General features: G+C 37.0%; 5 protein-coding genes, 3 long non-coding RNA genes and 1 other non-coding gene across 12 annotated transcripts; 5 read left to right on the top strand and 4 right to left on the bottom strand.

The window, feature by feature from the left end:
* Positions 1-14,646: 14,646 nt before the first annotated feature.
* LOC140157004 (uncharacterized) lies at positions 14,647-36,615 on the bottom strand. 2 transcript variants are annotated; one of them, XR_011859622.1, is made up of 4 exons: positions 35,965-36,615; positions 32,093-32,117; positions 30,067-30,143; positions 14,647-15,010 (listed from the first exon to the last, which is right to left on the bottom strand). It is a non-coding gene; the product is annotated as an uncharacterized lncRNA (long non-coding RNA). The 2 variants fall into 2 exon arrangements; XR_011859621.1 differs by having other exon boundaries at positions 36,331-36,615.
* A 23,511-nt stretch (positions 36,616-60,126) lies between these two features.
* On the top strand, positions 60,127-119,782 carry LOC140157002 (uncharacterized). Its single transcript, XR_011859620.1, has 3 exons — positions 60,127-60,315; positions 63,497-63,565; positions 116,904-119,782. It is a non-coding gene; the product is annotated as an uncharacterized lncRNA (long non-coding RNA).
* Positions 68,783-74,701, top strand: LOC140156337 (uncharacterized). Its single transcript, XM_072179310.1, has 3 exons — positions 68,783-68,954; positions 72,060-72,122; positions 73,637-74,701. The coding sequence occupies exons 1-3, from the start codon at positions 68,817-68,819 to the stop codon at positions 73,889-73,891; spliced, it is 456 nt and encodes a 151-aa protein (XP_072035411.1). The 5' UTR covers positions 68,783-68,816; the 3' UTR covers positions 73,892-74,701.
* Positions 82,627-112,632, bottom strand: LOC140157001 (uncharacterized). Its single transcript, XM_072180056.1, has 16 exons — positions 111,782-112,632; positions 101,666-101,749; positions 101,041-101,163; positions 100,123-100,285; positions 98,575-98,924; positions 96,721-96,846; positions 95,219-95,308; positions 94,288-94,437; positions 93,294-93,596; positions 92,197-92,380; positions 91,369-91,437; positions 90,517-90,672; positions 88,638-89,075; positions 85,465-85,804; positions 83,634-83,858; positions 82,627-83,484 (listed from the first exon to the last, which is right to left on the bottom strand). Exons 1-16 carry the CDS (start codon positions 111,815-111,817, stop codon positions 83,223-83,225), a joined length of 3,099 nt encoding a protein of 1,032 aa, XP_072036157.1. The 5' UTR covers positions 111,818-112,632; the 3' UTR covers positions 82,627-83,222.
* Positions 119,783-122,015: 2,233 nt separating the features above from the next.
* LOC140156999 (mitogen-activated protein kinase kinase kinase 15-like) lies at positions 122,016-225,016 on the top strand. Of its 3 annotated transcripts, none has more exons than XM_072180055.1 (38): positions 122,016-122,142; positions 134,804-135,253; positions 135,695-135,924; positions 136,411-136,486; positions 154,014-154,106; positions 156,986-157,092; positions 178,514-178,562; positions 180,100-180,221; positions 181,241-181,353; positions 183,115-183,274; positions 184,048-184,129; positions 184,816-184,887; positions 186,845-186,925; positions 198,615-198,656; positions 199,077-199,123; positions 199,670-199,765; positions 200,763-200,856; positions 201,535-201,668; positions 202,898-203,025; positions 203,837-203,940; positions 204,335-204,473; positions 205,463-205,524; positions 208,820-208,885; positions 209,482-209,582; positions 210,209-210,357; positions 211,514-211,619; positions 212,283-212,321; positions 212,794-212,923; positions 216,003-216,068; positions 216,893-216,971; positions 218,324-218,403; positions 219,196-219,307; positions 220,717-220,852; positions 221,333-221,425; positions 222,021-222,088; positions 222,727-222,806; positions 224,222-224,298; positions 224,903-225,016. In XM_072180055.1, exons 2-38 carry the CDS (start codon positions 134,933-134,935, stop codon positions 224,961-224,963), a joined length of 3,795 nt encoding a protein of 1,264 aa, XP_072036156.1. In that variant the 5' UTR covers positions 122,016-122,142; positions 134,804-134,932; the 3' UTR covers positions 224,964-225,016. The 3 variants fall into 3 exon arrangements, with proteins under 3 accessions (XP_072036156.1, XP_072036154.1, XP_072036155.1); XM_072180053.1 differs by having other exon boundaries at positions 122,017-122,142; positions 220,684-220,852; XM_072180054.1 differs by having other exon boundaries at positions 122,018-122,142; positions 210,209-210,345; positions 220,684-220,852.
* LOC140157784 (uncharacterized) lies at positions 123,508-124,410 on the top strand. The gene has a single exon (XM_072181032.1). It carries the CDS (start codon positions 123,508-123,510, stop codon positions 124,408-124,410), a length of 903 nt encoding a protein of 300 aa, XP_072037133.1.
* LOC140157000 (uncharacterized) lies at positions 191,566-197,752 on the bottom strand. Its single transcript, XR_011859619.1, has 4 exons — positions 197,584-197,752; positions 194,651-194,751; positions 193,931-193,996; positions 191,566-193,285 (listed from the first exon to the last, which is right to left on the bottom strand). It is a non-coding gene; the product is annotated as an uncharacterized lncRNA (long non-coding RNA).
* Trnat-ggu (transfer RNA threonine (anticodon GGU)) lies at positions 203,522-203,595 on the bottom strand. Its single transcript has one exon. It is a non-coding gene; the product is annotated as a tRNA-Thr (tRNA).
* Positions 225,017-239,646: 14,630 nt separating the features above from the next.
* Positions 239,647-245,622, top strand: LOC140156998 (uncharacterized). Its single transcript, XM_072180052.1, has 4 exons — positions 239,647-239,832; positions 243,180-243,386; positions 243,889-244,029; positions 244,545-245,622. Exons 2-4 carry the CDS (start codon positions 243,206-243,208, stop codon positions 244,757-244,759), a joined length of 537 nt encoding a protein of 178 aa, XP_072036153.1. The 5' UTR covers positions 239,647-239,832; positions 243,180-243,205; the 3' UTR covers positions 244,760-245,622.
* The last annotated feature ends 38,440 nt before the right edge of the window (positions 245,623-284,062 follow it).

The raw sequence follows: 284,062 nt of genomic DNA, 5'->3' as shown, positions 1-284,062 counted from the left end.
CAGAAGGTTTTATGTTACACTCCCAAATAAGATTACCACCTAAGCTATGTAAATGGTGGTTATAATACTTCCAACTAGGCCTACTATCATTGGTAGGCCTCATTCACCCAAGCAATATTGAGACCATTAATAATGGACGGAACATGAGTCATCTTAAAGCCTTAATGTGCGATTTCCGTTAAATTTTGATTTTGTTATTCTTTATTCAAAATGTTGAAATAATATTCGTAATAACTGACGGGAAGGGTTGCTGTCCATTTTAGGTTGAAATAATAAGGTAAAATGAAAGAAACCCCACTGGTTAGTTCTATGGGAGGACATATTATCATAATTTTTAAATTATGATGATGTCGAACTTTGCTCTGTTGACCTAACAAATTTAGCCGATTCCATTTAGGTGCAAGTTGGGACATGTGTAAAAATTACAAATATGCAAAAAAATCAGGTTTGAAAAAAAACAAACAATTTCATGTTATAAGATCGTATATTATGGCTTTAAGACCGCCTTGCTCGTATTTCCCAATAATAGTAGGCCTACTCCTTCTAATCAATATCAGGTTTATTTGACCAAACAAAATTGAAAATAATAGAATTCAATTCCTTAATAAATGAATCAAGTGGGTCAGGGAGAACCGAAAAAGGTAAAATAAGCTGTGAGAGCGCAAGAGATTTAAGAATAGTGATTTTGCCAATTGGAGTGAGATCTCTCATAGACCAAATTCTAAGAACCTCTTTGAGGTTTATTTTTTATTAACTCATAAGTATGATTGAGATTAGAATCAAAAAGTACTCCTAAGATGAGTGTTTTTAAAGCAAATCAATATCACTAACATCATGCGCGTATTTAGGGGAGGGGGCTTTGGGGGCGCAAGCCCCCCGGGGTAAAAGTAGGGGGCGGCAGAAAAGAAGGGGCGGCGGAAGACACAGGGGCGGCAAAAAGAGTAATAAAAGAAAAAAGGGCTGGCCTTAAGGGCGGCAATAATAATAATTTTAAAGCAAATCAATATCACTAACATCATGCGCGTATTTAGGGGAGGGGGCTTTGGGGGCGCAAGCCCCCCGGGGTAAAAGTAGGGGGCGGCAGAAAAGAAGGGGCGGCGGAAGACACAGGGGCGGCAAAAAGAGTAATAAAAGAAAACAGGGCTGGCCTTAAGGGCGGCAATAATAATAATTTTAAAGAAATGGTGAAAAATTATTGAAAATTAATGAATATACCTTTTTGACTGTCAACAGGGCGGCAGCTCTAAGCTGTGTTGGTAGAAGGGGGTATAACAGGTGTAAAACGTAACTTGAAAAAATTGGATTTTTTTTTTACTCCTACCCCTTCTTCATGAAACGGCCACAGCCCATTTTTATGTTATTAATTCTGCTAAAAAATAATTAATAAATAACAAAATTACGTCATAATGACTTTAAGTCGGCCATAGAACTCTATTTTAAACGGACAAAATAGCCATTGGGGTTTCTTTCACTTTCCCTTGCTAGGAACCCTTCCCAGCAGTTAGACATATTACAAGTCCATTTTTATGTTATTAATTCTGCTAAAGATTAATTAATAAATAACAAAATTACGTCATAATTATGACTTTAAGTCGGCCATAGAACTCTATTTTAAACGGACAAAATAGCCATTGGGGTTTCTTTCACTTTACCTTGCTAGGAACCCTTCCCAGGCATATTACAATAAATATTATTTCATTCAGCATCTTGGGTAAACACTAACAAAATGACGTATGCCTAAATCGTACATTATTGCTTTAAACTGCCCGACACCGACCCCGGTGAACAACGGTGAACCACGAGTCAAAAGTCGCCTAATTGGGCTACTATATCGCTGACCTTCAACACAGTCATGTCTTCCGAATTTATTCCTTTCTCTGCTGACCAGAATTAAAATTGAAATTCGTTAATTAATGTTTTTTATCAGAGATAGTCACCACAAAGATACTGAGCTGTGTTCTAATATCTTTGGTCACAATCAGTTAGCAGTCAAGCACATAAACCAATTAGTGATTTCATGATTGGTGTCATGTGGTAATGTTATCAATGCGCGATTAATTGCAATATGCGCTCAAACTAGTACGCGGCGTGGCGCGCTATGTCCGCAGATTTGCGTAGCGCCAGGATTGCGAATGTATTTTATTATTGTAATTCACTTTTGAATGTAATGTCCGACCGCGATGTCGTAAAACTATGGAATGGGAAGAAAAGAGGAGAGAGAAATAAAAGGACTCTAACTAGTCGAAGAATTATGGTAAAACTTCGCCTGATGGTGTGATTTCATAGTTTTATTAAGAAGATAAGCCGGCAGCGAACGTAACATGGTGGCAGCGGAAAAAGTAAATCTACAGGTACGCCATTTTCAAGAAATAGCCTAAGAAAGACTCAAAGAAATCACAACGAAAACATCAACGAAGTTTTCGAAGAAAGAAACTGGAAAATTACCAAAGAAAACATCAACAAAGTTTTCGAAGAAAGAAACTGGAAAATCGCCAAAGAAAACATCAACAAAGTTTTCGAAGAAAGATACTTGAAAATCGACAAAGATGGTATCAAAGTCGATAAAGAAGCTTAAAGACTAGTTCAGCTTTGAAGAAGAAACCTTCAGTGAGCTAGCCATAAGAAGAAAGAAGAGGACGCAGAACTGATTAACTGTTGTATTGGAAGCCCGGATTGGAAGAAAGAAGAGAGCGTCACAGTACCAGATAGCTTCGCTACAGAAGAAAGAAGAGAAGAAAACAGATAGCTTCGTGACTGTATCATCATCAATTCCGTTCAAATACCAGAATTGTGAGATTTGATGCATTTTCATCGTTGGAATATATTGCTGATTTGTGTTCTTCTGGAAAAAAGACAGGTGAATCGTGTGTTTTCATCAGTGGCAGTGTTGTCTACATGATCTACGCATCGGTGTGGCAGATTGATGTGGAAAATGGATTACGAGAGGCTGTCTTCAGGTTCTAGCCTGCTTGGATTCCTTGCTAAATGACCAGACATTTGGTATGATATTTTGACTGTTGGCCTTTTTACTTGAAGACAATCAAGAGATGTTTATATTTTCACAGATGAAAATGATCAGTAATATATTATAAAATTTAAACGAGGATTGTGCGATAGTGAAGCAAGTATTATAAATATTGCAAATGTACGTGCACAAATGAAAGGTACGTACAACGAAATGTGTATGCACATATCAAAATTAAATGTTGTATACATCATGTTTAGTAGAGATGTAGGCCTAAGCTTACATAATGCACGTCAATCTTTGTGGCATTCAAAAATGTTTTGTTGTGTAAACGTAAAGCATAATTGCGTTTAAAAACAAAGTTAAACAGCAATGAAACATTATATTGTTTTAATTTAGTATTATCATGCACATGGACAAATGTGTGCATTATTTCACATGCAAAAACTCCAGCCAGAGTACAAAAATGTGTGTAAGATTTTTTATTGGATTGTTGTAATAAGCGACGAGCGTTTGGGATTGCAGCAGTAGTGCGCAAGTCAATCGAGTCGACATTTCTTTAAAAATTGAAATGAAGGGATAAAGTAATATAATATGGTCGTCAAAAACTGTTGTGTTTAAAATAAGATTTTATCACAAAATGTGCGTATTGATCAGGATTTCATTATGAATTTAAATTTCTGGACAAGCGTTTGGTATTGCAGCTATAGTGCGCAATAGAGGCCGTCAGCCTTTTCCGCGGAATCCGCCATGTTGTGGGTACTGCCGTTCAGTCGGAGGGCCATTCAACTTTGACGCGCTATTATTAAAGTGTACGCTATGAATACGCACACAGCGAAAATTCAAATTTGCTTGATTTGGGTTGTACTTTTAAAAGCTTCTAAATTTCTCTCCTATACTCCTATAGCTATATATTTTTATATGTAACTACAGAAAAGGCTTTCAACATTCCAAATATATTTACAAAAAATGAAGCAACTTTGCGAAGAATATGATATGGGCACTTAAACATTATTTTTTGTCATAAAGTGAGGTAAAAGAGTAATAAAAACTACAATATTTAAAAAATGGTGCAAGTTCAAAAATCAGGAATTTTTATACGATTAGAAACAGGTCTTATTATCATCATATTAAAAAATCAAGATTTTTGGTTGGTTAAGACAAAAACCTGCCGAGTTAAAAAAAAGTCGTTTTAGGGCATTTTAAAGATAAAAAATACCACAGAAGAAGTAAGTCATACCGGACGAAAACATTTTGTCAGGTTAGAATATACGCGCGCGCCTGTGTTAAAATACACGCGTATCACGGGCGTATTACACTTTACGCCGTTGATGCTGGTAGTAAATGCGCGCTAGACACGTGTTTTTCATGCAGTCATTGACACACGTGCATGTGAATCAATGTAGACGTAAATATTATTTTTTATAGATTAACGTAAAGGGCTTATCCTCATTTATTTTCTTATTGACTTTTATTTTCTTTAAAAGAAATGCCTTGCGATCAAAAATTCCACGATCTGTCAGTTTTGCTGGAAAATTAATGACAAATTATGCCAACTTTGAAAAAAATCATAATAAAATTATAGCTGAAAAGTCAGGAGGCCTATTTAAGATAAAATATTAGATTTAATTGTATATGATTGCTTTTACTCGCCATTTTTAGCATATCAAAAGCAAGTCAATTTAATTTACCCTTCAGTAAACCATAATAGGCATTCACCCTATAAATTTGTGAAACTAGTCTCTCAAATTGCACACATTGCGTGCATTTAACTAGGTCTATACCTTCAAATCAGTGTGCATTTTTTTTAAAGCTAACGGGATCTATCAAGCAAATAATTGTCTGAAAACCAAACATTTAAAAGGGCGATTCGTGATCCACAGCCTCACCCCCCCCACTTTTTTTTTTTAAGTTGAGATTTTTATACCACTAGAAACATCTGGCAACATAATGGTGTATGTAGCCTACCAAAAATTTCTTGCAGATAGGCCTAATTCGTTTAGCAAAAATATCGTCAAATTTGAATTTCGTTCTGGTATACAGTGTAATACACATAGGCCTAATATAACTCGCAAACGCAAAATCGGAATCAACTGAAATTTTGGGAATAAGCTTTTTTCGTGGATATCTAGGCCTACTTTAAAATGTCATAAAAAGAGGATGCTAGGAGAACGATGTCCTTCTTTAATGTTAAACCGTTTTTACCAATCCAAAACCCAAAATATAACCCGTTTAAAACGATTGTAGGCCTATTGTCGATGTCTCAGATGTCAAAATTCGGTCGAAAATGATGTTAATTAAATAGGTCTAAATGCCGCGCGTAATACTGAGACATGTTTTATGGATCCCGCATGGCCAAACTTGAATGATAAATGACAAGAACTAACAGCTTGGTCCTTCTTTAGGCCGTATAGGCCTATAATAGTTGTTGTTTTCGTCCATGGCCCTACCCCGAGGCTTTCCTTAATAGAGGTTATCCGTGTTATATAAGCTGCATATCCTATCAGCGACTACTATAGACTTTCAAAAGAAGTATACCTGCACGTGCATCCACAACTGTTTCAAAATAGCCCGCCAAGAGTCATTCAGGTAACTCCGATGTCATGCATTGAATTGGTTTGAATGAGGATACTACGGGAACCAGCGCCTTTTGTTCGAAGTCACGCATGAGTAAAGTGGGTAACCTCAATATCTATTTGAAAAAGTAGGCCTAAACAAAAAGGGCTCCTCGTTTTCTTCGAGTAGGCCTGCTGTTGAAAAGACAGAAACAATCCCGGGAAACAATGCTTATCTTACAATGGAGAAGACAAAGAAAAAAATGCCTATATTTGAAATTGACCTGGAAATGACATAGTTTTATCTTCTAAGACCTTTTGATCATGAAGATAATTCCGTTTTAGCATGTTTAGTAGTTAGACCTAGATAGGCCTATCATGTTTTAGCATGTTTAAATGAAGATCATTGAATGAGAACATGCATGATATCGGTATGCAAGAACTACTTTGAGCATTGAAGCACAACCAGGGACGGCAAAATGACTAAAAATGGTACACAAAACGGGATCAAAAATTGACAAATGGGTCTTGGGGACAAACATTTGGCTCTGGTGTGACATAATAATTCACGCCCAGCTCCCAAGTTGACCTTCTAATATCAAAAAATGATTACATTATTCAACCTTAATAACGCCCTTCTTTTTTCTTCAAATGGCAACTTTCTTAATGCCTGCTTTTTAACCGGGGGGGCTCTGCCTGGTTGAAGGGATACAGGGATGTGCCACGTTTTTGGGGTTATTTTTTCAGCGATTTTTTTTGTTGAAAATGGGTTTACTGATAGCAAAAAGCAGGCGTAGAGCTCCGAAAGTCTGCGTGACAGCGTAGCACATCCCCGAACAAATTTTTTTTAAGAACCACCCCGCGCAATTTTTCATTGCAACTGTACAAATATTATCCCTCAATTGTCTGAAGAGAATTATTTTTTAAACATTCCAGTTCAAAGATTCGACTTTTGAATGATTATGCTTAGAATTACCCTTCGCAACTTTCATATCATAGGCATAATATTTAATAAGCACCCCATGACTAACATATGTGCTAGAAGTTCTCATTAGGCCCTTCACATTAAATTCTAAGTTTACTGTTAAAGATTTTAAAAAGGCACTAAGTATAACTTTTAATTATTAATTACTTATTATTTTCTTTATTTTGAAACGAGTCGTCACAGGCCAATATCAACAGTACATTTTTGCACTGCGGATTTAATTATAAAAATCAAAATCAAAAAATTAAATATTTCGCAATTCTCAATTTTGAAAGCTGAAGGGAAGCAGTAAACATGGTAAACTCAAAATCAATTGTGAAGGGCCTTATGTTGTATAGACGAATCCAACGAGCCAAGTCATGGTCAGGATTTTGTCGGCCATTATTGGGTCCCCGCAACACCAAACTGGTGTTCTGACTGCCCAATTGGGTTGATTAAAGCCGATTAAAATTCGATGTTAGATTCTTTTTTGTTGTAAACTGTCATCATTCTTTTGTCTTCGTGTAACACGGGTGATAGAATGCAGTTTAAAATACCCTCCAAAGCCGCATTTCACAATTTAGGTGAGATGGAGCCGACGGGGACCCAGCTAATGGCTACCATTGAGGTGTAGGAATGCCTGAAATTGGATTCGTCCATACGGTACCACGGGAGATGAGAAAAACATCATGCCATTTCTTGAGTTACAGCAGTTCATCTTTGGTCTCTTGTATGAACTTGAAGGGAGAGTAAAATCCAGAAACTGAAAATTGAAGTACAATGTACACAAGATGTTTTTTTAACAAGTTCCCTTTTTAATCTTCAACATTTCAACATTTACATCAGAGGATGCTATAAACATTGCACCGTGCCATATTCAATTTACCTTTATAAGTTTATACTCATCAGTTATTTTGTTTCAATGTGATAGTGCAATGACCTTCAAAAACTCACTAATCCCATTGAAATAATCAAATTTTCAGTGGGATTTCAGTGTTTATTACACTTGGTGTTACCCTTTTCAGTGATACTCTTTTCAGTGTTTATTACACTTATAGTGTTACCCTTTTCAGTGATACTCTTTTCAGTGTTTATTACACTTATAGTGTTACTCTTTTCAGTGATACTCTTTTCAGTGTTTGTTACACTTATAGTTTTACCCTTTTCAGTGATACTCTTTTCAGTGTTTATTACACTTATAGTTTTACCCTTTTCAGTGATACTCTTTTCAGTGTTTATTATACTCTTTTCAGTGTTTATTACACTTATAGTTGTACCCTTTTCAGTGATACTCTTTTCAGTGTTTATTACACTTATAGTGTTACCCTTTTCAGTGATACTCTTTTCAGTGTTTATTACACTTATAGTTTTACCCTTTTCAGTGATACTCTTTTCAGTGTTTATTACACTTATAGTGTTACCCTTTTCAGTGATACTCTTTTCAGTGTTTATTACACTTATAGTGTTACCCTTTTCAGTGATACTCTTTTCAGTGTTTATTACACTTATAGTTTTACCCTTTTCAGTGATACTCTTTTCAGTGTTTATTACACTTATAGTGTTACCCTTTTCAGTGATACTCTTTTCAGTGTTTATTACACTTATAGTGTTACCCTTTTCAGTGATACTCTTTTCAATGTTTATTACACTTATAGTGTTACCCTTTTCAGTGATACTCTTTTCAGTGTTTATTACACTTATAGTGTTACCCTTTTCAGTGATACTCTTTTCAGTGTTTATTACACTTATAGTTTTACCCTTTTCAGTGATACTCTTTTCAGTGTTTATTACACTTATAGTGTTACCCTTTTCAGTGATACTCTTTTCAGTGTTTATTACACTTACAGTGTTACCCTTTTCAGTGATACTCTTTTCAGTGTTTATTACACTTATAGTGTTACCCTTTTCAGTGATACTCTTTTCAATGTTTATTACACTTATAGTGTTACCCTTTTCAGTGATACTCTTTTCAGTGTTTATTACACTTATAGTGTTACCCTTTTCAGTGATACTCTTTTCAGTGTTTATTACACTTATAGTTTTACCCTTTTCAGTGATACTCTTTTCAGTGTTTATTACACTTATAGTGTTACCCTTTTCAGTGATACTCTTTTCAGTGTTTATTACACTTACAGTGTTACCCTTTTCAGTGATACTCTTTTCAGTGTTTATTACACTTATAATTTTACCCTTTTCAGTGATACTCTTTTCAGTGCTTATTTCACAAGTCAGTATTTTTTTCATTGCATTTATATCATAGTTAAGAGATGAACCTTTGTAATATCACGATGGCCACAGGAAATTGCCAATTATAAGAATGGCCTATACCTCATTAGCCTTTTCGAGGTATGGTGGACACAATATGATGGCGCTACACAAAGAGTGTAATGTCTTTTGAATTGCCGGGTTTTACCCAGATTGAAGACTGCCCTCTTTTTGTGTACGCCATACTTCAAAAGGCTACATTGCTTCTCAATTTTACACACACAATACAAATTATTAATCTTGTCTTATTACTATACATACTACTACTGTGTGTCTGGTCTCAAGTTCAGAATAATGCCATGTTGGAGTTTGCAGTGTCAGATTGGAATTGCATCGCCAGTGTACACATAAATCACCCTTCTATGCACAAATTATGCCCTTTCAGACTAGGTTAGCATGTACAATTCGAACTTGCCGCTACAAAATTCAGCATGTCCTTGCTCCCAAGTTGAGAAGAGACAGACTATACCCATTATTGTTTATGTAACGCGAGTCAATTCCAAAAAGATCAACTTGCAACACATCCCATATCCATTTGGATCCTAATTAAATTTACATATAATGGATATGAGTATTATTGCATGGCTTAAGGGCTGGGGTATGAACGTTTGGACAGTATTTATTTTGGGACATTAGAGCACATCAGACATATCGATTGCATTCTGAATCGAAGAATGTCATTCTGATATCAAATAATTTTGGTTTTATGAAATTAGCAATTTAATACACATTTTATGGCAAATCATTAAAATTGATATTTTGATATTTAACAGTACTCGGTAAACTTTATAAATCTGATGATTTATACTTAATGTATGTAGGTGGGATGAAATGCCGACGATCAATTGAAAATTTTGACCTTTCGTATTGAAGATATGGATTTTTTTTCCCAAAACACCAAATAAAATGAGGTCTTTTTGGGAAAAAATCTATATCTTCAATATGAAAGGTCAAAATTTTCAATTGACCGTCGGCTTTTCCTCCCTGCTACATACACTTTAAGAATATATCATTAGATTTATATAATTTACTTCGAGGACTGTTATATATCAAAAATTTGAAAAATATCAAATTTTTATAATTTGTCATAAAATTTGTATTATATTGTGATATTCAAAAAATGAAAATTATTTGATATCAGAAAGACATGCTTCAGATTCAGAATGCAATTGATAGGTCTGAGGTGCTCTCATGTCCCACAAAAAATACTGTCGAAACGCATAATAAACGCTCATTTTAGATCCCTTAATGAAATCTGCCTCATCACTTTATTTATGCAAATTTAAGTTAACACATAACTAGCTTTGTCCAAAGCTCAAAGTTTTCCTTCCTCATCAGCATAACCCAATGACCTTAGATAGATGTGTTATGACTGATCTCAGATGCAGTCTACAGCTGTTTTAGACCAGATGGCCTTGTAGACTCCAACCATCAGTTTTTTACCATCTATGCACAGTGCTCACTGATGAAAAGGCAGGAGGAAAACTTAAGTCGTGTGCAGACTCCGAGTATTTGTATGTAATATATCTACGTTATTTAATCTATTGCCATTCTATATTTCTAGTAATGTTTAAGTTCTAACGAATGTTTGATGACGAAAATCAATAATATGTTACATATAATATCTAGCAGAAATATACTATCGATTTTACATCATCAAACATTTGTTAGAACTTAAACATTACTAGAAATAGAATGGAAATAGATTAAATAACGTAGATATGTTACATACAATATTTTACATACAATAAAAAGACTGCATACTGCTTAACAGAGCCTTGGACATTGGACAAAGCTAGTTATTTACACCTTTTCCATGTTTTTACAAAAAATACCTTATAATTAACACAGGGTTCACATCTTGAAAGTCATTAATTACCCTTAATCTTACCCTCAGAATTATACTCCATGGAAATAAATATTGTGCACCTGAAAAAGAAAGAAGGAAAAACGGTGGATTGCTTATCATTTGAAAGATCCTATATGTGACACGATCAAGGGAAATGAGTCGGATGTCGCTAATTTTGATTTTGAGATATTGGAAAAGAAAGTGTTCAAATTCTTTTGTTTTATATTGTTTTCAGCGATTGATAAATTGACGTAACTTCACAAAGAAAAGTCGATCAACATGGGGTTTTCAGTTTCTGAAAGCTCTAAATGTCCTCTTCAGAAACATATGTAAAACTCATTTTCGACCAGGGTCGACATGTGACTCATTCCCCTTGATCATGTCACATATGTAATATGACACAACTTTCTGATGAGTAAACCCATAATTATATTCCTCCCGACACTCTCCTCTCTTATAAAAATGACCTTTGCATCTAGATCCACAAATGATGCTGCAAACCACTTTTTTAGAATCAACATTAACAATTTTCCATTTACATATACATGTAGGTAAATGGAAGTTAAATATGCATCAACAGAAACAGGCTTAGGCGATGACAAATAAAAAACCGACCATCCCATATTTTACATTTTGGGAAATTTTAAAATTTTTTAGCTGTATGAAGGCTTAAATTAAAAACAGTAGTTTTTTGGCACAATGGGTGGGCAGATTTTGTGACAGAAATTGTTTGCCAAAAAATCCAAAAGTTTGCCAAAACTCTGCCCCCCCAAAAAAAAAAATATCAACAGCAAAACAATGTGTTATTCACAAATAAAAGAAATGACATTAGTTGCATTAATGGTTAGCTGTACTAAATGTTATGAATATTATTATTATTATTTATCATCATGAAAGAAAAAAATGCTTTGTAGATTTCCTAAAAACAGAAAAATGCTTTCCAAGTTTGCAAAATGTCCCAATTAATATTTCACATGTATTTCTTCATTTAAACAAAGACATAAATTACCAAATGGCAAAATTTCCATGGAATGTTGGTTCCCGAGTTCAATATTTTATCCAGGCATGTTTATTATTGAAACATTGCTTGATTGATCATGCATCAAGGCTTCATGTAACCAAAAAGATCCCTCAAATTTAAAGTATCTCTCTCAACAATTTCAAAAGATGATCAAACATTTAAAAACAATATACATGTATTTGGAAAACATCTAATATATAAACCATAATTTGCAAAGTAGCGACAAGTAATATATAGGTAAATCGATAAAAGGATGTCTGATTAATAATACCAATGTGACCACTCCATTCATGTCTTGATTTTCCAAACGTTCATTTGGTTGGCCTTGCTCATCTCTTGTTATAACCAAAAAGTAATCAATAACAATTAGTAGTTTAGTACATACAATAGAATAATAATCACAATTTTTCTTGAGTCATCTTTACCACAATATAATTCTTATTGATTACTTTTTGGTTACATCCTTTTTTATCGATTGTCCTATATATTACTTGTCTCTACTTTGCAAATTCTGGTTTATATATTAAAAGCACTATCATCAGCAGTTAATGAATAAAATCGTGTTTGCACTGCAAGATATTTAACATATTAGTGTTAATAACTAGGTCAATAAATTTGTCATGGTTTCGGATGACAATCACAATTCAACAATGACAACATAAATTCATAACCACATGTATTTATGTGATGTGTGTGATCGAATCATAATGTATTATTTGCAAAACAGGCGCAAATGCATGTCACTGATATCTCACAATAATTGACTGCCAAAGTGTAAAATTGGTCCAATGTCACACAATACCTGAGTACCTGACCATATTTGCCTTTTATTTCTTAACTCACAAATAAGCATGCATGCATTTTCTTCACAAGTAAGCCTGCGCAGTGCGTACTAAATGCGAATCAACTATGAAGATACATGTCATTATGCTCAAATGAGTTATTTGTCAAGCAAAATCAAAATTCAGTTTTAAATTTCATTGTAAGAGCCACTTTTAGAGCTCTATTTCAATCAAAACTCTTATCACAAATGGTCACCCTGCTATGAATATTTCCCAAGTCATTTTTTGTAATTTTGAGAACAAAGTACAATATATGGTTCAAACAAGTACAATGTACCAGTTTTGTAATCACCCTAATTATTTCTGATCATTCCACACGGTAATTTGCCTCATTATCATTTGTTCTTGACCAAAGATTGGCAACTAAATATGTTTAAATGCATGCATGAAGCAATTTATGTACTTTGTTCTCAAAATTACAAAAAAGTACTTTAACAATTATCATAACAGGGCGACGAAATGGTACTTACAGCCAGTGTTCGAAATAAGCACTTATCCTCTTGTCCTCTTGTCCAAAAATCACTGGGGACAACCATATTGAGCTATGTACTTATCCCCTGGACAACCACTTTATTTTACCTCCAAAAGTATGACACATTTTGGGGACAACCAAAATGTATTGAGGACAAGCAGAATTCATGCTTAAGTTATCCTCGGGATAACCTCCATATTTTCCTTATTTCGGACACTGCTTACAGCTCACAATTATGGTATTAAATTTAAGTGATGCTCAGAACAATAAAACACAAAAGTTGAATATTATTATTGGGATTATCTCAAAATCAATATTAGTGTCAAATGTTATGCTTGATCACATCACCATTTTAGTCTTTTTATTCAATCAAAATTATTGTTATTTTCATGCAGCATATTTCTAAATTGGCAGTAATGATTGACAATAATAATTTTTCACCATCTGTTTTAACGTCATTGCATGAAATCATCAGAGTGTGTGTTGGGCCTCAGTATTTTTCATCGAGACCTCACCATACCTTCAAAAATTACCTTGACGCAATATAAATTCCTATTCCTATCAATTCTGATTGCATCCAATGACTTCACAACAGATAGTGTGCAGTTATTATTGCCAAACCAAAAAACCCTATAAACACAATGTGACAAATCAACTTCACATAAACATCTAAAAAAAAAGCAACTAACCCCCCTTAAATAATAGATATTATTCAAAAAGGGGATATTGTATTTCAAATCTGTAAAATGCGTTGGAAGCAGAATTTTTTCTCGCATTTTGACACCTAATTTGATCGATAGCCCAGAAAACAGTAAAACACAGGTCAATTTAATGTAGTGAGGTCCAGATTTGAAAGTTGCACTTATACATATTTTTACAATACAAAAACATTCAGATATCATTACAGATTTCTTTCCATTACACTGAATACAAAATCAATACAATTTACTGCAACTTTCAAATCGTGGGTTACATTGATTTAAATGTACGCTGTGACATCAATATTTAGTCAATTGCTGCAAATGAGGTGTCAAAATATGCAGAAATTCTGCTTCCAACACATTTTACAGATTTGTAATACAATCACCCATCTTTGAATAATGGTCATTATTTAAGGGGGGGGGGGTCAGTTACTTTTTTGAGATGTTTTCAATGATATTCAGGTGTGCTAAATGGTTAATGCAAGCTATAAAAATAATCAAAACCAAACTCAGTGTTACTTTTAATCAGTGACATTACTTATTTTAAATTTTACAGAACATGACTTTAACCAAAACCAATAACAGCTATCCATTTCAAACATTTAATTACATGCCAAAGTTAATAGAATACTGTAAAACCCCGTCTACAAGCATATAAAGTGCTTCTGTTGAAAGCTAAATCATTCCAGGCGCCATTATGGAGTTTGAGCAAATACATTACAGATCTAAGCATATAAAAACAAGTATTATTATAAGACCAATCTATTGTATTGGTATATATACGCCTGGTTCGTTAAAGTTAAGCTTTCATCAAAAACCCTATATATGCTTGTAGACGTGGTTTTACGGTATTCCGAAGCCACTTCTTCATGGTAGCCACTTCTTCATAGTAGCCACTAGCTTCTTCATGGTTGCTGATGAAGCTTCGGCTGAAGATTTATTTATATGTGTCAGTGTTACAGTCACACTGTCATCTCCATCAAAAGCACCACTGACATTGACTACAGTTCAATTGTTAAAGATATTTTGAATGAGAATGTTTTTAATTGAGGATTACTATTTATTAATGTCACTGTATAAAATATGCACACTGAAATTGCCTCCGAGTTAGAATTAAAACTGGAATAAAAGACAAAACTAGATTAAATGGCAAATATACCCAGCTTGACACACAAGTCAAGATTGTAATTACTGAATGATACGCCATAAAATATAAAGAAAAGTTTGCAATGTGGGCATTACTCCAGCTTGACACACAAGTCAAGAATGTAATCACTGAATGTTATGCTACACTGCAGTTATGAAATTATAATGGCATTCCTCCAGCATGTCAATGTTATTTAAACAAACTCCCATCTTACAAACCTTTTGATGATCTGAAATGAAAAAAAAGAAAAAAGAAGAGGGTTAAAACAGTGATAACAAACAACTGTGAGCCATAATAAACTGCTGTGTGAGTTCTATTTCCTTTTTCTTTCATTCGTTTTTTCTGCCACCTGATTCAGTGTTCACTCTCTATAGATTTTTGGTGCACCAAATCAAACATTATGCTCTCAAAGATGATGCAAATTCAGCAAAGCATACATTGTACTTGAGAATGGGCATTATTTTGCACGAAACTCATTGTGTCCAAATTTTCACATCTTCACAGTGAAGACTGGTCTGACTCTAAAAGAGAGATTAATTTGAGTAGATGCTTCTATTTAATGATTCATCACCAGGAACCATTATCCAATTGAAATTGGATACAATTAAATTCATAACAGATGGACAGTTCAGCAAATTATTGCACCATGTTATTCATGAATGGTTTTATATTATTATGGATGTACCATATTAAAGATTCTGATTCTGATTGGGCCAAAATGTGATCAATGCAGATAAGAACATTCCATTCAAGCAGATTTTTATGGCTCTCATCAATATCAATTAGGCCTATATCTTACAAATGTACATTATTCTGGTGTCATATAACACCCAATTACCTCACCAATAGCAAAATTAGCAATCATTTGATCTGTCCAAAGCACAGATAATGAGAGTATGAGCCAACATATACTTCAATGTTTTTGGCATGCAGCAAAAATTACTCTGCCAAAAATTCTTTGGAAGAACAATGCCTCCAATACTGCTTACTTGTTGAGTGGAAAATGGTAGCAACCCAAAATCCTAGTGTTTTTAGCTTGCAAAACATGAACACACACACACAGTGTATGTACACATGAACCCCATCACACATCATTCTCATGGTGAAAAATTATTTTTTGGGGGCAGTTCAGCAGTCGCTTCGAGGGGAGACACAAGTGCTCAAAATCATCAAGCCTCATTTCATTACTTTGGGCCCTGGACTTGGGCATCAAGTTTAAAAGTCAATAATCTATAATCCAATGTTAACACATTGATACACACTGCAAAGTTTCATATATGCAGGCTTCATATTATTAATATGGATCACCAGTTGAAATAATTCATCATTCAATTCAGGACATTCAATCCTCAATTGGCACACCCACACGGTATTGCAATGCCAATGTGGCCTTTCTCATTTCTGTTGCTCTGAGATGAACTATACTATATACACTTCACTACACTGCATGTAGTTGAATATTCCATGCTCCATCCTGTATGCAGGCTTCAATTTCAGACCATCAGATATTCTGTTTCATCACCAGATGAGGTTCAGTTGCCTTAATATTTGTAAAACTCTTGCACTCATAGTCACAATTCATTCTTGCAGGTATTATACACTGCGTGACTTGTGCAACTGCTTAAAATCATTTGTTTCTACAGGTCCATATCCAAGAGTTCAAAATGTATGCAGTTGACACATTAGGTAGTTGTCACAGTTGGAAAGAAGTCTTGTTTTGCAATTGTAGTCACTCACAGTAATAATATAAGTCATAGTTGGCAATACCTGTAAATTGGAATCCAAGTTTGTTCTATACATTTTAGTATACAATATGTGATTGTTAGATTCAACAAGTAATAATCTTGACAAAGTAAGCATTGTAATGTAGTCCTCAATATTTGCATACAGCAATCAACTGTAAAACGATTCTAGGAACCATTTTTGACACAATTAACCCACCGGGTCAATAGATACCCAAGTATTCCATATCAGATGTATTCATACTGCACTGCCCCCATAAACAAAAAAAATGGTCCAGTGACCTTTTGTTTTCCTGCCATAGCATTATTAGCTTGAGGACCAAGTGTCATAGGTAATGTCTTGAATGAGCATAAAACTTGGTGGGTATGTACAATCAGGTAATCGTGCCCAGCCGAGAACAGCCAAATACGGGTAACCGCCTAGTAAGCTCATTAATATCCATAAATAAGCAAATAAAATGACACAAAACTGTACAGCACATTAGCCAAATATATCATACCAAGTTTGATATAAAATTGAAAGGAAGTTGAGCATGATACCTGAATTTATCGGTCGAGCTAGAGTTTTCAAATATCATGCGAGACGAAGTCGAGCGTGATATTTGAAAACTCTAGCGAGATCGATAAATTCAGGTTTCATGTGAAAGTATCTGTCCAATTTTATCATTATTATGTCTTCAGAATCTTTTTTTGGTCAAAAACATGATTTTTAGTAAAGAAAACCAGATTTTTTTGTTAAGAAAATGTTATTTCTGCTCAAAAATGTGATTTTGTTTAAAATGTATTTTTTGGTCCAAAATATGATTTTTGGTTAAGAAGATGATTTTTGTTCAAAAAAGTGATTTCTGGTCAAAAATGTGATTTTTTCTCAAAAAGGTGATTTCACACCAAAAGAGACATACATGGCAACTTGTGCACATACGTGTAATAAAAATGAACTATGCACTCTATGAAGAGGTTACAAATATGAAAAACCCTGCAGCTCCAGGAGACCGATACACAAATTTATTGGACAGCCAGGTTATGTACAAAGGTATAGGATGCAAGATTCTGAAGACATAATAATGAAGCTGATCGGTTATTTCGTTTAAGGTGCACAGTGGAGTAATGGTTTTGCTTCAAACATTATACCTCACCTGATTTTTCCCAGTGGAAATATCAACATTTCCTTCTTTGAGTGGCATCACATATTTTGACCTATATACACATCTACTGTCCCCGCTACTGTCATTGTTCATTCTTTTAGGTATACAAACCATTATAATACTGTACATTGCACTGGTTTTGCATGCATAGTATACATATGTTTAGCTTGTGTAAAATGCTTGGAGAAAATTTTCTTAAGTTTGAGAGTTGAGACAAATTTTTTCCTTATCAAAATCATTGATTTAACTTCAGGTATATTTACACATTTAAGTATATGGCCATGTGTTTTGAACTCGCCACCCGTAGCGTTACATCACAAATATATGAATTTTTTCACCAATCAAGTTTGAAATTAAAATATCTCCACTATTATCAACCCTAAACTAGCAAAAGGATACATTTTTGGAAAGCTGAAGGCATAATGAATGTAACAATACATATTCCAACTCATTATACAGGGTGACCTTGAAATTATACAGGGTGGAATAAAATAATTCCGGATACAAAAAGGGTTACTTAACGCATTGCTTATTACTAACTTGCAGTAATAAACTGAAAGAAAACAACATCTATTTAGTTAGAGGATAGGGGGAGCCTACAGAGTCAGACTTTGGAAGAGAAAAAAATCACAGCTGTTTGGTAATCTCGGAATACAGGGTGTCCAAAAGTATGTTGGAATTTTTTACAATTTATCATATTTTGAACTGCAACATTTTACCCCTAACCCATACAGAAAAAGTAAGTCCATATTTAGATTCCTCATCAAATTTCCTAAAATGTATACTTTGACTATGATAGGGTAAGTAACTTTAAAAAAAAATTCTCGCGTCAGTACGGTAATAACAATTTTACAGCAACTTTTAGATTTTGAAGACATCCGCATTACTTACTACAGTGTTTAATATGAAAACGGGTGGTTTTGTACGTAAAAGTTTGAATTTTATAGGCTAAACCAATCATAAAGAGTTTAAAATGATTAAAAACAATTAGCAGAATTGTTTAGCTGCAAATTAAGACCAAAACCAAGTTTATAGCCCCTGTAGCAGTGAATTTATTCAAGTTACACACATGAAACGTTGTGTTCCCATAGAGTTTTGTGTACCGCTTCCCCCCCTCCACCACCCTGACTGCTCTTAATTCAATCAACCACAGCCGTTAGTTGAGAAGCTATATCCTTCATATTTACAGGTTATTTAGTGGTATTATTTAGCTTTCAAATGTGACCAAAACCATGACATAATCTTTTTGTTTAGACGAGGTATAATGAGTTGAACAGATCATAATTTGAAAATACGTAACACCACCACCATTTTTGGGTGGCGAGTTCAAAACGTGTGGCCATATATCTGTCACAATTGGCAATTTAAGTCACAGTTAGCTTTACCGTGTAATAGACCCACTAATATATGTTGGAATCCATACATTTAGTATTTGTAGATGCACAACATGTATGTTCAATTCCATGAATATTTATAATGAGCCTTTCTGTATGACCAACACCAACTGTGTATCTCAATCAGACAATCTTATAAGTGCACAATTGTAATCCCTGTAATTTCCTCTACCATTCAAATGTTTGGATTGGGCGTGGCCCTACAGGTAGCAATAAATTTTAATCAGCAGATCATATGCAGGTTTATAATTTTGGTCAGAATCCAATTCAAGAATCCATTTTAATGGGTATTCTCCATATCTCCTGATTTGTGAGAATCCAAAGAGATTCTTGTATTTCAAGTCTACCTACTAATTGAAGAGAATCTGTTCTTGTAAGATTCTGTTGCCTCACAAGATGGAATAAAATTCTACCCCTGCTAGAAGTATCATAATCACAAAGGCAGATAATAAAAACTATGGGAGACCTGCCTTGTTTACATGCAAAAAAGACGGACAAAGAAAGACATTGTTCACTTGCCACTGCACCGCAATCTATCTAAGATATGGGCGCTGATTGAGCTGCTGCCACTCTCTTTTTGTGCTCCTGAGCACTTGTGTTTTTAGTGGTTTATAGGCCACTTACAGTCATGTATGGACAATTCCGATCATGTTTTATTCTGGATCGAGGTTTCAACATACTGAAATTTCATGATGATTTTTCAACATATCTGGATTTTCATATACATGTAACTCTTGTGTTATGTCACTGTACATATACTCCATTGCAAGTGGAGTTTGACCAGTCAATAACTTGATACCATAGAACATAACATCTTGATTAGCCGTCTTGAAAAACGCTTTGCTGTATCCAACACTGCTCTTCAGTGGTTCACCTCCTACCTATGTGACTGGAAAAGCCAAGTTAATGTTGCTGGTCATTTATCTGATCCCATAACTAGCGATTTTGGTGTGCCGCAAGGCTCTGTAATGGGCCCACTTCTGTTTACCGCATATATTCGTCCCATAAGTGACATTGCCATCAGTCATGGAATTAGATATCATATCTATGCAGACGACACACAACTTTACATCTCGTTTAATCCCAGCATTCCCGGTGACATGGAGCGTGCCCTGTCTACATTGACTCGCTGTATCCATGAAATCAAAACCTGGATGTCATCAAACTGTCTGAAGCTGAACGATTCTAAGACGGAGTTCTTTGTTGCAGGGTCACCTTACAATCTTAAACACTTGCCCCAAATTGAACTCACCATTAGCACGGCCAAGATCAAGCCATCTGAGACTGTTCAAACCTCGGCGTCATGTTCAATCCACGCAATGACTCTTTCCAGCCATGTCAACTTCCTTCGCAGATCCATCAATTTCCAATTCACGAAATCTCTGGCGTGTTCGTCAATTCATCGACCAGGACACTTGCCACCTTGCAGTTCTTGCGCTCATTTCATCTCGTCTAGACTATTGCAACGGACTCTTCACCTCATTATTCGGCAAAGATCTTACAAGACTACAACGCCTACAGAATAATGCTGCGAGACTGGTTTTTGCAGTTGGTCGCAGAACTGAAGCTTCCAATCTCCTAGAGACCTTGCACTGGCTTCCAGTTCGCCAACGAGTACTGTTCGCTTAAAATCCTTCTGTATGTCTACAAGTCCATGCAACAACTGAGTCCCAACTACATTTCAGACTACTTTACCGTTTATGTTCCTCCTCGTACCTTTGCGATCGTCTTCTGACACTAACCGCTATACCAAGACGCAGCCACAGAATGACTGGCGAAAACAGATTTCACATTGCAGCCGCTACGCATGGAATTCACTACCCGTGGACATAAACTCTGCTGAGACTACAGCCGCGTTCAAGTCTATGCTAAAGACTCATTTGTTTTCTTGAACTGTTCTCTTGTTATTTGACTTTTGTGTATATTTTTGTAAGCGCCATGGTATCTTTGTGAATGGCGCCATAAATGCCTGTAAATGTAAAATGTAAAATGTAAAAGAGCCAATTAGGATTTTGGTATACCTATGTCACTGTTCATATACTCCACTGCATTTGGAGTTTGACCAGTCAATAACTCAAGAACCTATTAGCATGATTAGTGCTACTCAATTGTTATCATATACCACTCAAGAACTCACCATGTATGAACTTGTTCCACTTTGACAACAACCTCCAAGCCAACCAGCATCTCCTACTGTTTTGCACTACAGTAGTGAACTGCTAGCACTTGCCCACAAATCCAGCAAATGGATTTCCAATGAGACTTACAACACTGCTAAGGAACTTGGTATCCAGCATCACAGAAGCAGACCCATGACTTTTGAGCTTGCATGCATTTCTGATTCCTCAAACCAATATCGCCTATTTGTTGTGCATAGGCCTCATCCCTCCAAAAAGAATGGGTTGAAGACGTCAAGTTTAATTTCTTCTTGAATTTGATGAATTCTTGGATGAAATCACCCTGCTTTCTGGCAAACTCTTAGTTGTTGGTGATTTCAATTTACATTTGAATACACCAAATAAACCCTAAGTTGCCAAGTTTTTGGATTCTCTAACGGATGCTGGCCTTACTCAGCATGTCGATCAGCCTACACATGGTGATCACATTATTGATCTCGTAATTTCCGGCTCTGACGATTCTCTTCTTTCAGATTGCGAAGTGCTTGACATCTTGTACACAAGAAAACCATCTAAACACTATGTCATTAATTAAATGACATTAATCGTGCCAAACCATATTGTAATAAAGTTACTTCTTGTACTCATAATTATAAAGAAATGGATGGTAGTGCTGCCTTTAAGGCTGATTTGTGTGAAGCTTTTCAATCATTTCCTTTTGATAGTGGTAGTAATACCCGAGTTGATTTCTATGATCAGGCTGTCAAGAATGTTCTTGATAATCATTGCCCCACGAACACTCGTTCGCATGTGTTTAAGAGTAACCCTCAGTGGTATACCAAAGATGTTCTCCTTGCAACTGTCGCAAAACTTAAAAGGAAATGGCAGAAAAGTGGTAGCTATGAAGACCATCAAAATTATCTTGATCAAATCCAGTTATCAAAACTGATTCGCCATGAACAATCAAGTATTACGTTGCCAAACTGAAATCGACAGACACTAAGACTGTTTTTAAGACACTGAATACATTGCTGAATCGTTCTGTTTCATCTTTGCCCTCATGTGACTCTATGGAACTGCAAAGCAATCACTTCAGTAACTTATTCAAAGAAAAGATTGTCACAATCAGACAGAATATCAGATCTTCACCTGCACCTGTATAGACCATAATACAAGGAATCATTGTGACTCTACCTGTATAGACCATAATACAAGGAATCATTGTGACTCTACCTGTATAGACCATAATACAAGGAATCATTGTGACTCTACCTGTGTAGACCATAATACAAGGAATCATTGTGACTCTACCTGTGTAGACAATACTACAAGGAATCATTATGACTCTACCTGTGTAGACCATACTACAAGGAATCATTGTGACTCTACCTGTGTAGACCATAATACAAGGAATCATTGTGACTCTACCTGTGTAGACCATACTACAAGGAATCATTGACTCTACCTGTGTAGACCATAATACAAGGAATCATTGTGACTCTACCTGTGTAGACAATACTACAAGGAATCAGTATGACTCTACCTGTGTAGACCATAATACAAGGAATCATTGTGACTCTACCTGTGTAGACCATACTACAAGGAATCATTGACTCTACCTGTGTAGACCATAGTACAAGGAATCACTGTGACTCTACCTGTGTAGACCATACTACAAGGAATCATTGTGACTCTACCTGTGTAGACCATAATACAAGGAATCATTGCGACTCTACCTGTATAGACCATAATACAAGGAATCACTGTGACTCTACCTGTGTAGACCATAATACAAGGAATCATTGTGACTCTACCTGTATAGACCATAATACAAGGAATCATTATGACTCTACCTGTGTAGACCATAATACAAGGAATCATTGTGACTCTACCTGTGTAGACCATAATACAAGGAATCATTGTGACTCTACCTGTGTAGACCATAATACAAGGAATCACTGTGACTCTACCTGTGTAGACCATAATACAAGGAATCATTGTGACTCTACCTGTATAGACCATAATACAAGGAATCATTATGACTCTACTTGTGTAGACCATAATACAAGGAATCATTGTGACTCTACCTGTGTAGACCATAATACAAGGAATCATTATGACTCTACCTGTGTAAACCATAATACAAGGAATCATTGTGACTCTACCTGTGTAGACCATACTACAAGGAATCATTGTGACTCTACCTGTGTAGACCATACTACAAGGAATCATTGTGACTCTACCTGTGTAGACCATACTACAAGGAATCAATGTGACTCTACCTGTGTAGACCATACTACAAGGAATCATTGTGACTCTACCTGTGTAGACCATACTACAAGGAATCACTGTGACTCTACCTGTGTAGACCATACTACAAGGAATCATTATGACTCTACCTGTGTAGACCATACTACAAGGAATCATGTGACTCTACCTGTGTAGACCATAATACAAGGAATCATGTGACTCTACCTGGGGCATTTATTATAAACAATATGGTAAATAGATTCAATCAGCTTCAAGAATACCACCATGACTTCATCTGAAGAATCATCACAATTGCATTATATGCTGGACTCTGCAGAGCTTGCCTGTCCCTTTCATGGAGTCACATATTATCACATGAAATTTAAGAACACTGACACTTAACATAATGTGGGGAGCTCTTCAGGGTGTTTTCACTTGCCTTATTAAGAACTAGCAAATAAATATCAATGTAATTCATGCAGGATTTTACCATTTTGGTAACAAATGACTATCTACAGCCAAATAATACATGTTGATTCAGAGCCTGTAACATAAGTTTTCACTACATTTCACCCAGAATGTTTGACTGCTTTGAAAGTTACTTTGAACCCTACTTTAAGCCCACAAACAGATCACTTTCCTGGAATAATGCACACTGTTCACACAGAAATGGACAATTCTGTTTTGGAGTTGAACAATATTAATAATGATAAATTATTCTAAAAAAGGACAAAATCTTCAGAGAAACTTGGAGCTCACAAAAATATGAGAAACAAACAGAATTTATTCTTTGAATTTAGAAAAAAGTAATGGGTAAAAGTGATGGGTTTTACTAAGCTGGAATTTGTCGCCGCATTTCGCTCCTTATCCTTTTTTTTTTAATGGGAAAAATTAAACAAAAAGTATAATCAATTTTGTAAATTGTCCAATCAAACCCCTTATCATACCGTAACACATGCCTAACCCATACCCCTACACCAGGGATTTCTTTAAGCAATTTGCTGTATGGGTATATTACATATTTGGAACCCTTTCAATTGTGAATTTTTCATCTGTAGGGGTATAAAACACTTCCCAGAGGGTATTTTTATCCGAACAATGTGTTTCTGATTTCACTCAATTGGGTGAAATGAGCTGAAAAGTTCAGTGAATGGATTAAGAAGTCTACTCGTCATTTTCAAAAGGTTCATCCTCCAAAATTTCTATGTCATCAATGGCGCAGATGGGTATTTCAGTTTGCATGTCTTCAACAATGAGGATTGATGTTTCAGTTTGCAACTCGTTGAGAGCATCATCACCTGCAGATTCATCGTCTGAGGATTCCTCTTCACTATCACTAACTAAATCTCTGACACGTTCCAAATTATTGACAACGGCTGATGTGGCTGACATTCCCACATCAGCATGTTTGTTACCTTTGTTCTCACAATTAATACATCTGCAGCCTACACATTGAAGAAATGCTCTTTTGCATTTACAAAGACCGGATTTGCATCCTGATTTGCAACCACAACCACTAGACTTTAGCATACTGAACATTTGCATTGACATCAGCCATGTTTTGTTGCGAGTCCCACACAACACTTACATGGCCATCACTGACTTCCCAACCATAATCTGCGAGTTTTGGGACTTTCAAGAACTGTACACATGATTGGCTCCATACTTGGGCCGTCCAGCAACACCTAAGCCAATGCAATCTCAAAGCCTCTTGGGTGGGCATCCATTCACTTTCGCTAGAAATTCTGTGGTAGTGACCCTCACGTATTTTACGAAGAAATTGAGAGTGAATAGTGAGAAGGTCTGATTGGGATCAGATAAAACAATGGAGTTATACAGCTCCTCTGGTGAAGACTCATCAAAAGCATTCTTATGTGCCCTGAAATACACTGATCCCACCATACGATAAAATGCCAAGAGACCATGATTCAAATTGGAACCATGGAATTGGTGAAGTTGTCCACAAAGGGGGCTACCTGTGATAAATTTGCAGTCACGGATCAGTGTTTCAAGAAAACTTCTCTTTGTATGTCTGACAAAATAAGATACATAGTCACATCCACTACAGATGAAGAGCATTTGCAGGATGGCTGGGAGTGCACTTAGACTATCCATACCTACTTCTTGAAAAGAAAGGTCTGTTTGGATTGCCTGAATCAAAGTAGATAAACTGCAAAACAATTCATTTCCAAAATCTGCACGGAGATGCACATACACATCTTTGCCAGGCATATGTTGAACAAGGGCAGCCCAACGTTGAAAACATCTCGGTCTGGACTGTAGATTATGATTCTGCCACATTGGGTGGTGCACGCATGGAGCCAGACACGTGTGTCTGCTTCTTCGTGGTTGGCGAAATATGCAGGCACCTGTCTAATTCCATTAACAGAACCACTGTAAGCTTTATCTTGAAGATCACCATCAAATCCCCCACCAACAATAACAACCTGTCCATGATCTAAATACTTGGTTAACCCAAGAAATATATCAGAAACAAGGTTGACCAGCAACCTCTTCAACTTGCGATTAGCAAGGAAGTTGCTCCATGGTGCGTCGCTGGGTGGTAATTTTGTGGTTGCAGTGATGTTTTCATCCATGATGAGAGGCTGACAGTTTTCATCACGCCTGGATCGCTCCACATCTTTTGGACTGACTTGGTGCCTGTGTGGATGATCGAAGACTATGTGAACCTCAGAAGCCTTGTATATGGCTAAAGGGAGAAGTACCCACCGCCGGAATAGAGAAGTGAGGTAATCTCCAAATGTTTTTTGAGGTTCACATGGTCTTGTCTGTATAAGGAACATTCCATCTACAATGTATGCTGTGCAGATGGACTGATATGATGACACAGTAGGCATAAACACATTGGGATACCTTTTCTCATACAACTCAGAAATTACTGCTTTCACATTCTTATTTGGCAGACCAACTGGTGTACAAATTGCTCTAGGCAGAGCAATAAATTGCTGAAAATTGGTCACCGGTTTCTTGTGTTGTCTGGAAAAGGCAATTTGTCTTCTCAAGCAGGATATCTGAAGTCGTTGATCAGATATTTCTTTCCTCTGACGGGGTACTGTGGGCTTTGGCTTTGAAAATGTTTTCAAATTCATTCTTTTCCTGCTGCTGTTCACTGATGTCTCTGGCTTTCTCAACACAACACATTTCATATAATCTTCAAAGGCAACCTCGCCACGATCATAAAAAGTCAAAAGACTTTCAGACACAGTGGCATTGGCAACCTCAGAAGAGAAAATATTATGAACAGAATTTGGACTAGCCAGAGAATCATCAGAAAACAGGTTGGACTTCTTCAACCTCTGTTGGTAGCCCAATATGTTAATCTCACGGTCTTTCTCAAAGGACATACTTTGGTAATTCTCTTTGTCATTTAGTATTTCGTGGTTCAGATTTTTCATTACTCTTGCTCTGTGAGGTAGATATTGAACAAAGGCGGGCAATGTTTTCTTCGCTTGTGGCAGTCATTGCCATTTTGACGTTTTTGTTGACTTCTTGCTCATGTGCCTCATCAAATGCACTAGACGACATGGGTTTACCCGTTAAACTTACTGTAAAGGCACCTTGTTGGAATTCTTGGAGAATACCAACTGGAAAGTTTTCCTTGAGGTCTGCCAGGTGGTAAGGGGTAATCCGCAAATAGATGTGTCTGTCTAGTGCCTGAAAGATAGGCCCTAATTTGCGAACACATATGTTTCTCAACTGAAAATCTCTTCCACGAATTGCCAAGTACAGACCAACATAAAAGAACATGTCTCTGTGAACAAAATTATGCCAGAATTGAAAAGTACCACTCTTTATGCACAAGTCTGAACAAAATTGATTGAACTTGGCATGCAGTTCTGAGCATAAGTCAGAAGGGGCTTGAAGTTCTTGTTTGAGAAATTCCAAACATTCACTCCTGTTATCAACAGATATGTGAAGTATGTTTGAGAAAGAAATCGCATTCTTACTTGAACTCTGCAAAAAATTGGTAAGAACATGCCTGTATAAAGCTTCCCATGTCTGCAGAAGAAACTGGTTACTCTTTTCAAAACTGGTTGAATTCAACACAGCTTTACTTGTGGCGCCATGGTGGTACATCTTCAGCAAATCCTTCAGACCCGCATCCATGTACACCTTACACAAGGGCGCTTGGATGTTCTTAAGTAAGTGCCATTCACCTAAATATGGGAGCAACCAATCCAAGGCTTCTGGGTAGTCCTTTATGAGATCAAGCAAGAGTAGATAAGTTTTTCCATCCCCTGCAACTACAAGCTTATCCACAAGTTCACCTACGCCATGCTTGTTCTTCACTAAGCTCAGAGCTTCAAGCAAGGTCTCTTTGTTATCAGCAGGCTTAGGGATCAATGCAGTGAAGTGAACACTGGATTTCTCAGTGGTAGGGGGACATGTTAATTTGATAGAATCTCTCAGGTCTGGGAGGAAGTACTTTTGTTGATGCTCTGTGGCAGACAGAGTCTTAGTCAACATGTATACAAAGATTTTTTGCTTCAAATTCTCTAAGTAATCTTCTTCAAGCTGTGTGACCTTAAAATCTTCGACAGACGACTTAAAAAAGTACTTCTGCCTGGATTTGAAATCTGTATTAGAAACCACAGGTGTAACATTGTGATAGTTAAGGATATCATCAGTGCTAAGAGTCCGACCTCTCCTATCATGGGTGAAAATACTACCAGTTGACTCACTACAAACTGCCCTTACACTACTTGCAGATGTCAGTGGCAAAGGCTCTACAGCTTGAACTGATGTGCCATGAAAGCCACGTCCATGTTGTGAGGCTTTTACAGCAGCATAGCTGGCATTTCTATCGATGTTATCAATGGACGCCACACAGAATGAAGAAGAAAGAATGCTTTTCTTTGCAGCCATTTCTTGCTTTGAAGCCCAGGTTTGGTATCTCAAAAGACTACCCTTCGATACTGTAACACCAAACCTGGACAATATGGTAAGGCATTCTGTTGAGGAAATGGTGTATTTGTCAATGACATCTGAAAGAAGGAGATGGAGAGGGAAGTAACACTCTCTATTGACAGTATACAGAAGTGATGACAAAATAAAAAATCTGCGGAGCAACTTCGACTTGTTAAGTTTGTCTGATTCATATAAGTGTTCCATATAATGGCTGGACCATTTGAAAGTATGTGATGCTTGCATGCGAAGATATCTCTTCTTTTCATGCAGCCCAAAAGAAAGTTTCACAATGAAATTCCACACTTGAGGTGGGATACACTTAATAGCATCTTCAAAAGAATATGTATCAATTGCCAATGGGCCTGCTTTTCTTTGATTAACAGCAGTTGTTGCATGATCAACTAGTATGGTATTCAAATATTCCGCAACCTCGCTTAATTTTGAGTCCATAGATTGTGGAACTAAGGGGCTGACATGTTCAATACGATTCAGATCTTCATTCAGATGTACATGCAAGTCAAAGAGCATTTTGTGCAGCAGAGTCTCCAAATTGCTTGCATGATGTCTGATCATTGTACCATATCGAGGCTGTTTATTAATTGCTGAAACAATGACAGAAGTACCCAAGGTCTTAAGTACTCTTTGTTTGAGCCAATCGGGACTATGCAGACAAAAATCAAAATTGGTGTTACAACTTGGAGACCGTACACAGTGCTCTTGTAAAATGCTGACATACTTTTTGTACAAAGTGTGAAGTAAGATGGCTTCATCTTTCACTAATACATCACGCAGAAATAACATTGTATGTGACAGGCTGACAATTTCACAAGAATGAAAATCATCATGATGATTGCCATCATCAGCACTATCCTCATCATCATCATGAACAACAACATCATCGTCAACATAACCATCTTTGTCAGCATCCGTATCTTCTATATTTTCAAAAATTTGGAACAAATTTGAAAATGCCAAATTCTCCCGGCTAAATGACACACTTTTCTGATACTTTACAACACAACTAAAGCAATACCTACATAAATAGTCGCTATTGCCAATTACCCTCCCCACCATCACACATGCATACTCAATTGCTGCCTCACCAAATATACCAGCACCAACTTTCCGGAAAGTCTTCAACAATAATCTTGAGTTGGATTTCTTGTCACAAATACAACATGCTAATGATGACAAACATGAAGTATTGTACAACTCTGAGTAATGTGTATGACACAATTGGACATTGTGAAGTTGACACCCCGCTTGAAGGGCAACACCAAGATGCTCTTGTACATCTTGGTGAGTGAACTTTGTCTTCTGATGGTATCGCTGGTCAACCTTCACACAATTCGCACACAGCAGTGATCACATTTGCCTTTTTACAAGAATTCGGTTCAATATTGGAAAATGTCTCACTCTCACATTTAGATCGACAGATTTTGCATACACAATCCCCATCATTGACACCTAGTATTCTTAAATTAGCCACTAACTGTACATGGATAGGGTTCTCTAGATCGGCCTGTTCTATGTGCCAGTATGCTGATGTTCTATGCTCCTGACAAACAGCACAAGGACCACTGGATCTGTCTGGATGTAATTTAGTACAATTACTCAAAGGACCAGGTGCCATAATTGATTGTAAAAACAACACAGTGAGGAATACAAATAGGCCTATACACATAATTTAAAAAGTGATGGATAGTACCTTGTTTGTAAATGGAAATTAGCTTATCCTGGCGTCACTTGCACCAGTACTACACCTGTACTGCACCTGCACCTGTCCTGTAGCAGAAATAAAATAATGAAAATCAATCAATAAAACAAGGAATTATATAGAAATATGGGTATGGAGTCTGATTAGGAGCAAATTTTCGTTTTAACTTTTTCACATGAATCCCATGAATCCCCTGAATGACCAACAAAAGCATGGCTCCTCTGCCCCCCCCCCCCCTTTGTACAAGCCACTGCCATTGTGCATACTCTGACTATTGCATTTAAACTTAAAACTTCTTTGGATTATGGTTAACTCTGAACAAGTGAACATGAGTTTCTTGTATATTTTACAAGTACTTCCACTTTACAGCACTACTAGGTTGAGATGTGGACTGGATAGTGTTGGATACCAGATTGGATGTGGTAGTGCATCAAATTCCATTTGACCGTATCTTATGTACAAGTGGAAGTTGGACTCACAATTAAGCCCGGAAAAGGAGCCATTCAAGATTCACAGTGCACATATACGGTATGTGATTGTGACCAGAAAAAAAAAACTAATTTAGGCTCCTTTTCCACCAATTTGAATCCCAATGGGTTAAAACACATGTTTCAAAGAGTTTTAAAAATTCTAGTTGGTGCGTTTAGGGTCATTGTAATGATCCCGCTATTTTAAAGTGTACTTCCCTGGCATGCTTCCTTGGCTAAACTGAAGTCTGTAATTTGGTTCAATTTGCATTTTTAAATTGTACCTAAAAGCAGTGGTAGCGCTAGAACTTAACACTCCAGTGTACCTAGTGTTTTTAATTTTAAATTTGTGTTTTATAGTTTGCATCAAGCAGGGGTGTGAGAGGTCACAGACCAAAAAGGAGGAAAATTACTCAAAATCGCTGAAAAACAGCGTAAAATCAGGGTAAAAATGCTAAATATGGGCTGAAAATAAAAGAAAATGTGTAAATTTTGCCAACCAAATACGAGGAAATCAGCTGAAAAGAGGAACTCTCAAACCCCTGATCAAGAACATCACCCAACATAAATATTAGAACATTATAATTATAAACTAAAAGAGGTGCTGGGAGGGTTTATCTTTTAAAATTCTGTAACGTAGTACATTTCAGACAAATTACCATGTATCTTTTAGATACAATCCTTTTAACGGGTAAAATGTATAAATTGCAATTCAACAACTCTTCCTATACCTTTGTACAGGAGCCAACCGTTGTTAAACCGTGATGAACCCACACTTTTACTGTAGCGTATACGCGAACGCGAGCAAGACTACACGTTACGCGAGAGCGCGTAAAATTCGTCATGCCTGGAACCTGTGTGCGTACGCAAGCTTTCAAGTTGAATTCATTCATTTTTCAGGTAGCGGCTAAACATTGCAGTTTTATTCTGTGGTTTTATTGCGGATATCAACAGATAAATCATCGACGTCTTTGCAAGGCTGAGTGACCATGATTAACTGACACTCCTCATAAAAATAATCATGTGAATTTACGATCTTTAGCTTCTTTTCGTTGTTGAAAGGGATTCAATCATGTTTCACCGTTGTTCATAACCGTTTAACAACTCGCGGCCGGCGCGTCTGCGTGGTATACTTCGCTCGGGCAGCTAAAGCTACCCTTGCGAAGTAAACCACGCAGACGACGCCGCGGCCGCATCGTTGTTAAACGGTGATGAACAACGGTGAAACATGATTGAATCCCTAAAAATGCAATAAAATCCTGCTAGGGGAGTTTCTTGCTAAAAAGGGCAAATCGGGTTTGGAGTACACCTATACAATATTCATAAACTCAACAAAAGTTTGGAAAGTTTTTTCAAGCATCTGTATCTTCAATTATTCATATCGTGTGGCATATCACTGGATCACAGTACAATACTCCCTTTAACAATGACACCCCATTTGAAACAATAACATTTTTCATGGCTGAGTACACGCCTTTCCTAACTTTTGTTGAGTGGGTATGTGACAAATATCACACAAATTTGATTCAGAAAACAACACTGACTCTTACCATTTTCCCAAGTAGTCGGCTCTTCCTATTAAAACAAAGTAAATAATATAGTTATTGTAGTTTAGTGAATCCACATATTCAACTGTAATGCTTACAATGAAGATGACAGATTCTGTAAGAGGTGTTTTTTAAGTCCAACATTTTAAAATGGAAACAGAAAAGATACACAACCATGCATCTATGGTACTATACAACCTACTTTGCCAATACTAATAAACAATGTCTTGTGTACTTACTCTAGCAACACACATTTATATATCATTTACCATATTCCCTGTAATAAATGCCACGGGACAAAACGGGGCGTTTATTAGAAGTGAATAAAACTTAAAATCGGGTTCGATTTCCTGATGGTGATCCTGTTGAAAGTAGGGATTTACAACTATACTAATACTACTACTACAAATGGTGACCACAGAATTGCGCGGGAAATGACATTTTTGATACCGGTACTACAAAATTACACCAGCATTTAGTATGGAATTAGTGAAATTATGCTATGCAATAAAATGGATGGAAGTGAATCATAATAGGTTTTGTCCACACAAATTACCATAATTCGTTCCAATAAGCGGCCGTGCCCTAATAAGGCCCACCCAGGAAATTTCCAATTTGCTAAAGGGTACCACTACCATCAATGTTGCAGTGACAAATAGACGTCGATACAGTGAAACTTGCAATACATTTTCTACATCAGAAAAGCTACTAGAACGTCTCAGGACCCTTTTAAAACATGCGTAAATTTGTCTCTATTCAACACCCCTTACGAAAAAAATTAGGTATTACATGTAGGTTAAAAATAAGCGCCCACCCAAAATGACTTTGTTAAGCACCCTGGACGCTTATTGGAACGAATACGGTACACCACATTATGACCCCAGGGGCGTCACTCCCATTGTGGCCTGTACACCACCCGCGATAATCAATTTTTGAAAAGCACCATTAACAAGGATTTAACCCGTGGTTAAAACGATACCCTAAACAGGTAACACGCGCCTGCTTTCACATCTTAACCAGGGATTTTATTCCTTGCATCAAATTTCATACGGTACCCTAAATTTCATTTCCGCGTATTAGCAATTGCAATTTTGCTACGCTTTTTCCAATTTTTTATGTTTTTGACACCCTAAACATGATAAGCACGTATCTTGCCTAACCACGAAAAACTATCCTTTTTCTGCGTTTTTATTATCATGGATGGTGTACCATGTACAGGCCACAATGGGAGTGAACCCCCAGGGCTTATGACATGCGACCATGTGCTTTCTTTCTGCAAGTTTTGGTTATTTGTTAGCACCTTTTAGCCCCTTCACCATGAATTTTTATCTTTGTGAACAAAATTTGCCTTCATATTATTTTCCTTTGATAAATGGGTGACTGAAATTCAGCCACACCCTATTTAATATAGGTGGCCGAAATAACCCCAATGATAGTAAAATTGCTATCTTTCTGGTTTTGTCAAACTAGATACTTGTAATAGTGCAAAATGTTGATGCGGAAAACTCGCAAAAACTGCTGAATCATTCCAATTGATTATGATCGACGAAGGATATTTGTTTATGAATAGGGGAATCAGTAATAAAAGCTGTGGCGTGCTAGGAGGTTGTTCTCTCTCACTCAAACTCTCATCAGGTCAACACCACAATAATTGGTCGTTCTGTATTTAGTTGATTTATATGTATCAGTAGTCAGTACCACTACCAGCATGAAGAAATAAATTAACTACCAAACCAATTCCTGTTTTATCAAGAACTTTTATTTAACCAGTGGCCTACCGCAATCAGCCACGCTAACATACTAGTACTCGGAAAAAGTGGTCTCAAATATTTCCAATGTAAATCCACAAAGATGTTAAAAAATACAGCCCCTCAGATATCATTATTTTTCAGGTGGCCGAAATAGCCCCATTTTTGGCTTTAGATAAATTACATTTGGAAATCACTGAACATGACCTTGGGGTAAATGTTGATCAAATAATTGTTGTTTACTATTAGTACGGTAACAGATAAATAAGGTATGCAACCATGGGATGCCATCTTAATTTTTTTTTTTTTTTGCATTATCAGCTGAGCCGCCCCCTCCCCCCCGGCCCCCCAACATGTGTTTGTGAATGGTCCCTTATGTTACAAAATATAATACTGACCATAAGGTGACGAAAAAAGAAAACCCTGTTCTACGGGACCGACCAACCCAGATTTTGAACAAATTGAAAAACAAATCCTGTACAAATTAATGTTGACCCCAAATTAAATTTTTCTTGTATTTTCCCAAATTGCAAAATATTTACACAGATTTTGGTGATTTTATGGGTCATTAAAAAATTTAAAAAGCCAGACAGACCCTACTTGAAAGGTCCATCCTCCCGTAGAACATGTTTTTTTTGTCGCCTAATTGACAACCTGTTTGATCCATTCTTCATATCATACATTGCTTACCTGAGTTTTCATATCACGGCCTCAGATTCTACGACAATCACATAATCAATTCTCGTAATGATTCTCGTAACATTTGTTGCGAGAATCAACTTTCATAGAATCATGCAGTACCGGTATGTGAAGTGTCTCGGGTGGTTTTTCATTCTCGCAAACTGGCATAAAATCTAGGCCTTCATATCATATTTTGTGGTGAAGAAATGATTACAAATAGTGTAATTACCGTATTTGCAATCATTTTTAGAGCAAAGATTTCTTGTTCCAATGGCTATCTACAGTGTGAATCCTGAATGCACACTAAACCACAGCGTCACATACATACATGTAGCACTCCTTGGAACTATTGGAACTGAGTCTGATACATTTACGTATAGATTTCATATTTTGAAGAACACACAAATGTATCATTTGTGATCGGCACTAGCTGTTTACACAATTTCGACTCAATCAGAACTCTGGGCATGCAGTTACTGAGGCCGAATTGGTCAAGCTGGGAGATTCAGTGCTTGTTGATTGAAAGATAGGCTAATAGAAATTGGCACTCCATTCGTGGTGGTTGTTGTTGTGGACCAATCACCAAATAATAATAAAGTATAAAATATGTAGGCCTATGTCTGGCACATACTGTGACATAACATAGATGTGACCTCCTCTCATAATTTATTACTTTCTTTTTCTCAAAAGTCTGAAACAGAGCGCTATGGGCTGACGGGTCATAGGCCCTACCGTCAATGCAAACTTATTGTGCATTGGATACAAGTAAAAAGCTTTTAGTTTTATCATGTGTGAAGGTCATTGACACAAATTCAAGTAGAAAACTTGGAAGTATGTATGACTATAATATGCTTAAATTTGCCTCTGTATTTTGCAAACTAAAACAAATGGGCCTACTTTAATAAATACGAATATGAGAGTAGGCCTATGCAATAATGTGAATTAATTTAGATGCCAAGTCAAGACAAACTGATATTGTTCGTAATTTCGTAAAAGCATCACCGACACCGGCGCTTGCAAAAGTTATAAATGAACGCTGTACAATGGTTTATACACAACGCCATGGTCGGGTCACGTACATGCTTGTCGTGGGTCGACCTGGCTAGTAAAAATCCTGGGCGTTGGCAGGCAACCCAAAATTAATGGTCGACCTTGGAGAAACCGATTTACGATAACTTAGACTTAGATGGTCTATCGTGTACGATATGCTATTTTCGACCTGGGATTTTTTTCTCCCAGCTCATGAGCTTGACCCAAAACGCGTTACTGCATGAGTTTATTATTACCATTATGGACCATGATCACCATGAATGATGAATCATTCATGTGGATGTGGTCACATACTACGTAGACTACACTCTACAGTACATCATGACAATTGACATGCGTACCGTCCATGCATGACTCGGTCTCGGATGTGAGCAAATCATGAAATTAGAAGCTTACAGATTATAAATGTGTAACTTTTATTTCAATAGCACGTTTCCTAACGTCTCGGGCAATACCAAGCCACAAACCATGGACTGTGGCTAGGCGGCTAGCAGCAGTGCCAGCAGTCCATGCTCAAACGCTACTGTTACTATAATGCGATCCCTGCATGCCCTACGAATTCGGCGGGCTGACAATGCTGATTTGGGTGTCCATTTTCAAACGACGATATCTTCTTAAATTTTTAGGTTCAATTCTTGGAATTTGAATTATTATAAGATAAGAGCTGTTTATTAACGATTCGTCCAAAATAATCACTACAGAAGCGTTAAGACAGAAAATATCCGGGTTAGAAGTTGCATAACCAAGGTAAACAAAACTTACCGGAGAAGTTATTGGCCGACGATGAGGACGCTATACAGTGAAAAAGAATAGCCGCACAATTTTTTTATATATTTGTAAAGAAACTTCACCAACCGAGTAATATTATCACACATGTATACATTGTTTACTGTTTCATGAAAAAAGCAATTTTCTTGGGAAATTTTCTTTCTTTTTTGGCGTGAAATACAAGTAAGGAAATGTCTTAGGTTGCGAAGTTCATACTCCAAAGGTCACGTACGTTAATAATTTGACCTTTTACGGAAAACGCGCATGACGGCCCTCCAACTGCGTTCTGCATGTCATGCGTTAGACATTACGCCCCCGATTACGCGGAGTCGCAGCGCGTGACGCACCTCTTCAGTCAAGCGTCAACGCGGTTATCTTAGCAACAAGGCACTCCGTACCCACAAGATGGCGGCGCTGACGTCACAATGACTACCTCTATTAGTCAAGCGACATTTCCATATAAACATGGACATGTATAACTTAATTCATTATGTTTTGGAGAGATGGAAACTTGTGTGAGATTATCATTGGAGAAGAAATTTATCACATAAATTTTATTTGTATTTATGGCAAATGTACGTTTGGAGAATATTTTATAAAATGAATTAAAACGTGCATTAAAAACAAATGTATGCATGAAATTATATTTATGCACACAAAAAGATGTAAATTTAACGCGATTTAAATGTGCATTTTTGAGATGATTGACACAATCATATAGGAGTTCGGGGAGTGTCATGTGGTAATGTTATCAATGCGCGATTAATTGCAATATGCGCTCAAACTAGTACGCGGCGTGGCGCGCTATGTCCGCAGATTTGCGTAGCGCCAGGATTGCGAATGTATTTTATTATTGTAATTCACTTTTGAATGTAATGTCCGACCGCGATGTCGTAAAACTATGGAATGGGAAAAAAAGAAAGAGGAGAGAGGATGGAGAGAGGAATAAAAGGACTCTAACTAGTCTAAGAATTATGGTAAAACTTCGCCTGATGGTGTGATTTCATAGTTTTATTAAGAAGATAAGCCGGCAGCGAACGTAACAATTGGTCAGTGGTTGTTTTGTTTGGTTTAAGGATTAGGTGTGCAAAACAGTTGCTACTGCAATCACTATGGACCACAATGGCCTTATTCCAGTGGCATATTATCAATAACCTCAATTAAACAATCATAGTGCAAAATTTGGCCTTAAGTTGCAGATATTTTCAAAGGTCATTCAATGAATGCACAAATGTAGGCCTATTGGGGTTAAAGAACTGTGCCCTGATAGATAAGCATGTTGTAGATTCTTCACACTGTAAACAACTAGTTCATGTGCAAACATGTTCAAAACATACATAATTAGAATGGTCAAATGTCACCGTCTATCGGGTTCAAAGATGCGGTAAACTGGTTTAAACCATACCTGACCATACAGAGGTCACGGTTTATTTGGTGTTTTTATAAGTCCATTAATTTTGTATTTTAAACAAAGAATATACGCACACCATTTTATCCCGTGCATATGCCTATCAGAAAACAATAATAAAATAAAATCCAAACATATTATGGTTTTATTTCTGAGCTGGGCATAATTTTAGCAAAACAATTAAGGAGTAAATCTAGCAAGATGAAATTAGAAACTTTTCACAAAGTCATGCCTATATGGTGCCCCCTCCGTAGAGGGCGCCCCAAATAAAGCTTTTCGCTTCATTTGCATTTCTTGAATGCAGGTAGGCCTACTCATATTATAATTAATCCCGTATTCCCGTGGATTATCTTTTTCAAAAGCTTTATAAATGCTGTACTTTATACTTGTTTTTATCTTTCATTCAATAAAAAATAGATATAATTTCTAGGAAAGGAATTCATTAGTGACGATATCGAAAAACTACCTATCTGTGTTCAATCCATCACCTTATAACAACGACCCTGAAATGCCCAATAACATTGTGGGGAAGGGGAAAAAATTGGGCACCCTAGTGCAGGGAAAAGAGACAGGGGGAGAGAGCTGGGGAGAGAGAAAGGAAAAAACATGAAGAGAGAAAGATACTTTTGCGTAATTTTTGTACCAAACACCCTTTTCACATCTTTCTTTCTTTTTTCTTAATCTTTTCCATTCTTTCCGGGGTTTTTTCATTCTTTCCCTTTCTTTCGCTCAACCAACTGTCCTCCTAGCTGTGAGCACTAGCCCTTACCATAAACCCTGGCCCTAAATCTAAACCAAACCCTTAACCTAAACATGTAAACCCGAACCCAACCCAATATTGGGCTATTCCAGAAAATAAGTGCACACCCCCTATAGAGGAGTAACCATGGTAACTCAAATGAGAGCAATATTTGGATTTTCAGGTTTGCTTTCTGAAAACGACTAGAATTCCAGTTGCCAATGTTACTGAAAAAAGCTTGTAAATTAAATTAAATAAATGAAAAATCACTATTTTTCTGCTGGATTTTTTTCTCCTTTGAACATTTTAAAAGTCTGGATTTCCAACAATACTGGACAAAAAGTCTGGAAATCCGAACTCCTCTACATGGGGTGTGCATAATATTTTCGGGAATAGCCCATTTCAAGTTTACTATGGAAATTCTTCGCCATTTTATTTGTACGTAACTCGAGGGTGTGGGGGTAAAAAGTTACGTACGCTTTGTACGTATACCGATATAGCATATAGGCGTATGTGAAAATGGCGAAAATCATGGACGGCCCCTAAGGCTGAGTTCACATAGAAGTATACGGTATACGGTATTCGCTATACGAAATACGCTCATTCGTTCAGGCTGAGTTCATATAGGAGTATACTATGTGAACTCAGCCTGATCGAATGAGCGTATTTCGTATAGCAATAGCGAGTATGTCAGTTTACCCATTTTCTTCGTCTTATCAAATGCTTGTAACTTTACTTCTTGAGGTCACATTGCATTCAATGAGGTGTCATAATGTGCAGAATTAGATAGTGCATCTATTAAAAAATGAATTTGCCCACATATGGTTTAGGTTTTTAAAATTTGGACGGTATACGCTGCACTAAAATCGAACATGCGCGATTCCCACTATAGGCCTACTATATACTATACGCAGGTATACGGCCTTTTCGAATAGCTCTTATGTGACCCGGTACTATGAAATTACCTTGCTCGATTTAATCTATACGCGCGCACCTGCAAAACGTGCATCGTATACCCGAATAGTATACTTCTATGCGATCGTAGCCTTATGTGACCCGGTACTATGAAATTGCCTTGCTCGATTTAACTATATACGCGTGTACCTGCAAAACGTGCACCGTATACCCGAATAGTATACTTCTATGTGAACGCAGCCTAAGAGTGTCATCAAAATCATGAAAATTGAATAGGCCTAACAAAACAGCAAAGGACACATTCAAAAGAAGACAGAAACGTGGGCACATAATAATCACGATTAATATTATAATAAAAATGGGTTTAATCACAAATAATAAAACATCAGGACTTTTCCATGCTCTGGCCCACATGCATTGTTATGACATGACACTTCATAGAATTTCGTAGAGTGGCATCAAAATAATTACAAAATATCAAATTAAGGACCTAGAAATAGTCATGATAATCTCGGATGATAAATAGAATTAATGTTAATTCCAGACAGTTATGAAAGGAAATTTATGGCCCATGAGACATCTTTATATTATACAATTTCTAAAGAGTGGAATTCAAAACTCATTGAAGGACAGATTGTAAAGATGAAGTAGGCACAGCCTGTCACAAAATTTAAAAAAAAAACATTTCAAAAGGGAATGTCGATATCATGGTAATTTCTGAGTGGAGATTTATCACCACTGTGTCATTAACATAATGCGTATTCCTTGAGATTTTCACGAACACGATTCTATATGCAATGCAAAGTAGGCCTACTGAATTTTGCACATGTTGCTACTTATTTAAAATGGTATTTACTATTTAGTGATGTTAGCATATAATAGGGTACAGGTCAATATTTAGATATTCTCTTAAGGGCACGGATAGCAACGTTTGCACAGGGTTTTTTTTGCAGAATTTGTAGATCTTTTGGGGGACAAAAATGTGTTCCTTCAATACGAAAAGTCAATTTTTCAATTGATCGTCTGCTTTTCCTCCCAGCTTATACATACACTAAAGTACATATCATTAGATTAATTAAGTTTACTTAGAGGATGGTAAATATCTAAAATAAAAAAATTAATACAATTTTAATAATTTGCCATAACATTTGTATTATATCGCGAATTAAAAAAATCAAAATCATTTGATATCAGAAGGACATTCCTAGTATTCAGAATGCAATTCAATATGTCTGATTGCAGTTAGGGACAAATCGTTTTCGACTGAATAATTATTCAATCTAATAATTTGAAATTTCAATCTTTATAACCAATCGAAAGGAGTGATTCTCAATCTTTATAAACGAGTCAAGTTAGGAATAATCTTTTCTAATCGAGAGGATTGATCCATTTTTATTTGTAGGTGATGTACGATGTGAAATTGTACATGTAAGCACTAGCATATAGGACTAATTGGGTTTAAGCCTTATGGCTTAGGCCAATCCTGACCACTAGCCATGCTTCGAGAAACCGGCCCTATATAGACACCACTCGAGTACCGATACATAATTATTCTGAAGGTCGGGTTATTTTTGCGTTTTTTTTATAAAATTTTTTTTGCTCAATTGTACACACTTGTTTTCAGGTTGATTTTATGGGGGTGGGGTAACGCAAACACCCCCCCCCCCCAAAAAGGTTTCAACCCCATCTATAAACAACCCTCCAAAAGAACATTTTAACTTCCCAACCTCCATGCTAAAAAGTGCAACTCCATGTTTAACACTGTTTAATGTCTCTTTCTTATTATATTCAATGTGTTCGTCGAAAAATTGCTATGCGTCCTAAAAATTTTAAATGTGCGTTTCTGGGCACATAAGACATGTTGAATTGCTTGCTGCTTGACTTGAATGGCATTGTCAAATTATTGTTGAAGAAAGATGAGCACCCTTTGACGCGGTGAAAAATATTGGGGTCAACAATATTACATTTATTTGTAGATGGTATTTGCACAGGGGCAGAGTGCCCCAGAAAATTCTAAAGAGCTATGCAGTATGTAGTCATGTTTTGGTCAAAATTTAGGCCAAATAGCTGCGATTTTGCTTACATTACAAAAATTCCTGTTGATATCATGCCTGTGCATGGGCGGATCCAGAAGAGCGAAACAGTGGCGGCAAAATCATTACAATTTAGAGGAGGGGAGCGAACATATTTGTTCCGATGTTACTGGTAAATTTGTGAGAAAAGTTATCAGACTATACTTAGCCCTAATTAATTGAAGGTGAATTTTGCTAATTATGCGCAGGGCAGGGATTTATTAGGCCAGTGCGAGCGAAGAGCACAAAATGCGCAATTTCATCAACAACAAAAAAACCACGTAATGGACAGGTCCGCTCTTAATGAAAAAGAGTGAAAACCTCACTCCCCAAAAGACTGAGTGATTCACTTATAAGGCTCTTTACATTTTTTCACTCTTTTACTCTCTTTTTCACTCTTTTACATTTTATCCCAGGAAAAACTACTGATTTTTCCTACCAAAAACCATACTTGGCATGTATGTTACCTTAGTAAATCTTTCTTTCAACACATATCTGTTACCTCAAGTCCTCAACACAGTGGGGTTTTTTTCGGTCTTGTTTTTTTATGCTCGGCGATCTTTTTTTTATCCTCAATTAAGGGATCTGATATATACGTTAGCGACGTTTTCACGTATTTGTTGTGAAAGCTGAGAGTAGACCTACACCAGAAATATCGAATTCCATTCTAAATAGCATACGAGGTATATCCTTCTGATATCAAATAATTTTGATTTTTTTTTTAATTCGCGATATAATACAAATTTTATGACAAATTACTAAAATTTGATATTTTTGAATTTTTGATATTTAAAAGTCCTCCCTCGAAGTGAACTTTATCAATTTAATAATATATACTTAAAGGGTATGTAACTGGGATGAAAAACCGACGATCAAGTTGAAAATATTTGACCTTTCATATAGGGAAGATATACATTTTCCTCCTAAAGACCTAAGTTTTTTTGGTATTTTTTGGCCTTTCATCCCAGCAATACATACACATTAAGTACATATCATTAAATTTGTTAAGTTTACTTCGAGGACTGTTAAATATCAAAAATATAAATTTTTAATCATTTGCCATAAAATGTGTATTATATCGCGAATTTCAAAATCAAAATTATTTGATAAAAGTAGGACATTTTTCGTATTCAGAATGCAATTCGATATGTCTGATGTGCTCTCAATCATCAAGTGTCCCACAAAAATACTGCCCAAACGCTCATACCCCACCCAAGTATATAAGGTTTTTTTTCCAGTTTTTTTCCCTATGTGATATTGTCCACTCTGCCGTGCCATACTTATCACAATTTAATCAATTATTATTTACGTTTATTTGTCACGTAGCTGAATCATATTATATTATTATTATACATACTTTATAATAAATATTTTGACTACTAGGCCCCGGGACTAGGCCTATATAAAAAATATCTAAAGCTTCTTCCATGGAATTTTCTAATTCATTAAACTCGGTGAAAGAACACATGGCCTCCAAGCTTACATGTGCATTTTGTAGCTCGGGTAAATGGTCCCCGGACGGACGACTATTTAGGGACCGATCGTTATTTACGGCGGGGGGGGGGGGTGCTTTGGCAAAAATATCGACAACAAATTTCGCGTTCCCCCTCGCGTCCGCTCAAAATTTTCGCGTTCCCCTTGTTTTCCCAATTTTCTCCATTTAAAATTTAACAATCCCCCTCTTGGTTCAACTAAAAATTTCAGGCTCCCCTCAAGACCACAAAAAATTCGTGTTCCCCCTAAATTTACCCATTCCCTCCTGCCATAAATAACGATCGCCCCTTAGGCCTTAGTAGATTAAGAGAGGAATGTTTTATTGTCCAATCATCATGAATAATACTAGATTTGCGAAATCATAATATTATTGTCCATACACAGTTTTTTCCAAAAATATAACCATAAGCCATTCCTCATGTATTAAGTATATGTGACGTGTCATGTCAAAAGGAGACACTTTTGGGCAGGTTATCAATTTTGAGGGTTTTACATAGCTTAAATATAGAGATATTTTGCTCCACAATGCCGTTTTCCCCAATGAAATCGGACATTCCTAAGCGCGAAGATATTGCGTTCGTAAGTTGTGGTATTTTAAAATTGGAAATTGAGATATCGGCCTTTAAAAATACTATTGACAATGTTGAGAGTAGGATTTACCTTGAAAAATGTCTCAAAAAATACAAGATGTCAGTTTATAGGCCTATATTCCGGTCTGAAACTATCAGACAATATTTTTAACATTAATAACATCACAAATTCGCAACAAACCCAAATTGTGAAAAAATCACCCCGGACAGATTTTCGGCTATTTCTCCATTTATGATCCTGCCCAAAAGTCACATATAGCTAAAAAAAGGAAGGTTTTATTTCAAACTCTAATGGTGACCCGCACGTCAAATTGCTAGAATTTTAATTATTTTCTTTTGATTTCTTACATTTTTAAAACAAATTATTGCCCTTATTTTTTCACGTTTTGGATTTCTCTTCACATTATTTTATTTTGTCAAATATATTGAAAACATTTGATAAGCTTGTAGGTTGTATCTTACCAAATTCCAAAATAATAATAAGTGGTATTAAAGTGACACGGCCTTTAGCCCCTACTTCCTTTTGTCACTGTCATATACCGAATTTATACTGGGAATCATTAGCTCATATTGATTCAGCAGATTGAGCAGAAGCGTCTGGCGGGAATTGTTGAAGTGACATTTGGGAGGAGATTTTGTGAGAATTGTTAATAATAACCTACTATAGTAGTTCGATTTGCGTGGTAGGCCTATACCGCGCACCGACATCGCCTGGCTAATAATTATTTGGTGCAGCAGTGACATTAAAATGAATACACGGGATCGGTACACGTACACGTGAATTGCTATGCACGATTTTGATATCAGACGAAAATCTTCGGATACTGAGTTAGAAAATGATGAATATCTCCCGTAAATGAATTTTTCTCAAGAAACCAGATGTGGTCTCATACACTTGAAAATACGTGTTGAACAGATATAGTAGGCCTATAGTCGTTAGCGTGCGCTTTGAAAATTGGCCGTGCGCTTTGAACTCAAAATTTGACTAAAACTCTCAATTTTATATTGCGTTGGTCCTGTATGGACTACAGCGCGCAGCAGGCTATAGCGGCACTCACTCAAGTGGAGAGAGTATAACCATTGACCGCAATGTCGTATACAAGCTTGCTCACAGAGCGAGAAATCAATTACCCCAGATGATGGTGGATGCGATATCGCTATTTTTGACGTCGCCATTGGATTAACACATAATCATGAAATCTTCACAAACAATTCTAAATTTGTTATGTGGTGTCAAAGCAAAATTATCTTACTCTAAAACCGTTGGGGTTCTGCAAAGTACCCCACTGCAAGTATGTTAATTGTCCATTTATAATCGCTAACCGTGTATTGTGAATGGGGCTGTCAGCCCTGTATCTTCGCCAGCCTCGTACGTCCGTGTTGCGTGTCCTATGCCGCCTGATTACCCCGTCTATTGTCAGTAGCCTTAGTCAGGTCACTTCGCTAATAATATGCATCTCATAAGGTCCGAATAAAATGGTCATGGGTGGCTGTGGATTCAACCTACCATGGCGATTTCTACTATGAAGATATCGGGGCGATGTCACTGTGTACCGGCCGTGTATAATTCGAATTGCGTATAGTGCAAGATGCATGATGGTAATAATAAATCTAGAAACAATGCCACATGGAACACCAAGATAGCGGTGCGGTGTTTCTGAATCTTGCACAGCAACATCTATCTTTCATTGGCTGATTTGTTGGTCATAAGGGACGCACCATTGGGGTTTAGGAAGTTTAAAAAAAGACCTTCCCCCACTCCATGAGCAAAAAAAAACTTTCCTCACCAACACTAAAAACAAAACAAAAACTTTCCCCACTTAATTGTGCATAAATGCATGAAATTAACAAAAAACTTGCCGCTGGAACTTTTCCCCGACTCCAATTCCCCAACCCCTCCTTTGAAGTCTATCTTGTAAACCAAAACATTTAATGCCATGCTGTTGACATGTCAATATCTAGCAGCCTTAAGGGGGTACTACACCCATTGATTTTTTTTTTTTTTTTTTTTGCATTTTGTGAAGAAATTACAAAAAAAAATCGGACAAAGTGGTATGCAAAATGAAGGGGCAAATCTTCTCGTTTTATTGGTGGCATCGGTATCAAGGTAGCTTACATGCTTTTGAAGATAGAAGCCAAAAGGAGGTACATCACTGATGATTTAAATTCACTTCATTTTGGAAAGCTTACTATCAACGGATTTCGTTAAAATTTTGGATATGTGTTGCTAACACATTAGGGAAATAATGTTGATATGTAAAATGGGAATAAGTGGTCCCTGATTTCTTTTATGACTTCATGAACTTGGTGCTCCACAACTATCAAAAACGAACCGGTTAAAATGCTTCTATTTTCAATGTCGAGCTATATTTTGTATTTTGAACTTGCAACACTATGTCACTGAAACTTAATTAAGCCATAGGTAACAGGTTACCACAACCACACTACAGCAATGTTGAAAAAGATTGTATTTTTGTCACCTATACCACCATATTAGGTAGTTTTCCGTAAGCTTCATTTTTGTGATTTTGGTAACTATTTTATATTTATTTGCCCAATTCAACTCAACTAGGCAATCTAAATTGTACTCACCATTTACATCCCAAGGTATTTTAGTATATCCACCTCACACATTTCCATTATATATCCAGTAACAGACAAAATATCAAAATTGATGCCTCATTATGACATGTATGATATCACAGACTATCACATGTATTCATAATTGATGCCTGAATTTGACCTGAACCAATTGACCTATAACCTGACCTTTGATGACCTTATAGCCTTTTTTAATCTCTTTTCCTAGCAACATATTATAGAAGATATATACATGGTGTAGTATCTAATTGTCTATGTGGAAGAGATTATTTAGGCCCATTTAATTTATAATCAGTGAGTATATTTCTATAGATAGTATAACAAAGGATTTAATGTATTCTATTCATGTATTCTACTTGGACATGTTCAATGGAATAAATTATGGTTTGTTATGAAACACACATCTCAGTTACCAGGATACAGTAAACAAAAAAAATATATAGGGCTAAAATGATTTTCTAAAATGGTTTAAAACCACTTTTTATGTAGAGATATTTTATAAGTTCAGGACATGAGATGATGAACATATTTATATACTTTAAAATTTGCAACAAAAAAAAGAAGATGGGTACTGATGAAAATCGGGGTATTAAATCGCCTTAACAAATGAAATTCAGTAATGTCTCAACAAAAGTAGATCACAGTGATTCCTTTACAATGTACCCATTGCCAATAACTCATCCAAGTTGGTGCCATCAATTCACCTACACTTTTCATAACATTCCAGAAATATTTGTTTTATTGTATGCAATTGTATGCAATTGCTAGAGTTCCAAAATTGAACATTTTTATACTTTCCAATAGTGATCTACGTTTGTTACTTATATTTTTTATAATTGACAGTATGTCTTTCTATACTCAAAACATTTACACACAACAACAACTAATTGTGCTGTGGCAAGGATATAACAAACACAAGCCATAACCAAAATAGGCATATACTATCAAAAAACACAAATAGCAATGATGTATGCACGTAGGCCTACTGCTAAACATTTACGTCAAAAGTCCACACATCTATACGTTGCTATGAGGAACTGAATTTGGAAAAATTACCCTATGCCACTATGATATACCATGTCTCCAAACAATATACAACTTATAGTTCTGTATCTTCTTGTAACTTTTGTATCAACTTTTTATGTACATTATTTTTGTACCTTTTATCACTTTATATCATCATTGTCTGTAACTTCATTTCATGTGTATTAGCGTCAACTAGGAATAATCCTTTTCACCATGATTACCACCAATCAACCAGTACTTCCCACCATCCAAAATCTCCCTATTTTGCCAGCCAACAATATCACATAATTATCAGAGATTACCCTATTATGTTTAATTGCAAGCATCCAACCAAGGCCAATCAATTAGATGTACATCCTTGAATCACAATTGTCATTTTAAAACCATGTCTCGCCTGTCAAATATTATACATTACAAGCATCTTTCATCAGAAGGATTATTTAATATTCACATGAAATCATTCCTGTCCCGGTACATCCCTTTTTAAAGGGTTTTTTATTAGATTAAGAAAATATGCAAAAGAAAATTGTGCAACTTTGAGTAATGTATGCATTTTTGCCAAGTTAATGCAACTTTAGGCAAATGGTATTTAAAGGTTTTAATGAATTCCATATTGACTTTAAATTGATATTTGGAGGGAAAATAATTCTTATATTCATTTATAATAGGGACCGTTCACAAACACTTGTTAGGGGTCCTGGTGCAAAATGGGGGGGGGGCCTTAAAACTTTTGACCCTCCAAAAGGGGGGGGGGCTGAAAAATTGACCACAACTTTTCCCGGGAAAATTAAGTTCATAATGCTTTTCTATGGGGTTGACCCATAATTTTCATGTCAAAAGCATTATGAACTTAATTTTCATGTCAAAAAATAGAGGGGGGCCTGAAATGTTTGGGATCTGAAAAGGGGGGCCCCGAAAATTTTTCGCGATGAATAATTTTTGCACCAGGCCCCCTCCTAACAAGTGTTTGTGAACGGTCCCTTCGCATGTTTAGTTCATAATGCCCAGATTGATCAAGGCTATCTCGCCTCGATTTTAAAACTGAACATTCCTCGGTTGATCTGGACAAAAGAAGAAAAAAAGTGGATTTTTTTATTAAAAATTTGATGTATATATTGATGAGTCTGTTTTGAATGACATAGATTATGTCAATAAGATTAAGCAATGTATTCAGGAGGATAATGATATCTGTAATTATGTAAATCCTGTATTTTTATGGGATTTCTTAAAGTGTGAAATAAGAAGGTTACTATTGAACATTCTGTTTATATTTCCTAGAAAATGAATAAAGCAAAATATTTTATACTTGTCAAAACAAATTAATGAGCTAGAGTCAATAATATTCTTTAAATCCAACTGAAAATGTGTCGGCCCACATATATATGATTGAAACGAATGGATGTATTATAAGATCAAGAGCTATAATTGTATTGAGTTTGTTGAGAGGAATTCTAAATACAGACTGTAACAATAAAAATTATACAATTGCAATTTCGCTTTTTAGACAAACATAAAAGAGATCATGGCAACAATGTCAATTGTTATCTGCCAAAAAACGTTTCAGCTTTTCACCCTTTTAAAAACTTGGTCCCATTTAGTCAAGTCGTAAGCATGGTAAGAACATGATAATGGGTCACAATTTCTACATGCAACTGATAAATTTCAAAAATATCAATTTTTAATAATTTGCCATAAAATTTGTATTATAATAATATCGCGAATTAAAAAAAAAATGTTTGATATTAGAAGGATATTTCTCGTATTCAGAATGCAATTTGGTGTGTCTGATAGGTCCCACAAAAAATACCATGCAACGTCGCTAAAAAAAACCCAGTGTCTCGCCCAAAACGAATGAGTGATATCATTAATGGTTAAAAATATGGTAATTACAATAGAAATATGGTAATAATTTGGCGACTCACTCACAACACATCGCATTCACAACGTCACTCCAATAATTAAGTCCTTAGGCAAAAATAGGCGTAAATCCAGTTGCGTAGTCAGCGGGGTGGCGATGGCAAGGGGGGCAGAGTGCCCCCCTGACAAAAAATTAAAGAAAAAAGTGCCCCTCTGACAAAACTTGAACGAGAAAATTTGGATGGCAAAGGAAAAGAAAATGGGCAAGGAGCCCCTTTTCCACCAATTCCCCCCGATCATGGGCCAAAATAGTGTAAAATACAAATTGTTTGCTCGCTGTGAACTATAAAGCCCCTTTTATCCCGATCATGGGCGAAAATAGTGTAAAATGCAATTTGTTTGCGCGCTATGAGCGCACGTCGTCACAATAAAGCCTTATTTGCCTTAATAAATAAAGCCTTATTTGGAAGCTCGAAGACATGTACAAATTAAAACAAAACTGGTATGTATTGTATGATGCAACTGCAATTCTTTTTCGTCTGTTCCCCCAGAAATTTATTTTGCCCCCTCTGACCAAGAAAGCTGGCTACGCCCCTGCGTAAATCCGTGGTGGTGGATCAAGGGGGTGGGGGAACATTGCCATAAATTGAGTACTGGCCTTATGGATTCAAACATAGGCCTATCTCACGTTTTGAGATATTTTCTCATTATTTGAATATCAAGAGCTATCTCAAGAACCACTAAACAAATACTAGGCTTGTTTGTACTCATTTTAATGCATTTTCATGATGATTCCAAATATTGTCATGATCATTTACTATATAATTCTGAAACTTTTTAATTAAAAAAAAATTGAAACTTGTCGTCTACAGTCGATACCAAGAGGAGAATTAATCACAACCTCCATAGTTTTAAGTAGGCTAATCATTTTGGATTAGGCCTACAAATGGTTTTCCTGTTTCGCTAATAGGCCTTTAGTTTATTCGATGCGAAATTTTTGGCAAGCATCGAAACCGATTTCTTCGAAAATTTGTAGCACTATGCAACGAAATTTAACCTGGTGGATCGGTTCCCAAGACCCCCGATTTTGGCGGCTGATCAGTTCTTTTGTCCGACCGTTCAGTTCCCCTGGACCTCAAGTTCAGAACTGGTGGTGGCACAACCCTATATACCAAAAAAAAATCGAGTCCCCCCGGTAAATTACCAGCATTGCAACCAATGCTATTATAAAACCTGATGGCCTAGGAAGCCTGACCACCAGCCATGCTTCAAGAAACCGGCTCCGTCTTAGTTGACAGAATTTAAATAAGGATGAGTGGTGATGTTCGATATTCGATAGAGTCAAGATGTCCGGGCAAGATGTTAAGGGCCTGTTTAGCGAATTCAGCCAATGGGTGGACATAGTTTTCGAATGGGGGTGGTTGAGCCAACGAGAAACAAGCCTGACCTTCAGCACGTGGCCTTCATCAGCACTAGTAATATTCCCAGTATTGGTTACGCTATGGCCCACAAGAGCCTCATCCCAATGACATAGTCCAATAACCTCAATTACATAATCATAGTGCAAAATTTGACCTCAAGTTGCAGAATATGAGTTTTGTACCCAAATCTTCAAAGGTCATTCAATGAATGTACAAATGTATTGGGGTTTAAGAACTGTTCCCCTGATAGATGAGCATGCTGTGGATCCTAGTGTTATTCCAGCCATGGCTTAATTCCGAATTGTCACCTAATTTGGGTGTACTTTGTCTTGGGTCCAATATCTATCATGGAAAGTTTGCTATATCTTTCTAAATATAATGATTGTTTGTTCTAGATTTGTGTTTTAGCGTTTCATATTTGAAAGAACTAATGTTTAATTGCTACATTCCGAAACTACAAACCCAAACTGGGTGCTATGATGTACAAGATTGGGCTACGAGTATGCATTTTACCAAGTTAGCAATAGGTATTTCCTTCATGTTGCCAATGCATGACTTTCTTTATTATACTCAAAAACGGATTTTATTATACATGTACTAGAAAGTTGTTTACGTGCATATAGGCTCCTTCACAGTCGGTTTGTGTTGTGTATGCTTACAACTGAGCCACATATAGACTGGGTTGCCGGGACTACCAGACAAAGAATCTGTTTTTTGACTATAATTTGGCCTCCTATCAGTTTTACTGATAAGATGGCTAATTGATTTGACTATAATTTGGCCTCCTATCAGTTTTACTGATAAGATGGCTAATTGAAAATAAACACTTATTTTGTAAACAGATAATGCTCTGTAGTTATTTACGGATGGAAACTTAGGAAATTGCTATTAATGAAATAAATAATATATTAAACATACATTTTGCTTTTTTAACGATTAAAATCCGTTCACAATTAAGGTTTTTAGAACATTTTGAACAATTTTGCTCTATGAAAAAGGATACAATTGCACCCCTGCTTATCTGACTACTGATAAGCTGTCAACAAGCATTGACAAGTAAAGTGTGACCATTATCTGACCATTCCCTGATCTGACCAGAGCTGGGTATAAATAGTGCACTACTACCAACACTAATTGATGTTGGGAGTGACACTAGTCGTCGAGGGGGGGGGGGGTACCAGTAATTGGGGTAGATAGTGGCTTTGGTTTTATACATTTTTGGTACATGTAGAGCAACCGGGAATCCCTGGGATTGAGTAATCAGTCTTTTTGATTAGGCCAATGAAAGTCGATTTTGAGTTTCCCGTCACCGCCCTCACTTCATTTTCTGACCCTCATTTGAATTCATTATTGTGACTATTTTTAATATACTTTTGAATCTCATTAGGGCTAAACATCCATCTTCAAGTGAGTGAGTGGCAAATAACAACATATTTTACATTCGTGTTAGTCATATAATGAAAGGCAGAAAAATAATGAATAATGAACAAGAAATGTCTTTAAAAAAGACAATGCCTCCAAGATACCAGTGGACACCTTTTGTTATTAGTTAAGGAGATACTTATAATGCTAGCTTTAAGGTACCGCTATTGGATATAGATTTTTGTCTGATTAAAATATGTGAGTCCATTTTCTCCTAATACAAGACTGAAAATTTTATTTTAATCGGATATTCGGTTACCAAAATATGGCCTGTCAAAATGGAGCGAAACCAAGTCGTTGGCAACAACTTTCTTTTATTTTTGTTATGCAATGTTGTCAGGTAGGCCTTATTTTCTAATTATATATGCAAGAATTATGCAAAGTAAAATTTTCAGATAGGCTACAAAATAAGATATAAAACCCATGGATGCATTTGGCAAATTTGAACACCACTGCAACAGTCCGACACACCGCTAGTCCGAATCTAAAAACACTTTAACAGTCCGACAGTAGACCGACCCACCCCTAGTCCGAAATACACTGCGCTAGTCCGAGTCTGGAAAACACTCCGTCAGTCCGAAACTGCAGAAAACCAAAGCGGTAGTCCGAATCTGAAAATCACAGCGCTGGTCCGAATCTGAAAAACACGGCGCTAGTCCGAATATCGGACTAGCGCAGTGTTTTCTAAATTCAGATTCGGAATAGCGCCATGTTTTGCAAATTCGGACTAGCGCAGTGGTTTTCAGTTTCGACTGGCAGAGTGTTTTTAGATTTGGATTAGCGCTGTGTCGGAGGAGTGTTTTCCAGATACTGCCAACTGCCAAGGGCTAGTAAAGGACTAACCCCGGCCTAGCCCTAGACTAGTCATGCTAGCATCATGCACTCAGTCACGCACTACACATAACTGTGCGACATAGGCCTACAATGTAGATTTGACACGGGTTCTGTTTTGTATTTTAATTGAGGTCAAACCACTAGCGCAGTGGTTTTCAGTTTCGGACTGGCAGAGTGTTTTTTAGATTTGGATTAGCGCTGTGTCGGAGGAGTGTTTTCCAGATACTGCCAACTGCCAAGGGCTAGTAAAGGACTAACCCCGGGCCTAGCCCTAGACTAGTCATGCTAGCATCATGCACTCAGTCACGCACTACACATAACTGTGCGACATAGGCCTACAATGTAGATTTGACACGGGTTCTGTTTTGTATTTTAATTGAGGTCAAACTCATGAACTTACCATTTAAATGTTGATATCAAGATGAACAGAAATAAATAATCCATTCTACCTTCTAATCATAAACCGGCACGGATCTCACTGTTTAGTGTCATGTATGGTCACTGATGGTATATGGTCATGAGTTTGCAATATTGAAATTGTTATTGAAATCAGTTTGCTAGCCCCGGGCCTAGCCCTAGACTAGTCATAATTATGCTAGCATCCAGTGTTGTAGTCGAGGACCTTATGTCCGAGGCCAAGGCCAAGGCCAAGGACTTGGTGTCCGAGGCCAAGGCCAAGGCCAAGGACATGGTGTCCGAGGCCAAGGACAACCCTCCGAGGCCAAGGACTTTTGTCTCCGAGGCCAAGGCCAAGGACCAAGGACTTTCATAATAATGAACCATACTGAACCACGCCCAATCGGGGGGGGGGGGGGGGTGTCATATTGTCGTCAACACTTTAAAGGTCAGGTCTATTGCAAAAACAAGTTTATCTCTATTCGAAGAGAATAATTATTACATTACAAGTTGACACTCGTTGCAATTTTTTTATGCGTATTTCTCCTGAAAAAGGAGAAATTGTGTGGGTAAAGTTCAGCCTTGTGTACGTGTTCTTCCCCCATTTGAAGCGTACATGTTCTTCCCCCGTTTGGCTGATGACGTAGGTAAATGAAGCGGACACTCTCCTCATACAATCACAATCACTTTGACCAGTTTGACATTAGCAACAATGAGTTGTACTATTATTTACCATAACAATGCTGCATAACAATATGCACACTATTGTTCTCATTTCGGAACAAAGCCCACACAGTATTGTTACAATACGTTTGCTTTGTAATATTTCATCCAACTGAAACTATAACATTGCAATATACAGGGAAATCAAATACATGAGTTTATGGACTTAACACGGTTTATATGCTAGTCTCAGATGAAATTCTAAGCTCAAATTATGTATTTATTTTTTAGGCCTAATATTTCTCATGATATTGATATACATATGAATTGTAATATCACAATTTACTAATATATAAAAAAAGAAGCGGCTGATATGTTTAAAAACCATTAAATTTGTAATACTTAATTTAGAGGTTTTTTTCTGTGAACAACAACAGTATACGTTCTGTCCATTGAGAGCGTTTATAGTCCCTTTTCTCAAGGCGGGCACATCTCATTTCATGACGTCACCGTTTTTCTAGACCAAATCTGACTCGTTCGAAGGAACTCACCGCTTAAGTTGGTTTTTGCGTAATATCAATTTTAAACGTCTTATGTTCTCAAAAAAAGGAGTCATTTTCATTGTCCTCATAATATTAGCTTGCCAATGATATGATGTTGTTTTTTGCAATAGACCTGCCCTTTAAATAATGCTGCACGTAAGCCTATTTATAGCACTTTATAAAATAAACATTCCTAAAATGGGCTCTTTATCCTAATTTCAACCAACAAAAACCAAGTATGTTGTATTTTCAAACTTTTTCATTATATCGATTTGTTTCTTAGTCTTAGGGAACAACCCAAAAGTTTGATGAAGTCCTATAAACGAAAGTCCTTTACCTAGAACGCTAACCCCCTCCACCATCCCCTCTAACGCAAGTGTTAAATATCGAAATATCCAACCTGTATTCATAGGATACAGCGTTGTCGCTATGGTGGATAGGGGTGCGACAATGCTATTGATCACGTTTATGGAAGAAACAAATATTCTAGTTTATTTTAAAATATTTTCTTCATACCTTTTTGGCACAAAAAAATAATAATGCTTACAATATTAACTTACAAGTTGCAGGTTGCGAGTACTGCACACTATATTGATTTAAAATCATTTTGAAGCAACCACTGTAAAATGTCAATATCGTAGGCCTACTTCAGAAAATACTAAAATTTTAAAACTATATATTAAGTCCTTAAAAAAAGATCAACTTTGACCGATGTTTTAACGACTTTTTTTACAAACGTAATCTGACTTTTTGACCCCCCCCCCCTAACGGAAGGACTTTCGTTAATAGGACTTCATCAAACTTTTGGGTTGTTCCCTTATCTAGACAAGTAGTGAAGATTACAATATAACACACTTTATATGTGTGTTTGATCCGCATATCTATCATTTTGATGTCTAAAGCTGGTATGTGCGACAAAGCAGCCTAAAATGGGCACAAATCATTATCTATCTTAAGATCAAACGCAGCAAAATGTAGCTGATGAGATTAAGCAAAATAGATAAAATTCATTTGATCACAGTTACCCGGTAATCGAAACATGTCCTACAGTAGCGTCCAATGAGTTTCTTAAAATATCTAAAGAACCTCTTGTGTCTATTTGATATTCCTATTTTAGGAATCATATTGGCCCAGTGGAATTTTAATATAAAACCACATATTTGGCCTCCATGTGCATGTTTTGCAAAGAGCAAAGATGATAGTTAAGAGTGCACCAAAATATTGACAAACTGTTTTGTATTTCAATCAGGTACAATAAAAAGCTGTCCTTGTCATGTTTCTCTGAAAAGTTTTAATTTATAACTAAACAGCAGATTGTACTCTTTCACTCTTTAAATATTTGCCCGCATTTTTGATGATTTGCCTGTCCTTGTCGGGTCCTTGTTGTCGAGGACCAAGGACTTTGAGGTCCAAGGCCAAGGCCAAGGCCAAGGACTACACGTCCGAGGCCAAGGACTACATGTCCGAGGACCAAGGACTTCAAAACCTGTCCTCGAGGAGTCCTCGAGGCCGAGGACAGTACTCGAGGACTACAACACTGCTAGCATCATGCACTCAGTCATGCACAACACATAATTGTGCGACATACAATGTAGATTTGACACGGGTTCTGTTTTTTAATTGAGGTCAAACTCATGAACTTACCATTTAAATGTTGATATCAAGATGAACAGAAATAAATAATCCATTCTACTTTCTAGTCATAAACCGGCACGGATCTCACTATTTAGTGTAATGTATGGTCACTGATGGTCATGAGTTTGCAATATTGAAATTGTTATTGAAATCAGTTTCTTCCAAGTTCAAGATAAAAGTAACATGATTGTATTGAAATGTAAGTTATAAACATTCTTCCTGCTGTCCAGCGGGTATGAACTATTATTATGATGTAGACACGATTATTGCGGCCTAGTCGAGCCTAGCATGCTAGCCTGCATGTCAGTCGGTCTGCTGACTCGCCGCAAAAATACCTCCAATTTTGCACAAAACAATCCATGATGTCAAATTATCACATCCAAAGTGTCGCCATGAACGTCAGCTTCAACTTCTCCAGCCAAAGTTTTTCCATTGATAATCAGGTTTCATGTAATCATGAAATTAAACCTTGTTTAATGTGTATTCCCATTGCCACACACAGCATAACGGTTGTCCGACTTGATTTCTACGATATTGCTGATGTGATGAGGCAAAAATCCATAATTAAATACCGAATTAAAAAAATACTAGTTTGCGTCTGACATCAGGACAAAGGCGCGCTGTGATTGGTTGCTGACCTGCGCAGTATGGCATTTTTGGTCTGGTTGACAGGACGGCATACGCAAGCTAGTCTTTTTAATTCGGTCTTCAATTATACAATATATGAGTTTAAAAAATTCTAATGCATAATTCATGAGCTTGATAGACCCGCACCATTGGCGCCACGTGCTAGGTGTTTCTAGAATCCCTATAGAATAAGATTAATTTTAATGCTAATTTATTGCACATGCTGAGGAAGCGTGATTACCTTTTTGAACATTCGGAAATGGCGATAGGCGAATTTATGTATGGCGCAAAGAGGTGGGGGATATATATTGGGCTCTCGATATTGGGCTGAAATTAGAGTACTTGTCAGAATATAAATTTGTACAATCGGCCTACATGCCGCGCAATGTGCGGTATTTTAGGTGTAAATTTCAAAGCAAACTACCTCCTGCGGAGGCAGAAAAAGTTACCTCACTTGTTTCAGAAATTATGTGACGGGAAACTCAAAATTGACTGTTAGTGGCCTTATGATGTGATTGTAACTACCATGTACCAGTAAACTATACATTGCGAATAAATATATCTAAAATTAATTACCATACTTTTAATTGATTTTATACTAAATATTGGTAAATAGTAAAACACAGAAAAGGTAAAAGGACAGAAATTTGGAGTTTATATGAATCGATTTGAGAGGAATTCGAAGGAGTTAGATTGTTATGGACATGGTGGGTTAGTAAGCGGAAAATGTTGCAGGTCAGGTCAAGGTCATCCAAGGTGAATTGAGTATAGATTGTCAGATTGTGGATAACAATTCTGCCCAAAATTGTTGAAGGTCATTTGAGGTCGACTAAGTATATATTGTGTTGGATTGTCAGAATGTTCAAAGTGGTGTCAAGCGCATTTGATGTCAACAACAGAGCATCGATAGTCTGATTTTCATAAAACGTGGTGCATGTAATCACAATTAGGCCCTAAGGGTAATAAAAATTCCTTTAAAAGGAATAGGGCGAGCAAATTAATTGTCAAGATGAGGTGTAGTTCCATATTGATATTGCAGTATTACTTCGATTTTCACTTGTCATCATTAGCAGAGGAGTGAAATTTTGATTGAAAGAATTAAACTAGGAAGGTTGGTGTTGAAAGTTATCTAAATGACGAAGAGACCAAGGAGAGCAATCAAATTTAGGACAACAAAATAAACACATAGGACTGTACGGTAAAACATGTACCAGCAGTCACCCCACCTTTGTAGGACTACACAACAAAAAGGCCCTCCACCATAGGACTTTGCGGTAAAATATTTAGAGGACTATGCCAATTAAACATTGAATCCAAAACCATTATGTAAATAAGATAATGGCCATTAAAATGGGCTCACAGACATGGGTTCATTATTATGTAAATGAGATGTTCAATGTTTGCATGCGATCTCAATAAAAATTCACTTTAAAAGAGAAAGCCAGCTTCAATGCAGAAGAGGTCTTGTAATTAGATCCATCATGTTTCATGACAGTCCACCAAACCATCAATGATGAGAACATGCACACAGAAAAAGCAAACCAAACATTAACTCCTATAACTTCATGTCAACTCTTTAATTCATTACTCCAAATTGTTCTGTCTTTTGTGCTTTTCTGCCTTTTAGGCTACCCTTAGCACATTATTAATATTAAGAAATACACTGCAGTTTGTAGCTAATTGGCTAAAAACTGCCACTTGCCTTATACATGGCATTAATTTTATATTAATTCGCAATGTATACTTACTATAGCACATAAAGACTGCTCACTCCAATCATGGAAGTAAGAATGTCTCTTATTTCCATGCTCCAATCTTAACTTTTAAACTTTTTTGAATGTGTTGGTTGTTAGTCCGATACTCCGGCGAAGCTATGAATTCTATAGTCTGCATTGTGTGTTTTCTCTTCAATCATTTTGTTGAATGCCATAATAATTATTTAATTATCAACATGATCAAATAAGAAAAGGTGGATTCACTTAAATCATTTTATTTATAATTGATAGACTAATACAATAATTCATTTGTTTACCTACCTATTTTTAATACATGTCAAATGGGGGTATATTGTTCAATAGGCCTACATGTATAAATTATGCCCATATCATAGATAGGCCCTGAAATTGCATCGAATTTTTCCCGTTGAAAAAACAAAATTGATGTTTAAGAAATCAATTATTTCATTAATGACATTTTGAGTCATTTTTATCCATAAAACGATACAGGATATAGGATATTGTTACTTTGACTTTTACGTCCATAAAGGTTTTAATCATATAGACCCTGGAAATAGGGTCTATGTTTTAATCATGTAATATCAATACACTCGCATCTCATGCTGTGCTGGTCTCCAGGAGGTCTTCAAATGTATGAACGCCTGACCATAGATTTTATTCGTTAATATGCTGTGGAAACAATTATAGGCCTGGCATATAACTTTTAATGTCATATTTTCTTCAAACCATAACTTTTGAAATTCTCACTCGTTTTCATTCGTTGAAACGGCCAAACATACTCTCGTTTTCTTACAAATCGAATATATTTTCACCGTAAAAAGTTCCGCAAAGTAATTCAAACCAATGCTAGTACCCAGTAATCTCTTTAGTAAACAAAGACGATCTCCGAATTAGATAGCCAGCTCTTATCTGGACATGTTGACATAAATTAATTGACTCAGTGAGGTTGACAAATAAATCCGGTGTGTGAATAGTTGATTCGGTGACCGACATTCAGTAGGCGCGGTAAATTAATCTGTTTACGCCCTAGTGGTACCTTGCACCCAATGTTACGTAAAAACTGGCAATCATGCTTGACAAACAAAGAAATGAAAATAATCTGTTGCAACTTTCGGATTTGCATAAAAGTAATTCTAGTTCTACAACAACATGTTTTATTATTTCTTTTAATACAAACACATTGCTGCCTAAAATGACTTTATAGCACTGATTAGATATCAAAATGAAGTAATAATTACAAATTTTCATGAACACTCTCGCCTCTGTAATTTCCCGAGTATATAGACAGCACGAATATTTTCTGCAACGCTGTGACCAATATGTATGTCAAAACCCAGCGCAAAGGGCGAGAAATGCTCCGCATTTCTCGCCCAAAAACCATCAAGGTCATATCAAGGTTAACAGTTACTGATAATAGATAGTTGGATTGTCATGAAATGTGGTTGATATGAAATCCCTTTATTAAGCAGCAAATCTGAATATAGATTGTTGTAAAACTCAGAGGATGTGATTTCAATTGAGCCGTTTGTTACAAGTATGAATTAAATGTAGACCAATTTAGCACACATTTTCCAATTCAGCTTTCGACATGAAAATTTTGAGTATTTCCTAGTATGTCATTGGTGGTATTTACCAATAAATGCCAATATTTCGCACCCGGTTAGTTGTGCCAAACATTAAATTTACTAGCTTTCCAAGTACTTGCAATGCAAAATTATGAAACATGATCTTCATCCATGGCGTTGTCGTTTTAAAGACATTTCTTGTTTGCATAATAACAAGTTATCCTTTTCTATTGTGTTTGTGCACAGACCCTAGAAAAAAGAAGGGTCTGTGGTTTGTGTATAAATGATTGGTCATGATCCGAAATTCATCACATCGTCTTTGGCTCAACCCTGCATGGGCTCAGCAACAGAAGCTAACAGCTAGCTATATATTTGTCTCCGATTCAAGTTTGACTGGCTTTTACAAGTCCATCGCTGCAATCCATTTTCAGTTCAGGTAAGTGTTTGATTATTTTTCTTTCCACAAGTGTTTGATTATTATATAATCAAAGGCCTATTCAGTGATGCAGCGAAAATAGAGAAATTTTAATTAAAAAAATGAAAATGAAAATGAAATTTTTTCATACAAAATATGCATTTTGTCTGTAAAGGTGTAAAGGAGTGTTTTGTGATTCTAGCATCTTATTTTTATAACTTTTTTCAGTATTACGAAAAAAACTAATTCCCAAAAATTTCAGTTGATTCAGATTTAGCGTTTGTGAGTAATGTATGATCCCAGATAACATATACTTATTGGGCCAATATTGGCAAAAAGTTGCATTGGCATTACATCAGTATTTAATATTGGGCCAATATTGGCTCACCATTCATTGGCAGCTGATCTCGGGCCAATAATAAACAAATCATTGGTTTAATGTTGGCCTTTTATATATCGTTTGATTGGCATTACATCAGTATATAATATTGGGCCAATCTTGGCTTTCAATTGGCAATTTTTACATTGGCATCATGTTGGCAGCCAATATAGGTTATCACACCAATTTCGGTAACAAATTGGGTAACAATATGGTAACAAATAATTATTGTGATGAGTACTAGTGTTTAAAAGACCTTATTTAAATCCTAAATATTATACTAAGTTGAAATAATAGGAAACAAAACCACGGATGATAAAACGCAGGGCAAACGCTATTTAACACCACGGATTATTTATTTTAAAGAAAATACACAAGAATTTTCGGCAATTTCAATTCTAAGACCATACTTTTAAAGATAATTTCTAAAGTACGTGTCACCATGCTATCAAATACTCTTGATGGCTATTGATGAGTCGTAGTGTTCCTCTCTTACCGCGAAGGGGGCAAGAGATGATACATATCGTCTTTTCCCGAGCCAATAACGTCCAATAATTAAAGTAATCCATTGCATCAATATTGGCCCAATACTTAAATTACATATTGTTAAAACATTGGCAGCCAATTGTTTGCCAATAAGAAATGGGTACAGGCCCAATGTTGGTTCAATAACTGTGACAATGTTTGGGCCAAGCTGGGACCAACATTGGCCCAAACCCAATATTGAGCCAACCTTGGGCTCATGAGCAAAACGTGATTGGCCCAATACTGTCAGCCAATGTTGGGCCAATTGAACTCAAACATTGGCCCTTCATTGGGCCACCATTGCCATGCTATCTGGGATATGTGTTAGGCCTAACACTGCTCCATACGCCCATCGCCACTGTGTTATTTGGCGATGATGATTTTTGCTAAACGAATTAAGGGGTGGGGTATGAACGTTTGGACAGTATTTATTGTGGGACATTAGAGCACATCAGACATATCGAATTGCATTCTGAATACGAAGAATGTCCTTCTGATATCAAATAATTTGGATTTTTTGAAACTCGTAATGTAATACACATTTTATGGCAAATTATTAAAAATTAATTTTTTTGATATTAAACAGTAGGCCTACTCGAAGTGAACTTTATAAATCTGATGACTTATACTTAAAGTGTATGTAGGCCTAGGTGGGATGAAAAGCCGACGATCAATTGAAAATTTTGACCTTTCGTATTGAAGATAGGCCTATGGATTTTTTCCCAAAATACAAAAAAAGAAAAGAAAATTAAGTCTTTTTGGGAAAAAAGTCCATATCTTCAATATGAAAGGTCAAAATCTTCAATTGATCGTTGGCTTTTCCTCCCAGCTACATATACTTTAATAATATATCATTAGATTTATAAAATTTACTTCGAGGACTGTTATATATCATAAATGTGAAAAATGATGTGCTCTCATGTCCCACAAAAATACTGTCAAAACGCTTATTCCAGATCCCTTAATGACATCTCGGAATTTAGTATTTAAGGGATCTGAAAAGAGCATTTTGAGCGTTTTGACAGTATTTTTTGTGGGACATGAGAGCACACCAGACATATCGAATTGCATTCTGAATACGAAGAATGTATTTCTGATATCAAATAATTTTCATTTTTTAAAATTCACGATATAATACAAATTTTATGACAAATTATAAAAAAAAATTGATATTTCTCACATTTTTGATATATAACAGTCCTCAAAGTAAATTTTATAAATGCAATGATATATTCTTAAAGTGTATGTGACCTTTCATATTGAAGATATGGATTTTTTCCCAAAAAGACCTAATTTTTTTTTTTTTGTGTTTTTGGGGAAAAATCCATATCTTCAATACGAAAGGTCAAAATTTTCAATTGATCATCGGCATTTCATCCCACCTACATACACTTTAAGTACATATCATCAGATTTATAAAGTTTACTTCGTTCGAGTATTGTTAAATATCAAAAATATCAATTTTTAATCATTTGCCATAAAATGTGTATTACATTGCGAATTTCAAAAATCAAAATTATTTGATATCAGAAGGACATTCTTCGTATTCAGAATGCAATTCGATATGTCTGATGTGCTTTAATGTCCCACAATAAATACTGTCCAAAGGCTCATACCCCATCCCTTAATTAAAACCACCCACGGAAAATCGCGGAATTTGGTGTTTTAACTTCACGGAAAACTTGCCACTTAGTTTTCCACACAGGGAGTGTAAATGTCAAAAATGGGGTTGCTTGAATGAGTGATCCGATTTACCCAGTTTACCGGTACTGTTTGTACTGAAAAGCATGCCTTTTCCAAATACAACAATATAGATAACCGGTACTCTTGAAATGTCCAGAATGTATTATATAGTTATGACTTATGGCAATTAATCTGCAAATTATTTGGAACTTATGTTGAATTTTGATGAGTCAGACTCATCCATTATGAAAACTGATGGGTACCAATCATTTTGATAACAGCTTGTATGTCGTCCATAGGGGGTGTATGGAGTTAAACAGCTTGTATGTCGTCCATAGGGGGTGTATGGAGTTAACGGGAATAGTCCAATTTTGACTTATCCCATAGACAGTGGCGTAGCCGGGGGAAGCTGCCCCCCTGTGAGAAGTCTTTCCCCCTGTTGGAGACCTTTTTATAATTTTCGTCAAAATTCCCCCTTGGAAATTTGCCTTCCCCCCTTGCCCCCCCCCCCTACCCTCTGAAAAAGTCATGGCTAAGCCATTGCTCATATAAGCTCATATACATGTAGTTGGATCGTAATAATTGATGTTTTTATACGCATATTCTTCGTTCCAGATTTATTCTCTGCTTTTCTGCATTGAACTTTTGTGTGACGTCATAGTGTTCGATCCTAGTCCTGCTCAGGTAAGTTGATCAATAAATAATAATCGGCGGGTATCAGGCTAAAATTGATCATCGGCACTGTGATGCCCGATGTACATGTACATGGGAAAAGGTCGACATCCAAGTCCGCGCAATACGAATATTACCATGCTATTACATAGGAACACGTGACAATATTTTTGGCGCCCTCTACGGAGGCGCCAAAATATAGGCATGACTTTGTGAAAAGCTTCTAATTTCACTCTTGCTAGATTGACTTCGCAATTGTTTTGCTAAAATTATGCCCAGCTCAGAAATAAAACCACAATTTGCTTCGATTTTATTTTATTATTGTTTTCTGATATGCACAGGATAAAATGGTGAGCGTATATTCTTTGTTTAAAATACAAAATTAGGATTTATAAAAACACCAAATAAATCCTGACCTTTGTATGGGTTCAACCAGTTTACCGAGTGCCTTAGAAACCCGATAGACGGTGACATTTGACCATACACTAGGATCCACAACATGCTCATCTATCATGGGAACAGTTCTTAAGCCCTAATACATTTGTACTTTCATCCTTTGAAAATTTGGGTACACAAACTCATACTCTGCAACTTGAGGTCAAATTTTGCACTATGATTATGTAATTGAGGTTATTGGACTATGCCATTGGGATGAGACTATTGTGGTCCATAGTGATAAGATCAATTAACGAGGACCCTACTGATGGCTTTTGTTTGCTAATTACCATAGAATCTATATAGCGGTTATTGCCAAAGTTGCAATATGGTGGCACAATTGGGCGGCAAACTGTATGCAAACAACACGGCATATTAATTATACATGTTCTACATTGTTGTATTTTAAAACACTGACGACCAAAATTGACGTTATTGCCATGATTGGATCATGGAGGTAGTTCTACAACTCTGGCGGAAATTCGTTGCCACACCAGGGCCACACCAGCACGTTCTGGTGTTAAAAGCTCGCAATCGAAGCTAAATATGTGATAGTTCCGTATTATTTTGTATACTAGTTGCAAATGCACATTCAGATTACACTTGCCCCTTCCCCACCCCCCATTTTCCAATGTTGGGAGACTGTAATGTAGAAATGATGACGATTTTGTCCAAATCAACATTGCAATAGGGGAGCGGGGAAGGATGTTGGCCAATTAACGCTCAGGTGTGGCAACATTTTTCGCCAAGGTTGTAGCTATACTACCTCCATGATTGGATTAAATAAATAACTAAATCCTGTTATCTACCCAGCAATGTTTGCTTATCTTAATATTTGTAACAAACTGTAGTGTACTATAAATGGTACAAGATAGACAGAAAAGGCAAACAGACAGAAATTTAGAGTTTTAAATTAGAGAGTTGACAGGAAGTTGTAAGAGTTAAATTGTTATGGATATGATTGGTGTAAGGACGAAAAAGTTGAATGTCAGATCAAAGTCATCCGAGGTGAATTAAGTAATGTCAATCACAAATTGTTACAGGTCATTTGAGGTGGACTAAGTTTATTTGGATTGTCAGAACACCTTCCCCAATCAGACACATTTCTCTTGTTTGGCTTGACTTTGCAAAGAGCGTCTAATGTCGGTCTTGCTAGATTTACTTCGCAACTGTTTTGCTTAAAAGTATGCCCAGCTTAGAAATAAAACCACAATTTGCTTGGATTTTATTTTATTATTGTTTTCTGATATGTACGGGATAAAATGTTGTGCGTATATTCTTTGTTTAAAATACAAAATTAATGGACTTCTTTCTATGCTAATATTACATTATTGTTTTAAAGAGAAAAAAAAGTATCCAAACAGTTGGGCGCCCATTCCTTTTTTAAAGGAATTTTTATTTTAGTTTGTCAAAATAAAGGAGTTACACGCGAATCGATACTCAATAATACTTAATAATGTGATTTGAAATGTGCACAATTATTTTTTTCTCTATCGATTTGCGTGTAATACCGTTATATTGACAAACTAAAAAATATTGTCACGTGTTCCTATGTAATAGCATGGTAATATTCGTATTGCGCGGACTTGGATGTCGACCTTTTCCCATGATACATCACGATTACATCGCAAACCGCTGGCGGCGCCCTTATTGTAAATAGCGAGAATTACATATCACATTTCCCCGGGATGTTTCCTATTTTATAATAATAATTTAAATAATATACTTATAATAATAATAACATTAACAACACTAAAAATAATAATAATAATAATAGTTTTATTTTTTACTTGGCCTTATTTTAATTATACTTAACAGTAACATTGAAATATTAAAAAGCACCTTGAAAATGCACTAGCAAATGTAACGCCTGAAAATTGGGCTAAAGCTGAGCAGCATGTCATCAAACTTGAAGAAGAAATGTACAATAATGAAGTCAGAATTGACACAACAGTACCGGAGGACCAATTGAACAGCTTCAGATTCCAAATTGAAGTCGACGATAGCAGCAGCGAAGAGTCCGACTCGGACTCTGAAGATGACGATGCCTATGCCAGTGCACCAGAGTTCCCCGCTTGGAGTTTGAGTGAAGTGTAAACAGGTAAGTCAGATTATAATTTACAAATTGTCCTTACAATTACATGAAATTCAACATGCATGCACATGATCATCATAGGGTAGTGCGCTTGTACACAATGTTTTTCATGATTTACTTCATTGATTTTGAATAGTGCAAATCCTTGACCTGCTAACCAGTCGAGTACGTGTCGCATAAATAATCCTACCTGCAAAAAGCAGTCATTTCTTCTGCACTGCAAGTGCAAGTTGAGCTGCTCACAAATACACAATATGCAATCGATCCAAGGTTTATCAAATCAGTTTGTTGTTTACTTTAGACTTGCAAGTGTCACTCGCGTAAATACGCGAGTGACACTTGCAAATCACGAAGTAAACAACAAACAAAAAATCAACTCGACGAGGCATGTTTGAACTGCATTCTTGAGCTAGCTCACAGTCAAGCACTCAGCTCCGGTCAACTGCTTCGTTTTCTCGGATTTTACAGCATATCATAGCACATACACGTTATGATAGTAATCCCAATCATCATCGAGTGCTCATAGAAGCAGAAACATATAATATGATCCATGAATTGGTGCAAATATTGTAAATGATCCATTAAATTTCGCCAACATCGCGGTAAAATTATTTACATCTTCCACATGTCTCTGTACTGTACGCCAGCCGTATATCGGCCTGTATTTTAAAGTACGGCGATGTACGTGATGACCTCTGTCAACTAACCAATCACATAACGGCAGGGTTAAGGTCATCAATGATCAAGGTCACTGCGCCGTACAGTGTATATACGCTTAGTACGCTACATGGACGCAATAGAAGTGTTCCAGGTTGGCCAAGAAATACGTAATAAAACAGTAGTAGTACTAGTAGTTGAGTAGTAGTAGTTCCAGTAACTGTAACTCGTAACCTAGATTTATACCTGATCTCATGTACCAATACCTTGTGTATTGTAGGCTTGTTATCGTTTCATTTTTCTTTGGCGACATCGAATCTTTGTCGACAAACAAGTGAAAAATATAGTCTTTATAAAGCTTCCGAATTTAGCACTCAATGCGTTATATGTGCATGCAGCCATCATGGCCATGGCCGACGGTGGCGAATTCTATGACCCTAAACTCTATGACCCTAAACTAGCACTTGCCCGGTACAAACATAGAAATGGCCACATTGCTTCAGTCCTGGTATTTAAATGAATATTTCTTCCGTAATCCAATGGTTCCAACGTGGGCATCGCAATGATAGTCTCCCTACACAACCAGATTGTGTCGGCCTGACGCTCGTCGATCCTAACCGCTATGAAAGTGAGGACAGCGCGAGCTCTTACCTGCGTAAAAGTCTGTTCGACAAAGGCGATTGTGAATAAGGATGATTGACAGGACCTTCAAACTCTTCAAGATGACTTGAGAAAGCTTGAAGAATGGCAGAATAGATGGGGAATGTCCTTTAATGCAGCAAAATGCTACATAATGAAAATTAGCAACAAGATGCAACCTCCGGATATGGATTATACTTTTTTTTTGTTTTAAACTGCAAGAAGTGTCATCGCACCCATACCTGGGAATAGAAATTGATAACAAGCTCAATTGGAATACACAGAGGAAAAACACAATTTCTAAAGCAAACAGGGTGCTTGGTTGTCTCAGAAGAAACCTATGGTTCTGCACCAAGGAAGTTAAAGAAACTGCATATATGGCTTTAGTGCGGCCAATACTCGAATATGCAAGCACAGTCTGGGGGCCATACCAGGATGGAGCAATAAATCAACTTGAAGCCGTGCAGCGTAAGGCTGCCAGATTTTGCATGGGGACTTCAAGCAAAGAAGTAGTGTGACCAAGATGATACAGGAGTTAGGATGGGATTTATTGGAAGATAGAAGGAAGCAAGCAAGACTAGCAATGATGTATAAGATAACAAACAACATGGTGGGCATAAACAAGAACGACCATATGGAGCTAATAAAAGAAACAAGAACCAGGAAGAAGAACAGCAGCAATTATAAACCAATTTATGCAAGACTCAACACATACAAGTACAGCTATTTTCCAAGAGCAATTAGGGAGTGGAACGCAACAGGAGAAGAAACAATCAAGGCAAGCACAATTGATAGCTTCAAGAACCGGCTCAACAGTCAACCAAACAGAACAATTAGATAGAGACACCGTCAGACACGCACCATATATCCGCGACCATGACCCAAAAAGTTGGTGAACTGCAGCTAATAATCTGTATCTACCGACTCAACCAAGAAGAAGAAGAAGATATGGTTCATTGGGCGGAGCCATTATGCCCATTTTAGGCTGTTGTTGTGCACACGTCACGCTATATTACGGCATGGCAGCAGACAGGTTGCGCTGTCCTCTGACCTTGACTGTTCGTCACGTAGACAGACCGTGACCTGGGTACACGTACAAAGCAGGGGATGTGACTGCGAGCCGCTATTTTGACACATGGTATCTACATTGTACTCTTCAGAAAAATTACTTTTGTTGACGTTTTATATCAAACAATTTTCGATAACGGATTTCTACTAGGATTTGACGACGGCGCTGATTTCAAAAATCTACGGACGGTAAGCTTACACTATAGAATAGACGTGATGGAGTTAGTTTCAAAGGAATTAGATAGATGGGGGGTGAAATTGAAGGAGAAGAATATATTGGAAGCTTTTGACAGAATTACATTAATGCAAGTTAAGCAAAAAGAGTGGTTGGATTTAGTTATTTTTAAGTTGAGATGTAAATGGACGGTGATGAAATTCAGATCAGATTTGGACCAGCAGGACGATACTGATGAGACATTGGGAGTATTGTTGGGGGGTGATATTGAAGGCCAAGAAGAAGCAGAGGAGGGCGATTTTATAGAGCCAATAGTTTCATTTTCATATGATGTAAGTATAAACAATGTTGCTTAAAAATGATGGCAATCCTTGGTTTTATTTGTGTTTCCCATTTTTGGCTATATGATTGATGATAAATTTCTCAAAAACAAAAGGCTATTCGCTTCAGCTTCTGAAAGCGGAATATTATAATTCATGAATTTTTAAAATATAGAATTTTGCAATGCTTGTCAAGGTGACCGTTATGCATGTTGATAGTGATATCCGTGGATATCAGTGACAGTGTGCTGTACTACCTACTAGACTGCGCGCGGAACTCTCAGTCTCAGTCTTCAATGATACTTGATAGTCGTCATTTATAAAAAATCTATTGGTCGTTATATGAATATCATTTGAGTTAAGAATGAGTTCTTATTCTGTCGGTCCGTGTCACGTCACTTCCGGTTGATGATGTTCGAGTGAAAACAAGTCCCTGATTCGATTTTTGTTGATGATTTCTGTCATTGGTGTTATGTAAATTTCGATCGCAAATAGTCAGTGGAATCAAACGACCGTCTCTAAGTCTTCAGAGTGAAAGAAACTTACTTGATTTACCAATATATACTGACAAACTTAAAATTAAATTCCATGGTCGAGTGTCGTTTTTTTCCTAAATTGAATGCCACTCCAGCAACATCGCTATGTAGCCTCCTTCACAGCCGGTTTCTGTTGTTCACAACAAACCATGAGCCACATGCAGTTTGGGCCCGAGACTAGAGATAGCCCGGATGTCCGACCGACAGAATAATACATCTTCCGAGGAGCAGTTTCAGACAATAGCTCGGGATTAATGGGGCCAGAGGTTATCTTTTGAATTCTTTCATGACCACTGAAGCATAGTCATACCTGAGTGTCAAGGACACTCGGTGTGAATTGAAAGACCATGTCACTCGCCACAAAAGAATGTCAAAGGTCATAAGACACCAATTTAGTGTCTTTCCGCTCCTCAGAATATGATGTTGAAGGTCTAGGACTATAGCCAAAATATTAAATTCTCGATCATGAGAGCCAACTTGCTTTTGAGAATTGACCAATCACACGGTCGCTGCTAGGTAAGGTCAAGGTTCGGTCATGCAGGTTGCGCGATCATGTTATTCTAGATATGAAAAGTACGCTGACGCAAAAGGTACATCCTCTCATGATCGAGAAATTTATTTTGGCTATAGTGCTGTACGACTTTTAATTTAAAGTTTTTGTTTAAAACATTGCCAAAAATTACTTGCCCCCTTTCGGCTCCCCCCCCAATTTTACCTTCCCCCCAGGGCTCATAATTATTGCACCTAGGGCCACAGCCCCTTACATTAAATTAAAAGCAATTTCAAATTCAATTCAATTCTGAGCATTCATTTCAATTCACATTTCAATTCCAATACAGTTTGCAATATACCGTATAAATATTGACAGACCAAAGTCAAATTTAGGTTTTAAATAAATAATTGGCACCGACCGACAGGCACATACTCCGCGTACGTAGTATGCATGCTTTTGAACATGTTCATTAGGCTAGTGTTCATTTTGGCCTGGGGAATAGCACAAATCACAGTACTGATTTAAATGTGATCACTTTTTTTTTTGCAAGATATTGTACAAAATAATACATAATGTGATATTGATGCGACTTAAATGCTCTCCCACCTGCTAGGGCTTGTGCATCAACATCACAGTACCCGTACCTGTGTAGTTCCAATAATTGGAACTCACAGCTTCAAAGTCCTCAAACATTCGAAAATTGTAGTTACTACAACTAGTATGTGTGCATTATTTTGTACAAATTCACTCCCTACAACCTGTGATACGCACATTAACCCGGGGAACTCAACTTAAATTTTGGTAGTGGTGTGCGGCAAAATAGGGGCTTGAAGAACTGAAATTAGGTCCAAATTATAGGCTGTTGAGCTAAAAAATTTCAAAAGTATTTCCAAATTTGAGCTTAAAGAGCTACAATTGTCAGAGTTTGAGGCTCAAAGAACTGGAGCAGATCCAAATTTGGGGCTTAAGGAACTGCCGGAGAGCCTGAAAAAGGGACCCTTGACCGCCGCACATACCCGTACCACCTTAACATATGAGTGCCCCCCCCCCGGACATTAACCTGCAATCCCCCGCATGTATAATTAGTGTGTTGGTGAAGTAAAAAGAACCCTGAAAGTAAAACCAAGGATTGCCATTATGATAATATGTTCAATTACTATTTTGTTTTTAGTATTAAATTCGTTTCTCTGTAGTTGGCACTTCACCTTTCAGATAGAAGACGGATCCTCTTACTGTATCAAAGCAAACTGCCAAGGACCTGTTGCTTGTTGCCTTGGCGTTTATAAACTTGTCACAGCAATGGCAACAGGGGTTTGGTATTATTGCACATGAAACGCGCAACTACTGATGGCGAGTACCAAGCTATAATGCTACAAAAAAGTACATACATGTCACACAGATGTAGGCCCCATAGATGTAATGGTAACTTGAGGAAGATTATCTTATACAGTACCGGTATGTAAAGAGTCATGTACAAATTATAAGTAAGTATGAAAATATCATATTTCCATGTTTGATCAATTGTTTATTTCATTGTAATTCAAAGAATTTGAATTTGAATTAGAAGGTGAAATTAGCAAATGCTCAAGTCTGTAACATCGCTCTATTAGACACTGGCAGGGTTCGATTTACTTTGAAAAAATTGCATAGCGAAAACATTATTTAGGTGATGTTCTTATAATATTTGCATAATTATGTTTACATTATAAAAATTGCTATACAAGCTGAAATTTGTGTAGCAGGTTGTCCAAAATGGGAAGCATTTTGCTCCACGACACAAGTTAAATCGAACCCTGGACAATGGTCACCGAGAAAAAAGGAAGAGAGAATGATCTAAGTTTTTTGATCTGTGGCTTTGGAGAAGATCTAGTTCTTAGGGGCTGTGCAAATACATGTCCTGTTAAAATGTTATGAAGCAAAAGTAATGGCCTTATCCAGTCATCTCTCATAACCATCTTCAACTCCACCATCCACTTTTTAACGGTTAAATTTTACATTGTCTAAATAAATGTACATGTTTGTGTATGACTTCTACATGTATAACTGAACCACTGTAAAAGGAACAATATTGTACTTTTTTCATTTCAGACAACCAATGAACGTGGTGAAGGCATTAAGCTTCCTGTCATATACCTGTACACTGTTGTAAAGGTATGTTTAGGATTCAATTTGTTTTAAATTTTGTTTATGAAATACATGTAAGCCTAAGTGACCTGTTATGTCAGCAAAGGGTACATGTATCTTTTAAAGTCAACTGTGCATTATTCTCAGACGATACCAAAAATATGTTTCAAAAGCGTAAAAAGGGGCCCCTGTTGAACAAAGCTTTCCTGTACGCCTTTTCACCCTTTCTAAAACTTGGTCCCATTTATTAAAGTTTCTTAGGGGATGCGATCTTTTGTGCAGAATTATAGAGGACTGGGGATTCACTCTGTCATTATAAAATTATTTGAAGAAGTCAAGGAGCCCTAGGAATAAACACTAGTGTAATTCATGTCATACACAATTTCTTTTTATGACTGTTGAAATATCTTTTGTTGATGGGCAATTCCATGGTAACGCGTGCTACACATTATCACATCCTTTGACAAACTTTCGAGTTGCTGGTTCGAGTCCCACCGAAGCATGTGGAAACTTTTTTCTTCAAAATTCATGATCGCATTCCAAAGTGAGTCTCTTGTCGATAATCGTGTATGGTATCCTTATAAGATGAATACAAACTGAGTCATCTATATTGTAATTGTATACTTGTTGGTTAAATAGTTGGCAGTGTTTTATGAAAAGCATTTTGTAGAGTTAATGAATTAATGCAATCGTTATTGAAGTTTTTCCGTATAAAATGTGTTTTGATATAAGAAGGAGCAAAAAGACTCACTACATGTATGTTAAAATCCTCATCGTCATATGGAATTCTGCGCCTTTAGTACAAATGTAGGGCCTAATGGAGTAGACTGATACACAATCGATTTGCTATTGTGCTAAGTCTATAGTACCCTAATTGAGCACACAGAATAATAAAAAATAAATATTCACAGATTATCATGTCATGAAAAGAAAATTTATATATTTTGTGTATCCCTCATAATGCTATCAAGATGTTGATTTTTTGCTTATGAATAAACCTAGAAAGTGTGACGTTATACACTGTACATGCCGTCTTTATCCCTATAGCATTTGCACATAGTTCCTTATGCCCGAGCATAGAGAATTGCGTAAATTTGAAGGGGAGCAGGTAAGTAGTAAGTATATATTCCAGAGCTATAAAAATCCGCAATTTTTCCAATTTTGAGCAGAGCCACAAGTGTCAGATTTTGAGGCTCAAAGAACTGGAGCAGATGCAATAAATGTGGTTTTAAGGAAATGCCGGTGAGCCTGAAAGGGGGACCCTTGACCTCCGCACTTATCCATACTACCTTTAGTTTACACGTTAATGCACCCCCGGGCGTTGATCATTCACAAATAATTAAAGCCTCTTGGTGTTTTTGAGAGAGGCCAATGCAGATGAGAACATTGAAAAGTTACCAAATTAAATTGTTGATGTGGGATTGTTAATACCATATGCATGCATTTCCAGACTGTTATTTATACATTGTATTGATCAGTGCAATCAAGATAAATTTGCTTCATAAGATGTGAACCATCAAATTACCATATATTTTATACAGGCACAGGTGGTAGATCAACTAGCTGCCCCAACTGTATCTACCTCTTCCACATCTTCCGCATCTTCATCTGCAGTCCAAGCAAGAGGAACTTCATCAGCTACATGTACTCCATCCATAGTCCCTCCAACAACTAGGGCTTTTAAAGATTCTGCCAATTCCAGTGACATTGATTTGTTGGACAAAATAGTTCATAAAGCAGATAAGTCTATATCCATGAAAAAAAAGAAAGGAAATTTGTTGAACTGTTCAATGTAACCGGATCCACACTTGTCGAGGAAAGGAGTGAGACATTAAAGAAGTGTGCGGAGGAAATGAGGAAAGGGAAGGAAATTATGATAAGAATCAAAGAAGAAGAAAATAACATTAAAGATAAAAATGCAATCATGTTTCAAGTATATATAAATAACAATTGGAAATTAGTTGGATATGTTAGGAAATATAAAATAAAAAAAATAATGTCAGCAATCAGAGGAAGTGAAATAATTAATTTAATTTTAAGAATGCCATTTTGTGTTACAGCAACAGGTAGATGGACAGCAGAGGTAGAGGTAGTAAAGCAAGGCCATTGGCTAGGAAATGATTATTTGTACAAATACAATGATACCATTAAATTTGATTAAACTCCACATTAGGTCATTGCATGATTACTACTTTTATATATAGATTTCACATAATATTTTGTTTAATTAAAATGTGAAATATTGAACAGAAAACTAAAATCACATTGGTCTATCTGCTCTTTTTAAGATTTTCGAGCAACATTTTTGGATAAGTCTTTTTATGGGGTTAAAATTTTTCTATACACTCTTGAACTTTTCATTTTACCCGGCTGGCATTTCTCAAAAGTGGCGTTAAGCTGAGATATTTTAAAACAGTAAAACAGCTATAACTATTTGCTGTTGAGAATACATGACAAATATTTCAATATGTTAACCAAAAATTACATTATTTTTTTGGAATATTTATGTGAAAATGCAATTTTTTGACAATTTTGCCCAATTTCAATTTTAAAAAATTCAATGATTTTTCATGTTAAAATATGGAAATAAGATATTTGATATAAAAAATATACCAATACATTGATATTAATGGTAAAATATTAAAAAAGTCAATCATATATGACAATTCCCTGGAACAAAAGATAAAATGATAAAATAATAAGTTTTGCCATCAAAAACGACTGAAAAAGGTGGGAAACATGGTATCTGACCAATCTGTGACTTCTGCAAATATTGTGGAATTGTGACCCTTGAATATATGCAAGAACATCAGCTGTAGTTTAACATTTTGTATAGTAAAAAAAATTTTTAGGCAAAAACAAGCAGATCTTTGATATTCAAGAGGTCATAGGTCAAAAACCTTAAGTCTCAGGAATTTGCAATGATTGACCTTTTCATGTACACTTTCATATCAATATACTTTTTGTTTCAAATATCTTGAATTTTGAATGTTTTTCCATGATTTATCATGTAACTTAACTTTTGTTGTTAAATTGGAACAACATAGCCAAAATAATGCATTTCTTTCACAAATATTTCATCAATCTATAAAGTTGCAATTTTGTGTAGGTGACATGTAATCATTTTACACAGCAAATATGATGTTTTTAGTTATTACTACTTCAATATTCACAATTTTTGTACAAATACTTGTCAATCTCAGTCCACATCACTTTTCAGATGTACCAGGCCACCATGGTAAAATGGTATAAGATCATAGTGTAACTTTATAACACCATTAGAAGCTTTGTACAAAAATATTGCACAAAAATCTCAACTTTTTTTGAGAAAAGTGGGGATGAGGCTGTGGATCACGAAATGCCCTTTTAAGAGAATAAAAGTATTCATTTTTGGAAAAGTTTTGTACTACAGGAATCCAATGCTGAAAAATGAGATGTAGTATACACCCTGAAGATAATATTTCTCAAAATGAATGTCTGTTTACATCATGGTTATTTTTCACACATCACATGTGTCACACATTTATTTATGTCATATTGATTTTCATAGTAAAATGCTAATACCTATTTCAATGCATCCATAGATACAGAGGAATGAATGATGTTTCACTGGAGCTGGAATAGATAATAATATTATACAATCCCACTTTACATTTTGTTTTACAAATTCAGATTTTCTGATTGATTCAAAGATTTTGAATACTAAAATCAATAGTACTGTTTAACCCCAAAAAGTTATATGTTGATACACAGCAAAAGGTGATAACACAAAATAAAATCATCAGCTCATGCAACGTAAATGTTGGGTCATCAATAAAAATGTCATTTATTTAATTTTAAATAGTACATTTTTTTCTGTACAGTTACATGGATGTGAGATTGAGAATGAAATATTATACAAATATTTACTGCTTATGTCATGAAGGATCTGGTGGAATCTATTGGTCCCCAAGGTGAATTGGAGACTGTGGACCTATACTATTTTCCTGAAACTAAAAGGAAAATAGTAGGCCCACGTTCAGCAAGGGGACTAATAGAGTCAACCAGATCTTCCATATAGAGCACTGTTTGTTAACATTTATAATATTCTTTGTTCATTGATTGGTTAAAATATTAGAAACAGTGATTAAGAATTTTCTTCACCATCCCCTGAATCTCTGATCATGCAACGTACAGATGATCTGTGACTGAGGGAAATGAGGTTTTTCTCTTCAAACAGTAAGATGCCTGATATATATTTATATATTTGTTGTAGGATATCCAAAAAGTTTATTATAAAGTCTTATCATTTCACATGAAAGGAAATGTTAATGATTTAAGGTCCGTTCATACTACCACCGCATTTGCGATTCATTGCTTTGCGATGCCGATATATCGATTACTTTTTGCCGCAACTCAACGCAACTTGCCGCATTTCCAAGTTAAAGTGTATTGTGATATCGCAATGCAGTAGTTTGCAGTACGCTGCAGTGCGGCACCGCATCGCAAAGCAAAGCATCGCAAATGCGGTGGTAGTATGAACGGACCTTTACAATTTTGTGCTGATGATGACAGCATACATGCAGTGTTATAGCCAAGCCTCAAAATATGCAGATCTAGACCAGGAGTCACATATTTGGAAAAAGCAGCTCCTGGTCCTGAGATTATCTAGTGAACCAGGAGCCATTTTAAAGAGCTAAGAGTCATTTCAATTTCAGTTGTACACATATTAAATTCAAAACCTGCTTCAGCTACCAGGCTCTATTAGAAACATGTAGAGCCTGGTTATAATATGATTTTGATGTGGACCAGGAGCCAAATGTTATGACCATTGAGTAAATGGCTCCTTGGTGCCTGTTTATTTTGAACCTTGGTTATAGCCAATTGCTGACCCATCTGCAAAAAATGTATGTCAGATTTACATGTTGATTAAAATGAAATCAAATATATTCAATACAGGGATGTCCAACACTATTAAACTTCAAAAGACCTGTCGTAACAATTTTAAGCAATCTGTGTTTCACCAGAAGATAGAACTGTATGTCCAATGACTAAAAACAATGGATCTTAAAATTAATAGCCCATTGGGCTATTCCAGTTGAAATCCACACACCCTGTATGTACTTAATCTTCCACCCTATGATCTTCCACACAGGGAGTTTGAATTTCAAATGGGGTTAACTGAATAGGTGACTCCATTTGAAATCTACACTCTTATGTGTTGCAGAGACTATTGTCGTCCATATAGTGGGTGCACATTGTTTTGGATTTCAAATGAAGTATAAAGCCCAATGTCCTATAAGTTTGCTTGAAAAGTTTAAACAAGAGATTCGGTCAACCATAGCAGGTAGCCAAAATTTTTGTAAATTTGTACACATCTGAAAATAACATGTATTGTGCCTCATTGTGTAATATAATTTGCTTTGTACAGAAGTTTTGCAATAATTCTGTGTGCAGTGTGAATTTTTAAAACTATCTACCAAAAATTGCTTGCCCCTCTTTTGACATGGATCAGGCATCTTTGCACGCCCCCATTTGCACATGCCAGATTTGTTGGTGAAAAATTCAATTTACACATAATTATTGCACCACACTTTATAATATTAATTTATACTCATTAAAAATACTTATTGGTTTCACATTTAATTAACTGAATACCTGAATACATAACCCACCCATGGAAACTGATTTTGACAAAATTATATGTTGGACTTGGATTGTTTTTCTCATAACAATAGGAGTACCAGTCCACTAGTAAGATAATACAAAATAAAGCACATAGGTATATATGCACACTATACTGCAATGTAAACAAAACACTTTCCTTGATTAAACCCATTTTTCAGAAGTCATTTTCTGTCAATAAATGTGTTACAAGTCCTGGACTTGAGTTGTTCTTTCATACATACTGGATTTCAATGAATGTGTTTAAAGTCTGAAGTCCTGGACTTGGGTTGTTATTTCATACATGCTTGATTTTACATGCTCAATAGGTGCACATAGAGGGGGAATTTGAGTTGTGTTCTTTTATACACATGATAGCCTATGTATAAGCCAAAATTTCCCATATCATGCTTAACTCAATTTGCCCAAAATATGGACTTGGGGGGATTTTGTATTCATGTATTCAATTCTAGAGTTGTAACAAATAAATATAATTTGTATATTGCACTGTTTTTAAATTTAGATGAATAACTCAGATTTCTGTATTGCACTTCTGAATAAGAATATGAATATCCAGCAAACACAAAACTTTTAAACATTGTTTAAATAACATTAAACTAAAATAATGAATAGTTGGTTGTATAAAGGTCATGAAAACGTTTTGTATCAAGTATGCTAGACCATTGGTTTTCATTACATTTATGTTTGTATGTAATAATTATAATAGTAACTCCATTGTCAAAAAATATGCCTCAATTGGCCTCCGTGGATTATATATTGTACTCAACATTTACATGTTTTCTGTTTACCTTTTATAACATTTGCGATGAATGTGACAAAAACATATATATGTAATTTATTTACAAAAACCAGTATAAAAGCAATGCATAATGATAATATATGAAGTTTATTTTACAAAAGACTTTTTCATGACTTTTTCTTTGCCCGGATCCACCATCTTGCTACAAAAACATGGTTCTCCTCCTTCTCCTGCAAACGCATGCACAAAATGTGCATTTTTGTTTCTTGTGCTTTCATAGCTACGCGCCAGAAGCCTATTGCAACACTTACGCAGTAATTGAAGCACTAAATTTAAACCTGATATAATTTTCCTTGCACACAAAGCCAACCCTAGCAATTCTTATATTTGTGATTTTGAGTTTTCATATACAGATATTCATTAAATAAATCATTTACATGCACAAAATTTCAGTACCATTTACTAACCGCAAAATATGGTGACCGCGAAAGACTGGTGCACCTCTTGTAATTTATAAAACTCAAGTTATTCAATCAGCCCTCATTGGGTGATGGTGAGATGTTGGAGTCCATCTGTATCTCTTAAGGATATATTATGTGATGCGATCAAGCAAAGTCAGTCAGAGCTCGGCAATAATAAACTGTCAGTTTCCTATAGGATTGTAAAAAGCATTTACAAAGCTGGATTTTGCAGAAAACCCCAATGAAATTGAACAACCAATTCCAAAGATATGACCAAATAAAGAGTTTCCAAAACAAGAGGAAACAAAAGGAAATATTTCCTTTGTTTGGCTATATCTCAAATTCAATATTTCCGAGTTCCGACTGATTTTGCTTGATCGCATCACATATATGATTGGTGTCTGTTGAAACCCTTGTGGCCCTTGAGCGTGATCTAGCGTCACCTTAAAAAACTAAATGCCTAAATATCTGTCTTGTAATCAATGACAGAATTAAGACTAGATTGACAAAGACTTAATCTGTCTATCAAACAAACCGTCTCAAAAGCTAGGTCCATGGTAATAGGAAACTTTCTTTCCTGAAGGTACCATGTTTCTGCGATTCCTTTTTACCAATCGGCACCAGATCAATCAACCTTCTTTTTATGCATTACTAACCAATCACTGATCCTGGGGAGTATGATTGACATTGACGTCAAATACAAACTAGTCTTTTTAATTAATTATGTCTTTGAATTTTTGATAGCGGGTATAAGGTAGGGTTTATGCCACAGCTATCGATCTTGTACACCTTATGGCATGTTTCCAAAAGGAATTCAAAAGATACAAATATACATGTAGTTGTGTAACATGTTGTATGAATGAAATGAAATGAATTGTAACATGTCAAATAACATTTTCTGAACAGCAATTTATAGTTGGCTCAAAATAAGCTAAGGTGTCATAAAAGTGTAACACACAATTATTTTTCCAGCTCTTTTCTTTTGGTCTCCAACCAGGTTTAAATTATAGTATGCACATATATCGTTCATAATACACTAAAAGAAAGATAAGTTATAGACTATTTACTTCACAAATTTAATTTTCTAGTCCTTGCGTACGTTATATTTGACAGACACAATTTTGATGATTTTCTGCAATCAAATAAAAATTTATTAAGTATTACATAAGGTATTTTGTGGTTATTTAGGTGTAGGACCTACAGCAACTGATTGTGGGAAAAAATGTGTCCAAATATTACAATAAGGAGGATAAATTGTTATAAATAAAATATGTGTGTCTGTCAAGCCATAACATACATAAAGATGTCTGTCAAATGTAACATACAGAATAATAATTTGGCAAAAACAGTAGTTCAAGATGGGAAATTGAATAAAGATCACATGCAGTTTATAAATCACATGTTTTAAAACACTTTTATAAACTCTAAACTATCATCATAATGTGAACATCAAGTGATTTTTAATTTTTTTTAAACGTATTATGTATGTTACTTTTGACAGACACATACAAATCTTATGTATGTTACTTATGCATACAAATGTTTGACAGACAACACTTAACAATGGATTGTGTCATCAAAAAGCTTCTCCTCACAAAGTGATAGTGCCACAAAGCTAGGTGGAGCTAAATGCTATGTCATGTAGCATAATTAGCTGTATCACCCTAGTTTAGCAGGAATTACAGCACCGTCTTGCGTATGTTACTATTTGACAGACATTTCAAGAAAAATTTTAAAATTGTTATATGTTCAAAAAAGATGGCAGCCACTTACAAATTGATTATAATATGGAGAAATGAAGTTATTTACAATAGATTTACCCTTTAGTTTATGCTTCAAGTCTTTGTTTATAAAAACTGAGGGACTTCAAAATCAATCAAAAGTTTGACAGACAATAGTAACATACATAAGGCAAACTTTTAAATCCTTTTTTTGATCTGTTAACTTATAATTCATAATGCCTCTTTCTGTTTTTTTGATTGGTTTACTGCACCATTTTGGGAAACAGGTCACATGAATTTCTATAAGGATCCATAAAAAAATTAAAAGCTGTTGAAAAAAGGCGTCTCTTGGCATGTTACAAATAAAAGTGTAAAATAGGCATTTTTACAGCTATTTTTATTTTTTTTTTTATTATTTAGAGTGAAAGGATTTTACTTAAATTGTGTATGCTATGTCTTTACTACCTAAACTTGCCACTAAACTAGCAAATATTCCATTTCTATAATTATTATTTTAAAAAAAAGATGTCAAAATATATGGCTATAATATGACACCTTAGCATATTTTGAGCCAGTTAGAGTCATTTGCCAATGAAGTGTCCCAGCCTCATTCTGTAATTCTAAAAGCTGAGTAAATCATAATTCAAAGATTAGAATGGAAAAATTCCCATTAGTTTCTGAAGCTAAACTCACCTGACACCAAAAGGCTGCAATCACATGACTGCATTCTACTGATTGTGCATTTGATAAAACTCATTAAATTGCATAAAGGTGTGCTTTTAGTTCTCAAGATTATTTATAGCAATGCTTAAATAGTCACCTCCAAAAAATTCATACAAAAGTCTCATTTCTCCATCAAAATGCTAGCCTTTGTCATGTTTACTGACCGGGGGGTGGGTACTCAAGTTTGGTTTTGGTAGGGACGTGCATTGAGATTTTGGAAGTAGACCCATAAATATACCAATTTTTCAAGAAATTTGGACCAATTGATATACCAAAATACAAAAGTCAAAATTTTCGGCCGAATTTACCCAAATTGTCTTAGTTTTTACAAATTTTCCCAAAATTTTGGGAAAATTTTGGCTAGATTAAGGACAAATTGGGCTGTTTTCCGAAAAAATTGAGAACATTTTGAAAAAAGGACCCATTCATATACCAAAATAGGCTTTGAAAAAGGGGTCATTGATATACCAGAAGGCTGAAAATGCTACCCATGTTTGCAGCACGTCCCGTATGGTCATTTGCTGAGTACCCCCGGTTTACTGTCAGTAGTTGACCTGGACTAGTACGTAAAATTTTAGTTTGCTTCTTGTTGGCAAGAAAGTTTGGTGACAGCAAATTCATCATCACAAGTATCAGCAATCTTGTACAAGTCAGGGCTGCCATTGAAAGTGATCTCATAAACTGTACATATAAATCCACATACTGCTATCTATAAATGTATTTAAGGTTACGGTTCGCAATCTCTAAGGTTCGCTATCTCTAAGGTTCGCTATCTCTAAGGTTCGCTATCTCTAAGGTTCGTTATCACTAATTACGAAAAAGGTCCGCTATACCTAAGGTTCGATATCACTAATTTTGAAAAAGGTTCGGTATTTCTAAGATTCGATATCACTAATTTTAAATAAGGTTCGCTATCTCTAATTTTAAAAAAGGTCCCCTATCACTAATTTATTGAAGGTTCGATATCTCTAAGGTTCGCTATCACTAATTTAAAATAAGGTCCGCTATCTCCAATTTTAACAATCCCGGTATCCCTAAGGTTTGCTATATCTAATTTTAAATAAGGTCCGCTATCTCTAAGGTCCGCTATCTCTAAGGTTCGCTATCTCTAAGATTCGCTATCACTAATTTAAAATAAGATTCGCTATCTCTAATTTTAAATAAGGTTCGCAATCTCTAATTTTAAATAAGGTTCGCTATCTCTAATTTCAAACGAGGTTCGCTATAGCGGTCCTTATTTAAAATTAGAGATAGCGGACCTTATTTGAAATTAGAGATAGCGGACCTTATCTAAAATTAGAGATAGTGGACCTTATTTAAGATTAGTGATAACGAACCTTAGGTATAGCGAACCTTAATCGAAATTAGTGATAGCGAACCTTAGAGATAGCGAACCTTGATAAATTAGGGATAGCGAACCTTAGATATAGCGGACCTTTATTGCAATTAGTGATAGCGAACCTTAGAGATAGCGAACCTTCAATAAATTAGTGATAGCGGACCTTAATCAAAAGTAGTGATAGCGAACCTCATTTTAAATTAGTGATAGCGAACCTTATTTAAAATTAGTGATATCGAACCTTAGAACTAGCGAACCTTATTCTAAATTAGTGATATCGAACCTTAGAAGTAGCGGACCTTTTTAGGTATAACGAACCTTTTTCTCTATTAGAGATAGCGGGATTCTGATCTCCATACACTTTACACGTTAGTGATAGCGAACCTTAGAGATAGCGAACCTTAGAGATACCGGACCTTAGAGATAGCGGGATGTCACCGTATTTAAAGGGATAACACATTAATTACAATTTACTACACTTTATAATTTCACTCCTGGTACTGATGGAAGCGGAACAGGTTTTCTATAAAACTTCTTTCGCATTGAGGAATCATACTGGATGGCCAGTGATGCACGTGCTGATGAAAATATTGCAGAATTATTCCTTGCCTTGGTCCTGATCGTGTGCAGACGCAGAGGATTCCCGCATGCAGTGCTATCAAACACTCCTTCTTCAGTGCACCTGTCTGTTGGCCAGACATAATGAAAAGGTAGGTCTGGGTCCAGCATTTTGCAAACTTCCCTATTGTAGAAAAAAAGCAAACAGTGATGAGTAAAAAACTAATATCAGTATATTTACTGAATGGGCAACATACATGTGTGAACGAAAGCTGGTGTACTTTTAAGTTTGCAATTATTTTCAGAATTAATATTATGATAACATTAACCTACTTGCAGTTGGACTGCCAATATGTGCGGAATTGTTTGAGGGTGAAGCTCTCTCCTCCAATGGCAGACCTAGTTTGGGCGAATCCTGCTTCCACTATGTCTGTTGTGCCAGCTCGTGGATGCTCAGGTGGAAGGTCTGGTTGTTGCCGTCTAAATTCTTGGCTGGATATATTTGTTATTACTTCAATGATGGTCTCACGCGACCAACCTAAAATACCCTTAAGAGGTCTGGAAAAAGTGGAAAGAAATAATGACATTTTAATAATCAAAGCAATCAAAAATATATTATCTAGGCACTTGTGTTCTACGGTGGATGTACCATATAATATATACTATGGAGCCTGCTTGATCCATCACATATGAGAACATTCATATAGCTAGTTACCGTATTTTTTATTTTTTTATGTCAAGACATATCAAGGCATTAACAGCATTGCGATAAAGGTGACGGGTTGGCGCCTAGATAGCTATTAACCTCCTTTTTGAAGCTGTTCCGTTTCGCAATTCCAGGAATGTGAGGCGGGAGTGCATTCCATGTGCCGGCTGTAGATGGAATGAAAGACCGCTCATGACTAACAAGGTTAGATCTTGGAATTTGAACTGCATTAAGGTCGTGAGATCTAAACTGAACGGCGAAGGCGAGGGTCAGTCTGGAGCTGGTCCGGAAGTAGTTGGCATATAGTAATTCAGGGGCATGCCCATAGAAAATTCGATGGAACATAGTGGTGGCACCTACTGTTCTACGGTGAGCCAAAGGCTGAATTTGAAGAGAGGACAGTTCTTCTCCAGGGAGATCGATGATGCGAGCAGCACGCCTCTGGACTGCATCTAGTTTTGACAGTGATGTAGGAGTTGACAGATTGCTATCCATTAGAAATATGGTAACGTATCTGTGAACAATATTGGCGACATATAGTCTCAAAGACCTGTTGGAAAAATTTAATCACCTGCGTTGTGATGTGTTATACTTTATAATTAGGACATGATACCAGCTAGTGAAAAGTACCTATAATCCATTATTATGCGCGCATATAGCGAACAGGGACACATCATACGGAACGCACCTTGGCTGGCGACATGGAGGAAAACAATGGATATGCATAATCAGCTTTATTGTTTTATATACTTTCTAGGCATGTTACAACCTCTAGCCCCACACATTTTAGAAAGCAACTTCTAAGTATTAGTTATATTAATAAAAGTAATTTCTTTTTGACGAAACATCGGAAACAAGTCTGAATACGACTTGAAACTATATGGGCGACACAAATTTGGCTTTTTGAACACTTTATCGGAGAATGTGCCACATACACAGAATTAAACAGAGAACCATGGACTCGACCGCCATCTTGATACAGGCATGGAGCAAAAATTGGGGGTATTCGGTTTCCCTCGGAATGCGTGTGAGGCATTTGTTGTCATGCAAGTGCGACATGGATGATGAGCACATTTGAGAGACGCACTTGATGCGACCTGCACGTGCACGCTAGTATCAAGACGCTTCAGATAAGACGCAGAGTTGTTTTTGTTCGTCTCCGCGCACCGTCAGCAAGGACCCGAATACCCCCAATTTTCTCCCCATAGCTGACGGCGCGATTGTATCGTGAGCGGTATAGGGAGTCCCGTTCTCCTTCTCTAATTCTGTGGCCACATAGCAGACTTGCTGTGGAGGATCGAGGTATGGTGATCCACACAGCAACATTTCGCAGTGGAGTCTGGCCTAGTTGCTAATAAAACTCAAAAGAGATGAGCACTCCTTCCAGTAAAAAATGCAGGTTCAACATACTCCTTTGCCTTTTTTTAATACTACGTACTGTATTTGAATAAAACTTACTTGTTAATATCTATCAATCGATAGTTACATACTGATCCTTGCCATGGCATCCAATGTTGGATTATATAGCTTAGCATTTCCTTATTGTACTTTGCCCTAGTGTCTTGACATTTCCTTCGTTCTTCTTTCTCCTCTTCCTCTGACAGATTACTCCTTGTGAGATCCCTTCCAGCTGCCCTACCATCGGAAGCCTCATGCCACTGTGCTATTTTCCGCACATATTCCTCTTCTTTATAGTAGCCTCTTTTGCCTAATGCATCAGCAACACTATATGATAGCAGTGCCTCTAAGTCGACTGAACTTTGCTTGTCATGCCCCCTCAATGCTGCCTCTGTCAATCCTATATTCAATGAAAAGTATGATTTATACAAGATTTTAAATGCTTCCTATTATTTCCTTTGTTAAATTGCAAATGGTTTTCAATTATTAAGCACACTCATAAATAATCTCTGTATTTCTTCATAGATTGACTTCATCAATATGAAATATTCATGGAAAGTGTGATACTTCAAAATCTTGGTAAAGTTCTGCCCTTTGGCATAGCGAAGTTTGCCCAATAAATGTAGTTACAATAAGGGAAGGTATTGAAATCTTTATTTATTCTTTCTTTCTTTATTGAGGGTTATAGTGCTTCAGTGACAAGCACTGCTTTTCAAGCAGGTCCTCATTGTATACTGATGCATGTAAAAAAGGTCACATTTATTCATTTGCAACTATCTGCTGTTAAAAATGCTGTTTAGACGTACCATTTTTTTAGATGTATTTCTATTGACTCTACTAGCTATGTTGAGTTCAACTGAGAATTGGATAATATACCAACTTTTCAAGAAATGTTGACCCAAATTGGGAAAACTACAATAGTCAAAATTTTCATTTATAAAAAGTATTTGTTGAAATTTTAACAATTTTGACTATTAGTTTATAATCAAAATTGGTATAATTTTGAAAAGATGGTCACTGACATGGCCAATTATATGATTGCATCTCACCATCTTCCTATGGTAATTTGTACCCCCACCTTCACCCAAATGCTTGAATTATATGTCTCAGTGGCTTCAAAAATGGACGGTGGTAATAATTTTAGTGGCTATATTATAATATACCATTGGCCGCCCAACAATTTGGACCGGGCTGCCCCCCTCCAACCTCACCACCTGAACTCCCCCTTCTAAATCTCTCAGTGTGTCTACCTGAAGAAGGGGAGAAACAAGAACACTTTACCTGACTAGAAGTCCATTGCAGCAACTGGAATAAAGGGATTAACCTAGAAAAGAAATTTGTGACACAGCAAAGGTGCCAGGTCCCCTGTCTTTGTGCTAATCTTACACAAACAGTAATGGTAGCTCTTACTGGTCAGTATTATGACCACTCATAAGTGCACAAAAACAGTATTATCCACTATAAGGTGTGGGGGTATCACTGATACCAATCAGCTCATTGTAGCCTGCTTATGCTGTAGATAGGATCATAGCCTCAACCTGGTGCCAGCAAGAGGCTCACCATATTATAGAGAGAGATTGAGCCATGTTAGATAGCTCGAAGAGTCGACTGAAAGCTATGTGAAAGAAACATAAAGTGAAAAATAAAAAGATAGAAAAGGTTCAAGTCTTACATAACGTCGGGTATAAATACTGATGGATCTAAACAATATGGTAAAATCCATAGTGACCGATGTTGAGATTTCACAAAAATTAGAAAATCCATAGTGATGGAAAACTTTGGCAACCTATTACACATGTGAGATGTACGATTTTACATTTGAACTTTTTGAAAATACGTTTCAAAGGTCTACTTTTAATTAACACATGAATTGCTGAACATTACAATGTTCTTGTTAATGGCAGGTTTATAGTCTTTGCCCAAAACAATTCACCTACTCAACGTTAATTTGATTAAAATTTGGTATAGGCCCACTATGATTAATATCTTTATTTGAAAAGTGTTTAAGAATGGGAATAAAGGTATTGTTTTTAGCCGTTGTCGTGCATCTATCGTCTCATATAACATGGGCGACACCATTATTTTGGGTGCAAAGCAACTCGGCTTCGCTTCCTTGTTTTCCTAAAATAATGATATCGCCCGTGTTATATGAGACAATAGATGCATGACAGCGGCTAAAAATAATACCTATAAATAGTTCATTTGGATGAGCAATTAACCTGGACCATACGGCTCATGCTGTTTCTGATGGCTCATATCCATTGAACAAAATAATAACATGTACACATAAAGGTAAAGAAAAGGAAACTAAAGAAAAAGAAGGTAAAGAAAATAAATGTAATTGTGGATTTTCTGTTCGTAACAACCAGCTAGTGCTCAGGAATGCAATATAATTATATTCACCACAATCCTGATTAACCTGTATGTAAAGACAAAACTAAAGTTAATTCAAGCCAACATAATGTATATTACACTGCTGGCATTGGGAAGACTCCAACACCTCTTTTAATTGGATTATGTGTACACCCATATCAAAAGGATGCAGTTGTTGGTTAACGCTACAGGTATCTCTTTTTACATAATAGCTAGAAACAAATACCATGCAAACTCAACTCAAGTGAATGTTCTTTCAAATCATCACCTTTTGATATGGATATACACATATGGTCAGATTTGGGATATGTGTAATACCTGGAAGATGCATTGGTATAATTCATTTGATACCATTTCCTCTTGGTGACCGACTATCTAAATTGATAAAATTGAATATATTTCAGATAAAAATGTGTATGCATGACGTCACATGTCCGTCATCTTGTAGATCAGGCCTCTGTTGGATGCTTTTAGCATATTGAATCCTTCACAAATAAACACTGTGCAAATTAACTCACAATAACACTTGCTTGATGCAAATAATGCACTGTGCACGTAGTGTCCACGCATGCATGGCATCGAAAAATCAATTTGAATCCACAAGATGGCGAAAGAGCTAGTGAATAACCTCTATTGCCCATAATGTGACAATCCCTCGAACACAACACACCAAGTCTCAAAAACTTTGTGGCTGAGTATAACTGTTCCTAGCCAGTCAGTTAAAACATGCATCACTGTGGAATTTTTTAAAAACCAATAATATTTCAACATGTTAATGTATAGGACAATCAGTGATGGCTATATGAAGATAAATCTTTAATAATTATAGGGTGTGTTGTAATTAGTGGCATCATACTCACCTGCTTCTTTGTCCTGCAGAATTTCAGTGAAGGCTTCCATACGCAGGCCGTTTCCCCCCTTGCGGGTGTGGGTGGCAATTCTGCGATGGATGTGGCACTGGTCGCCTCGGTTGTGAAAATAGTCCTTCGTTTTCTTGTCAACTGGTGGTATGTATGGAAATGTGGAGAAATCTCGCCCTTCAGCTTGGTTCTTATTTAGCTTGTATAGATAAATGTAAGTTGCCATAAGGGTACGGAGACTTTGCAACAGGGTATCCTCTTCCCCACATTTCCATGCACTTGGTTTATTGTCACCTGGTAAAATGCGTCCAATAAGTTGTTCCACAAGATCATCTGGGATGAAGTCAGGATTTGACTTCATTTCATTGGCTACAAATTCCAGATGATCCTGGGGAACAAACTCATTTTCAACAATGGCCTTGTATTGTCCATCTGGTCCTGTAAAAGAAATTGACATAAAAACGGTTGAGAAGAGTGTATATTTGACATGATCATGGGGAATGAGCCACATGTCTGCAATTTTCAATTAGAAGTTTTTTACATCATTTTCTGGCAGTTTTTTATGTATGCTACATTTGGATGCAATAATTTTGCAAACCCCATTAAAATTGGACATCTGGTAACGTTGTAAAGTTATGAGCAATTTATCAATGGCTGAAAACAATATAAAACAAAATAAACTGAACACTGTTTTTGCAAATATCTCAAAAACAATATTAGCAAAATCTGACTCATTCCTCTTGATCATGTCACATATACTCTGCCAATTTTTAACTTCAATTTTTTTGCAACCTTCAGTTTTTTTAAATCCCCACAAAGGGAGTGTTCATTAATACTTTGGTAGGGGGGCTGGTCTTCCTCAAGTTTTTCGCTCGAAAACTTTTTTGACCCCCCTCGATGGACCGCTGAACTTTTTTGACCCCCCTCTTTTGACAGACAAAACTTTTTTGACCCCCTCTTATCGTATAACAAACATACTTAATAGTGTTATTTCCATGCAGTGGTGTGGTATCTGGGTCACATGTCATTGAGGGATGCAAATGTTTGAAACATTCCTGGTCGGACAATTGCACATGACATACAAGCACAGGAAATTTTCATTTTATACTTAATTTAGATTTGTCCCAAATCAGGGTGTTTATCTGATTTTACACATCAGCATAATTTGGATCCGTGGCTATTATGATTAGTACAAATACAAAATTTTGGGTTTTAAAACAGAAAACTTTTTGCCACCCCCCTTTCCTACCACCTAAAACTTTTTGGTCCCCCCCCTTTTAAGGTCCAAAACTTTTTTGGCCCCCCCTCCTTTTTACCAGCCCCCCCCCCCCCCACCAAAGTATTTCTTGTTAGATAATCAATTTAAAGGAGGATTTCGAGATCCTAGCATCCTCTTTTTATGACATATTTCAGTAGATATCCACGAAAATAGCTTATTCCCAAAATTTGAGTTGATTCTGATTTTGCGTTTGCGAGTTATTGTTTGTATAAGGTAATAATTATAGTGAATCAATTTTTGCACAAATGCCTCCTTTAATTTATTTGATCCCTATGGAGCAGATTGTGTCACATAAATACAAATTCTGTAAACACCAATTGCAAGTTCTGATAACACTAGGTGAATATATTGTATATACATTGACTAAATATTGGCTAAAGCATTTTGTAGAGTCTCCAGAGAAGGGAAAAAATAAAGAACTAAAAAAAGATTTCAAAATTAACAATCATCTTAATTTTGCCAGCAACAAGTAAAACAAAAAAGAGGGAACATGGGCAACAAAAATATTTTATTATAATGAAGGATGGAGATAAAATAATTGTGGATGTACCATGAAATGATATAATTACATGCAATAAAACAAATTAAATGTTAATTTACCATGCTGTTGTTGTGGTAAAATCATCCCCATTAGTTGCCTGATGTTCAATGTCTGTGCTAGTGATTTGGCATTTTGCATAATGCCAAAGATGGATACATCTTGTCCTTGGTATGATGCGTAACGACTTGAATGGAACTCACCATCTGTGACTGAACCTGAAAGTACAAAAGCAGAAAATAAGTATGTGTATAAATGCTGGGTAAGCTTTTCTAATCCATTGAAGAAAATTTTGAAATTCCAATAAAATTCAAATGTTCATATAATTGATCAAGATCAAATGTTCATATAATTGATCAAGATCTGGTGTGGAAGATTTTGAAATGTCAACATTTTTTAACCATTTGAAACCAAAAATTAAACTTTGTCAACAATTATTGTTATAACTTAGAATTAAACAATGCACTATACTGTAATTTCCAGATGGATAAAATGTATTAATTCTGAGCAGCCCAATTAACTTGAAATCTCCTGATACATGCATTATGCTATATGAGCACTAGGACCAGTGAAAGTGTTAATTTTATCATTCCTCTCACAAGGAAATGTGCTGGGGATATGAGCCTTTTCAGTGACTACTCCAAAGTTTTATGGCTTACCATCTACAATCAAGAATGCCATCAGCCTGAACTCATTTATGTCTTTGATCAAAACTCACTTATTTCCTTAATTTTTGTTGCCACTGCTTTCTGTATTTTTGTGGTGTTCTTTACTCATGCGTAACGTATCTGAGAACAATATTATATCAGACGATATATACAAAACTCTACATACATGTAGTCAGTAATCTGTGCCAATTAATCCAAAACTTTGGGTGTTGGCCTAAACACTAAACAATATTTCATAATACTTACCAACTGGTTTGAGACCGTGCCTTACCATTTCCTCCTTGAGCTCATCAACCAACTCTCTGTGCTTTTTGTCTGTTAAGAGTAATAAATTAATATCACGTTACCCAACTTTGAAAAAAGGCTTTAATTAACATAATATGTTATTCATTACTTGTTAAACCTTTATTATAATCGGAGACTGATTCATCTGGAGTATTCAATGGAAAAAAAGAATCCCAGAAAATGGCGAAAAATTATGTACCTTTACATGTAAAAGGCTATAAAGCAATTCATTAAGACATAACTTTTTTGTGATGTTTGTATGTTTGGAGGAGCAAATTTAACAATATACAGGACATGCTGTGTTTTACTGTTGCATTCAGAAATTTCAATTATCATGACAATTCATCAATAATTGTTTCTGATTTTGATTGAAAGGCAATGTCAGACCCCATATCTTGGATTCAGTCTCCAATTATATATCACACAGTTTTAAAGAAAGCATGGCAAAAAAAAGGATGACCATATTAAAGGTTAATAAACACATATCACTTAATTGTTGGGAGTGAAATTGTCCAAAATTGTGCACTTATACTGAGATGTTAATGCATCTAATGCACGCGAGCCCCGCATTCGATGCATCAACATCTCAGTACAAGCGCATTATTTTGCACAATCTCTCAAGCAACAAGTGATATGCATGCACCTACAATGTATTTCATACACAAGGAAAAAAAACCTGTGAATATTTGCTGTTTCGTGAATAACAAAAACTTTTTTATTTGGCTTTAAATGGAACAAACATCAAAATTCAATTGTTGAATTTTATGTATACAAATCATTTTAACTTACCCTGTATTGTATTGCATGCTAGGAATCTCACTGGGATCCCATATGGTTTTGTTGTGCGCTCCTCGTGTGCAATAAAAAATACCAAAACATGGCTGGCTGCAGTCCTCTTCTTTTTGTATATATTCATATGCAGCTTGAGAAGATCTTCTTCCAATTCCATTAAGCTACCTTTTATGTTTTCTCCCTGCACATAAACAATTAACATGTCCTCTTTTAATTTTGGCCCAAACAGATGAGGCACTACACACAAAATCACTATTAATACCAGTGCATATGTCACCAATGCGAGCCACTCCTAACGTGAGTCGGGTCAGTTATTTTAATATGTCATGACCATCCATCCGCACACCTTGTAAGTACTGTACATGTTATGAACATTGTGTACGTGTTTGACTAATATTTCCATCATAAACTGTCGGTTTGTTCAATCTCTGATTTTGACAGTTTTGCAGGGTTTGTTTTACTAAAGTACCAGGTACAATACAACCGTGTAAAAACAGAATTTAGAAAAAAACATTGTGGGCGTCCTCATCAGTAAATGTTAAAATTTGGGTTTAAATTCCAATAAACAGTAAATAATTCATATAATTTTAATTATTTTCATACTTTATTTTAGTCAATTAAATATTATTTTAATAAATAAAATAAGTTTATTTGAGAAAAAGAAGTTAATAACAATCATGAAGACTCCACTTATTCTATAATTAAAATAAATGAAACTTTTCTACAAATTTAGTTGCGCGTACTGTGTGGTGTATTACACATTTGCGCCTACAACATGCTGTAAATACGGGTCTGCAAATGCACCCCTAAACAAGAATGTTCCTTGACAATGAGGACACTCCAGTTTTTCGTGTGATAGACAAGATACAGTAAACAATCAACTCAGCGTTTTACAAGCTAAACAACATGCAGCCACTGACTAAGAATGAGATACATGTACATTTGAGCAATTTACTACTGAGCTTTATCTCTATATTTTTCCAAAGTGGTCGACTAATAGGAATGGATCCATGAGCTTAATTATTGCCCCATGAGAAAATCAAATTTTAATTTGGTACACTGATCTTGTATTCTCTATTGCAATATTATCTTACTTTTGCAGCTTCCTTTTGAAGGTTTATTAATTTCTTTTCCATCTCATATGTCTGGTCTCTTAACATCATCCATTCTGTCATATTCCAGCAATATCGCATTAATGTTTCTTCATTAGTTGCCTTCTTGTCTACCTTTGCATTGAATCCTTCTCTACTCTCCTTCACGCCTTCCCCTAGCACCACTTTCAAACCGTCAATCCTTCTCAGCACCTGTTCAAGTATTTCTTTTCTCTTCTCCCTCTCCGTCTTTGCATTTGTCATTTCTTTTATGTCCTTCCTTTCTGCATCATATTGTACTTTCATCTGCAAGAAAGTGTATAAAATAGTTCAATCAAATTACATGGTTGCATTATTGCATAACTGCCACACTCACTGATTCAAGAAACACTGGTTTTTTTTTTTGGTCATTTTGAAATCAAATGGGGTTCAAATTTAATCATCCTCTGACATTAACATCTAAGCACTAAACAGGACATGTACTCCATGTTTGACATACTCAGTTGTAGATCCCATGCACTAAGTGGCGGGCGCTTAGGAATTTTTTTTTCTGGGGGGGCATTTTCAGGGGAGGGGTCAAAATCATTATTTTTGGGTTTTACTGGGGAAACAGGGGGCAAGAGTTCTGACTGGGAGGCATTTTTCCCCATGCCCCCCACCTGGCGCCACCACTGGTCCCACTTTGCTATATATACATCATTAATTAAAGGGACTTCTTATAATTTCTTTATTTTAAGTCCTCAGCAAATAAGGACTGTAAATTTGGGTACACCGATAACATGCGGGTATAGCCGTATTTGTGTACAAATATATTAAAGGCCTTCTAGTTTGAGCTCTTGTTTAATTTGTTGCTATTGGAGAAATATAAATGATTTGACCAACATGATCTTATATGGTACTGTCAATAGAAACTCAAAATTCAAATGAATGAAACTAAGTGCACATCAGGCACACCCTTATTATGTATAAGATTGATGGGCTATATATTTTGTCTTACCTGCTCTACTTTGCCATCGTTCATGTCCACATCGCCGTTCCATTGCTGCTTTCGTGACTCCTGTAGGCATGTTTTCAAATCGGTGGCGTCGCTCAAAATCCAATACCTGCCGCCTGGATTATTGGCAGCCACATCTGTCAACGCTGCTTCCTAAATAAGACAGAAAATAAATTATACAGACTGAGTTTTAATATTTGTTATTTAACATTAATCTCACCGCATCTGAAAAAACAAAAACATATAATATCCCTTTAACTATGCATGAAACGTTTTTGTTTAGATTTCTGATATTAAAAAGTCTAAAATAGAGCTGCTGGTGCTAGGAATGATAAGACTTATCAATCATCCATCAGATCGATAATCATCATCGCTACTGTACTCAAACACCTTCATTGGCTGCCAATTGAACTGCGAATAAAGTTTAAGATCTTACCTTCAAAGCAGTCCATGCCTCTTTCCTTCTTACCCATATGCACCAATTTTATTGAGAGAAACTTGTTTCTTGGTGATGATAGTCTTAAATTCTTTTACGCAATCCACAAACTTTAACTACATGACAATTAGGCCTTACACGCAGCTCCAGACTATAATGGAACCCCATGCATACCTGCTTTGATATATTCATCGTTCCTCTTCTGTCTTTGCTTTTAAAGGCCTTATGTCCTTTCATACTATGCCACAATTTCTTTGAGATGCGATGCGTTGACGACATATCAATTACTAAACGCCACTCATCGCAATTCCAAGTTAAAATGTATTTAACTTTATTGCGATACCGCAATGCAGTATTCTGCAGTACGATGTGGTGCGGCAACGCATTGCACCGCATCGCAATTGCGGTGTAGTATGAATGGACCTTAATTAGACTGCAACTTAACTGATTTTTTTATAATTGTGTTCAACTAGTAACAGCTAAATTCTAGATATATACCTGGATATCTGTCGTTGGTGTGAACCGAGTATCCTTGCTAATTCTTTCAGTAATGGCTGGCCGCCCAATACAGGCAACATTAACAAGAGCCTATTGAATGAAAATAATATCTTAGTTGAAAATGGAATGAGAAAATCAAATGAATTTACACCGTAATATAAAAAATTCCACAATGGACACTTGAGATTCTAGGATTTCCGACACAGTAAACAAAAACACTAACACTGGACATAGACACTGATAATATAAACAACACATATGATCTCTATCATCTCTGTACAATTTGTTTACTTAAAGATATATATGTACAGTACACAGCTATATTACAAAGCATATGTATCATAAATTGTATAAAAGAAATAAATAAATAAAAATATAAAATAAATTTTTGGATTTATATAGCGCCTTTTCCAGCTAGATCTTGAAGGATTCAAAGCGTTGTAATATTTTGCTGCCATGGTGAATCATCACATTGAATTAGATCGCATCATCTAGGCCAGATGCAGCCGAACCTCAGGCGCAGACCTAATATATCCGCACTTAGATTGTAACATCCACCAAATTCCATTGGGTGAAGGAGGTTTTTGATAACCAAACAACTATAATCAGCAATTTTTTCGAAAGCAGGAGGAAACCGGAGATCCCGGAGAAAACCTACGAGAGCGAGCATGGAATCGGGATAAACCAAATGCACATATGTGACCCCTCGGCACAACTGAGCCCAGATGTCGGCAGTGCCACTATTGAGATAAGCTCCATTGAACTTAACAATAAACAATAGGAAACAAAGAATTTATTGACTGTTTTATTGATTTTTCACTAAACTTAAATGTCAAGTACTATAGACCACTTTACATCGATTGTTTAAAGGCGAGGGATTGGTCTGTTGATATGCCCGAACGAACCGCTTCACTGTTCAATGGCTTTCTTGTACTATATGAAATATGGTGGGAGATTTAAAATACACATGCCCTGAGCAGACTACGATGCGCGCGACGCACACTGCAGGGCAAAGAACAATGGAAAGTACCATAATGCGTGCGCATACTGCCGGGCAATAACGTCACATGTCAAGTGGTCTATAGACACGATATACATCATTTTAAAGCAAATTTCAAGCAGAATATTTTGGTTGAATATCTCAAAAATGATGATTGGCGACGATCAGGGCTCAGTTGTGCCGAGGGGTCACATATGTAAGAGGTCCCAAAATCATGGTCCATAATTATTATATGATTATAGTATAAATATGATATTGATAATTGCATTGTACAAATGGTAAAGATAAACACAACTGATACAGTCCTTGGGCATGGATTGGCCGGGGCTTGAACCCGGGACCTCAGTGGTGCAAGGCGAGGGAACTACCGCTGCGCCAACTCACCCTCCCAAATAAAACTCAATACAAATACATAAATGTAAATACAGTGGCATGCCAGCCAAAAAAAAGTTCCTTCTGGCAGCTGGCCATGCATGCATATATTTTAGTAATTGCTTCATACCTTTGAAGGATGCCAATCTGTTCTTGGTACATGATGCAAACATGGCCCTCTGAAAAGACGTAGGAACCGTCCTCCAAAATGCGTATACATTGTCTCTATCCAGGACCAATATTCATCGTTTATTGGCTGTGAAAAGAAATATTGAAAAATGAAAGTCAGTTTACATTACACAATGTTTACCAAAGGTATATGTTATTATATATAGCTACACTATATGTACATGGTGGGCATGGGTTATAGCCAACTCATTTTTGCACTCAGTCCACCATCAGTTTAATATTTTTGGACTGTGTAATCTATCACTTGCACTCTCTTTTTCTCTCTCTGAGTCAGATGGCCCATGATTGTGCTGCTGTGGTTTTCACAAGAGTATGCCATCTACTTCAAAATCCAAACGTGTTGCACCATACATCATGTCGTGTGATGAAACATTCTTCACATCATTTGTTCAAGATGTTGATGGACGTCCCCTTCCACGGTGGCCTCCCAGGGCGCCCTGAAGAATCTGCTTCTCAACTCCGCCATCCTTTCTTAGAATGTGGCCAAAGTAGCACAATTTTCTCTCAATGATGGACTTTCTGATGTTTAAAGTCTGTGCCAATCTTATTCAGGACCCAGATGTTTGTCTTCTTGTCTTTCAAAGATACTCCCAAAAGCTTCCTATAGCAACACATCTCAAATGCATCTATCTTCATTCTGTCATTGTCATTGCCCAGGATTCGCATCGATCCACATGTAGCAATTGAGAAGACTGCTGCACATTATCCTGAAAAATTTGTGCCAAAAAAAATTAGAAAATCATTCTCCATATTAATGGGCTCATGGGCTGTGCAATAATTATGAGCTGGAGAGGGTAAAATTTCCCAACGACTTGCCAAAAATCGCTTGTCCCCCTTCGCCTGCCAAAAATTGTTTACCCCCCTTTGCACATGCCAAATTTTGGAATCCCAATTTACAAACCTTTATAGTCTATACATATGTTGCAGTTTACATACTGTTTTCCTAAGCCTTTTTAGAGCATTTGAATTTTAAACGGTGCCCCATGAACATGTACCAAAAATTGGACCCCCCCACCTCTCGGCTTGCCAATAATTGTTGCCTTCACTTTTGGCTTGCCAAAAATTTCTTGCCCCCCAATTTTACCCTTCTTCAGGGCTCATAATTATTGCACAGCCCCTGTGGTGGTTCTCCACAAAAAAACCTTTGATTTTGGATTTTGTCTATATAGATATCGGCCAATATTTTGAGTAGGGGATGGATGACAGGAGAGAGGAGTACATGCAGATCATGGATAACCAGAAACTAGATGATGATGAAAAGATGGAACTTCTTAATCACATGTAGAATACTTATATCTTCCATCAGAACAGAACTGAAAAAACATAGTCTTAAAATTGGATCTTCAATTATTATAAACACATCTGTCAAAAATTGTTATATTGTATAATGTATAGCCTACAGTTGTACTGTTTAGTGATAATCCTTTTAATGTACATGTACTTTATATATATATATACGGTATAATGGGTATATATATATATATTTAGGTCTTTTCCGTTATTGTTATTATGAGTTTCCTGATTTTACATCACCTAGTGGATATTATTTCTATAGATAAATGGCACTCAGCACATGCTTAGGTGATGTTTTCGATAAATCTCACAATTCTTTGCGGGTAGACCTGACATCGTTTAGTGAATCCTTAATGCACATTTAACAGCTGTGAAGAGCAGTAACAATATGCACATTGGCATGATGACGTCATTGTGTCTAACCATAAAGAATTACTGGATTTACCGAAAAGGTCAATTTTATAAACATTCTTCATGAGATTCAAATTTAGGATAAACTTACCACATTCACATAATCAGCATTTATAAATTGCAGGTGGTGTTTAAACATAGAATAAGGCATTTTTCCAATCGGAAGTTTACCAGAAGAAATTGCCATGGCCAACAAATTCAAAACATCAGGCTCTTGGGTTCCCTGTAGAGCGACAATGGCTTGTATAACATGTTGAGTGAAACCTGTCGATAGAATACAACCATGTCGCTTCAACAGTTCACCCAAGGCCTGTGTTGCAGATTTATGTAGCTCGTCCATGCTCATCTCTGACAGAACTTGTCCGTTTGTTGTTTCATTGTGTGCAGCTGCTGCTTTCTGGCTGTCTCTGAACCTTACAGCTTTACGTCTGCATGCCTGACCTGTATTATATTAGATTTGAATATATAATGCACTCATATATTGTAATCAAGTTAAGTATATTAAGTTTAACGAATGCTCAAGTTGACTATACTACATGTATGACCTTGTTTAACTTATTTAGTGGACCAATTAAAATAATCCATTCCAATTCTTGAAAATGGTTGCTGCTGCATATTTAGCATTTGTACTCTTATGCATGTGAGCCAACATGTGGCTTCTGCCCCCATATCCAATTGCTTCATGTACGTCATGTAAAATCAACTTTGCAATGTGGGACGTACTTCATTGGTATGATTTATGGAAATTTTGTCTTTTCTTGTAGAGCTGGCTTAGCTAGTCGACCGCCTACTCTATAATCACTCTGTCTACTATATAAAATGGATTAAGTCTATAAAGATGACTTACTTTCAGGCATAGGAATACGCATTCATGAAAAAGTCTGGAAAAGCACGTAAAATTGGACAATAACACCTGAAAATGGGCTGAAAATAAATAAAATTGTGGAAATTTTGACATAAAAAAAAGACTGGTTCCAGAGTTTAGACTGGAAATTCTCATGCCTGTACTTTCTTAATCTTGCTAAACTCTTTTTAATTGTCAATTATCGACTCACAACTGGCTGGAGCAAACCCCAGGAGCAAACTTGTTACATGTACCCTTTTATTAGATATTAAAATACCATGAATTACACTCCTCAAAGTAATTTGCAAAAAGGATAAAAAAATTTCATCCAGATTATCTGGACTATATACTGTTGTACCTAATCAAATTATTTTTTATATTATGTGGCTTGATTTGTCCATGCTCTACTAAACACTGTAAAAAGTCTCATTTTGACTACCGTAAAACCTCGTCTACAAGCATATAGAGTGATTTTGATGAAGGCTATATTAAAACGAAGCAGCCATAAATATCCCAATGCAATAGAGTGGTCTTACAATAGTACTAGATTGCATATACTTATTGGTAATTTATTTGCTAAAACTCCATGATGTTCTAATTTTGTCAACGGATGGCGCCTGGATTAATTTAGCTTTCGTCAAAAGCACTCTATATACTTGTAGACGAGGTTTTATGGTATTTCGCCTGGCACTTAAATCATATTGAAATATAATTTTGTATTTGAAAAATATTGAATGAAATTTTTTAATCCTTGAATTAATTACTTTGAGGGGTGTATTGGAAGATATACCATACCTGTTCGTACTTTTCCTGTTGGCGAATACTTTGCCACTTCGTTGGCAGCTTTTATCCAAAACGGGTTGCTATCCCTTGGCCACTTCATGTCAGTCTTCAGTTGGGTTGACACATATCTGTACAGGGCCTCTTCCTCTTCAATATCCCACTCGATTTTGGGTGTCTATAATTAGGACAAATAATTTATTCATAGATATTTATTGGCTTTATTACAGGATAAACATACTTTTTAAAATACAATAACCACAAGATGTACATGTAAGGGATATTAAGGCATTTTGAAATTTTGAAAAACCATGGCCCCCATGGATATTTTATACATTACTAGATTTCGTGTTTCTCGGGTCGGGCGCTTCTCGTGATAGGTCTATTTCTAATTACCCAAACCTGTTACCCATATACCTGCCCTGACTTTTTTAACTACTATGAAAAGCGTCTCTCAATACTGTACTCCGCGCACACTCCTGTTGATACTCCGCGATAGCGCACCACAAGTACAAGTCCACGCGGACGGACGGACGCGCCTTTATTAGTATTAAGATCGGGATTAAGATATTAAGACCAGATAACACAAAATCTTGTAAACACACACTAAACTCTGCCCTGACAATTTTAATTAGTGTTAACGAGGTTCCATACCATGCCCAACATAATACAACATGTTTATATTACATTATTATACATTTTTTTTAAAGTTGGAAGGTGACAAGAAACTTTTTGTCAGCCGAAAGACTATTTCTGAACACTATATTATACTACAAGACTATAATAATTATAATTATTCAAAAATGCCTCTTTTGGGCCCGTGGAGCAGATCGTGTCACCTATATTAGTTTCCCTTTAGTTTAAATTCTTTTCGTCAAAAAATTACCGACACATACACCCATATGCAATTATCGGTGACAAAAAAAAACTTACAATGTTTTCTTTATCTATAAAGAGTTGTTTCTTTCTAGTTGGCCTGTATAGTCTCCCAGTTGGTGTTGACCGAATATGCAGTCTCTTCCTAGCTTTCTTCTGGGGGGTTCTTTGATCTGCCAACTGAAATAACAAAATAATATTATACTAAAAATGTTAGCACTCTAATGATGGAAACAATAGATGAATAGATGCTGCAGTCCGTTGATGTAAACAATTTTGACAAGTTTTCTTAAATATCCTTATGAGCTATTCATGCTAAATTTCTAACACTCAGATTTTTTTTTGTTGTGTATTATTTTTTTCATGTTTTTAATTATAAAGGTGAATACGGTGAATATAGTATATAGATTTGGGTCTCATCTTGATTCAATAGCAATTAATATTTCAATCAATCACTTTTTTTTATAAAATAAAAAATAAAAATGCAGCTAGGTCTTTAAAGAAATATTGTCAAAATAAAATCATTTTATATCACTTTGTTCTTTTAAAAGCACCTAGATGTGTATATGTCTACAAATGTAGCTTGAGTCCACGGAATAATGGTGGCACAATTCAGACTAAATGGTACATAATATATAAAATACAATCAATTCTGCCCTCTGATGAGGATCGAGGCACTCACCACTCTGTTGCCTTCAAGCTGAGATGAGGCCTTGCTGCACTCATTTGCTGGTTTGCCAATTTCATCTGGACTTCCGGAACAAACCTTTAATACAGCAAAAAAAATTAAGGAAAACTGATTGTTATCTACAACAATATGAAATTGAATAATATTGATGGATTAATATCAAATGCGTATCACTGAAATTGAACAAAAATGCAAACATACTGAGATGTTGATGTTGATGTGTCTGAAGGGGCAGTGCATACACCCATCAAATGTGTGTCTTTGGCCCTCGGACACACACATTTGTACAGTGATTAAAATTCAATGAGAACCTTAAAACTGGTTCTCCTGATGGTTCCTGGATTAATTACAACTACGAGAAGCGAAATTGGTTCTCGTAAGCTAGTCTCAGATCGCACATGTTGTGTTATATTTTACCTTTGTTTCAGCAATTTATATGATTTAATAATCTCAAAAAGGCAAAGTTTTCTTCATTTTAGCTGTAAATTTATTGTATACGATCACAAACAGGAAACCATGGCCTGTGCATGTGCTTTCAATGTGTATTTATACTCGCGCATTAACCCATAATAGCTAAGCGAATTCACAAAAGGTCATAAAATTCAAATCTGCCTCCACAAGACATGTTGCATGAAACAATTTTTACATTTTTTTACAAAGCAAATGAGTCAATCAAAATCATTTCTTTCTTTTGTGATTAATGCAGGTATCATGTCTTCTGGAGGCAGACTTGAACTTACCTTTTGTGAAATATTATTGCCCTATATGTGACCTCACTAGCATATAGTGATGAAAGCATCTACTTCAAATGGTATTCCCCACAGCAATACATGAATACAATTTTTGAATATCACTCTGCACTACAGCGTTAATGCAAACCGAACAGGTTACAGCAATATATTTCAATTTGAAGCCTGATACAGGCAGGGGTTTGCAGTACTACAAGCATGTTTTGTTGATATTTTTATACTGTTTACTTTCATTTGACAGAAGTATAATAATGGCGTTCTTATTGTTCGGGTTTGGCCAATAATTACTTAATTTACCTGAAATATCTTCAGACAAGCAAAACATGTAACAGACGAAAATTATGAGCCCCCACACATTTTGCCTTTGGAACCGAGGAATATCCCGACATATGACCGATGCAAAGTTATTAACCTCATTCATAACCGTCACTTTGATCTTTTAACTTTACAAAATAACACAAAATTTTCCTCAAAAGTTTATAAAAATACACATTTTTACATCTTCCCTTTCACAAAATCGATCAGGCTAAAACAAAACGACCAATAACAAAAGTGCGTATCAGAATCTGTGCAAATATGGTAGGGCGCAATCCAAATACGGCACTAGCCAGCTGCCAGCAGTTCATTGGACGCACAATCACGCGCACGAGAAGTCAATTGTGTGCGACATTGGAACAATTACGCATTTTGCGGTCAATTGTGAGATATTAATGACCTCGATTTGCGTTTGCGTTTTCACAAATAATCAAATATGATTGGATCGCACGCATCGCGTTTATTAATGAGGTTATGAATGTCTCATATAACACAGGCGACATCATTATTTTGAGTAAAACAACGAGGCAAAGCCGAATTGTTTTAGGCCAAAAATAATGTGTCGTCCGTGTTATATGAGACGATAGATGCACGACAGCGGCTAAAAACAATACCTTTATTCTCATTCTTAAACACTTTGCAAGGAATTATACCTAGGGCGATAGCAGCTTTTTTTAATGGAACGTACTGCTATCAAAATCCCTCTGAAATTCCATGTGCGAGTCTCTCATCACCAAAAAAATCATACATTAGGTATGCTAGGTGAATTCAAACTTGCCATCAAACTGCATCATTTTACATATCAAATTAAAGCCCTTGAGTAAAGAAAGCCAAAACTGAAAACATTTTTGTCATAGCACTTTCCGTAACAAAGTTACATCTTGTCAAAGATTGACTTTCATCAAAAAGATTCTGCTAGCAAAATTCCCCAAAACGGCATTTAGGGGTGTTTCTAGATCTTAGTCTCATGGCGATAGCAGCTTTTTTTTAATGGAACTGCTATCAAAATCCTCTAAAATTCCATGTGCGACTTGATTATCACCATACAAAATAATATATTTGGGTCAAGTGAAGTATAGAAAACATATTTATGTAGGTTTCCTTCACCGACCTATTCTTGAAAAAAATTCAAATTTCTATGTAAATATGCATTGTGTTTGGGTCCCGGTCTCGGCGAATTTCGCTGACTAGCAAATGTGTTAACTAAGGTTTGCCTGGGATACCTACATATATTTGGGTCAAGTGAAGTATAAATTAGGGGTTAAATCATTCATAAATTTTCATGAATAAACGATTGTTTATGCCCGAGGGCATAAACAACGTTTAGTCATGAAAATATATGAATGAACCCTGTTCATACATACGCAACATTCTGCTTGCTGTTATTTCCCTCCAAAACTAAAAATACCATCATTTTAAACTAAAAATTACCAGTTCCTTATCATTTTTTAACAGTTTCTCCATCGCTAATTGTAAGAAAACGTTTTCTTGCTCAGTCCATCGTGCTTGGACGCGTGCGAACATCGCGTACATCACTCGCGCTTTGCGTAAATAGCTCGTGAACATAGACGCGTAATATCCTACTCATGCGGCGTCCATCAGTTCTCGCGCGCTTGTTTATAATCGAACGCAGGGCATAAACGTTGTTTATGCCCGCCTATCGACCAATCACGCATACTGTTATATAGCGAGTATGTATGAACAACATATTTATGTAGGTTTCCTTGAGCAAGCGGTTCTTTGAAATTTCTATGTAAATTTGTATTGCCGGTTTAGGCCATTTTGGCTGACTAGCAAATGTGTTAACTGACGTTTCCCTCTCATACCTACATATTTATTGCACAGCCTCCTTAATACATCAGACATACTCGTAGCCTGATCAGTGCCCTGCTGCCTAATTTAATGGGTCATAGAACAAGGCGGTAGAAGAAGCACATTCTCCCACTGTTCTCGCTCACTATCAAGAGGGATTATTATTAGACTCAATCACCCTGGATCAAATTATCGATGTAGTAACGGATTGCCTGACCGACACGACAGATAATCAATAGATCGCAATCGACCCTATGACCGTGACGTCATAGACTTATACTGCCGTCCTGCCGCTTCACACATGCGTGAATTTATAATTATTTTATATTTATTTTAATAATACTTTATTAAAACATTTTATCAAATTATAACTGATTGAGTCTCGAGTTATTTTAATAAAAGTTTATTTATTAATTATTTTTCTTTCTTTCTTTCTCCCTTTCTTGCTTTCTTCAAGCTTTCTTTCGTTCGTTCTTCCTTTAGTTTTTTCTTTCTTTATATAATTATTTATGTAATTTTAATAGTTTAATTATATATATAGTTCAATAAACCTGACAAGTACAAACTGTTATCTGTAATGCTAGTTTTTCTTTTCTTTTGTTACTTATTTCACTCATGTTTTCTGTATCATTATAGCTCATTATGTTTTTATTTTCAACTGCGCAACTCGTCTTTCTTTCTTTTTTTTTTCTTTCTTTCTTTCTTATTTTCTTTCTTTTTCTTTCTTTCTTTCTTTCTTTCTTTCTTTCTTTCTTTCTTTCTTTCTTTCTTTCTTTCTTTCTTTCTTTCTTTCTTTCTTTCTTTCTTTCTTTCTTTCTTTCTTTCTTTCTTTCTTTCTTTCTTTCTTTCTTTCTTTCTTTCTTTCTATATTTCTTTCTTTCTTTCTATATATTTCTTTCTTACTTACTTACTTACTTACTTACTTTTTCGTTCGTTATTGTTTGCTTTCTTTGTTCGTGTCCATCTAGAGTTAGGCTGAAATCTCCAGTACTGCAAGATTTGTTGATATAAATGGTAACCATAAACTTACACTTATGCCCGATGAAATATACATTTCAACATCAAAGCACAAAGTGTAAATCTGTGGCCCCCATCTTCACTGGTCTTCTTTCACGGCATGGTAGGTAGGTAGATAGGTAGGTATGGTCTCTGGTGTCTGGATGCAAGTTGATTTGCTGAGATGCAGTTCTAGTTTCGACAAAATTCACACATCCATTCGCCTGTTGGTGTCTCCGTGATACCAGCGCATTTCCTGTAATTATATAAATTGCAAACAGTTTAAAAAAAATTCAATGATTGTTTATAAACTCTTTGTGAACTTGGCATGTTTTTAGGTATTTCATACATGCACTACAATGTAGATCCTTTGTCGTTCTCTTTACCATTAAAGAGAATCTTAGGATTCCTAAGTTACTTAGGATAAAAGAAATATAGTAACGGCAACATAATAATTTAATTAAATACCGTGCATCCATCATAGTTCAGTATTGCTGCACCTTGTTATAATAAGCACATCATTCAATCAAAAATTTCAAAAAATTTAAACAAACTCACCAGTGCAACCATTTATCACAGCCTGAACACTCCACCATATTAAGGATATGAGTAACCAAGGGACATATTGTACATTCCCACTGTTCACGTTTTTTCTTCACTGAAAAAATAAGAAAACATACAAGCAAATTAATGATCAGTAAACCAACCAAATGATTAATGCTAAATCACAATTTCATTTACAGGGCCTATATATTTATTGGAATATTATCTTAACACTATTAAATAAACTACATAATATATATAGCGGCTTACTTGTCTGTTTGTACACCAGCCAAGCGTCGTCAGAAAAGTATTTCTTGAGATGGTCATCTTCCCCAAAGTCAACTACGGGGTCAGGAATGTTGTCAGGACGTGTCTCTACTTCATTTTCCTGGACTGGTAGGCCCTCCTCGCGAACTGCCCTTACAAATACGTGGTCATCACAGAAGCGACTGATGTGCGACTGGTCAGCCCAAGCTAAATATTCATAAAGAAAAAGAGGGAAAAAACAATATTTAGTTTAGGCCTATAGCAAAAATCATCACTGCTAGAATATAATTTGATAAAAGAAACTCATATAAGTCATATGGGTATCATGCATGCATGGTTATGATAACACACGTATAGTATTTGTATCATGCTTACTTATTTTTCTCGACGAGTTTTTAGCAGGTTTTTTCCTTGAAAGTCTCAATCTCTTTGCAGGTGGTTGGACTGATGGTTGAGGTATTGGTTTGGCTGATGGTTGAGGTATTGGTTGGGCTGGTGGCTGGGCTGTTGCTAGTGGGGCTGCTGGTTGAGTTGGTGGTGGCTGCATTTGGTCGTCAACTTCGCTAGCTGGCGTTTGATCTATAATAAATGATAATTAGAAAAACGAGACAAGAAAAGGGAAAAAGAGAAATAAGCAAACAATTAAAATAAAAACAAATGTTACAAGTACACAACAAATATATAAACATAACATAATTGTCAAGTTGTATTTGCTGCAGTCAACTTTTTACGCATCATAATCTTGCTCTATCATATTTCCACCTGTCATTGCCTGTAGAGAAAAAATAAAACGTTATTAAACATGTTAAATTGAACATTAACATAGGATAAAAAAAAATTGTATATCATGCTTTTTATTGATAGACCTACCTGAGTGAATGGATGTAACCACCTGGGATGAAGCCTTCTCCAACTGTTGAATGACGAAGGAAGCACCTTGTCCTGATGTTAGTTTGGTGGTGATCTCGTTTTGTTCTTCAGTTGATGGCTTGGCCAATCGTACTCGGGTAGTCTTCCTTGGTTTCTTGGTTGTAAAGAAGCGCCGTTGGTGTTGACTATTCTTGTTTGTCGGAGCACGTGCATTTTCTTCGGATTGTACATATGGTTGCGGACACTGAGTATTGCGCATGAGTTCAACTTTTGCCATGGTTTGTTTCAAACCCCGAATAAATGTTTTCAGTTCGTCATCATTGTTCATTTCGGCAACGAGGGCAGATGCTTGCTGCACGAGGGATCTGGCTTTGTCTTTTAGTTCATTTGCTCTTTCGCGAACTTGCGTGGGCCTTAAAGCTGCGGTCTTTACCATCTCAAGTTCACATGGTACACGACAGTTAGTTGTTCCGCTTGCAAGTACAACGTTGGAGTCGGCTTTCCTGCAAACAAGATGGATGTGCTTACACATGTTCCCCCTCACTTGATGGTCGTAACACTGGCATTCCATGACATGGGCACAGGAACCACAAGGTATACAGATGAGCTGACAACCCGGTACAACACATTCACTTCGGTTGACTTGGTAATGTTTGTCGTCTTCTGAAGATTTCACTGTCCATGTGTTAAGGTCGACTTCTGTGACGTCAACAGTCGACAGCTTCACACTTTCGGCGTGGCTCTTTCGGAGGTCACTTAATCGCGAGGTTGTCTTGCCTTTCTGGCTTTTACACAAACGATCAAACGCAATGTCTCTGGCAACTTTCAGCAGAACTTCTATACACATGTCCACGCGCTTATTCACTTTTCCACCCATATAATTCTCCTTCAATAGTCTATGAAAACTTTCCAGAAACATGTTGGTGTTGATACCAGATCCTTTCCTGTAGCATGCAGCCCACTGCTTTGGCCTACTCGCGTAATAGCGCTGGAAGTGCTCTCCGAAACTAGTAGTGGTATCTGAGGCGTCCAGCGTATCAAGCAACTCGGTTAACATTGTCGTGAATTTCCCTTCGTCCGTCTCTTCGCGAATGGTTGTCAGCATCTTGAAGATCGTCTCCCTCACATTGCCGTCTTTGATTTTCTCGTTAACTGACTTGCGCCAAGCGCGATCCACGTGCCAAGCACATAAAAGTTTATCTGGTCCAGGACCGAAGACATCAATCCACGCGTTAAAATATTGCTCTGCGTCGTCTGTCATGATGTATGCAGGTTCAAAAGTCGCGTTTTCGTCAAGTTTGTTCTTCAGCTTCTGGAAAGCCACCTTCAGGAGACTGCTATCTTCCCTGTAAAGACATAAGCAGAAAAAAACTAATGAAAAGGCGCAAATTTAAATGAGTTTGAAGTACTCTTTTGACCGGGTCTTTTGATCACTGAGTCATAAGTCTAATAAGTCTATTAAGTGGCAAAATGGAGTAGCAATCACTTTGATACAGATACAAACATGACATTACGAGATATGAACACAAGAATCATGCAATAAACAAACATATTTGCCTAAAGGTTTGCCAAAAACATTTTGCGATAACATTTTGTACAACATGTTTTTGTATTTTTTCATATAAAACGTTTTAAAATGTTTTCATAATTATTTAAACGTTTTGACTAAATCTAATTTACAACACGTTTAAACGTTTCCTGAGACATGAAAAAATGCAAAACATTAGTGACATATATATAGCATAACACAAAATAACAAAACCGTATTAGGCAATATTTTGATACAATTTGTTTACACACATTCACAACCCGACATTCAAATATAAAATAATTCCAGGAGCATGCAGAGTCAACACACCTGTTGCTGATAATAAATGCCACCGGGATGCCTTGGCCATACTCGTCCACCACCAACGCTGTATTCAGATAAAAGTCATAGGCGTTTGTCTTATGGGTAGAATCAAAGCAGATTCGCGAACGATGTCCAAGCTGAACCATGAGGTTTCTCTGTATATTCCTTTGGATCACCAAGAGAAAATCATCTTTCTTCAGTCCAATGTCATTTGGTTCAGGTTCAGCGCCTTGCTCCTTGTAAAATACAAATGGATTGTCTTGATCCAACACAGCCTCATCTACAAGCATCTTTACACTTGTAGCATCATTGTCGTCCCTACGCTCAATGTTCAGATTAAATTGCTTCTTAATGTTCCTGAGTTCCTGCGTTCCAACAAAATGAATTGGCTGCACCGTATCACTGGCCGAAAATCCATCGCGAATGTCATCAATAATTCGTTGGTTGCTCACACCCATTGCCATCTTTCCTGCTATCTCCATCTTGTCTTGAGTAGTTAGAGGTAGACAACCAGGCAACTGTTCGTGTCCATAATGCGTCTCATGAACCAGGACAATAACAGAGTCATCTTTGAGTTCTACTCGAAGTCCAGCTGTACAAACAGAGGCGATCTTCTTGCTCGTCTTAAACTTCTTTCCCGTTGCTTTCGGCAGATGATAGTCTTCTGATCTGTTACATTGGTAGTGGAAATTCCATTCCTAGAGCCACGGTTCTTAATAAACTTGCTCGCTGTTGATGATTCAAACTCAATTTTCCAATCTTCAAAGGCAGACATGTTGCGAAAAACAAGTGTCTTCTCTGTCATAGGCATATCATGGGCATTGCGTAGATGAGATCTCAGAGCCATTATTGTACCAGCGAAATCGCAGTCAGCTTCCTTGCAAATGTTCCTTCCTTTTACTTCAGGTACAGAATCCGGGTGAGCTTTCTTACGGTGTCTTGCAAGATTTTTCTTCATTGCCATTATTCCACAATCTGGGCACTCTACTCTGAATTTGACGTTACATCCATTTTCAAAGAAACCAGCTGATATATATAGAGATAAAATTAACAAAGTCCGGAGCAATGGGTGTGAGCAATTATTCCAAGTATATAAATCCAAAATCGCAAGGCAAAAATCAGTCGTCGTTATAAAGTTCCAAGTCGTTAAGGTATAGGATACACGTGTTATATTCCAAGTATATAAATCCAAAATCGCAAGGCAAAAATCAGTCGTCGTTATACAATTCCAGGTCGGTAAATGGTGCGAGTATAATATTCTCAGTATATAATCCAAGTTGAAGTTAAACAAAGGTTCAGTAACGATAAAATCATTATGAGCTAAACTTAGAACATCCTTTGACTTATATACCATCCCCAGGGATCCAACAAACAATAGGCACTTGAGACCGCTGAAGTGCTATTGGTCACTTAACGGCAGGATATGATTGGTCAATGTACAGAGACATGATGGTTGCTCATATGCAAAATGGCTTCATATAAGAAATTTGTGTTTTCTTTTTCACAAATATCAATAAAATAACACAAATGATAATATTATTTGTCATTCCGAAATATTGCAAGAACTAGGACAAAGTTTGAACAATATCCTCCAATTTCAAGAATTGAAAAATGATTAGCGGTTGTTAAGATATCTTCATTTTCCCTGATTTATTCTTCCTATATCTGATTTTTTTCTACCAGATTAAATACTTATTCTGTCCCCCACCCAAGAAACACAATGTGTTGTTGACAGTTCTTTTAAGATCGAGAATGTGTATTAAATTAAATAATATTAAATACGGGAATAATAAAACGTGATTAAAACGTGATTAACGTGAATTAAAAATACGCATCAAGGGTATACTGTAGGCCTACCATATCCTATACACACGCAAAACTAGTATAATTAATATGACTATATAAACAAGAGAAACGAAGTTTCATTCAATGTGTTACAAGAGCTTTATTTCATTCAAACATTTAAATATTTTAATAATTATACACCTTATTATCAAGGCTGAATAATAATAATAATAATATTTCAATGTTACTGTTAAGTATAATTAAAATAAGGCCAAGTAAAAAATAAAACTATTATTATTATTATTATTTTTAGTGTTGTTAATGTTATTATTATTATAAGTATATTATTTAAATTATTATTATAAAATAGGAAACATCCCGGGGAAACGTGTCGTGTACGTGTTATTTGTTATGTTATGAGGCATTTGGTACACCCTGTACCCATAATTCTAAGTTTGCATTCGGGTTCTCATGTTTTATAGAGAGCAAATATCGCTGTGTACAAAGTATCCTTTAGATGGTCTCTGCTTTCTAACATTGATACTCATGTGTGGACACACGCATAGCACATTGCTCCGTGAACTATTAATAGACACATATAGCACATGCTCCGTGCAGCGTCACTACTACGATTATTGATCAACAACCGCAGGATCGATTGGGAGATTATAATCCAACGAGAACAGTGGGAGAATGTGCTCCTTCTACCGCCTTGTGTCATAGACATAGTTTTGCGTACTGCACGGAGAAGTCAATGTGACTGTGAGTACCTCGGGCTATTGGAAGAGTAATTATTCTCATGTTTTAGTCTTTAACTTTCAAAGAACTTGCGCCCGGAACGTCGGCACTTATAATATTATTACTAGTTCATGACATGAGTTTTATAATTTAAGCTTATCATCAATACATGTACTAACTTACCGGTACGTCTTCGAAATCGAAGTCTTCTTCGCTCATTTCAGGTCTTTTCAAACTTGACCTTGAACAAACTTTCTTTCTCCCTTTGCAGTGCTGACTTCACTAAGCGAAGATAACAACAGCTAACAACTCGCATGCGGTTTAATGAACCTATTTTTGCATCAGCACTTTAATGAAAAATTCGCTGTTTTGTTTACAACACCATCAAGTGATCAACCCGGTACAAACATCATAAACACGTAAATTGTGGATCAGCAGACGTTATTACGTTACTAGGCTATATGTTACTAAATTTAGAGGATCGCCATAAACATAAATCAGATATAAATACACGATGGAAAATCCCTTAAAAATGCATAGCAAGTACATGATTTGAACACTTTTCAATGTGATAAAGAGTTTGGCGAATAAAAAAACATGTTTGATCCGGAACTAAGGTAATTCAAAATTTGAATAACTTTAAAAATCTTTTATTGCAGTAACATTGATTTCGGTAACCCGTTTCTAGGAGTCAGTAAAACTTAATATGGCAACAGACCAGGGGAATCCCAATCGATCGCCGCATTTCATCGGGCTGTCATGGCGAACAATGCCAAGATATCGCCTTGCAATTTGCAAAATTAAACCTCTTTCCCGGGTGTTGCATCCATACTTAAAGAAAATGGTAGATAGAATAAAGATGTATTTAACTATTTCTGAAATAATATCTGGATGCCACACCCTAGGATTCTTGTCATTGCATGCTAAAGTTGACCAATTTTCACACACAAAACCAATGGGTGACGTCATCATTAGGGCAAATTTTAGCGATGAAATTCCCAATTTACCCATAATCCTTTGAGGACACACTACCCCCCCTAATATCACAACACTATACACCAATCCGAGAAGCGTTTACTGTATTTGGCCCTCTATTGACGGCAACACAGATGTACCAGAGCGGGAGATTTAATTCGTAATTCAATACTCATGTTTGTGTATTGAATATCACTGTTGTGTACAATTCCCGGGTACAATTCTGTATAGCACACAATAAATAATGGATGGAACCCCCGACCTCGGGACACCGCAGTTTTACATCGGGGACACCGCAGTAATGGCGAAGTCGGATAGGTGTATAGGAAAATGTTTTAACATTAAAAGTCATAATGTAGGCTTAAACTCTTAAAACGATCTACTAATTTTTGTATAGAAACTTGTCAAATTTGACAAGGGAATCTATTCAGATGGGGACACTGACAGATTTCTCTTCAAAATGAATCGGGTATTCTCCTCAAAATGACAAGAAACTCATCAAATTTGATAAGATTGCCTTGTCATTTTATAGCGGTTACCGCAACATAGCTGAACCATGGAGTTTTGGCTGTATATTGTGGTATGACCATGGTCATCCGAGGGTCATATTGGGATTTTGACATATAAACCAAAAATAGGAATATTGACCAGAGTCTTATTCGCGATGTAATACAAATTTTATGGCAAATTATTACAAATTGACGTTTTTGACATTTAACAGTCTTCGATCGAAGTAAACTTTATAAATCTATAAATGATATGTACTTATAAAGAATGTAGCTGGGAGGAAAAGCCAGCCATCATGTGAACAATTTTGACTATTTGTATTGAAGATAATACATGAAGTTTCCCAAAAGACCTAAAAACTTAAAAACCCAAAATTATCATATGTGATGCGATCAAGCAAAATCAGTCGAATCTCGGAAATATTAAATTTTCAGTTTCTTTTAGGGTAGTAAAAAACATTTACAAAGCTACATTTTGCAGAAAACCCCAATGAAATTGTACAACCAGATCCAAAGATATGAGCAATTAAAGACTTTCCAAAACAAAGGAAACATTTCCGTTGTTTGGCTATATCTCAAAATCAATATTTCCGAGTACGACTGATTTTGCTTGATCGCATCACATATGATGGTCGGCTTTTCATCCCAGCTAAGTTCAGTACGTATAGCATTAGATTTATAAAGTCTACGTACCTAAATTACTTCGAAGAATGTGCATATATCACATCGCAAATTTCACAAAATCACGCCTCTGTGGGCCGGGGTGTGAGTCAGCTCATGAGTTAGGCTTTGAGGCATAGCATCGTTAGAGCTGCCCCAGCACTCATATTTATGATTTACATATAACTTTATTAATAGAAAGAATAACCCCGTTCGCTATTATGGCTATGGGCGGTCTCGCTGATCTGCGAGCGCGCGGAAATATGGCATTCTAATCAGGGGTCGCATTTAAGGAGTTTCCAGGGACTCCTTATTTTTTTTTTGTGCCATTTTGGCAGTGTTGTAGTCGAGTCCTCACCATCCGAGTCCGAGTCCGAGTCCGAGTCATTGGTGTCCGAGTCCAAGTCCGAGTCCGAGTCCCTACCAATTTCTGATGTCCGAGTCCGAGTCCGAGTCCGAGTCCTCAATGTTCGAGTCCGAGTCCGAGTCCGAGTCCTTTTGTATCAAATTCAAGCCCCGGGTTTTCACCAATACTTTATCAACATACATGTAGGCATATATTCTTAACCAGAATTTTAGTTCTATGTCATTTTCTTGTAAATACATAATTTGCTAGTCCTACCTAGCATGCCTAGTATTGTTTTGGGGGCTGTGCAATAATAATGCGGAGCCCGGGGAGGGGTGAAATTGCAAAAAAAATGCTTATCCCCTCTCGGCCTGCCAAAAATTGCTTGCCCCCCCCCCTCCCGGCATGCCAAAAATCTTTGCACCCCTTTGCACATGCCATTTATTGGGGGTGCCAATTTACATACTTTAAATGGTTTTGATATATGTTGCGAGCACAGCGAGCAGGGAAATTTGCATTATGTAAGCGTTTTCGTACTGTTTTCTAAGCCTTTTTAGAGTGTTTTATATGAAAGATGCCCCATATGTACTTGTTCCCCGTCTCGGCTTGCCAAAAATTGCTTTCACCCTCTCGGTCGGTCAAAAAAAAAATTACCCTCAATTTTACCTTCCCCCATCCATGCTCATAATTCTTGCTCAAGCATGTCTTGGAAACAGAGATGCTCCAGTTCATTGATCCTAACACTCTGAAAATTGCAGCTCTTTAGCTCAAATTTGGAAACATTTTGAATTTGTTAGCTCCAAAGCCTATAATTTGGCCCAATTTTAGTTCACAGACCTCCACAAATATGTTGAAATTTCAGTTCATCAAGCCCCTATTTTGCCCCCAAATCAGTTCTTATAGTTCCCAAAGTTCGGCGCCGCACACCCCTACCAATAATTTAACTTGAGTGCCTCAGAGTATTATTATTATTCATGTTCATTCTAGACTTGCGTTTAACAAAGCAGTCATGTCAAAACAAACGAATATGATTAACCAATTAAAGATATCTAACTGAAAGCAAACTTACTTTTTGGTTGTACTTTTATTTACAAACTGAATTTATTTGCATGCAAAATTACGGTACTTAAATTAATCATGTGATGTGATCATTGATCAAGCATAAGAAGAAGTTTACAATGAACGAAAATAAAAGACCTAAAAAAGCCCTATTTTGCCGGACTCGAGGAGGACTCGAAGCCGAGTCCCCGAGTCCTTGGGGTCCGAGTCCGAGTCCGAGTCCGAGTCCTTAGCTTCCGAGTCCAAGTCCGAGTCCGAGTCCTTGAAAAAAGGACTCGAGTCCGGACTCGAGTCCGAGTCCGAGTCCCGAGTCCTCCAACACTGCATTTTGGACTCCTTAAATCACAAGTTGAATGTGACCAAAGGGTCCGATAAAAACTGTATGGACTCCTTAGTTTTACGATGCACGGAGGCGTAAATCAGTATAAGAATATTAAGAATCGTCAATCAAAAGTAAAAAAATAAAAAGATCAGTAAATCTTCCAAATCACCATAGGCCATCGACACTAATAATTTCACTGGAATATTTGACAAGTTCCAAAGTTTAGAATTTCGGACAGGTCGACTCCTTAAATTCTCATTGGACCCCTAAAATGTTGGTTTTGCAGGTACCAAAGGGTCCAGAAAAATTAAATTGAACCCGTTGATTTTTTGTGCTCGCGCTACCCCTGATTCTAATGCTAAATGGGACAAAAGGGGGTTAATTTTGGGTCTAAATCGCACATTTTATCCCAATATTTCTGTCGAATGAGCAGAGGAGGGGAACTTGTCAACCTGCTCCAGTACGATATTGACGATGATGAAGGGTGCGGTGTTGAGGGGTGATGGATCGACGCACACATATTTGGTCAATCTTGCAAAATAGTTCTTTGCTGAATATAGATGACGAGTATACAGATGCACCTCAGAGGATGATTTAAGGAAGCCCCATCATGCACTGTAAAAGTGTTATCACTAGAGTTTCAACTGCCACTTTACTTTTCAAATCCCATTGAATTCTGTGCAAAAGATGTTGTTTTAGAATTGTGTGTGTGTCATTATTACTTGGTCGATTTCAGAACAAAAGTGATGTATGCATGAAGGATAAATTACACCTTCTGTAGATAAAATAAAATGTGAAATCGACCAACATTTTGAAATGTTTTGTTATTGTAAATATATCTGTCCAAATTCAAATTTAACCATGCACGTCTATGCAGTGAGCGAGCTGTGGTGTCATGTTCACTCACGCACCCCTGCTAACCGCAAGTTGACCCCGTGGAGTGCTGGGTAGTGCTTAAATCATCCTCTGGATGCACCTATCATGGACCACATCACCTTAACGCACCTGGCCAACGTTGCAACATCAATATAGGCCCAATTTTAGGCCATAAATGATCAACTAATTGTAGTTGATTGTAGTTTTTACTCTCACCCTTCTTCCACACCTCTAACACCCCCTGACTCTCCCTCACCCCCTCCATTCCCACTCTCCATATTTTCCCTTCTCTCACACTCCCCTCCCTTCCATCCTCTGTCTTCCTTTCTCTCTTTTTACTTTATTAGGGCTCACCCCGTACATCCCCATGACGACGGTGCTGGGACTACTTAAAATAGTTAAGTTGTTTCTTGTTTACTATTGAATGAATAGTTATGGATAATTGGTAAATTTTTTTCTTAAAATTGGCGGCCATTTTGAAATTCAAAATGGAGGCTCTTATAATTTTACTACCGGTAATTGTTTTGTGGTTTTTTTTTGTTTTTTTTTAACACTTGACAGATCATGGCTGCACAGACCTATTTTGCTATTTTCATGATTTTGGTGTTTTCACCGTTGCTAACCATGGCCCAGCCTGTAGAAAACGTAGAAGGAGAAGAGGCGGAGGCTGCTCTGTTTTTGCGTGATATCATGCGCGAAGCTGAAGAAGCTGACCTGGGAAAGGAAACTCTCCGTAGAGCTGACCTGGGACCTGGTGATCTTGAAGTACGAGGAACATCGTTTCAATATGGGGAAACAACAACGGTCAGTGGTTGGAAGTGTAAATCAGGCGGGTATGGCGGATCCGCGTGTTGGTACCACGGATACAGTTATATTTGGTGTTATACCACCAATGGCAGTTGGGATTATTGTTGTAAAAGTGCCTGTCAAACCAGTGCAGACGGGTATGGAGGGAGAAAAAGCGAATGCAATGTCGGGAGCTCGAACCGCGCTTGTAAACCTTAGCTATAGTATTAAACCTGATACTGGACTGGATAGGGCCTACACTTTAATAGTATATACGTGTTTCTAGTATAAATAAATAAGTTTAAAACAACTTAGTTTTCAACACTCACTTTTTTGTTCCGTATATTTCGGATAAAGTATTCTAGAGAATACTTTGTGGGAAACACTTGGGTGGGTGGGGGGTCTTCAAAACCTTTGTACGGGGATGTGCCACAGGCTTTCGGACGCTGCCTTTCTCTATAGGCCTACCTCGTTATTTTTTTGCTACCCATCAGTAGGCCTATACCAATTTTCAACAAAAAGCACCCAAAAATCACAAAAATTTGCCCTAATTGGGCGCTTTTGTTCACTTTTGCCAAAATGCGCCTTAAACAGGGGCGAGGCCGTGAACTCTCAAGACTTTATGATGCTTTACTGGACTGAAACATAGACATACCACGTTCTCGTTTGTCTGGGGACTGAAATATCTAGGACACCACCAACGTCCAGATTAGAGGATCAACTAGTCAACATTCAGCTACCACCCGTTGATGACGGAGAAGGTTTTCTCCGAAATATACGGAACAAAAAAAGTGAGTGTTGAAGACTTGTTTTAAACTTTCACGTACAAGATACTAGGAAACATAGGGCATGCCTGTAATTATTAAGTTTGCCCTGTATGTATAATGTATTGGTAAAAGACAGATGGCTAAGAAATATCCGAGTATTAGGGCATGCCTGTAATTATGGTATAATTCGTAAGTTTGCCCTATAATGTAATGGTCAAAAGGCAGAATATGGTTAAGAAATTCCCCGAAGTAAACAAATCGTACTTTTTGGCTCATTCATCAATAATAGGCCTACCATTTAAATAATATTATTATTTTGTATTAGGAAGACTTATAGTTATATTCGTCTCAGGTGTTATGTATTATACCGTAAACGTTTACGGCAAGCCATTGGGGTCATAACGTGTAGATGGCGCGTAGCTAGTCCCACGTTCTGACCCTTCTGGCTTGCAATAAACGTTCGCCTAATTGCGCACACGGGCTCCTTTGCCTTGGGTAAATTTCATGTACAAATAGAGAGCTCCCTCCTCTGAAAATCTCAACAAGAATTAAGGGTATACGTGCCCTTATTTGCTGGTGGGGTTTTTACGGGAGGGCACTTTTAGATTGTGCCTAAAATTCCAGTTATGCCAAGGCAGCTCATAGCGCCATTAGGTGATTCTTTACGGTATATTCCGTTGAGTATTATGTGTTTTACTATAGTTCGGTGTTTATTCTTGGTGTCGGAGTAAGCCTATTCATGGTCGTTCAACTCCCAAAATATCAATTTTTATTATCTAGATTAGGTGATCTAATGTTGAAGATTTGAATGGGAATATACGAAATGCAAAACATGCACTTTCAAAAAGTGCTTAAAGCCATAATGTGTGATTTGCTTCACAGCGACGCCCTCAATTTTACTCGGATTTCTACTTTTTGCATAATTATAATGCCCAGTGGTGTACTAAAATACCACGTAAAAGACTAAGCCTGAAGTGCTTTAATAACAGTAAAATTTAACTTTTTATATTAAAACCGGGTCGACCCGGTTTTATTCAGAGTTCATGGTTCTTGAGATATATGTCGTCTTTACGAAGATGTTTCGTTCCAACACTCCTCTTTACATCATAACACAAGAACCACAAGACCTACAAAAAGTGTAACAATTACTAATTATCCATATTTGAATTCTTCGTCAAGCCCGCTTCTTAATGTCAAGGCCAAAAAAAAGTTCTTTGCTTGTCCATAGATCACTTTCAGAAGTTGGGTCGCGTCGGTCGGTCGGGAAAAGTTTGTTTTTCTATACAATTATCTTTTTCTTTTTCATGTACCAAAAGTATAAACTTGTTTGGATGTTAAACACTCATCACTGACCACAAAATTTCCACCCAAGACAAATTCAAGGTAAAACCTATTATTTGACATAGGGCCTACGATTTGAACCGACGACCTCTGGTTTGCGAGACCAGTGGTCTATCATCTGAGCTATCCTGTCTCCGAGTCAATTTGATCGAAATCATCTTGCCTTTTGTGATGACGTCTTTGACGTAACCAGGGTAACGAGCACACCTTTATTTTGTTTACTAGTATTCATCGGATGAGATTTGACGCATCCACGTGCATTAATAACAAATGTTTATCATTACATTTACAATTTATATAAGACAAACTAATTTTAACTCTTCTTATAATTATTTGTTTTAAATGAACAAATTCAAGCTGTGTTACGTATATTATTATTATTAACCATGCATTAAATATATAAAAACCATGAAACTCGTTGTTGTATCGTTGTGTATTTTTCGGATTTCGTGCACAGTTGGGAATAGGGGCCTACCATTCAGTTTCAACAAAAAATAAAACACTAATGTTTGGAATTAAATAAATATTACCCTGTTTTGCCAAATGAAAATATGACCTAGCTAAATCCTAAATTAGTTTTAATTGGCAATAAAAGTTGAAGTTTATTGTTTATAATTTGAGGGAAAATTGACCAAAAATTAAACATGCGTCATGCAATCTTGCATGTTTTCTTACAATAAATTGTAGGCGAAAATCAAAGACTTGGCACACGTCTAACGGCTAAGAATTAGCTCATAATTTTTAATATTTTATGTTATTTTTTAATCGGTTACTAGTATGAAAAAGATCAGAAAACACGTTTTACAAAAAATAAATAAATTTGATATTAGTCTTTGTACAAGTCTTTGCGCATGATTGTCACAGCATACGAAAAACGCCATAAAACTTGTTTTTGGCCCTTATTTCCAAAAATTAGCCAAACAATAAAATTTGACTTTCATTGCCAGTTAGACCTAACTGAAAGATTTGGATTTCGTTTTGTTTCATGTGGCGAAACGGGATGTATTTTAATCAAATCAATTGAATGCTTCAATTTCTGGAGTCGGGTGTAGTAGTGTTACTGTTTACAGAGGACATATAGTGTTATATAAATTATTTATACTCCAAAAATTGGATATCGAAGTTCTTTCAAGTTATAATTCAATCTATTTATTCTATTGGGTTTTTTTTATTCAATTTTCAGCCTTTAATTAATGTTTGTTCAATTTATTTTTTTTAAAAGCCCGGCTGATGGACTGATGACATCAGGTGGTGGTCGCATTGCATTCTCTAAATTCAGTAAATTTTCATCGTCAACCGTGTAATTGAATGGAATTATTTTGAAATTTTAAAACGCTTGAAATATCACAAATAAAACAAACAGGCCTATGTTAATAAATAATATAAATACAAGCTAAAACCGTTGGGGTTCGATAATGAACCCCACAAAACTAACCGAGTATATGAAAAATGCCATAGGCCTACGGCCGGGCGGTTTCACAAGTTGCTCTATCATGCCAATCGCCGCCTGGATGACATTTTGATAAACAAGAAGAATCTTTCAAAAAGACAGTTCGCGGATAGGCCTATAGTAATTTAATTGTTCTAACTTTCCATTTTCATATCTAACCTACTCTGTACTGATCTTACAATAAATTAGTGATTTGAGGCATAATGATTCCTACATCCTGACTCTGGCTTATAATTATAACTCTCCACCAAGAAACTCATTGAAATACAAACTTTCAAATCAACGTCATCAATACTATATCATAGGCCTATTGAAATTCAATTATACCATGCAGATAATAACCTTGGCCCAATAATTATTAGGGTTCCAATTAAGATAAGCAAACATTACTGGGTAGATAACAGGAACTTAATTTCGTCAGTTGGAAGTAATTGAGTAAATCGCCTGTATCAAAATAGCAGTGTATTTTTCATATATGCAGTAATATGCTCAGCCTTATCACAAAATAAACAATAGCATTAACCTTACTCACCAATCAGTAAAGTAGTATTATAATCATGTGATGGCTCAATCCAATAGTAGGCCTAAACATGCTTAGAAAAAATAGTCCTGTCTGCCATTGTATAAATACAAGATAAGATGTGCTAAAAAGTCATTGTCATGTGGAGCAGGATTAAATAAAGGGATACAAACCTAGGTATGAGACATTAGAAATTATTTCCTAGCCTCTTAACCAGGGTTGATGGGCTACAATAGCTATTCAAGACTAAGTATAGGCCTATGCGGGATAAATTGTGTCGCGATATGAGATATATACCGGTATGGGTTCAAGTGGGGGGGTGTTGGATGTTCACTCCGTGAACAAAAACGAAGTGGAAAATAATGATCCGATTTTATATAAATAGGCCTATTGTAGTTGTTTCTGAGCAAAAATTTGCAAAAAAATAGCAATTTTGCAAATGGCTACAAAATCAACCTGACAATAAAATTTGTTCAAAATGCGCAAGAAATTTGCAGACAGAAAGGGGTCACTGTATGGCAGATTTGCCTCAAAAAATGGGGGTATAAATTCATGGGAGTTCCCACCCCACCTTAATAATAGTCCCTTCTTTCAACTAATAACATTTTACAAACTTTATAGGCCTAACAAGTTTTATTTTGGTATGCAAACATGAGACATTGTATATAGGCCTACATACATTACTGCCTGGCCTGGGCCTGTGCACCTGTTAGGTCGAGCGCCCTCCTTAATTAATTGCACTCTCATCACCAGTGTCAACATTACAAAACTGTTACTGTTGTACATTGTTTGTTTTTACAACTCGTACTTTGGACCGATGAGATACAGATATTCACGAACCAGCGAAGTCGTGAAGTGATAAACATTGAATTTGGCGTCGAGGCGTGACCGGAATCTTGGTTTCTTGATTACAAACTGACCAAAAAGAACAGAAAGGTAAGATATATAACCATGCAAGAGCTTATATTCGTTGTCTTTACACAACATGTAATTTGTAAATGTAGCCAAATGTTGTAAGAAGAGTTTTGATTTGTAAAATGTATGTAAAATCGTTTTCTTTAAACTTCCGTGGTCGTGCCTGTGCGTATCGCGTACACGAGCGTAAATGCAAAAGCAATAAACAATCACGCTGATTGGCTGATCAATGCACTTGACAACAAGCCGGCTGACCCATTGGTCTTCGGCGCGGCGCGTAGTAGGCGACCTACGCGATCGCAATTCACCAGCGCGTACCCGGACCACGGAAGTTTAAAGAAAACGAGTTTAAGCTTAAAAACTGCTAGTCATGCTATAATTTTATTACGTATTTCTTGGCCATGGTGGAACACTGAGCTACGCTTGTAGCTTCACGAAAACACGCGAGCGTACATCGCTATCGACAAGCGAATTTGACCTCGATCGTGTGCATGTACATTAAATCTGTGCATGCACGGTTAGATTAAGTTCACTACTCATTTCACAGATACGCATGGATATTTTGATCGGCCATGTTTTCTAGTTTCGAGAGCCGGACCGAGACTCAGGCTAGCAAATGCCATGTGCCTCGCGTTGCGCAGCTTCGATAAGCAATGCATTTCATTCACCAGAAAAAGTTGCAGCATGCCGTCAAAAATATAAACAAATAAACAGACGCCGCCTGCTGCCCAAACGATGACGTAACGACCATTTTAAACATACAAAGACATGGTTTAGTAAATAACTAGTGTATTAAAATGTAATAAAACATACTTTGCGCTTGTATCATATTTTTCTGTGTGTTTTCCTTTTTGACCAGTATATTTGAACAAATTGAAAAAATGTGGTAAAAGGTCAAGGTCAAACCACTTTGGTTTAATGGGGGTGGGAGGGTTCAATTCCCCATATTCAAGCAATCAAATGACTCTGACCCCTCAAATGAAACCCCAGACCCCAAACACAAGGAATTTCCCTTAATATTTTGTTGTTGTCACATTTTCAATCATCACAATTAGTCAAGTTCACCTTGTCCCCATGAAATTTATTAAATTTAAAGACCCCACTGAACAGACCCCTACTGCCCCATGCCTTATGAAAAAACCCTATTTAATTCACATTGACTGCCCCTGGTTACGGATGGTGTCATCTTTTATTTACAGTCATTCAGTCATTTAATAAAGGATTTATCTTGGATTAATCAACCCAAAAATGTCAGTCGGCACAAGTGCATCACTGTGCAAGCAAGCACAGCAAATCATATCCAATGTATGGGATTATTTCTTAACAAAGGAAACGGAGCAGTGAAGCTTTGGACTTCCGAAAGATAAGAGTGCTATCCAGAACACTATGGAAGCAACCGGGATTAAATCTAGGTCAACCCTCTACAAGATTAGAAAACATGGACCTAAATCTCCAGTGAAAAGAGGACCCAAAAGGAAGCGGATAGTCGACAGTGTAGATGATTTTGATCGAGGTGTTATCAGGCGGCTAATTAGCAATATGTACATAGAGAGGAAGTGGCCAACAATTAACTCAGTATATGATGAGGTCAAGATTGCAATCAACTTCCAAGGTAGCAAGTCATCACTAAGAACAATTTTAAAAGACATGGGCTACAAATATAGCAAGAGGCCAGAAAGACTTGTTAAAGAAAGGCCAGACATTGTTGCCAAAAGACACGACTACCTGAGTAAAATGAAACAAATTAGACAGCTTACCAACTGCCCTGTCGTGTATTTAGACGAAACTTTCCTCCACCAAAATCATACAAAGTCCAAATGCTGGGTAATTGCTGGATCAGGAGGATTTCTTATTCCAACCGGAAAGGGAAGCAGGTTAATTATTTTGCACGCTGGGTCAAAAGAAGGATTTGTTCAAGATGCTCTCCTTTCATTTCAATCCAAGACGGGATCTAGTGATTACCATGATGAAATGAATGGCAACGTTTTTCTGGAATGGTTTACCCATCAATTTCTGCCAAATATACCCCAACACACTGTCATCGTCATGGACAATGCACCTTATCATTCAGTTCAGGAGGAACGAATACCGACGATGAACACAAAGAAAGCCGAAATGCAAGAGTGGCTAACAGCTCAAAATGTAGATTGGTGTCCAACCATGATCAAGGTGCAGCTTTATGCACTTATTCAGATGCACAAACCAAGGTGTACGAAGATGGTAATTGACGAGTTGGCAAGATCCCATGGTCACTATATTCTGCGACTGCCCCTTACCATTGTGAGTTGAATCCTATCGAACTGATTTGGGGGCAAGTCAAAGGTGACGTTGCAACAAAAAACTCAACGCTCAAGATGGTAGACGTTAAAAGCACCTTGAAAATGCACTAGCAAATGTAACGCCTGAAAATTGGGCTAAAGCCGAGCAGCATGTCATCAAACTTGAAGAAGAAATGTACAATAATGAAGTCAGAATTGACACAACAGTACCGGAGGACCAATTGAACAGCTTCAGATTCCAAATTGAAGTCGACGATAGCAGCAGCGAAGAGTCCGACTCGGACTCTGAAGATGACGATGCCTATGCCAGTGCACCAGAGGTCCCCGCTTGGAGTTTGAGTGAAGTGTAAACAGGTAAGTCAGATTATAATTTACAAATTGTCCTTACAATTACATGAAATTCAACATGCATGCACATGATCATCATAGGGTAGTGCGCTTGTACACAATGTTTTTCATGATTTACTTCATTGATTTTGAATAGTGCAAATCCTTGACCTGCTAACCAGTCGAGTACGTGTCGCATAAATAATCCTACCTGCAAAAAGCAGTCATTTCTTCTGCACTGCAAGTGCAAGTTGAGCTGCTCACAAATACACAATATGCAATCGATCCAAGGTTTATCAAATCAGTTTGTTGTTTACTTTTAGATTGCAAGTGTCACTCGCAGAAATACGCCGAAAGTGACACTTGCAAGTCACGGCAAACAACAAAAACAAAAAATCAACTCGACGAGGCATGTTTGAACTGCATTCTTGAGCTAGCTCACAGTCAAGCACTCAGCTCCGGTCAACTGCTTCGCTTTTCTCGGATTTTACAGCATATCATAGCACATACACGCTATGATAGTAATCCCAATCATCATCGAAAGTGCTCATAGAAGCAGAAACATATAATATGATCCATGAATTGGTGCAAATATTGTAAATGATCCATTAAATTTCGCCAACATCGCGGTCAAATTATTTACATCTTCCACATGTCTCTGTACTGTACGCCAGCCGATATCGGCCTGTATTTTAAAGTACGGCGATGTACGTGATGACCTCTGTCAACTAACCAATCACATAACGGCAGGGTTAAGGTCATCAATGATCGAGGTCACTGCGCCGCACAGTGTATATACGCTTAGTACGCTACATGGACGCAATAGAAGTGTTCCAGGTTGGCCAAGAAATACGTAATAAAACAGTAGTAGTACTAGTAGTTGAGTAGTAGTAGTTCCAGTAACTGTAACTCGTAACCTAGATTTATACCTGATCTCATGTACCAATACCTTGTGTATTGTAGGCTTGTTATCGTTTCATTTTTCTTTGGCGACATCGAATCTTTGTCGACAAACAAGTGAAAAATATAGTCTTTATAAAGCTTCCGAATTTAGCACTCAATGCGTTATTTGTGCATGCAGCCATCATGGCCATGGCCGACGGTGGCGAATTCTATGACCCTAAACTCTATGACCCTAAACTAGCACTTGCCCGGTACAAACATAGAAATGGCCACATTGCTTCAGTCCTGGTATTTAAATGAATATTTCTTCCGTAATCCAATGGTTCCAACGTGGGCATCGCAATGATAGTCTCCCTACACAACCAGATTGTGTCGGCCTGACGCCTCGTCGATCCTAACCGCTATGAAAGTGAGGACAGCGCGAGCTCTTACCTGCGTAAAAGTCTGTTCGACAAAGGCGATTGTGAATAAGGATGATTGACAGGACCTTCAAACTCTTCAAGATGACTTGAGAAAGCTTGAAGAATGGCAGAATAGATGGGAATGTCCTTTAATGCAGCAAAATGCTACATAATGAAAATTAGCAACAAGATGCAACCTCCGGATATGGATTATACTTTTGCCAGCAAAACTGCAAGAAGTGTCATCGCACCCATACCTGGGAATAGAAATTGATAACAAACTCAATTGGAATACACAGAGGAAAAACACAATTTCTAAAGCAAACAGGGTGCTTGGTTGTCTCAGAAGAAACCTATGGTTCTGCACCAAGGAAGTTAAAGAAACTGCATATATGGCTTTAGTGCGGCCAATACTCGAATATGCAAGCACAGTCTGGGGCCATACCAGGATGGAGCAATAAATCAACTTGAAGCCGTGCAGCGTAAGGCTGCCAGATTTTGCATGGGGGACTTCAAGCAAAGAAGTAGTGTGACCAAGATGATACAGGAGTTAGGATGGGATTTATTGGAAGATAGAAGGAAGCAAGCAAGACTAGCAATGATGTATAAGATAACAAACAACATGGTGGGCATAAACAAGAACGACCATATGGAGCTAATAAAAGAAACAAGAACCAGGAAGAAGAACAGCAGCAATTATAAACCAATTTATGCAAGACTCAACACATACAAGTACAGCTATTTTCCAAGAGCAATTAGGGAGTGGAACGCAACAGGAGAAGAAACAATCAAGGCAAGCACAATTGATAGCTTCAAGAACCGGCTCAACAGTCAACTAAACAGAACAATTAGATAGAGACACCATCAGACACGCACCATATATCCGCGACCATGACCCAAAAAGTTGGTGAACTGCAGCTAATAATCTGTATCTACCGACTCAACCAAGAAGAAGAAGAAGATATGGTTCATTGGGCGGAGCCATTATGCCCATTTTAGGCTGTTGTTGTGCACACGTCACGCTATATTACGGCATGGCAGCAGACAGGTTGCGCTGTCCTCTGACCTTGACTGTTCGTCACGTAGACAGACCGTGACCTGGGTACACGTACAAAGCAGGGGATGTGACTGCGAGCCGCTATTTTGACACATGGTATCTACATTGTACTCTTCAGAAAAATTACTTTTGTTGACGTTTTATATCAAACAATTTTCGATAACGGATTTCTACTAGGATTTCAATTTTTTATTAATGAAGGTGCATGTAGTTTTGAGGAATAGCACGGGATGTTTTGAGTTTTATTTCAACTGGTGGTGTAGGAAGGTGAGTGAATTCGTGAATGAGGCCGGGAATGAGATTTTCTTGTTTCAACGATCCAATAGTAGGATATGATGAAACGTAGGCTAATAAAAAAAACCCTTTTAAAGGGTTAAGCAGCGCCAAGGATTTATCATTTAAATATTGGTTCAATGCACTTAAAACCCACCCATAATCATATACCAAAATCGCTGAAAAGGTATGGTACCCTAAAACCGTGGCATATCCTCGTATATCTCCAACCAGGAGACCCCCACACACACCACATATATTTTGTATCGTATGATCATGAGAATAGTTGAATATTTCCGATAACCTTGCTTTTCCTTGTGTTTATAACACTTTTTAATCAAAGTTTTTTACTCCGTCCTCTTTCAAAGTATAATCACGACATGACATAAATAGGCAGCACGATAAAATAACATTTTCAACCTAGTTTTTGACTCCATCGTCTCTATCAAACTACAATCATGAGCCCGGCATGAGCCCGTCATGAGCACCCTATATACATCAATCATCCGAACATTAAAGAATGTTTTGCCAATCGATATGCAAGGCATTTGTTTCCTATAGGTCTAATTGACAACATTTTATGCAGAACAAGTTTATTTGGCGCTCAACTGATAGCTACTGATCGCTAACAAGCCTAACATGCATGACCACATTATTGCCATGTCGACTCCAATTCGTTTTAATATTCCACTGAATACTGTGTGAACTACAGCTAGGCCTATACTCACACGCAAAATACGGGAGTTGTGAGAGATAAGACTGTTTATACTTTATATCAACTGACCATGCTGATGACCTGAGACGAAAATACCTAATCTCTTTCTCAGTCAGTTTGACATATGTGATGCGATCAAGCAAAATCAGTCGGAACTCGCAAATATCGATTTTGAGATATAGCTAAACAAAGGTAATGTTTCCTTTTCTTTCCTATTATTTTGGAAACTCTTGAATTGCTCATATCTTTGGAATTGGTTGTTAAAATTAAATGGGGTTTTCTGCAAAATGCAGCTTTGTAAATGCCTCTTACTATCTTGTAAGAAAATGAAAATTTAATATTTCCGAGTTCCGACTGATTTTGCTTGATCGCATCACATATGTAAAACAAACCCATGACAAAAAATGACTGTTAAAAAGACCAACTACATGTATGTAGTCTCTTTCTCAGTCATGTACTGCCATACAAAACAAACTCATAACAAATGCAGAATGTGCATGCGCTTAACCTACAATTTTCGATCTCATTTGAGCTCGATTATCGTATGTATTTTGAATGGTGTATCAACAAAAGTTGAGGCATATCACCTATCGTGATGCAAGCCATTTCGTGAAATTAAATAGGAAGCATCGCCATGGCGCTGCTTCAAAAATGTCCAATGACGTCATTCATTCGCCATGTTTACATGATCAAACATTAGCTGCTGCAAGGTCAGTGTCGTTCAATTCGTCACCTAAATTCCTTTCAGGATATTCTGATTTCACTTATTTATAATGTGTAGGAACGTGCTCCATACAAACTCAAAAGTATGAATGCTGACAATAGAAACATTGTTGCAACGTCATTAAAACAGGTATACATACTACAGCTACATTCTTTCGCTGAAACGTGAATCGTGATACAGGCTAGTAAGGCAGTCTGACCTAGATTCAGGTCCGTAGATGTCATTATGTTTATGATAAAGACTGAAGTCTTGCTGGCAGGACTAAAAAACTGCCTGACCGTCCCTGTTGTTGTACCTTAACTAATGTACACATTTTGAACGTTTGAGGACTTGTTCTCAAGTTGTAGAAGGTGCCATAGGCAGCGGCATAGCTGGGATTTTTTCCAGGGGGGGGCAAGCCTGTATGGGGCGGGGCCCAAATCCACCAAATTTCCCTGCACTGGGGGGGGGGTCGGGGCCCAAATAGACAATTTTGCCAGGCTTATTGATAATAATCGTATGGTATTGCATATCGTATGGATTCCCCATCACTCTGCCCCTCCTCTCCCTCTCTCCCCCTCTCTCCTCTCTTTTTTCCTCGCTCTCACTCCTTTTTCCTCTTTTTTCCTTGCACTAGGGGGCGGGGCCCAAATAGGCAATTTTTGCCAGGGAGGCGACTGTGTGATGTTTTTGATTATCATCCAGATGTGTTTTGAGGTAAATGCGATTACTAATGACTCGCAAATCGCGATGCGTTAGGTAAATACCACATGGAATTTAGCTCAAATTTATGTATCCCCACGGCCCACTATGCATTTTGGAATTTGTGCATAGCAGTTGATGGGAATTGCATCGCATTTTGCGATGCGATACCGTGGAATTCGACCGTTGCTCGCATTTATGTATTGTGTATGTATCATAGTCCCCTCGTGTTAATTGTCTGTATGCGCTTGAGAATTCAAAAATATTAATAATGGTAGAGCTCTATGTTATAATATTTACACATTTAAAATGTTTTAAGCATATAAAATTCCAAATTATGGTACGTTTTCTGTCTTTGCTTGTCACATGGTATGTTGAAGTAATGAATTTGGGATTATATGTTTAAATTTTCACGATGTATGACGAAGAGTGGTGTGGGTCGACATTACTCGAGAACTCTCTAGCTTTGAATTTGCATGTGATAGTTGCGCATTCAGTGCTAGAGTGCTTTGCTATGGTTTTTCGGTCGGACAGCGGTGCAATTTTGTGCACCGGAGGTTATTTATTCTGTTAATGTTGAAATTTGGATGAATGTTATTTTGATGAGTCAACTGTGTACAATTTGTACATGTATTACTGTATCTTTTTGAGCAAGATTTGCCTATTTTGGCCAGTCTAAAATTTAGTTGATGTGTAATTTTAGCAACATTTTTGATCACATCGCCTGTAGTGATCGGCAGGTGTTTACTGAACTTCCATTGCTTTACACGTTGTCATGCTTCAGCGAATCCGACTAGATTTTGAATGGTCTCTAGCCCAGATGTGAAGCTAATATCGGTGAGCAAATTCTAGGCTAGACTTCTCGAGCAAGGTCGACATGGACATGATCAGCTGAGCTGTATGATTGAGGGCCGAGGGCACAGTGTCATCATCCCTATATCTTTGTGTCAAAAATTGCCTATTTAGCTCAGATCCACATGCTGTACATGTGTATAGAATATTAAATCACAAGTCTATAATACAATGCCCCATATCGAGACACTATGCAACTTTCTTTAACTGCGTCAATAATAGAATATTGATTTAAATAGAATTGAATACATCTCTACAATTTGAGTTTGTACTTCATCACTGATCGATCGATTTCTAGTCAATCAGATAGGATTCCTTTTCTTGCGTTCGGTGAAATACCAATCGCCCGTTGTTCACCAACGGAGTATTAAGAGTAAGACATGATTTCATTGCAGGGAAAAAATATTTATAATACAGGGTGTCGACACTGCCAAGAACATGTCTTACATTCAGAAATCATGAAACATCTAGACTCAAACAACATACTCACTTAATACCAACATGGGTTTAGACGGGGTCACTCGTGTTAGTCTCGGCTCATTCAGACCATGCATGACCTTTTTACATCATTTGACAAACATCTTCAATCTGATCTTTTAGTGCTTGACATCTCGAAGGCGTTTGACACCGTCCCTCACCATAGACTCATGCTTATTACAACGTGTTGAAGTAGCGGGCGAGCACTCCCAATGGGTGAAAGTCTTCAAAATTGGGCAGCTCGACTTGTTTTTAATGTACCTCGCAAGCACAATTCGCAACCATTGTTGTCTGCTCTTCATTGGCTTACTGTCCATCAGCGTATTATCTACAAACTGCTCGCCTACAAGACTCTAAACCACTTAGCACCAGATTTTTGAAAACTTGTCTCCATATTTATCATCCAACCCGTAATCTCAGATCCGTCAATGATTTCCTTCGCTTGGATTACCCCAAGGCTCACCTTAGAGCAGGCGACAGGACATTTACTTTATGTGCTTCACGGGAATGGAATAAACTTCCTATCACAATAAGAGAATCCTCTTCCATCACGAGTTTTAAAAAGTCAATTAAGACCTATCTTTTTCCATGATGTGTTTTACTTTGTTGATCTTTATATTTTATGACTTGTATTATGTAAATTTAAGGTTTGTACTCTATAATGTTATTTATTTAAGGTTTTGCTTTGTGTACCTTAAGATGCTTTTATTTTTACTTTGTAAGCGCTACGAGCTTGTCATAAGGAACATACGTCCTCCGTCAGGTTATTTGTGGACGATTGTGTGTTATATAGAACCATCAAAAATACCAATCAAGGCTAAATCACTTCAGGATTGTATACCTGTATGAGGGGGTATCCAAAAGTTTTTGAAATCACCCAAAAGTGAAGGAGGTATATCGATGAAAATTTGTCAGTGTAATTACTGGTCCTTATGTACATTATGGTCCAAAAATGGTCTCATAAGTATGTTTACTTTCTTTACAGGTGGCGCTAGATGGGCAGTAGGCATATAACCTGCAAGATGGTAAAAATTGAGACATGCAGCGTGATTAAGTTGCTGCATTTGAAGGGTTTAGGCCTACAATGCTCAGAAAATCTATGATGAAATGAAGCTATCTACGGTGATGATTGCCCATCATATGCGCCTTCTGTAAAGAAAGTAAACATACTTATGAGACCATTTTTGGACCATTGTACATAAGGACCAGTGATTACGTACTGACAAAATTTCATCGATATAGCTCTTTCAGTTCTGGGCGATTTCAAAAACTTTTGGATACCCCCTCGTATAATGTATAGGCATGTGTAGGTATTAAGGTGGTACAATACATTGCAGTTTTCAGTATTTTGCTTTTTGTTGCACCTAACAGCACCTCCAAGCAATTTGTTAGTATGTTTATTTTGTCTGTATTGGGCTTATTTTGTTATTTTTGATCATATTTATTTTTATTAATGTAAATAAATTTGATTTGATTTGATATTTGAATGTACCGGTGTTTCAAAATCTGAATAAAATGACAGGAAATCGTCTGGACCTTGAAGTGGCTGTGACCTTTATATGGGTATAATCAGAAATAATGGCACCAAAGTGTGACAAAAGGGTCAAAATTACAAACAGTGATCAGAAATGTTATTGTTGTCTGATCATAAGCACAACATATATATGTAACTTCAAGAAAAAATATATTTTTTCAACTGGTTTATTGGCAAAAGTAGTCCAAAATCTTCAGAAACATAACACAAAAGTTCCATGTCATTCCTTGTTATATTTTGACAATATGATGCAAATATGTAATTCTTTGAGTTTTAATTAATTACTTAGACACTAAACTAAAATAGTCATGCAGAATTTTTCCAGAAAATTGAAATTATTCCCTCACCCTGCCGCGCTGTGTCACATCCGTCCCCAGATTCTTCCCCAACTGAGATCCCAAAAAATGGACCTAAAAGGGAAAATTTTAGGCTGGTTGCTATCTTCATGTACTTTTAAGTTGTAACTTGGTCTATTCTGTCTTTCCTAAAAACATCAAATTCTTTCCTAGATGGTACAGTCTGGACACTGAAACATTGCATCTAAGGCTGGCAAACACCGCTGGGGTCTTTATTATTTTCAGAGCTAGCTGTGATTTATTATTTACAGGGCTGTGAGAGTTCAGCTTTTTTGTTTTGATTTTCAGCTTTTTTGTACCAGTACACTGACTTGCTCTGTACAAGAGTATAAGGTGAAAGGAATAGACTGCAGAAGCTGCAAAATCGTGCTGTGCGTTTGATTTTCTCTGTCCCTCGATCAACTGGTACCTCCGACCTTCTCATTCAATTGCATTGGCTTCCAATCCAGGACCGAATTATTTTTAAACTTCTGCTTTATGTTTTCAAGTGCTCTCAGGGCCGCGCCCCCAATTATCTTTGTGAGCTTCTTTCAGCCTATGCTCCCGGAAGAGAATTGAGATCTTCTTCCGATAAGACTCTGCTTAGTCAGCTTAGGGCACATATAGAGGATCTGGTTTAAATACCTTCTCTGTCTCTGGCCCGAGGGAATGGAACAAACTCCCTAAAGCCATCAGGGAGTCTCCATCAATTCCAGTTTTCAGGAAGAAACTGAAAACTCACCTTTTCAGTTAGCTTCTTTCTTGATCCACTGTGTTTCTTTTTTTCCCCATCCTTTCTCTCTCTTGTTCAGCGCCTTGATAAATTTTAAAGGCGCTATATAAATACCTTTATGTATGTATGTATGTATGTATGTATGTATAGGATCTTCCCAAATTGCAGCTTTTTGCTAACTGTTTTCAGCTCTTTTATATTATAATGTGGTGACGCACATGCCCCTGACTTTAATTAAAATTCTTCTGTAGCAGAGTTCGGAGATTGCCACTAAACTATTGCATCTAGGCCTAGGGAAGGATAATCAAGGATTTGGATCTGAAGCTGAGGTTTAAAAGGGGAGATAAACTTGGACAATAGAGCTGTTAACTAATTGATGGTTCTTTCTTCCCTTAGAATCCCAAATGCTTCCCTAGATAGGCAGATGTCCAAATTAAAAAGAAAATGGATTTTGTTTGAAATATGTGATGCGATCAAGCAAAATCAGTCGGAACTCGGAAATATTGATTTTGAGATATAGCCAAACAAAGGCAATATTTCCTTTTGTTTCCTATTGTTTTGCAAACTCTTTAATTGCTCATATCTTTGGAACTGGTTGTTCAATTTCAATGGTGTTTTTTGCAAAATCCAGCTATGTAAATGCTTTTTACTATTCTGTAAGAAACTGAAAATTTATTATTGCCGAGTTCCGACTGATTTTGCTTGATCGCATCACATATGCAAAGCAGAGCTCCCTTAATCTTTGTGTGCATTATTACCTACATATAGTATGACCACTCGTCACTATTGCCCAGGCAGGGAAGAATTACTGACCCAACTTTTCCTGTTTTATGCTTAAAAGTCCATGGTTTCCCTCAAAGTAATTATTTTTAGGATGGGAATGGGTAAAAGCCAAGTTACCACTACATGTCATGCTAATGCTATGTACCCATTATAATTCTTCCCTAAATGACACTTGATGAATTCACCTACCCTGTAGAGCAGTCACTGCTAGCCAGTGACCATCTATTTCATTCCAAAAATAGCCGTAAAACATAATAATACATGTTTTAATCTTCCTTGAATCCTGTTGACTTTCTTCTCTTTTTCCCCTCTATTTTTTTTTTCTTTTTCAAAATGCAAAATTCTTCCCCAAAGGGGTAAAATTATTCCCTCCCCTTTGGGGGCGATTTAACGGAAGAATAGATGCCCCTGCAAAATATGTTTGCATTATAAAAGGCTATCATCATTCATAGACCATTGAAATATGGATATGGTGGTCTATTCTAGCTTTTGTTTAGCAAGGGCAAATGTAATTTATATGGACTAAAAATTTTAATACTTGATACTACCCAATCCCACATGCACCTGTATACCCTAATCATATTTAAGTCTTGACTTTCATTTTACAGGGTCATCGAACTACTTCCTGAGGAAACTATCTAAGGAAGTTATAATACCATTACCAATAGGATATTTGTACATGCATATGGAATTTCACTTTTGTCATCTGGAGTAACTGCTTCACAAACTTGGTCATCATGTCTACCTCAACATCAGTGGTGTGCGTGTTCAGCGAACCGAGCACGGCGTGCGAGAGTGCATCCGTGGAACTCGCAGATGCCTGCAAGTGTGCCAAAACCGTTCAGATGACGAGAGTAGCGTTTGAGAAGCTGGATTTTGGCGAGACTACTGTATTGGATATGTTTTATGCTGCGGAGATGGTGGTCGTGGATATATCGGTCAGCGTGCAGAGGACTACGTTATTTTATCATCTGGGTGTGAGGGAGAGTTTTGGGAAGGAGAAGAATGTGGTACTTTATAATGACACAACAGATCCAGATGTGACACAGGAATTAGGGGTAAGTGATCAGATAATCAGTGAACGGCTCTTTTCAGAGCTACCGAACATTTTACTTAGCAGTTAGGTGCGGTCTGGTTGTTCTCTGTTAAAAAGGTCTTCAGTCTTCAGTGAACGGCTCTTTTGAGAGCCATCAGTAGGCAAGGGGCAGCATACATGTTTCATTCTTAGGAGCACTAATAGTGTATGTATCAAAAGCTTTTGATCACTATAAAAAAGAATGTCCACAATGTCCTGTATCAGGTGCTCCTACCTTGAGTGGCCACTCTATCAAGGTTATCTGAACCTGATCTAAATTTGAAAACTAAGTTTTTTTTGAATAACCAACCCAAAGTTGACAGATAAAGATGAGAGCATGTCTTATTGTTTAGTATGTGACAACTTACATACGGTATATGTAGAATTTCTACATTTTGATTTCTTTTAAAATATTTCTCTGCAGTCAAGTTGCCGGAATTCGGGCTATACCTTCTTTCCATACAAGCTGGATGAGCAAGGTCACTGCTACGTGTGCGATCAAGCCTGTCTGTTCCGTCCATCACATAAAAGACACACGCTGCCAACAATAACAAGCGATCTTGATAAAAAACGAGCAGAGCAAATGGCCCAGTTGTGTCCATTGCTGAAGGATAAGCTGAAGGAACTAATAGAGGAGCTGCAGGTGACAAATAGGTAATGAATGAGAGCGGGAATGAGAGGAAAATGGAAAGATAGTTAAGAGATGGATAGTTTTCATGCATTTTCTGAATAAAGGGATCATACAATTATAACAAAATGGATTTGTACCATATCATCTGATACTGTAAAGTGTAAATTTTTAGCACTCAACGCAGTTACCACAAGAATAAAAATCAGAGAAAATCAGAGAAATATTGCTACTTAAAAAAAAGTTACAAATTCTGAGATTTATTTTCAAAGCTTTTTTTCTTTTGCCGAAAAAACACAATTCCACCCAGAAATCGAAATTGCTGCCGCGAATACTTCGGATCGCACATTTTCATCCGGTGCTTAGGTCTATGTAAGATAACTAAAAATTGCAAATTTAAAAAAGTAGTTTGAATTTGGTACAGCGTAAAAAGTTTACATCTGAAACAAATTGCCACTTTTGCAGTAGTAGAGAAATTGTAATGAATTTCTTTATTTCATTATTTCATCTAGGAGCAATGCCAGAGAAGTTTTACTTAGTGACATCAGGAAAGCTCGTGTACGATATAAAGGGGCGGAGCTGGCAAAGGTAAGATCTGATTGGTTAATTACATGATATAATCATCTTAGTATAAATCCAATCAAAACAGAGCTTTTAGATATTTGAGCAATTTTAGCTTTAATCTCCTTCAGCCCTTTTATAATCTAGACTCAGTACACCGGTCGATCTTACCGTTTCCGATGTTGATTAAGATACTTCTTGCATCGATCCCGAGATGCGGAAAAAACCAATAGTCATTTTGTCCCACATAAATGAATAAATAACAAAAACCCCCCGATCCCCCGAGTGGACTCACCCATTCGGTGACGTCACACACGATAATCATCCCTTATCCTCCTTGGTTTCTAGATGAGATAGACGTGTGGATTTTTCTTTACCAACGCTAAGTATCATTACGAACCAAAGGATTTAGAGATATACAGTTTGTTTGTTACACCTGAGGTAAAAACCAACCAGTATAGTACGCTAGGGAGATAGTTTTGACGACATTTTTCGACTAGAAAAGTGACAAAAACGATCCAAAAACTTAGCTTGTATGAGTGTTTCCGTTCAGATACGGGACACACGTTTTCAAAATGGCCGCCCTGAGGACGCCATTGTATTTTTGTTCTCACGTGAAGCAACTATAGCAGACTAGTAAGTTACAATAGATGTTTGTACAGTACTGTGTATACATGTATGGTGAGTGATTATCGCTATGTTTATGGTGTGCTCTATCGTTATATCTTTCAGTGCGCGTCTGATGACGAGTTACTGCTAAGAGTTCGGTGGGTTTCGAAGGACCAGCCTGACAAATCTATACCAAAAGGTTTTCAGTTTTTCATCCCTTTGTTTATATATTTTTATATCATACCACTACATCAGCGACAGCCACTGTGCGTGTGGGTCTGTTTATTGGGCTTGAGCTTGTGTTCGGGGGGGTAGTGCTGTACGCTCCCCGATTACTACAATGTCCAGGCCTTGTCAATCATGCCCTTCCCTTGTGGCAGAGTGGGACCCGCATCCACTCTGCTACACCCACAGGGATTGCTCTAAATCAAATAAGTGTGCTTCCTTTTGCATAGGCTTATCGGACATCCACTTGAGGATTTAGAAAGTAGCGCTTCGTTTGGGTCTTGACACAGACAGAAGACGAAGACTAAGAAACAGAAGCCTACAGGTAAGATTGATATGGTAGGTACTAGCGCGGCCGGCAAGGGCCACGCTAAGGTAACCTCTGGGGCTCCGGTCCCGGGCAAGCAGGCGGACCCTCCGGTGACTGCTAGCGAGCCCGAAGGCCTAGCAGCCAGCGAAAGCACTGACTTAACGCTAAGCTAGTAGCAGGCAGCAGGGCGGTACTTGCCCTAACAGGCGAGTACCAGTCTACCAGTGAGATCTCTAGCGAGTTTCTTGCAGGTGGACACCCGTCTATTGCTGGCGAACGAGCGGGTCTAGCACCCGCGGAAGTAGCCGGCGACGGACAGTATGCCAAGGGTACCCCGGGCTTGCCTGGGTTGAATCCTAGCATACAGCGTGCAAACGGACCTCCGGGCTTGCCTCGCCGGTCTGTAGCACGCAGCGTGCCAGTGGAACCCGGGCTTGCCTGGGTTGATCCACGCACGCAGCACGCCTTTCGTTCCCCGCAAGGGTCGAATGAAAACGTGCATGGGTTTAGCAGAGACGATACCGGGGCTAACGCTTCGGGTGTAGTCTTAGCAGAACCAACTGGGGTTGTCACACGGCAGCGTTCCATGGCGGGACCGCCGAGTGATGCCCTGGGCCTTGGAATGGCTGCCGGCTGTCCTCCGGGACTGGCTAGCGGCTATACCGGGGTTGGGCTCGCAGTCTCTCACGGACAGCGACCCAAGTGCAAACGCAGTGGCAGCTACCGAGGCGAGCTACGGCTCGACTTCAGTGGTAGCCACTATGCACGCGCCCATAGCTGCCGTGAGTGGTCCGCCACACACAGCGACCTTGGGCGAGGCTCAAGAGGTTAGGGTAGGTAGTTTGAACAGCCTGGCTGATCAACAACCCACTTATGTCCTCGAGAGCCAGCAGAGCGTGGGTGATCCATTACAGTCAATGGGTCAATTACCCTCTTATGATCGATCACTATCTATTCAGCGGAGCATGGCTCCATTGATTGATACTGCCTATTCAGGTAGCGAGGTGACTGATCGAGGGTATACACGCTCAGCTACCCGTGATACTAGGCAAGCTCCTTTTAGCCAAGGGACAGCCAGTATGGCGGGGTACCCATACACACGGCTTGATCCTCTAGCGGGGAACGCTGTGAGGCATGGGTACAGTGGTACGCAACCGGGAGCCCTACCGGGCACCTACGCTACAACCACGCAGGTACCGCAGTACTCGTCCTGGTTACCACAGTCTCTGTGGCAACAGGGGGGGCGGTACTGGTACTGCTGCTCCATGGGGTTTCCCTGGTGGCGGATCCTTTCAGGGTCAGCTACCGACAGGGTATACCCCGTGGTATCCGCCGCAGGGTGGTTTCTTCCACGGTCTAGCACCGTGGCAAGTGCCGCCTAGCGTTGGGCAAGCAGTACCACCAGTTGTTACCCAACCTGGGCGGCGAGTGGCTAACCCTGATACAGCTCCTCAGGGTAGGCCGCCGCTGCTATGGCTAGGGCGACAGCAGCGAGAGCGTCGCGGATCCCGGGTGCTATAGCTAGCATCTCGGGGTCTAGCGGAGTACTCCCTCTTCTGCTGGTGTTCAGTTGGCTAGCCACACGGTGGCGACACCTCCTGTCCACCTTCAGATGCCCGTCGTCAGATCTCTTCCTCATCAGAGAGTGAGTCAGAGTCTGAAGGCGAGGGAAAGGAGTCGGAAGATGAAACCAGTAGCGACTCACAGTCTGATGAGGCTGTGCAGCTAGCTTCAGGTATCCTTCCCCGCTTCCCGTGAGGAACTCGCTAGCAATGGTCTGCCTGCGGACACCGCTGAGGTGATGAGCCGTGTGGCCCAAGGTTTGGGCCTGGCTTTCTCTCAGGAGGAGTCCGTTCAGGAGGACCAGGGCATCTTTTCAGTAGGATGCCCAGCTAGCGCGTCCACACAAGGGTCGCCCGCACTTGCATTCCCGGCGGACCTCAAGGGTAGGTGTCGTAGGGCTGTCAGGCTCGCTGGAGCTTCGACGCCGCGTGCTTGCACGCTTCCACTGCGTGTTTCGCAGGAGGACTACTGAAACCTACCTCAGGGTCCCTGACATGGATCCAGACGTTGCCAAGCGCCTGCCGCTGGCGGCCAAGGCGCACGGGTCGTTCCCCCCCAGTGGGAGGAGGAGCTAAAGCTCATCGATAAGCGAGCACGCTCACTTATCAGAGTCTCTAGCGTCGCTACCACGCTTGCCGAGCACCTCGGTAGGAAGGTAGCGAACGACCATGGGGCAACGTCGGAACTCTTCCGCGAGGTTAATCTGTTAGCGGTGCTAACAGCTAACCTCAACGAGAGTTCTATGGGCCTAGCCCATAGGATGTCATCTCGCCGCCGGAGAATGCCTGTCTGTCCCTCCAGTCAACTTACGGCTCCGACTTTGCTGAAGCAATGAAGAAGTCAGACTCGGTGGGACAGGGGCTACTCTTTGGACAGGCCTTTTGCGCTACGGTGGAGGACCGGGCAAAGAAGGCCACCAATGAGAGCACTCTGAAGAAGTCAGAGGCTGCCCTGACCAAGGGGAAGGGCAGTAAGGCGAGGAAGAAGCACAAGAAGAAGAAGTCTTCTAAGCTTTCTTCAGCGCCAGCTCCGGCTTCAGCAGGACGCGCAAGAGTAGTGCTGGATCGTATGGCAAGCCCCCTAAGAAGAGCCGTTCTTCTAAGGGTGGCAAACCAGATCGGTCCTGAGGGCACGGCGGTCGACAGTCCATGCCGGCAGGCCTTGGACTTCCACAGGGGATTCCCCTGTGGGCGGCCGCTGTTGCATTACGCCCAGAGATGGCATGCCATCTCACCGGGCGCCTGGGTATTGTCAGTGGTCAGTGGGGGTTACAGGCTGGAATTTACCAGCCACCCCTCGTGCGCCTGCACGATTCAGAGGTCCACGGTAGTGCCGCCAGACGGCCCCCAGCATCGGGCACTACTGTCAGAGGTCACTCAGCTTCTCACGAAGCAAGCGATTGTCCCGGTCTACCCCCCCTTTCACCAAGGGGTTTTGGAGCACTTTTTTTCGGGCGCCAAAGAAGACCGGCGACTGGAGGCCCATTCTGAACCTCAAGCCGTTGAACGAGTTCATCAGGCCCAAGAGGTTCAGAATGGAGACTCTCGCTTCGGCGCTAGCCTGCCCCATCAAGGGTATGTGGGCGGCATCGCTAGATCTCTCGGACGCATATCTGCATGTTCCGATCGCACCTCAAGATCAGAGGTTTCTACGCTTCAAGGTACAGGGTCAAACTTACCAGTTTCGATGCCTGCCATTCGGCTTGTCCACCTCCCCAGAGTGTTTACACTCCTGGTCAGGCGGTGGCAGCGTACCTGAAGCGCAGGGGAGTCAACATGTGTTGCTACCTGGACGATTGGTTCATTTACGGACGCACCCCACTGGAGACACAGTGTCTCGTGGAGGTAGTAGTCCGTACGGTGCGGGGCCTGGGATTTCTGACCAACGTCAAGAAATCCAATTTGGTCCCGACGCATGAACACCACTATTCTTAGGGGCCCAGATCAACCTCAAGGAGGGATCGCGGCGCCCTCACCGAGAGGGTGGCGAACATGGCGAGGTGTGCCCGACTCTTGGCCGAGTCAGAGGGGGCACCCGCTGTGGCATGGATGACGGTTTTGGGCCTTATGGCCAGTATGGTGAGACCTCGTGCCGTGCTGCCGCTTTCACATGAGGCCTATACAACTACACCTTCTAGCCTTTTACAGGCCCAGTCGTCACCCAATATCCCTCGCGGTTCCGATGTCGGAGATCGCGCGAGAGGAACTCTGGTGGTGGACCCATCAGCCCAATTTGACTCAAGGTGTCAGGTTTCCTGCACCAGCGGTGCGTCACGTAGTGACGACCGACGCGTCAAAGCTGGGCTGGGGGGCCACATCCACGGGACTCAGTCTCGGGCCTATGGTCGGCCACGGAGACGGAGTTCCATATCAACCTTCTCGAACTTTGGGCAGTGGAGAGAACTCTCCAGCACTTCGAGAAGGTGATCGTGGATCTCATATCGTTGTCCAAGCGGACAACACAACCGTGGTGGCCTACCTCAACAGACAAGGGGGCACCAGGTCACCACGGTTGTGCCTGCACGCACTACGCCTGATAGGGTGGTGCAAGGCCAGGCAGATTACGTTGAGAGCGATGCACATAGCGGGAGTCACCAACATTCTCGCGGACGATCTGTCACGAGGAAAGGTGTCGGGACCTACAGAATGGTCCCTTGCTCCGCAGGTCGCCCAGACGATCTTCGAGGTGATGTACCACCCCTCGATAGATTTGTTCGCATCTCATCGAAATCATCAGCTGCCGTGTACTGCTCAAGGGTCGCAGACCCACAGGCATTCGCCGTGGGCGCTCTGTCCGTAGACTGGGGAGGAATGACTGCTTACGCTTTCCCCCCGATCTCACTGCTCGCAAGGGTGGTGACCAAGATCGGGAGGGAGGATTGCAACGTCATTCTGATAGCACCGTTCTGGCGAAACACCTGTGGTTTCGACCGATGGTGGATCTACTAGCGGCACAGCCGCGAGTACTCCCCGAGTTACCAGATCTACTCCGGATGCCGGAGGAGAGGTACCAAGTCTACCACTAGAGCACCTGCAGTTAGCTGCATGGCCCTTATCAGGAACGTCTTGCGGCGGAGGGAGGCTTTTCATCAGAAGCTGCTTCTCTCATCGCCAGGGGTAGACGAGAGTCTACCCTCCGTACGTATAGTCAGCGTTTGGCTCCCTACTACGCATGGTGCGATGAGAGAAATACATCTCCCACTAGAGCCCCTGTGCCTCTAGTGGCAGATTTTCTGACAGAAAAGTTCAGGTCAGGACTTCAGCAGGCAACGATAGCCAACTACAAGTCAGCCATTCTCTCGATTCATCGGGGATTTGAAGACGGGTCGACTATCAATTCAGATGGGTCCCTAAGTCTTCTTCTCGACGGTATGTTCAACGGCGCCCGCCGAAAGGAAGGTGGTCCCTCCATGGGACCTCAACACAGTCTTGGGTATATTAAGGGTCCCCTTTTGAGCCCCTGTCAAAAGCGACCCTTAAATACGTCACTCTTAAAGCGGCCTTTCTTCTGGCGTTGGCCGGGACGGCGCTGCTTTCGGAGTTGCACGCAGTCTCGAAGTCAGCCTCCGTTTACTAACAACGGAGCGACGCTGTTTCTTCGCCCGGATTTCCTTGCAAAAAATGAGCGAAGTACATTCCGACACTCGCCCATCTTCCTACCCAGTATTGGGCAGGGTTAGTCAATAGCGAAGACAGGTTGTGGTGCCCGGTGAGGCGCTACAGCACTACCTTGGCGAACACAAACCTTAAGAGGGGCTCATGACCGCTTATTTATCACCCACGCAGAACCGCGCGGGTCCAGCCGCTAAACAGACTCTGGCACGGTGGCTGGTCCAGGTGTTGGTGGACTTCGGGCGGCAAAAGACGCTTCGCCCCAAGGCCCACTCAACCAGATCTATCTCATCTTCGTGGGCCTACCATAGGGGGTCCCCATTGAAGAGATTTGTCAGGCTGTGTCCTGGAAGAACCCGTCGTCCTTTTCCACGGTTTACTACAAAAGCGTAAACCAACGACCAGGCGATAAGTTCACCAGGGCTGTTCTGGGGAGATAACATGGTGGTTGGGTATCAGGTGTTTTATGGACAATCAGAATTCCAACATGGTAAGAACCAGTGTTTCTATTCTTAACCACTGCACTTTCAGTTCAGGGGTTTTTGTCTATTCACGTAGTCTTTCTGTTTCCGGCCGTGAGGGGGGGAAATAAGCTTGACCTCGCGATTACCATGCTACCCACTCTCCCGATCCTTATCAGATGCTGGCCAATCTTGTACCTCCATCCGTCGGTTACTTGCTAGATCGATCTTTCAGATGTTGATGCAAGAAGTATCTTAATCAACATCGGAAGCGGTAAGATCGACCGGTGTACTGAGTCTAGTCCCAAACAAAAATGTTTGGTAGACTCATAACCGTGCGATCTTACCTTTCCGATGTTGATTATCCGACCCCGACCGCCCCTACAAGTTTGGCGGTAGGGGCTGCCCAAGTCGGATAAGGGATGATTATCGTGTGTGACGTCACCGAATGGGTGAGTCCACTCGGGGATCGGGGTTTTGTTATTTATTCATTTATGTGGGACAAAATGACTATTGGTTTTTCCGCATCTCGGGATCGATGCAAGAAGTATCTTAATCAACATCGGAAAGGTAAGATCGCACCGGTTATGAGTCTACCAAACATTTTTGTTTGGGACTAATTTCTTACTGTATTGTTGATTGGCTCAATACATGGTACATAGCTGTCTTTGTAACCAATGAAAATAGTGCTTAGATGCTGATAATTCGGTCAGTAGTGCCCATTGGGTTATTGATAATTGTGTGCAACTTCAACATGTTGAAGAAGTACTATTGGACTGAGTAAGATGGTTTGGGGATATGATGGTTTGCCTTCAACAGCCATCCAGTTGTGAAATTGAATATTGTCCTCATTGAAATTAAGGTTGCATGACTATTAAGTCGCCTATAGCCATAGTTGCACTTTTGAATATGACCTGATTTATTTCTTCTTTATCCTGGGTTTGTACCCTCTGTTCTTCCATATGGCCTGGTCATAGTTTGTCTGTCTGTTGTGTCCTCAAAAAAACAAAAACAAAAAACCACAAGGGGAATATTTAAATCTGGCTAGATTTACACTTTAAATTGTTTTATCATTTTCAAGGGAGCACTGTGAAATATTATGTCATTGGGCAGGAAAAACCTCCTGTGTCATTGGCCCCTGAACATGTTTAAAGCAAAGCCTCATATGTAACCTTTTGGCAGTTTTGTTTTAAACATGTTCTGGGGCCTCAAGAGAACATTACATATATGACAACTCGGAGCAAATATCTTACACTTCCCACAATGCATTTCTCCCATTTAAATTTTTTGTACTGATTTGCTATCTAGTACAACATGGGCCGATAGTGACGAAATACCTCAACGAACGGAGCACACCCAGATCTTGCAAAATATATTTATTTCTTGACTAGTATTGACCCATGTTTGACCAGTCTATTCTCAAAATGAAAACAAAGGGAACCTGTACAAAGTAATGGGAGCAGAGGTTAGTGCTAACTTGTGCCATGGGGTCATATGCACATTCTTTTAACTTTTGGCACACAAAATTACCATTTAGAGGTTGCTAAAGGGTCATTTTAAACCCTTTATTTCTATTGTTTTGGATCACAACAGATGAAACCATCACTACAGATAAAGTGCTCAACTAAAAAGGAGCAGAACTTTTATTGTTTTGGATCCATAGTTTCGTAAAATGTTTGACCCCTTGTTTGAGAACCTAGCGCTACCCCTGAATGGGAGTGTCATTTGATGTAAAGAGTTGATGTATCATGTTGCAAAGGATTCTGGGAAGGGAAAGATATCTCTTTTAGTGGCAACTGATATGATGTGAGTGATTTCCCAGGAGTGGAGAAGAGTGTCCTCTTCCTGCCCTCAGTTTTATATGATCTGACTGAGGGGAACATTGCAAATATCATTATACCCATTCTTTTTTCTAAAGGGGATTTCTCATTGTTATTGGAGGTTTAAACAATAATCAAGAATAAATATCTAGTTGAGGTTTCTGCTGCCATTTATTTGTGCTTATATAAACATTTTGATCAATCCATCCAACAGAGAAGTAAATGAAAAAAAAATAATGGTGGCAAGTTTCAATTTGACCTTGTGTTTATGAAGAGATATGATTCTATAGTATTTGAGCTTTTTGTTCTTACAAGCAACATTGTAACATTAATTTAACATTCTTCTGTTACGTATTGACATTAGAAAGTTTCCAAATTGTAAGGAATGCAAAGTATTAAAAGCTATTTGTGTTTTAAAAAAGCTTTGTTTTGAAAAGTGCCCTAAAATTATGTTTATGCGCTGCACAAGAGTGGTTCCCCCTGCTGTACGTGAATGCACATGTGTATCCATATACTTTACACATAATATCACTAAAATCCACAACATGCTCATCTATCAGGGCACAGTTTTTTAACCCCAATACATTTGTACATTCATTGAATGACCTTTGAAAATTTGGGTACAAAAACTCATACTCTGCAACTTCAGGTCCAATTTTGCATTACCAGTGTTTAATTGAGGTTATTGAACTATGCCATTGGGATGAGACCATTGTGGTCCATAGTGTATGTATCCATAGCCATAAGCCAACCATACATGAAGTCATTTGACATTTTATTGCAGACATGGTGTGTAAAATACACCAGTGTATCTTTATCAAAATATACATAAATTTTTAATGTGCAACCTGAATGGAGGAAAAATTGAAAGTGAAGATCAAAAGACTTTGCAAATACCTACGTATTGACATTATGGCAACCATGCATGAAGTGTACGTAATGTTATATGGCAGATGACCTATTAGACGTAAATAATTTGTGTCAATATTATTTGAGGTTTTTTAAAAGTTGCATGATAGTTTAAAAAATCATTTGTATACATTGGATATGCTCAGGGATAGACATTTTAATATTTGAATTTAATATAATTATAAATATTTTAAATGAGAATTATTTTCACCTTCATTTATTTATTTATATTGCGATCCAGATGTAATCAGATGCTTAATAAATAATCAATATAAAGAGCTATTTGTATTTAAAATTAAATCAATGAAAGCCATAAATATAGAAACTTCGCTCACAAGAATGCATGATTTTATGTTCTGTTAATCAGCATTTTAGCTCATTAGCATTTTTAATTGTAATATCTGATGCATGACATGTATTTTGAAAGATTAATTGGGAAATAATCACCCAAACTAAATATTTTTATAGCATACAAGGTGTATTGTAACATTATGTAGATTCATTTGCAGAGTTGTGTGATGCATGCCAGTGAATAGTCAAACGTGATTTCCGATGCATAATAAAAATTCAATGTTATGATGTAAAAGGTTGTTGGTGATAGAGATATGTCAGTGCCTAAGGCAAGATTAAATCTGTTATGCTAACACTGGCTGTGTGACTTGAAACTCATTAGAATCTGTTTAAACGATAATTACGGGATGGTTAATTATGCTGTGCAAATTAGCTGTCGTGATTCGACATGTAGATGTCATTTATACTGCTCAGTGCCAGAAGTGGATACGTGGAATAGCTGTCATGTGTAGCTGCTATGTGTAAATGAGTACAATATAATGTGTGTAATTTGCCAAATGTTCACAGGGCAGCTATTGCACTTACCCACTTCTGGCACTGAGCAGTCAATTTATTTTATTACTGTATTTGAGCAATTGCATTTACAGTCAGTTTGTGTTGGTTGGTGAATTGAAATGAGCTGTTTCAGTTGAATTCCATACACCCCCAATGCCAATGGAAGACATGACCTTAATCTCCCACACAGTGAATGTGAATTTCAATTAGGGTTACCTGAATGGTTACTCCATTTGAAATCTATACCTGTGTGGGAGATTAAGGTCATGTCTATCATAGGGGGTGTATGGATTTAAAACTGCAAATTATATTAGCCCAATGCTGATAAAGGCATGGAATACATTTCATGTATCTCTTCAAATCTCTCTTTCTCCCCCCTCCCCACAGAGCCACCTTTATATCTCCATCAACAATGTTTGAAACATACATCTTCATACTGCATCCATTATGTTACTCATCATCAGCGTGTCAATTTCTGTCAAATCTCTGCGATTAACTAATAAACCTCACGGGTCTCATACATATCATCTGCAACATACTCTGTCTGCATACAGTATCATCAATTTCTATAATGCACACAGTTTCCAATTACTGTGATGACTTGTCTCACAACAGCAGTAGTGATGTTAGTAATGTAAATGGTTAACACCATGACTTCTTGGGAAGAGTATAATTTGATCAGCCTTGCTTGTTATTTCATAGGTATTCGTTACTGTTGTACGTGACTGAATTGATGAAATTGTCAGGAAATGTATCTTTTTTTATCTAGGGAAGAAGGTGTAAAAGCAGATTTCAGATCATTTTCTGACTTGTAAATTTTGGACATTTCATCTCTGTATTAACCACCAGAGAGTGAGCTCTTTCAATTACTGCTGTCATGGTACCGGGGGCACCCCACTTTGGAGGTGATCGTATATTCTGTCGGTCGGACATCCGGGCTATCTCTAGTCTCGGGCCCAAACTGCATGTGGCTCACGGTTTGTTGTGAACGACAGAAACCGGCTGTGAAGGAGGCTACATAGCGATGTTGCTGGAGTGGCATTCACTTTCGGAAAAAACGACACTCGACCATGGAATTTAATTTTAAGTTTGTCAGTATTATATAACGGTAAATCAAGTAAGTTTCTTTCACTCTGAAGACTTAGAAACAGTTGTTTGATTCCACTGACTATTTGCGATCGAAATTTACATAACACCAATGACAGAAATCATCAACAAAAATCGAATTAGGGACTTGTTTTCACTCGAACATCATCAACCGGAAGTGACGTGACACGGACCGACAGAATAGGGCTGTTAAGAGTCGCTGTCACCCAAAGACCCCATATTTGTTTACAAACACATGCTCTGTCATCGATATCTGAAGACCCCTTATTTTTCATTTGATCGGTCACCCAAAGCCCCTTATTTTTCAATGTTAACAGCAACTTTAATCACTGATTTTGTTACTTAGGCACGTGAAAGTCGATTCCGAGTTTACCGTCCCCCGCCCGCATCACTTTTTGGAAACCAAAAATACCTGCGTCAAATTTTCAAAAATGCCAAAATAATTCATTATTTTCAAAGTATCAGTGTTTTCACCAGTTTTAGCAGTGAAATTTTAAGCGAGGAAAAATGAAAAAGTCACCTCACCAACCTGGAAAAAAAAAGTGACGATAAACTCGGAATTGACTTTCATGGGCCTTATTTTGAAAAAACAAAGAAATTTAAAATAAAATTGCACTTGTCATACTTGTTTAGGGGTGCATTTTCAGACCTCGTAAATACTTGTTTAGGGTGCTATTTGAGACTTTGTGGCCATGCATGATACCCTCTTGTCAATGACCAGTGCCCCCCCCCCCCCCAGGGGTTTGTTGTTCCTTTGTTACTTCTAATTAATCAAATTCTTTTGAATAGTCCAAACGTAAGTGACAGGTCATAAGTTTCTGCCACGTTTGTGACCAAGTGCAGGGGAAGCTTGCATAGAGAGTGCCTTGTCATGATGCATTAAAATGGGTGGGGTCCAGAGGCCTGCCAAGAGATCTAAAAATGCATTGGTTTTTGATACGAAACCCCAAAGCCCCTTTTGGATACAAAACTTGTCATTATTTTATTAAATTTTTTACATTTCAGAACCACAAATTTACAAGCCTGTGTAAATATTTTTGATCCATAGGGTTTTATATATGCTGGTCTTTGAAACTGCAAATAAAAGACATAGATCTGTAAAACTGCTTACAACTGCAAATTTTTGAAAATTTAATGCAGCTGAAATAAAATATCTTGATATACAGTAATCAAGTCAATATGGCCAAAATACAAGGCTTGCATCGTCATTTGCAAGCTGATACAATGTAATTACGTCCAGTTATTCATCACTCTGACTTAACACTGATCAATGTTTTAGCCTGTCTTGTCAGAATCACCGTACTTAAGTATTCTATCACTAACAATGGCCTCATCCCAAAGGCATAGTTCAATAATCTCAATTAAACAACCATAGTGCAAAATTTGACCTTAAGTTACAGGGTATGAGTTTTTGTCCCCAAATTTTAAAAGGTCATTCAATGAATGTAAAAATGTATTGGGGTTAAAGAACTGTGCCCTGATGAGTGAGCATGTTATGGATCCCAGTGTATGCATTATTCCTTGCTCTCCTGTCTTGTCAGAATCAGAATCACTGTACTTAAGTATTCTATGCATTATTCCATGCTGGACATGACAATATTCATCAAAACCCTTAGTGGGATCAAAACCCTGATGGCAAATTTGTCGCATCTCACTTGTCATGCCATCGCCATCTACTTGTTAACTAGTGTTACTGCTTTTAATATTACTGTACAGATTATATTTTTAAACATTTTTTGGTGTAAAATTGTGCTTGCTCTCCTCCCAGTGTGCCAAAAATTGTTCATACCTTTAGATAATAGATCATGCCAAAAAAAATCATTGCACCTAATTTTCACATTGTATGTAAATTAAAACTGTGTTCAAAAATGATTACCACACCTTTTGACTGGCCACAATTCACTTGCTCATGTATACATTATTACACAGCCCTTAATTTGTAGAGCTGTACTCTACACAACACTCAGGAGGAGAGCGTGGTTCAATGCATACAATGTAAATGGTTAAGAGTTCTTATACGAGGTCCCGGGTTTGATTCCCGGAAAACATGCCGGATATCGACCTGGAAAAATAATTTAATTGGCAACATCTGTATATATTAAATTCAGACCTCCGCTGTACCCATGGTGCATTTAGAGTTGGGTATATATGGACCATGAGAGAATATTGTCCTTTGGAGTTGACGTTAAGAGGTCGGTCCCATTTACATAAGAACCAAACCTGTACGTGTAGCTCGCAGTCAGTTTTGAGAAGAATAGGGTGTTAATTTTAAATGGACCCTGACGGAAATAAGGTTCATATGAGGCTTTCTTCGATTATCCAGGGTTGTCAAACCTGAAGATATCAAGTCAAATTAAAAACACAGTCACATGTAGGTAGTAGGATTTTGTTTTGCAAGAGCTGTAGTTTAAAGACACGAATTGATTGATGTTATACTATAAAATTCAGTCCATTTCAACGAACATTTTGTTAAAGCTTGGTAAAAAGGTCTATCCATCATGTAACCCATCTAACAGGTTGGCCATGCTATTGAAGGGTTTTAGAATTGAAAACAGGAAAGAACCCACAGTAGCTGAAGGGAGTATCCCATCATGCATTGCAGTGCATCTGCTTGCTCCATAGCAAATGTATACAAAAATAACAAGTAAGAGCCGGTTAGATATTGTGCGCTACATGTATGGATACTTTCACAATTATTGATGGGGTCATATTTTTTCAAATAAATGTCATAAACACCCCTAGTTTAAGGGGTAATACCCCCTGGCCAATTTTGTGCCTATTTTTGCATTTTTCTCAAAAATTATAGCACATTGGTGACAAGTAAGATAATGTATATTATAGGGGCAAGGATTACAACTACTGTACTCAAAATTCAGCAACTCAAGGCAAGTAGTTATTGATTTATTGATCAAATATTGGTTTTCCCTCATTTTTGACTGTAACTCTACAACTGTTGTCTTTGCTGAAATAAAATTTCCAGTGCAGTAGTTGTAGTCCTTGCCCCTATAATACATATCTTACTTGTCCCCAATCTTATATAGTTTTGAGAAAAATGCAAAAAATAAACACAAAATTGAGCAGAGATGTAACAACCCCTTAAGTGCAGAGTTGAAGGGAGAGATTTTGTGTATATTTTCTATAGCAAGTGCCTGCAGCACTATTATGGTATGGCAAAGCATAATGGGATACTCCCTTCAACTGGTGTGGAAAGAACATGCTTCATCAATAATTGTATGTGTAAGGAGAGGAAGAAGAAATTGGTTCTTTCAGTGAAGATGGCATTTTGAATAAGGAAAGGTCGTATGATAAAGGTAATGACCAAGCAAGGATTTAAAGGCGTGTTTACCCATGTAGACAAACATGCATTATTTTTGTTATTATCCGTACCGTATTTCGTGATTACATTTTCCAAACGGGGGGCGTTTATTATTCAAGGTCAATTTTAGAACGATTATTCCCGTTAAAATCATTAGGTAAACTTAAAACTCACGGTAAAATGATGAACTATGAACTAGAAACACTGACTTCTGGTTCACTTCTGGGTTTCCAATCCAGATTTTCGCCAAAAAGTGATGCTATTATTGACCATGTGTGCAACTTGGTAAGCTTACTACACAAGATAGCATGGAAATATCGGCATTTTTGAAACAACTTAGTTAAAAAAAGTGGTGGAGGCGTTTATTTGAGGGGGGCGACTATTTGACGAAATACGGTATATACATTTTTAATTTTGGTAGGATTTTATCCACCATACATTTTGTAAACAAGACTCAGAATTTTATGTCTCAAAATTTGACCATTTTATTTTGCACTCTTTAAATTTTAAGCTTTTTAAATTCTTAATACTTATATTGAATCTGGTCTTTAGGCAAAATTGTGGCAAACAAGCCTCAAAATAAATAATTTATATATCACCAAATTGCACCTTGCTTATGGCCACTGGCCAGTGCAATGTAGTTTGATAATGGTAAGCCCAAATTGAGCCCTGGTTCTGGCGAATTTCAGGTGAACCACCCGGGTGAACCAAGACTCACTTTTTTCCACAACTGAATCCTGGAAGCAAAGCTGTTAATTTCACCCTTTAATCCGAGCCCTTTGATGCAGTACGGCTTAATTCAAGGTCTGGTTGTATGAGAAAAGTGGTTACAAATTATGTAGTCTAAAGATTATTGGATTTTGTAATACATCTTCCTACATTTAAGATGTGCAACCTTTCAATCTTACTATCATATGATGTTGCCTGCATGATATAATGTCAAAATATTAGTAATTGTGGTTGAGAGTATTTCAAATTGTTGTTTATCAATAAATATCTAATTAATGTGTATTTATAGATAGGTAGCCAGGTGGTAAACTTTGTAGAAGGAGACTTCAGATAAAATAAAAATGATCTTTTGTAGATTTTTGCAGATTTACATGCATTTCATTTCCTATATTATTGTTTAGGTGTGCTATTTCAGTCCGTCCAGTTTTCTGTAGAACGTATTGTTGACATGAAATTTATCGGATCCGGTTGAAACTCGAAGAATAAATTGACTTAGTGCAGATGATATGTCATTGCCAAATTGTATGGATTTTTTTGTTGAACATAGCCCAATTTTGCCTCATTTGAAATTTCCCAAAAATTTGGAAAAAAAAAGTTGTAAAAACTAAGACAATTTTTGTTAACTTTTTAGAAAATTCAGAATTTTGGTATATAAATGGGTTCAAATTTTTGGAAGAATTGGTATATTGATGGGTTCACCAATATACCAGTTACTTATAGCAGACACTCCCTACCCAAACCAAACTTAAGTACCCCCATTCTTGTAAATAGCTTATGCAACATGGAAATATTGCATCTCTTAAATTTCAATTTTAATGTGATTGGATCAGATCATGTTGCATTGGAATTGGAAGACATTGCCTGGTGAATTAGCCTATTTGAAAGATGTTCACGCTCATTGACTCTCTCGTGGTGACACTTTGCTTGAATTATAAGTAGACGTCAGGGATGAGAACTCACCCAGACATTAATTGCTCTGCATGCTAGCCATAGGCTTCAACATAAAAAGTCCCAAGTTTTGAGATATTTTCTCAAAATATCAAGAGCTATGTCAAGAACCACTGATCCAATACTAGGCTTGGGTACCCGCCCGAAATTACATTACCCGGGCAGGAAATACCCTGCCCGGGTGACCTAAATGCTAGGATCATTCATTATGAAGTTATACAAATTATAACTTTGCCCATTTTTGAAACAAACTTGTAATTTTTTGGTGATTTTTTTCAACCACAAATGATCCAAGCAATCTATCTCTAGGGACTCTCCTATTGCAAAAAGTATTAGAAAACAATAAAGTGAATTCGTAAAGAAACATGATACAAGTTGTTGCCTCCTGGCTGGTTTTATATACAAGTCCAATATAATTATGTCAAATGGCTCATGTTTCTCCAAGTTGATTCCAATAATTACATTGAAAACATACATGTGTAAAGGTTATGTTACATTTACCACAGAGGTAATGTTACATTTTATAGAAATGATTCGTGCATGTATGTAGGATTAAAATTTACTTACTATTTTTACACTTAAGCAAAATTGAGCATCTCAACCGTGTTTATCTTGCCTCTCCTATGAGTAATTGCCCAGAAATTATGGGCAGACAGGTGGCTAGCTAACCCGGCTAGCTAAGACCATGTCTCTAACTGCCAGTTTGCACTAAGAAGTGTAATATAACCGTTGCAAAATAAAAACAATAATATAATGTGGAAACAAGTCCACTGACCATCTCCTAAAATGGAATCTTGAGACACATCATTATGTTTAACATTATCTTTCTGTCCTCATGTTAATTATTGTCATGTAAAAACAATATTTGTGACCGTGACCGAGGTAATAGCTAGTATCCTCTTCAACAATAGGATTAATTATTGGTTTATAGGTGTTTGACTGGCACTAACAAAGTGAGAAACATGTCGCACCAACTTGAGGTACATATGAATATAACCTTTATGCACATTTTGCGTTGTAGCTCAGAATACAATTTGCCAACTTTATGACCGGTTTGTGGTGGACGGTCACATTTTTTCTCTTTTCTTCTTTTTTTGCAGGAGTTGAAGAGTCTGAAGGCCCGTATGGATGAGCATCTACTTCTGTCTGGAGATATTGTACATCAGTTCTTGCTGACTTATAGAGAAATACAGGTTAGAATTATTAAGACTCACTCGCTAATCCAAAATCAAAACATTATTTGTGTGAATCAAACTTGATTCTTGTAAATTTCAAAGTCTACTTAGATACATAGAGAGAATCAAACGATTCCTTTGCAAGAATCTAAATTGATTCTTGTACCGCATTGTAAAATTCGAGCCCTGAAAATGTGGATTTTTATAGCGATTTACTTGATGATGTTTACATCGTTGGTATACTGCATAAAAGCAAAATTAATTTGCATACATGTAAATTCTGTGAAAAGGTAGGTAACCATCTACAAGTTCACATTAATGAATGCCACTTTCATTTTACAGTTTCTGTTTCACAGGCAAAGTGGAATAAATATTGCCATAGAAGTAGTGATGTAACAGCATTAATTACCATAATTATAGCTATGAGTTTACACTATTTTTAAATGTATTGCCCCACACTATAAGCAGGGTGCACTGATCACCTGTGTATGTGTGCAATGATAAAAATCTTACATGTGCGAGTGACCAGCATGATGTGAAACTTCTGTAGAATTCTGATCCAGGTTTAATCCTGGTTCTTTGATAATGTATTGCAATGTAGAAGACCGGTGTAACGTCTAGTGCAGGGCAATACATTCAAAAATAGTGTAAACCCATTGCCATGGTAATTAATCATGTTATATCACTACTTCTACAGCGAATAGTATAACCCTGAAAAATAAAATTTTGCTGACATTTCGAATGCGAGGTGTTATTACACATATGATATGATCTAATCTATTCAGGCCAAAGTCAGCAATTTTGAATTTTAAATAAATTATAGCAAAATTTAAGGAGCAAACAATTACAGAAAATATTAGAAAAACAAACATTTTGAACTATTATAAATTAACAGTCAATGATGATAGGGATACACAGGGTTTACAACATCACAAGCTTACTTGATGGAAAAGAATAATTAGTTATAACTCAATTTTTGTCATAATTGCCTACATAAGCCCTGAGTGGATCAGCTTGTGTCACAAATGGCCTAATAAGATAAAGCTTGCTGATAAATGCGCTACTCCAGTTGAAATCCAAACACCCCCTATGGAAGACATAACCTTAATCTCCCACATAGGGGGTGTAGATTACAAATGGAGTCACCCATCAGGTAACCCCATTTGAAATTCACACTCCCTGTGTGGGAGATTAAGGTTATGTCTTCCATAGGGGGTGTTTGGATTTCAACAGTAATAGCCGATGCAAATGTTACCGAGACTGTCTGGAGACATTTTACCTGCAATTGTAAAGATGAGCTTGAGGCATGATTACTGATTCTGTTTATGATCAGTGGATATCATTTTTCCATTTATTAATTTTGGGTTTTATATTTAATAGCCCCTAGTCCATTTCATTTTGTTATCCACTCATATGTGACATGATCAAGGGTAATGAGGCGCATGTTTGCAATTTTCAATTAGAAGTTTTTTACATCATTTTCTAGCAGTTTGAGATTGCTACATTTTGATGCAAACCTCATCAGAATCGGACATCCGGTTACCGAGATATGAGCTATTTATCAATTGCTGAAAACAATATAAAACAAAAGGATTTGAACACTGATTTTGCCAATATCTCAAAAACAATATTAGCGACATCCAACTCATTCCCCTCGATCATATATGTGTGCCACAATCTAATAAGAAAATGTACATGTCAATTGTGATCTTAATTGAAATTTTAGTTTCTATAGGTGTGAACTTTCAATTGTAAGGGACCGTTCACAAACACTTGTTAGGGGGGCCTGATGCAATAAAATTTCATCACAAAAATTTTCTCCCCTTTGCAGACCTCAAAAATTTCAGGGCTTCCCCTTCTTGACATGAAAATTATGGGTCAACCCCATAAAAAAGCATATAAACTCAATTTTCACAGAAAAATTTGTCATTTTTCAGGCCCCCCCCCCTAGGAGGGTCAAAAAGTTTCAGGGCCCCCCTTTTTGCATCAGCCCCCCCTAACAAGTGTTTGTGAACGGTCCTGTAGAACAAATTGTAGGATTGATGAAGATAAACATGTGTGGTCCATTTTGTATAATGTAAAGTAGACTTGCTCTTCATGTATAAACTGCTAACTGAATTATGCTTTTAGCGCTGGGTAAATATTGATCGCTGCAGAGGAGATTTCATTCCAAAATGAGATTTAAGTAGCTTAGCAAATGGAAGATGTATTGGGTAGCTGAGAAGAGCAAGGTTGTGCGGGACTTCTAAGGTTTCAATGTACGCTAATTGGTGTGTTAAATTTCATTTGATTTTTATGTAAAGATTGAGCAGAGCAGATGGTATTTACAACTTTGTATTCCTCTAGATCTGTCTCTGAGAATTGAGCACAGAAAGATTATAATTTCAACACAAATGATAAAAGAAATAGTAGCAGAAGCAAAATGGTATAAAGTTATCCTACCGTGCATGTACCTAAAGAAGTTAAAATTAAAGGAAAACCAGTTACTGTGCAGAAGAGTCCCTAAAGACAACCCTGTGGCATGTACCCACACTCTTTCTTTACCCTTTACATATGCATCAGGATTTTATTCAGGGGGTGTTACAAAAAATAATTGGGGGGGGGGGGGCAATTTTTTAATTACCTAAAATTTCCCTGATTTCTTGGAAGGGAATGGGAGGGGTCAAAGCCCAAGATTTGGGAGAATGCCCCCTCCCCTCCCCTAGGACTGCCTTCTGGATAGATGCAATAGATACTGTTGAACCTGAACTAAACCGACACACTCATTGAGGGGGAAGGCAACACACAGACCTCCATCTTTTGGCCCCCACAATATTTTTTGTAACACCCCCCTATTTAAAGAAAACAATAGAAAGAAACTAACCACAGTGCACAATATTATAATTGATTGATTTCAGGATTATGACGCAATGGTTCGTCTTGTAGAAGAGCTCAAAGAGCTACCCCATGATCATGTGACGTGTAAGGCTGCCATCACTCACTGCTATGCTTTTGCCTTAAACAGGTAGGTGAACAAGATAGGTACTATTTGACGTAAAAGTGATGTTATAATCAGATTAACTACCATTATAGATGATTGCAATTTTTGAATATATCGCCCTGCGCTACAACATTCACATGCATATATGGTACCTATGGCTGCATTGAACCACAGATGTCAAAGAACAAGGATAAAGACCTGGATCGTAATTCTATAGAAGTTTAGTATCTTTGAAAAGAGCAGTATTGTACTCAATCTATGATTGCAGACATACACAGGTGATAGGTGCAACCTGCTTTTAGTGTAGGGCGATATATTCAAAAATTGTATTCAAATCTTGCTATGGTAATTAATCATGTAACATCATCACTTACTCCAGTGTACTGTACCTGTGGAAATTTTTGTGGAACATTAGCTTTTCGCGCTCAATGCAGCTATCGCAAAATAAAAATGTGCGAAAATGTTCTTTCATATGCATAGGTCTACAATGTATGTAAGAAACCTCAAAATCACAAATTTGAGAACAAGCTAAGTAGTCAAACATTGGCAAAGTGCGAAAAATTACACTTGCGAAAATTACCATTTTACAGTATGTTTAATTCAGCCACAAAAACAATGGGAGAGCATGGCCAATGGTTAGGGTACTGGCTTTTGGTGCATGAGATCCTGGGTTCAATTCCCGGTGGTGGCGACTTGGTGGGGTATCGAACTTAGGGGAGAAAAAGTCTGAAATTAAGATGGCAACATCTTTAGATTAAATTCAGACATCTTCTCAAAATGACCCTTGAGAGGACCCGGTCCTTCAGAGGGGAGGTTAAGCCATCAGTCCCATGTACTGAGAAGCATACCTGTTTTGAAAAGAGTAGGGTCTTCATCCCCGACTTCCATAATTAAGGTACAGACTTTGACATGCACTGCGGTTGCTTGCATGGAGGACTGATTCTGATGTTCAATATACAGCGGCGCTTTGATGAAACAGAAGTTGGCAGTAATGAAATTGAAATGTAGAGAAAAGTAAGTAGTAAAAAACAGAATCAAATGGACTTTAAAAAAGTTATTAGCTTTGCAACTAAGTATGCTAAGGACTTACCGATTTCAAAATCGAGTATGATTATTAGTAGTCTGTATGGAGCAAGTTAGTAATAGCTTTAACTCAACTTTCCAAATTTCTGACTTGGGTCTGAGCTGAGCGCATCAGATCGTATCACATAGAAATATTTTGCACACTTTTTGCACACTGGAGATAACAAGCCTAATTGCCGAAAGGGGAATTTACAGGGGGAGCTGACATGGAGGCGCTTCCCTGGCCTATCCAGCAGCATCCCTTGCCCTAGCCCCTCTGAACATGTGTGTGTAGTTTGCAGGGCACCCTCTTTTGTCCAACGAAATGATGCTGCTAGCAACATTCAATAGCAACTTTGAAGTCATAATGGGCTATTCCAGTTAAAGTAGAAGATTTTGGAAATATTTTCCACAGGGAGAGTATGTTTTTAAAATGTTATTGGTCAGAGTAAATCATTTTGAAACCCATACTCCCCCTGTATTATGGCTTTACCTATATCTTCCACAGATGGAGTGAGTATTTCAAATGGAAGTTACCCAACTGCTTATTCTATTCGAAAATCATACTCCCTTTGTGGAAGAATTTAGCTAAATCCTCCACAGGGGTTGTCTGGAATAGCCCAATTGAATAGTGATTGTATCTATTAGCACTTGGCACTGAATTTGATAGTGAATAAGTCAAAATGGAATTGTAAATTGTGACAAGGTCAATGTTTAATACTAATATGACAAATTTTATTTGGCTCAATCATGTCACATTATCTTGCCACACTAAAGGACCGTTCATACTACCACCGCATTTGCGATGCGTTGCTTTTTTCGATGCGGTGCGTTGCCGCACTGCATCGTGCTGCAAACTACTGCATTGCGATATCGCAATGAAGTTAAATACATTTAACTTGGAAATGCGACGAGTTGCGTTGAGTTGCGGCAAAAGTAATCTATATATCGGCATCGCAAAGCAACACATCGCAAATGCGGTGGTAGTATGAACGAACCTTTATACTGATCATGCCACACTTGTGAAAAACATGATTTTCATGTTGATGAATATACCCATAGAGGGAATACATTAAGGGAGGGGTAATGGGCAGGAACCTGGTTTGGATTTCAGAGGGAGTGACAAGAAGGGTGTGCCTGCAAGAGACACAGCCATCAGAAAAGGAATAGCTCAGATCGCACGCCAGATAAGTTAGCAGTTCAGAAATTGATATTTTTCCCAGCCTTGAAAAAAATTAGGCAGAGCTGGGAATCCAACCCGGGACCTCGCGGTTCTGAAACTCAATGCATAACCACTAAGCCAACTAGCTATTTGCTGTGAGAAATTTGATAGTAGTCCTTGATATTGCTGAATAGAATAAATCAATACTGATATTTATCTAATGTACGATGTTATTCAAATGTCAGTAAATAAACAAATAAATAAATAGACATAGGACCCGTAAATAAATACATAATGCAGAATGCAGTTAGTATTTTAGTTACTAAATTCAAACATTCTATTATTTATAATTTTCTGCTATACACGCAAAGGAGCTGTGCTTTTAAGGCCAGAGTAATGGAAGACACATTCGTTCACGCCCAAATTTGAGATTTCTTGATATTTATCAACACTAAGATGTACTCTTTCACTTGAAACTGATAAAATACAACTTGCTAATATTTACTCGTATTTTTGCTTGATTTGTTTCACTCTTTTCAACTCTAAAAAGTCACATGGCTCAAGACAGCTTAGTAAATTGGCGGAAATAATGAGTCAGAAATGCTTGCGAATGCAAAATATTTTGATTACTGTGCGTGATTAAGCTTAGCGTGATCTTGGCGCAACTCTGCGCGTATGTCCAAGATGTGGTGTAAACAAAACAAAAATTTGCAGTCAAAATGCCACTTGGATTTTTTAATTATTTTGAATTTTGGCGCACTGAAAGCAGACATTATAGATTTATTGGTGCAAAAAGATGCATATGAGACCATGCACCAGATACAGCTTTTACAAGCGTGAAAGTCTTACCGTTTTAAACTATAAGGACATTTTGTGCATAATTTTGACATTTTTTTACTAAAACATCGATTTCTCAGAGTTCACTTTTAACAATATTGCACGATTTTTGTGGCAAGATAACTCGAAAAATATGCAAGCAAAAGGTAAACTTTTTCACTATCGTTTAGAGTACATCAATGTCTTGGGAAGGTTTTCTCATTTTTTCAAAATATTTGTTTTAAACCAAAATATACACAATTATGTTCAATTTTTAGCTTAATAGAGTGACAAAATTGTTTTTTTCACATGGTTTTTTAAATATTTCGAAAAAAGAGACGAATTAAAAAAAAAAAAAAAACCTTCCCTAAGTTCCTGTCTCTTCTTCATGAAAAGCTAACGGATTTTTTTCTAAGTTGTCACAAAAAAATTGGGGTAAAAAGGTGAATTTGTGTGATTTTTCGAGATTTTTGAACAAATCTGACGTCACCATGGGATTCCTTGACTCATTTCCTTTCCAAAAATGTATAGTTTTATATACTTTTGACATACAATTCAGAAATAATGATGCTCGAAAAGGTCCATGTTCTCTCCCATTACACTGCCCTTAATATCCGCGCCTAATCAATAATGGGTATTCATAGTCAAACTGGTGTGTGCCCTGACGGATTATCCATTGACCAGCTTCTAAACCAATAAATCTTTTATCTGTATGCTTTATAACTATGATAACAGATTAAGAGTCTGTAACAAGGTCGGTCATTGGCGGCTTGCTTGGTTCTGGCATTATACAAAGAGTAGCACCAATCACAAAATGGAAAATAAGATCAATGCATTTGCAACATCTTGCTACAGAGTCATGTTAAACATCAAGCGTGTGGATCGGATTCCAAATGAAACCATCTACAACCTGACCAACACCACTCCACTGGTTGCCAGAGTCAAGATTCATCAACTCAAATTTCTCGGCCATATACTGCGTCTTGAAGATGGCGAGCCTGTGAAAGAATATGCTTTATATTCCACCACATGGGAAGAGGAAACCGGACGGCCGCGCACACTGTACTTACAGTATGTCCAGCACCTCCTGGGAGATACTGAAGGGATGCTGCAGCCAAACAAAATTGTTTCGCTTGCCCAAGATCGCATTAGTTGGAGAAAGCTTGTAGTCGCCTGCTCCGCAGCCGACTGATGATGATGATGAGCACCAATCACAGCACATGTTTGATAATGGGCAACCAACGTATCCATAATAGTTTAGGCGCTGACGCAAGCTTTCATGCGGGAAATATGAACACATTCTCGCTAGTCGTACCCTTTTTCGAGATATTGATATGGCGCTAAAGGCTACAGCTTTTCCAGACACAGCGATGAACCCTATAAACAGAGGTAAGTTATCATCTTGTTACAAGGAATTCAAAGTAATTTTATCATCAATAGATCCACATAGAGAATCGACATCTATCGTGAGCCAATCTGCATTCTGTTGCCTGCAAAAGCCGACGATCAGGTAAAAATTCTAAAAGCAGCGTGACTAGATATTTGCGTTAATTTCATGATACATTTAAAACGCATTGAAAACGCCAAATTGCAGACATAAAATATATAATATTACTAAATCACCTAAGCAGATTGTAACATAGGTATGTGGAAAAGAACTGCAATAACAATAACAAACTATGTGCCCAAGGAGTTGTCTTTGGCATGTCGCTTTTTTGGAATATCACCAAAAATATCAAATTTTGGGAAAACGCCCCAAAATTTAAAACAAACACGAACCTTCAAAAATAAATATATATTAGCACTCGGCGGCCCAGTGACTACCTGCCGCTGTGATTTGGTGTAACTCATTGCTTCCCCTCTCCAGATACCTGTACTTCAAGTTTGCCCATACATGTACCCCATGCCTTATTGAACTGTGAGGTTTACAAACAGGAAGTTAGTCATAAATTGGCAAAAAGTTAGGCATGTTTTAGCATTGTATTCTATCCACTTCAAGCAAATTTTTAATTCAATGTTCGTAGCCAACTTTACAGGATATATTGAAGATTTTGGGAAGATACTTGAATCAATAGTGTTTTGATATGGCAGCAGCATATTTGGAGAATGCTGAAGCAGATCTTTCATGTCCACTGTGTTTGGAGTTGTTTGTGGACCCACATACACCCAAACAGTTGGACTGCCCACATGTGTATTGTCAAATATGTCTCGCAGAAATGGTGAAAGGAAATGTGGGTGTAATTACATGTCCAGAATGTCGCATGGAAACTGCAGTTCCTCCCAACACAATAGTTAGTGAAGGTGGTGTAGCAGCCATGAGGATTATTATGCGATTGCGAAGCTTAGCAGAAAATCATCTCAAACATACTGAAAAGCTTAAAGCTTATGAACCATCTACAACAGAAACAGGACAAATAAAAAGCAGAGTACCAACATGTCAGGTACATGATGATGAAAAACTGCATTTCTACTGTGTCACATGCAAAGTGTTGGTGTGTCAGGCATGTGGGTTCTTAGATCATGACAAATCTACTCATGAAATTAAAGGAGTGAAAGCTATCTATGCAGAAAAACTTCAACAAATGAAGGACAGAATTCAAAATGCAAACGATGAAGCAAAGAAAAATGAATATTCAGTTCAACAAGTTCTTCAACTTACGAAGCAAGTCAAAGAATCCACTGCTGTAACTGAACAAGAAATTGACTGTGCCACAAAAGATGCAGTTGCCAAAGTGATTGAGAGTGGGAATGCACTAAAAATACAGATAAGAGAATTGAACCAGAGGAATTCACTCAGATACCAAAAGCAGAAGGAGGAACTGGACAGAGAGAATCAAGCATTGGGGGATATAGTAGCTGAAGCAGGTAGAGTCATGGAGAGGGCAACACCATATGAGTATGTGATTAAGCATGATCAACTTGAAGAAAAGTTTGAGGAGATACAACTGGCTGGAAAAAGCACAAAGGAGGTAGACCCTGTAGCAACCTCTTATAAGTTTGTATCAGAGCAAGTTGGTGGTTTGGGAAAACTTGTACCTACAAGGAAAATGAAGCAGACTCAAGTCATACGGGCAGTACAGGACCGAGCTGTACATTATAAATATATTGTTAAGCGTGTGGGTGGGGACAATGGGGTTTTAGCTGTTTATAATCAGTGGGATGGTGTACATATTTATCATAAACAGGCAACAGATGAATATAAGCAGGAATTGGACCTGGATGTGAAGAATGCACATGATGTAGCAGTGACTGGTAATGGAGAGTACATGGTTGTTACACGCACATCTGTTGAAGTGTTTGGTCCTAGAGGGCAGCATGAGGGTACCTTCTATGAAAAGGAGTATGTCATGGCCTGGAATACAGGCTATGGACTGCATTTTATTGCTGTGCTATCTGATGATAGAGTTATAGTAGTGGATGAAGATACAAAGACTCTTGCTGTACTTATGCCTGATGGAACAAAACTGAAAACAATTAACCTAAGTTATGTACCAGATAGCCTTACTGCTATGAAAGGCTCACAGGTTGCTTTGTGTGATGACCGTGGTCAGAGGAGCAAAGTGTGTGTGTGGGATTTGGATTCAGAAAGAGAGGTCCTTAGTGTTGATATGCCATATGCAAGATGTGTGTGCTATGATAAGATGTCTGATTGCTTGATAATTGGGAGTGGAATTACATCGGTAGAGAATGGGAAAATAGAGCAATACTGTGTGAGTCCTTGGAAAATGATTGCAACCACAGACACTGAGAATATACCAATGGCAAAAACGTTTGCCGATACAAATGAGCTGGGTATTGCTTTTGGAGAATTTGTACTTAGTGAGAATGATGATAGGTCTGTACTATCAGTATAGCTTGTGAACTGTATAACAGTCTAGTGGCCAATCTCATTCATGTGTTTTATGAGCATCTTCTTTCTTTTCTGTGAAGACTATAACACTGATGAGTTAAGCTTAACTCCAACATCAGTCAGAGAACTTCCATGTACTCAATTTGACCATTGACTTTGACAATGATTTATATCAACCATTTAGTCACAGAGGTCTGCACTTCAATCACTTTAATGTCAGATCTCTCTTATGCAAACCAAAGGCAGGGTCTACAGCCAGTGCAGTTCAGTTCAGTTCAGTTTTATTTTCATCTCAACACACATACACTTAAATAACATGATATAGAAAAAAACATTTTGTAATAAATTAGTAACATGCAATGCCAAATAATTTACAATTGAGATACTAATATTAATATTACAAAATAATATTTTAATAATGTGGTATGAGAGATGTGGATGCCACAGAAACGCAAAGCGTGTAAAGTTGTGGCACCCATTTGATGGTTACAGACAAGTCTATAGCTTAAATACAAGAAAGCCTCTAATGAAGCTTATTTTCATTGGTGTCCATTTGAACTCAGGGACGGGTTGGGAACAGTCAGGGGTTAACACCCTACTCTTTTCGAAACTGGCTGCGAGATACATGTACAGGTATGGCCCTCTGTACATGGGACCGACAGCTTAATGTCCACTCCGAAGGACAGAGTACTTTCATGATTCATTTACCCAATTCTAAATGAACCATGGGGAGAGCGGAAGTCTGAATTTAATCTAAGGAGGTTGCCAATTAATTTCAGACTTTTTTTCCCAAGTCAATATCCCAAAGTAGTATAATCTCACGCCTAGGTAGTAAATCTCACGCAAAAAGCTGGAAAATGAGTAAAATCTCACGCATCGTCATGAATAATTTGTTGCTCCTACCCCCCGCTTTACACATTCTCGAGCGCCGTGGCTCAAATAATCATGGTACAAAATGAACATTGGAGTCGCCAAGCAATTCCAAAAAGTTGACAGCCCTGCAGGGAAGTTGCTCAGTAATCATGGCATTGCATCCTGCAATTGAAAAATATAGATAATATAAACACATCGCATAAAGTAATTACTCTCCTTCATTACGAGATAATAACTCAAAATCCATGCATCAAATATTAAATTGAAAATGTTGCTTTTGTTGCTTGAGTGCCTGATTGTCACTGGTCACCGCAGGTCATTCATAACCTCATTAATATACGCGAAACATATGATCCAATCAAAAGTAATTGATTGCCTGACCGTGCACTAATTGCGAGTTGCGATGAATTTATTTAGTGATCCAACAAATGAGGTCTTAAATCAGAGCTAAAGGGTAAAGGTAATGGCTGCTGGTTTTATTTTTGACATTTTGGTCTTTGTTTATAATATACTTACTGCCCGGGTAAACATAACTGGCACCTCGATTCTTTTGCTCTCTGTGTTTATTTGCAAAACCAAAAGTACCATATTTACTAGTTGTAAAGTAAATAAAAGTTAACAAAATATTAAAATGTCTCTTATTATTCTGTCTTTAATATTGTGACTTATTTCTGTTTGTTTCTTGCAAAGCATGGTTAGCATTACTGTAAATCTTTAAAAACTCAACACTTTATCCCCACCCCACCCCTGAGCTGTCTCACTGCATGCTGAAATGAATGGAAGATGAATATTGAGCATTACTTATTTCTGTTGGTTTCCTGCAAAATATGGTTATCATCACTTCAAAGCATTTTAAAGCTTTAAGGTGAATATAACCATATTTAAAGATAAAACTCATCTTTATCCCTTACCCCACCCCTGAGCTACCTCATTCAAGTTTGCTGATACCCCTTTCAAATGAAAGGACAATAAGTAAATTGTGAGTTATCGTTGGTTCTTGCACAATGTGATTTCCCGCTACAGCAACATTAACTGTGTTTATTGAAACGGAAGAACATATGTGACACGATCTGGTCCATGGGGGCCAAAGGCGGCAAATTTGAAACTGAGATAAAGGCAAAAATATGGAGCAAAAAACAATAGAATACATAAGAAAATAGACATCACAAAACTTCATAACTTTAGAACCAAGTATGCTAGACCCTTGGTGTTTTCAGTAAATGATAGCCAATTGTATGTATAATGTATTAATTATAGTAACTCAATTTTCAAAAATGCCTCCTTTGGCCCCCATGGACCAGATCGTGTCACATATGTAAAATGTTAAATTATAATCTGCCATTAAGAGGTCCAATCTCATCCTCACCCAATCATGTATCAGTTGAAAGAGCTGGTATGTGTAGGTGATGTAAAGGTCATGCCGGAGCAGTGCTCACAGGCTAAAGTGCCCCCTGTCCTTTTCTTTGACGTTTGGGCTATTATCGTGTAGTTGCACCGGCGTGTCCAGGATCTTTTCCTGCGGGGGCTCAGAGGGGCTTTCAGAGTTATGCGGGGGGCTTAATGGCTAAAATCACCAAAAAACGGCTGATTTTACATGATATTTAACAAAGTGTGAGGGGCTTCCACCCCTAAAGCACCCCCCGTTGGACACGCCACTGAGTTGGGTTGATCATTCATGTAATTATTTTGTGTAAGCCAATCTTAACCCTAACCCTAAGCCTAATCCTAACACTAATGATAACTAATAACTCTAATCCTAACTCTAACTCTAATTTTGTGTAAAGTTACATATAGGAATACCTGTAGTGGACATGAATAGAAGTTATCCACGTTACTCATGTGTGACTTCTAACAATAGGCGCTGGTTCCCGTAGTATTCTTCATTCAAACCAATTCAATGCATGCCTCAGAGTTACTTGCATGACTCTGGCGGGCTATTTTGAAACAGTCATGGTTGCACATGCAGGGGATTGCAGGTACTTCTTTTGAAAATCCTAAACAAAGTATAGCAGTCGCTGCATAGGATATACAGCTTAGTTATAGAACACAGATAACCTCTATTTTGTAATCAAGCAATTTGTAAAAAAAAAAAATAAATAAACAACTGGTAACAGAAAAGCTATATACCATACATGTAGATTAGTAAACCTGCAGATTGGAACTTCGAATTCCCATTCCTGTGCCTGAATTCAGTTGACACTCCTACAACTCTCCTACAGGCAAAAACTATGAGCGGGGGCTCTGCCCCTGGACCTCCACCAGGAATGCACCCCCGACCACTTGATGTTCCCCTCGCTTCACTTTAATTAGACACTGACTTTAGGTGCTCTTATTTCTGAGTTTCTAAGGTTGGCAGTATGCTGAACAAATATTTTTGGTACACAGCTAGTTTACAAATAGGTTGCTACATGGTTTAATAAAGAAACGTGTGAGCCTTTCCTGGGTTGATTGTTATCAAAACAAAATAACAAGCTAGGCTGTAATTACCGTAATTATTTTTACAAACCTGGAAACCATTTTTTAATTAAACCTTACATTTACTATAATGCTACATGTATGGAAAGCATATTTTTGGACAACAGTTCTTTTGTAGCTCAAGGGAACAAAATATGGAAGAAACTCTATCAATATTAAAAGTATCTTCTGAGGCTTGATCTGGGGGGGGGGGCACTCCCATGTAAAGGTGGTATGGGTCCCTTTTTCCAAAGACCCACATTTAGGGAGTTCTTTAGCCTCACCTTAAGTAAAATTTTGCCAATTGTAGTTTTTTAGCTCAAATTTGGAAAATATTGGATTTCTTAGCTCCATATAGCCTATAATTTGGCCCAATTTACAGTTCACTAGACCCAAAAATATATGTTGATATTCAGTTCAGAAACCCTATTTTGCCCCAAAACATTTCCCAGTTCCCAAAGTTAGGCGTGCAACGCCACACACAGACCTCTACCAAAATTTAAGTTGAGTGTCCCCCCTCCCCTGCTTGACAATATTTCCCCAGCTGTAACAAAACTGTAAGTTGAGCAAACATTGCATGGATGTTTTTAAAATGTAGGAAACATTGCTAAGATCTGACCCACCCCCCTTCAGGTGGTACTACGTCCCTGATAAAATAACTACACACTGGTAACAAAAGTTATGTAGGCTATATTATAGGGGCAAGGAATCCAATTTACTTCACTGAAATTTCAATGATTCAAGACAAGTGGTTCATTATATATGTTAAAAATGAGGTACATTCTAGCGGTACCTCTTTTCTTATCATAAATAACGTACCGCTTGTCTTGAGTCACTGAAATTCCAGTGTAGTAACTTGATTCCTTGCCCCTATAATATACATAACTTTTGTTACCAGAGTGCTATTATTTTTTGAGAAAATGCAAAAATAGTCACACATTTATCAAGGGGTGTAGTACTACCTTAATGAAACTGAATTGTTTAGGGCTTATTATTATGGATCTATTTTGGTATGCTCCCTATATATAGTCCGACGTGTAGGACCTTTTTTTCTTATTTACCAGACAATATTCACCTCAGACTATGACCACTATCTCATATCTATGGCGCAAGAAAGACGAATCGCGAAAGTCCAGTGACCGCGCTGCTTTCGCGGTCAATCTTTCTTGAGCAATCAGAGCCTGAGCAGTGATAGTTGGTATTGAGAAAAAAACCAGGTCCTATTACTGGCGGGCTTATACTTACCTAATATATTATTCAATACAAACTGCAACCTCTCTAGGGTGCGTAAACCTTCAAATAACACCGTAAAAATCCCCAAATAAAAAAGGGACCGGCAACCCCGGATCCTGGGATTACCCATAGGGCCTAGCGGCGCACCTACTGCCTCTCTCTTTTAGAACCCCATGAATAAGGTCATGTATGATAATTTGTCTGTAGAAATCTATCTAAATCTAAGTTAATCTTAAGGTTTTGACAAGTCATATGTGGTTCTTTTCATAGCTAAACCTTCACTCAATGCCAGTTTACCATTATTTGTCGGTTATGCTCGATATTTTATCATTTAGCGGCTCCTTAGACATTGGAAATTCCCGCTGGATCACAGGTGCAGAATTCTGCTCCCAGTTGCCGACTTTATGTGGTAATTCATATTTATACAGCTTCATACATATTTCATATAGGCCCCATACTTATTGTAGTATATTGGGTGTTCCATTTTATAAATGTATGTTGTAATTTGCATCTCGTTTCTCGACCAAAAGAAAGAGAGCTACGAGTTGCTCTTATGTGTGTTATGCATGCATGCATTAATGTTTACCTCTTTTTATTCTTTGAAACTACAGGTTTCCGTGAGTGAGATTAACACACCAATAATATGCATATGTCTACCAGCTACAGTCTTATTACGTCTGTCCTTTGCTTAGGAGCTCATACGTTAATATTGACCTGTATATTTTGTGGCCTTTTACGTATTTATATACAATAGGGTTTAGTATTTAGTCTTCTTTTGCCTTGCTATTTACATAAACAAAGCTTTTTGGCGTATTTTCTCTGATTCGTTCTGAGTATAGACTTAACATCCACGATGCCCTCTCAGTGTAAGAAGTGTAATGTCTCCCTTATGGAGTTAGACATCATTCCCACTGTGTTTCTCAAGCTATCAGAGCAATGGCATTGGATGTACGCCAGAGGCCAAAGCAGAAACCTAAACCTAAGGCTAAATCAGGTAAGACAATTGGTAAGAAGGGTAATACCGTGTCTCTTGGGCCCCACCTTCACGGGTTGGGCTCCACCGAGCCGTCCCTGATTCCGGAAGTCTAGTTCCGTGCACGGCCCCTCCCATGGGTCAGTAAAGCTGACTAATATGGTGACGCAACTTCCCGATGGGTCGAATAATCCTAGTGCATGCTAGACAGGATCGACAACATCGGTCATCCCCTCACCCACTTTGGTACGTGCGGGTTCCCCAGTGACCGATGGAGGTACTCCATTATTTAACAATAATACTAACAACAGCAGTTTAATTACCGCTGATTCCGAGAGTACCTCCCCCATTGAACAGCCTCGTTTGTCGGCTCCGTTTGTAGGAGGGACAAGGCGTTCAACCCCATAACGGAAGAGCCAGACCAAATGAGTCAAGGCATATTTCTCCCGGTGATTATAATACTCAATCTGCCCCACGAGAAGTGCATACAGGGCATATAAAGATGAGTACAATCACGCAGAGTGCGGATAGGGCGGACATTCGATCTGACCCTCTTAATCCCTCTGTAATAATGGCTAGCCAGTCCTTTCCAGTGGGAGGGACGGACGCGGCCATGGTGAGAAGAGCCGAAATAGTACCACCGTCGAGTGGTGTTTCTGAGCGTCTTACTCCCGCTGATTACCAACTAAAACCCACGCAGCGACGGGGTGAGTTCGATCAGCGTATTGCAGGAACAGCCAGGCGGCCGCAAGAGCGGGCTGCTCCGATTAGCAATAATTTTCCATGCGCTTCCCCAATGTCAATAATGACACATGGCGATGGGGCAGTGATGCATGCATCCTCACTTGTTGACAATGATCGATCGATTGCTACGGCACGCGATCATATTTCTGGGCTCGGTCGGGGGTCGCTATATATAGCACATCGACCAGTCAAGTGGCGGTATGTATTCTACCGCACCCGTCATGCAAAAGCGGGTCAGTCGGCACGGAACCAGTAATGGCCTGCCGTATATGACCGCTATGGAACAGCCTAGTATTCATGATACATCGGCATATAATGCTCAATTAATGAATAATAGGGCTTTTATAAACCCATTTGCAAGTGTAGGACAGCCGGGAGGAGGGTTTCAATACCCATCCTCCCCCTGCTGGTTTATGCAGCCTAACCTGGCACAATGGCAAGGCTGTTTTCCTCAACCCTTTTCACAGCAGCAACAGACTCAATTCACAATGAATAATAATTCTTTGGGGGAGTCTGGTCCTCAGTTGAGATGTACTAATACAAGACCAGTCAGTGATCAACCATTGTCTCGGTCGAATGTAGATTCTCTTACTGTATGTCAAACAGCTGTGCCTACGGGACCTTTGGTGGCTCCCAGTAGTGACAGTGACTCAGAGGATGGCACTCCTACATGTAGTGTGGATGATGATCAGGAGTCCGTCAGATGAGTCAAGAGGAATACGAAGCTCCACCGAGTCAGTCAGGGAGACTAAAAGGACTTGTTTAATAAGGAGCGTATGATCCGATTCTCAAAGAAGTTTGTGACATTTTTAATCTAACTGTGAAGTTTGATGATGTGTCTTCGGACTTGGCATCTGATGATCAAGTACCCCTGCTACCTACTAGGCAATATAGGGGTCTCGAATGGGGGCGTTAAACCCTTGCTCCGCCTCCCTTCTCAGATTAAGAAAGAGCGGGAGAAGGTTATGAAAGCCAAGGGGCGTGCCGGACCACATAGTTTTGTAGGTAAGGCTTTATGTGTTCCAAAAAGGACTGTGAAGACATACTCAAAGTCCCTACCATGGATAAGGAACTGGAGAAGATAATGTCTAAGTCCGGGTCGGTGTCCAAGCCTGCCTTTTTCTCACCCTCTTGGGAGAAAGAGCTCCTAGCTTTGAATAAACACATCAAGTCTCAAACAAAACTTGACACTTTTCAGTTGTTATTACTGAATTCCCTCATCAATCAAATTGAGGAAGATAGTCAGGATGAGCCTACTGGGGTAGCAGCCATGACAAAATTACTAGTGAACATGGCTGACATTCATTTGAAAGAAGCGATGACACTGTCTCATCGGCTTTCTGTTCTAAGACAGGAGAGTGTTTCAGCTACACTTTGAAGGAGTTCATTGACGTACTGCTGGTCCTGCTGAATGGTCTACTCTTCTCATCAGAGGCTCTCTTTGGCAGAACTTTTGCCAAATCAGTCAAAAAGCTAGCAATGATCAGGGACAATAATACTATAGACTCTGCACGGAAACCTCTGGCTGCATCTCGAGGCAAAGTCAAACAAGGCAGCAAGTATGCACCTAAGCGCAGCCATGAGCCAACCCAGTTTTGCTTCGGCAAACAGGGAAGGGGGGCACAGAGAGGTTGCGGTAACTATAGAGGCCGAGGTCACGGTCGTGGTGATGAAACCGCTAGGCCTTACAACCCCAGTTCAGCCGCAGCAGGGGGTCCCCCTGCTGCTAAAAAAGGCTTGAGGGGGAAATCCTTCGGGATTTTGATGCTGCCCGATCATGGTGCTGCGAGATCTGGGCCAGATGTTGCAGCCTCCATTCCCAGAGGTCTCTCGTGGCGAGGGTGGTCGCCTTATACTTTACGCAAAAGCATGACCATACATAAACCCAGACATATGGGTTCTACGCACAGTGACGGAGGGTACAGAGTAGAGTTTACAGAACCTCCCCCGTCACGTGCACAGGTCCACAGGACCATGTTACCAAAAGAAGACTTAAAAAGAAAACTTCTATTAGACGAGGTCTCAGCACTTCTAGAAAGGAATGCAATCACTAGCCCCAAGAAAACGGGCGATTGGAGACCAATCCTGAATTTAAAACCTCTCAATTGCTTTATAAAACCAAAGAGGTTCAGGATGGAAACTTTGAAAACAGTGATGAACTCACCTATCAAAGGCAAATGGGCAGCATCCGTAGATCTCAAAGATGCAGATCTACATGTTCCCATTCACCCACTCAGGGCAAGGCCTACGAATTCAGGTGCCTCCCTTTCGAACTCTCTACGAGTCTACGGGTATTTACTCGCATAGTCAAGGCAGTAACGGCCTTTCTAAGACAACAGAACATTGAAATCCATCTAGGTATCTAGACGATTGGATTATCACAGGCATATCGAAGGAAGAGGCGAAGCACCATCTTCAAGTTGTCCTGGATACTATAACGGACCTAGGATTCATAATGAACCTCAAAAAGTCCTATCTGGTGCCTTCTCAGACCCCTACATTTTTAGGTGCAATCCTAGACTTGGTCCAAGGCCTGGCAACCTTCTCACTGGACAGAGTTGCCAATATGAACCAGTGTGCAGGAATTCTGAGACAATCAAATTCGGCCCCAGCGATAGCCTGGCTAAAAGTACTAGGACTGATGGCCAGTCTAGTAGATCTGGTGCCTTGGTGCCGCTATCATATGAGACCCACTCAATTGCACCTGCTGTATCATTACAATCCAGTCAGACACCATCTTTATGTCATGGTTCCAATGACGGAGATCGCGTGAACGGAATTGCATTGGTGGGAAAATCACAGCAACCTAGCAAGGGGTGTTGTTTCCCCCAATTTCCCTTTCAACTCACTCTGACGACAGATGCGTCACAGTCAGGCTGGGGGTCACATGTTGGACCACAAGGTCAGAGATACGTGGTCCAGGATGGAGGCCAAAGTTCATATAAACTACTAGAACTAAGGGCGGTCTTCAGAGCTTTGAAGCAGAAGTGCAAGGAAGCTTATACTGATCAAAACAGACAATTCCACGGTTGTGGCATACATCAATCGTCAAGGGGGGACGAAATCTCCTACCCTTTGCCTCCGCACAAGAGAGTTACTACGAATATAACTCTATTCGCAGTACACATTCACGGGATACTGAACACCCTAGCAGACAATCTGTCTCAGGGTGTGTCTCTGAATCCGACCGAATGGTCGCTATCTCCCCAGATAGCTCAACCTTTGTTCAGGGAAATATTCCAACCATCAGTAGTTCTCTTTATGTTGACAAGGAATCACAAACTACTAGTGTACTGCTCCAGAATGCAGGATGAAAGAGCCCTAGCGATGGACGCTCTTTCGATCAGGGAATGGCGCGGGAATGGCGGCTACGCATTTCCCCGATATCTCTGATTTCAAGAGTCCTCCAGAAAATAAGGAGACTTCTTCGTAGCTCAGCGATTAAGTCGCCGCTTGTAATCTATAGATCAGTGAAATCAGGGGTTCAAACCCATCTGATGACTTTGATTGCACCATTCTGGCCTCGCCAACACTGATTCCACAATCTAATGTCGCTGATAGTGGATCAACCACTGATCCTTCCTCTGATTGCGGATCTTCTTTGGATACCAGGACTGAAAGTCCAATTCCACGACCTGGGTCACACATCTGACTGCATAACATGTCGTGGAACGTTTCCAGGAGGAAGGCTTTTCTAAGGAGGCTGCCAAATTGGCAGCCGCAGGTAGAAGAAAATCAACATACAGAGTATACTCTGCACTTCTACGACCCTTCTACAAGTGGTGTAAAAGAAGGAAAGTTACTCCAAATAAAGCCCTTATTGGTGTAATCGCAGATTTTCTACAAGCTAGATTTAATAATGGTCTGCAAGTTACTACTGTCAAGGGCTACAGATCTGCCATTCAGGCAGTCCATCCAGGCTCTCCTGGTGGATCTTCAGTTGGTAACAATAAAAACCTTCATCTTATTGAAGGTATGTTTATTAAGAGACCACCAGCTAGGAAGATCATGCCATCCTTTGATCTTCATACTGTTCTGGAATATCTGAGAGGTCCTTCGTTTGAACCAGCTCAGGCAGCATCTCTACGGGACCTAACTCTGAAACGGTCTTTCTTATTGCTCTGGCTTTCGGCAGACGCTATTTTGAACTTCACGCACTAACGATAGGTAAGGACATAGTTTTTAGTGATCGTGGGGTGACCTTGTTTTTTGTCCAGGATTCCTGGTGAAAATGAGAGATCTAATTTTTCAGCTTCTCCAGTGTTCTCCCTCCTCTGAACCCTCACTCTATACATTGTAAAGATCGTTTGAACTGTCCAGTTCAGATACTTAAAGGGTACATTGATCACACTAGCCTAGTGCGCATCATTAAGGGAAAACCAATTCAGCAATGATTTGTCACAGCACAGACAAACATTAAGCCAGCAGCAAAAGCGACTTTGGCTGTCGCTTTGGCTGGAGGGCACATTGATGTAATTAGGAAAGCGAAGGCAGTGAGAGGGGAGGTCCCACCCCCTGCTCATTCATCAAGGTCAATAGGCCTATCGGCGTCATGGGCCTTTAACCATGACGCCAATATATGAGAGATAGTAAATACCGTGTCCTGGAAGTCAGAATCATCCTTCATTACGAGATATTTGAGGGATACAGGACCTTGTCAAGAGACTAGTTTACGCCACGGCGGTACTGAAGGCCAATGCACACAATCACTAAGAGATGGGTAGGAAAGAACATGTGTCATTCTTTTCAAACCATTCATTTGCTATCTATTTCAGGAGACGATAAGGACCGTGAGTTGGTCCCAGTTCCTTATATCTGTTATATTGATTTAGGAAAATATTATCTCCGCTGTCAATTAGTCTAGGCAGTGCGGTCGCAAATTCACCGCCACCTAGTTTCACGGTGCCAGACTGTTGCAGTTTGTATTGAATAATATATTAGGTAAGTATAAGCCCGCCAGTAATATGATAAAACTTTTTGTTTTCTATATTACCAAGGGCGGGTTATACTTACCTAATATATTATTCAAGCCACCTCCTCCCCTGAATTTGCTTCGGTATGACAGATTCATGTGGGCGAGAGAGGAAGTAGGTGCGCCGCTAGGCCCTATGGGTAATCCCAGGATCCGGGGTTGCCGGTCCCTTTTTTATTTGGGGATTTTTACGGTGTTATTTGAAGGTTTACGCACCCTAGAGAGGTTGCAGTTTGTATTGAATAATATATTAGGTAAGTATAACCCGCCCTTGGTAATATAGAAAACAAAAAGTTTTATCATATTTGTCGGACTAGCTCCCTATGATAGGGACCCGAAATAATCTCTACCATAATATAAAATCATCCTCAAAATCATCATAATGTGACCATACACACACCTTGGGAATCACACTGCAGCCTTTTGCAAACGTGAAATTTAAATATAAAATATGTTTATATAACATGCAATTAACAATGGTTATTTTCATTTAAAAAAAAAGTTTCATTAACCGATACGAGAGCGAAACATACCATGTGTCAATATACAGTGCTGAAACACAAACTGGAGCTCTCTACATGAAATTTTACGCATACACGTATCCTATCCATGACATGGAAATGTGGACAATTGAGTTGTGGAAGTTGTAACCTTGTGGTTCAATGTACACTGTGGGAATTTCATTTATTTTTTTTGGGGTGGGGGGGGGGGGAAGTTGAAATTTTACATTTATAAATGGTATACACAAAATGGAAATGGAGACTACTGTATCAGCCAATATTTTACGATTATTAAATTTCTTAGCAGTTAAGGTTTATTATCTAGATCTATTAATAGTTATTAATTAAGCTATTCTTAGTTATTAAGCTTTATTATCAAGCACATTCGCAGGGCGTAGAATTTGCAGGCCTGTATGTCAAACTGCAAAATGCACGAAAATAAAACCAATGCAAAAATTTGGCTTATACAGTATAATAAGTTGTGGAAGGTGTATACTGAAAGTGGAATTTTTTGCGCGATTAATTTTTTGTGCTCTGTTTTTAAATGTGCGATTCTAAGTTTCCTTATAATTACATTGACCTATACACAAAAGGAATATATTTGCGTGTTGTTATTTTCGCGGTAGCAGCTTGGAACTCGAAAATAAATATAGCACAAATATTTTGACTTTTACAGTAACTTTGTGGTTCAACATACATTGTGGGAGTTTCAAATTTGTAGGAGGGGAAAAACAAGGAAGAATTCTGTGGAAGGATAATTGTGTGTAATTTGTAAGCATAAATGGGTTGAGCCCATTATGAAACATGAAAGATTTGGGTATACCAGTGTTGAATTAACCCAGATTTGCAGGGTGCAGTGGGTGTCCGTTGTTTAGTTGGGAAACCCAGAAGATTCTTTTCTGTTTGGTTTCTGAAGGATAGGTATATCATTTTCTGTATCATTATGTGTGGTGACATGGAGATGTGATCATGTCTGTTTTGTCGTCTATAGTTGAGCTATATTTTAAAACGGGATTATGAGATAGACATGGAATGATTAATTATCTTATTTGTGAGTGCTGTTGAAGATCTAAAGCTGGCAGAAGAATGTGATTATGGATGCTAATGTTGTCAACTACATTCCTAGGTAGATATTAAAACTATTAATGAAAAATAATTTCATAAAAATTTGAACGTGACATTTAACTATATTTTTTAAACAAAGCTGTCATTTTGAAGCTTAGTTTTATAATTTCAATATGTCTGCATCTTAATTTTGTCAGAAGGAACTGTGATGCACATTTCTGATAGGAATAATTTGAATAAAGATGAAGAAATAATAAATATTTTTTAGTTAGGGTAATAGAGAAAAGGGAAACTCGGGGGTCTCTCAACTCTGGTTTGGGTGGGGATGTGCGGCTGGAACTCTGACAAATAACCAGACTTAAAACCAAAATTTGATGAAAAATTACCCAAAATTATACCAATTTTAGAAAAACTGTGGACAAATTGTGCCAAAAATATATTAAAAATGGACATTTTTTTGAGAAAATTCGAAAAAAAAACACCCTTTCTTAAACCAAATTTTCATGAAAAAAAAGCGCAGTGATTTATAGTGCGCTACGCACAGGCTCAACGTCGAGACGTTGGCGCCTAGACGTTGATACACAAGCCTCAGCACACTTTACAGGGCCATCAATAAACCAAAATGGTGGAGTGAAAATGCACCCCGAATCTACACTAAATAGCTGAAAATGCACCCCAAATCTGCTTTTAATAGCTGAAAATGCACCTTGAATCTGCTGCACATCCCTGTACCCTCATTTCCAATGAGACACACCCTGGAAAAATGTGGTACCTGATTAATTATTATTGCAACCACCTTTAAACCAATTGGCCTGTATTATTCTGTTACTTGTGGTGTCAATTCAAGTCTGTTTATGCGATATAAACTGACGCACTTGTGTCTGTGGTGTGGAACAACATATTGACAACATAACACTGATGCTGCTGCTCGATATTTATTAGATTTCATTTCTGATACATGTGTCTCCTGACATCATCTGCAGGGTATATGGCAGTATTGAAAAGGTGTGATTATATGGGTAGTGGTCACAGTAAAATATAACTATATAAAAAAAATGAGAATGTAAAGATATGGAATTACATTGTTTTACTATTTGTAATATATTTCAAGTTGTTGTTATTTCGGATTTTATGGGATAAACTCAAGTGGCATATGTGCTGTTTTCAATGTTGGGAAAATGTGGCTGGTTTGGTGCAATATCCATAATTCAAAAAGATGTAGTTTTACTATTTTGATGCCTTTTGAGCTTTCAAAAGAGCCAATTAGGCGACAAAAAAAGGAAACCCTGTTCTACGGGCCTGACCGACCCAGATTTGACCAAAATTGAGAAACAAATTTTTCCTGTACAATTGAATGCCGACCCAAATTAAAAAAATATTTAAAGATTTTGTATTTCCCCAAATTGCAAAATATTTAAAGATTTTGGTGATTTTTGGAGTCAAGTCATTTGCAAAAAAAAAGACCTGATCAACAGCCCCTACTTGAAAGGTCAGCCGCCCGTAGAACAGGGTTTTTTTTCGTTGCCTTATCGTCTGATTTTGGGGATTTGCCAAGGTACACTAATTTGGTCTGCATGCATAACAACCCAATATGGCTGATTTACCATAGCATTATGCTCCTGCTATTCAGAGTCCTGACTCTTTGGCTACACATCAACTCCAGGAGCATCACTTTGAATGGATTAAGTGGCCTGCAATAATTCCCCAATAATTTATTTTCCTGTTCATTTATATCTTGCAGACGAAAGAAATCAGGTGACAGAGAGAAGGCATTGAAAGAAATCTCACAGGTAGGTAGCAAATCTTAACATTAGACTAAAGCAACTTTCATAATTATTTAGATCAAGTTCAGAGTATATGATGGTGACTTTTCTGATTGTTCAGAATGAGTTCTGAATATGCGATCGTGATCTTTGAGAGTGTAGAAGAAAGCGTAGTTAAGAGCATAGAAGTATCACCTTCTATGTGCTTAATGACCAATGTGCTAACCTGTCTTGAATTTTGAATCAGCCAATCAGCATGATTGTTTATCACTTTTGCGTTTACGCTTGTATACACTCGACGTGTGACACATATAAACTCTGAATTACCTTATTAACTTCAGATTACTATTTCTGCTGCCCCAGAGGTACACTGCTGCTCAGCTCCTTCATTGGTACTCTATAGAGTACTTGTGCAGGTACTCTGGAGTACACTCATTGGAATATAATTACACAAAGTGGTACTGGATTGGTATTGCACGTACAGGTACTCTAGAGTAGCCACAAAGTAGGTGGGCAACAGTACCTCTGGGGTTGGCAGCAATAAGATTCTTGTAGTGTATTAGAAAATTTACTTTAGAGAGACTCTTTCATAGGGTCATTTTGTTTTGCGCATGTGGGGAATCCAACCATAATCCAGGAACGTCTACAGATGCGAATCCATACACCCCCTATGGAACATATGATTTTAATCTTTCACACATGTATGCAGTTTGAATTTCAAATGGGGTTACCTGAATGGGTGATTCCATTTAAAATCTACACTCCCTGTTTGGGAGACAAAGGTCATGTCTTCCATGGAGGTGTATGGATTTAAAATAGAACAGCTCAAGTAGGTAGGGAATCCAATCAAGATCAGAATCTTGCCCAATATCATATCATTGTAAAGAAACTGTTGGAGTAATAAAGCAGTTGTATATTCGTATAGGAAAACTGCTACTTTCGTATTCATTGTGGAACCCTCGGTACACTACATGTAGTAACTTCGCTCTTAGCAATACGAGGGCGTACAACGCAGCTGCAATATTATCAGATTTGACCAAATGTGTTTGTGTAAATACACAAGTTCGTGTTAGTATCCTACGCTGTATGCGTCACTTGTACACAGTAGGAAAGTTCTACGATGAACACAAATTAACTACTTATCATATAGTAGGCTGTTATCTGTTCTGGTGGAAACCGTGCTTATATAAAGGTGTAATACCACAATAAGTCACATAGAAACTATTGGCCTGAAATTTTTCCGAATCTCTTTATATCAAGAAAGAGACTCCATACCCTCAATCAGGATGGGGGATGGGAACCTTCCACATTTAATGACTCTCTTCTCTAGTAACACCAATAATTCCAGGGCCATCCTCTCTGAACAGAGTCAAATGTTCATCTCAAATAATAATTGAGAATGGAGTGTGGTTACTCTAATTCTGAAATACCTGGAACAATATGGTGAGTGCTGAATACTTGTTCTCATGTTATAATAATAATTTTGCATTTTTTATGCTAATGAAATCAATTATTTTATATTGCAACAGTACTATACACAATGTTTTATTTATTTCTCATGTAGGCTTTGGAAAATCCAGATAACCAAGTGCCAGATATGTTTTGCCTGTGTGGACGAATCTACAAGGATAAGTTGGTGGAGTCTAACTATGAGGATGTAGAAAGCAGAGGCCAAGCTATTCACTGGTTAGTCTCTTACACAGGCTTATTTGTTAAAATACTGTACTTCAGAGCAAATGTTAAAAAAAGTTGTGACCTATCCCATAATACAGCATTACTATATAAAAATGATTGGATATCAAATGTCACATTGGGCTTGCACAATATGCCTGCATTTAGTTTGAGGATGTAGAAAGCAGACACCAAGCAGAGGCCAAGCTATTCACTGGTTAGTCTCTTACACAGGCTTATTTGTTAAAATACTGTACTTCAGATCAAATGTTTAAAAAAAGTTGTGACCTATCCCATAATGCAGCATTACTATATAAAAATGATTGGATATCAAATGTGACATTGGGCTTGCACAATATGCCTGCATTTAGTTTCCAGGTGTTTTATTATCATATTAAAGTGACAAATATTTGTTTGCTTTTCCCCTTGAATTCACCAAAGTAGTGGTGATGTAACAGGCAGGGATTCAAATCCGACGAGAACCTGAGAACCTTGCTGGTTCTTGCTGGATTACATCGAGGAGAACCAAAATTGGTTCTTGTAAGCTTCCAAGTCTTAGATCGCATGTTGTGTTATATTCTACCTTCCTTTACTAGAACGGAATTATGATTTAATAATCTCATTAATCCAAAAATGTAATTCTGAAATGTTGGGGAAAAAAGGCAATGTTTTCTTCATTTTAGCTGTCAATTTATTGATCAATCATGAACGGAAACCCATGGCACATGCATGCATGTACTTTGATGTTTATATTACTCGACCATCCCATAATAATAGACGTACGTGACTTGCATGTTGGCCTATGATTTGCTCTCACCTGTAAGATTATTATCTTTGAAAAGGGAGGTATCATATTCAAAATATGATTGCACATACTCACAGTGCAGCCTGCCTATAGTGCAGGGCAATGTTTTCAAAAAGTAGTGTAGACCCATCGCTCTGGTAATTAGTCCTGTTACATCACTACTTCTGTGGCAAATTATTAGAGCTTCTAATGCTTGATTTTGATGTTTTTTCATCATTCATGCCATCAGGTATCGTAAAGGTTTTGAAGTCCAACCCAACGAGTACGCAGGTATAAACTTGGCCACACTGCTAGTGTTAGCTGGCAAAGACTTTGAGAAATCAGCTGAACTACAGAAAATAGGTAAGAAAAGAAAACAGTTAATTTCTACTTTTGTTTGTTTTTTGATTGTTTGTATATTGATGAGGGATGCACACTTACAAAACTGTGTGATAGATTCCAAAACATAAATTATGCAAATAAGTCAGATTGTAAACAGCGTCACTCATTAAATGAAAAATGCCAAAAGCAGGCTTGAGTTTTGAAAATACTAGGCGTGCAATAAATCACCATCCTTGAAATGTTAAGGCGAATTGTCAGGTGTACAATAAACTGCACTTTTAATTGTGAAGAATCTGGCCGATTTTATAAGGTGAGCTATAAACTACACTCAGATGGGCAACTTAAGATGAGCCCTGCGCGACACATTCCAGGTGCTCACCTTTAAAACGCAAAGCCTGTAAACGTATCATCGCTGTTTAGGGAAATCCAGGTGCTGGGCAAAATATTTGATGTTCTGACTGATGTCGTTTTGGCAAACATTTGATAACCAGTGTAAACCAGATGAGGATACCTGTGAATACAGAGCTACCAAATGCTTTTTATCCCAGGCAATTCCTGTAAATATCACTGTATACTCTGATCAGCTCGTAATAGGCGGGACTCATAACATCGTGGATTAATTTAGAATTGCGTACACACAGCTGAGCGCAGCACCTACGCGAACTGCGCTTTGCATATTGCGTGAATGGAAGTTTGGACTTTATTGATGCGCGCAGTAACAAAAACCAAATAATTCCCGCCTATTACGAGCTGATCATAGTATAGTTAGTGCAATTATATTATCAACAACATTATATCATTAACAACAACAAAAGCACTTCTAGAATTTCAACTTGGGTTTCACACAACGCATTCCCTTGAATTGTTCATGTAGAATCAATATTGGTACAATTTTGGGAAAAATGAGAGAATAATTTGAAAAAATCATGAAATTGTGATTTTATGAAACAGAAGTTTTTGGTAGTTCCCCCACATAACCCCTTTTATTTATTTAAGATAAGCAGATTCTCATCAGTATTATATTAGTACTATCGAAACTCAAATTGAAACCTGGATTCTGGTTTCAATATCTGGATATATATCACATACATCATTCATATAGAATATCAATTGGGTCTCGGTAATAGGATCTAGTTTATATGTTTGGTGATGATACACAATGCAGACTACAAGTATTGCGATATAAAAGAGGAGAGTTTGCATTGTGAAGATGTGTTGTAAATTTCATGTATTAAGAGTTAATTGAATGTTCATTCAGTTTCTATACCTGAAATGAAAAACAATAGAGCTGTACATCAAGACAAATATCACAATAATTGTCTTTACAGAAAACACATTACTAAAACTAATAATTAGCTGAAATATCTTGTGTGTACTTTTTGATACCTCATTTTTGTTTATAGGCAAAGAATTGGTAGTGTGTTGGTAGAATTTGGTCAACATTAAAAATCTTATCTACTTGCATGTGCCACCCATCACTTGGTTTCTAAAACTCAAGGCTAAAATTTTCTAACTAGATGGTAAACTAGGCCCCATTAAAAGCCGGAAAGGAATGAAATGGGGTGGGTGGGGGAGGGGAGGACAAAGCCTTGAATCAAGGTTAGCACTGACAAGCCAATGCAACAGGATTGGTTATAGTTTACAGGCAACAAAAGCAACAATTTTGAGAGTTTGTGCAGCTTTGGAATCAGCATCATTTTTTTTAAAAATTCAGAGTGCAGAACATGGTTTTCAATATCGTATTCTAACATTTCAATAATTTCAATATTACTTGTCTTTCAGGTATGACATTGAATAGTCTTCTTGGCAAGAAGGGTAGCTTACAGTCTTTACAAGATTACTGGGATGTGGCTACCTTCTTTGAGATCAGTGTCCTAGCTGGAGACTTTGGTAAAGCTTGCCAAGCTGCGGAGTGTATGTTTAAACTTAAACCACCAATCTGGTAAGTTGATTGATATTTTGGATAAAAAAAGAAGAAGAAAAAAAAAAAGAGATTCAATGTGATGAACCAGGCTCACTGTCATGGAGTGTATATAATATTCCTTATTCCTACTATGTATCTTCAGGCTAGCTGATGATTATAATGATGATTTTGATGTTGATGATAAGAGTGATGATAAGAACAAGAACCACAACCAAAACAACAAGTTCAATAAGTTTTCAATGGCAAGCATCTTTTTCTACACAATCTGCAATGTGCATTTTCATGTAAAAACATAATGTAATAACTAGTTTTGGATTAACTTGGATGAAAATGTTTAATTAAACAAAACTTGGGGAATAACACAAATATTGTTGTTTTTTTATCAAATGATCAAATACTTTATCAAATAATGTCATTGCAAAAGCTTTTCAGAACTTGAAAAGTAAATAGGTTAATTTCAAAAGCAAATTTTGTTACAATTTCTTACTCTTTAAAAGAATCAGTATAGTGAAAAGTAATATCATTGCAAAAGCATTGAAGACCAGTTGATGCTGGTCACAGACCACCTGTAAGTCGTGAGAAACATGTTAAAATTTTACGTTATCGATATAGTGAAAAGTACTCTTTAAAAGAAAAAGTAGTGAAAAGTATGTTCAAATGGGTTTAACAGAACTTGAAAAAAAAGTCTGAACAGATGTTATCATTAATTTGTTTTATTGTGTTCTTTAAAAGAACATGTGGTGGTGTTTTTCTTGAAACAGAACTGATAATGTTGCGTGTTATTATTTCAGGCATTTGAAGTCTACATTAGGGAATATTGAAATGATTAGCAAAGTCAGACCTGTGGACCTAACACCAACCAGAGACCAACAGGTAAAGCAACAAATTAATCCCATGTCCTTACTGCATTTCTGAGTGGTTAATAACATGATATAATCATCTGAGTGACCAATCAAAATAGAGTTTCTAGGTCTAATGGCAGTTTTAAGTTTAATCCCCATCAGCTCTACTGGCTATTCTTACCATATCTCTGATTGGCTCAATACATGATGTGGCCATCTTTGTGACCAATCAAAACAGTTCTTATAGGCCAATAACTCAGATTGTTTTGAAAACAAATATCAGACCACCAACCTTTAAATCATCTGAGTAGCAATAAAGAGTGTTTAGATATATCTGTAATTTGAAGCTTAATCCCCTTCAGCCCTGCTGACTGATGTTCTTACCATGTCTCTGATTGGCTCAATGCAAGATTGTAGCCCTCTTTGTATCCAATCAAAGTAGTTCTTAGAGGCAGATAATTTGGCCAGTAGTTCCCATTGTGGTTAAGACACTAACGACGTATGGGGTTCAAAATTCAGCCAGAGCGATTGATGGAGATTGAGGATTTTGACGGGTGCTACATTGGACAAGTATAAAACAGTTTATTTAAATTGACCATATGTTACCATGTGGCAAAATGCAAAAATAAAAGAAACACACAGTTAAATAAGGCATGTAAAATTATGGTGTGAACAAGTTTAGTTCTTAATTATCTATTTTGATGTTTTTCCTTTCAGTTGTTTTCTTTTTGGCTGGATTTCTTTGTGGAAGCTACTAAAGAGCATGTCGTAACTGATGTCAGATTTCCTGTGAGTATGTTAACATGGTGACACAAATATGCAACAGTTAATATTTACAATCGGTTCTGCAGTCTTGCACACACAATTCAGTTGTGGAACCAAATAAGAGTGTTTAAACCAATATGTGAACCATTAAACCTTGGTTCTTGCTTGCTTGACTCCAAAAAAGTACTTGAAGAATACTTGTCCATGGAGATGGGCAGAAAACATAATGTGCAGGGCGCCAAACTAGATTAAAAATAAAGTAAAAATTCCTCATCAATCTAGAGGCGATGATATGTTGTAGCGGGTTGAAGTTGCCTCAGTATTCACCGATCGCACAGCCATCTCAAAACAAGTGTGTTTGCATACGCCCGTCAAACGCATACTTTAATTTCCGCGTACACTTTGCTAAAGCCTTTTGGCATGTTGCTAGAAAAGCGTGAGAAACAAAAATGCATTTATTGCACATGCGTTTGCAGGGAGGGCCTTGTTTTTGTAGCAAGATGATGGCGGATCCGTGCAAAGGGAGAGCTGTAGCCTGAAAGACAGCAATGGGCAATTCCATTTAAAATCCACACTCCCCCTGTGGAAGATTTAGCTAAAGTCTTCCACAGAGGGAGTATCAATTTTGAATAGAATACACAATTGGGTACCTTCCATTTGAAATACTTACTCCAGTTGTGGAAGATATAGGTAAAGCCACAATACAGGGGGAGTTTGGGTATCAAAATGAATAACCCTGACTAATTACATTTGAAAAACATACTCCCCCTGTGGCAGATATTTCCAAAATCTTCTACAGGGGTAGTGTGGATTTCAACTGGAATAGCCCAATGGATGGAGCGATTACTGCTACATGTGGTAGGCAGTTCCAGGGTGTTTATTTATTCGTTATTTATTCAGGAAATTCCATCAATACAAATGTACTGGTCTCCCTGGAAGACCTGATTTTATTTATATAAACATGATAATAAGAATATAAGAAATATATATTTTACAAAATGAAGCAGTTAAACATGATACAAAACAATATGCAACGATGTATAGCTCAGATTATTATACAAAACTTACAGACCAATTGCATTTTTAAATTCATCCAAACTCATTGAATTAAAATTGACACGAAGATTGGGAGGAAGCTTGTTCCAAGCAACTGAAGAGCTATAATAAAGGAAAGTTTTCTTTCCAGAAGAAGTTTTCCATATTGGAACAACCAAACTGTTTTTGTTTGGCCCCTTGTGCATTTGGAATGAGTAGAATGAGTGAAAATAAAATTTGAAGAAAGATACTCAGGAGCAATGTGTGTGAGACATTTAAAAGTTAAAATAAGTAATTGATGCTCCCATCTACAGCCAAGTTTAACCCAGTCCAGGTCTTTCATCATACTGTCCACTGAAGTTCTGATGTCTGCAGAGAGCAAAACACGGGCCAGCCTATTGTGCAAAATCTGGAGCTCATTATGGTGGCACTGTTCTGACATACATTTTGTAAAATGATTACTTGTATGAGTCACATGCTGCTTGGATATGATGATATATAAGTTGGTGACTTGCTCTTTCGGATATAGGCAGGGTTGTAGCCACGGTGGTTGACGCTGATCGGCAGTAACCAGTACTCGGTCTGACCGACTGGCGCTCAAGGGAATTATAGGTCTTGCCGACCAGCACAAAAATGGCAAATTGTCCTCAAAACAGCTGTCAAATGCCATTACTGTGAAGTAATTGGCATTCTGATTCAATTTCTCTTAATTTTAACCGACACTAAAATTTGGCTAGCTACAACCCTGGAAATTGGATGTAGTTGAACACATGGTGGAAATTGAAGATAAAATAAATAATGAAGTTATGGTGGATCTTGAAAAACATGTTACACTGTTTCAGCAGACATGTTTTAAAAACCAATCGTGTGCTACCACTAAACCAAGTTGTGACACCATTAACCTAGATTCAACTAATTGTATCATTATGTATGTTCTTATTTACAGGTCTTGGTTCTGGAGCCAAACAAAGTGTTTAAACCAAGTTATGTTACTATTAACGAAGATTACACTAATCCAGAAGAAAATGTAAGAGACAAATAGCGATGGTAACGTGACAAATCTGTTGTTGTCTTTTGTTAGACTGCATAGTACAGGGTCAACTAATTCTGAGGTTCAATTGAAAGAAAATGTTAAAACCTTTATATTCTGATGCTGATTGATCTCATTATCCATATACTGTATAAGTGGAAATTTTCGTGAGGGTTTTATTTTCGCGAATTTCGCGATTATAGCTCCAACCGCGAAAATAACACCTCGCGAATATATGCAATAATGTGTTACAAGTATAGGGAAGGACTGGGCAATCGCGAAAATAACATTTGCGAAAATGTGTCTCTCACTCCAAATTGCGAAAATAACTGGACGCGAAAATTACCACTTATACAGTAATATGTTCTCATTGTATTATAAGAAGAGATCCAAATAGGCTATTCTAGTTGAAATCCATATACCCTCTGAAGAAGATGCAGCCATAATCTTGCACACACAGATTTCATATGGACGGTGGCTGTACCAGGATTTTTTTGGTAATTTTGGGTTTTTACTGGGGAGTTGCAAGAGTTCTTAACTGAGGGGCATCCCCCATGCCCCCCCCCCCCATGATGCCGCCACTGCATATAGAATAGCCCAATATAGTTTGTTGTTATACCCATAGGCCGGTATTCACAAAAGGAGACTAACTTTAGTCCTGGATTATCCCTAGTCCTGGACTAGTTAGTCCTGGTCTAAGGATGATCCACGGACCAGGACTAATTGGTATTCACAAAAGGTGGACTAACTAGTCCAGGCCTAACTCGCGATCTGAAAGTTAATCCGCGGACTATCTTTTCAGATTGCGAGTTAGGCCTGGACTAACACGAGATCTAACGGTCAATCCATGGACTAATTGAACTGCACATGCGCAACAGCGTCATCAGAGGCCGCACATCATCGATCGCAGGTTTTCTATGGTAGTCCGATGAAAATGTGACAAGAGATCAATCTTGAAACACCCTGTACACAAACTTATTTGTCATTTATACATTAATAGGCCTACATATTATGTTTATTTATGTGTTTTCTTTCTTGATTATAATTTCTTTTTAATTTAAAGTAGGCCAATGGGAATTTGAAAGAATGACTGCTAAAAGTATAGGCCCTACGTTTATTAACGCCAGTGTTTCGACAAGTTATTATCCAGTATGGCTTTGCTTATTTAGTAGGCTTAGCGTATTATAAAAGTGAGGGACGGAGGGGCAGTAACAGCGGAGTTATTGCCAGGAGGAGCGGTTGTCCAGGTTTGACCATTTTTTCCTACTCGTGCTTCGTTCACCCCAATTTTCACGGTAAATATGGAAATTCTGATATGAGCTCGAGGAGGTATGATCGATCGGAGTTCAACATTTTTATCAAAATTGCCTAAGAAATGGTCAAAGCGCCCACACTCCGTGTATCCGTGGGTGCTCATGATTGTTGGCAAACTTTGAAAACAACCCCTTTTTGAATATCATTTTTCGAAAATGTCAGAGGAAATAGACCCATTTCTAATTTCAATCGATTTCTCGAAACCCTCACATGTTGTTTTGGACAGAAACACGTAGGGCCTATACGACTAGTCCCAACACCGATTTACCATTACTATGTGCACTGATTTCTGTTTCCCAAAATAAGAATTTCGAGCATTGCGTGCATGATGAATAATTGGATATGCACTTTTTTACTTGATTCATAGACGAACACTTCTTCAATTTTTTTTTGCCACCCAATCAGCGAATATGTTTTGAAAAATGACACTTTCTTGTGCGTTCCATAAATCATCCCATATTTTACAAAATGTCCGATATTTGAGCTAATAACGACGGATACAGGAGTACAGGGACCGTGGGAACTGGATCCGCTCCTGGTTATTGCCAGTAATGTAAAGTCTACAGCAGGAAGAGAAGGGGCTTTTTTTGTAGTTTAGAGGAATAGGCCTACGAACGGGCCTACTTTGCTGTGGTTTAAAATCCCAAGGTCAAGCGGCTCTTGGCCCTTATGAGCTCTTATGCCATATCCCTCCATCTGCTCATAAATTTTACAATAGACATACGTGTGGAATGTCTACATTTTAGCTCTGGGGGAGGGTAACATGGGGGAGGGTGCGGGGAATGAGTGTTAGGTCACGACAGGGGGTGTGCAAGCAATACTTTTGGCACTCGGACATAAGGGGATTTTTGCTACACATTCATGCGGCACCTTTTCAATAAAACGCTGTAATAAAAATCCCTTTAAAAAGGGATGGACCGGGACAGTATTGATTCCATGTGAAGTATGAGTAATGCTTTTGATATATTCTTTTTTTTTGATAGTATTTGATGGCAAGAGATGGTCTGAAGTTATATTTGGGACATACAATATAATGATGTACATGTAATTGATGATAAATTAAAGAAATCATTCTGCAAACATATCGGTAATCTTCCTTTAATATTCTGCAAGTTGCGCAATTACCTGCGGTCAGTTGATGTTATTGTTTTGAAATTAGAATATACAATTGCAAGTATTGTTCAAGTAATTATCTATGCTATCCTGTATCGTTTTATGGATAAACATTTTTAGGTCCTAGCTATAATATGGGCATAATTTATAAATGTAGGCCTATAGTATTGAACAATATACCCATTTGACATGCACTTATAGAAAATAAACAAATTATTGTCTTAATTTATTAATTATAAATAAAATGACACTTCATAAAATTACATTCAACATCATGAAAATGATTGAAGAGAAAACACACAATGTAGATTATTATTAAACGGAGTAGGTAAGATGCCATGTCCATAGCTTCAAGAGGAGTTTCACTAACAATCAACACAATCAGAAAAATACAGTCTAAAAGTGAAGATTGTATTTGTAGTCATGGTAGTGAGTAATCAGTCCTTTATGTGCTTGACACTATCTAGTATATATATAGTAAACTATACATTGCGAATTAATATAAAATATAAATGTCCATGTAAGGTGAGTTTATATAGCGAATAAACTAAAAACTGCAATGTATCATAATATTAATAATAGACATAGGTAAAAAGCAGAAAAGACGAAACAATTTGGAGTAATGAATGAAACATGCATGTTCTCATTATTGATGGTTTGGAGGACTGTCATGTAAATTGGATGTAAGCGTGATCCTAAAAATGCCTTTTAGGGTGACCCAAACTAATTACAAGACCTCTTCTACATTGAGGCTGGCTTTCCCTTTTAAAGGGATTTTTTACTAGTGCACGGGTGTACAATTTATGCAAAGATAGTTTGTAGTCCGATGGTATAAATAGTGAAGGACACTAGACCCTCACTATCTATCAGGTTCACTCACATTCGCATACTGCTATGCTAGCTGCAAGTTAAACCCAGTGGGGTAGTACATGTAATACTAATAGCGTGTCCCGACCTCGACCATGGTGACCTTTGACTATGGCAGTCTCTTTAACTTGGTAACCCCAAGTGAAACTACACATGAAAGAGTACTCAAGGTGAATGCCTTAACCGTCAGAGCGACTGACTTGTAACAATTTAACAACGTTTAATTTCATTCCTAAAAAAATTAAACAACCTGTTAATTTTTCATCATTGTTTCAACACAAAAATTCCCTTCACATACAACTTTAATGTTTACACGCTTAAACATTATCAAAACAACTTGCTCCAGGTCCACCTGTTTTCTTTACTTAATTCTATCTTATTCATATTCTAGAAACAACAATTATTTATTTCCGACTAATAAGTACCGGGCCAGCTCATGCTGGCCCGGTCCAAAAAGCTTTGAATTATTGCATAGCCCGGCTAGGCTAAGCATAACATTCAAAGTAACCGTCATCATGAAAACTTATTGCCAGCCCTGCTTTAATAAGATGTGTAACAAAATAGGCCTACCATTGCATATAACAACGGTTTAGAACCAGAACTTCCGATGTCCAAAATAGATGTTTTGCGCAATGATGAGTTCAAAAGCTTTCTGATAAAAATAGGTGTTTTGAAATATAGGGACAGAACACTTATATCAATTTTGTCATACGTCACAAATTAATAGAGCATAATTTAAGTACACAATAAAATGGTGGACGTTACACCCGACTTTTCATCCAAATAGCGACTTCTGGTTCGTCCCTCTCGTAATATTCTTATAAGTGAAATATATGAAATTGATATTATATGTTACCCAACTTTCCAAAATTCAAATGAGCCATAAACACACACACACACATAATTATTATGGTTATCATTTGTTTCTATTTTTATTATTATTATTATTTTTCTCTATATTTTTTTAACATGTTTACCACGAACATCAATATCATACATTTCCAGGAATGTCTCTAAGTATCGATTTTGCTGCTGATAATAATGCATTGACATATTTGAAGTTTATTATCCATAGTACAAGGCACTAGGGACCGCTCACAAACACTGTGACTTGTTAGGGTGGGGGCCTGATGCAAAAAAATTTCATTTTTCGGGGCTTCACCTTTTAAGATCTCAAAAATTTCAGCCCCCCTTTTTTTTGACATGAAAACTATGGGTCAACCCAAAGGAAAGCAGAGAAACGCAATTTCCCCAGAAAATTTGTGGTCATTTTTTTCGGGGCCCCCCCCCCCTTAGGATGGTCAAAAATTTTCAGGGGCCCCCTTTTTGCATCAGCCCCCCCCCCCCCTAACAAGTGTTTGTGAACGGTCCCCTATGGGTTTGGGATTTTCTTTTGCTACATTAGTTGAACCAATGTTTTTTGGCATCCTTAAAACATGAAATAATAAAACTTTGGTTCCATTTTTTGTATGTCCCCTGTGCTCCACACGAAAGGTCGAAAGTCACAGTGGAGCCAAACTTAAAAATAGTCCCATCATGTTAAATGTATCTCAAATTATTCCTCTCATCGCAGGGAATAAAAAAGTCAATGGTCATCATCTTCTACTGTGCTTAGTTCAGTTGTAAGGTCAAATGTCAAATATTTCATACACAGAGATCAAAATTAAAATATGGTCTGATTTAATCAAAACTGGTCTCAAATTAATCCAATTGTTTCCAATATTTCATGTTTTTGACACCCTAAAAGCTGTGATTAAATTGGTGCACTTTGAAAATTGGGCCACTGTGCATGTGATATTTAACCTTTGACCTATTTTACTCAACTCCTGAACTAACCATTAGTTCAGAATGACAGTTGACTTTTTTATTCCAAGTACTGAGAGGACCAACAATTTGAGGGATGGATTGCAACATGATCGAACAAATTTGAAATGTTGGCCCCATTATGACCCTCTGATCCCTCATGGGAAGCACAGGGGGCATAAAAAATGGAGAACCAATTCTAGTCAGGTGCAGCCAGTTACTCAGAAGACCCGGTAGTTAAAAGACTCGCTATTCAGAAAACCCATTATTCAGAAGGCCCGTTAGTCTGAATTTTCTGAGTAGTGGGCCTTCTGAATAACAGACTTTCTGAATGGTGGGCTTTTTGTTGAATTTTATGTAAAAGTCCCGGTTCTCAGAATTTTCTGACTATATAGTGCGACTTCTGAATAGCGGATTTTCTGACTAGTGGGCTGTATCTGTTAGAAGACCTGCTACTCAGAATGCCCACTATTCAGACTTCTGACAAGTGGGCTGTTTTAACCGTAACCCTTAACCCTAACTTCTGAGAACTGGGGTTTCTGAGTGGCGGGTTGTCTGATTAGAAGGGGTGCAAAGGGCCTGTTAATCAGAAGGCCCACTACTCAGAAAAATACCCCCTTCTGATTAAGGGGTTTTCTGATTGATGGGTCTTCTGGTTAGTGGGTCATTTTAAATGAAAACAAGCCCCCTATTCAGAATTTGACGGGTTTTCTGAATAGTGGGCTTTCTGAGTAACAGGTCTTCTGAGTGGCGGGTTGCCCCCTGCAGTAAAATTAGATCCTAACTCAAAAATTACCCAATAGCACCCTGTACTACCATGGCGAAAACAGACAAAATGTTCACTGAGAAACTACACTGTATTTGGGGCAGCTTAAGATTAATAAAATAAAATAATCTGCTTTGGCTTGATAAATTGTAAGATCAATAATAACAACTTCAATGTTAATCTGCCACCATAGAAAGTAACATAAAAATATAAATTTTAAATTGTATGAATTAAATACCGTAACAAACATTTTTCACACACTTGAAATGAAGAGGCATAATTATGCTGATTTAATGGAATGGTCCAGAAAAATGTTCAGTGTAATTTTGCAATCTAGGCCCTATATCAAATTCAAATTCAGTGGTTCTTTAACATTTATGTATAATCTGTAAATTGATTTCCTTTGAAACGTTCACAGAAGAGATCTTGTACAAACATCTTTAGTCATCCAACTGGTGGTGTCAAATGTTACTACTCATCATGCTTGAAGAGGTCTGTAGCAGGAAAGAAAGAAATAGCGTAGTTAAAAACTCATACTATTGGGGCTCTTTCTTTTTCTCCTCTCTCTCATTTTCAGATCCTTAGATTGTCTGATATAATTTTTAAAGGTGGGTGGTCAGACTTTTTTGGCATTTCATTTTGTACCAAAATAATCTGATTACAAAGTTTTATAATAATTATACTAGTGGTTTTGATGTAAGCAGTTGTTTCACAATGGTGTAAATAAGGTTAACAGTGCAGGGTTAACCATGGGGATGAGGCTATTACTATTTTGTTCATAATATGTATATGTAAACAGAACAAATTTCAGGCCCTAAATTTCACTGGCATTATGATAATATATGAGCTTTCTTCTAGTACCAAACATCTATTTTGATAGGATAAAGTGGGAGGGGAAATGAGGCTGTCAATCTGGCTACACCCCTTTAAAATAAAGTGAGTCATCTCTTGGGATTTTGAGACTCAAATGATGAGTCGAGTCTGAGTTGAGTCGTTACAAGTCTTGTTATTACAACATGTTACAATGTGATTGTAGGTTTCTCAAAACTTACTATGAAATCTTTTAAATATCAAATTTGTATGGATTTTAGGATTCTTACAAGGAACATTGTATATTAAACATGTTAAAAGAAACTCACCGTTTATAGATTTAGGCTAAGGCTGTATTTCTTGCTTTCTGTTCTCTCATGGCACATCTGAAACAACTGAAAACAAAATAGCAACATTTTAGAAATAGTAACCAAAATGATGTGGCAGGAAAAGCCTTGGCTATTGCACAAGTATATGTGATCTAAATATCATAATATTGTTGTTTGAAAGAAAAAGTTTATACAGTTTGTCATGAAAATGAACTTGGAATTCAGACATTATATGTTATTATAGCAGTTGGGCTAAGTCCACACTCAACCTGTTGAAGATTTAGAAATATCTTCCACAGGGGGAGTATGAATTTCAAATGGAATTAGCACATTAGCTAACACTATTTGACACTCACTCTCCTCCTATGGAAGATTCAGACTGAATCAAATGGAGCTGCCTTAATGTGTTCATTCCATTTGAAAATTCAGCTGAAAATTTCTAACAGCTTCCACAGGGGCAGTGTGGATTTTAAATGGAATAGCCCAATATTACTGTGGGACTGGGCGGCGTGTGTATGTGTGCATGCTCACAGGTGATGTTGAAAAGGTGGCTATGCCGGTATGGACATTTAGAGTGGGGTGTGTGTGTTAGTGTACAGGCAGGGGTGTGTCATCAGGCTGTGTCGGTTTCAAATCTTGAAAATTTAAAGAATTGACATCCTTTTATCATGTTTCCATAGTTCTTACATTGTATATCAAACATATTAAAAAAAGACTCACCATTTACAGATTTAGGTGAAGGCTAAGGTCGTAATTTCCAGTTTTCAGTTTCAGTGCAACCAAACCAACATAGCTTTCAGTACAACCAATGTATCACACATCTGAAACAATTAACAAAATGGCAACATTTCAGAAATAGATACCTCTGCAAATATTTAGAACACTTGTGTAAAATGAACATTTCTCCTGTCATGAAAACCTACTAGCACTAGCAAGTTTTATACTGTTTTTCATGAAATTGAACTTTGAATTGAGACATTTTGTTATTGTAAAAGTCGAAATAAACCAACTTACCAGTAATATTGGGCTAAGTCATTTAAAGTCCACACTCCCCCTGTGAAAGATTTTGAAAATTTGAAACTCACACTCTCTCAGTCTCAGATACTGAATCTTTTTCAGAGGGTGTATGGAAATCAATGGAGATGCCTAATGTGTTCATTAATTCCATTTAAAATTCATATTCCCCCTGTGGAAAATATTTCTAACATATTCCACAGGGGTCATGTGGATCTTAGATGAAAACACACATTAAATTTAAATTTCCCGGGAATGCAATTATTTGATTTGAAATTTTTTCTGGGTACCGGAAAAAAAACCATGTGTGCACATGCTTTTGTGGATAAGCTTGCAGAGCATACATGTACGTACACATCATGCAAAGTTTTGTAAGGCATGCTGAATCAAGGAATTTGGCCATTCCCCCAATATTTTTCCAGGGTTGAGGGGGGGGGGGGGTGGTCCATACAATCATCCCCCCAATGTTGATGCCTGTAAGTGGGTTTCTGACCAAGTTAACCTCATATTTGGCCATTTTAGCCCAAAATTGCAAATTTGTGTGCGCTTCGCATGAATTTATTCCCCTTTTGCACCATATTTCAACAGTTTAGCTTCAAAATGGCAAATTCCCCCCAATGTTGATGCCTGTATGTGGGTTTCTGACCAAGTTAACCTCATATTTGGCCATTTTAGCCTCAAAATTGCAAATTTGTGTGCACTTCGCATGAATTTATTCCCCTTTTGCACCATATTTCAACAGTTTAGCTTCAAAATGGCAAATTTTTTCGTGCACATTTGTACCTTTGTATCATAAACTTATTCTATCGCCAAAGGTGCTGGATTCACTATACTTCAAGAAAAAAAATTTCAACCCCACCCCCCCCCGAATGAATGTCAAAAAGAATTCTACGCCACTGGTAGATTATACAACAAATACAATTTCAAGTAATATAGTATACAGCAGAACCTTCAGTGGTCTGAGATTTGGCACTGTTTTAGCATAAACAAGAAAGTCTGGCTCTGATTGGCCAATTCAATCATGTCATCATTGGATCGACACCTCATTCACCGGTGATGCCAGGTAACAAGTCATGACCTATAGTCTGTCTTGTGACGTCTCAAGTTGAGAGTAACTCCATGTTGGATTTTGTAGTGGCAGATTCAATATGTGCGCAACGTTAATCCCGCTGGACGCTTACACACACATAGAAGGGCATTTTTCAGGGGGTCAATTGAGGGGCAAAATGAATTTCACGGGGGGCAAAATCAACCAATTTTGCACAAAATTACTGCAAAAAGTTTCGTATTAAAATTTTGGGTTTTTACTGGGGGGAAACAGGGGGCAAGAGTTCTGACTGGGGCATTTGCCCCCCATGCCCCCCCAACCGTGGCGCTGCTATTGTTGAGTCTGCCAATACAAGATCCAACATGGCATTACCCTAAACTTGAGACAAGACACATAGTTCTGTTTATGGGAACTTGAGATTATCAGGGAGGGGGGGTGAGAGTTGACAGCCCTGCATGTGGCGGTGACGTCAAAGTATTGAGGCAGCTGTTTCGAGTGTGCATATGCACCGTCTTTAAGCATACGTATGTGTACGCCTGCGCTTTGAGCAAACACTGTCGATTTGTACTGCTGCGCCCAATGAAATGCGCACTGACGTCACTGCCACATCAGGGTGGATAATGCTTTAAAGCCTGGGTGATCACCACTGTACTGGCACTGTTTTATGGCTTTATACCAGGTAACCGTTGGATCGCGGCAATCAGAAGGACATCCCTAAAGTCCGATTCAGACTCTACAACACATCGCAGCATGATGCTATGCTTTTAAAACATTGCGGCATCAAGTCTGATTCTTACTCCACATCACGTGATGAAATGAAAATGTACATTTTAATTTCATCATGTAATGCTGCGATGTTGTAAAAGTATGTGAGGTCTGCATCTCCTTTTATGGTCATTCTGCCGACCTTGATTTTACAGCAGCCAATCACAAGCGTGCACGGGTGCAATATCACAGCGCGATGCTATAAAGTTGAACAAAATCCAACTCCATCGCGGACCAAAATTTCCACTGCGCGATGAGAATTTTTACCGCCAAGCTCGTAAAAAGCTGGCTCTGGTTTCATTTTTTATAGCATCGCATCGCACTGCGATGTGGAGTAAGAACCAGACTTCATGCGATGATTGCACGATGCTGCAATGTTTTATAAGCATGTGGTATGGGGTCTGCATCTCCTTTTTACAATGTTTATAGTCATTCTGCAGACCTTGCTTTTCAAGCAGCCAATCACAAGTATTGCATGCATGGCCATGATATCGCAGCTCAATGCGAAGAAAGTTCAACTTTCATCATCAACAAAATTTCCACCACTCGATGAGATCGTATTGCAGCATCGCATCGCGCTGTGACATGGAGTCTCAATCGGAGCTAGTAAACCTAACCATGATGTCCTTTTGATCGCCGTGATCCACTGTTTACCTTTTTTATACACCAGGACTTGTTTATACATGTAGGCTAGCATTTCATGATGTATGGCAAATACATAGGACATACTCACATAGCCATAGGCCTACGTAGCTTATGCTTACAATGTTACGTGGCATGAAAATGCATGAATGTAAGGTTGAAAATAGCTCTGGTTATGGCATACCTGGCTACTAATTCACGTCTATGCTTCATTACTTTGCAGACCACAGTCTCCGTTAAATCTTACACGAACGAAAATATACAAAATGCATTTTTAGATGGAAAAATTGGGCATTTTTACCCGAGTAATGTGGCGGTAGTAGGTATGGCTACATGTCAAAATTCCAATTAATTACGGGCATTAATAAAGCACTTCCGGGAACTGTTGATGGGCGGGGCGTTACTAATTTACATGTTAATGATGTTTCGTCACAGATGATGTCCTATGTTTTAATTCGCTTTTTAAATAAAAAAATGAACAAATAATCACAATACTCACCGGAAATTTCAGCCTTTCTTGTAGTTTCATGGCCCGATTCCCGGTTTGGTGAACTAAACTCGGCCTATAAACTTATTTACGTAGGTTCCAAGGCGACCTTTCATAACATTTTCAAAGCTGCAGTAAGTTTGAAAGTTCTGATCACTTTGTTTGCCCCTGACAGCATTTTTATTCAACAAAATGATTAAAAAAGTGCCCAAAACTGCTATTTCACAGCCACCGGTCACCGCTTAGTCCACAAGTTAAACCTGCCCTCTCAGTGGACTAAATTTGGTGCCGCTTTTGCATCATTTTAGTCCAGGACTAAGCCTAGTCCACTTTTGTGAATACCAAATAACTTAAGTCCTGGACTAAACCTCCGATTTAGTCCAGGACTTAAGTTAGTCTCCTTTTGTGAATACCGGCCATAGTCTTGTTTATTATATGTCTATACCGTAAAAAATCAAGCGCTTTGAAAACATGCACACATAAAGAGCCCCATCCACAAAAGTGTAAAGGGTTTTGAGCAAATCATAGATACACATAGTTTTATACGAACTAGTAAACCTACAAATGTGTGTCTCAACCCCATTAGCTCAGTTGGTAAAGCCCCAGACTTTAGTACAATTTCATGTTTTCAAAAGCGCTCGATAGTAAGCACATATGCTAATTATCAAGTTTTTATGGTATACTGTTTTCTAACCAGCATTATATGCCTATTGATTTATCTTTTTCAGTCAATTAGACTATGGCATGTTGGTGTACCTGAAGGTTGTAGGGTAAGCATTCATTTATAATCTCGATAATCTCGCTTTACGGCTAGCCGTAACAAAATCATTTGAAGAAAAAACTTAAATTAAACAAGTACTCAAAGCGTAAATTAGCTCATTAAATTGTATGTAACTGTACATTTCTTTCCACTTTATCATGACTAGTGCAAAGGGATAATGTTATTAGGATAGCTTGAGAACTGTGGCCGAATTATTCAATTAGTGTAACACCATGGTAGAATGTGAAAATGTTTGGTAATCTATCAATCTCAAAATAAAACAAAATTACAAACTCAAAATGGCCTATTTGTCAGTTAACCACCATATCATAGGTTATTGAACCATTTGATCATAATAATTATTATTTATTATTTTTGTTATAACAACTTTTATTGTCTCTTACATGAGTTGTATTCTTACCATTTGCAGGAGATCAGTGAGTGGTTATTTATGGCCTCATCAATCAAAGGAGTTAGGTTAGTATATACAGAGATGCCAGTTTTCAGGTTTTAACCTGAAATCAGGTTTTTTGTGAGTCCAAATTCCCGTGTTTTTATTCATTTTCAGCCCGTTTTGGGGCTTTTGGCCTGCATACATATGCTTTTTCAGGTTTTTTGAGTGAAACTGACTGGCATCTCTGTATATAGAGTAGTGCAATGGTTTTGAGTGATTCAGTGGCATAGCCAGGGAGGTGCAAGGCTGGGAATTTTGAATGTAAAACTGGACTCTGAAGAATTATTTCTTACATTGCTGTTTTTTTTTGTTTTGTGTAGAAATGCTCCCACATTACAGGAACCGTTATGCATCCATGCAGGTTTGGGTTAACACAAAATATAAGATTATTTTATTCAATAAAATTGCTGTGTAGCATGCGAAGTTTACCTGAAAAGAGCCTCATTGTATATATTTATTACTTTATACATGGTGGACAAACCAAACCTAAATTTTAGAATTAACAAGGTGCTATATATTGAAATATATTAAGCCTTTTTTGAAAGTTCTTTTTGTGTATTTTTTCACAGTGTATACAAACGTGATGACCGATGTGTCTTTATATACGTGCAGCAGAACTCGGATGATTTCCAAATTTATTTTTCATCCGTAAACCAAAGACAAAGGTAAGATGCTCCGTGATAAGAACATATCTTGATTGATTGAATTCCTTAATTATGTTGTGCTCCTGGAGCACAATTAGGTGTCTACATCTCATAGTGATGCTATTATTATGTATGCGGTTTTAATCCATAAATGTATTGATTTGAAGTATTACAAAAGAAGAACCTTCCAGCTGAGATTGCGTGGTGCACTGGTTTAGGCGATGGTCTCGTAGGTGGTATGTTGCGGGTTCAAGCCCCCGTCTGATTTTTCAATTTCATTTATTTTAATTACATTTTGAGGGGATTATAAGGTAAAGATTATCTAAATAAAAAATAGTAACAAAAATAGTTGCCTATAAGGTGGTAATGCAGATGTGTTTCAGGAGCACACCATGTGGAAGAAATCTCAAATATGCTAATTATGGGTGGGTGAATTAGGGAGGGAGTGCCAGGTCATTTTGTTCAAAAATTCTTGTGTTAAGTTATGTACATCTAATGTTAATAAACCTTGTATAAAAAACTCTAATAATGAAGTACACAATCAGATTCCTATTGCTTCCAACCCCAGAGGTACACTGCTGCCCAGCTACTTGGCTTCTGTAGCCAGTGCAGTACCAATCCACTATCAGTGTGTGTACTGTGCATGTGATTCAGATGTGTGTGCGCTAGTGTACCCACACAGGGTACTGTAGAGGACTGCCTTTTGAGGAGAGCGAGAGCGATCGTTCTCTACTGCTCTTCTAAAATCTGATATGGAAGAGTGATTTTTAGCTCTCCTTGTTCTCTCCTTACATCCTATTGTAAATGCTCTAAATAGCTCTCCTTGAAGGTTCCAGAAGAGCTATATAATGCTCTCCTGCAAATTCCAAAAGACAGTCCCTTCCAATGAATTAGTTGGGCACCAGTGTACCTGGGGAGGGAAGGGGGGGACAGCAGCACTATGAATCGGGTAGGGTTCGCCTACTACTTCTTCACATGTCATGTCATAATTTGTTTCTCGCTATTTTTCTTCTTGTAGATTTCACGAGATGGTGAGGACTATGGTGGACGCTGCTGAGGATGAAGTGATAGTTGTTGACAGTGACAGTGACCTGTGCAGTGAACCTATGGAGGTATGTAGAAATGTGTGCCTTAAGCACTACCTGCCGATCTAACATTGCTTGTGATTGGTCAATTACATGATATCTTCGCTTTAATCACCAATCAGAATGGAGCTTTGCAAATAATTCACCCCAATTTTTTTGCATGGTGAAATTATTCTAACAATGTTGCTGATTGGTCCAATTGATAATGAAAACTTCTTTTTGACCAATAGGCAAATAGTTCTCATGGGGTTAATGTTTGCCTGCAAACAAGATCACTCACAAGACTTGCACATTTAATGTGGACCTTCCTGCAGACGAGCACCGTCCTCGGTTTGTGGAGATCAACAGTATGTATGTCCTCTATCGTGCATTAAAAATACCGACTTGCAGTTGGTGGCTATGCTATACACACACAAAATCTTGACCATTTTGCTCGTCGGTTGTTGGCACAGACAGGTGTGTGTGCATTTGCAAAAACTGGCAAACAAGGACACAGACATGAGATATCTCTGTAACTACAAATATTCAGAACTACGGACGTTCGTGAATGGTGTTTCTAGATATAATTCTATTTGAAACCCATACTCCCTCTGTGGAAAATTTTGCACAGGGGGGTGTGGATTCAAATGGGATAACCCATTGTATCACTAAACTAAATATTTGCTGATTGTTGACTTTTTTACTGATTCTATTGTTGTATTTCAGGTGGAGTATGAGTTAAATGAGAGCGGCAAGAGAGTGGTGCTTGGCAGAGGTTCTTACGGAAAAGTGTACGCTGCCAGAGATCTGAGAACTCAAGTCAAAATTGCCATAAAAGAAATACCAATCAGGGATATGGAGTGAGTAAAACAATGGCTATTGTCAAGTAGGAACATTTTGGTAACTGAAACCTGAAAAAAATCATGATTAGTTTATGACAGGCCTTCTCAACTGACGGCGTGCGTGCCACTTGGAGTTTTGGAATTTTTTTCACATAAATTTTTAACAAAATAGGGGTGAAAATACTACATCTGAGCCTTTAGAAAGCCCTAAAATCTCAGAGCTTCAAGGGGGCGCTGCCCCCTGGACCCCCGCGGCCGACACTTTTACTTACACCGGACCCCATTCGCTACGGTGTTCGTTCGCGCACACTCTCCCTCGCAAAATCCTCCCTTAACCATGTTAACATGTTGGCACTTCATGATCACTAAACTTTCCCAGTTGGCGCTTCAAATAAACTAGTTCAGAAGGCCTGGTTTATGAAAAAGACATCTTTCACTGGTTAAACACCACAAAATACCACAAGGAGAACCACTGCGCATGCATGTATCCCATGTGATGCCATGACGTAATCACCTGAAGTCCTATATATACACAGAATCGCTGCCGTTCTAGCAAAACCCATGTGGCTATCAGTTGTGATCGTGTGCTGGGCATGCGAGGGGTCTAAAGTCAGAATCATGGGGGTAACAAGTGACTTGTTCATCTTCTCTCCATTTTTTTGTTCTTTCTTGAACTACCGATAGCAAAAAAAGCATGGCCAGTGTTAGGGTTAATAGGAGTGAATTGAATGATCTAATTGTTTATGCCTGATGTAGGGCATTCCTAAACATTCAGTAATTAATAAAAATAATAACAAAAAATACTATGTAACAGTAATAGAAATGCATTTTTGCTCACTTGCAATTGTCATGCTAAGCAGCCAGACGTTAACATTGTTTATGACAAGCTCTCCACCAATCATGTGCACTGTTAGGTAATGTGCATATGTGACCCCTCGGCACAACTGAGCCCTGAAGTCGCCAATCATCATTTTTGAGATATTCAACCAAAATATTCTGCTTGAAATTAGCTTTAAAATGATGTATATCATGTCTATAGTACTTGACATTTAAGTAGTGAAAAATCAATAAAATAGTCAATAAATCCTTTGTTTCCTATTGTTTATTGTTAAGTTCGATGGAGCATATCTCAATAGTGGCACTGGCGACATCCGGGCTCAGTTGTGCCGAGGGGTCACATATATGAATTTTGATTCAAGGATGTGACTTACACTAATCATTTGTTTGGGATTTATTTCTGCTTCCAGAGAGGTACAGCCGCTTCAAGAAGAAATCGTACTGCAATCAAGACTGACCCACAAAAATGTTGTGAAATACTTAGGTGCTGATACTGTGGAGGATACGCTCAGAATATTCATGGAACAAGTGCCTGGGGGTAAGTTGGGTTTGCACGTAATTTGGTATATTGTGATTTATAGTGCGCTACGCACAGGCACAACGCTTAGACGTTGATCCACAAGCCTCAGCACACTTTACAGGTTGTCGCTGACCACTATGGCCCACATCATTCCATAAACATGCATTTATCAATAGCACAGGGACTTTGCAGCTCCTAGAACGCACACCCTAGACATTCAACAAATGACCATCGCAACCAGGATCAGCCCCCGAGTTTCGTACGGGTTACAACGAGACAACTAGCAGTAAGTTCCTTGTCCAGGGGAATTTCAAGCTAACTCAATTTTTCAACGAGAGCTTACTAGCCACCACCAGGGTTCGAACTCGCAACCTCTCGCACCATAGTCGAACGCCTTATTGATTGAGCTAGCTTGACTGCTAAATGAAATGTTGGGATTAGTTTTGTACAGTATGAGCAAGGTTTTTAAGTCAAGTCAACACATACATAAATGACAGCCAGTGAAAAAATTTTACTGACTATCCAGGATTTGAACCTGGGACCTTCGGATCACCGGACCGATGCTCTACCAACTGAGCTAATAAGTCAGATGGAGAAGAGCAGTGATGTTATTATCTATAGGCCTTCAGTTCATGTATGTGTTGACTTGACTTAAAAACCTTGCTCATATTTAATTTACCACATAGATTAAACTTTATTTCTCCGTTTTGTACAGTACGTTTCTACCAAAATAAAAAATAAAAAGTAGCTTCAGATATTGCACACTTTTCACAAATCTATTTTTGATGGAAAATAAATAAAATAAATTTGATCGATTTTTTTTGCTCAGGGAGTTTATCAGCTTTACTCAGATCCAAGTGGGGACCACTGAAGGAACATGAGGAGACCATTGTGTATTATACCAAACAAATTCTGGAAGGGTTGAAATATCTGGTAAGTTGGCAAGTAAAATGATTATTAGACTCAACAGTTAAGCCATGTTTAAAAGAGTTGCAGAGTACTAGGGCGGGGGCATATTTTGAGTCCCCACCTCCCGATTACATACCAATTTGATTTATATCTCTTTTTGTTCCTGCGTGTGACTTTCAACATATCGTCATTGGGCAGGAAAAACCTCCAATGTACTTGTGGCCCTTGAACATGTTTAAAACAAAACTGCCAAGAGGTTACATAGGAGGTTTTACTCTAAACATGTTCAGGGGCCAATAGGAGGGTTTTCCTGCCCAACGACAATATAGTAGATTTCCCATTGCACCACACACATTGCTGTTATATATGAAGTTCCACATTTCTCCATATAAATTCTTGGACATTGTGTCATCCACAGCACGACCAGAAGATTGTCCACAGGGACATCAAAGGTGACAATGTACTAGTGAATACGTACAGTGGCGTTGTTAAGATATCGGATTTTGGGACATCCAAGAGATTAGCAGGGATCAATCCAATTGCAGATTCATTCAAAGGTACGATACACAGCGTCAACACCCTATGTTATAAATATTTTTTCATACAGGTCCATACTCCGTTGGTGAAATCAATATTCTATTATTGACATAGATAAAGAAAGTTTACATATGCATTGTGATATACACGTGTGATCGCATATTATAATACAAGCACCTGGATTTTAGGTGAATGGGCTAAATGTGTTCCTTTATATAATTGTAATTCTCAAAATTAAATATATCACAATTTTAACTTACGATTTAAAAATCGTTACGCCAAAAATGCAGTAAAATGTATCCAGAGCAAACAGCAATGGCCGCTAATTAGTGTATTTAATTTCAAGTTAGTGTATTTAAAAACAAAACCTGGGTTTACCTGAAAACAAATCGAATTTCCTTGTAATAGCAACACCATATGGGATACTAGAGCATGCGCAAATCGTATATAATGTGTAGAATAGAACTTGGCGGTATCTTATATGATAGTCGTACTATGCTTAGCCTGAGTCGCTCGGCCTATCTCGAACAAAATCGCCATGCGTAGCTATTGAAAAACGAGAGGATTCGCCGTACTATCACAGCAATTTTTGACACTAAGATATAGGGATGATGACGCTTTGCGATATATGTATGTATGAGGGGGTATCCAAAAGTTTTTGAAATCACCCAGAAGTGAAGGAGCTATATCAATGAAATTTTGTCAGTGTAATCACTGGTCCTTATGTACATTATGGTCCAAAAATGGTCTCATAAGTATAGTAATACTGTAACTGTAACCAAATTTTGTTTTAATTTGATGAAAATTATGGCAATTTGCATTCAATTTGGCCAAATTTCTTGAAAAATTGGTTAATTCTCAGCAACACATTCCTACTTAAACCAGGATTGAGCAACCTCCCAGGCATGTGAATCAATGTGTTTGAGCACAAGTGTGCTGATAGGTATCTAACTATCACACAGTTGCGATTGGTATAATATTTACACATTGAATTTTTTTCATTGTTTAGGAACATTGCAGTACATGGCACCAGAAGTCATAGACAAAGGAATCAGAGGACATGGTCAACCGGTGAGTAGATTGGAATATTCCATTTAAAAGCCACACTCCCCCTGCGGAAGATTTTGGAAATATCTTCCACAGGGGGGAGTATGAATTTCAAGTGGAATGAACACATTAGGCAAATCCAGTTGAGCATCAACCTCACTCTGGAATATTCAGGTTGAATCTTTCTCAGAGGGGGTATGGAATTTAAATGGAGCTGTCTAATTTGAAATTCATACTCCCCTTCTGGGAGATATTTCCAAAATCTTCCACAGGGGTAGTGTAAATTTTAAATAGAATTACCCATTGTGCTTCTCTTATACTTTTACCAGCAACAAAAGAGACTTGTATTATTTAACATTTATTGCTATAAATCTGTAAAAGTAGACAATAAAACTGAACACACTTTAAGCCACAGCTAGAAACAATAGATGTGGAAATGAGAGTATAAACTGCAGTAGATACCAGTTGTAGTCCTACTAATTCATGGCCCATTGGATGGTCCTGGGGAAAGTTAGCCCATATTTGCAAGACTACCCCATTCCTTCAAATTGAAATAACCCTACTCATATTACCATCTGGCCATGGTCTGGCTTGCTGTCTGATCTTTCCCTGGGAAATAGGGTTTTCCAATTTGGGCCTTTGATGGCAATGTTTGCACAGTATTTTTTTGGGACATGAGAGCACATCATAAAATTTGTATTACAAATCTAAACTTTGATATCAGAAGGACATTCCTTGTATTTAGAATACAATTTGGTGTGTCTGATGTGTTCTCAGGTCCCACAAAAAAATACTGTACAAACGTTGCTATCCGATTCCTAGTTTTTCACAGAATTAAAATCACTTTTTGGTGAAATTCTGTTTTTGTTTGTTTATTTTTGTCACCTAATGTATAAATAAGAAAAAACAACAACAACACATACTCAAACAAACAAAACAGAGATAACAAAAACACAAACTGGTTTGTGAGTAGTTTACCACCTGACCCTCAAAGTTTGGTACAGGTCTGTTATTTTGACTACTTCCTGACTTAAGCTGGATTGTTTCCTGTTTGTCCATTTAACTGTAATTTAGTATCACTTGCATGTTGGAATACCACAATGTAGGTTGTTTGTCGTGCGAGCTTTATTATTGTGATTATTACTACCCCATTCCTTCAAATGTTCTGGCCATGGTCTGGTTTTCCAATTTGGGCCTTTGGATGGCAACGCTTTGCACAGTATTTTTGTGGGACATGAGAGACTACCCCATTCCTTCAAATGTTCTGGCCATGGTCTGGTTTTCCAATTTGGGCCTTTGGATGGCAACGTTTGCACAGTATTTTTTGTGGGACATGAGAGACTACCCCATTCCTTCAAATGTTCTGGCCATGGTCTGGTTTTCCAATTTGGGCCTTTGGATGGCAACGTTTGCACAGTATTTTTTGTGGGACATGAGAGACTACCCCATTCCTTCAAATGTTCTGGCCATGGTCTGGTTTTCCAATTTGGGCCTTTGGATGGCACCGCTTGCACAGTATTTTTTGTGGGACATGAGAGACTACCCCATTCCTTCAAATGTTCTGGCCATGGTCTGGTTGTCCAATTTGGGCCTTTGGATGGCAACGTTGCACAGTATTTTTTGTGGGACATGAGAGACTACCCCATTCCTTCAAATGTTCTGGCCATGGTCTGGTTTTCCAATTTGGGCCTTTGGATGGCAACGTTTTTTTGCATGAGAGACACCCCATTCCTTCAAATGTATTTTCTGTTTTCCAATTTGGGACATGAGAGACTACCCCATTCCTTCAAATGTTCTGGCCATGGTCTGGTTTTCCAATTTGGGCCTTTGGATGGCAGCGTTTGCACAGTATTTTTGTGGGACATGAGAGACTACCCCATTCCTTCAAATGTTCTGGCCATGGTCTGGTTTTCCAATTTGGGCCTTTGGACGGCACCCTTTCCACAGTATTTTTTGTGGGACATGAGAGACTACCCCATTCCTTCAAATGTTCTGGCCATGGTCTGGTTTTCCAATTTGGGCCTTTGGATGGCAACGTTTGCACAGTATTTTTTGTGGGACATGAGAGACTACCCCATTCCTTCAAATGTTCTGGCCATGGTCTGGTTTTCCAATTTGGGCCTTTGGATGGCAACGTTTGCACAGTATTTTTTGTGGGACATGAGAGCACATCATAAAATTTGTATTACATCGCAAATTTAAAAAAAAAATCTAAATTTTGATATCAGAAGGACATTCCGTATATTTAGAATACAATTTGGTGTGTCTGATGTCTTCTCAGGTCCCACAAAAAATACTGTGCAAACCTTGGTATCTGATTCCTTCACAGTTTTTCACAGAATTAAAAAAACTTTTTGGTGAAATTCTGTTTTTGTTTGTTTATTTTTGTCACCTAATGTATAAATAAGAAAAACTACAACAACACATACTCAAACAAACAAAACAGAGATAACAAAAACACAAACTGGTTTGTGAGTAGTTTACCACCTGACCCTCAAAGTTTGGTACAGGTCTGTTATTTTGACTACTTCCTGACTTAAGCTGGATTGTTTCCTGTTTGTCCATTTAACTGTAATTTAGTATCACTTGCATGTTGGAATACCACAATGTAGGTTGTTTGTCGTGCGAGCTTTATTATTGTGATTGAACTAATTCATTGAACATACCAGAAGTAGGTAAGTGCACTAGCTGCCATATGTAGCTGCCATGTGTAGACGAGTACAATATACTGTGTGTTCACAGGGCAACTATTTCATTTATTACCCACTTCTGGTACTGAGCAGTCGATATGTTTACAGTCGATAAATGTTTTTTGGTTGGCTTTGTCAGTGTAAACATGGAAATAGTCTTATCTACTATTTCCATGGTGTAAAGGATCATCAGTATAGTTGGAGAAGTGTTGATTTGGTTCCAGAACTTCACAGGTATTTTATTGATCTATTTATAGCACTTTTTATTCCAGAAGAGTCAAAGTGCTACTGTTCATAGTCCTGCAGGACTGCAACCATGCTTCTATTTGTGTTAAGAATATGTAAGATACCATATATATCTGGTGACAATAGATTGGGTTATTCCAGTTGAAATCCATACATCCCCCATGGAAGACATGACCTCAATCATCCACACAAGGAGTGTGAATTTCAAATGGGGCTACGTGAATGGGTGATTCCATTTGAAATCTACACTCCCTATGTGGAAGATTAAGGTCATGTCTTCCATAAGGGGGTATATGGATTTCAACTGGAATAACCCATTCAGATGTAGGGATGTGGTGCATATTTTTGTATATTAATGTTTTTTTGGTTTTTTTTGTTTACAGGCTGACATTTGGTCCCTTGGGTGCACCGTGGTAGAGATGGCTACTGGTAAACCACCATTTGTTGAGGTATGTGTAATTTAGTAAATCACACTGAAGTAATAAATTTATGATAATAAAAATTGTTTAGTCGGATTTGAAGTAATATTGTAAGATTTGCTCAAGAGGCGACCCTTTCCCCTTTACGCTAAATCCGTTGTCGTTTACAACTGTGCATGTATTTGTGTTACGCTTGAAGTGAAGACTGAAAAACATTCCGTTCGTACCATGTTGGAGTTTCAAAAATATGTGTGCAAGCCTTTGGTTGTGTCCATAGCGTGTTTTCCTATTGGCGCTTGTGTCTTATTATGGCAGGATCGTACTGTACTGCACAGTCTCTGTTTTCCAGATTCGGGGGAAATTCTGACACTTTTTTAACACATACAAGTTTCTCAATAGTCAACCTTGAAAGTTGAGACATGCAGGCGACAGTCTACCCCTGTCCCACCTACAAGGAAAGTTGACCTCAACATCAAGACTACCATTAAGCGGTGAAAAACACTGCATGCAGCTCGTGGAGTGGAATTATACATTTTCAGTTCACTCTGCATATTTTGTGTAACATCATTTTTGAACGGCTGCTCGTTTCTTGGAATGTAATATGGATTTGTCCAACTTTTCCACAGCTTGGTTCACCTGAGGCTGCTATGTTCAAAGTTGGAATGTACAAGATGCACCCAGATATTCCTGCCTCCATGTCTGACGCTGCTACAGCCTTCATTTTAAGGTAATATACACTAATATTGAAGACAGAATAAAAGACTAATTTGCGTCTGACGTCATCTGTCAATCAAACTTGTGCACGGTTTGTTTACAAGTGCCGTGATGGTGAGTTGCTGAATGGGGCGGTAAAACAGGATCCCTGTCAAATATACAAACTGTCTCAAAAGTTAGGTCTTCATAGTAGGAAACTTTCTTTCCCGAAGACACCATATCAACAATGCCTATAGGAAAGTTGCTTTTTGCCTGGTAAAAGTACGTAATTTTTCGCCATTTTCTGCGATTCCTTTACTCCGATCAGCACCAGGTGAATCGACCTTCCTTTTACGCGATATTAATAAATCAATGGTTGTAAGGAGTTTAATTGACAGTGACGTCAGATGCAAACAAGTCTTTTAAATCCTGTCTTCAATTATAACATGTGACTACATGTATTTAGCTTTGTGGAATGTCAAGGTTTCAGTCAGGCAAGCTATTTCTGAATCCTTGTCTGATACTGCTAATACATTATCGTAACTCAGTAAGTTTAACTTCTGGCCAGATATTACTGAATCCATATCCGATACCGACTGAATATTACTCAATAGTTTGAATTTGATCGAAGTACTTATGATATCTGTTTAATATTATCAGGTGCTTTGAGCCAGACCCAGAACAGCGTGCCACAGCTTTTGATCTTCTCAAAGATCCCTTTCTAAGTCGGCGGAAACACTCGAGAAAGTCAACAGCAACAGGGAGAGACCACTTCCGACACGACCGGAGCATCTCAGGTGATCAACTGTGTCAGTGTTGTTCGTTTGTCTCATTCTTGTTCTTGTTCTTAATTAATAGACCCCCTTTTTTCTGTTTATTCCACAATTCATTATTCCACTCAAATGGAGCAATGCATTGAGGGATATATATCAACTGCTCAGTGCCAGAAGTGGGTAAGTGCAATAGCTGCCATGTGTAGCTGTCATGTGTAACAAGTATAACATACTGCATGTAAATTGCCAAATGTTCAGAGGGCAGCTATTGCACTTACTCACTTCTGGTACTGAGAAGTTGATATGGAAACAGGTCTATTTGTGTTGTTTGTCTTGTTGTATAAGTAAAGTAAAAAATCTTGTTGTATTATGTGCTGTAATGTTTTGCAAAATGTTATTGTTGTTGTGTGAGCAGTTTTGTTGTTGTTGAGAAATTTTGTGTTGGGTTTGGCGGTGTGTGCTTTTGTAATGGGGTGGGGGTGTACTCAAGTTTGATTTGGGTAGAGGTGTGCCACTGAGAGTGGACCCATCAATAAACCAAATTTGCAAGAAATTTAGACCCATTGATATATCAAATGTCAAAATTTTCGGCCGAATTTAACACATATTGTTGTATTTTTTTCCCACTAAATTATGGAGCAATTTCAAAAATTTTGGATAAGGGAGACAAAATCGTTTTTTTTCTGAAAAAATTTGTGAAAATTATTTGATATCAGAAGGACATCGCATCATATTCATAATGCAATTTGATAGGCCTTTGTCTGATGTGCTCTCATGTTCCAGAAAAAATACTATGCAAATGTTGCTATCTGAGCCATTAAGTAGAGAAATTAGCTACATGTATTTGAATGAGGCTTTAACTTTGTTCAAACTGCTGTATTCCTAGTTTTTTGCCAAATTTTTCATTTTGTAAAGCGCAATGAACATGTTTGGTATTGCGCTGTAGTAAGTGCCGGATATTATTATTAATGACTTATCCTTCACTTTTAGAAAATTGATGCATAACTTTGATTTTTTACTCTTTTCCCTGGATCACTGAATAAGCCAGTCGGAGAATAGAACAAGGAAATAGAACAAGGAAATAATTACTTTTATGTAATTTAGACTATATTTTAGTGTTAAATAACAATTTGTTGATAATAATTATGTGATAATCTAACAGAGGTATGTGTATATTGTATTGTCATTACAGTGCCACCAGTCATGTACAACACAAGCAGCCGTCCAGAATCACCGCTTCCTGAACCATTCCAGGCTGAAGCACAGAGTTTAGGAGCTAATGTAGATGTGGATCCAAAGTAAGTGTAATAGAACTGGTCAAACCTGTGGGCACTACAGGCCAAATTATTGACCTCTAAGAATCATTTTGGTCAGTTATGGGTAGGGTAAGAACCCAGCAAATACAAGAAGGTTTTTTTTTTTTTTTTTTGGGGGGGTGGGGTTGAGCAAAACATTTTAATAACATTAAATTTTGGGTTATATTAAAGTTATGAAAATGTTTCAAAATGGTTTATTTGAAAAAACAAGAAAACCACAACAACATTTTTGAAATGTGATCAAAATGTTCTTATGAAATATTGTTTGGCAAAATATTATCTGTACAAAATATTTTGTCAACACTTTAATTATGTTAAAATGTTTTGTCGCAGGTTTTTAAAGATGTTTTTAAATGTTTTAGTAGTTTTGTGCCCATTATATAACCCTACATTTAAATGTTTTCTGGCAACCTTTTCTAATTTTTTACCAATAAGTTGTCATTTTATGAAATATCAATAAAGGAAAAAGGAAGGAAGTATGGAAGAAGTGTATTTCTTTCATGACTTGTAAAGAGAAAAACAAAATGGAATTATGAAATAATCATACCAAACTCTATGTATCAAACTATCACTTGCTTTCATTTGAATGATAATTAATTGATTTTCTGAAACATTGAAATATTTGTGCAAACGTTTGTTTTCCAGATTGCTGTATCGGAGGTCAGCTGATTTAATGTCACCAGGGTGAGTATAACAAAGGAGATATTATTATTTTTGTTTTGATACAATCAGAAATCAGTCCCTAGTCCATTTTACACAGTTGTTGAAAGAATAGATATAACTTGATAAGAAATTATTTTTGTATTCTGTGTAAAACATTTTGAATGTTGTTTTGGGTTGTTTTAACAAAAACAAAAACATATATTCAGACACTGATCCCGAACTTGGGTTGCCAGTCTCCCAATGAAAGTTGAAGTTAGCCCTGAAAATGTTGAGGTACGTCTAATCTTGGATTTGGATTCCTTTATCCTATATCCAGGAAATTATTTACAACAGATTTTTACCTATATTTTTGTATCAAAACCATGCAAGGGAAAATAAGATATAGTGGACAATTTCTCTAATGTAAATGAAGGCACATGGCAGCGCTGACTCATTCAAATTTTGCTTGCTTTTGTGTCATTTTTTCATTCATTTGGGCATTTTTTTTCTCCAGCTCCAGTGAAGATGGTCTAGAAACACCGGGCACACCTGATCGCAATCCTGGCAGTGGGTTCTATTTATTGAGAAAAGACAGCGAGAGAAGGCAGACATTGCTGAAAATAATGGAATCAGAATACTCAACAGTATGTATTAATTATGTATTTGAAAAGTACTTTTTTTTGTTCGGAAGAATAATCAAGAAGATGATAGAAATTAGAAAAGTTATGAGTGATGAGTCAAAAGATACATGAAGGGTTTGCAAAGCCTTCTGCCACGTTGCTAGAAGAGCACAAGAAACAAAAATGAACCTCGTTTTGGGAACAAGATGATAGATCCGTGCAAAGAGCGAATACACTTGATTGATTAGGGTTTTTACTGTCATCAGAGTCCTACTAGGAGTCACATCTGACTCTTTTGGTGATAAAAGTTTTGTAGATGCTCTGCAAAGGGAGGACCTTTTGATCTTCCTTTGATCTTTAATTTTAATTTGTTTTGTAAATGGTAATAAATAAAATTCATCAGTTAGAATGAAAAGAACATTCATCACATAAGGTCAAAGTAAAAATCGCCCCCTTTTGATTTGTGTGAATACCCAGAGCTGAATCAGTAAAGCACCATTTATTTAGTGATGTGCATGCCACACCACTCTTCGTCATACATAAATTCTCCCAGCCACATTTCCCTAACATAATAGGAAATTAAAAAAAAGGAAATTTAGTTCGGCAGAGGTGGGGCTCGAACCTGCACTGCACTGCTATCATATAGACTTGTTGGTGCCATCTTGAAAATTTGAAAACATATAATCGCAACATTACTTCAACATACCATGTGACAAGCAAAGACAGAAAACGTACCATATTTTGAAATTTTATCTGCTTAAAAACATTAATGTGTATTATAATAGAGCTATCATTATTAATATTGTTGAATTCTCAAGCGCATACAGACAATTAATACGAGGGGTCTGATACATACACAATACATAAGCGATTTTGATTTCGGCCAAGTGCTCTGCTCAGGACATAGCGTCGGTTGCGAGGTATGGAGCCCAGTCAGCCTACCATTTTTCTTGTAAGACGGTCTGAATTTTTGCAATTAATAGGAAAAGTCCATGTAGGTCCCCAAAGTTTCTTTCAGATATTAAAAGATTAGATTCCCATAAAGACGAAACAGTAATCTTTAGTCGGGACCTACGTAAAATTTACATAAAATTTTCACCATCAATTCAGTGTTAATTTTGACTTCAGATTTTTAATTCAGAAAATATTTTAGCGTAAATAAAATTGAAATAAAATTCTCTGTCTCCTAAACCACATAAATTTTAGCACGATTGGGTATCACAAATCGTTATATATGATGTGCAGTTAATATTCATATTTTGTTTTATACATGGCCCATTCCATGTCAACTCCAGGGATGTGCACGCAGCACCCCTTCAATTTTTCTTTTTCTGTGTGGTGGTAGATATTGATGAGAAAGTAAAATCCGAAAATTTGAGCTTCATACTCCATTTAGTTTTCCTGTGGCATCAATTTGAAATTTGGAGGGTCAGCGTAAAAAATGTGTACATAGCCTTGAGCGTCTTTGGAAGGTCCACGTCATGTATAAAGGAACCGTTTACAACTTTGAAAGAGTTTGGAGGTCCATAAATGTATAAAGGGAACCATTTACAACTTTGAAAAGTATGTATCCTGGGGTACTTATTTGTGTAGAATTAAAATCTGGCATCAGAAAACTTGTAACTCCTTTACTTTAAAAGATATAGGGCCCTCAAAATGCAACTTTGTCCATCCGGGACCAACTTTGGGGGGGCAAAACTCTGACATTGGTTTTCAGGGGGGTCAAAAGTAAAAAATAATGTTTATTGTCCATTTTTTGCTAGTCATATCCCTCAGTAAAATTATTCTAATAGGCTCAATATTGATAAGAGTAATGTCCTACCAAATGGCTCTGACTGAGCAAAAACCCATGGACAGTAAAATTATTTTTGTACTTTGTAGTTTTGACCCCATCAAAGTTGGTCCTGGATGGACTGAGAGATTGCATTTTGAGGGCCATATATCTTTTAAAGTAAAGGAGTTACAAGTTTTCTGATGCCAGATTTGAATTCTACTCAAGTAAGTACCCCAGAATACATACTTTTCAAAGTTGTAAATGGTTCCCTTTATACATTTATGGACCTCCAACGTTGTCAACTCAAGGCTTGCATGGCGTAACACATTTTTACGCTGACCCCTAAATTTCAAATTGATGCCACGGGAAAACGAAATAGAGTATGAAGCTCAAATTTTCGGAATTTTACTTTCTTATCAATATCTACCACCACACAGAAAAAGAAAAAAATTGAAGAGGTGCTGCGGTGCACATCCCTGGAGTTGACATGGAATGGGTCACATAGGATGCTTCAGTTTTAACACAAAAAACATTTCATTGAAAACACTCCCACTTGGCGATTTCAAGAAGGTAACCATGCTTCCCTAGAATGTGCAATAAATTAGCATTAAAAATTTTCTTATTTTAGCAGAATTCTAGAAACACTTGGTGTTTGGCGAAAAGAGGAGTATGTGCATGCAAGATCTTTTACTTTTATCCAACATATTTTTTGTCTTCTACATGTATGGCTCCCTACAACATGTCTTTGAACAATCATTTTGGCTATTTTATTTGATATCCTCACTCATCCTGGTGCATAGGTTTCAAATAGAATAGACAATTGGGTGACTTCCATTTGAAATACTCACTCCATTTGTGGAAGATATAGACGAATCCAACAAGCCAGGTCATGGTCAGGATTTGGGCGGCCATTATGGGGTCCCCGCATGCACCAAACAGGTGTTGTGAGTGCCCAATTGGGTGGATTAAACCCACTTAAAATTCGATGTTAGATTCTTTTGTTTTGTAAACGGTCATCATTCTTTTGTCTACGTGTAACACGGGTGATAGAATGCAGTTTAAAATACCCTTCAAGGTCACATCATTTCACATTTTAGGTGAGATAGCTGAGTCCCCGTCGCGGCTATGGCTGCCATTGAGGTGTAGGAATGCGTGGAATTGGATTTGTCTATAGGTAAAGCCATATACAGAGGGAGTATGGGTTTCAAAATCATTAACCCTAGCCAATTCCATTTCAAAAACATACTCTCTCTGTGCAGGATTTTGTAACTCTTCCACAGGAGAGTAGCAAAGATCTCTGATATATATTTGCCTCTGTTTCTACCACAGATAATCAGCGGATGGTATAATAAGTATCTGACGCAACTTGGCAATCAATCTAGTAAGATATTACAGGTAAGTTGCTCACCAATTCCAGAAAAAGACTGCACTAATTTTTTTGGATTAAAAAAATATAATCCTGTTTTGCCAAATGAAACATACCGAAATCTTGAGTTAATTGGCAATCAAATTTTAATATTTGACCAATTTTTGGAAATTTCAATTTGAGGTTAAATATATTTTCATGTCCAAGGTTTGGCAATTACTTGTCAGATTTGTGTATAAAAGACCATGTTTTATCAACAGTGAAATAAGCATAATAGGTCTCCCATTTGCGGTCTAATGCCATGTCCATAGTGTGGCAATTAATTATCAGATTTGTGTATCAAAGTGAACGGTTTCAAAAGTGAAATGTCTTGGTATTCATGACCTCTGTTGCCTGTGTAAAATCCAAAGGTCCAATGCTGCAGGTGAATATGAGAGTACGGTGTTGAAGTCGCCAGCACAGCTGGGAGGACCTTCTATAGCAATATGTTATATGTGTGTGACAAAAATGTTAACCCATGGGGTGTGCACATATATGTGTACCGTAAACGTTCGCCTAATGGCGCACCTGGTCTTCTTTGCCTTAGGGTGAATTTCATGTACAAATAGAGAGCTCCCTCCTCTAAAAATCCCAACAAGAATTAAGGGTATATGCCCTTATTTGCTGGTGGGATATTTATGGGAGGGCACTTTTAGTTTGTGTCTAGAATTTCAATTATGTCAAGGGGGCCCATAACGCCATTAGGCAAACGTTTACGGTATGTATGTTAAGGTGCAAGGTTTCTAATGTATTTTATATTTTTTGCTATTTCTGATGTTGTAGTAATGTTATCTGATTTTTTTTACATGTACAGGTGCATTTAGAGAAACTAATGGATGGCATGATGGAATTCATCAAGCTGAGAGAAAGGAAACACATTGTAGAATCTATTGGTAAGAATTAAGCAAACATAACAAAACAAAAAAGGGAAAAAAACGGTATATCTGCATGATTTTATGAATGCGATGGTTGACCAGTTGGGCCTAGTGAATTTCAACTTTATTTTTTTGCATATTGCACACATGTCATGTGAAAGAACTACACCCCTTGATAAATTTGTAACTATTTTTGTATTTTTTTCTCAAAAATAACGTTTTCAATCCCATCAATTGAAAACCAATTTAACCCCTGCAGAATTAATGCTGTGGTCCCCGTTGGTAAGGCCTATTGTGTGAATTTGTGTACTGTTGCTAAGTCGCGTGGTACACAGGCGATGTTTTGCATTCCGATCATTTCTTGTTTCGTCATTATTTTTTCAGATTCAACAAGACTAGGTTGTGTTTAAAAAAAAATTTTCTCAAAAAATAATAACACACTGGTAACAAAAGTTATGTATATTACAGGAGTAAGGAATCCAGTTACTACAGTGGAATTTCAGTGACTCAAGACAAGCGGTACGTTATTTATGATAAGAAAAGAGGTACAGCTAGAATGTACCTCATTTCTTAACATATAAACATAGCCAAAATAAAAAGTCTCCACTAGTTCCATCCCCATTTAATCAGAGTCTGATGAGTTTATGGCAAAATAATTTACATAATAATTTTCTATACACTTTCCTTCGAAGGTTGGTACCAAATTTGATATCAAAAGTTTAATCATCGTGAGCATAGGAGCCGTTGTTTGGACATTCGTACAATTTAAAAAATGACAAATTACGAATTGACCACGCAAAAGTCAATGCATGGTATCAGCTTATTATGTGGCCTGAAGCAACCCATACAGGAATCATTGTACACTTGGCCTCGCACAATTGAAAGAGCGGGTATTTGATTTGCATTTTGACATGCATGGGTAAATCTTGAACCTGCCGGCCTATTCAGGCGACGTAATTCTTGGCGCTCACGCTAGCTCCGCTACGTGATACAATTCCATATGTCATTTTTAAAATTGCACGAATTTCCAAACAACGGTTCCTAAGCTCACAATGATTAAACTTTTGATATCAAATTTGGTATCAACCTTCGCAGGAAAGTGTATAGAAAATTATTGTATGAATTATTTTGCCATAAACTCATCAGACTCTGATTAAATGGGGATGGAACTAGTGGAGACTTTTTATTTTGGCTGTGTTTATAAGGAATCACTTGTCTTGAATCACAGAAATTTCAGTTAAGTACTTGGATTCCTTGCCCCTATAATATACATAACTTTTGTTACCAGTGTGTAGTTATTTTTTGAGAAAATTTATCAGGGGGTGTAGTACCCCCTTAATGAACCAACAATTTTGTATTTTTTTCTGCAGGTGTGTTGAGAGAAGATATAGACTTTGATCCCAATGCAACAGCTGAACTCCAAGTAGCTCTGTATAAGTTCCAGTATGCTGTGAGTATACGTTTTATTCCACTTTACCGGAAGTACTGGTGCCTGGTTGTTAAGACTTCTTTCCAATGGATCAAATATGTGCCAGTCTTTGTATATAGAGCAGCCAGCAATATTGGTTGCGATTATCTCTTTTCTGCACACTCCCGCACCCACAGTGCGATATTATTCACTTGTAAAGCCAGCACTTGCAGAAAGGCTTCATAGATAAGTGCCCTCCTCTCAGTGTAGGGCCTTGGTCTCTCTCCTGTTAGTGCTGTATGTGTATCTGGAAGATTCAAGGGCATACCTGTGTGAGATTTGGGTCATTTGAAAATTGCTGTTGGTTGCTTGGTAAGCTTTTCAGCTAACTTGTGTCTATCTTGAAGCACTCATCAGTATGCGTGCAGCAAACACACATGCATATGGCACAGCTGCAACCTTTGGAGAACTGACCAATCAATCTCCCGGATAACAGTATTTTTTCCACTTATCCTGTAACTTATAAACAGTATTATGCTTAAAACAGAAATATTCTTTTCAACTTGATAGTTTAATGACCAGCAGACTACACTGTAAAATATATAACTTAACCCCCTGGACACTACTGGTCATCTAACAGCATTTCTGATTGGTTGATAACTTGAAATGCTCATTTCATTTGCCAATTATGACTAGGCTTTGACCAAACATGAATTTGCAGATGATCTTATTAATGCTCTCCTTGATTTGTTCAAAATTGGACACAATATTCATTTTGGCCAATCAACAGGTAGTTCTTATGGGGTTAAGGAATTTGCCTCTTTTTTTCCACAGGTGAATGATGTACTGAGGGAGCATCTGAACAACATCAAGCCCCATTGGATGTTTGCATTGGATAACCTAATCAGAGATGCAGTACAGACGACCATTATAGTATTATCACCAGGTAAGCTTACTCAAATATTTGATTATGTATCAGGCCAAAGGAAAGAAGATTTGTCTCAGCCAGTCTTCAAGTTGATTCTTTTACCTTGGAGTACACTTTTGCGCCCACTTTTGAAAGTTATGGTGCAATTTCATCTAACGCAGAGCAATTTGAAGTGCAGTCTCAAACAGTCAACACAAATAAAGTCAGACCAATGTGGTATCGCAATTTTGCACCACTTTTTAAGTTATATCGTAACAAGCAAATTTTGGGGTGTAAATTGCACTGCAATAGGGATTATTTCGAATGCTGGTCTCAGCATGTATAGCTTCTAACGACAAGTTCCAAATTTTCTTCAAAAATTAAGAAATTTTAGAATTGTACATTTTCATGATCATAATTGGAATCAGCATGAAAAATGCATTAAAATTAGTGCAAGCAAGCCCAGTAATCAGTATTGATTCAGAGGTTCTTAAGATAGCTCTTGATATTTCGAGAAAATATTTCAAAAATTTAATTTTTTATGTTGAACCTATGGCAAGCATGCAAAATGTTAACCCTTGGCTTTTTTTTTTATTTCTCCCACATGCTTTGACATTTGATTGATTTCAATGGGACTTGGACCCTTGGTACGTTAACATTTGTTATGTCGATAGGTGATAGGTTATCTAGGGGTCGCTTGAGGTCATTTTGCAAATATGTTAATATTTTTAGTTTTTGTATTAATGAGTTTATTTTTTATCACCGTATTGTCTGTAATGAACGCCCCGGTTTTCCCCATTTTTTCCCCCAATTTCCCAATGGTGCTCATGTAGAAAGAGGGATTTACGACTATACTAATACTACTACAATGGCGGCTCCCACGGAATAGAATGGTAAATGACATTTTCGTGGTAAATGCAACAAAATTACGCCTGTAAGTGCATCATCAAGCAAGAATCTGGTGAAATTCTACCATAATTAGACAATGAAATGAGTCATAATAGGTTTTGTCCATGCAATTTAGCGATCATCACTGACATGACTGATGGAAGTGTTTTAAGCTTAAAAGCTTACTCACATGATATGGCATAGAAATGTTTGTATTTTTGCCTATTTTTCACTGAAAAATGGGAGGGGGAGCAATTATTACAGACAATACGGTATGTTTATTTTTTTATGAGCCATTGCCCTTCTGGTGGAGAAACATTTTTCCATACCATTTACAGGGATGTGAGAGTTCCTCTTTTCAGCTGATTTCCTCTTTTTTTGTTGCAAAATGTATGTGTTTTTCTTTCATTTTCAGCCCATATTTGGCGTTTTTACCCTGATTTTACCCTGTTTTTAGTGATTTTCCTTGTTTTCGGTCTGTGGCCTCTCACACCCCTGCATTTAATTTACCAATGTTTTTGTTACAGAAATTGGACACAACATAATTCCATCCCACGCAGAAGACGAGGGTATCCACACATCTGGGGTGTCGACGTTTGATTCCTCCAAATCGCAAGACATGGTGGACATGGACCAGGCGAGGGCGACAGCAAGCATGCAGACTGAATATAGGAGACTTGTAACAGAGCAGGGCAGGTGAGTATTGAAGAAAGGTATTATGTTTAGACAATAGTAACTGCACATCATCTATTTTGATGTCATTGTGTGAAATAGGAGCAGCCCAGGGTTAAAATATATGGTTTAGGGCATTTTAGGTTAGGGATAAGGTTAGGGTTAGCATTAGGGTTAATGTTAGGGTTAGGGTAGAGTTGGGATAAATGTAAGGATTAGAGTTATGATTAGGTTTTTGGTTAGGGTATGTTTAGGTTAGGATTAGGGCTTAGTTTATAGGTTAGGGTGAAGTTTATGATTATTGTTAGGGTAAGTATGGGGGTTTGTAACAATTTTTTTTTTTTTGACTTATGACCCTTTGGACTGTTAAGAATAACGATTAAGCATCATTAATTTGATCTTGTGCGCTAGTTTGTAATGTTTGAATGTTTCCATGTTCCAATGTATGATGCGTAAGCCTCTCTCTCTTTTCATCATACTTTTTTTATGTTGTCATGACTTCAGATTGGTAGCAGAGCTTGTTGACGTGCAGAGGTCACTCAATGATATCCTTACTCACAGAGTCACTGTCGATAAAATGCTGATGGAGAGATTAAGGTATGTTTATAGAGTAAACTATCAATTGGCTATTGCTGTTAAAATCCATACACTCCCTATGGAAGACATGGCTTCATCGTCCACACGGGGTGTGAATTTCAAATGGAGTTACCTGAATGTGTGATACCAATGGAAATCTACACCCCATGTGTGGGAGGTTAAGGTTGTGTCTTCCATAAGGGATGTATGGGGAGGGGGAGAGGTCAGGGGCTGCTTAAGGGCCCCTGATGGGGTCCACAGGGGTGCATGGAAGCTGCTGGATGTTAGGCATTAATGACATCAAATGGTGCTGGATTTTTAGCATTAAATGGCATAGGACAGCTCCTGTTGGTCATAATTTCTTATTATTCTAAAATATACCAAATTAACCCTAAAATGTGTTGTTCCTTTATTTTTCATTTATCTTTTTTATTATATTTTTGTGGTGCGTGCTGTAAGTTGAGAATCCCTGGTGTAAGGTTATAGCAATGGCAAACATGGTTAGGTCAGGGTTGCACTCTCATTTAGTAGGGATGATTTATAGTAAAGTTGTGTATTTGTTACTATGAAAAATAAATATAAAGCTAATATAAGATATCCCTTTGTTTGATTTCAGGACCCAGTCAGTGTCATCAAGTGATGATGGTGGTATTGGTTCAGTAGAGCAGAACACAGGGTCCACAGGTAAATTATGTATGCTGCATTCAAGTGTGTACTATTTACCTCAAATATTTTGAATTCTTAAAGGTTAAAAGACTATGCACTCAACAGGTTTCCCCAGATAATTTTGTAACCAACTGGTCCTTCCGCATTGGGTAGTTGTGTGTGAGATGCTGAGATCAGTGTTTCTAGATGTTCGTATTCTAGAGTTGCCAGTTGGTTTCAGCCAGTGTCGTTTATGCACCGTGCATATCATACAATCGGTCTAATTACATCTGCGACGAAAAAAAAAGCTCAGATTTTGATCAACTGATCTCAAGAAACAGCTGTATACTGGCTGGATTTGAATTCTTGTTAATTCTTAAAAAGGTGTGGTTTTGGTGCATTTTAGGACATGATCCTCCAAACAAAACTTCATTTTAGCTTATATTTACAGCAGAATTTATCTAGCATAACTTCTCTTTTATAGTGTGAATTTAAAGGCAACAAAAGTTACATTTTATTCCACTGAAATTAAAAATTTACTTTACTATTAAAATACTGTCTGTCAAAGAAATTATTTATACATTTTATTCCACTGTCCAAAATCTCATTTCTGTCTCTGAAAGGTCAGAGGTACAAGTATGAATGACCTCTTGACCTTTATATTTGATCTTTTCCAGGAACACTTATGGTGGCAGGTGATGAGGAACTGAAGACTTGGCTGAGGGACATAGGAGTCGATGAAAATGGTATTAACAAGGTAAATATTGTGGTGTAAAAAATAAGCACCATTGATAAATTGAAAATAACACTACATTGACTATCCAATGATAGTGATATCACTTCCTGAGTGTTCTGTTTTTTATGACATGGCATTATGGGCATTAACAGCAGAGATAAAAAAATCATGTAAAAGCTGCTGACGAGCAAGCACCCAGAAAACGATTAACCTCCCTGCGGAAGTTGGCCCTTGATCTAATGACTATGACTGGAATTTGGGCAGGAAGAGAATTCCATAATTGGGCTGTAGATGGTAGAAATGATCCTTCATGGCTGACATGGTTTGATCTTGAGACTTCCACTGCTAGGTCACAACCTGGGGTCATTGGACGTAGATGTCTTATCGATATATATCGTATGGTAGTGTTATCGATATATATCGTATACAGGAGGTGCAGAGAGTGTTTATGCAAAAATAGGCAAAATCAACCTAGTTTAGGCTATTAGAGGAGTCACTCGGGCCCCTGGTCCGCTAACGTAGACTTGTATACTTGAACTTTCATGTTTAATTTTATGGGGATGTGGCGCCAAAATGGGTGTGTTTTCACAATAAATCGCTGGACAATGGTGTATTTGAATAGTCGCCGAAAAATGAGAAAAATGGGTAAATTTTTACAAAAAATCCTTACCCTTAGAAATGGAATGGGGTTTTGATTCTCAGGTGGCACACCCCTAAAAAAGTAATACAAGTTCCACCTACCCCACCCCTGGGTGGCGACTGTCCCTGATGGTGGATTAAAGGAAGGTGACCTGATATATTTGGAAAATCAAATTCTTTAAAACTTACGTATAACAAAATGTCATCCCTTTCAAGCACTCATGCAAAAAGAAAATGTAAATTTTTTTTTGTAAATGTGACTAATTCCTAATGGAATTACCAACATTTATACAGTGTGATATTGGTAGTCTACAGTGTTTTTATTAATGATAATCATCATGATCATGTAATATATTGATTTCAAGTGAAAGGCCCTATTTTTCTCATAAACATATTGAAATTAGAAGTTCCAACTCAGTGTATTTCCCAAGATATCATCAAAAAACTGCAGAATTAGTCAAAACAATGGTATACCATAGTTTTGACTAATTCGGCAGTTTTTTGATGATTTCTTCGGAAATACAACGATTTGGAACGCCAAATTTCAATATGTTTATGAGAAAAATATGAGCTTTCTTCTGATACCAAAATCAGCATTTTGATGAGGTAAAGTGGGGGATGAGATTTTCAATCAGGTTACCCACCTTTAAGGGCTAAGAGGGGGTAATGGAAAGAATCAGTCAGGACCCAAGTGAGTCTCCATACGCACGTACCGTTTAAACAAACAAAGGCCACAATTAATAACCTAAAATGTTATTGGTATTGTTCATAATGTACTCAATTTTTTCCCCATACAGTTTATTACAGAAGATTATAATCTAGAAGATGTGTTAGAAAGATTGAGCAGAGAGGACCTGAGGTACCTCAATCTCAGGTAAGTATCATGTGACCTTTGACCCTCACCTGATTAAAGTAAACCAAGAACAGGTTTGTGTCTTGTGGGGTGCACACATTTTTTGGGGAATCATAACTCCTGCACAAAATGCCTAAGAAAGATTTTTTTAAATTATTTGGTCACAGAGTTTGCTTACAAGATCTTCTTGAAAATGAACTTGTCCTTTGGAATTTTGAAAAACATGTGGGATATGAAACATTTGCCTACGTACATTGACAACTTTACAAAAATATCTCAAGCGTTAAATTTCACTGGGATGATGAGAAAAATATGAGCTTTCTTCTGATACAAAAATCTCAATTGTGATGACCAAAAATGGGGGATGAGACTGTCGATCGGGTCAAGGACCTTTAATTTGTGAAAAATTGAAATTCACATTGACTATAATATTTTGCGGATTTCCTTTCACAAATTAAGCGTACTGCTAACCGCCCAGCGCTTATTATTTTCCACAAGGTCGTATGCACATGCTTGATATCGGGCATGTAAATGCGATGGTTTATGCGTAACAGGAACCTAATAGATTGTAATCATGCAGTAAACAGTGTCCTCTCTTATTTTTTTTGTTCTTTTTCAATTGCAGGGGAGGTGTGCAGTGTAGAATATGGGATGCCATCTTAAAACATCGCATGAATAAAAAGTGAAACCTCTTGAGACAATTTATATAGACTCTGTGATTTGCTGTGGCAATTTTAAAAGCACACTTTGTTGAGGCCATATACGGACCAATACATAGCTGGTTTCTGTTATAATGGACAGAGCCAAGACAGGATGGCGTGGTATGAAGTGATGTGATATAGTATGCTATAATAGTCTACTTGGTTATACTTCGGCAGGCCCTCGGATCCCCGGGGGTACTCGGTACAAATGATCATGGGGATGTGTTGCAAACATGGATCTCACTTTCGGCCATTTGGTATATCAAAGACCCCTTTTTAGGCCAGTTTTGGTATAGGGTGATTGTTTTTTCAAATTTACCCCAATTTGTGCCAAATAATAGCTCACTTTTGCCTAACTGGAGCCAAAAGTTTAAAAAAATTTACTGAAAATTTGGCAATTTGCCATGAAATTGGCCTAAAACTTTGCATTTTGGTATAGTGATGGGTCCAAATTCAAATTCTCTGCGGCACATCCCTACCCAAACCAAACTCGAGTTCTTGGATAGTTTTCGCAGGAAGTCATCGTCTGAACTGGTCGAGGGTGATCAAAACCAGAGCATCAGTTGGATTGCTTACAGGAGTAATGAACTGATGGTTGGTGATGCTTCAAGTATGAATTCTGCTAACAGATATGAACAAAATGCAGGAATGATGACAGCAAGAAACATTGAATACAACTCTGTAATGAACATATTATAATAATTGGCTATTCCAGTTGAATTCCATACACCCCCTTATGGAAGTCATGACCTTAATCTCACACACAGGGGGTGTGAATTTTAAATAGGATTACCAGAATGGGTGACTCCATTTTAAATCTATACCCCCTGTGTGGGAGATTAATGTCATGTCTTCCTTAGGGGGTGTATGGATTTCAACTGGCATAGCCCATTTTACAGATTGAGCAAAATGTAGAAATTATGACAGTAAGAAATGTTAAATACAACTCTATGATCATAACAATAATGTTTATATAAAGCAACAACAAGTATTTCCAAATAAAATATGGCAATTCTAAAGAGTATTTTGTATTTTGTAGAGGCACTCTTTGATACTTTGAAGGCATGTTGGGTTCAGTGCAAATGACCATACAGGGATGCTTTTTTAGCCATCTGGTAAACAATGGTTCTTTTTGAACTTTTTTCTCAAAAATTGTTGCCAAATGGCGGAACCTGACTTAACACATTTGTAGCCAAAAATATTGAAATTTTGCCCAAGCCCCAATTTAGTGTTGCCCAGTCTTCAGGAAATTTTACTGATTTCAGGAAATTTTACTTGGATGATTCTGTACAAATGTATAGGCAAAGTACTTTTTTCAGGAATTTTTTGCCATTCAGGATTTTTTGACAAAACTGACTGGCAGCCCTTTCAATTGGAATACCGTAAAATTCCGTCTACAAGCATATATATGCCTCTAAACGAGGTTTTTTTGACACAAGAGACAAGAGGCAGACACTCTCAGCAAAAACGTTATTTGGAGTTTGAACAACTATATTACTGATAAAGGCGGCTGTACAAACATTTATATTTGTAAGACCAATCTATTGCAATGTTTTTGAGAAGGGTATTGGCCTTTCATATCTTTCGTTAAAAAAAACCCTCGTTTAGAGGCATATATGCTTCTAGACGGAATTCTACGGTATGGTACTTCATCAAGAAAATATATACTTACAGGTTGTTGATATGAAAATAATCTAACATCAACCTAAATGTTGTTTTGAAATTGTGTTGTTTTATACTGACATGTTTTGTATTAGGCCAGTTTTCGTGCAAGTTTTAAATGAACCTGTTGAAATAGCCAATAAGGCAATTGGCAAAAAAGGAAGTGAAACAGTAAACGACTTATGATAAAAAAAACAATCTTGTAGGAGTGCATTCATCGCAAAGTGAATTAAATGATAGTAGTGCCAAAATTCGATCCCACTCACGGTTCAAGTAGAAAATTCAGATTTTCCCCTGGCAGAAATATTGAACGGTCCCTTAGATGATGATAATAAGCTGAAAATTGAATGGAAATTGGAGTTTGGTTGCTGATATGAAGTACTGAAGAAGTTGGAATTCTTGTGGCTGTAATCATGGTAACTCAAGGTGATTTTTTATGACAATCAGCTCATTCTGCTTGATTAGGTCACAGATGTGAGAATTTACCACAAATGGGCTGAAAAGTTGGCAAAAATAAAGCTGGCAAGCTAATTTTGAGATACCGCTCTTTATAAATCCCAAGAAAAAGAATTTTAATTAGTGCATTTATTGTTTATAATGTATACACATGTAGGCCTATTTTGCTATCATAGCTATAATAGGGACATGTAATATATAGGCCTACAATGATTGTTCTAAGGGAGTATGTCTACCCAACAGGCAAATTGCTAATTTTTCAGTCCATATGTGGTGGAAAATTACAAATACCAAAACCACAGTCTTAATGGCCTTATGAACAATAGCAATTGTTGTAATTCAACAGAAATAAGATATATGTAACCAAAGATGAGATTATGAAAAATGGAAAATGATATTTTAAACCAAACCAAAATAATGAATCGGGTAAAGATGTATAGATTTTGAATTTTGTCAGTGGGCAGGAAACACTCCTATGTGCTTGTGGCCTTTGAACATGTTTAAAAAACAAAACTACCAAGAGGTTACATAGGAGGTTTGTTTTAAACATGTTCAGCGGCCAATGAGACACAGGCTTTTTTTTTCAGAAAAATCCTGCTATGTACTTGTGGCCCTTGAACATGTTTAAAAACAATGAACCAAAACAATGAATCAGGTAAAGCTGTGTAGATTTTGAATGTTTTCGTTGGGCATGAAAATCCTCTTATGTACTTGTGGCCCTTGAACATGTTTAAAACAAAACTACCAAGAGGTTACATCAGAGGTTTTGTTTTAAACATGTTCAGGGGCCAAAAAGGGCAGTAAAATCCTGTTATGTACTTGTGGCCCTTGAACATGTTTAAAAACAATGAACCAAAACAATGAATCAGGTAAAGCTGTATAGATTTTGAATTTTTTCGTTGGGCATGAAAATCCTTGTATGTACTTGTGGCTCTTGAACATGTTTAAATCATAACTACCAAGAGGTTACATAAGTGGTTTTGCTTTAAACATGTTCAGGGGCCAATGAGACAGGTTTTTTTTTTTTTTTTTTCCTGTTATGTACTTGTGGCCCTTGAACATGTTTAAAAACAATGAACCAAAACAATGAATCAGGTAAAGCTGTATAGATTTTGATTTTTTTTGTTGGGCATGAAAATCCTCTTATGTACTTGTGGCCCTTGAACATGTTTAAAACAAAACTACCAAGAGGATGTTTTCCTGCCCAACGTACAGGATTTTATTTGTAATATGTATGTGTTATTGAATGATGTGTATGGTATAATTACGTAATTGGCAGTATTCACTTCATTGTGGAGTATAAAACTTAAATTCAAGCATAGGCAGTGGCTATGCCCCCCCCCAATATTTTTCTTGACCCCCAGTTTGCCCCCCCACTTTTGAGACAAAACCCCCAAATCAAATTTCCACTTTTTATGCAATTTTGCACAAAATTTGCCCCCTGAAATTCACTTTGCCCCCCCATGCCCCGAAAAAACTTCCTTATGCGCCACTGGGCATACGTGGAGCTTACTATTAAGATATAGGTGATATTGTCATGATTGCAGCATACAAACCTATGCATTATTAGTACTATAAAACCATCCATAACCCATGTAGTGTCTTACACTGTAATAAAAATATTGACTGCCCTCTGTAGTTGGATGTACATGGTTTGAAGTTGTCTGCGATTCGGCAGTATGTGATAATAAAAGTCTTATGCCATAAGACTATTGGCTATTCCAGTTGAAATCCATACACCCCTTATGGAAGACCAGGTGGCAGGTGGCATGATAGAGAGAGATGGCAAAACTGCTCAGCCTTATGGCACTTTCCATACAATCGGAACACAGAAGTAAATCGGGACTGAATTTTGCAGCTGCCATGATCACTGGTATGCGCCATTCAAATTGCACACTGAGTGATCGGAGCCTAACCAACATGGCGAATTTAAAACGAATTTAGTTTTGTGGGGTTCATTATTGAACCCCAACGGTTTTAGCTTGTATTAATATTATTTATTAACAATAGGCCTACTTGTTTGTGATATTTTAAGCGTTTTAAAATTTCAAGATAATCCCATTCAATTACACGGCTGACAAAGGAAATTTACTGAATTTAGAGAATGCACAACGTTCACCACCTGTGGAAGACATGGCCTTAAGCTCCCACACATGGAGTGTGAATTTCATATGGGGCTACTCCAAATGGGTGACTCCATTTGAAATATACACCCCCTGTGTGGTAGATTAAGGACCTGTCTTCCATAAGGGGTGTATGGCAGGGCTATCAACTCTCACGCATTGGGCGTGACTCTCACACATTTGGTCACTTTCTCACGGTCTCACGCCAAAGTAGTATAATCTCACGCCTAGGTAGTAAATCTCACGCAAAGAGCTGTCAAATCTCACGCATCGTAAAAATAAAGTTTTTCATTACCCCCCCCCCCACCACTTTTTAGATTCTCGATTGCAGTGGCTCAAATAATCATGGGTTAAAATGAACATTGCAGTTGGCAAAAAATAATTCCGTCCCAGTACGCCTCTGTTTGACATGTTTCACGCCAAGCAATTCCAAAAAGTTGACAGCCCTGGTGTATGGATTTCAACCAAATAGCCCAATTGGGGACATGCTAATGCAGCATCAAAGTGATGTTGAAGTTCATGTTGCCTTACTAGTTCAACTCAAAGTGCACAGAGAACTTGCCTGACGATGATTTATTTAAATCAATATTATTTTATCGCATTTGAAAACGTATGAAACCAAAAATTTGTCAGATATTTTATATTATTGTTTTAAACCAAATTGTGAATGTAACCATTGATGTACCACATTGTTATAAGTTGATATGTGACCTGCTTACACAAAATGAGCCTAAAGTCGCAAGTTGAAAGTTTTCAACTATGGAGTTGCTGTTATTTGTTTGAAGACACTTTGTATTACCAGTGGTATGTCCTTTGTGAATGGGGACATATTGAATACAGAGTACAACATATTATGTCCCCATTTACAAAGGACATACCACTGCCAATACAGGTGTCTTCAAACAAAGAACAGGAACTCAAAAATTGGAACGTCTCGAAACTCCCAACTTTCGACTTTATACTCATTTCGTTGGAGCAGGTCATTGTAAATTATTGTAGAAAAAAATGAGTTAATTGTTCTCCCAGCTGGCTGGGATTTTATGTAAATCTTCTTAGTTATCAAACATAATATACATATCTTAACTAACTCAAATTAAACACCTCAAAAGAAATAAGTCCCCCTCTGAACATGTCGTCATAACATCGTAAGGTTTCGTTTTGTACCAACAAAACTAACTTTGAAATAATTATATGACTGTTTACTAAGTGCTGTGTGAAAATGAGAGATTTCCATGACTTCAGGGCTGAATGAGCCTAAATTGAAGGCAAAAAGTGCCCTTTCCAAAAGTCACAAAGTAGGCCTATGTTTGTTAACTGCATGGCGTATTGGGACAAGGAATGGAACTGACAATCTTACAACTCACTGTGCTGAACTCTGCACCAAGGGGATTTGCATGGCTGAATGATCAAGAATCGATACACATTACAGTAAATGTTCACTTGGTGAGGATTTTAAACTGCACTCAAACACATGGGGTTTCCATTAGTAGCAAGCCATGAATCAACTTTTGTGACAAGCATAGGCCTACTTTGTGACTTTTGAAAAGGGCAGTTTTTGCCTTCAATTTAGGCTCATTCAGCCCTGAAGTCATGGAAATCTCTCATTTTCACACAGCACTTAGTAAACAGTCATATAATTATTTCAAAGTTAGTTTTGTTGGTACAAAATGAAACCTTACGATGTTATGACGACATGTTCAGAGGGGGACTTATTTCTTTTGAGGTGTTTATATGTAAGATATATGTGACTCGATCTGGTCCATGGGGGGGGCCAAAGGCTGCAAATTTGAAACTGAGATGAAGGTAAAAATATGGAGTAAAAAAAGTAAAATACGTAAGAAAATAGGCATCAAAAAACTTCATAACTTTAGAACCAAGTATGCTAGACCTTTGGTGTTTTCAGTACATGATAGCCTATTGTATGTATAATGTAATGATTACAGTAACTCAATGTTCAAAAATGCCTCCTTTGGCCCCCATGGACCAGATTGTGTCACATATGCACATTGAGTGTTTATTATAGTTGTTTATCATTGCATGTATTAATTCAACTCAATAACTTAATCTTAATCTTTCAGCTTATTAATCTTAAAACTTCTTTTACAAACCCGCCCCTCCCCCCCCAAAAAAAAATAGGCAAGACATTTTTAGTGATAAAAAGGCAAGATAATGTATCATACTCATTTGCTGAACAAGGTATGGCTGAAGGTTTAGATATATTTATGAATTTTGTAGATTTTAATTTGAAACCAAAATGAAGCAAACTAAGTATTTTCTATAAGTTTTTGATTTGTCAAAACCAGTTTGAAGGAACTTGGTTTTGACAAATCAAAAACTTTTAGATTGTTTAATTACCAAACCTGATGAACCTGTTTAAAGATTTAAGTATTTTCTGTTGATTTATTTTTATTTCATTGTTTCCCCCTTTTGTTTGAAGCCAACCATACATGTACGAGTCCTATTTTTGTACTTATGTGTCATTGTTTTTTTCATATTCCTACCAATATAATAAAATCAAGAAATAAGTGCTTTGAACCTTTTGTACAACTAGTATGTTCCCCTATATTTACTCCCAAGCCAGTATTATTGTTTTTGCGCTCAAAATATTATACTTGGTGAACATTGTAGTTTTGTACTTGAGCTTGTGTTACTGTTTTAGTATAGTGATATACTAACAAATATAATCTCTGTGGATGAAATAATTTTATGTATGTTAGCTTGTTTGGATTCAAAGTGACCTCAGAGGCTAAGATACAGGGTTGCCAAACATGCGATTTGGTAGCCCAATTGGGTAACTGCTGAAGATTATTTCCGTAAGTTTTGACCATATCCTGTCCCAAAAGCAACAATGGTTAAGAAAAAAATTGGGCTACTTTTCAGCATTGGCTCCCACAACATCTGTTAGTTTCCTGTCCCATAGAAACCAATGGTCAAGAGAAAAATTTGGTAACTTTTTGATTATTTGACCCATGATTCGGACTGCACATTTTTAGCAACCCCACTCAAAATCATCAGCCCTACAGCCGAAGGTTCAAAACTTTCTTGTGGGCTGGTGAAGTGCCCCTCCAAATTTTTATTGCTCAAGACCGTTGCGCTTTTTTTAGAAGTTGCTGACCACTTTTTCGTAACAACAGGTTGCCCTTTGAAAAGTGAACTTCGATTATTTAGCCATTGTCAGCATGGTGTCATCGGTTTAAATATTTTCTTAACATATTGGACTAACACAGTACAGCTATATGTTTTTTCACAATATAACAGTAATGAAAAGAAAAGAACAAATGTTCATCATTTTTCGGCACAAATAATTTTGGCAAAAAATGATGTCACGGACATAAACATCAATCTCCTAATTTGCATATAGGTGCCATTCCTCCAGCTAGCTCGTCCTGTGATTGGTCCTATAATAGTTATCTAGGTATTATCTCTACCTGTGTGCCTGACTGGCTGGTTGAAATTAAGCCTTAATTAGGCAATAAGGCCAATGACAGTTGGTCCTTGGTCCATGTTTCCCGCCTGCACCAACTTTTCTTTTTTACTGAAACTTTCATTTATTTTTTTCCTCAAATTCTCAGAGGAATATATCAATTTTAACAACTCAAAATGTCAGACCTGTCCTGATGATGATTTTAACAGATTTTCTTAGCAATAGGGGTTGAGTATTATGGATAGTAATGAGAGTTTTGGAGAAATGTGGTGAGGGGGTCCTCACCACATTTCTGGTGCTCCCAGAGCTTGTAATATTTCCAACCAATGCTTTTACAATTTTGCACAAAACGTTTAAATGTAATAGTCAAATTGTTACAAGGTACTTAAAACCATATTTATTACATTTATCGATAGTATTTTGATCATGTTGACAATTGTAATTTGCTGTTAATTAGAAATGATTATTTCTACAATATAATCCACTGTGATATACATGTACATGTAATCATAATAAAACATATATTTATGTATGTTTAAAAATATTCAGGTCTCGAGCAGCTGAACTTGCTATTTTGTAAGTAATTATTATTTAAGGTTGTACTACACCCCCTGATAAATTTTGTGACTAATTTTGCATTTTTCTCAAAGAATGTGGTTCATTATATATGTTAAGAAATGGGGTACACTCTAGTGGTACCTCTTTTATTATCATAAATAACGTACCGCTTGTCTTGAGTCATTGAAATTCCAGTGTAGTAACTGGATTCCTTGCCCCAATAATATACATAACTTTTGTTACCAGTGTGTTATTATTTTTTGCGAAAAATGCAAAAAATAGTCACAAATTTATCAAGGGGTGTAGTACCACCTTAAAGAGCTTGTTCAGTTGCTCACAGTAATTCAGTTGTTGTATTTTGAACAAAGAGTTTTAATAACTTCAGCACTACACTATTTAACACTCACCCAGCGTAGTGTTGAAGTTATAACAATTCAATTATTTTGTATCCACTCATACAAATTATATGACTATATTTATAATTATTAATATCATGGAATATGACTTGATTTTTGTCTCAAATAAATTGACAAAGATGTGATTTGTTTTGTATAATCTTATTATTTAAAAGGGTCATGTTGTCCATGCTTTAACAACAATAACAAACAACCTGCAGGGGGGGGGTCATTTTCAGGATCTTAAATTTCAGGAAACATATTTAGAAAAATTTCTCCACAAATCTAGAAAAAGTGCTAAATTCTCATTGGAACAAAATTTGCAAACATTTTCCAGAATTTAACAAATGTACCTTAATTTTGAATAGAAATAATTTCAATTCCAGAAAATGATAATAGTTTTGAGTCTCTTTTTCATCAATTTTGGTAATTTAAAGAGTATTTTTTCGGAGTCCCAGCCACATCACCACCTAATCCAAGAACTTCCCTTGACCTGCCTCCTCCCCCTCCCCCACAACACCCCCATTAAAGGAGGCTTGCCCAATTCCATTACCTGCTGTTTTAAACCCGAGTTGAATAACCCTTGACCACAAGTTGACAATCCCAACCTCATGTCAATATTCCACAATCCCTTTTGATACAAGGGCCTAAAACTGTATATCCCATAGAATACGGTGTGAATAACTCCACTTTATATTCCATTTTGATATGAGAGCTAAAAAAGTGTAAATATATTGTTATCATGACCCTTCAGCAAGGTTTACTCTATGAGTAGAGGGAAATATCCTCAAATATCAACCAAGAACAAGCTCAAAACTACCTTTTTCTCCAAAACACACAACAAAGGAGTTGTATGCCTGATTTAAAAACCTGCAACCACATAAACCTAAAATTAGGGAAAAACATCCCCTTTTTTGTCAAGCATGTTTAAGTCCACAACAACACTACTAGAACTCCCACCTTATATATTAGCTGTATTTTGAGACCAGTTAAGGGATGGGGTATGAACGTTTGGACAGTATTTATTGTGGGACATCAGACATATCGAATTGCATTCTGAATACGAAAAATGTCCTGATATCAAATAAAAGGAAGGAAGGTTTTATTTCAAACTCTAATGGTGACCCGCAGGTCAAATTGCTAGAATTGTACATTAAACACCCCTAAACAGACACAATGCAATTTGCAGGCAGCAGTTTAATCAGCGCCAATATTGCAACATTGAAACAAACAACTATACAAACATCCAATCCAACCCAACCACATCCCCCAGTAGGCAATGAGGATAAAGTGCCTTGCCCAAGGACACAACACGTTGGCACGAGCGGGGCTCGAACTCACAACCTATGTATTATGAGTCGGGCGTCTTATCCACTCGGCCACACGTGCTCCCAAACAAATTTGATTTTTTGAAATTTGCAATGCAATACACATTTTATGGCAAATGATTAAAAATTTATATTTTTGATATTTAACAGCACTCGAAGTAAACTTTATAAATCTGATGATTTAAACTTATAGTGTATGTAGGTGGGATGAAAAGCCGACGATCAATTGAAAATTTTGACCTTTTGTATTGAAAAAATCCATATCTTCAATATGAAAGGTCAAAATTTTCAATTGATCTTAGGCTTTTCCTCCCAGCTACATACACTTTAAGAATATATCATTAGATTTATAAAATTTACTTCGAGGACTGTTATATATCAAAAATGTGAAAAATATCAAATTTTAGTAATTTGTCATAAAATTTGTATTATATCGTGAATTTCAAAAACGAAAATTATTTGATATCAGAAAGACATTCTTCGTATTCAGAATGCAATTCGATATGTCTGATGTGCTCTCATGTCCCACAAATAATACTATCGAAACACTCATTGTCATTTGACTTTATAACCCACTAACTAATGTACATGTACATCCTAGAAAAATATGGCAATTGGCTTTTTTAGTTCTTGTGACAATAGAAACAATTAAAGGCACATTTACAGCCTGAAAGGACCATTGTGAAATGTTACACCTCCATTATGTCCTTTGACCCCTGGTGGAGACCCCTCTCCCTGTTATTCTTTTTTTTTTTTTTTTTTTTTGGTCTTCTGATGATGTACTAATACTATGTTCCTGTCATGATGGCCATCCTAGTGTTCAAATCAGGGGGGGGGGGGGGGGAGGATAAAGGTTTCCAACTTTCCAGAAGGGCTAGAAAGGGTTTTCACAGGAACTGATACTGCGGCAAATCAATTAGTGAAAAGTAATTTTTTTATATGCTTTATTAGTTTATTTGTCAGTGTTTTTCAGGAAATGACTGTGAGTGGGACAAATTTGTTATGACCCAGCATGGTAGACCTATGTAAATTCCCCTTAAACATACTGGGCTGATGATGACCTATTGGGACTTCAGACAGCCACCCCCATCCACAAACTGTGTACAAAACAAAACCTAAAAACAAAAACACTTGGTAAAGTTGGGGTGCCGAAAAAGCCTTGTATCAGAGTATCCTCTGAAAGAGGGTGGGCAAAAAGTTTTAGGTTTTACAGAGGGGGTCAAAAAGGTGTAATGTAATTTTAAGTAGGGCCTATCCAAGCAGAGAAGATAAGAAATATGTGACCTCCACTTTCCCTCCCCTTCCATTTCCCTCCCTCCTCCACTAAATCAGACCAATCACAGAACCACTGGAAAAAACACACCACATAGCCAAACCCGGAAGTGATTCATGTTACACTGAATGTTTTGATTGCGTAATCATGAAAAACTGTTCTCGATAACATCGTCCCCAAAACTGAACTTTGCATAATGCATAACCTGGGTTTCGATATTCGTGTGTGACCTTTGACATTGATATGAGACTGAGAAGCCATTCAATCAATGATCGTGCCACATTATTGGAAAGTATGAATGCTGGACGGTTCGCACCCTTTCAATTTCGGACCCGTGCACTTTCGCCCCCTTTCTATTTCGCACCCGTGCACTTTCGCCCCCTTTTTATACCGCGGGTAGGCTATTGTGCTGCTGTTGATTGATGCACGATCGATTGCTTGAACTCCCGGCGGTGCCGGTGCGGCGTAGTATGTTTTATAGTGCTGGGGCCGTCGGGCATGCACAAAGTCATGATAAACCCGGGAAGGAAGGAAAGAAAGGATATTTTATAACAAAATAGAGGAACGATTTTTTTTTCTCAGTAATATGATGATAATAATAATAATATGATAATAATATTAATAATAATAATAATAACAATGTTAATAATATAAACAAAGTTTACTTAATAATATAATATAATGATAATAATATGATAATAATAATAATAAGAAGAAGAATAACAATGATATGCGGATGAATGCAGATTATTTTTATCATATTCATTTATTATAAATTTTTTGTCTCTTAGTGAAATATTGTATTAGTCTATGTACATTTTTGCATTATAATTATCTTTTAACAAACTTTTATATTTTATATTTTAATAATGTTTTAATATCCACACGGACATGTGGAAGATCAATATTGTATTGAACATGTTTTACCGTGTTAAATAAAGTTATTATTATTATTATTATTATTATTATTATTATTATTATTATTATTATTATTATTATTATTATCCCTCACTTTTCTCAAAAAATTGAGATTTTTATACCACTGGAAACCTCTGGCTACATAATGTTTATGTCCAAAAATAATTCTTGCAGATTTAATTCGTCTAGCAAAAATATCGTCAATTTTGAATTACGTTCTGGTGTACCAGAACGAAATTACAACAGTGGCCTATGGAGCAGTGTAATACACATAGTCATGCATAACACGCATATAATGCAAAATCGGTATCAACTGAAATTTTGGGAATAAGATTTTTTCAAGCATATCTACCATGTCTACTAAAAAATGTCATAAAAAGATGATACTAGGATCACGAAATACTCCTTTAAGATAGATGTCATTTATGCGTCGGACCCCTATAGCCTGATCATGCAAACAAAAAAAAAAGAAAGGAAATAAAGAAAGAAAGGAAAGAAAAACGAAATCCAAAGAAATTAAGATGAACTGAACAAATCTAATTGATAGAAATAAATTGATTGTTTAAAACTGTTTATTATGTGCAGCAACGTGCAACAAAACAGGGTTCAAAAGACAAAGCAGCTTTCTTGATTAAAAAAAAAAAGAAGAAAAAAGGCACTATAAAAACGAAAAAAAAGGAAAAAAAAAAGAAAAATAAAGAAAGAAATTCATCTCCTTTACACGATCTTTATTATCTAAGAAATAGATGCTATATTACATTATTGACATCTTCGAGTTCAAACATCCCGCCTTAAAATTGTCGGCATATTTAGCAGATTAAGATATAAGATGTGCCGTGGTGTTAATAAAGCGTCGTCATAATGAGTCCGTGATTGACAGGCCAGTAAACAAAATGAATCATGAACACATAAATGTCAATCATTTACAATGCAGAATTGGATAGCATTTTTTCCACAAATTTGTTTATTTACTTTATGTTATTTATTAAAACCATATTTATACAGGGCTACCTTTCAGATAAATCTGCTATTACAGGGGCTCTGTGTCATAAAAACAATATACATAACAATTTGTAGAATTATACATAAGCCCTATATATGTAAGAATTTTTAAAAACATAAAAATGCATAAACATCAAAAATCATACATCAAATATATCAAAATTCATTAAAAGTATTTACATTTCTTTGTTTTATACAATTTACGTAACACTTGTAGAAATATATATTAAATTAATTAAGAACACAGACAAAATACATCATTCATTAAAAGACATAAAAGTTAAAACATTTGGTTCATTATTTACATTTCTCATTAAAACGAACAGAAAACTTTCCTGATTAATAATATTTTACGATCGTACGTCAAGAGGCATATGGCACTTTTGCGTGTCTGTTTACGGTACCCTACCATTGATTGGACCCACACCATACCCGGCGCTTTCGCGTAAGTCATTCATTACATAATGGGTTGAAGGAGTCACACTTTATACAATCACGCGGCCGCGTGGCCCGGAGACTTGTCAAGCAATCGATCCGGTACGGGTGTGTTCTGGGACGAATATATGCGTGCTACTGCCTAGTCACCGTAGGCTACCATTGCATTGATTGAACCCATGTCACGCCCGGCGCTTTCGCGTACCAGTGGCAGCTAATACTCGCGGTGAAGAAAGGTGGTGAAAGTCGGCACAGCATTATCGCAAAGCTGCTGCAGGCATTTATTTTGCTTGTGCGCATTTGTCTTTGAGAAATTTGCTAATTATTTTTTTTTCCATTAGTGTCATGTCAAAGAAGATCAATTCGGCAACATAAAGATGGGATAAAATTATAAATTATAAGCCATCATATTTTTGTCCATATCAATATTAGGCCCTATAAATTTTATACTTTATAGGCCATAAATAATTGAATACTAAATTATATAGCCTATTATAAAGTACTAATAAGATAACATAATTCTAATAACAATAATATAATAATAATTAATATAATAAAATAATAATAATAATAATAATAATAATAATAATAATAATAATAATAATAATAATAATAATAATAATAATAATAATAATAAAAATAATTAATAGGCTTAAAATAAAATAAAATAGAAATGAAATAAAATAAAATAGGCCTAAGTAAAACAAAATAACAAATCAAAAACATAATGAATACCAATCTTTAGTCGAAGCACATTTAATATATGAATCGTAATAAATTAATAATATAGGCCTATTAAATTCAATCGAACCGGAGAGTCCATCAACATACTATTTGCTTTTGTACACGCTGGACCCAGTACCGGTACTGCAAACACAGACAATCAACACTCAAAAGTCAACCAATACTATACACATACAACACCCCACTGTACCGCCGGGAGTTGAAGCGATCGATTGTGCATCATCGATCAACAGCAGCACATTACCCACGGTTTAAAAAGGGGGCGAAAGTGCACGGGTGCGAAATTGAAAGGGGGCGAAAGTGCACGGGTCCGAAATTGAAAGGGTGCGAACCGTCCTGTTTCCGAAAGGATCACGTGAAATCTGGCCTGGTGGATGAATTAATTTCAGCTTTATATAAGGCCCGCATTTACATAATATAGCAAAATGCGTGGTAAGCTTTCTGCTTGGAGTAATACTTGGGAATATTGCAAGTGACTGTGAGAAATAGGCAAAGGACTGGTGACACAAGGATTCTGGGAGACTTTTTTTTTATAGGTACCGTAAGCTTAAAGTTAAACACATTTATAACTTTTGTTTGTTTGTTTTATAACCTGAATTACACATTTAGGTTCTGAATGGGACCATGCTCAAGGAAAGCCAGCCCAAGTGATCAGTTGATTGGGCATGAAAATGTTTTCATTGTAGATTGTTATTGTGAAATTAATTGCACTAGCGACCTGGACAATTCGGAAGCTTTAAGCAAAAGTTTGTTCGGCTTATACAAGGCAAGGAACTTGACCAAGTTAAATCACATCCATACCTGGGAGCTGAACTAGAAAGCAGCATGAAGTGGAAAGAACACATAAAAAAGGTGACCACAAAAGCCAGTAGAGTACTGGGATTCCTGCAAAGAAACATCTGGTTTTGCTCCAAGAAAGTGAAAACAGCTGCTTATAAGACACTAGTGAGACCAGTTCTGGAATATGCTAGTTAGCGTATGGGATCCGCATGTGAAGAAAGACATCAACAGCTTGGAAAGGATCCAGAGGCGGGCAGCCAGATTCTGTGTCCATAATTTCAAGAGAGACGCTAGTGTAACTTCCATGCTTGAACACTTGGAATGGAGCACATTGGAAGATCGTGAGGAAAAACAGCAGATTGACTATGCTGTATAAGATCCTCAATGGCCTTGTAGGTATAGACAAGACCAACTACCTGGAAGCAGCAGAACAGACTATCAGTACTAGAGGGAAGCACAAACACAGTCTGAGAAATGATTTCATCAAAAGGATGTCCACCGGCTCTCCTTTTCCCCGGACATTGAGAGAATGGAATGAGTTGCCCAAAGAAATAGCTGGAGCGCCCTCAATCGACGCCTTCAAGCAGCAGCTTCAAGCACTACCAACCCATACCAGAGCAGCACGTTAGATACCAATCCATTTCAGCACAGCACATGCACAGCACTTAGACTGATATCCAGCCTTATCCTTTGCCATTCCCCCCTTTTTATTTCTTTTATGCGCGAGTACCCCATACATTAAGTTGACGAAATGTGGCATATAAATAAAGCCGCCCTGTCGACGTACTAAAGAAGAAGAAGAAGAAATTCCGAACTCGCGCTCGCGTAAATTCACATAAGCGTGCGCCAGTCACGCATTACGCAATACAAAACTAGCGTAAGCATTGCGCTCTGCTCAACTGCGTGCATGCCATATTCTATATCTAGGTATGCCAGGTAAACCTTAATTAGGCCATGGGAATTTAGTAGATTTGCATCCAGAACTTTTTGTATTGTTAGCTGAATCTTTTTGATGAAAGTCAATCTTTGACAAGATGTAACTTTGCTACGGAAAGTGCTATGACAAAAAGGTTTTCAGTTTTGGCTTTCTTTACTCAAGGGCTTATATATAAAATGATGCAGTTTGACGGCAAATTTGAATTCACCTGGCATACCTACTATATCAATACACGTGTTATGAGTCTTATTTTTTCTGCCTTATATAAACCGAACAAACTTTACATATATGTTATGTACTATGCATACACGAGCAGATCCCGTCGAAAAGTGAGTTATCTTATTTCTAAAGATTGGTTGCGCATTCATGAGATGCTAATTTCTATTGTGTTAATTTCTGTTGTGATGAACACGCATCTATTCAATTCTCTCTCACTTCAATGGACATGGTGAATAAAAATGATGGGCATCGAGGTCGCGTCCCTGAAGTCATGAAAAGATTACGTGTTTGTATTGTTCTCAGAAAAAAACCCACAGGTTTTCTACCTATGGCGCTCTAGCTGAAATACAGCAAGATAATATAAGATAGTAAAATATAAACCTGTATTTTAGCTAGAGTATCTCGAGCTAGTACTACATGTATGTAGAGCAATTGTCTTGGTTAATTTACCCGTACTTTAACAGGGAGCTGATCCTGTTTGTGATGGTTATATGTAGGTAGACTACAGTAGGAATTTCAGTTGAATGAACACAGCCTGACATTCTCTCGGTTGTGGTTGTTCCATCCATTATACTTACCGGTACCCATTTCTCACATCTATCAAAGCCTAAGGGGACACCCTCGCGAATTCCCTGTTGGTTCAATTTTCTCCACATAGATAATATTTACCATTTTTGCTTTTCCTTTTGTAATTATTAGGAGTTCCCGTATTTAAGAAATCAAATTTTTTTAATTGTTTCATTAAGGGATCTAAAATGAGCGTTTATTATGCGTTTATTAGTATTTTTTGGGACATGAGAGCACCTCAGACCTATCGAATTGCATTCTGAATACTGAAGCATGTCTTTTCTGATATCAAATAATTTTCATTTTTGAAAATCACAATATAATACAAATTTTATGACAAATTATAAAAATTTGATATTTTTCAAATTTTGATATATAACAGTCCTCGAAGTAAATTATATAAATCTAATGATATATTCTTAAAGTGTATGTAGCAGGGAGGAAAAGCAGACGGTCAATTGAAAATTTTGACCTTTCATATTTTTTTTTTCCCAAAAAGACCTTTTTTTTTTTTGGTGTTTTGGGAAAAAAAATCCATATCTTCAATACTGAAAGGTCAAAATTTTCAATTGATCGTCGGTTTTCATCTCACCTACATAAACTTTAAGTATAAATCATCAGATTTATAAAGTTCACTTCAAGTACTGTTAAATATCAAAAATATCAATTTTTAATGATTTGCCATAAAATGTGTATTAAATTGCGAATTTCAAAAAATCAAAATTATTTGATATCAGATTGACATTCTTCGTATTCAGAATGCAATTCGATATGTCTGATGTGCTCTAATGTCCCAAAATAAATACTGTCCAAACGTTCATACCCCAGCCCTTAAGAGGCATCTATTTTACGACATGCTTTGTGAAATCCCCCATTAGGCCGTATGAAATTATTGGTTTGGTTCTCGTCCCCTCCCGCCTCAATTTAAATTTCTAAGATTTGTTTTATAGATTTTTCAAAATTTTATAGACTTCTGAATCCTGGTTCTGAATACTTTAGGAAAACTTCATACATATAAATAAGTTTATCAGAGAACAAGGATCTCTTCCAAGACTTTTTGTAGCACTCTAGGGGGTTAATCCCTGGCTCAGAATCTCACATTAAAAAAAAGACCGCCTCCTTTCCTCGAGAAAGAAAAATAATAACAATGCTAATTTTACGGGAAAAAACCCTCCCTCCCTCATTATTTCATGAAAATCCTCTGGATGAGAACCAAAACATTAATTTTATGAATGCACCCTGAGTCTAAACTAAATAGCTGAAAATGCACCCTGAGTCTGCCGCACATTGCCGTACCCTCATTTCTACTTAAGACACCTCTTGAATACTTAATTGTCTTTATTCCTACCCGGTATGTACATTTCATTTATTTTTCGCCAGATTTCATACCCACCTGATCTGCAATTATGGAGGGTTGGCTCATCCTACCGCCTACTACAGTAGGCATAGCTATTGGTCTCAGTATATCAGCATTATGTAGTGACCACTGGACGCAGACTCCTGCAGCCAATTCAGGACTATGGTCTGCATGCTACTACAAGGATGAATCACAGGAGTGGATTTGTGGGGATGCGGAATGGGAACATCGTAAGTTTTGCAGTTGGTTTTGGACTTTTGGATTTTAAGCCTATAAGATATTACAAAGTTTAGTTTGAATTTTGAGTCATATACTATAAGGCCAAGAAAAAAATTTGTTTGCTTGCCCTCCAGTGGGTTTTTTTTGGGTGGGTCGGTGGGAATTTTTTTTTTTTTTAATGACTCGCTACTGTATAACATAGGCCTGTAGGCAATGAACATTGGTCATGTGGAAAGATACATCAATACTTCACTTCAGATCTTCAATACGCAAGATACACCATAGAAATTGATTCCGTTATAACGACTGCATTCTATAAGACGCCAAGTTTATTGGAAACATTGACGCTTGAATGGATAGTTATAAATATTATGTGTTTACAGTAATGATTTTCTTCTTAAGAAAAATGTTGTTGGCCAAATTTAGCTTCGAAATGAAATTTAGACACAGAAAAAGTAATAAAAAACATTATAATTATAAACTATTATCCTCCTATTCTTCTTGTTTTTGCAGCAAATTGGATTCTAGCAGTCAAAGTTTTGGTCATCATATCAGTTGGTCTAGGTTTGCTGACTGCAATCTCAGAATTGATGGCGGTTGTCAATAAAAGTGCTGGATGGTCTCGCTTAGCATTTTTTGTTGTCATCTTTCAAGGTATGAAGCCTCGGCTCGGAGTAGATGAAGAGTAATGATAGGGATTTTTGTGATGCAATCAAACTAATAATGATATGTCAATCAAAATCAAAATCAAAATTCATTTTTCAATTTCATTTCATATGAGACATTCTCAGAGCTTCATTTGACTGAAAATCCTATCATAATTAGACTTACAGTTCCGGAGATATGGCTATGTTAGTGTTGCTCAGAACAATTAAATACAAAGGAAGTTGAATACTGCATGTATTATTGGCTATATCTTACAATCAATTGTCCTGACATTGCATCCGACACATTTTGCTTGATCACATCACAGTTTGGAGAGAACTACACCCAAAACAATTGAAAAATTCATATTAGGAGATGACTTGTTCTGAAACTACATGTATATTAGTCATTCTACAAATTGAAATTTTACTCTTTTGTAGTTGAATGTAAAAATGAAAATTCATATATAACTGATGATATAAAAATAAAGCCAACTTAATCATATTGTTCTTGTTTTATTTCAGAAATCTTCCTTGCAGTAGGACTTTTTGTATTCTTTGGATACGTTATGAACTATCGCGACAGATCAGATTTATCATGGTCGTACGCCCTCGGCTGGATAAGTGTGGGATTTTACGTATTAGGTCTCATTTTTTTCTCGCAACAAGCCAAAAGACTACGCTCAGATGACGAGTATGAGAGAATTGGTGGTTATGGTTATACTATGAGTAGAGACTAGAGCAATGACTCAAACCCTAGTACTGTAATATATGCTATATTATGGATGCGGTTCAGGAAAACCTGTTGCTTAGGCCAAAAAAAAAAAAAGGTTCGTCTCAAAGCTTGCGCGCGCGTTTGTAAAATCCCAGGATTTGACAAAAAACAAATGCGGAAATTTTTTTTTATTTCAAAAAAAAAAAATTTTAAAGTTTTTTCCAGAAAAAAATCGGCGAAAATCAGACTTTTTTCTCAAAATACCACGAAAAAAGTCAGGAATAATAATAAAAAATAAAAAAAATCGCATTTCGCTTTTGTTTTTAAATTTCACGTGAGCTTTGAGAAAAACCTTTTTTTTTTTGGCCTTATCAGCATCTACACGTTTCGTTTTAGAAGTTTAATTCAATTAATACAAATGCATTGAATATGTGTTATGTCACAAGTGAACAGAAGTGTTGAGGATTTGAAGTACAGTGAGAAATGGAGAGGCTAAACTTCAGAGAGGAGGAGGTAGAAGGGCATAGGCAGGGGAAGCAGGGGGGGGGGGACACATCTCCCATAATTTTTTCCATGGGGGACATCCCCTAAAAATCCTAAGGAAAAATAAAGCAATAATAATCTGTGCATCTTCCTTTTTAGCCAGAAATATTTGGTGTTTTGGGCTAAAATTTCAAACTTTGTGCAAACACACACACTAGCCGATCATGTAAAAAAAGTCACCTTCATTTTGGGCTTAACTTGAAAATTGTTTCGTGCACTTTGCATGCAAATATCCCAGTAAAACCTGAACAAAACATGCTTGCCCTCCCCCCTAAATTTTAATGCTTCCGCTTGCAAAGGGAGAGGGAGATATACATATTTGTGTGCTATGTAGTACATCCCAAAGATTCAAAAACATAACCAAAAAATTGTGCCATATAAATTAATATATGCAAATATGATATGATTTTGATGCATCAGTAGAAGCTTTCACTACTGGACGGAATTCAAGACAAGCAACAAAGTTTCAATGTGTGCACCTGTTCATCAGCTTGAAAAAATTGTCAAGCTTTCGTCAGGTGTGACTCTGTCCTGATTTAGTCAGTGTTACACTTGACGAAAGCTTGACAAATTTGTTTCAATTCGATGGTGTACCTGGTAAACCTTGTTGCTTGATTTATGATGTTAAAACTGTTTATTTTGTACAACATCGAAAATGTGAGTTTCCCAAGACAGCTGATATATATATGATAGTCTAAATAAGGTATTTGCCAAAGAACCTATATATATTTCTGCAAAATCAAGTCTTATGTCAAGAGATCTGATGCAAAAGGCGATATACGCCATTTTCAAACTTTTTACGTTAAGGTGGTACTACACCCCCTGATAAATTTTGTTACTAATTTTGCATTTTTCTCAAAAAATAACTACACACTGGTAACAAAAGTTATGTATATTATAGGGCAAGGAATCTTATTCAAGACAAGTGATTCATTATATGTTAAGAAATGAGGTACATTCTAGCGGTACCTCTTTTCTTATCATAAATAATGTATCGCTTGTCTTGAGTCACTAAAATTCCAGTGTAGTAACTGGATTCCTTGCCCCTATACTATACATAACTTTTGTTACCATTGTGTTATTATTTTTTGAGAAAAATGCAAAAATAGTCAAAAATTTATCAAGGGGTGTAGTACTACCTTAAGGGATCCAAAATGAGCGTTTATTGCATTTCTACAGTATTTTTTGTGGGACATGAGAGCACCTCAGACCTATCGAATTACATTCTGAATCTGAAGCATGTCTTTCTGATATCAAATAATTTTCATTTTTTTAAATCACAATATAATACAAATTTTATGACAAATTATAAAAATTTGATATTTTTCAAATTTTTGATATATAACAGTCCTCAAAGTAAATTATATAAATCTAATGATATATTCTTAAAGTGTATGTAGCAGGAGGAAAAGCCGATGGTCAATTGAAAATTTTGACCTTTCATATTGAAGATATGGATTTTTTTCCCAAAAAGAAAAGGAAAAAAAATCCATATCTTCAATACGAAAGGTCGAAATTTTCAATTGATCGTCGGCTTTTCATCCCACCTACATACACTTTAAGTATAAATCATCAGATTTATAAAGTTTACTTCAAGTACTGTTAAATATCAAAATATCAATTTTAATGATTTGCCATAAAATGTGTATTACATTGCTAATTTCAAAAATCCAAATTATTTGATATCAGAAAGACATTCTTCGTATTCAGAATGCAATTCGATATGTCTGATGTGCTCTACTGTCCCACAATAAATACTGTCCAAACGTTCAAACCCCTTCCCTTAAAGCCACCAATATTTACCCTATATATCATTCTAACTTTTAATTGACACCCTACTTTAAAATATCTAATGTGTACTATAATGAAAAAGAGCACACATTTTCTTATTACGGTATCTTCTTTATTATTGAGGAGTTATATTATTTGCCTATATCTCAAATCGAGAAAAATGGATATACTGCTTTTGGCATCAGAACTATTCTTGTATTATAGTATTCATATTATACACATGCTATGTATGAAAGATTATGTATATTATTGTATTTATGTATATAATAGTCATCATCCACAGGGCTATGAGACCACCATCAGCTATATAAGCCCACACCTAATAATGGTTACCTGGATATTAATTTTTTTCCAGGAGGGGGGGGGGTGCAGTTAAAGACAAAGTGAAATGAGGGGGGGGTGAAAAATGTGTAAAATAGTGGGGGGGTTGCAGCTGCCTCCCTTTCCTCCTGCATGTTTACCCCACAGATTTGAAGCAGGAAAGAACCTGCAACTGAAACATGGGTTCTAACTATTTCCCCGTTTACATTGGGCGAAAGTCGTAATCGAATTCACTAAAGACGTAATCGACTTAATTTGTATCATACGTGTAAACAGGTACAGTCGTAATTAATCGTAATTCAAAAGTCGTAATTCCAATGATGACTTGTATCATCATTCATTTCAAGTGAATTCATTTCAAGTGAAGTCGTCATTAATTATGCCTTTTTGCTAATGTAAACGAACACGTTGTTGAATTCGTATTTACCTGCCGTAACCATTGGTGACAAACGAATTCGATATTCGTGAATGCAAATTTGGAATCGAATTCAGCCGATGTAGTGTAAACACCCACCAAACGAATTAATCTGCTGTCGTAATTCAAAATAAAGCTTAAGTCAATTACGACTTTTGCCCAATGTAAACGGGGTATTGCATAATGAAATTTGCCATAATGTATCATATTGTTATGCAGTGATATGTTGTATTACTTATGGATTGCTATCCAAGCCATAATAAAGTATAAACAGGGTGTATCAAAATGATTGGTACCCATCAGCTTTGTCTTCTAATGAAACGCCTGCTTCATCTGCATTATATCCTCTTCAAACAACTAAAACTTATTAAATGACCTATTATAACATAAATCGACAAATAAGGTGGATGTTATCCTGTATTTGGATGCGGCAGTCTAGATCTTGGCCATGTTCACTGGATATTGATGGGTAATAATCATTTTGATACTGGGGGGCATTCCCACTTTGGAGGTGACATGTATGTAGAGCTGTTAAGACCCCCTTTTCAGCATCGCTGTCACTCAAAGACCCCATATTTTTTTTTATATGAATACATGCTCTGTCACCGGAAGACCCCCTATTTTTCCACTTGATCTGTCTCCCAAAGACCCTTACAAGTTCAATTTGAACAGCAACTTTCATTTATCATTGATTTTGTTACTTATTTTGAAAGTCATTTAGAACTAGAAATTTGATGTTCGAGGTTTCTGCGGCGCTGTTTCGCCTGTCACCCAAAGATTCCATTTAGAAAAAAGGTCATGTTCTCACCCACACCCCATATTTTTTACATTTTGCTCTCACTGAATGCCAAAAATCATGCTCTCACTCAGTGACCCCATATTTTTTACATTTTTCTCTCACCGAATGCCCCTTACTGCGAAGGTGCCATCCCTACACCTATATCCATTTCATATTGAAGTGCCCCCCCCCCCGACCCTGTACCAAATCCAATGCATGACACATAATTATTTTATTATATAAAGTTATTATATATGTATATTATTTTTTGTTTGCTTGGATGTGTGTTGGGTCAGGGGTATGGTGGGATGGGTGGGGTGTGTGTGGGGGGAGTGTAAATGCATATGTTCTTAAATGTTTGTGAAGAGTAAACAAGAGATACTTGTATAAAACAATATCATGTGTAGCTAATACAGTTCTTGCAGAGCATATCAAATTACAGGTAATAATTATAACAATAAAAACAAACAAAAATGATGATAACAATAATATTTCAAATATAAACCCTAAGGAAACTACAAAGAAGGTGCTATGACAATAAAATGTTTTCTTAGATTGGACAAGAACACAATTTTAAATGCTGTGGTTTTTGTTTTGCTTTATTTTGTTTCTTACCTAAAATGGTTATATTTCTATCAAAAGTAAAATATATCAAGAATAAGTATTGTAAATCATGGCTATTTTCTGACATAAATTTATTTATATCTGTCAAAATTAAAAGATATCAACAAAATTGTTTTAGTTGTCATAAACAGGTAGCTTTGTTGAGGTAACTAGGTTGAGAATGATTTTTACAGAATAGTAAATAAGCAAAGTACAAAATCTAAACTATAATTGGAAAGGACTTCTATTTATATCATACATTTAGCGCAGTGTAATGCAGGTAAATATTGATACAAATAGGTTATCTATATTCAGTGTACTTCGGTTATATTTATAAATGCGTTTTTATAATACACATGTGACCCATGGGCACGACATACCAAGACCAGCAAGCGAGACTAAATCCTCATGCATTTACCATTATATATACAGAAATGGATAGGAACTCTGCAAATAAATATCATAAAATTTAAGTATAGCAAAATTATTACACATGTTGCAATTCCGAATTTGTAATGTGTTATAAAAAACAACATTTTAAAAGTATTTGATGACCAAAAAAGTATTCAGCGACGGAAACGTTTACAATATATTAAATCACAAAGTTGAACAAAATACAATTTTGCTGCACAACGAAATGTATAGGAAGACCACTTGCTATGTAGAAGTCACTTCGAAACTTACTACATTTGTATCTATAAGCTGTTATGGCAGCGCATATTTATAAAAGCGTATTTATAAATATAACCGAAGTACGCTGATATTCAAGTGTTGCTAATCCAATCGGACTATGGGTCATTCTTCAGTAAGGTGCCTAATTGCAGTCCCGCCACTTTCAGGAGTCATAACTAAAATACGATTATGATTTCGAATTTTTGTAGTTGTTTAGTATTGACGTTCCTTTTATATCGTAAAACATCTTAAAAAGTTCTTATTTTCGAGAAAATTGCTTATACAGGATGTCACAACCCCCAAAACCCCATGTCCCGATTGGGGTCATCAAAACTTTTGATGCTGATATCATTTAGTGGATAACTTCAGTATCGTAAAAAACACCGGGAATGACAAGTTATTTATTGTATATTGTAGAAAAAGTTATTGTAACACGTCTTTCATAGCCATAGTAAAAATAATTTTACCCTTTATGTCTAAAATTTCCTGTCCCGATATCTACATCATCTACCGTCACGAAAATTTAGAAGCGCCTGGAGAAAAAGACTAATTTTGTAAGGTCATATATTTGACCCAGAGAGCACAGGTCAATATGCAGTAAATTCATTTAGACATTTTCCCCTCATAACAATTTCTTCACTCGACTCATAGTCATATGGGTGGGTAGGCTACGCTTCTGATAACTAAAATGTTCGCATTATTTATTTTACTTTTTTCAAAATTACAACAGTTGTGTTTATTTCTATTCACCTCCTTTATTGACCATGTCTATGTTATAGTTTTACCACTAGGGTCGTAAGTTTGTTCATGTCGTAATATACCATCACGTCATATCCGTCACAATTTTGTGACGGATATGACGTTCGGAGATGATTTTACTAGGCCTATGAGAGAATCATTTCCGTCATGTGACGGGGATGATACAGCAGGATGTCCATTCATTGACATCATCTCCGTCACTCTACAGATAATGCCTTGCTTTGACCTTAAAACTGGTCAAATGGAAATGTAATGATATGTTGCATAATCTTGGTTATACTCCCTTTCTCTGTAGGTAAAAAACAAATGTTCAATGTGCGACACATTTTTGGTATCAGTTGAACTTTGTTGCAATTGTGACGGTGATGACGACAGAAAAAGTCAAAAAAAAAATATATCAAGTTGCTAATACAGATTGAGCCAAACACTTTTTTACTACACTGGAGACATCTCTTTCTTAATCTGTAAAAAAATTAACAGAAAAATCATTATGTAATGTCTATTTTCCAAACCTTCAAATATACACCTTAAACAAAGAATGACCCCTATACTGATTTACCATGACAAAGTAGCACAACTGACATTTTGATAAAAATGAGTCTTCACTTTGGATAAGTTCAGGAAGTTGGTAGCCTATTATCTACTACGTAAACATTTACTTTCAACCCCCTATCCTACTTTAAATCATTTAAAAGTGGATGTATAGGCATACTTAGTACTGTAGCTTACAAGTAATTAACAGATGGCGGGTGCGGCGTGCCGCACCCGCCCTGTATTCACTGACTATTGACCTACTTTTTCACATGCCGCAGTGTTGAGAAAATATTCGTGCCGGTTATATCCCAAACACCCACAGAGGTGATAGTTTACGGCAAGTTTTGTAATTATTACTTGCTTTTGATATGTAAGTAATACGATAAAGTCGTCATAGGCAGTAATGTGTTTGTATTAAGAGAAATAACAAAAATAATTATTTAAGTAATAGAAATACTATTTGGAAATTGCAGCAAGATTTGCAGATGTTTTATTTGAACAGTACCAGTTCACCAGTTTTGCTAGTTTTCCTAATCTTTGGGCTAAATGAACAGCATCGTGAAGGTCATATATATCATTTTATTCTGACAGCTTCTGTATGGACTTAATAAATACAGCTTGTATGTACATTGTGCTCAGTGTGTACATAGGCTATTTACTTTTCAAATCTTGTAACAAATTGTGCTTGATGCTTGTATAAGGTATTATAGAAAATTATTAGAATGCATGTGCACCAGTAGAAATGGCCCCGGTTGAATAAAATAAATAAACACGTGAATGAATATTTTATTCCCTGGATTATTTTTGTTGGGACAAAATAATGATATAGTTTGACGCTTTGAAATACAGTTAGTTATGTTAATCATAATAAAGTTACAAAGTTAAAAAATAATATCGAAATATTGTAAAATCAAAGTTTTCCCCTATTAAGTTGTATCAAAACAACATATTGAGGAAATTGATATGACAGAAAGATATGGAAAGATACCCCAGCCCTGTTGTCTCACCAGAGAAGATGAGCAGAAGTCTTTCTATCTGATGATAAAAAAACTCTAGGTATGATTACGAAAATGTTTTAAATAACAGTTATCTACAAAAGTTTTATAACAATGTTTTATATAAAATGTTAACATAAAACGTCTTCTGTTATGATGTGAAGGGTTAATATAAAACAGGGGAAAATCTGTTCCAACTGACCAGCAGAGAATAAAGGATAAGCAATAGATAAGATTAAAATCAGGGAAAATATGACACAACCTCCAATGGGGGAATAACAAACGTATAAACGTATATATAAAGTTAAATACTCTTTTAACTTTGTTTACACGTTTTGTGTTATTCCCCCATTGGAAATCGATGTTGTGTCATATTGTCCCTGTTTTTAATTGTGAAGACTTAACTCATTCTTTCATTTCTCTTGACAATTTTTCATTTGCCCGCCCTATTCCTTTTAAAGGAATTTTTATTTGTCCACTATCTCAAAATTAGAATTTGAGCCATTATGCCCTTTTGCCAAGTTTACAAGGCAGTGTATCATTTACATGTTCGACCTATAAACTAAGGCCAAAAAAATTGGATGTGTTGCCCTTGGATGAAAGTTTTGGATAGTGTCGGACGGTCAAGTTTTTCTTTTCTTTTTTTTTCTTTTCTTATACCAACTAAAAAACAACAACCTACAATGAGAGGTCAATATGTTTTTACCCCCACGTATGTAGGCCTACTAGGATGTGCCTCTGGGGATCTGCCGCTCTAATGGGTCGCTTTTTTGCAAGAAAATTCCCTAAATATTTAACAGGTTTAGGTCTACGGGGCCCGATTTGTGAAAAAAATTGGTCAAATCAGTCGCTTTTAGGTTAAAACATCTCTAGGAGTTTCAGAGTTCCAGTGGTACACACAGGCATGATTATTTAGCCTTAAAAAGGCACGATAAGTTAGCCTTAAAAACCTTAATTAAGGTTGTTGTTTTTTTGTCAAATTTACGTAGGCCTAATTTTATTTATAAATTCTTTTTGAGTCTTTTTGGTCATTTTCACGCCATTGTGGCGTAGATTTATTTTTGACATTTGGGGATGGGGTTTGGAATAATTTCTTAAGGGGGGGCTATAGTAAATCCAGCACCTTTTGGTGACGGAATATAGGCCTAGGCTATAAGTTTATGGTAGCTTACAAATGCGCGCGAAAATTTTTGCCATCAAAAGTGGAAGAAATTCTTGGCACTTTGGGGTCTAAAATGGCCAAATATGAGGTTAATTTGGTCAGAAACCTACTTAGGGGCCTACATGCACGGCGTCAACATTGGGGGATGATTGTAGGCCTATGGACCATCCCCACTGGCAAAATAGGCCTATATTGGGGGATTCATCCCCCATCCCCCTGGGATTTATGCCTAGGGCCTATGTTTCACGCTACCTTCCGGGTTTTATTACAATGTCCAGTCAGGTTTTTTTATTAATAGGCCTTGTTCATTCTCATGCCTGCATGGGCACACCCGGCCTGTAAAAATGTAGGCCTACGACTAGGCTAATTCGAGGACTAGGGCTACCCCAGACTCCCCGGGTCAGTTTTAACTCGGGCCTAGGCATAAAAAGATAACACATTATGGCTGTATTTTTTATTGGGTCAATTCGGCAACAAATCTGATTAGGCCTTATTACCCACCCTATTAGCCTATAGGCCTAGACGTATTTTTAATATTGGGCCTTAGCCTAATCAGTTCTTGACATTTTGGCAATTTTGCATAGGCCCTAAATCGATTTTAGGCCTACCGTAGGCCTACTACTTTCGGGAAAAGGTTCAAATTTTGTAAATTCCACACTCCATAAAGAAATTTAGGCTACAGGAAACAAAAGTCCTGTGTGGGTTGGGCCTGGGCCCAGTGGCGGCGCTTATTGGGGGGGAAGGGGATGCCCCAAATATTTTTATTGCCCCCCCACGCACACACTTTTGAGGCAAACCCCAAAATTACGTACATTTCCACTTTTTGAGGCAATTATTACACAAAATTTGTCGATTTTGCCCCCCCCCCCCCCGAAATTCGCATGCATCCCCTATGCATGCCCCCCTCCGAAAAAAAAATCCTGGTGTCGCCACTGCCTGGGCCACAAATGTAGGAAAAGAATTTGTCCCTTAAATGGTGACGGGCTCTTTGTAGCTATCTCTCAAAATGGCTGACAGTTGATGTCACGCGTTTCGAAACCCGGTACAAAAGCAAACTCAACAAAGTAGCAAAAGGTGAAGCGTAAGGTACGAATAACACATTATTCCGGTAAACATGGTAAATAATTAGTTAATTGACACAACAGTACTAGTGCTCGATCGTGTTCTAACTGTAGTAACAGCCTACTAATACAAACGGCAAGCCTATGCCCCAAGCATGCCACCCAGCCTATGGCTGCCCTAGCCTAGGCCATATGTAGGCCTAGCCCGCCAAGGTGAGCTAACCCTAAATTAATTCCGAAAGCTAACTTAGTAACAATGCATGAATGATGATGTTATAAGTTACTCATGTTCAGTTCAGTTTACCGCATCCAGAGATAGTTTGATAGCCTGATATTATCGTCATGGACATGGATTCATGCTATCAACATTCAAACTATCTCTGGACTGTGGATACGCAATTACGCATACATCATGTACATGTACGGTAAGCTTTACTTATCATGATGATGATGATCCCATCAACTGTAAACTATCTCTGGATATGGTTAGCTTTTAAAACTTAACATGCTTTTACTTAACAATGGTAGCCTTATAAGGTGTAAGTTATTTCAGAATGACCCCGAAAATAATAGGCCTAAATGAGGCTACTTGACTTGGTAGATGCACGTACTAGGAGTAGTAGTAGGCTTAATATCAATTTCAGCCTTAATTAAGTTAATATTCCAAATTTGGTCTTGAAAGCTTGCTAATGCATGGCTGCTATTCTGCTAATTCATCAAATTGGTTACCGATGTACAGATCGAGTAAGTACTCTGATGTCCTGGTCTGAGATGTACAGAGCAACAAGCATGACAACTTGAAGGTACACTTACTAGGCTTATCCAAAGACTAAGGTGGCCTATTTTAACATAGCCCTAACTAAGCTAGGGCCCATTTATGGTTTAATATTAATTTATTAAAAAGTGTTAACAAATAGGGACCTTGCTATTAAATAGGCCTTTGACCATTAGATAAGCCTTGCATATGGTCAAATGCTTATTTAATATGGCACAAGCTGCAATGAGTAGGCCTACTTTCAGAACCCTTTGGGTGTGTGTGTTGGGGGGGGGGGTTGATGAAGCTTGAATCGAAGGGACACTCAAATGGTGCAAAGCGATATGCATGTTTTAGCAGGCCTATTCTAGTTTGATATTAAAGTATTATGTTTGAAACTGTTAATGGGTCTTTTATAGGCCTAAGACTAAGTAGTACAGTTAATAAATGCTTTAAAGGTGGTTCAAAAGAGCAATAGGCCTATATATACTACAGAACACAGGGATCTATGAGAGGAATATAAAAATTATAACACTACAATGCCAGAGATACCCCCCCCCCCCTCCACACCACTACCACAGTATAGCATTCCAGGGATGTCATCAGTAGTAGATTGCACTCTACTCCCTATTCCAGAAAAATACAGCACTAAATTTTGGGAATTAAAAAAATATTATCTTGTTTTGCCAAATGAAACGTATCCTATTCCTAATGGTCATGTACATCCTTCGTTAGTTCTAACTGGCAATAAAAGTCAAAATTTTAATATTTTTGCAATTTGAGGGAAAGTGAGCCATAAAGACTTTACACAAGTCTAAGCGTTCAAAATCTTGGGTATCGGCTAAGAGTTAGCGCATAATGTAAATATTTTGTGTTGTTTTAGATAATTGGTTTATGAAAATGATTAGAAGATTAGAATGCATAACTTGATATTAGTCTTTGTACAAGTCTTTGGGCTTGATTGTCATACTCATAGCATACAAAAAATACTCTAATAACGCAGGTTTTTGGCTAAACATCTAAATTTGACTTTCATTGCCAGTTAGAACTAACTAAAGGATTAGAATTTAGCTATGTTTCATTTAGCAAAACAGGATAATATTTTTTTAATCCAAAAAAATAGTGCTGTATTTTCTGGAATATGGAGTAGGTATGTCTACCACTCACCAACAGCAGTAGATAGCATTCTGGGATTCATCCACACCCTCACCAGCAGTAGATAGCATTCCACACCCTCGTCAGTAGCTTGTATTCCAATTATATTATCAACACCCTCATCAGCAGTTGATAGCAGTCAGGTATGTCATCCACACCTTCATCAGCAGTAGATAGTATTTCGGATATGTCTTCCACACCTTCCCCAGCAGTAGATTTCATTTTGAGTATGTCGTCCACACCCTAATCAGCAGTAGATAGCATTCTGGATATGTCTTCCACTCCCTCCTCAGCAGCAGTAGAAGTGTTTCAGGTATGTCATCCGCACTCTCATCAGCAGTAGATATCATCAACATGCCTATCTGCAGTAGATAGCATATCCAGGTAGACCTATGTCATCTACACCTTCATCAGCAGCAGATAGAAATCTATGTATGTCATTGTCATGTATACCCTCATCAGCAGAAGATAGCATTCCACTTATGTCATCCACACCTTCATCAGCAGTAGATACCATTCCAGGGATGTCATCAACACCCTCATCAGCAGTAGATAGAATTCCATTCATGCCATCCACACCCTCGTCAGCAGTATAGCTTTCCAGGGATGTTATCCACACCCTCATCAGCAGTAGATAGTATTCCTTGTATGTCATCCACACCTTCATCAGCAGTAGATGGCATTCCATATATATCATTCATACCCTCATCAGCAGTAGATATCACGTCATCCACTCCCTCGTCAGCAGTAGCATTCCAGATATGGCATCCACGTTCTAATCGGCAGTAGATAGCATTCCGGTATGGTATGCATGCAGGTAGTGTCATCAGCCACCAGCAGGGCCACCCCAAATTTTTCATTCACTTCGGTACAGGGTGCCAAAAGTCTCGATACCATTTTGAACAGTCATATCTTTTCAGAGGGGAAATCACAATAGGCCTACATATTTGAAAAGAGTAAATTCATGTAATTATTTTGTATACCAAACATGATACATTTTCCTTCCTTAAGGTTGGTCTTAACCCTGGAATTATGGAAACTTTCAGGCCTCATAACTGCTAAATTGTTGGTATAATAAAATATGTCTAAAGTATATAAAAATATACATATTTAGAATGGCAAAGACTTGATAAAATCATCTGTGAGGTCAAATTTGGGCCAAAATGCTAATTTTTGGTCCCAAATCCCCCAAACGGTGTTTTTTAAATTAATTTTTAAAAACTAGATAAAAATATCTAGGAGCTTTTTTTTATATTTTATTTTTTTATTTTGACCAACTTCACCTAAAATATTTGGCAAAAAAAAAAAAAAAGTTCTTAGATATTTTTATCTAGTTTTTAAAAATTAAGAAAAAAACTTTTGGCCCAAGAATTTTGTTGTTTTGTTTTGTTTAATATTGCAATTGAATTGAATGGGGAAATTGGTCTAGATGTTGAGAGGAGATAGCATTTGGATACTGGGAGATATCCAGAGATGCTCTTGCTCTGTAAACTTATTGTATGGGTTTCTGTGTAATATGGCCAACTGTTCCACCGTAGATTATTTATAAATATTAGTGGGTTTATATGTCAAATTCAGTGTCAAAATAATTGAATGTGTTTTCTCTGTGCAACAATCCCTTCATGTTTGTTGTCTGTTCCAGTATACTATAGCGTTTTTGGTATCGAGATTTTTGGGACACCCTGTATAAGATCATGCGCGTATTTTTTTTGGGGGGGGGGCCTTTCGGGGTAAAAGCAGGGGGCGGCCAAAATGAAGGGGCGGCGGAAAATGAAGGGGCGGCAAAAACAGGGGCGGCAAAAACGAAGGGGGCGGCCAAAAGAATTAGTAAATAAAAAAAGGGCGGAAAAATTTGATAAAGCATAAAAATTTTGAAAAAATGGTACTATACATCAAAATGTGCTGCTTTTAGGGCGCTAGCGCCTGAAACCGTTTTTGTTTTTGTTTTTGTTTTTTGCTCTTCACTTTTTCAAACGACCGAGAAAAAAATTGGTCAACCTTTTCGGGCTGTTGAGGAAGGGGCGGCAAAATTGAATTTTCTTCAGCCCCCCGGGGTTGGGGCGGCCACGGTACGCCACTGCAGATATACCAAATTTGTCATCCATTCACATCATGAGTACTAGTAGATAATACTAAGTTTGTAATTTACATTATAATAAGCAGAATATAGCATATCAAGTATATCAGCATCCTCATCAGCAGTACATAGCATACCCGGGCTGGGGTAATCTGGTATGCCATCAACACCCTTTATAATTACCTTCATAACTGTAGATATAAAATTAAATGCCATCGACACTCTCTTGATCCTTTCAGTCGAAAGATCAGATTATATTTATCAGTCTTGGAGCGTCAGTTGAAGAAATTGACTTATTTTTTTCCAGACCAAGGTATACTGCATACTGTGACCTGGATATGAAAAAGAGTGGAACTGAAGAACAGAAAGATATACTCCCTACAAAATCAGGTAACTATATATTTCCTTTTTTTTTGGTCAAGAGAAAAGAATATTCGGCTCCGAATATTCGCCAGTCCACAGACAGACAGACTACCACAGACAGAGACAACGCGTTTTTTATTTGTTGGGGTGTAAGGTGTTTGTGGGATACCAAAGCCGCTGATCAGGTTTGGCACGCGAAGTATCCGTCGAATTTGTGCGATTAACTGCTTAAAACTACATTGAACTAAAATAGAAAATGAACTTAATAGCTGAAGTGACACGCCCCAAAACAGCTTGTAATTGTTTGTAACTCGTTGCATACCAAACGTGTAACATCGATGCAGTGGCGCAGTCTCCCCTTTCGAATATCTAACCCACCCCTGAGGGATGCTGACCCACCAAATATTAAAAAATTATTGTGTGCCTTTTTTGACCATTTTTGTCAAAATCCCTCCTGAAAGTAACTTTGTCCCCCCTGTTCTTCTCGAGCGCCTCTGGAAAAATTCTGGCTACTCCACTGCATCGATGCTATGCACTTCTGATTGACAGATCACCTTTTTTCCCTTAAATGTTAACATAGGATATGTCATGACAGCTGGTTGGTTGGACTCGGCATTTTTGTTGTCGACCAACCTGCTGCCATGTCAAATAAATGCCATATACCTGTATCAAGGGGTTACAGAGCTACAGTCCTCTGGGCCTCAACTGTAATTCCTTCACTCATCGTTGTATTATATGCATTTCCATAGTTTATTATATATGTATTATTCTTTATATCTTTATAATGTATTATTCTTATGTATTATTCTTGTATCATGAAATGAGTGAAAAGATAATGATAAATCTATCTATCTATCCTCCTCCGACCTACAATCCCGGACATAAGTCGTTCGAACACCTGTGTCAAAGTAGGACTGTTTGAGACCGTATTTCTGATATACTTGACATATTAAAATGTCGCTTTCTTTCACGTGAAGTCTGAACCTTTTCCTACTACTACAACCTCCCCTGCCCCACCAATCAATGTTGGATGTTTCTAGGGTTCATGACCAAAAAACAACCAACAACATTGATCAGGGGAATGGGGGCATATTTGAGGTACCCATGTTAAAGTGTTCGAACAATTATGACTGGATTGTATTTGCGATGTCAAAATATAACATCTAAATTTGGTTTTTGGCTCATATCTTTAAAACCAAAGTAGGTATTACAACCAAATTTGGCACACATTATCACAATGATATGTGTCATGTTTTCTGAATTGGACAGCATGATATTGATTAAATTAAGGAACGGTCAATGAAAATGTGTCGCACACCATGTAAACCTATGTGAAAACTGTCCTATTTTCAAGAGTGTTTTGCCTGCCAATTTAAAATGATTTAGTAGAATTTAATGATTTTTTCAGATATTATTCCTGAAAGTAAGAACTTTATATACACAATAATATTTTCTATGGGGAATCTTTATATTTTAGGGATCGGTCAATATAAATATTGAATATTATAGGTTTTTTGAATGTAAATTAGGTACTTTTTATGAGAAAAGACCACATTTTGATATTAAGTGTTAAAAAGAAATCATTTTCATTGCAAATATATTTAAATTGTGTACAATTTAATAAATTTTTCGATATTAAATGCCAAACTTTGTGCTAAATTGATCACTGATTGAGCCACTGGAAGTGAATTACCGCAGAGGCAAGATTTATCTTCAGTAGATAGCAGGGTTTATCTTCAGTAGATAGCAAACCACTGCACAACCTGTACGTTTTTGGTTCGTGATCTGTAGAGTACAATCATTTCGACCCATATAAACAGAAAGCCAGAGATTCACAGATGGAGGCGACACCCCGAGCAATGTGTTTTGGGAATTTATCCTCAATTCAAATATTAAAGTGAAAAACAAAACAATCAACGTGCATTTTCATGAAATTTGATGTAAATTTGATGTAAATGTCAAAATCCAAAATGTTAATACATCTTATTCAGACAAAGTTACTTAATGACTCATCATTAAAAATGAAAACAATTGTAAACATTTTTGACATTTACTTTTGGTTATTTGATTCAACAGTGTCAAAGCAATTTAATGTGTAAATGAGAGGGGACGATAATGACAATGCTTATAAGTTGTCATACAGACCAAAAATCACATCATCATCATCATCATCATCATCATCATCATCATCATCGTCATCGTCATCGTCATCATCATCATCATCATCATCATAAATACATACATACATAATTATCATACGTAGGTCTGGGCATACGTAATTATTTATTTATTTATTGAATTATTTATCTATCATTCAAACATACAACAAATCCGTATGCGAGTTAACGCATCATAAAGAATTCCTTCATAATCACTATTATGTAGCAAGTCCTTCATTCAGTCTCGTTCCAAAACTAAGTCTAATCGTGAAATTTAAATATACTGTATGGACTTTGCATTTTAGGATGCGCACATGACGATAAGCCAACGGTATACCACACGCAAATCAATGCATACCATCGATAATCCACTACTGTTAAAGATTTGATCATGGTGATTTCTAATATTCTATGAATATGGTGGTATATCGTTAATGTATGTGTTTATGGTGTACAAATCGACACAATATTTTCACAACAATATGGATTACCGATATGATCATTTCAGAAATTAATTTTTTTAGCGCAATTTGTCAATTTAAATAACATGATTAATATGACACTTGTCAATGAACAAAACCAAACCAAAACCACTGGCCTCCAATAGCTCAATCGGTTAGAGCGCTCTTGATATGCAGTTAACGGGGCGGGTTCGAATCAATCCGAGTATTTTTTTTCCTATTTATTAATTGTTATCAATATTTCAGGAAAATTTTCTTTCAAATAACTGTGCAGAGCAACTGTTGTCAAATTCTTTATTTTTTCAAGTAACATGCAAAATGTCACTATTATGCGCAGTTTTGTGTGTCTTCTTAGTATATCAGGCAGATTCTCCTATACTCTATTTGTTGTGCTATAAGTTAATATGTTGTTTCATGAAGATGATTCATATTTTCCTATGATTTATCCCTAAATCGTGGACTATACATTTACCATGTTTACCAGTATTCATCCTTATGATCACCAGGACCTACAAGGATATGAACTTGAAAACATCTCCTTGCGCATTTACACATAGATTTTCTTAGAATGTGAATTTGCATGGTTTTTATGGTCCGGTATACATTTTTATTGACCGTTCCCTTAATTCACAATATTTAATACTGCCCATTTTATAAAACTGAGAACATATTGTTGTGTTAAAACGTGCCAAATTTGGTTGTAATAGCTGCTTCCGTTTTAAAGATATGAGCCAAAACCAATTTTAGATGATTTTTTTGGACATCGCCAATACAATCCCGGACATAAGTCGTTCGAACACCTGTGTCAAAGTAGGACTGTTTGAGACCGTATTTCTGATATACTTGACATATTAAAATGTCGCTTTCTTTCACGTGAAGTCTGAACCTTTTCCTACTACTACAACCTCCCCTGCCCCCACCAATCAATGTTGGATGTTTCTAGGGTTCATGACCAAAAAACAACCAACAACATTGATCAGAGGGAATGGGGGGCATATTTGAGGTACCCATGTTAAAGTGTTCGAACAATTATGACCGGGATTGTATTTGCGATGTCAAAAATATAACATCTAAATTTGGTTTTTGGCTCATATCTTTAAAACCAAAGTAGGTATTACAACCAAATTTGGCACACATTATCACAATGATATGTGTCATGTTTTCTGAATTGGACAGCATGATATTGATTAAATTAAGGGAACGGTCAATGAAAATGTGTCGCACACCATGTAAACCTATGTGAAAACTGTCCTATTTTCAAGAGTGTTTTGCCTGCCAATTTAAAATGATTTAGTAGAATTTAATGATTTTTTCAGATATTATTCCTGAAAGTAAGAACTTTATATACACAATAATATTTTCTATGGGGAATCTTTATATTTTAGGGATCGGTCAATATAAATATTGAATATTATAGGTTTTTTGAATGTAAATTAGGTACTTTTTTATGAGAAAAGACCACATTTTGATATTAAGTGTTAAAAAGAAATCATTTTCATTGCAAATATATTTAAATTGTGTACAATTTAATAAATTTTTCGATATTAAATGCCAAACTTTGTGCTAAATTGATCACTGATTGAGCCACTGGAAGTGAATTACCGCAGAGGCAAGATTTATCTTCAGTAGATAGCAGGGTTTATCTTCAGTAGATAGCAAACCACTGCACAACCTGTACGTTTTTGGTTCGTGATCTGTAGAGTACAATCATTTCGACCCATATAAACAGAAAGCCAGAGATTCACAGATGGAGGCGACACCCCGAGCAATGTGTTTTGGGAATTTATCCTCAATTCAAATATTAAAGTGAAAAACAAAACAATCAACGTGCATTTTCATGAAATTTGATGTAAATTTGATGTAAATGTCAAAATCCAAAATGTTAATACATCTTATTCAGACAAAGTTACTTAATGACTCATCATTAAAAATGAAAACAATTGTAAACATCTTTTACACTTACTTTTGGTTATTTGATTCAACAGTGTCAAAGCAATTTAATGTGTAAATGAGAGGGGACGATAATGACAATGCTTATAAGTTGTCATACAGACCAAAAATCACATCATCATCATCATCATCATCATCATCATCATCGTCATCGTCATCGTCATCATCATCATCATCATCATCATAAATACATACATACATAATTATCATATACGTAGGTCTGGGCATACGTAATTATTTATTTATTTATTGAATTATTTATCTATCATTCAAACATACAACAAATCCGTATGCGAGTTAACGCATCATAAAGAATTCCTTCATAATCACTATTATGTAGCAAGTCCTTCATTCAGTCTCGTTCCAAAACTAAGTCTAATCGTGAAATTTAAATATACTGTATGGACTTTGCATTTTAGGATGCGCACATGACGATAAGCCAACGGTATACCACACGCAAATCAATGCATACCATCGATAATCCACTACTGTTAAAGATTTGATCATGGTGATTTCTAATATTCTATGAATATGGTGGTATATCGTTAATGTATGTGTTTATGGTGTACAAATCGACACAATATTTTCACAACAATATGGATTACCGATATGATCATTTCAGAAATTAATTTTTTTAGCGCAATTTGTCAATTTAAATAACATGATTAATATGACACTTGTCAATGAACAAAACCAAACCAAAACCACTGGCCTCCAATAGCTCAATCGGTTAGAGCGCTCTTGATATGCAGTTAACGGGGCGGGTTCGAATCAATCCGAGTATTTTTTTTTCCTATTTATTAATTGTTATCAATATTTCAGGAAAATTTTCTTTCAAATAACTGTGCAGAGCAACTGTTGTCAAATTCTTTATTTTTTCAAGTAACATGCAAAATGTCACTATTATGCGCAGTTTTGTGTGTCTTCTTAGTATATCAGGCAGATTCTCCTATACTCTATTTGTTGTGCTATAAGTTAATATGTTGTTTCATGAAGATGATTCATATTTTCCTATGATTTATCCCTAAATCGTGGACTATACATTTACCATGTTTACCAGTATTCATCCTTATGATCACCAGGACCTACAAGGATATGAACTTGAAAACATCTCCTTGCGCATTTACACATAGATTTTCTTAGAATGTGAATTTGCATGGTTTTTATGGTCCGGTATACATTTTTATTGACCGTTTCCCTTAATTCACAATATTTAATACTGCCCATTTTATAAAACTGAGAACATATTGTTGTGTTAAAACGTGCCAAATTTGGTTGTAATAGCTGCTTCCGTTTTAAAGATATGAGCCAAAAACCAATTTTAGATGATTTTTTGGACATCGCCAATACAATCCCGGACATAAGTCGTTCGAACACCTGTGTCAAAGTAGGACTGTTTGAGACCGTATTTCTGATATACTTGACATATTAATATGTCGCTTTCTTTCACGTGAAGTCTGAACCATTTCCTACTACTACACCCTCCCCCTGCCCCACCAATCAATGTTGAATGTTACTAGGAAATAACAAAAAAAAAAACAACCAACAACATTGATCAGGGGAATGGGGGGCATATTTGAGGTACCCATGTTAAAGTGTTCGAACAATTATGACCGGGATTGTATTTGCGATGTCAAAAATATAACATCTAAATTTGGTTTTGGCTCATATCTTTAAAACCAAAGTAGGTATTACAACCAAATTTGGCACACATTATCACAATGATATGTGTCATGTTTTCTGAATTGGACAGCATGATATTGATTAAATTAAGGTAACGGTCAATGAAAATGTGTCGCACACCATGTAAACCTATGTGAAAACTGTCCTATTTTCAAGAGTGTTTTGCCTGCCAATTTAAAATGATTTAGTAGAATTTAATGATTTTTTCAGATATTATTCCTGAAAGTAAGAACTTTATATACACAATAATATTTTCTATGGGGAATCTTTATATTTTAGGGATCGGTCAATATAAATATTGAATAAGATAGGTTTTTGAATGTAAATTAGGTACTTTTTTATGAGAAAAGACCACATTTTGATATTAAGTGTTAAAAAGAAATCATTTTCATTGCAAATATATTTAAATTGTGTACAATTTAATAAATTTTTCGATATTAAATGCCAAACTTTGTGCTAAATTGATCACTGATTGAGCCACTGGAAGTGAATTACCGCAGAGGCAAGATTTATCTTCAGTAGATAGCAGGGTTTATCTTCAGTAGATAGCAAACCACTGCACAACCTGTACGTTTTTGGTTCGTGATCTGTAGAGTACAATCATTTCGACCCATATAAACAGAAAGCCAGAGATTCACAGATGGAGGCGACACCCCGAGCAATGTGTTTTGGGAATTTATCCTCAATTCAAATATTAAAGTGAAAAACAAAACAATCAACGTGCATTTTCATGAAATTTGATGTAAATTTGATGTAAATGTCAAAATCCAAAATGTTAATACATCTTATTCAGACAAAGTTACTTAATGACTCATCATTAAAAATGAAAACAATTGTAAACATTTTTTACATTTACTTTTGGTTATTTGATTCAACAGTGTCAAAGCAATTTAATGTGTAAATGAGAGGGGACGATAATGACAATGCTTATAAGTTGTCATACAGACCAAAAATCACATCATCATCATCATCATCATCATCATCATCATCATCATCGTCATCGTCATCGTCATCATCATCATCATCATCATCATAAATACATACATACATAATTATCATACGTAGGTCTGGGCATACGTAATTATTTATTTATTTATTGAATTATTTATCTATCATTCAAACATACAACAAATCCGTATGCGAGTTAACGCATCATAAAGAATTCCTTCATAATCACTATTATGTAGCAAGTCCTTCATTCAGTCTCGTTCCAAAACTAAGTCTAATCGTGAAATTTAAATATACTGTATGGACTTTGCATTTTAGGATGCGCACATGACGATAAGCCAACGGTATACCACACGCAAATCAATGCATACCATCGATAATCCACTACTGTTAAAGATTTGATCATGGTGATTTCTAATATTCTATGAATATGGTGGTATATCGTTAATGTATGTGTTTATGGTGTACAAATCGACACAATATTTTCACAACAATATGGATTACCGATATGATCATTTCAGAAATTAATTTTTTTAGCGCAATTTGTCAATTTAAATAACATGATTAATATGACACTTGTCACTGAACAAAACCAAACCAAAACCACTGGCCTCCAATAGCTCAATCGGTTAGAGCGCTCTTGATATGCAGTTAACGGGCGGGTTCGAATCAATCCGAGTATTTTTTTTCCTATTTATTAATTGTTATCAATATTTCAGGAAAATTTTCTTTCAAATAACTGTGCAGAGCAACTGTTGTCAAATTCTTTATTTTTTCAAGTAACATGCAAAATGTCACTATTATGCGCAGTTTTGTGTGTCTTCTTAGTATATCAGGCAGATTCTCCTATACTCTATTTGTTGTGCTATAAGTTAATATGTTGTTTCATGAAGATGATTCATATTTTCCTATGATTTATCCCTAAATCGTGGACTATACATTTACCATGTTTACCAGTATTCATCCTTATGATCACCAGGACCTACAAGGATATGAACTTGAAAACATCTCCTTGCGCATTTACACATAGATTTTCTTAGAATGTGAATTTGCATGGTTTTTATGGTCCGGTATACATTTTTATTGACCGTTCCCTTAATTCACAATATTTAATACTGCCCATTTTATAAAACTGAGAACATATTGTTGTGTTAAAACGTGCCAAATTTGGTTGTAATAGCTGCTTCCGTTTTAAAGATATGAGCCAAAACCAATTTTAGATGATTTTTTTGGACATCGCCAATACAATCCCGGACATAAGTCGTTCGAACACCTGTGTCAAAGTAGGACTGTTTGAGACCGTATTTCTGATATACTTGACATATTAAAATGTCGCTTTCTTTCACGTGAAGTCTGAACCTTTTCCTACTACTACAACCCTCCCCCTGCCCCACCAATCAATGTTGGATGTTTCTAGAGGTTCATGACCAAAAAAACAACCAACAACATTGATCAGGGGAATGGGGGGCATATTTGAGGTACCCATGTTAAAGTGTTCGAACAATTATGACCGGGATTGTATTTGCGATGTCAAAAATATAACATCTAAATTTGGTTTTTGGCTCATATCTTTAAAACCAAAGTAGGTATTACAACCAAATTTGGCACACATTATCACAATGATATGTGTCATGTTTTCTGAATTGGACAGCATGATATTGATTAAATTAAGGGAACGGTCAATGAAAATGTGTCGCACACCATGTAAACCTATGTGAAAACTGTCCTATTTTCAAGAGTGTTTTGCCTGCCAATTTAAAATGATTTAGTAGAATTTAATGATTTTTTCAGATATTATTCCTGAAAGTAAGAACTTTATATACACAATAATATTTTCTATGGGGAATCTTTATATTTTAGGGATCGGTCAATATAAATATTGAATATTATAGGTTTTTGAATGTAAATTAGGTACTTTTTTATGAGAAAAGACCACATTTTGATATTAAGTGTTAAAAAGAAATCATTTTCATTGCAAATATATTTAAATTGTGTACAATTTAATAAATTTTTCGATATTAAATGCCAAACTTTGTGCTAAATTGATCACTGATTGAGCCACTGGAAGTGAATTACCGCAGAGGCAAGATTTATCTTCAGTAGATAGCAGGGTTTATCTTCAGTAGATAGCAAACCACTGCACAACCTGTACGTTTTTGGTTCGTGATCTGTAGAGTACAATCATTTCGACCCATATAAACAGAAAGCCAGAGATTCACAGATGGAGGCGACACCCCGAGCAATGTGTTTTGGGAATTTATCCTCAATTCAAATATTAAAGTGAAAAACAAAACAATCAACGTGCATTTTCATGAAATTTGATGTAAATTTGATGTAAATGTCAAAATCCAAAATGTTAATACATCTTATTCAGACAAAGTTACTTAATGACTCATCATTAAAAATGAAAACAATTGTAAACATTTTTTACATTTACTTTTGGTTATTTGATTCAACAGTGTCAAAGCAATTTAATGTGTAAATGAGAGGGGACGATAATGACAATGCTTATAAGTTGTCATACAGACCAAAAATCACATCATCATCATCATCATCATCATCATCATCATCATCATCGTCATCGTCATCGTCATCATCATCATCATCATCATCATAAATACATACATACATAATTATCATACGTAGGTCTGGGCATACGTAATTATTTATTTATTTATTGAATTATTTATCTATCATTCAAACATACAACAAATCCGTATGCGAGTTAACGCATCATAAAGAATTCCTTCATAATCACTATTATGTAGCAAGTCCTTCATTCAGTCTCGTTCCAAAACTAAGTCTAATCGTGAAATTTAAATATACTGTATGGACTTTGCATTTTAGGATGCGCACATGACGATAAGCCAACGGTATACCACACGCAAATCAATGCATACCATCGATAATCCACTACTGTTAAAGATTTGATCATGGTGATTTCTAATATTCTATGAATATGGTGGTATATCGTTAATGTATGTGTTTATGGTGTACAAATCGACACAATATTTTCACAACAATATGGATTACCGATATGATCATTTCAGAAATTAATTTTTTTAGCGCAATTTGTCAATTTAAATAACATGATTAATATGACACTTGTCAATGAACAAAACCAAACCAAAACCACTGGCCTCCAATAGCTCAATCGGTTAGAGCGCTCTTGATATGCAGTTAACGGGGCGGGTTCGAATCAATCCGAGTATTTTTTTTCCTATTTATTAATTGTTATCAATATTTCAGGAAAATTTTCTTTCAAATAACTGTGCAGAGCAACTGTTGTCAAATTCTTTATTTTTTCAAGTAACATGCAAAATGTCACTATTATGCGCAGTTTTGTGTGTCTTCTTAGTATATCAGGCAGATTCTCCTATACTCTATTTGTTGTGCTATAAGTTAATATGTTGTTTCATGAAGATGATTCATATTTTCCTATGATTTATCCCTAAATCGTGGACTATACATTTACCATGTTTACCAGTATTCATCCTTATGATCACCAGGACCTACAAGGATATGAACTTGAAAACATCTCCTTGCGCATTTACACATAGATTTTCTTAGAATGTGAATTTGCATGGTTTTTATGGTCCGGTATACATTTTTATTGACCGTTCCTTAATTCACAATATTTAATACTGCCCATTTTATAAAACTGAGAACATATTGTTGTGTTAAAACGTGCCAAATTTGGTTGTAATAGCTGCTTCCGTTTTAAAGATATGAGCCAAAAACCAATTTTAGATGATTTTTTTTGACATCGCCAATACAATCCCGGACATAAGTCGTTCGAACACCTGTGTCAAAGTAGGACTGTTTGAGACCGTATTTCTGATATACTTGACATATTAAAATGTCGCTTTCTTTCACGTGAAGTCTGAACCTTTTCCTACTACTACAACCTCCCCTGCCCCACCAATCAATGTTGGATGTTTCTAGGGTTCATGACCAAAAAACAACCAACAACATTGATCAGGGGGAATGGGGGCATATTTGAGGTACCCATGTTAAAGTGTTCGAACAATTATGACCGGGATTGTATTTGCGATGTCAAAATATAACATCTAAATTTGGTTTTTGGCTCATATCTTTAAAACCAAAGTAGGTATTACAACCAAATTTGGCACACATTATCACAATGATATGTGTCATGTTTTCTGAATTGGACAGCATGATATTGATTAAATTAAGGGAACGGTCAATGAAAATGTGTCGCACACCATGTAAACCTATGTGAAAACTGTCCTATTTTCAAGAGTGTTTTGCCTGCCAATTTAAAATGATTTAGTAGAATTTAATGATTTTTTCAGATATTATTCCTGAAAGTAAGAACTTTATATACACAATAATATTTTCTATGGGGAATCTTTATATTTTAGGGATCGGTCAATATAAATATTGAATATTATAGGTTTTTGAATGTAAATTAGGTACTTTTTTATGAGAAAAGACCACATTTTGATATTAAGTGTTAAAAAGAAATCATTTTCATTGCAAATATATTTAAATTGTGTACAATTTAATAAATTTTTCGATATTAAATGCCAAACTTTGTGCTAAATTGATCACTGATTGAGCCACTGGAAGTGAATTACCGCAGAGGCAAGATTTATCTTCAGTAGATAGCAGGGTTTATCTTCAGTAGATAGCAAACCACTGCACAACCTGTANGTTTTTGGTTCGTGATCTGTAGAGTACAATCATTTCGACCCATATAAACAGAAAGCCAGAGATTCACAGATGGAGGCGACACCCCGAGCAATGTGTTTTGGGAATTTATCCTCAATTCAAATATTAAAGTGAAAAACAAACAATCAACGTGCATTTTCATGAAATTTGATGTAAATTTGATGTAAATGTCAAAATCCAAAATGTTAATACATCTTATTCAGACAAAGTTACTTAATGACTCATCATTAAAAATGAAAACAATTGTAAACATTTTTTACATTTACTTTTGGTTATTTGATTCAACAGTGTCAAAGCAATTTAATGTGTAAATGAGAGGGGACGATAATGACAATGCTTATAAGTTGTCATACAGACCAAAAATCACATCATCATCATCATCATCATCATCATCATCATCATCATCGTCATCGTCATCGTCATCATCATCATCATCATCATCATAAATACATACATACATAATTATCATACGTAGGTCTGGGCATACGTAATTATTTATTTATTTATTGAATTATTTATCTATCATTCAAACATACAACAAATCCGTATGCGAGTTAACGCATCATAAAGAATTCCTTCATAATCACTATTATGTAGCAAGTCCTTCATTCAGTCTCGTTCCAAAACTAAGTCTAATCGTGAAATTTAAATATACTGTATGGACTTTGCATTTTAGGATGCGCACATGACGATAAGCCAACGGTATACCACACGCAAATCAATGCATACCATCGATAATCCACTACTGTTAAAGATTTGATCATGGTGATTTCTAATATTCTATGAATATGGTGGTATATCGTTAATGTATGTGTTTATGGTGTACAAATCGACACAATATTTTCACAACAATATGGATTACCGATATGATCATTTCAGAAATTAATTTTTTTAGCGCAATTTGTCAATTTAAATAACATGATTAATATGACACTTGTCAATGAACAAAACCAAACCAAAACCACTGGCCTCCAATAGCTCAATCGGTTAGAGCGCTCTTGATATGCAGTTAACGGGGCGGGTTCGAATCAATCCGAGTATTTTTTTTCCTATTTATTAATTGTTATCAATATTTCAGGAAAATTTTCTTTCAAATAACTGTGCAGAGCAACTGTTGTCAAATTCTTTATTTTTCAAGTAACATGCAAAATGTCACTATTATGCGCAGTTTTGTGTGTCTTCTTAGTATATCAGGCAGATTCTCCTATACTCTATTTGTTGTGCTATAAGTTAATATGTTGTTTCATGAAGATGATTCATATTTTCCTATGATTTATCCCTAAATCGTGGACTATACATTTACCATGTTTACCAGTATTCATCCTTATGATCACCAGGACCTACAAGGATATGAACTTGAAAACATCTCCTTGCGCATTTACACATAGATTTTCTTAGAATGTGAATTTGCATGGTTTTTATGGTCCGGTATACATTTTTATTGACCGTTCCCGAATTCACAATATTTAATACTGCCCATTTTATAAAACTGAGAACATATTGTTGTGTTAAAACGTGCCAAATTTGGTTGTAATAGCTGCTTCCGTTTTAAAGATATGAGCCAAAACCAATTTTAGATGATTTTTTTTGGACATCGCCAATACAATCCCGGACATAAGTCGTTCGAACACCTGTGTCAAAGTAGGACTGTTTGAGACCGTATTTCTGATATACTTGACATATTAAAATGTCGCTTTCTTTCACGTGAAGTCTGAACCTTTTCCTACTACTACAACCCTCCCCCTGCCCCACCAATCAATGTTGGATGTTTCTAGGGGTTCATGACCAAAAAAACAACCAACAACATTGATCAGGGGGAATGGGGGGCATATTTGAGGTACCCATGTTAAAGTGTTCGAACAATTATGACCGGGATTGTATTTGCGATGTCAAAAATATAACATCTAAATTTGGTTTTTGGCTCATATCTTTAAAACCAAAGTAGGTATTACAACCAAATTTGGCACACATTATCACAATGATATGTGTCATGTTTTCTGAATTGGACAGCATGATATTGATTAAATTAAGGGAACGGTCAATGAAAATGTGTCGCACACCATGTAAACCTATGTGAAAACTGTCCTATTTTCAAGAGTGTTTTGCCTGCCAATTTAAAATGATTTAGTAGAATTTAATGATTTTTTCAGATATTATTCCTGAAAGTAAGAACTTTATATACACAATAATATTTTCTATGGGGAATCTTTATATTTTAGGGATCGGTCAATATAAATATTGAATATTATAGGTTTTTGAATGTAAATTAGGTACTTTTTTATGAGAAAAGACCACATTTTGATATTAAGTGTTAAAAAGAAATCATTTTCATTGCAAATATATTTAAATTGTGTACAATTTAATAAATTTTTCGATATTAAATGCCAAACTTTGTGCTAAATTGATCACTGATTGAGCCACTGGAAGTGAATTACCGCAGAGGCAAGATTTATCTTCAGTAGATAGCAGGGTTTATCTTCAGTAGATAGCAAACCACTGCACAACCTGTACGTTTTTGGTTCGTGATCTGTAGAGTACAATCATTTCGACCCATATAAACAGAAAGCCAGAGATTCACAGATGGAGGCGACACCCCGAGCAATGTGTTTTGGGAATTTATCCTCAATTCAAATATTAAAGTGAAAAACAAAACAATCAACGTGCATTTTCATGAAATTTGATGTAAATTTGATGTAAATGTCAAAATCCAAAATGTTAATACATCTTATTCAGACAAAGTTACTTAATGACTCATCATTAAAAATGAAAACAATTGTAAACATTTTTTTTTTTACTTTTGGTTATTTGATTCAACAGTGTCAAAGCAATTTAATGTGTAAATGAGAGGGGACGATAATGACAATGCTTATAAGTTGTCATACAGACCAAAAATCACATCATCATCATCATCATCATCATCATCATCATCATCATCGTCATCGTCATCGTCATCATCATCATCATCATCATCATAAATACATACATACATAATTATCATACGTAGGTCTGGGCATACGTAATTATTTATTTATTTATTGAATTATTTATCTATCATTCAAACATACAACAAATCCGTATGCGAGTTAACGCATCATAAAGAATTCCTTCATAATCACTATTATGTAGCAGGTCCTTCATTCAGTCTCGTTCCAAAACTAAGTCTAATCGTGAAATTTAAATATACTGTATGGACTTTGCATTTTAGGATGCGCACATGACGATAAGCCAACGGTATACCACACGCAAATCAATGCATACCATCGATAATCCACTACTGTTAAAGATTTGATCATGGTGATTTCTAATATTCTATGAATATGGTGGTATATCGTTAATGTATGTGTTTATGGTGTACAAATCGACACAATATTTTCACAACAATATGGATTACCGATATGATCATTTCAGAAATTAATTTTTTTAGCGCAATTTGTCAATTTAAATAACATGATTAATATGACACTTGTCAATGAACAAAACCAAACCAAAACCACTGGCCTCCAATAGCTCAATCTGTTAGAGCGCTCTTGATATGCAGTTAACGGTGCGGGTTCGAATCAATCCGAGTATTTTTTTTTCCTATTTATTAATTGTTATCAATATTTCAGGAAAATTTTCTTTCAAATAACTGTGCAGAGCAACTGTTGTCAAATTCTTTATTTTTCAAGTAACATGCAAAATGTCACTATTATGCGCAGTTTTGTGTGTCTTCTTAGTATATCAGGCAGATTCTCCTATACTCTATTTGTTGTGCTATAAGTTAATATGTTGTTTCATGAAGATGATTCATATTTTCCTATGATTTATCCCTAAATCGTGGACTATACATTTACCATGTTTACCAGTATTCATCCTTATGATCACCAGGACCTACAAGGATATGAACTTGAAAACATCTCCTTGCGCATTTACACATAGATTTTCTTAGAATGTGAATTTGCATGGTTTTTATGGTCCGGTATACATTTTTATTGACCGGTCCCTTAATTCACAATATTTAATACTGCCCATTTTATAAAACTGAGAACATATTGTTGTGTTAAAACGTGCCAAATTTGGTTGTAATAGCTGCTTCCGTTTTAAAGATATGAGCCAAAAACCAATTTTAGATGATTTTTTTTGACATCGCCAATACAATCCCGGACATAAGTCGTTCGAACACCTGTGTCAAAGTAGGACTGTTTGAGACCGTATTTCTGATATACTTGACATATTAAAATGTCGCTTTCTTTCACGTGAAGTCTGAACCTTTTCCTACTACTACAACCTCCCCTGCCCCACCAATCAATGTTGGATGTTTCTAGGGGTTCATGACCAAAAAACAACCAACAACATTGATCAGGGGAATGGGGGCATATTTGAGGTACCCATGTTAAAGTGTTCGAACAATTATGACCGGGATTGTATTTGCGATGTCAAAAATATAACATCTAAATTTGGTTTTTGGCTCATATCTTTAAAACCAAAGTAGGTATTACAACCAAATTTGGCACACATTATCACAATGATATGTGTCATGTTTTCTGAATTGGACAGCATGATATTGATTAAATTAAGGTAACGGTCAATGAAAATGTGTCGCACACCATGTAAACCTATGTGAAAACTGTCCTATTTTCAAGAGTGTTTTGCCTGCCAATTTAAAATGATTTAGTAGAATTTAATGATTTTTCAGATATTATTCCTGAAAGTAAGAACTTTATATACACAATAATATTTTCTATGGGGAATCTTTATATTTTAGGGATCGGTCAATATAAATATTGAATATTATAGGTTTTTTGAATGTAAATTAGGTACTTTTTATGAGAAAAGACCACATTTTGATATTAAGTGTTAAAAAGAAATCATTTTCATTGCAAATATATTTAAATTGTGTACAATTTAATAAATTTTTCGATATTAAATGCCAAACTTTGTGCTAAATTGATCACTGATTGAGCCACTGGAAGTGAATTACCGCAGAGGCAAGATTTATCTTCAGTAGATAGCAGGGTTTATCTTCAGTAGATAGCAAACCACTGCACAACCTGTACGTTTTTGGTTCGTGATCTGTAGAGTACAATCATTTCGACCCATATAAACAGAAAGCCAGAGATTCACAGATGGAGGCGACACCCCGAGCAATGTGTTTTGGGAATTTATCCTCAATTCAAATATTAAAGTGAAAAACAAAACAATCAACGTGCATTTTCATGAAATTTGATGTAAATTTGATGTAAATGTCAAAATCCAAAATGTTAATACATCTTATTCAGACAAAGTTACTTAATGACTCATCATTAAAAATGAAAACAATTGTAAACATTTTTTACATTTACTTTTGGTTATTTGATTCAACAGTGTCAAAGCAATTTAATGTGTAAATGAGAGGGGACGATAATGACAATGCTTATAAGTTGTCATACAGACCAAAAATCACATCATCATCATCATCATCATCATCATCATCATCGTCATCGTCATCGTCATCATCATCATCATCATCATCATCATAAATACATACATACATAATTATCATACGTAGGTCTGGGCATACGTAATTATTTATTTATTTATTGAATTATTTATCTATCATTCAAACATACAACAAATCCGTATGCGAGTTAACGCATCATAAAGAATTCCTTCATAATCACTATTATGTAGCAAGTCCTTCATTCAGTCTCGTTCCAAAACTAAGTCTAATCGTGAAATTTAAATATACTGTATGGACTTTGCATTTTAGGATGCGCACATGACGATAAGCCAACGGTATACCACACGCAAATCAATGCATACCATCGATAATCCACTACTGTTAAAGATTTGATCATGGTGATTTCTAATATTCTATGAATATGGTGGTATATCGTTAATGTATGTGTTTATGGTGTACAAATCGACACAATATTTTCACAACAATATGGATTACCGATATGATCATTTCAGAAATTAATTTTTTTAGCGCAATTTGTCAATTTAAATAACATGATTAATATGACACTTGTCAATGAACAAAACCAAACCAAAACCACTGGCCTCCAATAGCTCAATCGGTTAGAGCGCTCTTGATATGCAGTAAACGGGGCGGGTTCGAATCAATCCGAGTATTTTTTTTCCTATTTATTAATTGTTATCAATATTTCAGGAAAATTTTCTTTCAAATAACTGTGCAGAGCAACTGTTGTCAAATTCTTTATTTTTTTAAGTAACATGCAAAATGTCACTATTATGCGCAGTTTTGTGTGTCTTCTTAGTATATCAGGCAGATTCTCCTATACTCTATTTGTTGTGCTATAAGTTAATATGTTGTTTCATGAAGATGATTCATATTTTCCTATGATTTATCCCTAAATCGTGGACTATACATTTACCATGTTTACCAGTATTCATCCTTATGATCACCAGGACCTACAAGGATATGAACTTGAAAACATCTCCTTGCGCATTTACACATAGATTTTCTTAGAATGTGAATTTGCATGGTTTTTATGGTCCGGTATACATTTTTATTGACCGTTCCCTTAATTCACAATATTTAATACTGCCCATTTTATAAAACTGAGAACATATTGTTGTGTTAAAACGTGCCAAATTTGGTTGTAATAGCTGCTTCCGTTTTAAAGATATGAGCCAAAAACCAATTTTAGATGATTTTTTTGGACATCGCCAATACAATCCCGGACATAAGTCGTTCGAACACCTGTGTCAAAGTAGGACTGTTTGAGACCGTATTTCTGATATACTTGACATATTAAAATGTCGCTTTCTTTCACGTGAAGTCTGAACCTTTTCCTACTACTACAACCCTCCCCCTGCCCCACCAATCAATGTTGGATGTTTCTAGGGGTTCATGACCAAAAAAACAACCAACAACATTGATCAGGGGAATGGGGGCATATTTGAGGTACCCATGTTAAAGTGTTCGAACAATTATGACCGGGATTGTATTTGCGATGTCAAAATATAACATCTAAATTTGGTTTTTGGCTCATATCTTTAAAACCAAAGTAGGTATTACAACCAAATTTGGCACACATTATCACAATGATATGTGTCATGTTTTCTGAATTGGACAGCATGATATTGATTAAATTAAGGGAACGGTCAATGAAAATGTGTCGCACACCATGTAAACCTATGTGAAAACTGTCCTATTTTCAAGAGTGTTTTGCCTGCCAATTTAAAATGATTTAGTAGAATTTAATGATTTTTTCAGATATTATTCCTGAAAGTAAGAACTTTATATACACAATAATATTTTCTATGGGGAATCTTTATATTTTAGGGATCGGTCAATATAAATATTGAATATTATAGGATTTTTGAATGTAAATTAGGTACTTTTTTATGAGAAAAGACCACATTTTGATATTAAGTGTTAAAAAGAAATCATTTTCATTGCAAATATATTTAAATTGTGTACAATTTAATAAATTTTTCGATATTAAATGCCAAACTTTGTGCTAAATTGATCACTGATTGAGCCACTGGAAGTGAATTACCGCAGAGGCAAGATTTATCTTCAGTAGATAGCAGGGTTTATCTTCAGTAGATAGCAAACCACTGCACAACCTGTACGTTTTTGGTTCGTGATCTGTAGAGTACAATCATTTCGACCCATATAAACAGAAAGCCAGAGATTCACAGATGGAGGCGACACCCCGAGCAATGTGTTTTGGGAATTTATCCTCAATTCAAATATTAAAGTGAAAAACAAAACAATCAACGTGCATTTTCATGAAATTTGATGTAAATTTGATGTAAATGTCAAAATCCAAAATGTTAATACATCTTATTCAGACAAAGTTACTTAATGACTCATCATTAAAAATGAAAACAATTGTAAACATTTTTTACATTTACTTTTGGTTATTTGATTCAACAGTGTCAAAGCAATTTAATGTGTAAATGAGAGGGGACGATAATGACAATGCTTATAAGTTGTCATACAGACCAAAAATCACATCATCATCATCATCATCATCATCATCATCATCATCATCGTCATCGTCATCGTCATCATCATCATCATCATCATCATAAATACATACATACATAATTATCATACGTAGGTCTGGGCATACGTAATTATTTATTTATTTATTGAATTATTTATCTATCATTCAAACATACAACAAATCCGTATGCGAGTTAACGCATCATAAAGAATTCCTTCATAATCACTATTATGTAGCAAGTCCTTCATTCAGTCTCGTTCCAAAACTAAGTCTAATCGTGAAATTTAAATATACTGTATGGACTTTGCATTTTAGGATGCGCACATGACGATAAGCCAACGGTATACCACACGCAAATCAATGCATACCATCGATAATCCACTACTGTTAAAGATTTGATCATGGTGATTTCTAATATTCTATGAATATGGTGGTATATCGTTAATGTATGTGTTTATGGTGTACAAATCGACACAATATTTTCACAACAATATGGATTACCGATATGATCATTTCAGAAATTAATTTTTTTAGCGCAATTTGTCAATTTAAATAACATGATTAATATGACACTTGTCAATGAACAAAACCAAACCAAAACCACTGGCCTCCAATAGCTCAATCGGTTAGAGCGCTCTTGATATGCAGTTAACGGGGCGGGTTCGAATCAATCCGAGTATTTTTTTTTTCCTATTTATTAATTGTTATCAATATTTCAGGAAAATTTTCTTTCAAATAACTGTGCAGAGCAACTGTTGTCAAATTCTTTATTTTTTCAAGTAACATGCAAAATGTCACTATTATGCGCAGTTTTGTGTGTCTTCTTAGTATATCAGGCAGATTCTCCTATACTCTATTTGTTGTGCTATAAGTTAATATGTTGTTTCATGAAGATGATTCATATTTTCCTATGATTTATCCCTAAATCGTGGACTATACATTTACCATGTTTACCAGTATTCATCCTTATGATCACCAGGACCTACAAGGATATGAACTTGAAAACATCTCCTTGCGCATTTACACATAGATTTTCTTAGAATGTGAATTTGCATGGTTTTTATGGTCCGGTATACATTTTTATTGACCGTTCCTTAATTCACAATATTTAATACTGCCCATTTTATAAAACTGAGAACATATTGTTGTGTTAAAACGTGCCAAATTTGGTTGTAATAGCTGCTTCCGTTTTAAAGATATGAGCCAAAAACCAATTTTAGATGATTTTTTTTTTTTTTCGCCAATACAATCCCGGACATAAGTCGTTCGAACACCTGTGTCAAAGTAGGACTGTTTGAGACCGTATTTCTGATATACTTGACATATTAAAATGTCGCTTTCTTTCACGTGAAGTCTGAACCTTTTCCTACTACTACAACCCTCCCCCTGCCCCACCAATCAATGTTGGATGTTTCTAGGGTTCATGACCAAAAAACAACCAACAACATTGATCAGGGGAATGGGGGCATATTTGAGGTACCCATGTTAAAGTGTTCGAACAATTATGACCGGGATTGTATTTGCGATGTCAAAAATATAACATCTAAATTTGGTTTTTGGCTCATATCTTTAAAACCAAAGTAGGTATTACAACCAAATTTGGCACACATTATCACAATGATATGTGTCATGTTTTCTGAATTGGACAGCATGATATTGATTAAATTAAGGTAACGGTCAATGAAAATGTGTCGCACACCATGTAAACCTATGTGAAAACTGTCCTATTTTCAAGAGTGTTTTGCCTGCCAATTTAAAATGATTTAGTAGAATTTAATGATTTTTTCAGATATTATTCCTGAAAGTAAGAACTTTATATACACAATAATATTTTCTATGGGGAATCTTTATATTTTAGGGATCGGTCAATATAAATATTGAATATTATAGGTTTTTGAATGTAAATTAGGTACTTTTTTATGAGAAAAGACCACATTTTGATATTAAGTGTTAAAAAGAAATCATTTTCATTGCAAATATATTTAAATTGTGTACAATTTAATAAATTTTTCGATATTAAATGCCAAACTTTGTGCTAAATTGATCACTGATTGAGCCACTGGAAGTGAATTACCGCAGAGGCAAGATTTATCTTCAGTAGATAGCAGGGTTTATCTTCAGTAGATAGCAAACCACTGCACAACCTGTACGTTTTTGGTTCGTGATCTGTAGAGTACAATCATTTCGACCCATATAAACAGAAAGCCAGAGATTCACAGATGGAGGCGACACCCCGAGCAATGTGTTTTGGGAATTTATCCTCAATTCAAATATTAAAGTGAAAAACAAAACAATCAACGTGCATTTTCATGAAATTTGATGTAAATTTGATGTAAATGTCAAAATCCAAAATGTTAATACATCTTATTCAGACAAAGTTACTTAATGACTCATCATTAAAAATGAAAACAATTGTAAACATTTTTTACATTTACTTTTGGTTATTTGATTCAACAGTGTCAAAGCAATTTAATGTGTAAATGAGAGGGACGATAATGACAATGCTTATAAGTTGTCATACAGACCAAAAATCAAATCATCATCATCATCATCATCATCATCATCATCATCATCGTCATCGTCATCATCATCATCATCATCATCATAAATACATACACATACATAATTATCATACGTAGGTCTGGGCATACGTAATTATTTATTTATTTATTGAATTATTTATCTATCATTCAAACATACAACAAATCCGTATGCGAGTTAACGCATCATAAAGAATTCCTTCATAATCACTATTATGTAGCAAGTCCTTCATTCAGTCTCGTTCCAAAACTAAGTCTAATCGTGAAATTTAAATATACTGTATGGACTTTGCATTTTAGGATGCGCACATGACGATAAGCCAACGGTATACCACACGCAAATCAATGCATACCATCGATAATCCACTACTGTTAAAGATTTGATCATGGTGATTTCTAATATTCTATGAATATGGTGGTATATCGTTAATGTATGTGTTTATGGTGTACAAATCGACACAATATTTTCACAACAATATGGATTACCGATATGATCATTTCAGAAATTAATTTTTTTAGCGCAATTTGTCAATTTAAATAACATGATTAATATGACACTTGTCAATGAACAAAACCAAACCAAAACCACTGGCCTCCAATAGCTCAATCGGTTAGAGCGCTCTTGATATGCAGTTAACGGGGCGGGTTCGAATCAATCCGAGTATTTTTTTTTCCTATTTATTAATTGTTATCAATATTTCAGGAAAATTTTCTTTCAAATAACTGTGCAGAGCAACTGTTGTCAAATTCTTTATTTTTTCAAGTAACATGCAAAATGTCACTATTATGCGCAGTTTTGTGTGTCTTCTTAGTATATCAGGCAGATTCTCCTATACTCTATTTGTTGTGCTATAAGTTAATATGTTGTTTCATGAAGATGATTCATATTTTCCTATGATTTATCCCTAAATCGTGGACTATACATTTACCATGTTTACCAGTATTCATCCTTATGATCACCAGGACCTACAAGGATATGAACTTGAAAACATCTCCTTGCGCATTTACACATAGATTTTCTTAGAATGTGAATTTGCATGGTTTTTATGGTCCGGTATACATTTTTATTGACCGTTCCCTTAATTCACAATATTTAATACTGCCCATTTTATAAAACTGAGAACATATTGTTGTGTTAAAACGTGCCAAATTTGGTTGTAATAGCTGCTTCCGTTTTAAAGATATGAGCCAAAAACCAATTTTAGATGATTTTTTTTGGACATCGCCAATACAATCCCGGACATAAGTCGTTCGAACACCTGTGTCAAAGTAGGACTGTTTGAGACCGTATTTCTGATATACTTGACATATTAAAATGTCGCTTTCTTTCACGTGAAGTCTGAACCTTTTCCTACTACTACAACCTCCCCTGCCCCACCAATCAATGTTGGATGTTTCTAGGGTTCATGACCAAAAAACAACCAACAACATTGATCAGGGGAATGGGGGCATATTTGAGGTACCCATGTTAAAGTGTTCGAACAATTATGACCGGGATTGTATTTGCGATGTCAAAAATATAACATCTAAATTTGGTTTTTGGCTCATATCTTTAAAACCAAAGTAGGTATTACAACCAAATTTGGCACACATTATCACAATGATATGTGTCATGTTTTCTGAATTGGACAGCATGATATTGATTAAATTAAGGGAACGGTCAATGAAAATGTGTCGCACACCATGTAAACCTATGTGAAAACTGTCCTATTTTCAAGAGTGTTTTGCCTGCCAATTTAAAATGATTTAGTAGAATTTAATGATTTTTTCAGATATTATTCCTGAAAGTAAGAACTTTATATACACAATAATATTTTCTATGGGGAATCTTTATATTTTAGGGATCGGTCAATATAAATATTGAATATTATAGGTTTTTTGAATGTAAATTAGGTACTTTTTTATGAGAAAAGACCACATTTTGATATTAAGTGTTAAAAAGAAATCATTTTCATTGCAAATATATTTAAATTGTGTACAATTTAATAAATTTTTCGATATTAAATGCCAAACTTTGTGCTAAATTGATCACTGATTGAGCCACTGGAAGTGAATTACCGCAGAGGCAAGATTTATCTTCAGTAGATAGCAGGGTTTATCTTCAGTAGATAGCAAACCACTGCACAACCTGTACGTTTTTGGTTCGTGATCTGTAGAGTACAATCATTTCGACCCATATAAACAGAAAGCCAGAGATTCACAGATGGAGGCGACACCCCGAGCAATGTGTTTTGGGAATTTATCCTCAATTCAAATATTAAAGTGAAAAACAAAACAATCAACGTGCATTTTCATGAAATTTGATGTAAATTTGATGTAAATGTCAAAATCAAAATGTTAATACATCTTATTCAGACAAAGTTACTTAATGACTCATCATTAAAAATGAAAACAATTGTAAACATTTTTTACATTTACTTTTGGTTATTTGATTCAACAGTGTCAAAGCAATTTAATGTGTAAATGAGAGGGGACGATAATGACAATGCTTATAAGTTGTCATACAGACCAAAAATCACATCATCATCATCATCATCATCATCATCATCATCATCATCGTCATCGTCATCGTCATCATCATCATCATCATCATCATAAATACATACATACATAATTATCATACGTAGGTCTGGGCATACGTAATTATTTATTTATTTATTGAATTATTTATCTATCATTCAAACATACAACAAATCCGTATGCGAGTTAACGCATCATAAAGAATTCCTTCATAATCACTATTATGTAGCAAGTCCTTCATTCAGTCTCGTTCCAAAACTAAGTCTAATCGTGAAATTTAAATATACTGTATGGACTTTGCATTTTAGGATGCGCACATGACGATAAGCCAACGGTATACCACACGCAAATCAATGCATACCATCGATAATCCACTACTGTTAAAGATTTGATCATGGTGATTTCTAATATTCTATGAATATGGTGGTATATCGTTAATGTATGTG

This window comes from Amphiura filiformis, chromosome 7 (genome assembly GCF_039555335.1).
Source record: "Amphiura filiformis chromosome 7, Afil_fr2py, whole genome shotgun sequence".
Classification (NCBI taxonomy): Eukaryota; Metazoa; Echinodermata; class Ophiuroidea; order Amphilepidida; family Amphiuridae; genus Amphiura; species Amphiura filiformis.
The sequence above is the reverse complement of the archived record's forward strand: the minus strand, read 5'-3'. Positions and strand labels throughout refer to the sequence as shown.

What these genes read in the sequence shown, in the direction of transcription:
- LOC140156999 (XM_072180053.1), top strand. Translation starts at nt 134,933, where the DNA reads ATGTCTACCTCAACATCAGTGGTGTGCGTGTTCAGCGAACCGAGCACG. An exon ending in CATCTCAGGTGATCAACTGT is followed by an intron (nt 210,358 to 211,513) that starts GTCAGTGTTGTT and finishes TTGTCATTACAG; the next exon opens with TGCCACCAGTCATGTACAAC. An exon ending in AATCTAGTAAGATATTACAG is followed by an intron (nt 216,069 to 216,892) that starts GTAAGTTGCTCA and finishes TTACATGTACAG; the next exon opens with GTGCATTTAGAGAAACTAAT.
- LOC140157001 (XM_072180056.1), bottom strand. Translation starts at nt 111,817, where the DNA reads ATGAGCGAAGAAGACTTCGATTTCGAAGACGTACCG. An exon ending in ATGCTGATTATGTGAATGTG is followed by an intron (nt 96,847 to 98,574) that starts GTAAGTTTATCC and finishes TTCTTTTCACAG; the next exon opens with CCAATAAACGATGAATATTG. An exon ending in AGCATGCAATACAATACAGG is followed by an intron (nt 91,438 to 92,196) that starts GTAAGTTAAAAT and finishes TACTCTTAACAG; the next exon opens with ACAAAAAGCACAGAGAGTTG.
- LOC140156337 (XM_072179310.1), top strand. Translation starts at nt 68,817, where the DNA reads ATGAAATTCAGATCAGATTTGGACCAGCAGGACGATACTGATGAGACA. An exon ending in TAGTTTCATTTTCATATGAT is followed by an intron (nt 68,955 to 72,059) that starts GTAAGTATAAAC and finishes TTTTCATTTCAG; the next exon opens with ACAACCAATGAACGTGGTGA. An exon ending in ACCTGTACACTGTTGTAAAG is followed by an intron (nt 72,123 to 73,636) that starts GTATGTTTAGGA and finishes TATTTTATACAG; the next exon opens with GCACAGGTGGTAGATCAACT.
- LOC140156998 (XM_072180052.1), top strand. Translation starts at nt 243,206, where the DNA reads ATGGAGGGTTGGCTCATCCTACCGCCTACTACAGTAGGCATAGCTATT. An exon ending in GGATGCGGAATGGGAACATC is followed by an intron (nt 243,387 to 243,888) that starts GTAAGTTTTGCA and finishes TTGTTTTTGCAG; the next exon opens with CAAATTGGATTCTAGCAGTC. An exon ending in TTTTGTTGTCATCTTTCAAG is followed by an intron (nt 244,030 to 244,544) that starts GTATGAAGCCTC and finishes GTTTTATTTCAG; the next exon opens with AAATCTTCCTTGCAGTAGGA.
- LOC140157784 (XM_072181032.1), top strand. Translation starts at nt 123,508, where the DNA reads ATGGAAGCAACCGGGATTAAATCTAGGTCAACCCTCTACAAGATTAGA.